Source organism: Pecten maximus, chromosome 18 (assembly GCF_902652985.1).
Source record: "Pecten maximus chromosome 18, xPecMax1.1, whole genome shotgun sequence".
Lineage (NCBI taxonomy): Eukaryota > Metazoa > Mollusca > Bivalvia > Pectinida > Pectinidae > Pecten > Pecten maximus.
In genome coordinates, this window is record NC_047032.1 from 25,043,731 (window position 1) to 25,320,619 (window position 276,889).

Here is a 276,889-nt window from a genome sequence, read left to right on the forward strand (position 1 = left end):
GTGTTACTTTTCCAGAGTCAAAGGCCACGTCGTCGTCAACATTTCACTTTAAAGTTTTGCATTTAGATCCATTGCTTCAACTTCAAGTCCAATAATAACCAAACTTGGCGGACATCTCAACACACTCATCATTTATTGAGTATCAGAGTTTGATTGTCCAGTGACTGTGGAAATTATGGATGCTGGGAAACTGGACTATAGTTTTTTGTCTAGCTTGGTTTCTCAAAAGTATCAATGTTATTCCAAAAAAACTTGGCATATACATTGTACATACATGTATGTATTATCAGATTACATAAATTTTATTCTTTGCTATTTTGGGGACTATTAATCTAATATTAAGAAATTGATATAAAATCTTAATTGCTTCTCCAATCGACTTTAAATAAATTGTTTTAAGTCAAGAATTAATTCTATAACATTATGATATCGGCTTATGGTGTATTTTCCAATCATTTTTTTGGTAAAATGTCATATTTATAGGTAAATTAAGAGAATAAGTGATTTTGCAAAGTTTGATATTGCTGCATCGCGAAACAATTAAATATTCACACATGTCTATACTGTATACACAGTGTTTCCATATATACTATCAAGTGGAGGTTTTTAGGTCACTTAAAATCTCAAGAGACCTACATGTATTACAATCGCATTGTGTCCTGCTTTGGGTGTGATAATTCTTAAACAATTAATGCTGTTGACTTCTCTATAAGCAAGAGGCCCAAGCTTAGTCACAATATTACCAGTAGGATGCTGGGATGAAGGACTACCAAGTTTATTCAAACTGTGACCTTGTCCTACTTTGAAGGTCACAGGGGTCAGATGTGTTAAATCTTTAGACAAGTTCTCAGTAAGTAAGAGAACCATAGTTATGATATATGGCAAGTAGTATTCTGGGACGAAGGACCACAAGTTAAAGTTTGTTCAAATGAACGACATTGTTGACTTTCAAGGTCAAGGGAGTCAAATTTGTTTAAACATATTTTCAATACCTGAGAGACCCAGGGTTCTTGACATCGGCCCAGCATCATGCTGGAATCGAGACCTAACATGTTTGTTCAAATGAATGACCTTTATAATTACCTACCGCACTTGACCACTTCAAAACAAAGGGTTGGTGCACACGATATCTCATGAACCTCTATGGACAGATTTATTTAGTTAAGGAGGGATGGGGTATATCTAAGTGAGTCCCCGCTCTCTTAGCTTTTATTTAGTTGAAATTTTCAGATTAAAACTAAATCTTATATTTATACAAAGTATTGGCAGCAGCAACCAAACTTGTAAAGAAATACAAAGTACATGTAACGGCGAAAATGTAAACTGTCCAATTCCAACTCACTCCCAAAGTCACACAGTTAATGCAACACCGAGATGATGACCGTAGGTAAATATTTGAAGCCGAAGAAAGACTTTATAATATTGGACCATTTACATCCTATCAACAGCTTTGACCATTTATACAGGTGGGTATTGTACCCGTATGTGTGTTTTGGGAGTCTGCAATAAGTTTGTGTTTTTCTCCTTGTTATAATGCGAACCTTATGTCGACTTTACAGTGCTACCTCACTGAAGCATACTGCCGAAGACGCCCATCAGGACACCTCACCCGGTCACATTATACTGACAACATGCGAACCAGCCGTCCCCCTCCTAATATGCTGAGCGCTAAGCAGGTGTAGCGACTACCATTTTAGAGACTGGTATATGTCCCATCTAGGAAACAGAACACAAAGTCTTCCTCATAGAGCGAACGCTCAACAAAAGGTCAAAAACCAGACAGTAGGAATATTGAAGTTATTTAGAAAGAGGAGAAAAAATAAGATCACAAATTTAGTCGCCCTAACGTCCTTCCCGCAGGGAAGATATTATGGGATCAGGAGAAGCAAACCAGATAGTTACCTTAGAACAACGTAACAACGAGCTTCAGAACACCAGAAAGACATCAAATGGGACATTCAGTCCTGTCAAAAGAACGTCACCACAAGGAACAAAAACAAGACAATTTTTTTGTTTTCACCACAGCCGCAAAACGTACAGCAAAATCTTATAAAAAAACATCTGCTCAGATCAAACACCATAATAGGCAACTAAATCCCAAAAGAGTCTAGGAGAAGTTAGAGGTATGCCACAAACCTTATAATCAGACCCACTACTACAAATCCAGATACACTGCACCTCTGTCACCCTGATGAGGAAAGGACAATATGCAGTTCTCCACAACACGACTACACCAAACAGTTTAACTGCGGTCAGGTTAATTGATCCTAATGACAATGTACGCCCTACGCAAATACACAGCAGAATACCTTGCACAATCATTATTATATGACATTACCTCGAGGCCTAAGAAGAACTACCAAGTTGACACAACTGTCCACCGCCATATGTCATCTATCGGGCGCAAATTGACTATATATTCTACATGTAATATAGATGCAACACGCCTCGCCATTCCACCTCCTGAGTCAGCCTATGCCTCCTCGGCCGGGAAATAGATGGTCCTCGTATATAAAATGAAATATCAGCAAAGTTGACAGACAACATTGTAAATTCCCGATGTTGCCCTTTTGGCATGCCTTTTGAGAACTAAGGTACAGTATCTGACAAAGGGCGAAGCGCTCCCCTATCCCGTATTATAAACGCAACACAATAATTATCATATACCATAACCCACAACGGAATAGGTGTAATAATTTGTTCTACATTCGTGGGAATCCCAACAGTAGCCGATCAACGAAGTGAACCTGATGGTAAAAACCGCATCAGAATAACAGACAGCTCTGGATATAGTTCATGTCACTATCCGTAGTAATTGATCAACACCAAACGCCACCAAAAGGGACATGGTAATATACAACACAAATGGAATAAGTGGATTAAAAGAAAAAAAGAAAGAAATCTAATGATCTTTTGGTTTATCTTGAATATCAAACCCTTAAGAGCGTGTTCTGTCCATCCATTTTTATACCACGATCACGGATTCCAAACATCAGGAACGCATTCGCTCGCTTAAAAACGTTAAACGGAGTTATAGATACATGGCTTTGAACTATACGTACAAAGGACTGAGGCTCTTGGAAGATGAAATCGCGAAAATGGTTGTTCTGATGGACAGATCTTTGTTAAGTTTGGTGACAGAGCTTGTACATGTAATCATATCAACGGAAACAAACTGTGTCCCTCTTTTAGGAAACTGATTACATCTAAGAGTATATAAGATCAGGTACACGTAACAGAGACCTTGCAAAGTCCTTCAATTTAACATATAGGTATAACGATGTCATTAAATAACAAAAAACGTTTATTGACCATGTCTATCGGATATTCCCTGTAGAACTTGAAGGGCACTACTGACACTTCAACACCTGCCTCTAACAGGAGAAACTAAGCCGCATGATAAGAGTGATGATTGCAATTTTCCAATTATCAATTTTCCATTTCTAGATAGCAACATACCTTGTATCACATTCCTACAGTGTTTTCACGTCACAGTTGATTCGCTGTTCCAGGTATTGTTCCCATTATCACGATTGATGTGACAGATGTAAACTACTGACGAAGACATTAACAACACAAGGTTCCGAGACATGCAGGTCGATGAGGAACATGGGACAGTTCTACGGTCGACATCATTATCTCGTTTGGAAAATTATTTCCTCGAGCGAAATGAAGTCTTATTCGATGCTTGTCGATATACCTAGTGGTTCCGTTGACACCACCCTAATTCTCATTTTGACAAAGTCAATTAACTCGAATTTTACATTTGTTTGAGGTATCGTCGATAAGTAGACAACGCTTACCCTCCCTGAGCGCCTGGTCCTATTCCCCTTTTACTTTACTTACTTTCGATATTGTTTTGGTATTCTCTGTTTTTTTTAGTTAGAATTAAGGTTTCGATATTATTTTGGTATTATCTGCTGTTTTTGAGTTAGAATTAAGGTTTCGATATTATTTTGGTGTTCTCTGTTGTTTTTTAGTTAGAATAACGGTTTCGATATTGTTGTGGTATTCTCTGTTGTTTTTGAGTTAGAATTAAGGTTTCGATATTATTTTGGTATTCTCTGCTGTTTTTGAGTTAGAATTAAGGTTTCGATATTATTTTGGTGTTCTCTGTTGTTTTTGAGTTAGAATTATGGTTTCGATATTATTTTGGTATTCTCTGTTGTTTTTTAGTTAGAATTAAGGTTTCGATATTATTTTGGTATTCTCTGGCGTTTTTTGAGTCAGAATTACGGTTTCGGTATTATTTTGGTATTCTCTGTTGTTTTTGAGTTAGAATAACGGTTTCGATATTGTTTTGGTATTCTCTGTTGTTTTTGAGTCAGAATTACGGTTTTGGTATTATTTTGGTATTCTCTGTTAGATTTGATATGACGGGAACAGCATATGAAATTCTTATTGGTAAAATCGTGATAAAAAGAAAACAATTAAAGGGAAACAGATTACTCCAAAAATGTTAGATTTGCTTTTGACTTTTGTAACAGTCGGCGTACTAATGACCGAAAATAAAAATTGGCTATGCAACCAGCGGGTTTCACATTCTCGATAATCTAGATTTAACATTCACTTGCTCTCACAGGCGAAGACACCATCATCTTGTGGATAAAACAATCTATTTGACCCTCCTTTTGTTCATCAAACAAATTTCGAGGTCACCATACCGTTACGGGTAGTTATTGCTCATCATCTATAACATTCAAAGGAAGTGCATCAGCTTAGCGAGTTTTTCTTGACACTTATCAAATGACTAGTCGTGGGGCTTTGGCCATGATTTATTCCTGGGGTACCGAAAACGAAGGTGAACGTAGCCCTGAAATATCGTGCCTTATGACACAGGAGTGGGAAATGGTTAATAACAAACAGTGCTAAATTCTCATTATTGACGGTATTTCCAGAACATTCTTAGGGGTCCTATAAATCGTACATCGTGACCGTCTGAACCATTGTGTTACATACCTGGTACATTGAAAAATAAATTTCATATAAAAGAAATACCTATACTCAGTGTGTGTAGTTATGGCGCGTTCTCTGGTAACGACCTGTCCATTTGTCAGGATAAGAGAGAGTTTTAAAAGCCAAAAATTCAGGGAAATCAGATTTATATCTATAAACAGTTGTATGTATACATGAATAACGGCAAAATGGTGCGATTCGAAAATGAAGTGTAGTGGTGAATGTGACAGCCAAAAATAATTAATTTGACTACACTGCGTAAATATATACGAGTGGGGCTAATATTTTGATATTTTTCACGAGTGCGCAGCACGAGTGAAAAATATCAAAATATTAGCCACACGAGTGAAATATATTTGGTATTACTGAAGACACTGTTAGATATTCTGTTTATTACATTTTTTACCAACGAAAAACCTACCCCGTATGCTAACTAGGCCTAATGTAAACAAAAAAAGTAGTTTCCCCTGTCCAGGTGCTGACATATATGTCGGGCTTTCTGATTGGTCAATTATTTTGGTATTTTCTAATCATTAATTTGATTGGTCAAATCAGCAAAAGTGATATTTTCACTTTTATAGAATGAATAATTTGTGATATTTCACTGGTAAAAATGTAATAAATAATAACACCTAACTGGTTGATGTAGAGTCATCTCATGAGGTGACTGTCGATTCGTAAAAGACATGAATACAAGCTACATGTACGATCATATGAGAAGGAATATATGCATAAACAGTAATGGGTTTGTTATTTTAAAACATCACTGATATAACATAGATACTTGATAGAGTTACTGCCCTTTGTTTATTTCAACATAAAAGTCTTGGCTGGCGACCTCAATGAATTACAGAAGTTGTGTTTTCCTAAGCAGCATCCGCTTTTATTTCATCTGATCGAGGACATGATACAGCGTCCGTCCAGTGTTTCCTTTAAAGGGCTTCTTCTCCAAAGCCAGGTGGCCAGGCTCATAATAATGGACCAGTAGTATGCAGGTTTGAAGAACTACTGTGTGGATTAAATATAATAACCTTGACCTACTTAAAAGGCCACAAAGTTAAAATGTGTCAAAATCTTTAGATGATTCTTAATAAAGAAGAGGCACATGGTCATGATTTGGGGCCAGTCTCATGCTGGGGTGAAATGCTACTAAGTTTGACCAACTACATACATTTGGTGTTAGGTTTATTTTGTTTAACGTCCTATTAACAGCCAGGGTCATTCAAGGACGTGCCAGGTTTTGGAGGTGGAGGAAAGCCGGAGTACCCGGAGAAAAACCATCGACTCTACGGTCAGTACCTGGCAACTGCCCCACGTAGGTTTCGAACTCGCAACTCATAGGTGGAGGGCTAGTTATAAAGTGTCGGTATATACAACTTAACCACTCGGCCACCGCGGCTCCCAGATTGGCGTTATAGGTCACCGTTTCCAATTGTGATATTTTAACGGCTTCTTTCTCTAACTTGAAGGTAGTTCAAATAAATGCTATTCACTGACTTTCAGGGTTACTTGGATGACATGTCTGAAGAACCAAGCAGGCCATTTTTGAAGGGCTACTTAGTTCCTGATAGTAGCGGTATTAATTGGATCCGCATAAGTGACCTAAATCAACAGTAACAATTAATCAACAGTTAACTAGTCGCACTAACTACGTCTTCTAACAAAATCTCATTAGATGAACAATACAGGTCTACTAGATAATTATAAAGCTATTGATCAGCATCTTAGTCATATCATGGTTTCTGCTCACTTACTTTACAACAAAGAAATGACAAAAAGCAACAAAGGAACAAGATTTTTTCTATTCGCTAAGAAGGTTAAGATATATATATGGAGTTATTGCCCCTCCATTTTTATCCATTTTTATATTTTGTTTACGTCTCAACCTTCGGTTTATTCTTTGTTGGTACAATATCGTATGTCATTACTTTGTGTAGTACTATAACTTATCGCAGACTCATAGAATCAGTGTCATGGAAAGCTTGGTTTACTTAGTAGCTTATTGATGACACTATTTTGTCATTTCTTTAAGAACTTATGGTTACATATCCATGGATAAGTTATAGTACTACACAAAGTAAAGACATACGATAGTGAACCAACAAAGAATAAACCGAAGGTTGAGACGTAAACAAAATAACGTTCCTCCTTCAATGTACTGTTAAACCTGTTGTAAGGGACACCTCTATATATAGGACACTTGTCTATAAAGGACAGATTCATCAGACTCACTACTTCCAATTTACAATATAATTAACACATAAGTAAGGGACACTTTTCTATAAAGGACACTTTTGACTTTTGATCTGTCCCTTTGGTGTCCTTTATAGACAGGTTTGACTGTACAATACTTCAACACACCTTTTGTTAGCCTTTGTCAATGATCACGGGTCTATTTATGTATTACTCAAGTATTTATTATCGTTTGTGTGGTGTTGGTAATAAAAGTTGAGTTTACAGACAGTATTTTTTTTTGTGATTTGTAAACCGTTCTATCCAGCTATTGGGATTTCCTACTACTTCAATAGGGCATATCAGGTTTTACCTGTGTTGGATATATTCCCCCTGTTTGATATCAATGGAATATTCTAGCTAGTAGTGGTATCGACAATTGATGGCCGCCGGCTTGCATTGACTACCGTTATAAGTTAGTACACTTGTGTAAATATTCAGTCTTAAATTCAAAATTTTAGCGCTGTACATGAATTAGTGCTCCACAAAGATCGCGAAAAGCGCTAAAATTAAACTACCGCTAAAATAAGTACGTTTACAGTACCTTGGATAAACCGAAAGTTATACATGACGGTATCCCACTAATTAACGTCGTCACTGTGAAGGTATCCATGTCCAGTCTCGATCATATCTCAAAACAGCTCATTGTGGTAATATTCAGAGTCTAAATAGAGATCAAAATGCCCGTCTAATTATATACCTATGTATTACTAAAACGATGTGTATGTACTGTTGGTATTACAGGGAGAGGAGTGGCTACGCATGTTTATTTTTTTTTTTTTTTTTTTGCTAATGTCTGCTCGATACAATATTCTGAAAGAAGATAAAAGGTAGCTATGGTGTTAGCTTAAAAGTATCATCACGTTTTTTCTTGCACATTCCTAAACACGGTCATCAAGCGTTGTATTCCATTTTCAATTGTTGCACAGTGAACATTTATTCTCTCTCAGTTCCGTCAGCCATCTTACCGTCCTCGAGATTCTTCACGTTAACTCCTGCTTTTTCGAGGTACCTTTTCGTTTGTTGTGTCAACAACCACAGGACAGCGTTAGCAATAGCAAAAAATCCAGCAACTAGAGCCATCCAAAAAGACCAGCGAACTCTCCCCGGGTATTTGATGCCGTAGATGAGCGATGCTATGAAGATACCAGCACCTGCCAATTGACAAAAGAATTATGTCATTAGGTTGTTAGCTGTACCACATGACATGTTCGTTGTGTATTTATAAACTTTCGTTGTTTTCGTTGTTGCTTCGTAACCATTAATATAAATACAGCAAATATTGTACGCATCATAGTTATAGTACTATTGTATGGGCTAACCACGAACGTTTGTAATCACTAATATAAATATAGAGAATGTTGTAGGAGCTAACCACGAACGTTTGTAATCACGAATATAAATATAACGGATGTTGTATGGGATAACCACTAACGTTTGTAATTACGAATATATGTATAGCGAATGTTTTAGGAGCTAACCACGAATGTTTATAACCACGAATATAAATACATGTATAACGAATGTTGTATGGGCTAGCCACGAATGTTTGTAACCACGAATATAAATACATGTATAACGAATGTTGTATGTATCGTTGTCATATAACTATTGTATGGGCTAATTCATGTTGTAATACAGTACAATGTTTCGTTTGTACAATGCCTAATGCCTAAGATGGGTAATGATTAGAAAATACTAGCACCTCACAATTGGTAATTTGGTTACAACGTCTGTTTATTCGCCATTGCAGTGATGTGATCAATATAGAAACTAATTAAGATAAAGAGTTTTACAATCGAAAATACATTTATTATTCTGATTTAAGCATAAACAAAAATCTTAATACGATATGATTAAGTCGTTATAACGAGATACTAAGTAGTTATAACGCGATATTAACTCGTTATAACAAAATACTAAGTCGTTATAACGAGATACTTAGTCGTTATAACGAGATATTGAGTTGTTATAACGAGATACTAAGTCGTTATAACGAGATACTTAGTCGTTATAACGAGATATTGAGTTGTTATAACGAGATACTAAGTCGTAATAACGAGATACTAAGTCGTTATAACGAGATACTAAGTCGTTATAACCAGATACTAAGTCGTTATAACGAGATACTAAGTCGTTATAACGAGATACTAAGTCGTTATAACGAGATATTAAGTCGTTATAACGAGATACTAAGTCGTTATAACGAGATACTAAGTCGTTATAACAAGATAATAAATCATTATAACGATATATGAAGTCGTTATAACGAGGTAGTAAGTCGTTATAACGAGATACTAATTCGTTAAGTCGTGTCCTCTATCAGCCATCGTAGTAATATGTAAGCTTTTCAAAATTTAAATGTCGAGGCCGAAGTGGGCCAGGTGAACTTCTGCAATGCAATGTTGTCTGTTCGCTTTATATTTCCAAGGTTTTATTGATAGCACTCTGACACACTAACGTGTGTAATAAGAGGTCACATATATAATAACATTATGATACATGGCGTACAGTTATACAACCTTACAATATTCTATACAATATATATTTGTGATAATTACAAAGAACATTAAAGAATGGAGGAGCACTGCTTGGTACAAAAATCACTTTAGAATCAATTTACTTAGTTTTTCGTTAAATCTACACATTCTTATATAAACATTACGATTAAATAAAGTGAACATCCCTTGCATTTTTTCTCAACTCGGATAAGTATAGTAGTATTTTGGAATATATTTCTTCCTCATACATATAAAAGATTCATGTTCACATTTAAATATATAATGAAATTCATCACCAATATCTGATATACCCTAATTGCAAATTCTCTCGTGATGAGGTATACCAAGCCCTCGTCCTGATTTTATTGGTAGTTTAATATTAGGGGATCGACATTTACACATAATTTTTCATTTAGCTGTAAATACTTTTCTCTGCCAAATTGTGTCTTAAATATAGAATACGTTTGTCCTTTTGAAGAATTTTCAACATCATGAAACCATTTCTGTATAAACTGATCCTGCAATCTACTTTTAACCAGGCTCTTTATTTAATCTCTTCAAAAAGAACTTATTGATTGGTAGATCCAGACATAGTTTAAGCCAGATTTAGATAAAAATATCTTTAACGACAGCCATTTACATGACATGGATCCAGTTTCGTGTAAAGTATACAATAATCTATAAATATTACTTGACAGTTTATTAGAGGTTATCAAGCTGTGCCAAAATTACATTTGATTTCAATGTCATGAGGGTATCTTCCTAGTTCGCCATTAACCATACAATTAGCTGTACACTTTCTTAATTTAAGTATGTTTTTACAAAATTGCAAATTAGTTTTTTCTATAATATTTATATTTTCAAATCCCAATATTTCAGATGAGTACAATATAAAACTGAAATGACAAGTGAATCAAATATTTTCAATTGAAGATCTACAGGAAGTGATATGTTCCTAAGTTTCTTGTAAATAGCAAAAATGACTTATGTGCTTGCTCAGCAACTTTTTTCTTTGCTTTAAAAAACTTACCATTAAAGTTAAAGAATATACCTAGATATGTATACCCTTCAACTTTGTCTAACTCTGTATTACACAATGTAAAATGGTGAATTTGTAGACATTTCCGTTTCGAAGAGATTACAACTTTGGCTTTTCTTATATTTAGTTCAAGTTTCCGTGTATTATAATATTGATGAAATTCATTTAATAATTGTTGTAAACGATCTGGTGTTTCTAAAAACATCAGCGTATAAAATGATAAAAAGTTGTCTAAAGTTTTAAGACAGTTACGATTTTTTTTTCAACAAGATAAGTATCTAAATCATTAAGATAAATTGAAAACAAAAAAGGCGGCAAATTCCCCCCTTGTTTAAAACCGATCTGACAATTGAATAAGTCTGACTGTTCACATCCATTTTTATCACATGATTTGGCATCTTCATATAACATGAATATAACATTAAAAAAATTCCAGTGACATTGCTCTTTAGTAGCTTTTTCCTGAGACCAACTCTCCACACTGTATCGAATGTTTTTTTCAGATCAATGAAATTACAATAAAGCTTCTTTCCTAATGAGAAATACTTGGACATTAAAGAGTACAGTACAAATATAGTATCTGTTGTTGAATATCCGTTACGGAAACCAGCTTGGGCACAGCCCATCAGGTTAAATTCATCAAAAAATTTGTTCAGTCGATTATTTATGACTGAGGTGAACACCTTTCCGAGACAAGATACTTAGGTGATCGCTCTATAATTATCCGGATCTTTGGGATCACATCTATTTTTATACACTGGTCTTATAATACCGGTTTTCCAAACATTTGGTATATATGCTGTATTAAATATAAGATTAAACACCTTTTGGTAAAATGGTATAACAATATCCATAGTACTCTTAAGATATTCATTTAAAATTTGATCTACACCAGAAGCTTTGTTATTTTCCAAGTTGGCTAAACTTATTTTATCAGCTTATTTCCCCATTCAAAAAATCATCAAAAATGCTATCATTAGGATTTTCCAATTCAAAGTCATCATAATGAGCAGATTCGTTCAACTTTCTAAAGTATTCGTATAATTCTGTAATGCATATATCAGCATTTCCTTTCTTCACTGACCCTTCACATTTATTCAAAATATTCCAGAACTTTTTTTAATCATTTTTAGCGGTGTGCCTCAGCTCATCAGATATATTTTCATGATATTTTCGGTATTTTCCTATATAATTTACTAGTTCTGTTGAGATTATTTGTGTTAACAGAATTCTTAACTTTATTATATCTGGCCTTGGCCTTATTTAATTCCGCTCTACTAATTTTACAAACTTGTGTTATTGCGTAGTGATTTTTTCCCAAAAACATGCTTTAAATAATTGACAGGTCTATTCTACAATATCATTAATTTCAATATTCGTTACATTACTTTGTTTATTTAATAGTATATCTAATGTATCATTAATATTTTGTAGATTTCCCGATTCATCATTAACAATATGAATTACAAATTCCTGCTTTTTGGAAGATTTCCATTTAGTGTATACAACTTCATCCGTGTTTCATTTTGTATGATACATTTCTGCCTTATCAAAAATAGAAAAGCTAAAGGCTGTTCTGCAATGAACATCAGATATTAACGGATCAAATTCCTGTATTTCGAAATCGGTCGTATTTTCAATAAGTTATTACTGGTCTCGAACGTTTCGTGGGCGCCGTCGTCATATTACATTTGATGATTCAACGTTAAAACTTCAAACAAACGTAGATAAAGAATTAACACCTCTATGTTGTCAAAACATTACTGAACAAAACTTTTTTCTCATATACATTTGTGAGTTAATGGCACAGCAGAAAATGACGAAGTATATGTCAGAGCTGCTTTTTGTACTATAATCGGTCAAAATTACTAATTTGACATATTGTGTGAGTTTAAGTGAATTTTGCTGTTTTGATAATTTACAGGACAAATCCGTGCAATATATTCCATATGTGTTGTCAGACATGTATGGATGCTTGCAGAACTGTTAAAAATAGGAATAAGTTTCAATAGTGTTGCTTATTATTTTTATTATATTGAACATAACAAAGTATTAGCGCAAAAATGAACTTGGAGCAATAAAAAATGCCAAAACACTGATGATTTGAGTGATAAATCTAGAGTAAAAAAGTGAAATTTGGGCTTTCCATGAAATACAAATTTTCAAAATAGCCGCCGAATTGGAAGTTTATTAAAATTTTTGTGAAACAGATGCTATTAACATGTACAACAGCGGTCCATTTTTTTCACATTTATCGGACGATTTTTGCTAATATTATTGACCATATTTTGTTAAATACTACAAAAAAAACTGGCTTACACAAGATCAAAACGAAATTTGAACGTGATTTCAACAACAGAAAAGCACATCTTTAAGCACTCCGCTACAAAGTACGCTAAAACTGTACAAATCATCAATTCGAATAGGTTCGCTACTGATCTCTGTGGCTCTTACCTGAACAGAAATGAATGATTATCTTGAAATGCTTGCATTCCGTGTTCGAAGTGGCTTCCTCATTTTTTGGCTTACACAAAAGCACTATGTCAATTATCCCCATCATAAACTGTGCTATCGTAGACATGACGAACAAAGAAAATGCTGCCTTCATAGAGCATGCTAAAATGACAAGACAGAAAATGTACTTAAAATGTTATACAGGAAGCAAACGGATTTGGCGCCAAGCTGAAACGAAGAAACGAAATCGCAAAAATAAAAGCCCGATATCAATAGCCCGAACATCTTTCTTATACATTGGATCCCAAACAGTCACTGCATATTCCAAATGTGGTATGATGGGGGCTTTGTATAGGGTGGTAAGCATAGATGTATTCATATGTAAGAATGCTCTCTTTAGTAGACCTAATAGTGTGTTCGCCTTTTTAACGTTGGCTGCTACCTGTCGTTTTCCTCTTCTCCTTGCTGCAGGTCTTCACCTTACATAATGTATGTTTGTCTTGTATTGTGGCGTCCAATATGAAGGGGGTTTAACGTCCTATTAACACATGTAGCCATTTAAGGACAGCCTTATCTGTGTGCGAGATGCATGTGTGTGTTTTTGGAGGCTGCGGTATGTCCGAATTTGTCTCCTCGCGACAGCATGGAACTGATGCCGACTTTATAGTGCTACCTCACTGAAGCATACTGTCAACGACACCCACCCCGGTTAAAAATTATAAATTATACATGTACTGTCATTTTGGTACCAATGTCTGTTTACACTTGGCATCTTCAGGCGCGAGACATTTTCAAATGTGTTTGCCGCTGTTCGCAAAGCGTTCCATTATAGAACATGGTTCTGTACTTGTCATGCTAGCATCCGCCTTTGGCCCACGCTAGCCGAAGGGGTTCATGGTTGTTGTCTTTTTGAACAACATGTAATTTATATATTACTCTATGTTATTGTATTTCTAGTACTGTTTATATATCATGTGATTGTATTTGTACTCTTTGTGTCTTGATAAAGGGGCGGATTGCCTCGAAAGTTTGACATTTTTCATTGTCCACGCTGTTGGAATTTCTTCTTTGTCCCATATCAGTATATTTATATATATAAGTACGCCACCCAAGATGTTTTTAATTGATTACAATAGGCATTCGACGAACAATTATCGACCGAGGGGATCATTAACACAAAACGGTATTGTTTGTTGTGTATCTATTAAACTTGTGAACTGTTCCATGTTCTATGTTTATATGCGATCGTTTGTAATTTACTTGATAAAGGGACAGATTTTCCTAGACATATCGACAATGTTCTTGTCTGTGCTGTCGTTATTACTACATGATCAATTAGCTCTGTCCAGTACTAGGCATCCAGATATCTATTTGTTAGGATCCAGTACCTATGTTGGACCATACCGTCGTTATTACTATACTTTGAGGCTCGGTCAGGGCACGAGTCATAAAGTCGTCTTCCTTCGTCATTTGTGTTACATATGTTATATATCAAATTATTAGAACGATGTATCTCATGCACTATGTGTTGATGATCCGGAAGGTAAATATTTCTAATATGTGTACAATTCGCATCCATGTATGTTTATACATTGCGATCCAGGTATTTTAAATATCATCTAATACACGACTTATCACTATGATCATGTCAGGCTACCGGGCCAATTCAACTCAATTCATTTATTACTTTAAACCTTACGATTGATCAGTACAAATAGTTACAGTAATACATGACAGATATTTACATAAAATACAGACAAATGGCAGCTGGCAAACACACAGATCTCACATACACACACATACTACACATACCCGACCGCTGCGCTACTGTAGAGAGTGTTTCTATAACTTATCTTAAACAGTATTCAATCGTATTTTTATACCGCTAATAATAAATTTTCCTAAATTTGATATGTTTTCTCCAAAAGTTGGATGAATTTGGCCATACTAAGTTTTTTTTATTAAAACATGTTTTAATAAAACGTTTTCTAAGATCATTATAATGGGTACATTTAACGATAAAAAATATTCATCATACACATCACCGCTGTCACAATATGTACTTGTTCTATTATTTCTTTCAATACTCCCATATTTCCCAGTTTCTATATTCAACTTATGCGACGATAATTTAATTTTTGTGATTTCTTTAATAATTTATGATCCAATAGGTTTTGTTAAATACCGTTTCAGACAAAACTACCACAAATATATTTGTACAAAGAAGACTTCGATGACAAATTGATCAACTCTATACAATCCCGCATTCTACATTTAATAACACTCAGTAGTTTTACTCATGTCTTATACCATCAGTCCACTCGCTGAGTCATTTCTTCATAACAAGCCCTCAATAAGCCAATATCTTCCGAATCATATGTAAAGGCAGTATACCAAGATCTACCTTGATATATCATTACATCTGGTGTGCTTCTCTTAACCCTCAGAATTTTCTTACAAAATCCTAAATGTAATTTTTCAACTCCTTGTGCTTTATGAAACCCCCATACCTCAGATCCATAATTTAATCGACTACCCACAAAAGTGTCGAAAATCCCGAGTTGAGTTTCAACGAAAAAATGTTTTCTTTTACAAACATTTGAAACGGCAAACAATGTCATTCTGCCTTGTTCTGTTATTTTTACTTGTGTTATCCAGAATTTCCCATTAAATTTCATCAAAAGTTCCAAGATAACTGAAGATATTTACATTTTCTAGCAAGCAACCATTCAATTTACCGCCATTTCTGAAAACCATTACTTTAGTTTTTCACCATTAAGAGTTAAGTTCCATTTATCAGTATATAATAACAATGAATCTAACATTTTCTGTAGTCCCTCTGCTGATTCAGCTAATGGTATCATATCATTAGCATACATTAAAAAAAATAAGTTAATCAATTGAAGTTCTTTTAAAGGACAATTGTCTGTTAAGGAATAGATTTCGCAGTCATTAACATAAAGAGAAAACAAAATCGTTTTTGCAAGTGAAGAAATCCGACATATGATTATTAAGCACAGCATTTTACATCATTGTACAAAGAACGAATAGTTAACATTTTATCTTCCACTCCTTTTACCATAGATTTTGTCTATCAACAAAATCAAAGGCCTTCTTATAATCTATGAAACAAAGATAAACTTTCTCTTTATTCTTCAATTTTCTTTGAATTGATTTTGTAAACAAAAACAGCATCTGTGGTAGACATATTTTTTCTAAAACCAAATTGAGCGTCACTTATTTTAATGTTTACTATGAAATTCCATGAGTCGATTAATCAAGGCTGCTGTAAACATTTTGGCAAGAAATCTAATTAGGTTAATTCCTCTGTTGTAATTAGTATCATTTAGCGACCACCACGAATTTTTTTAAGAACGGGGATGTGTGTTTAGCTACGGGTATTTCTAGCTAGGCGATCGGGTGCCGTAGATCGTCAGTTAATTTATATATATAGGTGTTCCGATAAGCTCTGCAATACACTGCCCCCCCCCCCCCCCCCCCCCCCCCCCCCCCCCCCTGAAAAAAAAAACAACAACAACAACAACAACAACAATAAAGCAAAACAAAACAAAAACAAAATAAAACACATTTGTAATTTGTATGTAAATCTTACCCCTGTCGCTGTCTATGAGGAGTCGTGGATGCTCTACTGCGATGACGATATCTATCGTGAGAAGGCAGGTCACAGTGACACACGTTATTCCTAGTCCAGCGCCTATCCGGCAATAGAACAAGTTCCGAGACATTCTGCGTGATAAAAATTAAATATCTTCACACACTGCAGTGCATTCAAATCTTGAAATTCGCTCTAGTGATCTGGAACACTGGCGAAAAAAAACCTGACTGAATTATGAGTTAATGTTCGAATTCTTTGACATCTAGATAGTCCATGTTTTTTAAAAGTCGTGGTTACAGTGGAATGATAGCAGACGAAGTCAGCTCCATCTGGTTATACATTTACTTTCGGAACGCTTCCATCCGGAATTCATAATAAAGCAAAAAATCACACACCATTTCGCAAATGTCCCGATAACTCTCGTCTTTTAATACACATTGACTCAAAAGAACCTGGCAGACAGGATGCTGCCGTATGAATGATGGTTCCGGCGTGTCACGTAGTCCTGTTCTAATTTTATTGTAATAAGGAAGAGAAGTCGGAAATAGACGACTAGTAATAGTCGTATACACGTCAAGGCTGCGAGGTCTGTGGTTTGTAATTAAAACACACTAATTGTAGACAAAGGAAACGACTAGAGAGAAATGATGTGACAGATTGCTGCCTCTAGAATGTCCTCTATAGCTAAGCAGACGACAAGTTCAGCCATTCCAGATTCTAAAGGGGGGGGGGGGGGGGGGGGGGGGGAGTTTACTGGCTTACTGAGGTATGTTTGTAATGATTTTTTTTACTCCAAAATGTAATTTAATAAACAAAAAAATGATAAAACCTGCTAGAAAAGTGCATACCGATTACTGGCTTCTGACCTCTGGAATATCATCTAAGCATATATACTCTCTACAAGTGATACTTTGTCTTCCTAACAGGGGTTATTGGGGAGCCAGACGATAAGAGTGTATAACACGACATGAGCATCGTAGAAGGCGATTGAAAGTGAGCCCTCTGAACAGTCTGGGATTTTGGCTTGTTTCTTTTATTTATTGGAAATATTCAAGAGACCAGAAATAGATCTTCCGCCCCCATTGCAACACTTGGGATCTTAGTCTTTCCTGTCTCCTTATTACTCCGTCTTTTTAGTTTTTTTTTGTTTTTTTTCCATAGGTGACTCCTTGACCTCCGTCCTCATATGACACTGGCCATTATGATGACGTTAATCACATAAAAACAAGCAATTAAGAAATTATCTGTCGTTAATAGGTAGCAAGGCTCAATAACACATAAAAACAATTAAACAACTAAGAGGCTCAATAACACATGCAAACAAACAATTATCTGTCGTTGATAGGTAGCAAGGCTCAATAACACATAAAAACGAAAGATACTCAGTATACTGGCGGGTATGACAGCTCTACATCAATGTATATTGGAATGAAAAAAGGTCGATTTTTTCTTATAAAAATAAGGACGGATAAAGTCCAGTCTTTAATCGAAAAGGACTGATGAATGTTGGTCTTTAATTTAAATAATGACTGCCAAAGGTCGGTCTTTACTTAAATAAGGACTGATGAATGTTGGTCTTTTTAATCAGTGAAATTGAAATGACACTTTCAGTTCATTTTATTGCTTTTTAATTTCTACATTATATTATTAATTTTCTTTAGAAATAGGATGTCGCGGCGGTTTGGTCCTGAACTGCAGTGGAGTGGGAGTTACTTCCCTTACATTATATTTATTTAAATTAGAACTTAACGAATCGAACAGAGGTACATTATCACGGCTATATTAACTGAGCAGGAAGGAACACCATTCAGAAAGGGAACATTGTCTTCAAATGAATAGACGAGACACAATTGATCTTAGATCTTGTACAAAGGGAAAGTGTAACGAATTAACACACATGGATCTCGTTATGGACAGTTTGGAAAAGGATGGAGATTTGGAGCTAAGATAACCTCCCATTGATAACTAGATTATCTTTTTGATACAGATAATTGTGATGTGTTTTATAGAATCACAGCTGTTACTTTGAGTATAGAAAAATCATAAACAGAATTCTCAGGTATCGAACTCGGAACCTCACAACAAAGACCTAGCTAAAAACCAAACACCAATACCTTACCAGTCATAACACTACAGCGAAATGGGAACCCATTCAGGGGCTGGACCTGACATATCGAATACACACATCGAATGGAGATCACTCATTCAGGGTCCGGACCTGACATATCGAATGGAGACCACTCATTCAGGGTCCGGACCTGACATATCGAATGGAGACCACTCATTCAGGGTCTGGACCAGACATATCGAATGGAGACCACTCATTCAGGGTCTGGACCTGACATATCCAATGGAGACCACTCATTCAGGGTCTGGACCTGACATATCGAATGGAGACCACTCATTAAGGGTCTGGACCTGACATATCGAATGGAGACCACTTATTCAGGGTCTGGACCTGACATATCGAATGGAGACCACTTATTAAGGGTCTGGACCTGACATATGGAATGGAGACCACTCATTCAGGGTCCGGACCTGACATATCGAATTGAGACCACTCATTCAGGGTCTGGACCAGACATATCGAATGGAGACCACTCATTCAGGGTCTGGACCAGACATATCGAATGGAGACCACTCATTCAGGGTCTGGACCAGACATATCGAATGGAGACCACTCATTCAGGGTCTGGACCTAACATATCCAATGGAGACCACTCATTTAGGGTCCGGACCTGACATATCGAATGGAGACCACTCATTCAGGGTCCGGACCAGACATATCGAAAAGAGACCACTCATTCAGAGTCCGGACCTGACATATACAATGGAGACCACTTATTAAGGGTCTGGACCTGACATATCGAATGGAGACCACTCATTCAGGGTCTGGACCTGACATATCGAATGGAGACCAATTATTAAGGGTCTGGACCAGACATATCGAATGGAGACCACTCATTCAGGGTCTGGACCCGACAAATCGAATGGAGACCACTTATTAAGGGTCTGGACCTGACATATCGAATGGAGACCACTCATTAAGGGTCTGGACCTGACATATCGAATGGAGACCACTTATTAAGGGTCTGGATCTGACATATCGAATGGAGACCACTTATTCAGGGTCTGGACCTGACATATCGAATGGAGACCACTCATTCAGGGTCTGGATCTGACATATCGAATGGAGACCACTCATTCAGGGTCTGGACCTGACATATCGAATGGAGACCACTCATTCAGGGTCCGGACCTGACATATCGAATGGAGACCACTCATTCAGGGTCCGGACCTGACATATCGAATGGAGACCACTCATTCAGGGTCTGGACCTGACATATCGAATGGAGACCACTCATTCAGGGTCTAGACCTGACATATCGAATGGAGACCACTCATTCAGGGTCCGGACCTGACATATCGAATGGAGACCACTCATTCAGGGTCTGGACCTGACATATCGAATGGAGACCACTCATTCAGGGTCTAGACTTGACATATCGAATGGAGACCACTCATTCAGGGTCCGGACCTGACATATCCAATGGAGACCGCCCATTCAGGGGCTGGACCTGACATATCGAATGGAGACCACTCATTCAGGGTCTGGACCTGACATATCCAATGGAGACTACTCATTCAGGGTCCGGACCTGACATATGGAATGGAGACCACTCATTCAGGGTCCGGACCTGACATATGGAATGGAGACCACTCATTCAGGGTCTGGACCTGACATATCGAATGGAGACCACTTATTAAGGGTCTGGACCTGACATATCGAATGGAGACCACTTATTAAGGGTCTGGACCTGACATATCGAATGGAGACCACTTATTAAGGGTCTGGATCTTACATATCGAATGGAGACAACTTATTCATGGTCTGGACCTGACATATCCAATGGAGACCACTCATTCAGGGTCTAGACCTGACATATCCAATGGAGACCACTCATTCAGGGTCCGGACCTGACATATCCAATGGAGACCACTCATCCAGGGTCCGGACCTGACATATGGAATGGAGACCACTCATCCAGGGTCCGGACCTGACATATCGAATGGAAACCACTCATTCGGGGGCTGGGCCTGACATATCCAATGGAGACCACTCATTCAGGGTCTGGACCTGACATATCGAATGGAGACCACTCATTCAGGGTCCGGATCTGACATCTCGAATGGAGACCACTCATTCAGGGTCTGGACCAGACATATCGAATGGAGACCACTCATTCAGGGTCTAGACCTGACATATCCAATGGAGACCACTCATTCAGGGTCTGGACCTGACATATCGAATGGAGACCACTCATTCAGGGTCTGGACCTGACATATCCAATGGAGACCACTCATTCAGGGTCCGGACCTGACATATCGAATGGAGACCGCCAATTCAGGGGCTGGACCTGACATATCAAAAAGAGACCACTCATTCAGGGTCTGGACCTGACATATCCAATGGAGACCACTCATTCAGGGTCTGGACCTGACATATTGAATTGAGACCACTCATTAAGGGTCTGGACCTGACATATCCAATGGAGACCACTCATTCAGGGTCTAGACCTGACATATCCAATGGAGACCACTCATTCAGGGTCCGGACCTGACATATCCAATGGAGACCACTCATCCAGGGTCCGGACCTGACATATGGAATGGAGACCACTCATCCAGGGTCCGGACCTGACATATCGAATGGAAACCACTCATTCGGGGGCTGGGCCTGACATATCTAATGGAGACCACTCATTCAGGGTCTGGACCTGACATATCGAATGGAGACCACTCATTCAGGGTCCGGATCTGACATCTCGAATGGAGACCACTCATTCAGGGTCTGGACCAGACATATCGAATGGAGACCACTCATTCAGGGTCTAGACCTGACATATCCAATGGAGACCACTCATTCAGGGTCTGGACCTGACATATCGAATGGAGACCACTCATTCAGGGTCTGGACCTGACATATCCAATGGAGACCACTCATTCAGGGTCCGGACCTGACATATCGAATGGAGACCGCCAATTCAGGGGCTGGACCTGACATATCAAAAAGAGACCACTCATTCAGGGTCTGGACCTGACATATCCAATGGAGACCACTCATTCAGGGTCTGGACCTGACATATTGAATTGAGACCACTCATTAAGGGTCTGGACCTGACATATCCAATGGAGACCACTCATTCAGGGTCCCGACCTGACATATCGAATGGAGACCACTCATTCAGGGTCTGGACCTGACATATCGAATGGAGACCGCCCATTCAGGGGCTGGACCTGACATATCAAAGAGAGACCACTCATTTAGGGTCTGGACCTGACATATCCAATGGAGACCACTCATTCAGGTCATCACAATGTACATGTCGGGGGGGTGGGGGGGGAGGTCATTATGATGTACATGTCGAGGGGTGGGTGGGTCATTATGATGTACATGTCGAGGGGGGTTATCAAGATGTACATGTCGGGGGGATCATGATGTACATGTCGGGTGGGGAGGTCATCATGGTGTACATGTCGGGGGGGGGGTCATCATGATGTACATGTCGGGGGGGGGGGGGGGTCTTGATTTACATGTCGGGGGTCATCATGATATTCATGTGTATGTTAGAGGGAGGTCATCATTATGTACTTGTGTATGTGTCATCATGACGTGTATGTGTCATCATGACGTGTATGTGTCATCATGATGTGTATGTGTCATCATGACTTGTATGTGTCATCATGATGTGTAGTGTCATCATGACTTGTATGTGTCATCATGATGTGTATGTCTCATCATGATGTGTATTTGTCATCATGATGTGTATTTGTCATCATGACGTGTATGTGTCATCATGACGTGTATGTGTCATCATGATGTGTATGTGTCATCATTATGTACCTGTGTATATGTCATCATGGTGTACTTGTGCATATGTCATCATGATGTACTTGTGTATATGTCATCATGATGTACTTGTGTAGTTGTCATCATGACGTGTATGTGTCATCATGACAAGTATGTGTCATCATGACGTGTATGTGTCATCATGATGTGTATTTGTCATCATGACGTGTATGTGTCATCATGACGTGTATTTGTCATCATGATGTGTATTTGTCATCATGATGTGTATTTGTCATCATGACGTGTATGTGTCATCATGACGTGTAAGTGTCATCATGACAAGTATATGATGTGTATATGTCATCATGATGTACTTGTGTATATGTCATCATGATGTACTTGTGTATATGTCATCATGGGTCAAGTTATCATCCATGTATTGGTAAAATCATCATCCATGTATGGGTAAAGTTATCATCCATGTATGGGTAACGTTATCATCCAAATATGGGTAAAGTTATCATCCATGTATGGGTAAAGTTATCATCCATGTACATGTATAGGTAAGTAGTCAAAGAGTATTTCATTCTCTGCATCTGGATCAATATGGATTGTGAGCTAGAAACTGAAAAGTAATGCGAACTACATATTGTTTTCATAATAAAATTGTGAACTTGTTTTTTCTGGTCTTCGTTTGGTCACAGTGCTAGGCTGGGGAACGAACCTTTATTTTATGATAACGTTCCCTACCCAAACTCGGTCCCGATACCGGGTAGTGGACAACGTTGCACATGTCTATGTGTCATTCATATTACGATGCTTTCACTTACACACTGAGGAGCTACCATTGTTTACAGTGAGCACGTGAGAACGATCTTATCTTGACCACACGTAATGACACAAGCTTATCAATATTAAATGATATAGAGATAAGGGACTGACTTCTCACTAGATGTATAGTGTGTGTTACACATCCCTGTATAGAAACCAATAACACCCAACAGGAATAGTGTTATACAGTAGTTACATCAAGTGTACACATACTTATTGACCAAGTTTGTAACTGAAGCCGCTATAACGCCAGTACATGTATCGCGCTCCGGGACGCTTTAGGCTGGCTGTGTTCCGTGGACCGCAATACCCCCAGTAGGGCCTCGCGCATCTACCCCGAGTACAGCGATGATATAGTAACAGTCGGCCGTAGGACGACGGCGGGACGCTACTGTCGTGTTTACTGTGTCAGAGTCTGCTGATTATCACACACATGTATATATATAGGATATTACAGGATGGCGGGTGGACGTCGTGAACATTTCTTATCGTGTGTATCTCTAGTCTATACATTGAAGGTTGTGATATTCTGTTCATTGTGAGGATGGGATCTAGGGTTGAAATTATACCATCCGCCCGGACAGGCGGTCAGTCAGATTCCGCAACTGCTGCTGAAGATGATGACGTCACACCCCCATGTGGGTGGTGCTCGTTCCGTCCTCGGGTGTGCCAAAGGTTCCGGACCCCCAGATGGCTACTGTTTTGTTTATGCTGGGTTTCTTTCATTCAGGTGAGTTAATGCTGTTTTAGTATATTAATTGTCAGGGCGTTGTAATCGACACTCACCTGGTTTCGGTTGAGTAACCCTGAACAGGTGTGTCGTGACTTACTTTACAATAGCGATTACAAATGACATCAAGGAGATAGAGGGAAGGAAGTATTTACACAAACTTAACAAACTTCAATAATAATCTGTAGTCTCATCCGGTTTCATACATTCAGAAGTTATCTTCTGCTCGATGGGATTTGACACGCTCTGTGAAAACGAGATATGGGTGTTCTGAGGTAAAGATGCTAGGTTTGGAGGGGGAGGGGATCGGTGGTCATTTAATTTGGAGGTCACTGGTTCGATCTAGAGTTTGGTCAGGGGTATTTCATCTCCTAATGCCAAATAAGTCTCGGATATTATGGTTCGGTTCTGAATATTCTATTGAAGCAGTGCGAGCTGGGCCACAGGAACTTTGTAAAGATTGCAACCACATGTACCCAGTCTACACGTGGTCTATCAACCCTAAGTCCATGCGGGTTTTGTACATTTGTACAATGTAGCTCCATTTTGCATGTGCGTTCGTCTAGATTTCTGAGGTTTCTGGTTCGAGTCGTGGTCTAATCGCTGTATTTTAACATAGTCTATAGTTTGAGGTACACATATATACCTGCTGTGTGGACGAGTAATACATTTCTATTGACAAGTATAGCATCTTCACTAATCACGTGTTCGTCCTCATAGCCGGAATCTAATCACACGTGAAGGTAAAACACATATTTAAAAAATGCACACCGTTGGCTGACGTCAACACATTACAATTAAGATGTTTCCTTCTTCACATTTTCGAGTTGTCCAGAGCCTTAAGTTTTGATAATAATAGTATGCGAGCTGTATTATGTATACAATTATGATATAAAATGTGTGGTGTATGATATACATTATGGACCTTACTAGATTCCCTTTGATACAATTAAACATCGTCATGACATTTGATTCGTCATTGTTGCCTGACTTCACTCGTGTTCCACCCTGAAGCTACACTTTCGTAACCGTTTGTGAACTTTGTGTGAATGATATTTGTAGATCAAGTTTCCGCACTAATGCGTAGGAATATACAAACTTGTATTTAAAATTACTCAAGCTCGAAATAGTTAAGAACGTGAATTCAGGGAAGTTAATGTCCACGACATATTAAGAAGCCTGAATCATTCTGACTACCTACTCCTATCCGCTTTGATGATTTCCCTGTTTTGTCAAAACGCGGAATTAAACTGACCTGGCCTCGAGTCGCGTGATGATGATATGATAATGATGATGATGACGACGACGATGATGATGATGAACACAGCCCCCTCTGTATCTACTATGCACATCATTAAAGCCCATATTTCTCATTTCTTAAACGGAGATGGCTTTGTTCATCTACAAAAATCATTTTCTGACAGAACACATCGATTTGACATCTAATCACGTCCGAATGACCCCGTCACGTTAGTGTTCCACACAATACTGACCGTCCACTCAGTAATTGGTTGCTCTAGCGAAGTGACGGAATTGGACCTGTCTTTTTTAATGGCAGTCGATTACAAAGACCAGTCGTAACATTAACCACTGCTACATTCATAACGAGCACTAATCTAAACTCTCGTAAATTGAAGATCCCGGATGTTGCCTGTACCAGCCCGGATGTAAAATCCACATCCGCGTACGTCTGTAGATTAACGAGGTTGGGAACGGTTTGTGGATTTGTTAAGTCACAATGACAATTTCTTATTATTCCTGCAAAATGGTTACAATGGTACTGGACATATAAAACGCGTGAAACCTATTAGAAGAATGGCTGACTAATGAACCTGACGATAATTAATTACACATCAAACCACAATAGGTCGTTAGGTGCAAAAGCGATTCTACAGAAGACAAACAATATATTTACACATTAAAACACATACTGAGAGTTAGATCGGAAACAGCTATTACAAGGTTCGTCATTGACAAACCGGAAACAGCTATTACAAGGCTCGTCATTGACAAACCGGAAACAGCTATTACAAGGCTCGTCATTGACAAACCGGAAACAGCTATTACAAGGCTCGTCATTGACAAACCGGAAACAGCTATTACAAGGCTCGTCATTGACAAACCGGAAACAGCTATTACAAGGCTCGTCATTGACAAACCGGAAACAGCTATTACAAGGCTCGTCATTGACAAACCGGAAACAGCTATTACAAGGCTCGTCATTGACAAACCGGAAACAGCTATTACAAGGCTCGTCATTGACAAACCGGAAACAGCTATTACAAGGCTCGTCATTGACAAACCGGAAACAGCTATTACAAGGCTCGTCATTGACAAACCGGAAACAGCTATTACAAGGCTCGTCATTGACAAACCGGAAACAGCTATTACAAGGCTCGTCATTGACAAACCGGAAACAGCTATTACAAGGCTCGTCATTGACAAACCGGAAACAGCTATTACAAGGCTCGTCATTGACAAACCGGAAACAGCTATTACAAGGCTCGTCATTGACAAACCGGAAACAGCTATTACAAGGCTCGTCATTGACAAACCGGAAACAGCTATTACAAGGCTCGTCATTGACAAACCGGAAACAGCTATTACAAGGCTCGTCATTGACAAACCGGAAACAGCTATTACAAGGCTCGTCATTGACAAACCGGAAACAGCTATTACAAGGCTCGTCATTGACAAACCGGAAACAGCTATTACAAGGCTCGTCATTGACAAACCGGAAACAGCTATTACAAGGCTCGTCATTGACAAACCGGAAACAGCTATTACAAGGCTCGTCATTGACAAACCGGAAACAGCTATTACAAGGCTCGTCATTGACAAACCGGAAACAGCTATTACAAGGCTCGTCATTGACAAACCGGAAACAGCTATTACAAGGCTCGTCATTGACAAACCGGAAACAGCTGTTACAAGGCTCGTCATTGACAAACCGGAAACAGCTATTACAAGGCTCGTCATTGACAAACCGGAAACAGCTGTTACAAGGCTCGTCATTGACAAACCGGAAACAGCTGTTACAAGGCTCGTCATTGACAAACTGTTGCATGGGGGACGACTGAGAATTATGTCGAAAGAAATGTCATTTTAAAAATATAGATGATGAGATCCAATAGCCGTATATCTCGAGTAGTTTCATAATTTTCAATATTGTACTTAAAAAAAAACGTGAAGTATTGCCTTTTTTCAAACCTGAATTAAAAGCCGGGTCTCCATAAGTAGGATATACGTTTGCGATGGATTGTGGTACATACATGTATATAAAAGTCGTCAGCCGACACTTGATATCTTAATATTTCAAATCAGATGTCTTGATACTTGAATGTACATTAAAATTTATGTATTTTCTGACAAAGCCTGGATGCAGTGTAGATAGTCTGCCAGAAGTTAAAAGATAGAACAATGTTAATATGAAAGCATAAACCAATCAATACACAAAATAAATACAAAGATGAAACTGAAAGTTTTCGGATTTTCGAACATGACTAACTGCACACTACAGAATCCCTGTATGGGATAGGTTACAATGTAAGTAGCGTTGGTAGTACGTCCAATGATCAAAGAAAATACTCGTGTTATAAAGGCGCGGTGTATTGTCTGTAAATAATCTTAACATTTCTACAAATTACCGTGACACATCGTATTGTAGACGTGACTCGTTCTTCCTTCATACTAAAGCAATAGTGCTCAGGTACAAGGTGTAATGATGGATTTCATTTTACTATTAACACGGCGAAGAACGCACTCCTTTGACTGACTTAAAGGGTCACTGTCCTTCAGTAACTGCGTTTTCCCGCAATTCTTTTAAATATAACACTTGAACATATTTAGAAAGTTTCTTATTTTGTTCCTGAATTTACTCTGAACTATAACACTTGAACCAAAATAAGCCTAATGCAAGTGTCATCATCAACCCCCGCCATCACCATCCTGATGTTACCCCTCCATTACCATCCTGATGTTACCCCCCTCCATCACCAACTTGATGTTACCCCCTCCATCACCATCCTGATGTTACCCCCTCCACCACCACCCTGATGTTACCCCCTCCATCACCAACCTGATGTTACCCCCTCCATCACCATCCTGATGTTACCCCCCTCCACCACCACCCTGATGTTACCCCCTCCACCACCCTGATGTTACCCCCCTCCACCACCACCCTGATGTTACCCCCCTCCACCACCAACCTGATGTTACCCCCTCCACCACCCTGATGTTACCCCCCTCCACCACCACCCTGATGTTACCCCCCTCCACCACCACCCTGTCACCACCCTGATGTTACCCCCCTCCACCACCACCCTGATGTTACCCCCCTCCACCACCACCCTGATGTTACCCCCTCCACCATCCTGATGTTACCCCCTCCACCACCCTGATGTTACCCCCTCCATCACCACCCTGATGTTACCCCCTCCACCACCATCCTGATGTTACCCCCTCCATCACCATCCTGATGTTACCCCCTCCATCACCATCCTGATGTTACCCCCCTCCACCACCACCCTGATGTTTCCCCCTCCACCACCCTGATGTTACCCCCCTCCACCACCACCCTGATGTTACCCCCTCCACCACCCTGATGTTACCCCCTCCACCACCCTGATGTTACCCCCCTCCACCACCCTGATGTTACCCCCCTCCATCACCACCCTGATGTTACCCCCCTCCACCACCCTGATGTTACCCCCTCAACCACCCTGATGTTACCCCCTCCACCACCATCCTGATGTTACCCCCTCCACCACCCTGATGTTACCCCCTCCATCACCATCCTGATGTTACCTCCTCCATCACCATCCTGATGTTACCCCCTCCATCACCACCCTGATGTTACCCCCTCCACCACCATCCTGATGTTACCCCCCTCCACCACCACCCTGATGTTACCCCCCTCCACCACCATCCTGATGTTACCCCCTCCATCACCATCCTGATGTTACCCCTTCCACCACCACCCTGATGTTACCCCCCTCCACCACCATCCTGATGTTACCCCCCTCCATCACCATCCTGATGTTACCCCTTCCACCACCACCCTGATGTTACCCCCCCCCCCCCCCCCCCCCCCCCCCCACCATCCTGATACAGGCACAAGTTTACTTTATATCTTTCTTGCAAATATTTCAGATATATGTCGGTCGATAACGTTAGGACGCTCCTTACACGTGGAACCCTAAACTTCAACGATAACGTATCTATCTTAAAACGGAGTGCAAACGCACCTTCAATTTTGATTACGCGTTTATAAAGATAAACCAATCAGAACACAACGACAATGGGGAAAATTAAGATTTGCATATATTTCTCCGTCAGGTTATATGACGTCATAATGCAAGATAGAACACATAACGTCACGATTTGGCGTACATTTGTGAGCCGTTGATAGGGGACCGCAATGAATTCTGTGACCTGTTCAAGTCGACTCAAGTATGAGTACGTAATAGGTCAGTGCAAATAATGTTGTTTGTTAGCTGTTAGTGCCCAAATGGCAGCTCCCGCTATACGCTCCCGAGGGAGTTGAAAAAAGACATCTGTTGGTTTCTAAAGGCCAAATAACCATGGATGATCATTTGTGAACCACTTTGGGACGGCTGTGATATAGTGGTGTATATAGAACTCCAAATTATTATCATTAATACTTATATCTTATTAACAGTTTTTTTGTCGTATCGATAGATTGGGAGGCCATCCTTAAATGACCTTAGCTGTTGACAGGATATCAAGCAATTCACAACCAGTTCCTTATGACATTACTATGTCCCTTTAATATTCTAATGATTTCGTTGTCACGGTAACTGAATAGTTTCCTGGTATGTTCACGTCTAATGGGTGGGTGACTATACCGGATGTTTGATGTGTAAATACTGTAAATAAGGGCCTCGTCCCCCTGACGATTATTCTCAAGGGGGTTTTCTCCGGGCGTCCATTCACCGCGTCACCAGGTAATTTATGGAGCATCTCAGGTCGAGGTGTTACCGAGATTCGATCAGCAATTTTTACGGTCAGGAAGTGGGACGATCCGCTCAGGTGCGGCATACAGGTTATTGTGTAGAAGGTACGCCGTACGCAATCAGACACAGTGAAAAGGCATCTGTCTAAATATGTTCTCGTCGCAGCTGCATTATAAACACTTAAGATAAAGAAAAGAGATACAGTGCAACTATATAATATAAAGAATGTTTCTTACATTTTTTTATAAAATCTGAGCGTCTACCACAAACATGTTCCTGTACACGTATACCTGAGTATTAAATATACATTAGACATAATTTCACGATAACGCTTATCGCCAAGTAAGATATTTTTTCGGTTACCACATACAATGTACACACACCAAGCCGACAGTCTGCAATCATTATCGTCTCGTTTGTATCATCACATTCATTAAGGTAGCTTGTCTCGTTCATGTGTAGCTCAAACGAAGGAGAGTTCCAATTTGTTCTTTAGTAGGAAGCTGTGCCATCGGTCACGGTATTTATTATTTAATTAAGTAATTTTTTTCTGTGTCATTATTTGGAGACACTTTAAAACATCATAACTTTTATTCGAATTTTCCCCTGCCACAGCTCATTGCAGATTTAGAATGCAAAAGTTTTTTAAAGTTCGTTTATTAAAAAAGGACTGACCAAGTGGTCTTATGCTGCTTTCGGAGGATGCTTGAACATGCTATCAACTGTGTTAACGCAGGTTCGTCAAGATTTATACGTGAACTGCCATTCTTATATTCAAATAACAAATAAGGATTTGTACGTCTAAAGGGGAGCTAACTCTGAAAATACCGTGATTCTGATTAAGAGAACAGAAATCAACTCCGTTCGGCAGAATGTGTAACCACTATCATAAGTATAAACAGATTTACTTATTCTCAAATACTTATATACCTGAAATCAAACACTGGCGGGACGCTCTACTTTCGTAGAATAACTGTCGCCATGATCGATTAGAGCGGGTTTTATGTTTTTTTCTCCACAATCATTGTAGCTAATTTGATTAATGTACGCGTACGTGCGTGAGAAGACATGTGAATTAATGAAGTTTATATGAATCGTTGGTACATGCACGCAATTGGGGCATGCACAAATAAACGTATACAGGATCTGGAACAAGAAAGGACTGCCGTGAATCACTGTATAGTACTGAATACTATACGAGGGGAAGATCTTCCCCATAATCTTCCCCAGAATGCAATGCGGTCCCGTCCATTGCGCAAGGAACCCTGGGAGAGACACGGTTCTACCAATCACAGACACTCGGTACCGATGCCATGTAGCACTCACTTCTAGTTTATCTCCTACGTGACTCCTATTACTATGTTCCGTCTCATTGACTGTATAATCAGAGTGAGGTTCTGTCGGCGTGAGGGAAAAGCCGTCTGTTTTGGAACCGTCTGACGGTTACTACAAAATGTAGTTCTAAAAGTGCGTTATTCTTAGGGATGGGTGTCTTATTTGGTATGACAAAAGGCACTCATGTATAAACATGATAAATAAAAGCACGAGCGAGTAACCTCCCCTTACCAAATAATATCCCCTCCGTTATATAAACACGAACGAGTAACCCCCCCCCCCCCTTACCAAATGATATCCCCTCCGTTATATAAACACGAACGAGTAACCCCCCCCCCCCCCCCCTCCCTTACCAAATGATATCCCCTCCGTTATATAAACACGAACGAGTGGCCTCTCCTTAACAAATAATACCCCCTCCATTATATAAACACGAACGAGTGACCGCCCCTTACCAAATAATATCCCCTCCAGTATATAAACACGAGTGAGTGACCTCCCCTTACCAAATAATGTCCCTTCCATTATATAAACACGAGCGAGTGACCTCCCTCCCCTTACCAAATAATATCCCCTCCATTATATAAACACGAGCGAGTGACATCCCCTTACCAAATAATATCCCCTCCATTATATAAACACGAGCGAGTGACCTCCCCTTACCAAATAATATCCCCTCCATTATATAAACACGAACGAGTGACCGCCCCTTACCAAATAATATCCCCTCCAGAATATAAACACGAGTGAGTGACCTCCCCTTACCAAATAATGTCCCTTCCATTATATAAACACGAGCGAGTGACCTCCCTCCCCTTACCAAATAATATCCCCTCCATTATATAAACACGAGCGAGTGACCTCCCCTTACCAAATAATATCCCCTCCATTATATAAACACGAACGAATGACCTCCCCTTACCAAATAATATCTCCCTTCATTATATAAACACGCCCCTATGGGGTAGAGATTCAAAATTGTACAAAAAGTGGTCAATTTGGCTAAACTGACATAAACGACTTCTCTGAAACTAAACAATGGATATCGCGTATATTTGACTAGATATGCCTATCTGGTAGGGATTCAAAATTGAACCAATGGTAGAACCCATAACTATACATGTATATACAATGTAGCATTGTTATACATAAACAAATAAAGCTATTAACAAATTGAACATGAACATATTTTGACGTTTCGTCAAATCCAACCAGGTGAGCGATACAGGGCCTCTAGGCCTCTTGTTTATGTTTAAGAGGTAGTCGATTTACGACACTATTTGTTGCTTGTTTGTGGAATCCATATGGTAACGCAGTGAAAACAATCTAACATTCTAAGCTGTAAAATGGCACCTGTACTTGGAATGTTCATCGAAACATAGTTGTATAGGATTTCAAAATAGTGTCCACATTCAAGAGATCAAAACATATCCATTTACGGCTACCAGGAAATTATTTACTAAACAGCAAGTCGCATAGACTCGAGTGTTCACACTCTCGAAAATCACAGGGAAGTCATAAAGCCATCACAAATAGTTAGCTGTTTTACTCGCCGGGACTTAGCACGAAATCTCAATCCAAGATCTATAATGTTATATATAACTTTGTACTAGATAGACACATTATATTATAATGCAATATTGTTAGTTATAGTTTTACTATATATATATATAGTTATATCCTTATAAATGTTTCGTGTTCTGTGTCATGTGATCTTATATCTGTGTCGTGTGATCTTATATCTGTGTCATGTGATCTTATATCTGTGTCATGTGATCTGATATCAGTATCATGTGATCTTATATCTGTCATGTGATCTTATATGTGTGTCATGTGATCCTATGTCTGTATCGTGTGATCCTATGTCTGTGTCATGTGATCCTATGTCTGTGTCATGTGATCCTATGTCTGTGTCATCGGCCATTATATGGTCGGGAGTATATACAATGTACTAGCAGTGTTACCTTTTCCGTCATTGCATCATAAAATCGTTTCAATTGTTTATCTATTTAATTATTGATTTTTTTTTATTTCAATTTTATTAAAATGAATTGTTTAATGCACATCCAACGAACATTGTTAGTATCTAGTACCACTGGGGTCTGAAAATTTGTCATTTTTACCGAATTTTGATCTAGCCAAAAGAACGCCTGGATTGTGCTTTATACAATTGGAAAGGTTCAAATACACGTAGAGTGAAACACATTATCAGGCTCCTGTGTCTAATACCTAAGAACTGGAACATAACTTTGCCACTACTACCTAGACCCTATATATGATATAATAGTTGACATACACGGACCCCTAGACCCTATATATGATATAATAGTTGACATACACGGACCCCTAGACCCTATATATGATATAATAGTTGACATACACGGACCCCTAGACCCTATATATGATATAATAGTTGACATACACGGACCCCTAGACCCTATATATGATATAATAGTTGACATACACGGACCCCTAGACCCTATATATGATATAATAGTTGACATACACGGACCCCTAGACCCTATATATGATATAATAGTTGACATACACGGACCCCTAGACCCTATATATGATATAATAGTTGACATACACGGACCCCTAGACCCTATGTATGATATAATAGTTGACATACACGGACTCCTAGACCCTATATATGATATAATAGTTGACATACACGGACTCCTAGACCCTATGTATGATATAATAGTTGACATACACGGACCCCTAGACCCTATATATGATATAATAGTTGACATACACGGACCCCTAGACCCTATGTATGATATAATAGTTGACATACACGGACTCCTAGACCCTATGTATGATATTATAGTTGACATACACGGACCCCTAGACTCTATATATGATATAATAGTTGACATACACGGACCCCTAGACCCTATATATGATATAATAGTTGACATACACGGACCCCTAGACCCTATATATGATATAATAGTTGACATACACGGACCCCTAGACCCTATATATGATATAATAGTTGACATACACGGACTCCTAGACCCTATATGATATAATAGTTGACATACACGGACCCCTAGACCCTATGTATGATATAATAGTTGACATACACGGACCCCTAGACCCTATATATGATATAATAGTTGACATACACGGACCCCTAGACCATATATGATATAATAGTTGACATACACGGACCCCTAGACCCTATATATGATATAATAGTTGACATACACGGACCCCTAGACCCTATATGATATAATAGTTGACATACACGGACCCCTAGACCATATATGATATAATAGTTGACATACATGGACCCCTAGACCCTATATATGATATAATAGTTGACATACACGGACCCCTAGACCCTATATATGATATAATAGTTGACATACACGGACCCCTAGACCCTATATGATATAATAGTTGACATACACGGACCCCTAGACCCTATATATGATATAATAGTTGACATACACGGACTCCTAGACCCTATATGATATAATAGTTGACATACACGGACTCCTAGACCCTATATGATATAATAGTTGATATACACGGACCCCTAGACCCTATATGATATAATAGTTGACATACACGGACCCCTATACCCTATATATGATATAATAGTTGACATACACGGACCCCTAGACCCTATATATGATATAATAGTTCACATACACGGACCCCTAGACCCTATATATGATATAATAGTTGACATACACGGACCCCTAGACCCTATATATGATATAATAGTTGACATACACGGACCCCTAGACCCTATATGATATAATAGTTGACATACACGGACCCCTAGACCCTATGTATGATATAATAGTTGACATACACGGACCCCTAGACCCTATATATGATATAATAGTTGACATACACGGACCCCTAGACCCTATATATGATATAATAGTTGACATACACGGACCCCTAGACCCTATATGATATAATAGTTGACATACACGGACCCCTAGACCCTATATATGATATAATAGTTGACATACACGGACCCCTAGACCCTATATATGATATAATAGTTGACATACACGGACTCCTAGACCCTATATATGATATAATAGTTGACATACACGGACCCCTAGACCCTATATATGATATAATAGTTGACATACACGGACCCCTAGACCCTATATATGATATAATAGTTGACATACACGGACCCCTAGACCCTATATATGATATAATAGTTGACATACACGGACCCCTAGACCCTATATATGATATAATAGTTGACATACACGGACCCCTAGACCCTATATATGATATAATAGTTGACATACACGGACCCCTAGACCCTATATATGATATAATAGTTGACATACACGGACCCCTAGACCCTATGTATGATATAATAGTTGACATACACGGACCCCTAGACCCTATATGATATACTAGTTGACATACACGGACCCCTAGACCCTATATGATATAATAGTTGACATACACGGACCCCTAGACCCTATGTATGATATAATAGTTGACATACACGGACCCCTAGACCCTATATATGATATAATAGTTGACATACACGGACCCCTAGACCCTATATATGATATAATAGTTGACATACACGGACCCCTAGACCCTATATGATATAATAGTTGACATACACGGACCCCTAGACCCTATATATGATATAATAGTTGACATACACGGACCCCTAGACCCTATATATGATATAATAGTTGACATACACGGACTCCTAGACCCTATATGATATAATAGTTGACATACACGGACTCCTAGACCCTATATGATATAATAGTTGATATACACGGACCCCTAGACCCTATATGATATAATAGTTGACATACACGGACCCCTAGACCCTATATATGATATAATAGTTGACATACACGGACCCCTAGACCCTATATATGATATAATAGTTCACATACACGGACCCCTAGACCCTATATATGATATAATAGTTGACATACACGGACCCCTAGACCCTATATATGATATAATAGTTGACATACACGGACCCCTAGACCCTATATGATATAATAGTTGACATACACGGACCCCTAGACCCTATGTATGATATAATAGTTGACATACACGGACCCCTAGACCCTATATATGATATAATAGTTGACATACACGGACCCCTAGACCCTATATATGATATAATAGTTGACATACACGGACCCCTAGACCCTATATATGATATAATAGTTGACATACACGGACCCCTAGACCCTATATATGATATAATAGTTGACATACACGGACCCCTAGACCCTATGTATGATATAATAGTTGACATACACGGACCCCTAGACCCTATATGATATAATAGTTGACATACACGGACCCCTAGACCCTATATGATATAATAGTTGACATACACGGACCCCTAGACCCTATATATGATATAATAGTTGACATACACGGACCCCTAGACCCTATATATGATATAATAGTTGACATACACGGACCCCTAGACCCTATGTATGATATAATAGTTGACATACACGGACCCCTAGACCCTATATATGATATAATAGTTGACATACACGGACCCCTAGACCCTATATGATATAATAGTTGACATACACGGACCCCTAGACTCTATATATGATATAATAGTTGACATACACGGACCCCTAGACCCTATATATGATATAATAGTTGACATACACGGACCCCTAGACCCTATATATGATATAATAGTTGACATACACGGACCCCTAGACCCTATATATGATATAATAGTTGACATACACGGACCCCTAGACCCTATATATGATATAATAGTTGACATACACGGACCCCTAGACCCTATATATGATATAATAGTTGACATACACGGACCCCTAGACCCTATATGTGATATAATAGTTGACATACACGGACCCCTAGACCCTATATATGATATAATAGTTGACATACACGGACCCCTAGACCCTATATGATATAATAGTTGACATACACGGACCCCTAGACCCTATATATGATATAATAGTTGACATACACGGACTCCTAGACCCTATATATGATATAATAGTTGACATACACGGACCCCTAGACCCTATATGATATAATAGTTGACATACACGGACCCCTAGACTCTATATATGATATAATAGTTGACATACACGGACCCCTAGACCCTATATATGATATAATAGGTGACATACACGGACCCCTAGACCCTATATATGATATAATAGTTGACATACACGGACCCCTAGACCCTATATATGATATAATAGTTGACATACACGGACCCCTAGACCCTATATGATATAATAGTTGACATACACGGACCCCTAGACCCTATATATGATATAATAGTTGACATACACGGACCCCTAGACCCTATATATGATATAATAGTTGACATACACGGACCCCTAGACCCTATATATGATATAATAGTTGACATACACGGACCCCTAGACCCTATATATGATATAATAGTTGACATACACGGACCCCTAGACCCTATATATGATATAATAGTTGACATACACGGACCCCTAGACCCTATATATGATATAATAGTTGACATACACGGACCCCTAGACCCTATATATGATATAATAGTTGACATACACGGACCCCTAGACCCTATATATGATATAATAGTTGACATACACGGACCCCTAGACCCTATGTATGATATAATAGTTGACATACACGGACCCCTAGACCCTATATATGATATAATAGTTGACATAGACGGACCCCTAGACCCTATATGATATAATAGTTGACATACACGGACCCCTAGACCCTATATGATATAATAGTTGACATACACGGACCCATGTTCGTTAGTCAAGGCTTCTTATAGCGTTACACTCGGACCTTGTTTTGGGTATCCGTGTCAAGTCCCTGTGGTTTCACTCTGTCAGGTGTCAGGATGATATCTTCGACCTTTCTACTTCCCAATCAGTGATTATAACAAACTGTTCGCCATCGAGGAGGAAGTAAAGGTTGTTGAGGTGAGGTATATCTTTGGACCTCAGCCCCATTCATGTCGTTCCCGCTAGCGATTTTAAATGTTGGGAGTGGTTTTGTAGACGTTATTTATTCCCCTTATTGCACTGTAATCACTGGTGGATAGCCTTGAATGTGACCGAGTTGTTGTGCACTCATTTTGGTATTGGTCATTCAAACATCCAAAAAATGTGTACGCTGACATAAGGCCACGAGTAAAACAATAATGGAATCTAAATATTATACGAGTAGAGTTTCATAATGTAACACAAGTGATATAGTACCGTACCCGACCACAGGGACTTGTCACCGACTCCTAACCAAGGGTACATGACTGTATTAATCGTAATTACATTGACCTTAGGTTAGGAATTTGGGCCGAGTACCTGTGGAAGAACGATCACCTTTTTAACGGCAGTTTGATATAAAGACATGACTAACGAGATTTTAAGACATTGAGATACCTGTCTGGATCCCTCAGCTACGATGTATACGGTCATAGACACTTCTCTAGTCTATGGGACGTGGTCGATACCATCAGTCCAAGACATTGGGACTAAAACGATGGCACAATCCTTAACCAATGATTCAAACCAAAGCCTCTAATCCAGGCCAAGTGGGCAAAGCCTCTAATCCAGGCCAATTGGGCAAAGCCACTATAATCCAGGCCAATTGGGCAAAGCCACTATAATCCAGGCCAATTGGGCAAAGCCACTATAATCCAGGCCAATTGGGCAAAGCCTCTAATCCAGGCCAATTGGGCAAAGCCACTATAACCCAGGCCAATTGGGCAAAACCACTATGATCCAGGCCAATTGGGCAAAGCCTCTAATCCAGGCCAATTGGGCAAAGCCATTTTAATCCAGGCCAATTGGGCAAAGCCACTATAATCCAGGCCAATTGGGCAAAGCCTCTAATGCAGGCCAATTGGGCAAAGCCACTTTAATCTAGGCCAATTGGGCAAAGCCACTATAATCCAGGCCAATTGGGCAAAGCCTCTAATCCAGGCCAATTGGGCAAAGCCACTTTAATCCAGGCCAATTGGGCAAAGCCTCTAATCCAGGCCAATTGGGCAAAGCCACTATAATCCAGGCCAATTGGGCAAAGCCACTTTAATCCAGGCCAATTGGGCAAAGTCTCTAATCCAGGCCAATTGGTCAAAGCCAATATAATCCAGGCCAATTGGGCAAAGCCACTATAATCCAGGCCAATTGGGCAAAGCCTCTAATCCAGGCCAACTGGGCAAAGCCACTATAATCCAGGCCAATTGGGCAAAGCCACTATAATCCAGGCCAATTGGGCAAAGCCACTTTAATCCAGACCAATTGGGCAAAGCCTCTAATCCAGGCCAATTGGGCAAAGCCACTATAATCCAGGCCAATTGGGCAAAGCCACTTTAATCCAGGCCAATTGGGCAAAGCCACTATAATCCAGGCCAATTGGGCAAAGCCTCTATAATCCAGGCCAATGCAGCAAACCAAGGACACTATAGTTCAGACCAATTATGACCACTGCAGATCCAGACCAGTTTTATCGCATGTCTGTCGGGATTCCAATCTGTATAATAGAGAGGCAGCTAAAGTATACAGGTAGTCCACAGTAGTTAATGTCAATCATTACGGTATGGTAAAGCAATAAAAATAAATATTCTATGAGTTTTTCTCGAATATGTAATTGTTCATTTCCATTGCATTCAGCTACAGAAAGCAGTCTTGTGATTGAATGACTAAAACCACTATTTCCATTGATTCACTAGTTGAACAAAATCTGCAATTTAAATTTTATTGCCCATCTTTTCTATGTGGAAACCTGCTGCACAAATCGACCAAGTAATACTCTCTGTGGGGGTCATTGCCCCTAGTACTCATTCTAAAATGTATTTTATGAAGAAAATCAATATAACATAACACAGTCATGCAGTAACGCATATTAATTAAGTAACGTCGGTTTTTTTATGATATTATTGTATTTAAATGATTCACCATTTTATCAAAACAAAATTTTACCGTAATATATCAGCTTGGTCTTGGTAATTCGGTTACGGCTAACATCAAGTCCGTCTGATATGACTTAAATTGGTGTTCCGTGTGAGGATATCTAACTTGCACGATAAAGATCCACCGGCGGTCTTTTGGTGTGATAACGCCGGCACAGAGGATAGGGTATTTTAGGCCAGTATTTAATATTTCGAAATATTTATTAGGTGTTTAGATGGACGTCAAAAACCGTGATAAACCAAATCCACAGGGTAGGGTCTCTCTTCTCCCTTCATCTTCGCTAGGGTAAGCTACTATAAAGTGCTAGATTAGGACCCATTCGAATCTTGGGAGTCGCTTTAAAAAAAATAATCACACCATCAATGAGACAGGCGACTCTCTTCCATCCCACTTTCCTTTTTCATTCTATACTGTTCCCATTCTACTCAATTTCCTATCTATTCTCGTCCGCTGAAAGACCATAAGCCGTAATAGCGGACTGAAAAAAACAACAACAAAAACGTTAAATAGATAAGTAAACATATTCTGAATAAAGTTATTTCATATTTAAAGAACTGAATAATTTTGTTTTATTTTCAAAGAGATACAGATACAAGAAAGTCACCATACATAGGGGCTAGCATTCGTCATGCTTCTTTCTTCCTATTGCAATAAATTTATTCCTGTGTGTTGTCTTAACACCGATGGGAATGGGACATTAAGGCGTTTGCAAAGCTAAAATTGTCTATCTATGTATTTTTCAATGTCTTCATTTACATTTCGTTTCGTTTCGTTTGATTTCGTTTCGTTTCTTTTGATTTCGTTTCGCACTTTACAGGTACCCGATTAGAATTAGTCGAGAACGAAACATCGTCTCGGCTGACCTTAATATCGTCTTAAGGGCAGGTTTCGGCTATGCGGTTACATAATTGTTACACGCGTTGTATAAGATTTAATACATGATACATTTACTCTGCTGAGACGCATACCCATCTCATTCTCGGCTCCTCGGGTGGATGTTACCTTAAAAACGAGTAAATTATTGTATTACAATCGCATGCAGTCCGAAATTAATATTTAAATTTCGTGGATATAATTTACGAAATAATATTTCGGACTGCATCGGGTGTTAACGCCGTTACTAGCTGTGTTGTCGTCACTTCCGTAAAGGAACACTGAATGGTTGTTGTAATCGTAGCTTAATTTGAGTTCGGATATAAATTTCCGAGCAATGCGTGCACAAACAGTAAATAAATGATGGCCAGCTAAGAAGAAAAACAATTTCTGAATCGATGGCACATAGGCTTGTAGCAGTCAAACAATGCATATTTCAGGGAGAACAGGGATTTCCTCGAGAGGGTAGGCGGTGACCTAGATTTTCGATCTTTTATAATTACTTGCTTACCTTTTAGTATTTATAAGGCCAAGGTACGATATTTTTTTTACAAATTAAGCATGCGATTGTAATACAATAATTTACTCGTTTATCAGGTAACATTTAATTTAAAAACACCATAATCATGTCCACAATTACCTGTGCGGGCGTCAAGCTTATCGCTATACTGCATGATTAGTGTAACTAAGGGGAGTAATTCTGATAGATCAGAATAACTCGTCTGGATGTGGATAGTTTTAATAAACAACAATAAACTTTGTCGTGGTAGCATCTAATTACTCATCATCTGAGTTAGAAATAAAAGGAATTATTTAGTCTATATAGGTATAAAAAATATCGAAATAGTTTGATTGGGCGATGTAACTATTTATTTTGAATAACCGGAAGTAAAACTTACGAGATAGTTTGATTGGGCGATGTAAATATTTATTTTGAATAAGTGGTGTAATTTAATCAGGAAATTTCGCCGTGCAGGCCAAGGAAACAAAAAATAAATATTTGCCATTTTTACAGTTTGATTGAGAATTCATCCTTATTTAATCCCACAGATTCAGGTCAGTCGGATTTGTTTTGTGTTTCATGCCGACATATTTATCAAAGAATATCGATTTGTTAAATCATACAACCAAACACGATTCCACTGTATCGAATTGAGAAGATTTAGTAAAGGGAATAATGACATGCAAAAAAATCAATCGCGTTCTCTTTGGTAATCGATCACCTGGGTCCTGTATGTGAATCACACGACAATCAGCGAGATTCGCGTGATGTTTGTTACACATTGAACACGTAAAATGTTCACTGTTTCATACCTCAAAAGAAATCGAGAGCGAAAATTGCAATTTGGACGTCAGCAAAACAAAGATTGGAATGTATATACGTTATATATTACGCAGACAAATGGACACGTGATATACAAGACGTCTGAAGATGGACTATGACGTGTGCGGGGGTACATTATATGATATGGGCCGAGTATTAATGGACATGGATATTTAAGCTATTGTTCTCGTCTACGTTGTCCGAGTCAATGTAGCATATACAATTATCGCCTTTCTCTACATTGTTTTGAAGAATAGGTTCATATCTGATAAAGTGTGGACAAATGAACATATCCCTGGCAGGTTTGACCTATATATCTGATAGGTTTATTTCCGACAACGCTCTCCTGGAAGATCAGTTTATCTAATGACCCCACACCAGGGTGGCAAAACCAAGCCCCCATAGGCTGTTCACAATCCATTTAACTGCACCAGCGATGCCGTTTAATTATGAAAATATAAAAACATTTACAAAACATTTCATCGTATATGATATAATAGCCATCACGTACAAAACTAATACCATACAAAATAAAGGGAAACTTCAAACCGTCCGTCCCGAGTTTTAATTACAACCAAAATATACACGACATGTAACCACAACCAAAATATACACAACATGTAACCACAACCAAAATATACACAACATGTAACTACAACCAAAATATACAAATGTAACCACAACCAAAATATACACAACATGTTACTACAACCAAAATATACACAACATGTTACTACAACCAAAATATACACAACATGTAACTACAACCAAAATATACAAATGTAACTACAACCAAAATATACACAACATGTAACTACAACCAAAATATACACAACATGTAACTACAACCAAAATATACACGACATGTAACCACAACCAAAATATACACAACATGTAACTACAACCAAAATATACACAACATGTAACTACAACCAAAATATACACAACATGTAACTACAACCAAAATATACAAATGTAACCACAACCAAAATATACACAACATGTAACTACAACCAAAATATACACAACATGTTACTACAACCAAAATATACAAATGTAACTACAACCAAAATATACACGACATGTAACTACAACCAAAATATACACAACATGTAACCACAACCAAAATATACACAACATGTAACTACAACCAAAATATACACAACATGTAACTACAACCAAAATATACACAACATGTAACTACAACCAAAATATACACAACATGTAACCACAACCAAAATATACACATGTGACTACAACCAAAATATACACATGTAACTACAACCAAAATATACACAACACGTAACTACAACCAAAATATACACATGTTACTACAACCAAAATATACACAACATGTAACTACAACCAAAATATACACATGTTACTACAACCAAAATATACACAACATGTAACTACAACCAAAATATACACAACATGTAACCACAACCAAAATATACACAACATGTAACTACAACCAAAATATACACAACATGTTACTACAACCAAAATATACAAATGTAACTACAACCAAAATATACACGACATGTAACTACAACCAAAATATACACAACATGTAACCACAACCAAAATATACACAACATGTAACTACAACCAAAATATACACAACATGTAACTACAACCAAAATATACACAACATGTAACTACAACAAAAATATACACAACATGTAACCACAACCAAAATATACACATGTGACTACAACCAAAATATACAAATGTAACTACAACCAAAATATACACGACATGTTACTACAACCAAAATATACACAACATGTAACTACAACAAAAATATACCAATGTAACTACAACCAAAATATACACAACACGTAACTACAACCAAAATATACCAATGTAACTACAACCAAAATATACACAACATGTAACCACAACCAAAATATACCAATGTAACTACAACCAAAATATACCAATGTAACTACAACCAAAATATACAAATGTAACTACAACCAAAATATACCAATGTAACTACAACCAAAATATACAAATGTAACTACAACCAAAATATACACAACATGTAACTACAACCAAAATATACACAACATGTAACTACAACCAAAATATACAACATGTAACTACAACAAAATATACACAACATGTAACTACAACAAAATATACACAACATGTAACCACAACCAAAATATACACATGTTACTACAACCAAAATATACACAACATGTAACTACAACCAAAATATACACAACATGTAACTACAACCAAAATATACACAACATGTAACTACAACCAAAATATACACAACATGTAACTACAACCAAAATATACACAACATGTTACTACAACCAAAATATACACGACACGTAACTACAACCAATATACACCATATGTTACCACAACCAAACTATACACATTTTACAGTATTGCATACTATGACTCTATATATGTTTGTTGATAGATCCGAATCCGTTGGTACATGCAATTAAAGATGGTATCGGTGTGGTTCGTCGACTGTGTATCGGTGTGGTTCGTCGACTGTGTATCGGTGTGTAGATCTAGTATTTCCTAACACTTCGTTAGGTCTTTGTAACATACATGTATTTATTAGAATAAAATGTAGAATTTTGTTATTCGACCTGTCATGTCAAGAATGGTGTTATATGCTACACTAAACATAGACTTTCATCCTCATTGTGTTGTGAAGATGTTAGATCTTCGTGGAGGCCATCCATTTAATTCCGTGAAGACGAGTTGGTAAGGTTATTGCCCAGAGACGGATGTAGCTCGACGTTCGATTATTAACAGGTGTTGCTATAAAATCACAAGTTATTATCTCCAGGGATGTGTTAGTCTTTGTGATCTTGTCGTCGATAATAAAATGTATTTACCTTAATATTTTTCTGCCTTTTCCCTGCGGTATCGCCATCGTCAAAGGCACCACGCTGTAGTTTGTGGCTTTGTCAATCATATTAGATAATTCTCCAAGAATCAATTTGTGAACTAAAATTGAAGGATGGTCGTATGACGTAATCGCCTTGCACCTTAGCGACTAGGGCTCGATTCCCCAAATCGGAAGTAAAACATATCCTCCAACCACCGTTTAAGTCCGTAGGGATCACCTGTCCGACGACCACACGTGTTTTCTCCCTCAAGTCCCTCGCGTGCCCTATCCGGGCAAATAGAAGTCTATACAACATGTTTTGCATTTGGATTTTGCTAACTAGGTCACTGTTTTACCGGTTTGTTAACTAAACCAGGTTACCGTTTTACCGGTTTGTTAACTAAACCAGGTTTCCATTTTACCGGTTTGTTATAACTACAGTTTAATACAATACTGTTTCACCATTTTTATTATTGGTTTAGTTTCATATTTTATCAATAAGAAGAAAATGTTATACTATTCTTTTGTAGATTTTTTCTAAAGCGTTTGACTACGTAGTAAGAGATAATTTGTGGTTGAAACTAATCAAGCTAGGAATCAGAGGCAATATGTTGGATATTGTAAAATCAATGTATAAATCTGTTAAAGCTAGAGTAAAAATAGGAAACGAAGTTTCTGAAGATTTCCAGTGTGTGACGGAGGTTAAACAAGGGGAAAGTACGTGAATGACCTTGAGGAAGAACTTATTTTGAAGGGTTACGAGGGAGTTTCAGTAGGAGTTTTGAAATTATTTATACTTTTGTATGCCGATGATATTACTCTATTAGCAACTTCCAGTAAGAGTTTGCAAAATGGTTTGAACATGTTAGATGATTACTGCAACCGATGGAAATTGAAAATTAATGTGGAGAAATCTAGAGTTATGGTATTTCGAAAAGGTGGAAGGGCCCCAGTAAATTTAAGATTTTATCTGGGAGAGAAGGTGTTGCAGATAGTTAAAAAGTTTTCCTTTTTGGGGGTTGTTTTTACACCTGGGGGATCATTTTCTGAAGCACAGTTAACTTTATCAGGTCAAGGTTCAAAATCTATGTTCCAGCTTGAAAAGTATTTACAAAAGTTTGTTAAGTTATCACCAAAACACGTGTATGATTTATTTCTTTAATTAGTTAGTCCTGTTTTAAATTATGTTTGTGAGGTTTGGGACTTTCATTCTGCAAATGCTATTGAAGAACTTCATTGGAAATTTTGTAAGCGTCTGTTAGGAGTTAAATCTTCTACTCAAAGTACTTTTGTTGATGGGGAACTTGGTTGTTTGCCCCTGAAATTTAGTAAATATAAGAGAGAAAAAAATATTAAATATTGGTTAAAAATTGTTCACAATCAAACGAATGTAAATGAGATATATAGTGGATTATATTCTCAAGCTGAAACTTCTAGAACCACAAATTGGGCAAAACTAGTTAAAGTGTTGTTGTGTACTCATGGCTTTGGTTATGTTTGGCTGGATCAGGGAGTTGGAGATGTCAGTGTTTTTTTTTTAATTTATTCCAAACAATAGTTCGGGACATGTTCATCCAGGATTGGCAGACGGCTCTTGTTAATTCACCAAGAGCTAGATGTTATATTACTTTTTCACATGAATTCGGTTATAAGAAATATTTAGATATTGTGAATATAAGAAATTTCAGAAATCTTTAACAAAGTTCCGTGTATCACCACATACATTAAACATAGAAGCGGGAAGGTGGAATCGTCCAAACCCAATTCCTTCAGAAAATCGATATTGTAGTGTGTGTACTACTATAATTGAAAATGAATATCACTTTGTTTTGGAATGCCCATTATACACAGAGATAAGATCAAAGTTCTTGAGAAGGAAATACTATGTTAGACCAAATGTATTTAAGTTTATTGATCTCATGTCGTCAGAGGACACAAACATTGTTCAGAATTTGGCTAAATATATTTACAAAGCTAATGAAATAAGAAATGAAAGATTATTTAACTGATTTTTTTTGTAATGTTCGAGTACCCTTCGATTACTGTTCCTTATTGTACTTATTAAAATGTTGCTACTCAATTGTACATCAAGTTTCCACCGTAGACTGTAATTGTTTTGTATTTGTTCAAAGGCAATATTGCCTAATGCAAAATAAAGACATATACATGTCATTATGTCACCTGAGACAAAGTCTCAAGTGACCCTATTCTACTCGACCTGTTGTCCATCGTCGTCCGTCGTATGTTCGTAAACAATTTACATTTTCGACTTTTTCTCAATAAGCAGGAGGCCTAGAGATCTGATACTGAGCCTATAGCATGCTGGGGTGAAGGACTATCAAGATAGTTCAAATGAATGACCTAGACTTTCATTCAGGGTCACAGGGGACAAATATGCTAAAACCTTTAAACGGCTTCTCATTAAGCTATATGTATGCCCAAAGACCATGATATTGAGCATGCTGGTGAAAAGGACTATCAAGATTGTTGGAATGAATTATCTTGACTTTCACTCAAAGTCACAAGAGTCAAACATGCTAAAATCATTAAATGACATTTTCTCATTAAGCAAGAGATCATAGAGACCTGCAACTTGCTGTGGTGACGGACTGTCAATATTGTACTTATGAATGACATTGACCTTCATCCAAGGTCACATAGATCAATATGCTATAATCTATAAACGAATTTTTCTCTTTTAACAAGAGGTCCAGAGACCTGGTGTTGGGCCTATGGAAAGCTGTGATGAAGGGCTATGATGATTATTAAATAGATAACCACAACTTTCAATCAAGTCACATGAGTCAAACATGCTGAAATATTTGAATAATATTTTCTCATTAAGCAAGAGCCCGTGGTACCTGATATTTGTCCTGTTTAATGCTGGGGTGAAGGGCTATCATGATTGACCAAATGAATTATCTTGACCTTCATTCAAGGTCACATGGGTCAGATATGTTAAAATCTTTTAATGACTTCTTTTCACTAAGCAGAGACCTGATATTGGGCCGTTAGCATGCTGGAGTATGCTATCGGATTTTTTTAATGAATGACCTTGGCATTCATTCAAGATTTCAGGGGTAAAATATGCTAAAAAAAAAAAAAGTAACACCTTACTCTCACTAAGCAAGAGGCCCAGCGACCTCATATTGGACCTTTAGTATACTGGGGTGAACAACGAAACCTCAGATTCAATCTTAACAGGAATAAAATCTGCCAGTATATATCAAAACTCAGAGGACCGTTCAGGCCCATGGGCCTCTTGTTATTCAGGAACACAGTTTTGTTCTGATTCACCAATGCTTCACATTAATTCCATACTAATTAAAATGGTATTCCTTAAAGGTGATTGATATGTCTCTCTGACTCCAGTCACACGTAGACAGGTGATTGATATGTCTCTCTGACTCCAGTCACACGTAGACAGCTGGACCGCCTACGTACAGTAAATATATATATAGAATAAAGTTAAAGTGTCCATGTGACGGTAAATAATAATAAAATAAAAAGTCAAACACAGATCTGCTGTCTCCCTGAAGAGCGGCACAATGTAGCCACGAAAGTACAAGGGAGACAGCAGATCTGTTTGGCTTTTTATGTTATATATATATATATAGCTTCCAAGGCAGTGAAGACAAAATGGTCGACCATGTTACTTCTCACACTTGCTTCATGTCAGCTAGACCGCTCACGAAATACAAAATGGTACAAATTATGCAACGGACATAAATAAACGCAAACAAATCCCAGTGGCAACAATGCGCCATTTTGTGGAAGAATTGCCAGGAGAGAGCGAGAATAACGCGCCATTTCTGCTCCCAAGAATCAATACAATAACCATATAAATGTTAGAAATATTTACGGAATGTCTGTGTTGAAAAAAGACGTTCTAAATCATGAACTCGACACTTTTATTGTCACGGCATTAATTTGTTTCAGGGTCCTGGGTGTATACTCGCGTTGTATTGGATTGGACTCGTTTTGTTGAAGAGCATTGATTAGATGCATTCTACTCTTCACATCATTTACAGCACACGGCCAATGTAGTGTTAGAACACGGCGTCGAGGTGTCCGCTTACAATAAACATATGTTTTGTTGTGGTAACTCGTGTTTACATGGTCTTTGTTACCGTGCGTCACGAGCTACTGCTGGAACTTCCACGCTTATATACCCTAACATATATTATTTATTGTCCCTATATATAAAGCGATAAAATATATATGAAGTTCTGTGAAGTTCTTTAGATATGCTGTTTCAGTGTAACCAAACAAACTTTGTTGCTAAGGAATAAGTAATTATCGATGCCAATTACTGGGATCAATTGATTGCGAGATAACGGGATATATAAACATGTATAAGTATTATATATATAATTTGTCAAGTAGTAATAACGACAGTACAGACAAGTAAATTGTTGACTTTTGGAGTCAATCTGCCCCTTTATCAAGACACCAGTAAATTACAAACGATCACATATAGACATAGAACATGGAACAGTTACACAAATATAGTGGTTATAAACAACAATAAATATCGTTATGTCGTTATGTTGTGTATATATTCATATACAGGGGATGAATATATATTACGGTGATTATTGATATCAGGTTAAATGGATTTTAAATTCACGTGTGTGTTAATTCTAAAGACACACTGGATATATGTATTGGACGAGCTACATAATGTATATTAATATTCGACTTAGTGAGACCTGAAATACAAAAACCTCGCGACATTTCTAAATCACGAGTCTATTGAAGAACTGTACAAAAGATACAACATACACTGTACATATATACCTAATACTAGGATCTTACAACACATATATACCTAATACTAGGATCTTACAACACATGTATACCTAATACTAGGATCTTACAACACATATATACATAATACTAGGATCTTACAACACATATATACATAATACTAGGATCTTACAACACATATTGAGAGGTAGAGAAAAGATACAACATACACTGTACATATATACCTAATACTAGGATCTTAAAACACATATATACATAATACTAGGATCTTACAACACATATATACCTAATACTAGGATCTTACAACACATATATACCTAATACTAGGATCTTACAACACATATATACATAATACTAGGATCTTACAACACATATATACATAATACTAGGATCTTACAACACATATATACATAATACTAGGATCTTACAACACATATATACATAATACTAGGATCTTACCACACATATATACATAATACTAGGATCTTACAACACATAATGAGAGGTAGAGAAAAGATACAACATACACTGTACATATATACATAATACTAGGATCTTACAACACTTATATACATAATACTAGGATCTTACAACACATATATACCTAATACTAGGATCTTACAACACATATATACCTAATACTAGGATCTTACAACACATATATACCTAATACTAGGATCTTACAACACATATATACCTAATACTAGGATCTTACAACACATATATACATAATACTAGGATCTTACAACACATATATACCTAATACTAGGATCTTACAACATATATATACATAATACTAGGATCTTACAACACATATTGAGAGGTAGAGAAAAGATACAGCATACACTGTACATATATACATAATACTAGGATCTTACAACACATATATACATAATACTAGGATCTTACAACACATATATACATAATACTAGGATCTTACAACACATATATACCTAATACTAGGATCTTACAACACATATTGAGAGGTAGAGAAAAGATACAACATACACTGTACATATATACATAATACTAGGATCTTACAACACATATATACATAATACTAGGATATTACAACACATATATACCTAATACTAGGATCTTACAACACATATATACATAATACTAGGATCTTACAACACATATACATAATACTAGGATCTTACAACACATATATACATAATACTAGGATCTTACAACACATATATACATAATACTAGGATCTTACAACACATATATACATAATACTAGGATCTTACAACACATATATACATAATACTAGGATCTTACAACACATATATACATAATACTAGGATCTTACAACACATATATACATAATACTAAGATCTTACAACACATATATACCTAATACTAGGATCTTACAACATATATATACCTAATACTAGGATCTTAAAACACATATATACCTAATACTAGAATCTTACAACACATATTGAGAGGTAGAGAAAAGATACAACATACACTGTACATATATACATAATACTAGGATCTTACAACACATATATACCTAATACTAGGATCTTACAACACATATATACCTAATACTAGGATCTTACAACACATATATACCTAATACTAGGATCTTACAACACATATATACCTAATACTAGGATCTTACAACACATATATACATAATACTAGGATCTTACAACACATATATACATAATACTAGGATCTTACAACACATATATACCTAATACTAGGATCTTACAACACATATATACCTAATACTAGAATCTTACAACACATATTGAGAGGTACATATCGTATATAGAGCCAAACATTAAATATCATCATACTGCTGTTTTGTCAGGACTCGTCACTGTTTGTAAAGCCTTGAAACCTTAGGAAACTCAATACGGTAGAAATATGAAATAGTTTATACGACCATCCATAAGTTTATTAATACTATACAAAAATATTTTGAAAATCATATTCGAAACAGATATTGATTGTCTACAAATCTGCGTAATACTTTTGACGTACTGAATTAACGGGTAATGCACGTGTTGTCAGGCAGGGCCCAAATCACGAGACTTTGAATTCTGAGCATGTGGGAATTACTCATATATACGTGAACATTTTAACTCACGGATCTTAGTAGTAGACAAGGCCTACGTTCAAAGTTAGAAGTACACCAGATATAACGTAGGGACAGTTCACACGAAAACAACCTGAAGCACGAGTTCGGGTCGAAAGTTAACAAATGAAAATTGAATATTGTAGCCTTATCGATTTTTTTTTTCTGAAAGTAGAAATATGAAAAATACCTATATTCTTACCTCACACGTGGGTTTATTTTATCAAAGTTAACGCGTGGTATTGAGTTTCAGACATTAGTTGAGGATCAAAATTTAGCACGTGAAAATATGGGAATATACCCTATCAGCTGAACTTATTGATAAACTATGAAAAATCACGTCTGGGCTAAAGATTGTGTGAGATGCTTTACTACTGATAAACGATGATATGGGTATGTACCACTGACCTCAAATGTGTTTAAGTAGAACTCTGTGAAGGGTATACCTATACACGGTACACTATATACGGTATACACGGTACACTATATACGGTATACATGGTACACTATATACGGTATACACGATACACTATATACGGTATACCTGGTACACTATATACTGTATACACGGTACACTATATACGGTATACCTGGTACACTATATACGGTATATACGGTATACTATATACGGTATACACTGTACACTATATACGGTATACCTGGTACACTATATACGGTATACACGGTACACTTTATACGGTATACACGGTACACTATATACGGTATACACGGTACACTATATACGGTATACACGGTACACTATATACGGTATACCTGGTACACTATATACGGTATACCTGGTACACTATATACGGTATACACGGTACACTATATACGGTATACCTGGTACACTATATACGGTATACAAGGTACACTATATACGGTATACCTGGTACACTATATACGGTATACACGGTACACTATATACGGTATACCTGGTACACTATATACGGTATATACGGTACACTATATACGGTATACCTGGTACACTATATACGGTATACCTGGTACACTATATACGGTATACCTGGTACACTATATACGGTATACCTGGTACACTATATACGGTATACACAGTACACTATATACGGTATACCTGGTACACTATATACGGTATACACGGTACACTGTATACGGTATACACGGAACACTATATACGGTATACCTGGTACACTATATACGGTATACACGGTACACTATAAACGGTATACCTGGTACACTATATACGGTATACACAGTACACTATATACGGTTTACCTGGTACACTATATACGGTATACCTGGTACACTATATACGGTATACACGGTACACTATATACGGTATACCTGGTACATTATATACGGTATACCTGGTACACTATATACGGTATACCTGGTACACTATATACGGTATACACGGTACACTATATACGGTATACACTGTACACTATATACGGTATACCTGGTACACTATATACGGTATACACGGTACACTATATACGGTATACCTGGTACACTATATACGGTATACACAGTACACTATATACGGTATACCTGCTACACTATATACGGTATACCTGCTACACTATATACGGTATACCTGCTACACTATATACGGTATCCACGAGGTTAATCGAGTAGAGCTGTATCGTTTTGTCGAGATCTCGCGTCATAGTGTATAGGTGATCGATATATTCTACTGTTGATGAAGCCAATCGTGGAAACATAGAGACGGTAATATAATTAGTGACTGTTAAATATCTCCTGATTAATTCATATCAATTGTCCGTTAATCAATACTGATATTCAACGATGAATGGACACATCCTGTCCATATCAACTGACCAATATAACGGTTTATGGACACATTGAGTCCATATCAACTGTCCAATATAACAGTGTCCGGACACATCTTGTAAATATAAAATTTCTAGAAAAAAAAAGAAAGAAAAAAAGTTGATGGACACATCTTTAAACATTTTGATCTTAGATGTTTTATGTGAAATTTGTTGTTAACGTTTTAGTGCAAATGTTCATAGGCATGCTAATCTGATATCTACATGTAGTATTGAATTCTGGTGGATTTTCTGTCTGAAGATAGACATCAATTCACGCGTTATGTAGTAGTCTACCTATGTTTGGTGTTGATATTTCAGTTGAGGCTGACCATTATTACCAGGACCAACACTTAAGGATATTTTCACACAAAAACTTGAATTTTCATACAATTTTACACTTTCAATTTTGGTATACCAGGGACCATAGTCAAATATTTGTACAAAAGGACTAATATCTGTTTCTTTTTCTTGGTTATTTGTTGTTTTATTATTATTAAGAAAAGAAAGAGTTGAACTTTAAGCAATGATACAACTATCTTTGTATCACTTTTATCTGTTTGTATGCTGAAACCTTCCCCAAAATGCTCAATGCATCACAATATATTGGAGTATGTCCTGTTATTGCGATTGTGTGGTATAGCGATTAAGAATGCGAGGCGAACTTTTGTACGGCTGGCGTTAGTCCTGTATGGAATTGACTGTATCTGTATCTGATGTCTACTCCTGCCATCTACAACTTTCAAAAATCATTTGGAATTTTAATATGATATAGAAAACAACTTAAAAGTTCGAAACTCTTAGGCCGGCGTCTACATTGAAGAAATACTGCTATCAAACTTATTTTTTGTATGGTATTAAAATGACCTATGATTCGCGAAGCACACACAAATAATTATACTGTTCTTTTGTGAAGTAATGAAACTGCCAGAAACAGCTTATTAAATGGTGCTTAATCACAGTTCATAAAATACAGATCATTTAATATGTAAACAATAGTACATGAATTGATATTAAGTATAGACTTATATACAGTATATACAGTTATTGAGTGTAACTTATGTCAGTGAACCAAATCATACCATACAAATTTATTTTCGAAGCTATATGTACAGATTCTTCACTCGTTCTCCACTTTGTATTTTGTATTGCCGTTGTTCACGTATATTCCGATTGTGTATATAATAGGCAATATGGCCCACAGTAAAAGATATTGAAAAATATATGTATGTAAAGCAAATCATTAACGTTAGTACCCCATTGTCCAATACATGAACATATACATCAAGTAAAGACTTATCAAATAAAACCACGTACATGTATATATAAACATAGACATTATTCTGATATATAGGACTTCACAATTGACGGTCAGCTCTAAAACAGAACATATTTATTTCTTACGGATTATTCAAATGTAACGTTTGGTCAGTCTTTTAATTTTTTTTTTTTTTTTTTTTTTCATTGTTCATCTTGTTTGCAATCAAACAATTCAGTGTTAACAGAACTGTCATTTTCACGAACATTTGTACATATATATTAATTATAATTTTTCCTGGTAATTTCAGGGAATGATCGTTGGCGGGTTCACGAGTGTCATCATTTCGAGTGTGGAGCGACGTTTCCAGCTGAGTAGTACAGAGTCTGGACTGATCTCGAGTTTTTACGATATCGCCTCCGTCCTATGTCTAATGCCCGTCAGTTACTTTGGGGGGATGGGCGTAAAATCTCGGTACCTTGGTGTGGGCATGTTTACCATTGGTATCGGCACTATACTATTCTGTCTGCCTCACTTCACTACAGACCTTTATCAAATGAGCACAGATGACTCGAGCACGCTCTGTACGACTTCCGGTGGGAAAGTCACAGAATGTGGTTCCACCGGAAGTCTGTCGTACTACAAGTATGTGTTTTACGTTTCCATGTTAGTCATGGGAGCTGGAGGTTCACCACTGTTTACTCTAGGGCCAACATTTCTGGATGACAGTGTACCAGTCAAATCATCATCTACATATCTAGGTAAGTATATATTTATTATTCCTCTCGTCATCATGTTTCCCAAATAATAAGTCTGGGTAAATGATATTAACTTTTATCATGATACTCATATTTTAAAAGATGTTTTTGTTATATATTGTTTACACGAAGACATCATATGTTGTGAGAGGTATAAACACTACGTTCGGCTACAGATTATAGATACTATCTATATTTTTATAGATATATTCATTTTTTTTGTGATGCATTGTAGTTACATCAGATCCATTTTTAGCTCACCGGTTACGAGTAACCGAGAGCTAATGCTGCCACGTCGGCGTCGGCGTCGGCGTCCCACCCCAAAACTTTAAAGTTTTTGGGTTAAGTTTTTGGAAAGCTTGTAAGTCCAAAAGTATACACCTCATGCCCTTCTAAATTGGTTTATACATTCATTAGAGGTCTAGGAGTGATGTTATGGCAAAATCATGCTGAAAAAAATTGTGGTTTTTTCGTATTTTACCATTTTGTGGACTGAACTTTTTTGGCACCAAAACTCACTTTAAAGTTTAGGGGGGGGGGGGGGGGGGGGGAGTCCAAAAGTATACACCTATCACCTTCTAATTTCGTTTATACATTCATTAGAGACCAAAGAGTGATGTTATGGCAAAATCATGTCGAAAAAAATTGTGATTTTTTTTTGTTTTTTTTTGCATTTTACCATTTAGTGGACTTATTTTTTTTGACACAAAAACCCATTTTAAAGATTTTGGGGGTTAGTTTTGAAAAGCTTGTAAGTCCACACCCTTCTTATTTGGTTTATACATCCATTAGAGGTTTAGGAGCGATATTATGTGACATACAATTTCAAAATGACACGCTTATACATACATAAGAAATGAATGCATAGTGTGATTGCTGCCGCCGGTGAGCTTTCGCAATCATTGATTGCACTTGTTATCTATATCATTATAAAAAGGAGAAAAAAGGCTCTCTCCATTTTCACTCTTCTCTGGCAATTTTCCTTCAAAAATGTCGAAGTTGGCCATGTAGAATAAATTGAACTATCAACATCTTGGCACACATGTACATACATGAATGTATGTACTTACTGTTACAGTTGTATCTGTTTCATGTTTAATTAGTACATGTTTTATTCGAATAGCTATACATATATTGTTTTTTTCATATTTCTTTAGGCTTATTATATAATTACTTTATAGATCAGATCTTGTAGAACAATTATAATATTCTTGTGTGTATCTGCTACAGGTTTAGTTATTAGTAATAATTTTTGATTAACATACACGGAATGGCGAACGCACAGGTCAATGTTAAGTTCATCGTCAACAGATGTTGACATTTTTAATAGTAATATCTATAATTAGTGCTTTAAATTTAGAAAACAATTTATAATTTTATCTATTTTTTTTATCTATATCTTTCAATCCGTTAATGTCATTATTAATAGTAAAATATGTAGTTAGACAGTGCTTTGAAAATTTGATTCTTAACCCACCATCATCACATGGTGCGCTATTCAAATCGCCCTGCGTCCGTGGTCCGTGGTCCGTCCGTCCGTCGTAAACAATTCTTGTTATCTCTATTTCTCAGAAAGGACTAAAGGGATCTTTCTCAAATTTCATATGTAAGTTCCTTATGGTCTCTAGTTATGCATATTGCATTTTTGGACTGATCAGAAAACAACATTTCTGACAGGCAGCCATCTTTGATTTTGACAATTGCAGGTTGCTCCTGCTATATTGTGTTTTATAAATGTATTAAATATTTTGAAAGAAGGTAAAAGGAGAGAAAAGATCGGTCTTTCATTTGACTGATATGTATCATTTTATGGTGGGCGCCAAGATCCCTCTGAGATCTCTTGTACATATTTTTTTTATGAAATATTGCCATTTCATTATTACTATTGAAATAATCTAGGTATATGATAGTGCTTTGAATTTAGAAAACTATATCTGATTCATATCCAGAGTTGGTGTTCTGGGAAGACCCTCTCGTATACATGTCACTTACGTCTTGATAAACATTATGCAAAAATAATATCAACCAAAAATCACGATAGAAAAGTATTCATTATGATAGTTGAAGCCAAATGGGGAAAAAACTTCTTTGGTAAAAAAAATCCTTAACGAATCGCAGTCTGCTGAGATGCAGCACTTGTTTATCAGGTTCCAAATACGTTAAATTCTTATATCTTAGGGAAAGGTCCCAGATGAGTAAAAGTTTCTGAGCTTAAAACTCCTTTCAAGAAGAACAGCGGACTGAGAGCAGAAAACTACCGTCCGGTCAGCATACTTTTTCTAAATTACAGTATAAAGCTGTTTGTAAACAACTTTTTTAAACATTTAAACGGTTGTTATACGAATTCCAATCTGGCTTCAGAATATTCTATTCATCCAACGGCTTGGTTGAACCGGTCTGACCGCATAACTGGAAACAAACAAGTTCTGACCAATCATAAAAAAGTACTGCATTTCTTCGGTACTGTATGACGTACATCTTGCAACCCGATCTATATATGGCTTTGCCGAAAACCCCGCTGTGACAAGTTATTATGGGTGTCGAGTTAATTCCCTGTTTGAAATGCTATTTATCCGATAGAAAGTAAGTTATTCATAAAAGCGATGTAGCATTCGGACACGTACATAACTTGTTGAGTCACAAGGTGGAGTAACGGGTCCCGTTTTATTTTGAAAATATATATATTTAAGGATTTAGACCCTGTTTAAAAGTGAAATATTGATCTTGCATAAAAATATGAAACTGGAGAAAAATATTGGACTATCATATACCAAAATGACAAGCAAGGATTCATCTTTATGCTAGATATACTTAAAATGAAATAAAAATGCTTAACATATAAGATACAACATGTAATATAAACCCTGACTTTGTGCAAGTCCTCTGGTATTAAGAGGTATTCAATTTGAATACAAATCACCCAGAGAGTAGGAGACAGATATGTACTACAACATACCACACCAATAATTGCAAATATTCAAATTAATAATACATAAAAAGCAAGATAAACTTTGGTGTTTATGTTGAAAAGGAAGCCATTTTCTTCTTCAGTTGGAACTACTTTTCCCATTAGTATGGAAGCCAATACCTGACAGATTATTGTAAGAGTTATTTCCCTTGTGGCCAAACTAAATACATTACATAACAGTGGAATATTACTTCCAAGCCAGTTTCATGATTTCCTAATAATCTTAATACAAAATGATATAAAGATTATAGATTCATTTGCATAATAATTGTTTGCACATGTTAAATAGAGATATTTTTTGAAAAATTAATTTTGTATGCTACTGGCCACATTATTGAGCCTGCCTTCTAAATCCCGGTAGGTTGCAAGTTGTAATTAAAATTAAAAGAAATAATGTTTCATTTGTAATGAAGTAAATGCATTACATTCTGTAATTCATCCAAAGAAATCCAGCCATTAATTCTACTACTAATTTCAATTTTAACTTCTTCATTTTCTTCTTCAAGTGGTTTCATCACACAGCACAATTCGTCTCTGTCTACAGTTTTTAATGTATTAGTACTGTCTGCATTCAAACTGACTAGATTCAACATGGAGCCACGTAAGACTCAGGAAAAAACACAGAACATCTTTTTTCCACCACCAATCTATGATGCTTGCTGCTGCTACCCACAAATATGTCCGATTTCACCTACAAGTCATTAAAACAAACACCAAATTGTAATGATTCCTTCTGTTTAAACTTATGGAATATCTATACAATAGCCGATAAGGTTGATGTAATGGGTATGTAAAATATTCATTAAATGGTTAACATTAATGTTCAACAATTATTTTATACATTTGATGTCACTGCAAAATTTACCTTAACAGTGATAGACCTTTATTTCTTTATGTTACATGTTGTAATGGAATGGTAAAAATACTCCAAAATATGTCAATAATTACCTCGAAGACAAGCAAAACCGAAACCATTGCAATGATCAGGTATACCAGAAATTCACTTCTCAATATATGCTGTTCATTAATGAGGTCTGGAAATGAAAAAAAAAACCACTTTAATTTATTTACAATAAAATGCATTGTGAAGATGACAACAAAATGACAATACATACAGTATATTTCATTGTGATTCTTTCAAGAAATACTTATTGACTTGAATTTGTAATAAACACTTGTATACAAACAAATCTAAAACAGTTGTATACCTGGAACGTTTCAAAAAGGTATGAAGTTTTTCTTACCACTTCATGGAATACCAGTGGAAGGTGAGGACTTGTGGACAGAGAGCAAGGAAATTACAGTTTCAATCTTTTCCCTCTTAATTTGTAATAAACACAGATATACAGATAATATCAGACATAAACAGATGCATACCTGAAATTTTAATTAGATGAAAGTTACTTAGATGATAGCATGAAATACTTGTCGAAGGTGAGCACTTGTGGATGGAGAGCATATGGTGACTATGTCTGGAAGGTGAGCACTTGTGGATGTTAACTACTGTGGTTGGAATAGGTACCTCATAACTAGATAAAACAAAAGACACATTTAAGATAATATAATAAATATAGGATATTTAATGGTTTCCCATTTAGTATGAAATCAATTTTATGAGTATGACAGATTTTCTTTTTTTCACGAGTGCGTAGCACGAGTGTAAAATATTTATAAAATCTGCCATACTCGTGAAATATATTCTATATAAAATGGGAATTTATTCATGGTCTGGCACTGTACACTTTGTGTTTTTTGCTCTAGTGCAAATGTAGCAATGCTTGTTACGAATGCCTATGTGCAGTAATTTGCCAGTCTTTTGACCCACGATAATGGCCACTCCACCCATGGCATTGTATGTATATATGCTTATGAGAGCTCTTGCTCCAACCTCCATCCACTACAACTGTGATTGCTGGTACTCCTTCATGGAAGCTATTTGACTCAATAGCTAGTCGCCTCTCTTCCTCCCCTGCTAATTTTATTTCTTCCTGCAGGGCTTCCTTCCACCAACTACTAATGTCTCTCTCTATTGCACTAAAAGTGTCTTTCTTTATGCCTGGAGCATTTATTGTAGCTAGTATCTCATTTAGATGGGACGGCCCATTTCCTGTAGCCATGCTACCCCACACAGCCCTAATGTTCACATCATAGTGACTTGAGTCACCAACTTTCACCCGTTCACTTGTACTAAGATCAAATTGGAGTCCACATCCTTCAAACAGTGCTCTTAAAATACAAGCCATCCCATAATTTGTTACTTCTGTAGCAAGTTTCATGGGACTTGCACCAACTTTTGCCATCTCGCATGCCTTATCACAAGTACACATATGTAATGTCAAGTCAGAAATGTATTTCTGAAATAGACTCAAGTTTATGAGACGATAACCTGTTGTTCTTTGCGGATCTTTCTCCTTCTCAATTGTCATCTTCAATCCATTATTGCTGGTTATCTTGTAATTAGACAGGTGTGTGTTGTTATATTTCCTGTATCGCCGTAGAGTGATTTTCCATATCCGCTTGTTTCCACCTTGATACATGTACCTTGTCCTATTTCTTACAACATTGCATTTGTAGACAAAACCCGGTCTGCCCTTATTTTTAAGCCTGGCCTTACCATATTTCCCTCCAGGAAGACCAAAACGACTACTAGGTCGTTTTCTTATTGTCATGGTGTTTTGAATGTTATTTTACAGCGCAAAAATGAACATTATAAAAGCAAACTCCGTGTAGCTATTTCCCGTATAACACTCCATACCATGTGCTTTCAAAGACTTTCCTGTATACCGGATGTTTATGTATTTTGACAGATGTCAAATGCATCAATTAAACACAATTTTACATAATCTATGCTTACCCGATTTCGGAAAAAACAACATGTAACAAATGTAATCAATGGTGAAGTGTGAATTACATGAAAAACTTACCAAACAACATGCACCGATCTCCACTGGACCCAGCATCAGCTTCGCTACATCGATCCGAACAACACCAGGCCGAACTTCCGGAAGTAGTTCCGCACAAAATAGTTCCTCGGTCTTTCAATTTATATTTCTGTTTCTGGTTGTATTTTCCTACTATTGGTTCAATATACAATGCTTTCTTTAGATGAGGGTTATCAATTTAAATGAATGCGCATTACAAAATCTCATACAACAAAGCGTATTAATTTTGGAACGCAGCGAAAAAGACCGGCTACTTCCAAGACGTGAATTGACAACTTGAATGTTCCGGATAAAATGTATTTTACTACATAACGCTGTAGGATACAGCCTTCGATCTATGATGTGGTATGAAAACAATCTTACATATGTACAATCAAGCCTTTCTAGCTGTAAGATGTGTTTATTCCTGTCTTAAAAATGCTAATTTCTTCAACGATTCGTGATTATTATTTGGAACCAATATGGCGGCGCCCATCAACTACACATGTTAAAATTGAAACTCCATTGATAACAAACAAAACGACACACTTTTCCGAATTTAAGCCTCCTTTGCGATTTTTGATGACAATGTTCATCATTTTATAGTATTAAAAATATACACATTACTAATGGCAATTCCAGAGACTTGCAATAAAATTTGTCGATTTTGCCTCTCCTACGTACTGTTGAAATACCTTTTCAGTAATTAAATGTGTAGTTGTTTTTATTGTTTTCTATATATTCTAGTGTACATTCATGTGTACTTAAAATTTGAGCACATTTTTTTTACAAATACCCTGCTATTAAACGACATATGACTTTAAATTTCAATCTATGGCCAATATGGCAAAATAACAGGGTCTAAATCCTTAAGCATTGAACTGTTACCAAATGGTAGTATACAGTCGACTGTATGCTACCATTTGGTAACAGTTCATTGCTTATATTTACATTCATAAAGATTTTTTATTTACTGTAGGTTATGACGCGTTTAAATTTGCCGCTTACCCTATCACTGACGTCATCAAGTTCAAATACCGGAACAGCCGAATTTCCAGAAGGAATAATATAGTCCCTGATGACGTTATTAATAGCAAGCACATAAGATCGTTTTTGTACAAATTTGGCTTTATTTTTTATTTCATATACGCTTGTAGGTATCGTCAAATTGTTCACAATTGCATAATTTCTGATTGTTCAAAATCGAAACCGGTTTTTTTCTGCGCAATGATATAAAGTTAACATTTAGAAGTGATGCGGCTTTGAACGGGCATTGCCCAGGACAGACTCGATTCCTCGGAAACACTTGTGTTTCTATCGACTGGATTTACGTTATTTTAAGAAGAATACCAGCGTTTAGATTCTAAATGAAAGTCGTCTTGACAGTAGGGGAAAACGATTCCAAGGATATTTCGTTCGAAACAGATTCCAGTCTAACCGGTCAACTCAGTGTCGCTAGGCTAACTTAGCAGACGATTTTCAACTTCACAGGGGCTCGATTTTGTAAGGTAGGCCTTTGACATCAGTTAATAACCACAAAACTAAAATCCAGTAGGCCTACACACACACAACCGGAAACCATGTCGATACTCCCGATATTTATACAAGATTGATTTTATAGATTAAATACATTACTTTTATTGTTGTCGTATCTTGCATTTCTGAAAATTCGGAACGAGCCCCTGTGAGTGTGACGACATTGACAATTTGATCATATTTCGTATAGATCAAGAATGGCACTTATAGTAATTTCGTATTGACTACATTTTTCTAATTATAAAATGATACTCTCATAACTTGTGATGTTGCTTTATTTTTCGTTGTGGCTTCTGTAAATAAGTGCTAGCATTCCAAAGCTCTCTAGGCCGAAAGTAACTGGCGGCCATTGTTTAACCTACAACACTTGGAGCTGTATTCCTACACTGACCGAATCACTGTAAATTGTAGTATACAGTCTCATGAATACAATTTGGTTTACTAACGACATATAGACAAATGCAACACAGCATGTAAATATAAAGTTTAATGACATGCAAATTAGTTTTGATGCAGAGGGATCCGAAAGTAATTCAGATAAACTCACCAAAACTCTTGAATCCTGTTGAAATTAGCTTATTGACATCAAACTTTTCATTCATATGTGTAAAACTAAAAGTATAAAAAAAAAATAATGGACCCAAAAGAAGCTTTGACGTAAATTACAATGAACTAAAAATCGAGTCAAAATCCCCAGTAAAATATATCGGTGTTCAATTAGATGAGTTAATATTTGGGGAGAGTATAAAACACAATGTAAACTAACCAGAAACTCGCACTCCTGTATGACAAATAACGTCTCCTTGGGGTAATAAAACTTATTTTACGAGATCACTCATGGTGTAAGTATAATTTTATAGTGCATAGTACAATTAAAGAGGCTGAGTCATCCCCGATTTACTATAGTGGTGTAAGTGACTACAATTTTTCACCTACAGCTCCATCAAGTGTATCAAAACAAATTAATTTCCTGTCAAAAATCATTTACTATAAATAACTCAAAAGGAACATGAGAATCGTTTTGTCTTTTAACAATAACCAATTACCATTGTCGTGTTCCATTTCAGTTATTGTAATTACTCTTATATCCAATCTGCCAATCCTGCCCGGTTGCTAGTATTTCTCCAAATGACTCCATTGTAAATAAGTGATCTGTAACTTCCATTGATTATCCAAGGTAAATATGAGATTTTTTTTACGGTCATCATACTAAATGAAACATTCACCAACTACCCTGTGTTATTTTTACCTTCTGTCATATCAAACTTCTTAAATGCGCAAAATTGTATGTGTTTTATCAGTGTGTAATGATGTTACTGTAACCATGGTAAACACTATACAGCGTGGCTAGAGAGATCTTACCAAGCTAAGCCAGTGGTCCCTGGGTCGGTCCCTAGTGGGAAAGGTGATTTAAATTTACTTAATTAGTCTCTGTGTTATATTGGCGTCCAACGTGGGGGTTAATTTAGCCAAGCGCTACCTGTAAAATCATCGGTGTAAACCCTGGAAACTCCGGACGATTTCTTTCGTTGATGGGGAGTATGTATCCCTGGGAAATACTAACCACAATATACCGCCCGGCTAGAGAGATCTTTTATCTCTAGCGGTTTGGCGTAAGACTTGAAAATCAGAGGTCCCGGATTCGATACCTAGCGGAAGTAGTGATTTAAATTTAAATATTCATGAACTATATTACATTACTAACTTTATGTAATCTGACTGTTATGAAGTATTTGATATGTGTCTTTTTACCTAAGTAACATTAATAATTATTATAGCAATAATGTACGTATGCGATGTAATTACAAATTGTGACGTCACAAAATTAAAGTGAACTACAGTTTGTAGAAAAAATGGCGTAATAAGATAACGATTATAAGTCGTTTTAAATAATCCACGAATATATTTTGACACTGCCGCGATCCTTTACATATTTTACATTTAGAATAGGGCGTGACATTTTCCTTTTAAAATATGACACGATAAAATTACATTGGAGTTGGACTGGTGCCAACATCTTGTTCACGACATACAAACTGTATCCTTAACAACAGCGATGGCAAAAACAGACATCACTCCTAACTAATCTATTTGTATTTTTTCGTCACATGATAATCCCACAAAACTGCTGACACTTAAGTCAACACATGCATTTTGTATGTACCTTATACTGACAGGTACAGATATGTACCTTATACTGATATTTATAGATATATACCTTATACTGACATGTATAGATATGTACCTTATACTGACATGTACAGATATGTACCTTATACTGACATGTACAGATATGTACCTTATACTGACATGTATAGATATATACCTTATACTGACAGGTACAGATATATACCTTATACTGACATGTATATATATGTACCTTATACTGACATGTATGGATATATACCTTATACTGACATGTATAGATATGTACCTTATACTGACATGTATATATATGTACCTTATACTGACATGTATGGATATATACCTTATACTGACATGTATAGATATGTACCATATACTGACATGTATAGATATGTACCTTATACTGACATTTACAGATATGTACCTTATACTGACATGTACAGATATGTACCTTATACTGACATGTATAGATATGTACCTTATACTGACATGTACAGATATGTACCTTATACCGACATGTACATATATGTACCTTATACTGACATGTATAGATATATACCTTATACTGACATGTATAGATATGTACCATATACTGACATGTATAGATATGTACCTTATACTGACATTTACAGATATGTACCTTATACTGACATGTACAGATATGTACCTTATACTGACATGTATAGATATGTACCTTATACTGACATGTACAGATATGTACCTTATACTGACATGTATAGAGATGTATCTTATACCGACATGTATAGATATGTACATTATACTGACATGTATAGATATGTACCTTATGCTGACATGTATAGATATGTACCTTATACTGACATTTATAGATATGTACCTTATACTGACATGTATAGATATGTACCTTATACTGACATGTACAGATATGTACCTTATACTGACATGTATAGAGATGTATCTTATACCGACATGTATAGATATGTACATTATACTGACATGTATAGATATGTACCTTATGCTGACATGTATAGATATGTACCTTATACTGACATTTATAGATATGTACCTTATACTGACATGTATAGATATGTACCTTATACTGACATGTATAGATATGTACCTTATACTGACAGGTACAGATATGTACCTTATACTGACATGTATAGATATGTACCTTATACTGACATGTATAGATATGTACCTTATACTGACATGTATAGATATGTACCTTATACTGACATGTATAGATATGTACCTTATACTGACATGTATAGATATGTACCTTATACTGACATGTACAGATATGTACCTTATACCGACATGTACAGATATTTACCTTATACTGACATGTATAGATATGTACCTTATACTGACATGTACAGATATGTACCTTATACCGACATGTACAGATATGTACCTTATACTGACATGTACAGATATTTACCTTATACTGACATGTATAGATATGTACCTTATACTGACAGGTACAGATATGTACCTTATACTGACATGTATAGATATGTACCTTATACTGACATGTATAGATATGTACCATATACTGACATGTATAGATATGTACCTTATACTGACATTTACAGATATGTACCTTATACTGACATGTACAGATATGTACCTTATACTGACATGTATATATATATATATCTTATACCGACATGTACATATATGTACCTTATACTGACATGTATAGATATGTACCTTATACTGACATGTACAGATATGTACCTTATACTGACATGTACAGATATGTACCTTATACTGACATGTACAGATATGTACCTTATACTGACATGTATAGATATGTACCTTATACTGACAGGTACAGATATGAACCTTATACTGACATGTATAGATATGTACCTTATACACTGACATGTATATATATATATACCTTATACTGACATGTACAGATATGTACCTTATACTGACATGTATATATATGTACCTTATACTGACATGTATAGAGATGTACCTTATACTGACAGGTATATATATGTACCTTATACTGACATGTATTTAGAGATGTACCTTATACTGACATGTACAGATATGTACCTTACACTGACATGTACAGATATGTACCTTATACTGACATGTACAGATATGTACCTTATACTGACATATATATATTGTTTCCAAATCATTCGTCGCACTGTATTATCAAATATTTGTGAATATGTGTGTGAATGATCGTTTTATGGTAAATTTCCTTCTCCCCCATCAACAGTAAGGCGTCCAGTATATCACGATTTCTATGTCCGATGCTGACAGACAGACAAACTGTACACACCAATTATCCATAGTTCTGTTGAATACTGCCGACAGACAGACAAACTGTACATACCAATTATCCATAGTTCTGTTGAATACTGCCGCAGACAAACTGGACACACCAATTATCCACAGTTCTGTTGAATACTGCCGACATACAGACTGTTCACACCAATTATCCATAGTTCTGTTGAATACTGCCGACATACAGACTGTTCACACCAATTATCCATAGTTCTGTTGAATACTGCCGACAGACAAACTGTACACACCAATTATCCACAGTTCTGTTGAATACTGCCGACAGACAAACTGTACACACCAATTATCCATAGTTCTGTTGAATAATGCCGACAGACAAACTGTATACACCAATTATCCACAGTTCTGTTGAATACTGCCGACAGACAGACAAACTGTACACACCAATTATCCATAGTTCTGTTGTATACTGCCGACAGACAAACTGTACACACCAATTATCAACAGTTCTGTTGAATACTGCCGACAGACAGACTGTACATATCAATTATCAACAGTTCTGTTGAATACTGCCGACATACAGACTTTACACACCAATTATCCATAGTTCTGTTGAATACTGCCGACAGACAAACTGTACACACCAATTATCCACAGTTCTGTTGAATACTGCCGACAGACAAACTGTACACACCAATTATCCACAGTTCTGTTGAATATTGCCGACAGACAAACTGTACACACCAATTATCAACAGTTCTGTTGAATACTGCCGACAGACAGACAAACTGTACACACCAATTATCCATAGTTCTGTTGAATACTGCCGACATACAAACTGTACACACCAATTATCCACAGTTCTGTTGAATACTGCCGACATACAAACTGTACACACCAATTATCCACAGTTCTGTTGAATACTGCCGACATACAAACTGTACACACCAATTATCCACAGTTCTGTTGAATACTGCCGACATACAAACTGTACACACCAATTATCCATAGTTCTGTTGAATACTGCCGACATACAAACTGTACACACCAATTATCCACAGTTCTGTTGAATACTGCCGACATACAAACTGTACACACCAATTATCCATAGTTCTGTTGAATACTGCCGACATACAAACTGTACACACCAATTATCCATAGTTCTGTTGAATACTGCCGACAGACAGACAAACTGTACACACCAATTATCCATAGTTCTGTTGAATACTGCCGACAGACAGACAAACTGTACACGCCAATTATCCATAGTTCTGTTGAATACTGCCGACTGACAAACTGTACACACCAATTATCCACAGTTCTGTTGAATACTGCCGACAGACAAACTGTACACACCAATTATCCATAGTTCTGTTGAATACTGCTGACAAACAAACTGTACACACCAATTATCCAGTTCTGTTGAATACTGCCGACAGACAAAATGTACACACCAATTATCCATAGTTCTGTTGAATACTGCCGACAGACAGACAAACTGTACACACCAATTATCCATAGTTCTGTTGAATACTGCCGACAGACAGACAAACTGTACACACCAATTATCCACAGTTCTGTTGAATACTGCCGACAGACAAACTGTACACACCAATTATCCATAGTTCTGTTGAATACTGCTGACAAACAAACTGTACACACCAATTATCCACAGTTCTGTTTTATACTGCCGACAGACAAACTGTACATATCAATTATCCATAGTTCTGTTGAATACTGCCGACAGACAGACTGTACACACCAATTATCCATAGTTCGGTTGAATACTGCCGACAAACAGACTGTACACACCAATTATCCATAGTTCTGTTGAATACTGCCGACAGACAGACCAACTGTAAACACCAATTATCCATAGTTATGTTGAATACTGCCGACAAACAGACTGTACACACCAATTATCCATAGTTCTGTTGAATACTGCCGACAGACAAACTGTACACACCAATTATCCATAGTTCTGTTGAATACTGCCGACATACAAACTGTACACACCAATTATCCATAGTTATATTGAATACTGTCGACACAAACTGTACACACCAATTATCCATAGTTCTGTTGAGTACTGCTGACAGACAAACCGTCTGTCAACATTTCTTTTGAATGCGGTTAAGGGTGATCTATATAAGAGGTGCTGTTAAGGGTGATCTATATAAGAGGTGTTGTTAAGGGTGATCTATATAAGAGGTGCTGTTAAGGGTGATCTATATAAGAGGTGTTGTTAAGGGTGATCTATATAAGAGGTGTTGTTAAGGGTGATCTATATAAGAGGTGTTGTTAAGGGTGATCTATATAAGAGGTGCTGTTAAGGGTGATCTATATAAGAGGTGTTGTTAAGGGTGATCTATATAAGAGGTACTGTTAAGGGTGATCTATATAAGAGGTGATGTTAAGGGTGATCTATATAAGAGGTGTTGTTAAGGGTGATCTATATAAGAGGTACTGTTAAGGGTGATCTATATAAGAGGTACTGTTAAGGGTGATCTATATAAGTGGTGCTGTTAAGGGTGATCTATATAAGAGGTACTGTTAAGGGTGATCTATATAAGAGGTGATGTTAAGGGTGATCTATATAAGAGGTGTTGTTAAGGGTGATCTATATAAGAGGTGTTGTTAAGGGTGATCTATATAAGAGGTGTTGTTAAGGGTGATCTATATAAGAGGTGATGTTAAGGGTGATCTATATAAGAGGTGTTGTTAAGGGTGATCTATATAAGAGGTGTTGTTAAGGGTGATCTATATAAGAGGTGCTGTTAAGGGTGATCTATATAAGAGGTGTTGTTAAGGGTGATCTATATAAGAGGTGTTGTTAAGGGTGATCTATATAAGAGGTACTGTTAAGGGTGATCTATATAAGAGGTGTTGTTAAGGGTGATCTATATAAGAGGTGCTGTTAAGGGTGATCTATATAAGAGGTGTTGTTAAGGGTGATCTATATAAGAGGTGTTGTTAAGGGTGATCTATATAAGAGGTGTTGTTAAGGGTGATCTATATAAGAGGTGTTGTTAAGGGTGATCTATATAAGAGGTGTTGTTAAGGGTGATCTATATAAGAGGTGTTGTTAAGGGTGATCTATATAAGAGAGAGGTGTTGTTAAGGGTGATCTATATAAGAGGTGTTGTTAAGGGTGATCTATATAAGAGAGAGGTGTTGTTAAGGGTGATCTATATAGGAGGTGTTGTTAAGGGTGATCTATATAAGAGGTGATGTTGAGGGTGATCTATATAAGAGGTGTTGTTAAGGGTGATCTATATAAGAGGTGTTGTTAAGGGTGATCTATATAAGAGGTACTGTTAAGGGTGATCTATATAAGAGGTGTTGTTAAGGGTGATCTATATAAGAGGTGTTGTTAAGGGTGATCTATATAAGAGGTACTGTTAAGGGTGATCTATATAAGAGGTGTTGTTAAGGGTGATCTATATAAGAGGTGTTGTTAAGGGTGATCTATATAAGAGGTACTGTTAAGGGTGATCTATATAAGAGGTGTTGTTAAGGGTGATCTATATAAGAGGTACTGTTAAGGGTGATCTATATAAGAGGTACTGTTAAGGGTGATCTATATAAGAGGTGTTGTTAAGGGTGATCTATATAAGAGGTGTTGTTAAGGGTGATCTATATAAGAGGTACTGTTAAGGGTGATCTATATAAGAGGTACTGTTAAGGGTGATCTATATAAGAGGTACTGTTAAGGGTGATCTATATAAGAGGTGTTGTTAAGGGTGATCTATATAAGAGGTGCTGTTAAGGGTGATCTATATAAGAGGTGTTGTTAAGGGTGATCTATATAAGAGGTGTTGTTAAGGGTGATCTATATAAGAGGTGTTGTTAAGGGTGATCTATATAAGAGGTGTTGTTAAGGGTGATCTATATAAGAGGTGTTGTTAAGGGTGATCTATATAAGAGGTGTTGTTAAGGGTGATCTATATAAGAGAGAGGTGTTGTTAAGGGTGATCTATATAAGAGGTGTTGTTAAGGGTGATCTATATAAGAGAGAGGTGTTGTTAAGGGTGATCTATATAGGAGGTGTTGTTAAGGGTGATCTATATAAGAGGTGATGTTGAGGGTGATCTATATAAGAGGTGTTGTTAAGGGTGATCTATATAAGAGGTGTTGTTAAGGGTGATCTATATAAGAGGTACTGTTAAGGGTGATCTATATAAGAGGTGTTGTTAAGGGTGATCTATATAAGAGGTGTTGTTAAGGGTGATCTATATAAGAGGTACTGTTAAGGGTGATCTATATAAGAGGTGTTGTTAAGGGTGATCTATATAAGAGGTGTTGTTAAGGGTGATCTATATAAGAGGTACTGTTAAGGGTGATCTATATAAGAGGTGTTGTTAAGGGTGATCTATATAAGAGGTACTGTTAAGGGTGATCTATATAAGAGGTACTGTTAAGGGTGATCTATATAAGAGGTGTTGTTAAGGGTGATCTATATAAGAGGTGTTGTTAAGGGTGATCTATATAAGAGGTACTGTTAAGGGTGATCTATATAAGAGGTACTGTTAAGGGTGATCTATATAAGAGGTACTGTTAAGGGTGATCTATATAAGAGGTGTTGTTAAGGGTGATCTATATAAGAGGTACTGTTAAGGGTGATCTATATAAGAGGTACTGTTAAGGGTGATCTATATAAGAGGTACTGTTAAGGGTGATCTATATAAGAGGTACTGTTAAGGGTGATCTATATAAGAGGTACTGTTAAGGGTGATCTATATAAGAGGTACTGTTAAGGGTGATCTATATAAGAGGTACTGTTAAGGGTGATCTATATAAGAGGTACTGTTAAGGGTGATCTATATAAGAGGTACTGTTAAGGGTGATCTATATAAGAGGTGCTGTTAAGGGTGATCTATATAAGAGGTGTTGTTAAGGGTGATCTATATAAGAGGTGTTGTTAAGGGTGATCTATATAAGAGGTGTTGTTAAGGGTGATCTATATAAGAGGTGTTGTTAAGGGTGATCTATATAAGAGGTGTTGTTAAGGGTGATCTATATAAGAGGTGCTGTTAAGGGTGATCTATATAAGAGGTGATGTTAAGGGTGATCTATATAAGAGGTGCTGTTAAGGGTGATCTATATAAGAGGTACTGTTAAGGGTGATCTATATAAGAGGTACTGTTAAGGGTGATCTATATAAGAGGTGCTGTTAAGGGTGATCTATATAAGAGGTGTTGTTAAGGGTGATCTATATAAGAGGTGTTGTTAAGGGTGATCTATATAAGAGGTGTTGTTAAGGGTGATCTATATAAGAGGTGCCGTTAAGGGTGATCTATATAAGAGGTGTTGTTAAGGGTGATCTATATAAGAGGTGTTGTTAAGGGTGATCTATATAAGAGGTGTTGTTAAGGGTGATCTATATAAGAGGTGTTGTTAAGGGTGATCTATATAAGAGGTGCCGTTAAGGGTGATCTATATAAGAGGTGTTGTTAAGGGTGATCTATATAAGAGGTGTTGTTAAGGGTGATCTATATAAGAGGTGTTGTTAAGGGTGATCTATATAAGAGGTGATGTTAAGGGTGATCTATATAAGAGGTGATGTTAAGGGTGATCTATATAAGAGGTGTTGTTAAGGGTGATCTATATAAGAGGTGTTGTTAAGGGTGATCTATATAAGAGGTGCTGTTAAGGGTGATCTATATAAGAAGTGTTGTTAAGGGTGATCTATATAAGAGGTGTTGTTAAGGGTGATCTATATAAGAAGTGTTGTTAAGGGTGATCTATATAAGAGGTGTTGTTAAGGGTGATCTATATAAGAGGTACTGTTAAGGGTGATCTATATAAGAGGTGATGTTAAGGGTGATCTATATAAGAGGTGTTGTTAAGGGTGATCTATATAAGAGGTGTTGTTAAGGGTGATCTATATAAGAGGTGTTGTTAAGGGTGATCTATATAAGAGGTGTTGTTAAGGGTGATCTATATAAGAGGTGATGTTAAGGGTGATCTATATAAGAGGTGTTGTTAAGGGTGATCTATATAAGAGGTGCTGTTAAGGGTGATCTATATAAGAGGTGTTATTAAGGGTGATCTATATAAGAGGTGTTGTTAAGGGTGATCTATATAAGAGGTGTTGTTAAGGGTGATCTATATAAGAGAGAGGTGTTGTTAAGGGTGATCTATATAAGAGGTGTTGTTAAGGGTGATCTATATAAGAGGTGTTGTTAAGGGTGATCTATATAAGAGGTGTTGTTAAGGGTGATCTATATAAGAGGTACTGTTAAGGGTGATCTATATAAGAGGTACTGTTAAGGGTGATCTATATAAGAGGTGCTGTTAAGGGTGATCTATATAAGAGGTGTTGTTAAGGGTGATCTATATAAGAGGTGTTGTTAAGGGTGATCTATATAAGAGGTGATGTTAAGGGTGATCTATATAAGAGGTGTTGTTAAGGGTGATCTATATAAGAGGTGTTGTTAAGGGTGATCTATATAAGAGGTGTTGTTAAGGGTGATCTATATAAGAGGTGTTGTTAAGGGTGATCTATATAAGAGGTGCTGTTAAGGGTGATCTATATAAGAGGTGTTGTTAAGGGTGATCTATATAAGAGGTGTTGTTAAGGGTGATCTATATAAGAGGTGTTGTTAAGGGTGATCTATATAAGAGGTGTTGTTAAGGGTGATCTATATAAGAGGTGCTGTTAAGGGTGATCTATATAAGAGGTGTTGTTAAGGGTGATCTATATAAGAGGTGTTGTTAAGGGTGATCTATATAAGAGGTGCTGTTAAGGGTGATCTATATAAGAGGTGTTGTTAAGGGTGATCTATATAAGAGGTGCTGTTAAGGGTGATCTATATAAGAGGTGCTGTTAAGGGTGATCTATATAAGAGGTGTTGTTAAGGGTGATCTATATAAGAGGTGCTGTTAAGGGTGATCTATATAAGAGGTGCTGTTAAGGGTGATCTATATAAGAGGTGTTGTTAAGGGTGATCTATATAAGAGGTGTTGTTAAGGGTGATCTATATAAGAGGATAATGTGGAATTTCAGACATGAACAAATATCTAAAGATTTACACCAAAAAATAGTCATGTTATATACCAAAATGATTGCTTGGACAGAAATATACATATTTTACCCCAAACTCAAAGGTTGAACATCATTACTGAGATGTAGTGTTCTTGTCGTGTCTAAGAGTTCTTTATAGTGTCTAATAAAACCATGTTGGTGTTTGGATTATTTCAGTGATATTATTCACAACCGCGATTTGCATTTAAGATCAAAATAAAATCAGTGTTTATACATATTATAAAGTCAAATCTGGTCAAACCAGTGCTCTTGTATTTTGCTCTAGACACTTCTGAGCAAAACGACATGGTAATTTTGTGGAATATAAGCGATACAAAGGAGCTTATTATGTCCCCGGTAACATGTATTTTTCGCATGTTTTCTTGAATTTACGAAACAGCTTCACAAATTACACATCTACAGCAAGTCCCACGGTTTGCTATGATACATACTAAAAGTTCATCACGTAACTTCTGTGAAATTGAACCGTAGTAGGAATTTATAAGTTTGTAAAATATCAATGTTTTGACTTGATTTGCTGTTTAGATGCCCCTTCAATAGACTTGTAGTCGCCATATTATCTCTTTGTACGCCATTAGTTTCAGTCTCTTTCGCTTTTTAAGATTTTACCACTAAGCATGACAAGCATACATGGCATACAGCGTTAGATGATAAACATAATAAACAAACATATCACTTGTTTAAAGAAGTATTACACCATAATACACACTAAATATACTTAAGTTAAACGTGTTCCCCCGGTCACCACCTGGGGACTAATCAATGAAATTGACCTAGATTTATAAAGAGGTTGTCACTACCCTGACGACTCATCAATGAATTTGACCTAGATTTATAAAGAGGTTGTCACTACCCTGGCGTCTCATTAATGAGTTTGACCTAGATTTATAAAGAAGTTGTCACTACCCTGACGACTCATCAATGAAATTGACCTAGATTTATAAAGAGGTTGTCACTACCCTGGCGTCTCATTAATGAAATTGACCTATATCTATAAAGAGGTTGTCACTACCCTGGCGACTCCTCAATGAATTTGACCTAGATTTATAAAGAGGTTTTCACAACCCTGGCGACTCCTCAATGCATTTGACCTAGATTTATAAAGAGGTTGTCACTACCCTGGCGACTCCTCAATGAATTTGACCTAGATTTATAAAAAGGTTGACACTACCCTGGCGCGTCATCTTAATTTCAAGAGCAATGTGTTTCGCAGGACAAGCTTTATATATCTCATTTCCATCTGCCGATGACAACGATCAAATTCGATAGCGAAGATACAGAACTGATTGTGTTGCTGCAGTCGTCTTAAAATATACCTAAATATAAGAAATTCATTAAAGCAAAATGAGGCATTTTAAGGTCAACGTAGTACTACATGCGTGACAGTCCAAGGCAATAATACACTGTTTATTGTAACATGAGGAAATTATGTCTGTCAATACACTGTGTATGGTAACACGACGTCAGTATGTCTGTTAATACACTGTGTATGGTAACTTGACGTCAGTATGTCTGTTAATACACTGTGTATTGTAACATGACGTCAGTATGTCTGTTAATACACTGTGTATTGTAACATGACATCAGTATGTCTGTTAATACACTGTGTATTGTAACATGACGTCAGTATGTCTGTTTATACACTGTGTATGGTAACATGACGTCATTATGTCTGTTAATACAATGTGTATGGTAACATGACGTCATCATGTCTGTTAATACACTGTGTATGGTCATTCGGAACTCCTCGGGTATTCTTTTCAATAATCCGAGCTTGCCGGAAAGGCCCGAGGTTATCCGATTGTGTGTATGGTAACACGACGTCATTATGTCTGTTAATACACTGTGTATGGTAACATGACGTCATTATGTCTGTTAATACACTGTGTATGGTAACATGACGTCATTATGTCTGTTAATACACTGTGTATGGTAACATGACGTCATTATGTCTGTTAATACACTGTGTATGATAACATGACGTTAGTATGTCTACCGAATTATATATAGTCCTACACCCTTGCTATTACGGGGCTGTCAAGGAACACCAGGAATATCTCGATGTCATTCCTGCAGTATTTCGGGAGAGTCTAGAACATTTTCGTGTGTTTCCAGCACGGAAACGTTAACTGATGGTAATTATTAATCAATAGAGACCTCCCCAGTCTTGTGTTTGTAACTTGGTGTCGAGAGGTGGTGTGCTGATACCAAGATACTCAATGTAGATAGTCTCGCAGGCAAATTACAGGTTAAACGTACAATGTCGTGCATGCTGGTCGTTTTCTACATAACAACGAGAGTGATATTGTATTGTTTTACTCTAGCATGTCTAAGTAAGATAATAATTGACAAAAGTCTGGTTCAAGCTACGTCTGTCAAGTCATATGTAATTCTCTGACGTCACATCAATTCCTTGCCGCAGAGACACAAAGCGCCACTACATAGTCGAACAATATATTTTGTCATATTGCAGTAGTTCAAAGGTCAACGTGTGTTGCAGCGAAGGAAAATCAAATAATAATCGTTTTAGGTTCCAAAAAGTTATATGGATATTAATCATGAATCACAGCTACCAAAAGAAAGAAAGAAAGAAAGAAAGAAAGAAAGAAAGAAAGAAAGAATATTGAGTTGAGAACTGAATACACTATCTCTGGCTTTTGTTTGTTACCTACATCATTATTATCTACAGGTATCTACCATGCGATGAATATCGTCGGCCCCGGAGTAGGGTTCCTAGTTGGCGGAGCATTTCTCAAGGTGTATGTGGATTTCGACAAAGTAGACGAGTCCAAGTAAGTAGTGAAAATGTCACTTTGGCACCAGGTTTGAGAGCAGTGACGACAAAAGAGACCAATCACAACAATCCACATCGATTACAATACACCACAAACAACACGTCAAACAAGAAACTACACGACACACCGAACACCACACAACACACCAACCCACTACACGTCACACCGAACACGACGCAACACACCAACCACTACACATCACACCCAACACTAAACGCCTCACCAAAAATTACACTACACACCATACCGAACACGACATAACACACCAACCACTACACATCACACCTAACACGACATACCTCACCCGACATTACACAACACAACAAACACTACACAACAAACCGAGCACTACACAACAAACCCAGCACTACACAACACAACAAACACTACACAACACAACAAAACACAACACAACAAACACTACACAACAAACACTACATATCACACCTGACACGACATACCTCACCCACCATCACACAACACAACAAACACAACACAACAAACACTACACAACAAACACTACACAACACATCACATACTTCACACCACAACAAAACCTACACAACACTACATAACACACCCAACACTTCACAACACAACAAACACTACACACCACACCCAACACTACACAACACACCCAACACTACACACCACACCCAACACTACACAACACACCCAACACTACACAACACACCCAACACTACACAACACAACAAACACTACACACCACACCCAACACTACACAACACAACAAACACACAACAACACAAAACACCAACAAAACAACGCACAACAACACAACCACAACACCCAAACACGAACAAAACAAACACACACAACACCCCACAAACACAACAAACAGACACACACAAACAGACACAACACAAAACACAAACAACAAAACACACAAAAAACAACAACACGAACAACACACAAACGACACAAAAACCACACAAAAAAACAAAACTACACACAAAAACAAAAAACAAACAAACAAACCGAAAACCCAACACACACAACACACACAACACACACAACACACACAACCACCAACACGCACACACAACACAACCACAACACAACACAAACACACCAACAAACAGAAAACAAACAGCACCCACACACCAACTACACAACAAACCCAACACTACACAACACAACAAACACTACACAACACAACAAACACTACACAACACAACCAACACTACACAACACAACAACACTACACAACACAACAAACACTACACAACACACCCAACACTACACAACACACCCAACACTACACAACACAACAAACACTACACAACACAACAAACACTACACAACACAACAAACACTACACAACACACCCAACACTACACAAGACACCACATAATTCACATCACAACAAACAATACACAACACAGCAAAATCTACACAACACTACATAACTCACCCAGCACTACACACCTCACTCAACAATACACACAACACCAAACACGACACTACACACCAAACACTACACACCGACCACGACACGACACACCACACTCAACAATACACACAACACCAAACACGACACTACACACCAAACACTACACAACACAACACTACCCACCGACCACGACACAACACACTACACCAAACACGACACACAGAACATGACACACAACACTACACAACACTACACAACACACACAACACGACATACAACATACCACATTAAAATATACCGAACACGACCCACGACTACAAAAACAAACCAGACCAAACACAGCACGCTTAGACTGGATTTGTTCAGTGACGTTTACAGGGATCTGTACGAAACTCTCTTGTGTACCATAGCACTGTCTATCCAAACTATTATTTATGTATTCGAAATAATTATGAGCACACATAAGGGATATTTTACATGTCCATGTCGATTTCACACATTCATTTGCTATTATGAAATCCACCATCGACATATGGTCATTGAAAAAAAAATCACTAGTTGATTGATTTTACTGTCCGGGTACATATAAACGAACAACGGGTATACCTGGTCGCTATGGCTACATGTACCGAGAAGTCGCCATCACAGCAGAAATAGAAAATACTTGCATATTGATTTGTTTCTCTGTTCTCCGTCACCCAAACATAGTACAATTACCTGTCATTGTATGGTGATACTCGTATACAAAGACGGGCACGATGTGACCATGGTCTATCGAACACGTCTGTAATAAATAGTCAACATGTATATATGTTATATAACAAACTGTTCACACTCGAGGTGTACCGAGTCACGGTTCACTGATGATCGTTGGAGGCCAGTTCAGGACTACGTTGACGCATCTTGGTTTTTAAAATATATCGCGATTAATCAGATTACGCATGCGTAATTGTTAGGTCAATATTTGAGAGCACACTGTTCAGTGTACGAGGGCTGATTGAAATGAGTATTGCCGGACATGTTTATTATTTTTCAACAAAATACCTTTCAGTATCTAAACACTTTTGTCAGTGGTGTTTAAGGGCCCGAATGCCACTTTTATAGAACTCCTTTTCTTGGCTGATCAGAAAGTCATCCACTGCATGTATGACGTCATCATCGGACTGAAAATGGGTGCCTGAAATAGCTGTTTTCAGTTTCGAAAATAGATGAAGGTCTGATGGAGCGAGATCAGGTGAATAAGGCGGATGCTCAATCAATTTAAAGCTACAATCGTGAATGGCAGCTATGGCAATGACAGACTTGTGAACAGGAGCATGGTCCTGATGGAATAACACACCTTTAGTGAGCTTTCCGCGGTGCTCAAGTTTAATATTTTTCTGTAACTGCCTCAGAAGTGAAGCATAGGTGCCATTGAGTGTTTGTCCCTTTTCGACATAATCAATTGGCTGGATACCATCTGCATCCCAGAAAACCGAGGCAATAACCTTCACAACTGATGGAACAGTCTTTGCCTTCTTTGGCGGGGAGAACTAGGGTGCTTTCATTGTTTCGATTGTTGTTTGGCCTCTGGGGTAAAATGATGGACCTATAGTTACAAATCTCTGAATAAAGTTGGCAGGATCTTCCTCAAAAAGGTTAATATAAACACGCGATAATATGCGCCTGGTGTGCTTCTGATCAACTGTCAGAAGTCTTGGTACCCATCGGGCCGAAAGCTTTCTCATTGCAAGATCCTCGGTCAGAACGGAATGTACTCTTTCTTGTGAAATGCCGCGCATAAATTCCGCCACCCACCTTTTCACTATTGCATATGAAGGGACATCTTTTCAAAGTGCTGCTACCATATCATTATGGATATCTTAAGTTGTTAAACATTTTTATGCATATATTAGATCATTGCTCTTTCACTGATTTTGTCCATTTTGCAAAAGCCGTTTGTCTTGTTTACTTCGAGTGCTACCTCGTCAATATAAACTTACCAAATGAGACCAGTCCTTGGGTACACGCCCTAAATATCAAGAGAAAAGCAGGACTTAAAAGAACATCCTTGAGTACCTCCTTCCATCCCTCGTAATCACTGTACAATGTAGTCACTGTACAATGTAGCCACTGTACAATGTAATCACTGTACAATGTAATAACTGTACAATGTAGTCACTGTACAATGTAGTCACTGTACAATGTAATCACTGTACAATGTAGTCACTGTACAATGTAGTCACTGTACAATGTAATTACTGTACAATGTAGTCACTGTACAATGTAATTACTGTACAATTTAGTCACAACAATGTAATCACTGTACAATGTAATCACTGTACAATGTAATCAATGTACAATGTAATCACTGTACAATGTAGTCACTGTACAATGTAGTCACTGTACAATGTAATCACTGTACAATGTAATTACTGTACAATGTAGTCACTGTACAATGTAGTCACTGTACAATGTAGTCACCGTACAATGTAATCACTGTATAATGTAGTCACTGTACAATGTAATTACTGTATAATGTAGTCACTGTACAATGTAATCACTGTACAATGTAGTCACTGTACAATGTAATTACTGTACAATGTAATTACTGTATAATGTAACCACTGTACAATGTAATCACTGTACAATGTAAATACTGTACAATGTAGTCACTGTACAATGTAGTCACTGTACAATGTAGTCACTGCACAATGTAATCACTGTACAATGTAGTCACTGTACAATGTAATTACTGTACAATGTAATTACTGTACAATGTAATCACTGTACAATGTAATTACTGTAAAATGTAGTCACTAAAATGTAATCACTGTACAATGTAATCACTGTAAAATGTAGTCACTGTACAATGTAACCACTGTACAATGTAATCACTGTACAATGTAATTACTGTACCATGTAGTCACTGTACAATGTAATTACTGTCAATGTAGTCACTACAATGTAATCACTGTACAATTTAGTCACTACGATGTAATCACTGTACAATGTAATCACTGTACAATGTAATTACTGTACAATGTAGTCACTGTACAATGTAGTCACTGTACAATGTAACCACTGTACAATGTAATTACTGTACAATGTAGTCACTGTACAATGTAATTACTGTACAATTTAGTCACTACAATGTAATCACTGTACAATGTAGTCACTGTACAATGTAATCACTGTACAATGTAGTCACTACAATGTAATCACTGTACAATGTAATTACTGTACAATGTAGTCACTGTACAATGTAATCACTGTACAATGTAATTACTGTACAATGTAGTCACTGTACAATGTAATTACTGTACAATGTAATTACTGTACAATTTAGTCACTACAATGTAATCACTGTACAATGTAGTCACTGTACAATGTAATCACTGTACAATGTAGTCACTACAATGTAATCACTGTACAATGTAATTACTGTACAATGTAGTCACTGTACAATGTAATCACTGTACAATGTAATTACTGTACAATGTAGTCACTGTACAATGTAATCACTGTACAATGTAATTACTGTACAATGTAATTACTGTACCATGTAATTACTGTACAATGTAGTCACTGTACAATGTTATCACTGTACAATGTAGTCACTACAATGTAATCACTGTACAATGTAATCATTGTACAATGTAATTACTGTACAATGTAACCACTGTACAATGTAATTACTGTACAATGTAGTCACTGTACAATGTAGTCACTGCACAATGTAATCACTGTACAATGTAATTACTGTACAATGTAGTCACTGTAAAATGTAACCACTGTACAATATAATTACTGTACAATGCAGTCACTGTGCAATGTAATTACTGTACAATGTAGTCACTGTACAATGTTATCACTGTACAATGTAGTCACTACAATGTAATCACTGTACAATGTAATCACTGTACAATGTAATTACTGTACAATGTAGTCGCTGTACAATTTAATTACTGTACAATGTAGTCACTACAATGTAATCACTGTACAATGTAATTACTATACAATGTAGTCGTCATGCTTACTTGGCGTGGTAAGTGGCCGTTGTTTATCGATATTCTATTCTGTTTACATTGTAATAGACCGGATAAAACAGTATTTTGTTATTCCATCTACCCAAGTCCAATAAAACAACGATACATACAATTACTATAGTATATTTCCTTGTTCTCGTTCAGTACATGTGTACTCTGCCTGCTATTCAATTGGCTTGTATGAACTTTGTCAATAAAATTGACTTTTAATGAAATGAAAACAGCAAAGACAAGGTAATACAATGTAGAGATAAAATAGTTTTATTTCAATTGCTGATAATATTTTAGATGATACTATAACTACGACAGTTGAGCATTTGTAAAAAAAAAGTCATTTCAGTAAAGTTCTATACACGTTATAGATTTATGTAGTAAAATGTTACTCAGTAAGGACACAAAATTTGGAACATTTCTCAAAAATGACAATTGATTGAAAACAAGAATAGGCTGTTGTATATTTCATACCATTACAAAATCAATATACTTTGCACTATTGCCACCCTCCAAGGGCTTGATCTTCTTATTTAAATTTTAAAACATAACCTGAATTAATAATTAAATGCATCCCGATGGAATTCTATCCTGATCCGCTTATATGTACGCGTGTAAACATCTATGTATTGTGTGTAACTTTAGGTCAGAAACATCAATCTCGTTCTTTGGACGTTAGTATTTAATTCGTTTGTTGTTGTTGATTAAATGTAGATATTATCATCACGTGTATATATCTTAATTACTTGTGGATATGCTAATTACATGTATATATCTTAATTACTTGTGGATATGCTAATTACATGTATATATCTTAATTACTTGTGGATATGCTAATTACATGTATATATCTTAATTACTTGTGGATATGCTAATTACATATATATATCTTAATCACTTGTGGATATGCTAATTACATGTATATATCTTAATTACTTGTCGATATGCTAATTACGTGTGAATATACAAATTATGTGTATATTTATTAATTACATGTATTGGTCAAAGAAGTAATATTAACGGTAATAATCCTGGTAACACTGGATCCTTGCAAAGGTTTGTCTGCTGGATACGAATTACTTAAAATGTTAATATGGGGCAAAGAAGTTATTCTAACAGTGTGGACATGAACAATGTCAGATTTTCGAGGCAACCCGCCCCTTTTATAAAGACACCGATAATACAAATACAATCACACGATATATAAACAGTACTAGAAAATACAATAAGATACATTAAGACCAGTATTTTTGGTAGAAGTTGAAATAACCATGAACCCTTCGGCTGGCGTGGGCCGAAGGCGGTGGCTAGTGTGACATGTACAAAGCCATGCTCTATGTAGATATACCAATTAGGGAGCCTGAAGTTGGTTCCGAGTTCCGTTTTCGTAAATTTCTTAAACGGAACTCGGAACCAACTTCAGGCTCCCTACTAATTACATGTAGATGATAAAAATATCTTTAATTTGTAAAGGAAATAAACTGAAAATTATCTCTAATTTGATATAGCCGGTGGTCTGAGGGACATGCTAGTCGTAGAAATGTTGGCACAACATCATAACGATAAAATGGAGACAATATATGCATCAAGGATTGTATCATATACATCAGTAGTACAACAGTAACCTGGTCATTTTTCTACAGTTTAACGCAGTGAATCAGTGGGTATACATAATTCATTGTGTTAAAGTTTGTATACCCTTCCTTCAAGTAGTCTTTTAAACACTTTCTGACATTCAAACATATCCCTATACCTAAAGTAGGACGTGTACACCATCTGATCAGAAAATAAAATTCAAATACACTTACACACTACATCACAATACAATTACATCTCTCAGTAGGATTAGAAAACAAGCTAGAAGCTTGTATTAATTCCTCACCTTATTTATATACATAAGACGTCCTGAAGAATCGCTAAGATGCGATGAAATACTAAAGACGTGTTGTCGAGCTTTTCCTTTTCTTTATGTATAACTTCGTCGTTAGGGATCATGCTTAAGCATTTTATTATTAATTAACCTAGCCATTTTTTGTTGATATAGAGAATACATGGCGAGTGTTTTACAAGACAAAGACTATTTTAGTGCAAGTATTTTAACATACTAGTCGTGTATTCTGTTTATCCTGCAACGATTTTCGACAAGTTAACATCATTCAAAACAAATAAATTTTTGTTTTGTTTACCATTCTTGGGTACGATTGACCTGAGTGAAGTGCACCGCTACATCGCGGAGGAAAATGTCATTGGTACCACTTGTGTGAGTCATTGCAATAGTTCCAAGCTTTTTATGTATATCAGAGTTCAATTTCACTTAAACATGTATGGGAATATACATAAATACAAATTATTCCCGACAAATCCACTGTTTGGGATTACAAGAAAACGTTTACTCACAGTTTGTTTACGTCACTGTTACACATTCAGGTCAATGTTCGGGGTCAAGTTGAAAGTTTAAATGCCGATGGGTCGTCATCCCAAAAGCTAATAAATCAACTGAACTGGTATAAAGTATGGCATATTAATTTGGCCATTACAAGTAATACTCCATAAGGCTCTCGAGCTGCTGAAATCTGGTAAAAAATGATAAGTGGCCACGTCAATACTGTAAGGTATAACCGAGATACGAAAGGCGTTGGTAATCAAGCATGGACAATATTAACCGATAATTAGAAATATAATTCGGCAGTATCTCGACAACAAAAGCCACATACTTGTAACATGGTAATCTTGCACCATTCCGAAAAACAAGAGTTCTTTTCTCAGTAATTCATCAGAACTTTGTTGTTTTCTACTAACAATGTTGAGTTTCTAACTCCAAAGTTTTCTTTCTTGTCATGCTTACATACTGAGCTCCAAATGTCACCTCTGTTCCAGATCTTCACATAATTATTCCCAAAAGCTATTCTTGTTTTCGTTGTTACCGTGTCTGATATCATCACCATCTATCAAGTAATATTACTGCGCTGTCCATGAAGTCCTAGGTTTGATATTACACGTACCGACATTGGTAGGATTTCGTGTCTCTTTAACTCTTTAACACAATTTCGTTGTGATAAACAACTTTTCTCTTGAAATCCTGAATATATCGGTGATGTCTACGGATTAGCAGCACGTCGATATGAGGAACCAAACCTGCCATGACACCCCATTTGGATCAAACGTTTGCATTTTCTTCATCGAAATGGAAACAAATGTACGAATGCTTTTTAGTGGATACTGAAGCAATCCTGCAATAAACAGAAGTCCTCCACTGCATCTGTTTTCAACTGTTGTCTGCATGGAAGTTTTTTTTCTTCAAGATACCTGACTTTGGAGAAGAATATGTTTCACCAAGATAGCCTTTCGAAGATCAAGCTTTTTTACTGCACGTTTATGCTTTCTGCTAGACAATTCCTCGTATCTGTAGATCTCGCTGTAAGGCGTATCTCCGGGAACAAACCACATGGTGTTTCAACTGTAGCCTAATGTTGATGGAAGGTATAGTTTGCTTCTTTTTGTTTCAACGGTGTTTGTTACACGTACGTCATTGTCTGACGTGATTTCCTTTAAGGTTTTTATGGATCGATAATTGTTGACGCATTTTCGTTTAATAGCTGGTAATTCCATTTACTAGTTACTAGCTACTACTAGTTTACTAATTCGTACGTACGCATTACTAATTCGTACGTACGATTTACTAATTCCAGAGACATATATATCTATATATGTCTCTGCTAATTCTAACGTACGAATTAGTAAATCGTACGTACGAGTTAGTAAATCGTACGTACGAGTTAGTAAATCGTACGTACGAATTAGTAAATCATACTTACGATTTAATTTTTTTTATAGTGGCCCTAATACGCTTCCGTACAAAGGAAATCCTCAAAGTTCGATATACAAAAAAAACATGTATCGACTTAGATAAAAAAAAAAAATCAGCTCTGTGTACTACTTCGTACGTACTATCTCATTAAATTACATCAGGATGAGACAACTGTATTTCAAACTACTGCATTTTTATCAAATCTTTATATTGCAAAATTAAGAAGTGGGTATTTTTATGTTAATATTACGTCAGGAAAAGGTAAAACATGTTCTTAAAAGTGTATGAAATCTGATCAAATTATGCCAAAAATAAAATGGTTAACAAGGCAAAGAAAATTAATCACCGTAAAAAGACTGCACAAGTGAGATCATTTTGTCACCTCACTGTATAGTAGACCAGAGATGTATATATCACATATATGTGATATTTACATCTCTGAGTAGACCTATAGTGTATATGCCATTGTTTGAGTTTTTAAAATTAACAAAAAAAAAAGAAAAAGATTAACATGTGATAATAGTAAATTACCAAGGTTATGATATTGTCCGCTGATCTACTATTTCGATTATATAATTACAGACATGAGGTGTGGAAAGAAAATCTAAACATGTAAGATGATAAAATCAGGACATTCACTGTCATTGCTTTCAATGTTTACAAAATAATATGGGGCTCTTTGAAGTTTCCCTTTATAAATGCATATAACGAGGCAGATTCTAGCCTAGTGATATTGGTGTGGTGAACCAGATGACGCGTCGGACCACGTGACCACCTAGCTCATTAAATTTTTTCAGCCAGCAGCAGTATCCCCCTACTGGTCTAAAATAGATAAACAGCTTTGTAAGGCGAGGTGAAACCTGTGTCAGCCAACATTTATGGGGTCGGGCTAACAGAAAATGGAAAAATACCCTATGTGTCAAAAACCCTTTTAGGGAATCTGACTAACTATGCAGGTCATTCTGTACCAAGGAAGCTTCTTATGGAACACAGGCCCGTGTGTTGTATTTATAGACACAGAAAATGCCTAAATAGTTTAATTAAATAATTTGATCTTGAATTTACTTTAATTCCGGATATTTTGTCCATCACACTTTTACTATTATAATTTACTTAAATCCGGATATCATGTACCAATTTGTTTTGTAAACCAGTTGTGCCTTGGAGAAAAATTAAAATGGAAGGACAAGAAACGCTCTCCTCGTAATTTCACATTTACACCTCCACTGCCAAGCGAATCATCCCCGCATACCCTCTACACGTGAAACATCAGCTCTGTTAGTGTAATCGGGAATAATCGGTCAAAGTTTAACATTATATGAAGCCTATGGCTATAAAGAAATCATCTGCTGAAATAAACCACCCCGCTATTTTAAGATACATTTGAAACCTATCTCAGTTGGTATTTTCTCTTTGTATATATAAAACATAAACGGTTAATGATCACAAATCCGTGATGGTATTAAAGTTACAAGCATTAACGGACCAATATCACTGATATGAAAATTTAAGAAGTAGTTATCTTTCTATTAAGAAATTGTATGCCAGATCATTCAGTCGTTCCTCATTACAGTGAGGTTCCAACCAAAAAAACATTTGTACCATGACGTCTTTGCCCTCGTAGGCGAGTAGACATTCCCTTTAGTTTGGATTTGAACTCCAGAAAATTCGTAATAAGAAGGAAATATTCCAAACAGCGAGATATTAAGATTCACTTCAGACTCTGCAATTAGCAAGGCAAGACTACTTCTAGATTTTCACCTTTCTTTCGGGTTTGCATAACATGTATGACACCTTGATATCGTGTTAATGGTTTATATGAAAACAAAATACAGATGCGGTAACCCCCATGCTAATCCCTTTATATCTTTTTCGTATGACCTACAGAGGTATACTGCATACTTCCTTAATTTCGACAATGTAAATGCAGACATCATTTGGCATGATGATCCCTTGTCATTATTGAAGTCGTCTATTTCGATTGGATCCGGTTGGTCCTGTCTCAGATAATGAAATGTGATTGGACATTGCTCCCACTTTCAAAATCTGGCACGTCGTTAAATGACCATGGCTGCTAAATTAATAGGACGTTAAACAAAACAAACCAAACCCACTTTCAAGGCAGATTGACATTTTGATGTTGATATCCAGGTTGAATTCAGATTGGATATTAATAATGGTTTTATGATGATTTGTGATTGGACATTAATTGTTTTCGTGACTGATCGTGATTGGACATTAATTGTTTTCGTGACTGATTGTAATTTGGACATTGGCTGTTTTCGTGACTGATCGTGATTGGACATTAATTGTTTTCGTGACTGATTGTAATTTGGACATTAATTGTTTTCGTGACTGATTATGATTGGACATTAATTGTTTTCGTGACTGATTATGATTGGACATTAATTGTTTTCGTGACTGATTGTAATTTGGACATTAATTGTTTTCGTGACTGATTATGATTGGACATTGGTTGTTTTCGTGATTGATCGTGATTGGACATTAATTGTTTTCGTGATTGATCGTGATTGGACATTAATTGTTTTCGTGACTGATTATGATTGGACATTAATTGTTTTCGCGATTGATCGTGATAAGACATTGAATTATTTTCGTGATTGTTTGTGATTGGACATTGATTGTTTTCGTGACTGATTATGATTGGACATTGGTTGTTTTCGTGATTGATCGTGATTGGACATTGATTGTTTTCGAGATTGATCGTGATTGGACATTAATTGTTTTCGTGATTGATCGTGATTGGACATTAAATTATTTTCGTGATTGTTTGTGATTGGACATTAATTGTTTTCGTGATTGATCGTGATTGGACATTGAATTATTTTCGTGATTGTTTCAGGGTGAACACCAATTCCAACAGCTCACAGTATGTAGGTGCTTGGTGGATCGGTTACCTCATAGGAGGGGTTCTAGCTATAGCTGTGTCTATTCCATTGGCTGGGTTTCCTAAATCTCTACCCGGTAAGTCCTGTGTGCGCCATGGCAGATCTTATGGTCGAGGCAGTATGAGCTTCACGAGACCCATGATATCTTTCCTGATATTTTTTATACTAGCGTCTTCATTCAGTACAGAAATATATCTGTACCATGGTTTGACTATGCCTTCATTATACATGTTTCTCTCTTGACGTAATCAGTTATATACATATCATACAGAACGTGCGTCACCCCTCAGAATTGTCCTAATGCCGACATAGTGGAATACAATGTAGTTTGAGTTACCCTGAACAGCAACTCGTTGTTTTGATAATGCAGATTCAGCGAAATTCAAGCACGAAAAGGATAAGGAAGTCCATGCTAACGGTGAAATCGAGGAAAACACCGAGATGAGTACCAAGGGCAAAAAACTGGACATGAGGAACCTGGCGCGTTCACTAAAAATTCTATTTATGAACCCAATGTTTGTGTGCATGCTGTTCGTCACCATCACCAGTGGTACGTATACTATGACGACACACTTGTTATTAGCAGATATGATGTCATACTAAATAGGGATATGAGGTAAGATCTAATAGTATTATTCCATCAATTGGTGTAACTTCGCAAGGCTAACGGGTCTAGATTAATTTAAACGAATTGTTTCAATAGTGGGCGGGGAAACATCAGTGACTTTGGTTTCTATGTTGGGCGGAGTAACATCAAAAATTAAAGTAGTCCGCCGTGTTACAGTAGTGGGCCGTGTTACAGTAGTCCGCCGTGTTATAGTAGTCCGCCGTGTTATAGTAGTCCGCCGTGTTACAGTAGTCCGCCGTGTTATAGTAGTCCGCCCGTGTTACAGTAGTCCGACGTGTTATAGTAGTCCGCCGTGTTACAGTAGTCCGCCGTGTTATAGTAGTGGGCCGTGTTATAGTAGTCCGCCGTGTTACAGTAGTGGGCCGTGTTATAGTAGTCCGCCGTGTTACAGTAGTCCGGCGTGTTACAGTAGTGGGCCATGTTATAGTAGTCCGTCGTGTTATAGTAGTTCGCCGTGTTATAGTAGTCCGCCGTGTTATAGTAGTCCGTCGTGTTATAGTAGTCCGCCATGTTACAGTAGTTCGCCGTGTTACAGTAGTCCGCCGTGTTATAGTTCGCCGTGTTATAGTAGTGGGTCGTGTTATAGTAGTCCGCCGTGTTATAGTAGTCCGCCGTGTTATAGTAGTGGGCCGTGTTATAGTAGTGGGCCGTGTTATAGTAGTCCGCCGTGTTATAGTAGTCCGTCGTGTTACAGTAGTCCGCCGTGTTACAGTATTCCGCCGTGTTACAGTAGTCCGCCGTGTTATAGTAGTTCGCCGTGTTATAGTAGTGGGCCGTGTTATAGTAGTGGGCCGTGTTATAGTAGTCCGCCGTGTTATAGTAGTCCGTCGTGTTACAGTAGTCCGCCGTGTTACAGTAGTCCGCCGTGTTATAGTAGTTCGACGTGTTATAGTAGTCCGCCGTGTTATAGTAGTCCGTCGTGTTATAGTAGTCCGTCATGTTATAGTAGTCCGCCGTGTTATAGTAGTCCGCCGTGTTACAGTAGTGGGCCGTGTTATAGTAGTCCGCCGTGTTACAGTAGTCCGCCGTGTTACAGTAGTCCGCCGTGTTATAGTAGTCCGCCGTGTTATAGTAGTCCGCCGTGTTATAGTAGTCCGCCGTGTTACAGTAGTCCGCCGTGTTATAGTAGTCCGCCGTGTTACAGTAGTCGGCCGTGTTATAGTAGTCCGCCGTGTTATAGTAGTCCGCCGTGTTACAGTAGTCCGCCGTGTTACAGTAGTCCGCCGTGTTATAGTAGTCCGCCGTGTTATAGTAGTCCCCCGTGTTATAGTAGTCCGTCGTGTTATAGTAGTCCGTCATGTTATAGTAGTCCGTCGTGTTACAGTAGTCCGCCGTGTTATAGTAGTCCGCCGTGTTATAGTAGTCCGCCGTGTTATAGTAGTCCCCCGTGTTATAGTAGTCCCCCGTGTTATAGTAGTCCGCCGTGTTATAGTAGTCCGCCGTGTTATAGTAGTCCGCCGTGTTATAGTAGTCCGCCGTGTTACAGTAGTCCGCCGTGTTACAGTAGTCCGCCGTGTTACAGTAGTCCGTCGTGTTATAGTAGTCCGCCGTGTTACAGTAGTCCGCCGTGTTACAGTAGTCCGCCGTGTTACAGTAGTCCGCCGTGTTATAGTAGTCCGCCGTGTTACAGTAGTCCGTCGTGTTACAGTAGTCCGCCGTGTTATAGTAGTCCACCGTGTTATAGTAGTGGGCCGTGTTATAGTAGTCCGCCGTGTTATAGTAGTCCGTCGTGTTATAGTAGTCGGTCGTGTTATAGTAGTGGGCCGTGTTACAGTAGTGGGCCGTGTTACAGTAGTCCGCCGTGTTATAGTAGTCCGCCGTGTTGTAGTAGTCCGCCGTGTTATAGTAGTGGGCCGTGTTATAGTAGTCCGCCGTGTTACAGTAGTGGGCCGTGTTATAGTAGTCCGCCGTGTTACAGTAATACGACGTGTTATAGTAGTCCGCCGTGTTATAGTAGTCCGCCGTGTTATAGTAGTCCCCCGTGTTATAGTAGTCCCCCGTGTTATAGTAGTCCGCCGTGTTATAGTAGTCCGCCGTGTTATAGTAGTCCGCCGTGTTACAGTAGTCCGCCGTGTTATAGTAGTAGGCCGTGTTATAGTAGTGGACCGTGTTACAGTAGTCCGTCGTGTTATAGTAGTAGGCCGTGTTATAGTAGTGGGTCGTGTTATAGTAGTCCGTCGTGTTAGAGTAGTTCGCCGTGTTATAGTAGTCCGCCGTGTTACAGTAGTGGGTCGTGTTACAGTAGTCCGCCGTGTTACAGTAGTCCGCCGTGTTATAGTAGTCCGCCATGTTATAGTAGTCCGCCGTGTTATAGTAGTCCGCCGTGTTACAGTAGTCCGCCGTGTTACAGTAGTGGGCCATGTTATAGTAGTCCGTCGTGTTATAGTAGTTCGCCGTGTTATAGTAGTCCGCCGTGTTATAGTAGTCCGTCGTGTTACAGTAGTCCGCCATGTTACAGTAGTTCGCCGTGTTACAGTAGTCCGCCGTGTTATAGTAGTGGGTCGTGTTATAGTAGTCCGCCGTGTTATAGTAGTGGGCCGTGTTATAGTAGTGGGCCGTGTTATAGTAGTCCGCCGTGTTATAGTAGTCCGTCGTGTTACAGTAGTCCGCCGTGTTACAGTAGTCCGCCGTGTTACAGTAGTCCGCCGTGTTATAGTAGTTCGCCGTGTTATAGTAGTGGGCCGTGTTATAGTAGTCCGCCGTGTTACAGTAGTCCGCCGTGTTACAGTAGTCCGCCGTGTTATAGTAGTCCGTCGTGTTATAGTAGTCCGTCATGTTATAGTAGTCCGCCGTGTTATAGTAGTCCGCCGTGTTACAGTAGTGGGCCGTGTTATAGTAGTCCGCCGTGTTACAGTAGTCCGCCGTGTTATAGTAGTCCGCCGTGTCACAGTAGTCCGCCGTGTTATAGTAGTCCGCCGTGTTACAGTAGTCCGCCGTGTTATAGTAGTCCGCCGTGTTACAGTAGTCCGTCGTGTTACAGTAGTCGGCCGTGTTATAGTAGTCCGCCGTGTTATAGTAGTCCGCCGTGTTACAGTAGTCCGCCGTGTTATAGTAGTCCGCCGTATTACAGTAGTCCGCCGTGTTATAGTAGTCCGCCGTGTTATAGTAGTCCGTCGTGTTATAGTAGTCCGTCATGTTATAGTAGTCCGCCGTGTTATAGTAGTGGGCCGTGTTACAGTAGTCCGCCGTGTTACAGTAGTGGACCGTGTTATAGTAGTCCGCCGTGTTACAGTAGTCCGCCGTGTTATAGTAGTCCGTCGTGTTATAGTAGTCCGTCATGTTATAGTAGTCCGCCGTGTTATAGTAGTGGGCCGTGTTACAGTAGTCCGCCGTGTTACAGTAGTGGACCGTGTTATAGTAGTCCGCCGTGTTATAGTAGTCCGCCCTGTTACAGTAGTCCGCCGTGTTATAGTAGTCCGCCGTGTTATAGTAGTCCGCCGTGTTACAGTAGTGGGCCGTGTTATAGTAGTCCGCCGTGTTATAGTAGTCCGCCCTGTTACAGTAGTCCGCCGTGTTATAGTAGTCCGCCGTGTTACAGTAGTCCGCCGTGTTATAGTAGTCCGCCGTGTTATAGTAGTCCGCCGTGTTATAGTAGTCCGCCGTGTTATTGTAGTCCGCCTTGTTCTAGTAGTCCGCCGTGTTATAGTAGTCCGCCGTGTTATAGTAGTGGGCCGTGTTATAGTAGTCCGCCGTGTTACAGTAGTGGGCCGTGTTATAGTAGTCCGCCGTGTTACAGTAGTCCGCCGTGTTATAGTAGTCCGCCGTGTTATAGTAGTCCGCCGTGTTATAGTAGTTGGTGGACCTGGGGTACCATATTGAGTGCTGTTATATTGATAGTGACGTCATACTTAACGGTAATGGGAGGAATTGTTCTATACACAATTATGAATTTCGTCATTTTAAAGCACATCTTTAACATGCTGAATTTGTTATCTGCTTGTTTCGGATACCTTGAGTTTGCCTAATCGTTCATTATTTAGCACTTTATGTTTGGATTATGCATTGTTACACTTCAATTTCAATTTCAAAACATTTTATTGACACATAATGACAATAGGATTGGACAGCAGGTAAAGCCAATATAAGTCCTCTCCCAAAACAGTAACATACACAATGGTACAAACATGGACATAATATAACACATTACATATTACAATCTCAATGCTTAACAAAGAGGCAGCTCCATTAGATTAGTATTAATTTTGTTTTATGAAGAGAATACTCTAACCTTTTAAAATACGTAAAACGTTATTTAAAGCAAAAAGACAGAATAGGCATTTATATCCTAATTGAATAAGATTTAACATACAAACTGTATGGAATAAACATCTGATGATATTGAATTTCCTTATCCCAACAGATACAGGCTACATAGTCCATTTCATCATCACACTGGCCATCCACTGATGAAATTTAGAAATTCCATATCACCAGATAGTTTATATTGTTTGGGTTAAAGGTTAAATATAAAGTTTGAAATGATTATTTGACTGAGAATGGTATTTAACAGGAGCTGCCTCACAATATTTACATGAAGGTAGAAATTGGTTGCAGTAAGTAGCATTAAATTATATGGTACAAGTTTCATGATATCAATATATATACCATCTTTGTAAATATTCATTCATTACTACTAGTATATCACAATATACAAAATGTGCATCATTTTTATTTATATCTCACTACACATACATATTTTGTTAAAGGAAATAATAATAAATAGTAGATAATAATAAATATAAGTATGTCTTTTATATCATAACATGCTTACATACATGTACATTTTGTATTTAAGGATTAACATCAATTATTTTTTTCTGTTATACAGTCATAACAGAAAAAACTGGAGTGTACTCTAAATAAACCGCGAAGCGGTTTATGAAGAGAGTACACTTCAGTTTTTTATGTTATGACTGTATAACAGAAAAAATAATTAATGTTAATTCTTATAATTTAATTTCGTCTTATACACACCAAGATATTTCACTTTCTTTGTCGAACTCTTTTCTGTGATAAATTATTACGCAACGTCATCAGCCAATCAAAAATGACGTTACATTTCGCAACGTCAAAAATTTTGTTATGGAGGTATAACAAAATTATTTCAGCCAATGAGAATGCGTGTTTCATACAAAATTAAATTATATGTACTATACCAATATGGTTATAAGTTATCAAGTATGAAATTTAAATCTTTTTGAATCAGAAATGTATTTAGATACTGCAGAGAGAATAGCTAAATTTTCAGTTTCATTACAATTTTCACAGCCGTTGAGAAAAACATCTAGTAGTAAGTGGTCGTGATGAATGACTTGTGTAGTATTTTGACAGAGAATGATACGTATATCATTATATCTAGTGCATTCAAAGAAGAAGTGGTATGCAGTTCCAATACTAGCATTACAAGAACACATAGGTGAATCGGATAGATGATCTTGGAAGAGGTCGAAGTTAAGATTGCTAGCATTATTTCTTAGCTGACAGAGAAGAATGTTCATCTCTCGATTTCGTAATAGTTTGAAAACATCAGTAGTATTTGAATTTGGGATATGGTGCTGAGAGATTAATGTTTTTAAACTGATATATAGAGTGAACATTTCCTAGACTAGAAGCAATGTTATTGAATTCATTAAACATGGAAGGAAAGAAACTATTAAAATAATTAATTGTTCTGCATAAAGGTGGATCAAATAGTCTAACTGATCCAAGTGGATATCCAGATAGGGTTGGATCATTGAGATAGGGTTCAACAATATCATTCAAATAATCTGGTGATTCATTATGGAGAATTTTGTACATCAACAGCAGTTTGTGTTGTTTTCTTCTACTTTCTAATATTACCCATCCTAATTCTTTGTACATAATATGATGTGAGGTACCTCTACGCAATCCTGTTATTATCCTAGCAGCATCAAGTTTGACAGATTCTAAGAGATCTTTTAAGTTTTATGGGCAATTGTCCCATACCACATCAGCATATTCCAGTATTGGTCTGATATAAGAAATGTAAATAGTATTTAATGATTTTCTATCCAGCTGATGTTTCATGATCCTTAAAATATTTAACCTTTTACTAGCTTTTTGAAAAATGTCATTAATGTGATCATTCCATCTAGCATCTTCACTGAATGTAAGGACTAAATGTTTATGAGTATGGGTAACAATTACTGGCTCATTATAAAAATATATCTTTGGATGAGTAGAATTTGGTTTTTTAGAAAAAATAACAGATTCAGTTTTATTTGGGTTGAACTTGATATCCCATTTGGTGGCCCAGTTCTTAATATTAGTTAAATAATCTGTTAATTGCCCAGCTAATTGATTAGGATCATCATCTGTTATAGCGTACAGTGATGTGTCATCAGCAAACAGCTTAATAACATTGGTAACACAGTCAACTAAATCATTTATATAAAGTAAAAACAACATTGGACCGAAGACCGAGCCCTGGGGTACGCCTGCATTTACAGACCTGAATGTAGAGATTAATCCCTCAGCTTGTACCCTTTGCTTTCGATCATATAACAAATCTTTAAACCAAAATAGCAGTTTCCCCTTAATACCATAAAGTTGTAATTTATGTAAAAGTCCGTCATGCCAAACACGATCAAACGCCTTGCTTATGTCACAGAAAACAAATCTAAGTTCTTTATATTGATCAAGGCTTTGTACAATAGTATGATAAATAGATAACAGTTGGTTAACAGTTGAATCATTTGGCACAAACCCAGATTGATGTTTAGTGATAATATTGTGTTCTTTCAAATAAACCCAGATTGATGTTTAGTGATAATATTGTGTTCTTTCAAATAATTATACAAGTATTTAAAGATTATTTTTTCTATTATTTTACTTAAACAAGATGTAATAGAAATAGGCCTATAATTAGACATATGATTAACCGACCCCTTTCCTTTATAAATAGCATTTATGTTTGCAGTTTTCCAGCGAAGGGGGATAACTCCTGTTTAAATAGTTTTATTAAAGAGTAAAGTAAGAGGAAGGGTGATAGAAGGTTCAAGTTTCTTGATGATTTTAGGAATCATACCATCAGGACCAGGTGGCTTATCGCTATTAAGAAGAAGTTGATCACTAGTGTCCTGTTGGGTATTTGTTATATTTTCTAAAGAATGTGGAAGGTTTATTTCAATGTCAGGAACAGGCTCAAGATTTTCTGAAGAAGTAGATATGGATGTGAAGTATTTATTCAGACATTCCGCTTTATCAAAGGGATGTTGAATAAAAGAATCTTCAAATTTAAGAGGAGGGATAGAGCTTGACTTAATGTTTATATTAAGTACATTCTTAGCTATTTTCCACCAGTTGCTAGGAGTTGTGTTTTTGTTTGCTAAAGATTTTTGTAAATTACCAATAATTTTTTCTTTGATTCTCGTATAAGAGTAATGGTGTCATTCCTGACTTTCCTATAGTTTTCCCAATGGGCTGGTAGATTACTTATTTTTGCTTTCTTATGTACCCTATTCCTTTGTCTTATTTTTAATTTAACTTCATTTGTGACCCATTTTTCATCACTAGGTCTAACTGTTATTAGTTTACTAGGGATACATTCTGATATTTGTTCATTGATAGCATCACACAAAACATCATTAAATTCATTACTATTATGTGATTCTGATAATAATTCCCAATCTATTAAACTCAAAGTCCTATTCATTTTTTTCAAAGTCAGCTTCATGATAGATCAATATTTGTTTCTGATAAGATTTTAGTTTAAACACATTACATGAGACATTAAATTTAATAACACAATGGTCACTACAAATAGGAGGAGTTACAACTACATTTTTTACCAAATTATGATTATTAGAAAAGACAACATCTATAGAGGTTGATGTAGTTGCAGTTATCCTAGTAGGATCATTTACAAAGCTATTGAAGTTAAATTTTGTTATTAATCTGCCGAGATGACTGTGAGGTTGTAAGTTTAGCATATTAACATTCAGGTCACCTGTCAATACTATATTTAAATTTGTGTCTACTGCTCTTTCCAGAATAGAATCTAAGGTATCCAAATAGCTGACAGACATTTCAGGCCTATAAATACAACCTAATAGAATTTTATGAGACTCAACATGGACTTCTATCCAAATTATTTCAATATCTTTATGTTCAAGGTCAACTCGCCTTTTTGTAACAATAGTGTTTTTGTGATAATTACGTACCGTCTTTATATAAAGTGTATATTCAAATCGGCAGCAAATTGTCTTTATAAGTAGTCTTTTATACTTTTTATTGTGTGTGGTTTATCAAGTTAATACATTATTGTATAAAAGACACGGTATATTATCAACGTTGGATACAAACCGAGAGTAAGGCACATTAGAGCTTAAAAGGTGTTTTAAAAGCTTCATCGTCTAGCCCTGGATGTGGTTGTGCATTAACCCCACGATTTAACAAAGCTCACAACTTTCAATATTTTATTTCAAACACGTTTATATTATAAAATCGTGGTATACAGGTTACGGCAAACACTGTATGTCGCCTGCGATCTCAAAGGTTTGGAGAAAAGGCACACAGGATATGTACAAACAGAAATGACGCTGCAAACATATACATGTAGAGACGAGCTAATGAGACATTTTACAGTTACTCGATGTTGGTACTGACCATGTTAACTGTTTCATGGGTAGCCTTCACGGTAAATCACGTATAGTTTCGTGTCGACCATCCCGTCATTCTCAGGTTATCTTATAGGGACCAACCAACCAATTGTTTTTCCATAGACTTTAATGTTTACGTTTTGGAGTATATCATTAAAATTCTTGAATTCAATATGGCCATTATGGTTTATAACAAAAGTTTAGGGTATCATATTATAACACGTAATCAAAAAAAAAGTTGGGTCCTTCAACTCAAATTTTTTCCTGCGTAGCCATTTTGAAAATGGGTGAATTTCGCAGTAAAAATTCTCAGATATCTGACATGTTTACCTGTTTATTATTATTACCTGAACTTTTGGGGAAAATTTCAATCGGACTTACAAAATTTATATCAACATTTCTTATGGATAGTTACCTATCAGGCTACATATCTATTTTGTTACTTCATAACATACTGGCCAATCAGTGGCTGCCAGACATTTTATCCCTGACTCAACTTTCTGTACACAGGGGATGTTTCAAAAGTCTATTTTTTCAATTGGTTGGTTGTTCCCTATAATGTAAATAACGGTGATATTTGGTGATTGTGTCATAAAGTTAGGACGTTGATTGAAAACCATGTTAATTTGGGGGTCGTCTCAGAACGTGGTTCCTGTTATCACGAATATTAACCTCAATCAAGCCAATAAAGTGTCATTTCTATTTTAGGGTTTCTGTTGGCTGGTTTCGCCACATTTTTGCCAAAATTCTTTGAAATCCAGTTTGGGTTGTCATCATCAGCAGCCGCCCTTTACGTTGGTAAGTGTACTTCCGTCATCGTGTAATTGTGAAATCATAGTGTGGATGAACGGTTTTGGTGTGAAGTTGTGATTCCTGTTTGTTGTCTGGATTCCTGTTAACTGTGTGGATTCATGTTAACTGTGTGGATTCATGTTCATTGTGTGAATGAACGTTTTCGGTATAAAATGATAATTCGCGTTCATTGTGTGAATGAACGTTTTCAGTATAAAATGATCATCCGCTTTCATTATAACCGGACGGGACTGTCATTGTTATATACATTATAACCGGACGGGACTGTCATTGTTATATACATTATAACCGGACGGGACTGTCATTGTTATATACATTATAACCGGACGGGACTGTCATTGTTATATATATTATAACCGGACGGGACTGTCAATGTTATATACACTATAACCGGACGGGACTGTCATTGTCATATACATTATAACCGGACGGGACTGTCATTGTTATATACATTATAACCGGACGGGACTGTCATTGTTATATACATTATAACCGGACGGGACTGTCATTGTTATATATATTATAACCGGACGGGACTGTCATTGTTATATATATTATAACCGGACGGGACTGTCATTGTTATATACACTATAACCGGACGGGACTGTCATTGTCATATACATTATAACCGGACGGGACTGTCATTGTTAAATACATTATAACCGGACGGGACTGTCATTGTTATATACATTATAACCGGACGGGAATGTCATTGTTATATACATTATAACCGGACGGGCTGTCATTGTTATATACATTATAACCGGACGGGACTGTCATTGTTAAATACATTATAACCGGACGGGAATGTCATTGTATATATTATAACCGGACGGGACTGTCATTGTTATATATATTATAACCGGACGGGACTGTCATTGTTATATTATAACCGGACGGGAATGTCATTGTATATATTATAACCGGACGGGACTGTCATTGTTATATACATTATAACCGGACGGGACTGTCATTGTATATATTATAACCGGACGGGACTGTCATTGTTATATACATTATAACCGGACGGGACTGTCATTTTTATATACATTATAACCGGACGGGACTGTCATTGTTATATACATTATAACCGGACGGGACTGTCACTGTTATATATATTATAACCGGACGGGACTATCATTGTTATATATATTATAACCGGACGGGAATGTCATTGTTATATATATTATAACCGGACGGGACTGTCGTTGTTATAGACATTATAACCGGACGGGAATGTCATTGTTATATATATTATAACCGGACGGGACTGTCATTGTTATATACATTATAACCGGACGGGACTGTCATTGTTATATACATTATAACCGGACGGGACTGTCATTGTATATATTATAACCGGACGGGAATGTCATTGTTATATATATTATAACCGGACGGGACTGTCATTGTTATATACATTATAACCGGACGGGACTGTCATTGTTATATACATTATAACCGGACGGGACTGTCATTGTTATATACATTATAACCGGACGGGACTGTCATTGTTATATACATTATAACCGGACGGGACTGTCATTGTTATATACATTATAACCGGACGGGACTGTCATTGTTATATACATTATAACCGGACGGGACTGTCATTGTTATATACATTATAACCGGACGGGAATGTCATTGTATATATTATAACCGGACGGGACTGTCATTGTTATATACATTATAACCGGACGGGACTGTCATTGTTATATACATTATAACCGGACGGGACTGTCATTGTATATATTATAACCGGACGGGACTGTCATTGTATATATTATAACCGGACGGGACTGTCATTGTATATATTATAACCGGATATTGATGTTCTGACAGGTGCCTCTGCTATTTGCGCTGGAGCAGGTGGGACATTCTTAGGCGGATATATAGTGGAGCGGTTTAACCTACAAATCCGAGGGATCCTGAAACTCAGCTTAGCACTTCTCGGAATGGCTCTGCTCACTTCCCTTATATTTATAGCAAATTGTTCCAGAGTACCATTCGCCGGCATCAACGTAGCATATGGCGACTTAACAAAAAGGTTTGTTACCTTATAAACATGGCAGAAAAAAATATTTATTTAGAATTCTTGTTCATTATATTGAAATAAATATCTGTTTGAAGAAACGCATGTTTGAAAGTTTTATATATAACCATCAAAACGATGCTTGTCTGAGATAATTTTTCATGTCAATTTTGTGTTCTCGCGGACGTTTTGTGTTCTCGCGGACGTATTTTGTTCTAGTGGGCGTTTTGTGTTCTCGCGGACGTATTTTGTTCTAGTGGGCGTTTTGTGTAAGATACGTTCTGTTCTATATTTTGTAGTGTCTTTGTATTCTCGGGGACCTTTAAGAACGATAGCTGTCACTCCAGTTGTAATTGCGTCCGGGACAATTTAAACCCTGTCTGTGGCAAGGATGGTATCACCTACTTCTCACCTTGCTTTGCCGGATGTGCAGTCGTTTCTCAGAACGAGGAACCATGGGTAAATGAAATAATTTCTACATGTAATCGAAAGAGATAAGTGTTGGTGTTCGGGTAGTTAAGACTAAATTGTTTCATTGTGTCTGCTTCGCCATTTTGTACAGCAAGGTATTAATCATAAAACGTAGACTATATAAATCTTTGTCAGCCAAAAGAAATTCCTTCAACTTCAACTGTTCTTGCAAAGTGTTGTTTACAGCACAGGGAACTGGCAGGCATTCCCAACCCATAGTCTGTATGTATATATATTTATACATTTGATATGATATTAGGTTGGGAATTTGTGTCATATCCCTGTGATTTAAAGACACATAAAATCGATATGACGTAAATAGTGTTGGTCAACTTGTGAGTAACATTTTTTGAACAATTACTGAGTATGTACGTCATTCAGGTCAGTGGAAGTCAAACTATTTAAACTGTGGTGTCCATATCGGTAATTCTTGTTCGAATGGACTCCGTGGTTATAGACATCCTTTTGACAACGGATATATTTTCCCCGGGAGCTACAATCGGGGAAAATACCAAACATTTTCCTGAAAGAGAAAAAATTAAGAAAATTCAATTTCTAACTACTTGATTTGACATTTTGATTACAGGAATATAACAACTGCAGCTGTGTGGGAAATGTTGTAGGAAGTGTGGATGCTACGTTAGGCACGTGCGAGAGTTCGTGCCAATACCTACCTGTATACATGGTCTTCATTGTGTTAAACATGTTCTTCTCATTCTGTATGACAATGCCTTCTCTCACCGCCTCTCTCAGGTACGTATGACGTCATGCCTTCCCTCACTACCCCTCTCAGGTACGTATGACGTCATGATTTACCTCACCGTCTCGTTCAGGTATAAATAACGTCATGCGTTCACTCACCGCCTCGGTCAGGTACGTAACGCGTCATGCGTTCTTGTTCATTACCATGACAATAACCGGCAGTTGGGGTTACCTCTACATCAGAAAGTTTTTATCAACAATCGAATCGTCTCATTGATTAATACCGGGTACTCGATTAAAAAAACCCGTCACATGACTTTGTTGAGTAAATGACAAAATGTCTGCCTTTGTACACAAATTCTGCCCTACTCTGATCTGCCTTGTCAACCCCAGAATATAGAGAACAGAATCGATCGACTCGGCCAACATTGTTGCTACTTTGGCAACATTGTAATACACGATGTGATTTGTGTGTGTTCATATGTTTTCAGCCTGCTAGCTTATACCTTCGATTTTCTAAAAGTAGAAATTGTGCTGATAGAACCATTTTTACACAAATATATGGAGATTGTAAACTCCTGTATTTTGATGATTTTTGAGAATGTGAAATACTGTTTTGGTAAGAATTTTGAAAACACAAGTGATATGTTAGATTGCATAATGTTATTTGATTTGACAGATTTCAGATACACAATGTACTACGTTTAGATAGGAATGGTAATAATCGAATCGGTCAAATGTCATTATTTTCTGATAAGTGTAGTAGAAACATACAAATGTAGTATAATTCATTGGTTTCGATAACGTTAACAGTGTAAGTAATGTTTGATGGTCAGTAATGTTTGTTATTATACCTTATGTAAGATTCTCGCCTTATTATTGGTCAATTCCTAATCACATGACCTGAAACAATATGCAGTGTCAGAAACAGCGGTCAACATTGCCGTGGGATATTGCAATGTTCCCCGCTCCGCCCGAAAACGCACGATTGTTTCTTACGGAAAATCCTGAACATTGAGAAGGGAGACAATTCTTACAAACGCAACAGTGTAGTTTTACATAGATAAAGAGAACTGTACCAGATAAAACAGATTTTTTCACTAGAAAATTTTTCTATTCGGTATAATAAAATAAATAGTGCCCTTGTCTGAGGGGAATATGGAGGATTGTTTCCCCTCGAGAACATTATCTTCCCTCGCCGATAAATAATGGTCAGTAATGTTTGATTGTCAGTAATGTTTGAAGTTCAGTAATGTTTGATTGTCAGTAATGTTTGATGGTCAGTAATGTTTGATGGTCAGTAATGTTTTATGGTCAGTAATGTTTGTTGGTCAATAATGTTTTATGGTCAGTAATGTTTGTTGGTTAATAATGTTTTATGGTCAGTAATGTTTTATGGTCAGTAATGTTTGATGGTCAGTAATGTTTGAAGGTCAGTAATGTTTGTTGGTCAATAATGTTTTATGGTCAGTAATGTTTGTTGGTTAATAATGTTTTATGGTCAGTAATGTTTTATGGTCAGTAATGTTTTATGGTTAGTAATGTTTTATGGTCAGTAATGTTTAATGGTCAGTAATGTTTGATGGTCAGTAATGTTTTATGGTCAGTAATGGTTGATGGTCAGTAATGTTTGATGGTGAATAAAATTGTATGGTTAAAGTCTAGTTATGTTGATGGTGAGTTACAATCTGTATGTTTTAAGTTTAGTAATTTTTTATGGTCCTAATATTTTATGGTTACTGATACAGAGGCTGCTATTGTACCATCATGTTTGCCTATTTTTTGTATAGTGAATATTCTACTGTGTTTACTGATGGTGTATCCATCCTAAATATTTTTCCTCAATTTCAGATGCATTCCCACGAAACAGAGGACGTTTGGTCTGGGTATACAATGGGTAATAGCCAAATGTTTAGGTAGGTTTTCAGTATATAATGGTAATAACCAAGTATATAGGTAGGTTTACGGTATATAATGGTAATAACCAAGTATATAGGTAGGTTTACGGTATATAATGGTAATAACCAAGTATATAGGTAGGTTTACGGTATATAATGGTAATAACCAAGTACATTTTGTATATAGGTAGGTTTACTGTATACAATGGGTAATAACCAAGTTTGTAGGTTTTTATTTTGAAGAAGCTCATTGAATGTAAAATATTATAAACTGTTATTTGAGGATAACGTCGCTAAAGACTCGTTTGAAATTTTGAGATATATTTTGGATATCTATTTGGAATTGATCTCTGGTCTAACATTTTACAATCTAATTCATGTATCAATTCTATTTTTAATCCCTAGTCCATCTCTTTGTATTATATTTCCCTATAAAATACATTGTTATCCGTGGTATTGTAGAGTATGTCTTCCTAGTCCATCTCTTTGTATTATATTTCTCTATAAAATACATTGTTATCGTGGTATTGTAGAGTATGCCTTCCTAGTCCATCTCTTTGTATTATATTTCCCTATAAAATACATTGTTATCGTGGTATTGTAGAGTATGCCTTCCTAGTCCATCTCTTTGTATTATATTTCCCTATAAAATACATTGTTATCGTGGTATTGTAGAGTATGTCTTCCTAGTCCATCTCTTTGTATTATATTTCCCTATAAAATACATTGTTATCCGTGGTATTGTAGAGTATGTCGTCCTAGTCCATCTCTTTGTATTATATTTCTCTATAAAATACATTGTTATCCGTGGTATTGTAGAGTATGTCTTCCTAGTCCATCTCTTTGTATTATATTTCCCTATAAAATACATTGTTATCGTGGTATTGTAGAGTATGTCTTCCTAGTCCATCTCTTTGTATTATATTTCTCTATAAAATACATTGTTATCCGTGGTATTGTAGAGTATGTCGTCCTAGTCCATCTCTTTGTATTATATTTCTCTATAAAATACATTGTTATCCGTGGTATTGTAGAGTATGTCTTCCTAGTCCATCTCTTTGTATTATATTTCCCTATAAAATACATTGTTATCGTGGTATTGTAGAGTATGTCTTCCTAGTCCATCTCTTTGTATTATATTTCCCTATAAAATACATTGTTATCGTGGTATTGTAGAGTATGTCTTCCTAGTCCATCTCTTTGTATTATATTTCCCTATAAAATACATTGTTATCGTGGTATTGTAGAGTATATATCATTTGTCCAAATATTGTATATATTTCGCTTGATAACACAATAGTATCCATGCTACTTGTAGGCTTTATTCCGGGGCCCATCCTGTTCGGGAAGCTGATAGACATGGCTTGTGTTTACTGGCAGGATGACTGTGGTGACGAGGGCTCGTGTATTCTGTACGACAACGAGAAGTTAAGCTATCATTTTCTTGCCATAACCGTCGTGGGTAGAGCTCTATCCCTTCTGTTCCTTCTGTTTGCCTTACTTGTGTACAAGTCCCCATCAGATACCGAGAGTGACGTCACTGGTAAAGGAAAAGTTGCAGACGACGGAAGTGACTTCAATAGTACACCGGATATAGATTCACATATTGTAAACGGTGTCCGAATGAGACGGTTGACGGAGAGGGAAATTTTTAATTATACGGACACCGAAAATGTTGTTGCCGTTGATGAATCTAAACATCCAGAAGTGTCAGGGAAAACATTTGAAAAACCGGATATGACCAAACAAAATGAAGTGATGATAAATGTAGCTGAAAATATGTCTATAAGTACAGATTATGAAAGTGAGAATGTTGATAACGAAAGTAGAAGTAGTCAAAACTTTGAAAGTGAAAAAGATAGTATAGATGAAACCCGGTCATCGGCTAGAGAAGCTGAAATTGACAATGAAGAAACAGATGCAAAACCAGATAAAACTAGACCAACACAAAATGGTATAATAAGGAATAATTTCTTCCAAAACGACGAAAGCTCAAAAGAAGACATTGGCTACCAGTCACAAGAGAGTGATAAATCTGACGAGGTGTCCTTAGAAAACAACAGAGAGTCGCTACAGGGCAATGATGACAGTGACGATAACTCTATTGATGACCATGCAGGGAAATCTAAAAGAGAAGCAACGATGAATATAGAGGATGTAGACGATGTCGAGGAATTCTTCAAAAAATATAAAAACAATGATGTCATTAATACAGAAAATCTGTGTGAAGTTGAAGTGCTCTGAAGAAGTTAGTTGTCATAATAATTCATAAAGAGACAAAGTCATATATTTGCGTATCAGGGGATGTATACCTATGTCAGGCAGGGAAACTTTTTGTTCATTTGAAGGTGAATGTTCGAATCTCGTTTTTGAATGGGCCAGCCTTCTAAGGATGTCGCTTTAAATAATAGTATTTCATTATGTTTCTCTCGGTGTCTCGGTGATAACCGTTTATTGACCTTATGACGCATGCTTCTACCCTACTTGCAAATAAAGCTACAGGACAGGTGGTGAAATCAAAGTGCTTTATATCATTTTTAAATTCCTAGGTGATAATATGTGATAACAATTGGAAGACAATGCCTACGAAAAAACCAGTGTCACCTGTCATTGACCTTGCTGCTTATATGAGTGGGATGGGGAAGACGTGACCAAATATTCCACCGGTAAAACATGACGAACTTCCACCGGTAAACCATGACGAACATTTCACCGGTAAAACATGACGAACTTCCACCGGTAAACCATGACGAACATTTCACCGGTAAAACATGACAAACATTTCACCTGTAAAACATGACGAACTTCCACCGGTAAACCATGACGAACTTCCACCGGTAAACCATGACGAACATTTCACCGGTAAAACATGACAAACTTCCACCGGTAAACCATGACGAACATTTCACCGGTAAAACATGACAAACATTTCACCTGTAAAACATGACGAACTTCCACCGGTAAACCATGACAAACATTTCACCTGTAAAACATGACGAACTTCCACCGGTAAAACATGACAAACATTCTACCTGTAAAACATGACGAACTTCCACCGGTAAAACATGACAAACATTCTACCTGTAAAACATGACGAACTTCCACCGGTAAAACATGACGAACTTCCACCTGTAAAACATGACGAACTTTCCACCTGTAAAACATGACAAACATTCTACCTGTAAAACATGACGAACTTCCACCGGTAAAACATGACGAACTTCCACCGGTAAAACATGACGAACTTTCACCGGTAAAACATGACAAACATTTCACCTGTAAAACATGACGAACTTCCACCGGTAAAACATGACAAACATTCTACCTGTAAAACATGACGAACTTCCACCGGTAAAACATGACGAACTTCCACCTGTAAAACATGACGAACTTTCCACCTGTAAAACATGACAAACATTCTACCTGTAAAACATGACGAACTTCCACCGGTAAAACATGACGAACTTCCACCGGTAAAACATGACGAACTTTCACCGGTAAAACATGACAAACATTTCACCTGTAAAACATGACGAACTTCCACCGGTAAAACATGACAAACATTTCACCTGTAAAACATTACGAACTTCCACCGGTAAAACATGACAAACATTTCACCTGTAAAACATGACGAACTTCCACCCGTAAAACATGACGAACTTCCACCGGTAAAACATGACGAACTTCCACCTGTAAAACATGACGAACATTCTACCTGTAAAACATGACGAACATTTCACCTGTAAAACATGACGAACTTTCCACCTGTAAAACATGACGAACATTCTACCTGTAAAACATGACGAACATTTCACCTATAAAACATGACGAACTTTCCACCTGTAAAACATGACGAACTTTCTACCTGTAAAACATGACGAACTTTCCACCTGTAAAACATGACGAACTTCCACCTGTAAACATGACGAACATTGCACTGTAATACATAGGTATTATAGTTATACAAGATATTTTAACTTTGGGGAAATATTTAGGTTAAAATTGTCGATAGAAAAGCATAACAAAAGAAAAAGTTATCTGATGTTTTCCTTAAATCCAATGAAAATTGAATGTGAAAAAATAAGTGGAGGACGTTGATTAATCCGGTGTCAGAACTTTTATTTCCCTTCGATTTGATCTCCCTTCGATTTTGTCCCTCGATAAATTCAAGGAATAAAGAAAATATCACGTGACTCGTACGGTCGTCATTAACACCTTTTCATTATAGTAATTAAAAATTTCCATATAACTTCTGACGTCAAAATGACATGACAACTAATTTTATTTATTGTAATAAGTGTATCAAGAATATCACTCTAGCCATATACAACATTTTTTATTTGTTTTTGTCATATTATTATGAAGATATGATTTGGTCAACTCCATCGAGAGCAGAGATATTTTGTAAGCTGAAGTGTGCGTATCATATTATGTTTGTTTGTCCATTAATGAACACAATGAAGAGTTAAAATGGAGACTAACAGGTACACCATTGAGCTAAGTTTTCATATTCATTTTTTACAATCGCTAATCTCTAAGAACCGGTGGGTGATATCGTCAATTAGAAACTGAGACCGGGGTTGCAATATCTTCAAGTTGGAAGCCTAATGATACTGTATCATAATTGGTGAATAATATGAACAATACCATCTATGTAAGTTTGTACTTTGTTAGCTGTAAAAATATGCATTGATATTTGAGATTTGGTTCTCAAACACACGTCTTTACAGGTCAATTTCTTGTTAATTAATGCCTAGATTTCCATGGATACGTTGATAGCTTAACTGATAAAACCGCCGTAGTGGGAAACAAATTAACAATGCATCTAAAATTAAACCCATGAGTATAGACTGTTAAATATCGGTTGTTTAGCGAGGTATATTAATTTTTCATCAATCTATTGTTAAACTAAATATACTCTGATTTTCGCGTTGTTTTTATGAACCCTTCACGTCCAGATATTCCCTGTTAATTTCTGTGTCTAAAGTGTTTAGTTTTACCTGTTATTTAGCCATGACGTCCAGAATGTTGAGATTTTGCTATGGATCATTACGTCTACGATATTTTACTGACATTTTTACCGATGAGAGTTAACGGTGCTATATATTCGATATATTTCGGGGGCAAATAAGATAGGATCAATTAAAAACGAGAAGAGACTGTTGTATATTCCGAACAATACCAAAATTACATTACACTGTTACCGCTCCCCAAAAGTTCCTTTGTAGTCTTAAGATATAACGTTAGTAAATAATTAATTGCATCCTGGGCCCAGTTGTTCAAGTGTAAGATAATCATATTTTAACAACATTTTTCAAATCCTGAATTGATAATTTCTGGTCGAACTAGCTGGACAAAACTTTATGAAATTCTGTAATTCTTAATTTTCTTCCAACTGGCATTGTTTAAAGATGATATACTCACAGGTTTTGCAACAAATGAGAAATGTAATTTTCACTAATCAAGTGATTAAGCTAATCACCTTTTGAACAACTGGGTCCTGAAGAAGTCTGATCGTAGTCCACCTGTGTAATTGGTACACGCGTGACTATCGGTCTTATGATTATAAACAACCATAATGCGTGTGTTGTATTTTTCTCCTCTTGGTATTAATTATATTTCCACACTATCGTGCCATTTAATGCATTTCTGTTACTAGAAGAGTATACACTGTCAGTAGTATTATATCTTAAAGTGTTGTGATAGCATTGTCTATCAAATTATCAATGTCGTAGGAATGTTGAATTTCAATGTGATGTAGTTTGTGAAGATTTTTGTGTTTTCAGTGTGAAATAATGTATTTAAACTGTTGAAATCGGAACCAAACTTATTTGCATAAACCGTCTAATGATGGAAGTACTAAATTGATTATTTCAAGACAGATGATGTCATTTTAAAACAAAATAAGTATGTAGTTTTGTCTTTTAAATTTTAGCTTTATCTTGACCAGTTTTAATTGAATGATGGAATGTCGAATTTGTCGAGTTTTCCCTGCAAACAATTTTAAAGACTTTATCATAAAATTGATTGTCTAGGTCAGCTATTTATATTATATGATACACTGTAATTGCATATAATGTCTAGTGTTCAAAATAAATGAATACTTTAAGTGGCGAATTTTCAGTGTAAACCAATTTCACGAATTGTCGACTATGTAAATCAATGCATTCACTATTTAACAATTCTTCGATGTAATCATCATTAGGTTTCAAGTTTTCTCATTTGCATTAATCATTTGTCGTGACTGATGAGTTTTCTCATGTACAATATCGTCAAGTCTCTCTTATACATCAAAGTTCTGAATGTAAAGTTAGCCTCCAGATAATATTGTTTACTTTCATTTACAACGTCACACCAATTACAATATCGAGTAAAACATACAGATAATATTGTTAGACTTTCATTTACAACGTCACACCAATATCTGTCGAGCTTACGCCGTGTAACTGTTTTCTTGGTTGTTGAAGTTTCACCATTTTAAATTATTGATTTTATTGTAAAATTGTTTGTTGATGTAGGTCGAGTTTCACCGATTTATTGATGATAAGTTACCTCTAAGTCACCATATCAAACGTATCTGTGATATACTGGTGTGTATGATGTACGTGAGGATTATAACAAGCTGTATTATAACTGTGCATTTATTTGAAACTTATCATGTGATCACTGTACACATGTTAGTAGTGCTAATATAATATGAAAATTTGTAAAATAAATTTTACGCAAAATGGTGTTTCGTAGTTTGTTTTTAGATCATCTAGTCCGAAGGACCGATTGGCTTATGCCATGGTGCGTCTGACGTGTAGATCCTATTTCGTGGGTAGAATTAAATGCTAGCATACATAAGTTGGAGTAATTTATATACACATAATTCTAGTGTGCTTGTTTTTTTAAAACCTCCACCTGGAAGAAAAAACAAATTATAAGCACATTTTAGAGCCAACTAAGAGCTAGACACAGTAGAACCTTCTATGACTCTTCAGTGATGCTAAGAAAAGTGACCAAAACACGACACAGACCGAAATAAATGTCAAAATCTGAATGGGCAAACATCATCATTCCAGTAATTTACAATTCACAATATTAGATAGTATTAATTCAAATTTTCAATTTTTTTATCAAACCATAAAGTGGGCCCACGAAGGGGCAAGTGGATAATATGATATGAAACATGCATACTCATACAATACAAACAGTATATTACATAATAGGATTTCAGAAGAGCGGTAAGTACATGTAATAATGCTATGTATTAACATATATGATACTGGTCTCCAATGGTATCACAGAGCATAAAGACGCTAACTGTAGGCTTCCATCATCCCAACAACTATATGACGGGAATTTATATTAGCGGTGATAGATATATTGGACACGTATATGTTGTTAAATGCATATTGATAGGAGCTATTTATTTTTCTTCTGAAAATTCTTTGATTGTAGATAAATAGCAACCGCATTGAATCTTATGTCAATTTCACGAGAAAGTGTGGTCGGGTGGCGCACTGGTAACACAGTTGCCTTTCACCTAGACGACCGGGGTTCACCTCCCTACCACGTGACGTTTTTGCGGGTACTCCGATTTCTCCCAAAGTAAGACCCCTTGGGCGCTTCCATCCAGACCAACAGAAGGGAAAAATTAATTGACATGACTTGTTTCGCAATTATTGTGAAATTATGTTTACTAACTTAAATGTTCCAACGGTAATCAGTTCTGCACACAGTCCCTACATTGTCTCTCTTATTTTATATACCTACATCCGGACATCCACGTGCCATCCTGCCCTCACCCGTGGACGACAGATTGTGGCCGCTTATTGTAAACCATTGATTGCCTACGTGTCGGTATAAAGACGACACATGTACAGACATTGATTGGATGTGTGCTACATTGTCTATTTTACAATTTAATAATTCATTCATAACAACGACATAGACAACAAAGAAACGGCAGCTATTGGAAATTTACATCACCTGATATCCGAGTTTCTGTGACGAGACATTTCGACAAGACAATGGGGGTTAATTATTATATGATATTTGTGTTATGGACATGTACTAGCCTTGTCCGAGGACAGATATTCTCATCTGTTAATCATGTGGAGACGTTGTACGATGAGGAGGGGAGGCTCACACGGGCCCTGAGGAGGTACACCGAGACTAGTATAAAGAATGGAACAGAGGTGGGGGGTCAAGTATTGCAGTAAGTAAATCGTTACTTTGACATCAATTGTGTAGTAATTAATGGAAATATTACAACTCGTGGAGTTACTAGCTGTGTGCACCAATGTTTAAAGGACATATATTGTTACCCTCGTTCCTGTTACTATACATAGATTGTTTATGTTATATTTATGTTACTATATATATAGATTGTTTATGTTATATTTATGTTACTATATATAGATTGTTTATGTTATATTTATCTCACTATACATAAATTGTTTATGTTATATTTATCTCACTATACATAGATTATTTATTTTATATTTATTTTACTATATATATATTGTTTATGTTATATTTACCATCGTTACTGTTACTTTACACACAATACTCATCAGGTATCTGAGCGAGAATACCTGATATATTAACTATTATAGTATTACTAGTAGCCACAGCCCTATACAAAATGTACAACGTGGAAATCCGGCAGACCGCATCTGTCTTAATGATTGATAGAACTTACCATCGATCCGAGGATGAACACAAAGACACGACCGCGGTACACGCCGGTATCATTGTATGATATCTGGTGAGGATATCAAGGGCCGGTGTAACGTTGAAAATGGACCCGGGTTCCATTTTCCACGGGGGTCCATTTTCAACGTTACACCGGTATCATTGTATGATATCCGGTGAGGATATCAATGGCCGGTATCATTGTATGATATCTGGTGAGGATATCAAGGGCCGGTATCATTGTATGATATCTGGTGAGGATATCAAGGGCCGGTATCGTTGTATGATATCTGGTGAGGATATCAAGGGCCGGTATCATTGTATGATATCTGGTGAGAATATCAAGGGCCGGTATCATTGTATGATATCTGGTGAGGATATCAAGGTTACACTGTTAACAAGAAATATCTGTAAAAAAGATAAACGGCATAGTTTTAACGCTGGTGGTTATAATGTAAAACTGCTGATGAAATAAATTAACTAATGCGTTTCAGCACGGATAACAAAATTATATCAGTTTGAATCATTTTTGGTGATAAAAGACTATTCGAATCAATACAATTTTATTAGTGTGTCATTTGAAAAGATACATTCACTTATTCAGCTTGCATTCAATCTTAACTTTGTTTCGTTATTAACTGTACATTGACCAATCACATACTTCATTTTGACCAATAACGCCACCTGTCGTGTCATATCCGGGGCCAAAAGAATATTATACGACTATGCCGAAAAATATACAGTATCATGTTTATGTAGGCGTAACATTGTATTGTATGACATTAACCAATATAGCAATGCAGTTTTTCCCTTCCCTCACATTGTTCTCTAAATTTTCCTCTTTTTGTGTTACAAGCTCAAATAATGCAATTATAAAATGTGAGGCATCAATTAAATTGTTCATATAAAAAATACAGAGATTGAAATTAAATATTGAAGTTTTATGGCACACTCGTGACGTCCAAATGACTGTACTATAAGGTTATGAGCAGCATTCACACCCGATCACTTTGCTTTGCTCATTTTAATGCGTGATTACATTTAAATGTTTCTGTTAATATAGACATAAGAACACCTACTTTATCATCCTTCTATTCCGTACACAACATTACTCTATCTGCAGTTACAATATGTGATTTTTTAATTGTCTTTTGGAAACTTTTTAAACAAGGAAACTTTTATAAACATACAAATGTCTTAACCTGGAGACACACCCACATGCACAGAAGGTGTTAGGTCACTACCATTATCATCGTCATATCTTATCATCATTATCATTACAAAACTCTATATCACCTACATTACAATATAGTTTTCTATGGTACAGGTTTGTTGAAAACATTTCCAAGCAAAGGTCTGCTGTTGCTGATGCTGGACTATGGGTCGGCCATCCAATCAACGCATTCCGTCTAATACGGCGAGTAGCCGTGGACTGGGAGCAGTTGTTTGGAGAAATATTTTGTGATGAATGCCCGGACACACTTGCCGCAAAAGGTAATCTTGTACAATGAATTAAGTATACAGAGACCAGTGCTTCTGGTCCTAAACCCACATTTTTATACTCAGTATGTGTGGATGTTGTTTGATTTGGTTTATACTGTCCTATCGTCCAATCAACCGTTTAGGTCATTTAAAGACGGCTTCCTCTGCTTGCGAGATACTAAACAGGCCACCACCCCAAGTTGTTTGTTAGATTTACTCCACTCAATTATAATACTAGATTATCTCACCTGGTTTGAAACTTGTGTCTAGAATCAGACATATGCTCGAGACAAAAATCATAACACTCAATGATTTTATTATTCTAGAGCCAGTTGACCACTCTAGCGAGATACATGCGTGCGGTGAGGTGTGTGATCTGGCAGGCTGCGGTATCTCGGTATGGTCTCCTGATGCCGACCAAAGCCGAAAACGACCAACAGCACACCTCACCCCGTCACTAATGCTGACAATCAACCCACTCCCAAATGCTGAGTGTTAAACAGGATATGAAGCTTCCATTTACGAGACTCTGGTATGTCTCGGCCAGGGGGGCAAACCTTAAGTCTTCCTAACAAAGGAACACGCTCAAAATTGGAAGAAAAAAATTGTTTTGATAGAAGAGAAATGATAAAATTCCAAATTTACCCAGTCTTACGATCATGCACTGGGGACAGCAGGTGCAATTCTTACGCCCTACCTGCAGGGTAGGCTGTTTGTCGTAACCTGCTCGTCATGTTTTAATTCATACGAATGACGTTTGTATGAAATAAAATATCATGTATAATTATAATAATTATTGAATAAATGTGGTATTACACATACTGGTCCATGTTACATAATAACCTTGTTATTTCACTTGCTACCTTAGACCTGAGCTGACGAGTCCTAGAATGACAAAACAGATGAACAGGATGCTTCTCGTTCATACCACTGAATGCATATAGCGAGACCCAATATTTACGTTATATAGGACCAAAGTAGCGAGGGTTTAACAAGTACGGAGAAATCATTTATAATCATGTATTAAAAACTTTGCTCTAGAAAGAGCGGGTGAAATATGCGTACATGTGTGTAAATTCTTACTGTATACTTTTAACGTTCTAGTTTGTCCTAGCGTATGATACCCGTGATGGGTGAGCGAGAGGCGGTTCAAGGTATTTACATAACGGGTTATATACAATATATGGACGGGAATCGAGCATAATTTATACATTTTTGTACTTTAAGGCTTACAGATATCGAAAAAAATCGTTGTGAAGACTGTAAAAATTTGGCCCTCGAAAATTGACATCCTTGGAGCAGCGCGAGGACTTCTACGCCTATGGCGAATTTACAATCTTGACCTTCCACAATTGTTCAACGGAACAATACTTGAAGAAAGTACCGACCCTCTATCATGGCGAGAAATGTTAACGATCGCGAAAGGAGCAATAGATGTGGGCATGCTTTATGAAGGTATAACATGGATGACGTCATTACTTGACGTTTATAATAAAGGACAGCTGGCGTTAGAGGTGCGGTTCGAGGAGGGAATTCTGCGGAGAAATCTAGCATCTGCATATTATCAGGTACATGTGATTAACACATTGGATACACGTAAATGAGTGTTAACTGACTACCATCCAAATAACGAATTCCGTTACATGTGTAATTTTAAAAACAGATATTAAATGTTCTTCAGTTTAAGCTGGTATAGTGAAAAACATTGTAGTTGTAGTATTATAACCGTTTCTTCATTTTCTGATCCCGAAGTTCCCACCTTCTTAGTTACAATAATTGATATAATCTTTCATTCCCTTGGGAATGAGACAAGGGCACTCAACCCGAGGGGGTAGATTCATAAGTTACCAAACACGAAGCTTTGCCGTGTGTTTGGCAGCTCAAGAATTCCACCCTGAGTGTTGAGATTCCCCTGTTTCACTTCCATGGGGGTGAATGATTATTTTTCTCTTATCCTGTTTTCCCTCGTATGTATATAATATTGACGTTACATCAATGCAAGGAAATGTTGACGTGACGTGATTGAATTGTCGACGTGACGTCATTGTACTACCATTCACTAATAATGGAATCAAGCGGATCATTCATTAATATATAATATGACATGGAAGCTAACCAATCAGTGCCCTATGTTATGATATAACAACTGTCAAAGGTTGATCAAGTAAGTCAGTATCAAATTCAGACAGGATATGTCACCTTTATAAAAATATATTATACAAAGAACGTGCAAATAGCTTTTCAGAACCCTTTGGTGAGATATGAATATTCCCGTCAAGGGTAAAAGAATGTCCTTTCAAAGTTATATCTTTTGTCAAGTCCTTTAATAGACCACCTCAAATCCAATACTAATATCATACGGCGATTATGTACAGCGAATATGTCTATATATATTTGTGTTAATTATAAGAACAGTAAACACTAGGAGTATACAATTTTATTCCCTAGGTCGGTATGCCAAGGAAAGCAGTGGAAGTTCTAGAGAAATCAGGTATGGTTGTTTTACATTATCGGTACGTTTCTGATTCGATATTAGTAAAAAGTTGACCCTAATAAGATGTATAATGGATGCAACACTTTACAGCCACCTTTATGCGGGGTTTATTTTGTCTAGTTCATAGTTCATATCTTTGTTTTGCCATCACGCGAACCTGTGGTACCACTACAATGCATGTCTGATATTTTGTAGATCCTAGTAACCGAGGGTCTAACTATGGGTTTTACAAAGCTCGCGCAGACGCGATTCCCATAGGAACCCCTCGTGCGGAACTGGAAGCCCCTAAACCTACAGACAAATACCAGGCAGCATATGAGGCGTTATGTCGGGGACCCCTGCAGGTAAGAATGTATCCATTAGCGATATACCTGTTATTATCTCCCTTTAAGATATATACTTTTCATGTCTGATGTCTCTTTGTTTTACAATCCTTCGTTGCTATGTATAGGTCATATTTAACGAAAAGTCTGGCAGATACTGTTCGCTATTTTCATCAGGAAATATTTTCTCTTCCAAGAAAAAAAGCAATTTGCTGAAAATTGATTTTGGATAATCCGTTTTTGGAATGCGTATGGTAGTTATTATGATAGCATTGCTCTTTTTTCTCATTTCAGCCTGCAAAAATGCAAGCCAGACTGAAATGTTTTCTGAAGGAAACAAGTGTAAAATTTTACATGATTAAAGCGGAAGTTGCCAACTTAAAACCTATCATCATTATCTATCATAACATAATTTCCAGTAATGAGATTGAGCTTCTCCGTAAAGAGGCCAACAACTCTGTAAGTATGATTTTGGTGTCTATAGGATATGTGTAATACCTTAGTTTTTAGGGGCAGATAATCTGTTATTAGAATTTATTAATTAGCCGAGCAGTTCTTAACAAAACTCTTAGGGGCTAGTGTCTAGTCTACACCAACAAGTGTATAACTAGCTAATTGTAACATAACTAGGGACCTTCATCGACAGGCATATCAATGGCAATCTTTATTATCTTAAATCATTCCATTATTGACTTGCTTGACTCCCTGACACCCGTCATCATATGGCCATGGCTGTTGCGAGGTATTTGAACACATAAAAACAAACGATCTCTAGATTTTTGTAAAGAATTAAATAGCACATTTTTGTTGTAATACACTATCTGATCCTAAAGAACTCACTTGCAGATTTTTTCTTAATATTTTTTCAGTTGACATTTTCAATGATTTATGCCGAAAGTGGACAATCATTTGTGGCACACACAAGAGTGAGTCAAACGTAAGTTAACACGCTTTCGACCCTTAAAAATGTATTAGAGGGGGAGGAGGGTCTATTTCATAGAACATTATCATGCGAATAGACAAGTGGCATCATAGCCACCGTACAAATAGGAGCTTGTCCTGTTTTCATATTTGGGAGGAATATGAAACCGCAAGTCAATTACATACCGGAACAATTTCATACATGTTTTGTTTTTGTTTTTTGGGGCTTGGTGGGGTTGGGGTTTTATCAAAAACACACACAAAAGTGTTCTATATGTCACATTAAGGTATATACGTATAGATTCTGTACTCTATCAGAATTATAGACCAAAAAAGGTTCTAACTGTTTGTCCGCGTTAATATACTATAGGTAGAGGATGATAGACTCCGAATGATTCTGAGTGTTTGTCCGCGTTAATATACTATAGGTAGATGATGATAGACTCCGAATGATTCTGAGTGTTTGTCCGCGTTAATATACTATAGGTAGAGGATGATAGACTCCGAATGATTCTAAGTGTTTGTCCGCGTTAATATACTATAGGTAGATGATGATAGACTCCGAATAATTCTGACTGTTTGTCCGCGTTAACATACTTTGGGTAGCGGATGATAGACTCCGAATGATTCAGAGTGTTTGTCCGCTTTGATATACTATAGGTAGAGGATGATAGACTCCGAATGATTCTGAGTGTTTGTCCGCTTTAATATACTATATGTAGAGGATGATAGACTCCGAATGATTCTGAGTGTTTGTCCGCTTTAATATACTATAGGTAGAGGATGATAGACTCCGAATGATTCTGAGTGTTTGTCCGCTTTAATATACTATAGGTAGAGGATGATAGACTCCGAATGATTCTGGGTGTTTGTCCGCTTTGATATACTTTAAGGTAGCTAATGATATACTCCGACTATAAGTTTTTGTAGGCATCGGATGATACAGTGGGTAGAGTCATTCGAACTAGTAAACCACATGAGTAATAATCTATGTGACACGTATTCTTAAAACATAAACTCTTACTGATATATCTTGCTTCCTCAGAGCCTGGCTTAAGGACACTGATTACCCAACTTTGCTCCGTTTAAACAAACGTATATCCACCGTCACAGGACTGGACACGACCTTCCGGGAGTACCGCAGTAGTGTCGAACGATACCAGGTAAGTGTATGTGAAAAGATGTGTAACCACGTGATGTCTCTGGAAGCTGGTGATCATTAGTAAATTATCAGTGTTTTAAAATGTAACTTTCATGATAACACATCGTATTCGTTGTAACAAGTCACCGAGTTAGCTAAAACCTTTGGTTCGATTCTCGAAAGAAAACATCTTAACCAAACATAAAAATATGAAGAGCATCTGTCATTATTTACAAAAAAAAACATATTTCATTTTTAATATTGAAACTTTCCAGTGATTTCCACATAATCATTCAATATGAACAACTTGTTATCGTTATTTAAACGTTTAGGAAAATGTCGTGAAAAACATCTGTATGATTTACGTGGCAGATGTCACGGATGACATAGAAGACGTTTAAAATGTCCGGTGTACTTTTATGCGATTTCAATGTAGCATTACGGTTCGTTTTTCTGAGTGCCGGTGTCCTATAAAATTCTTATCCCCATAAAAACTCTGGTGAATATTTTACGGCAATAAAATGTATATAGGACACCGGTATTTAAATGTGTAAATGTGTTACAGGTAGTCAACTATGGAATAGGTGGCGAGTACGGTCCCCATAACGACCACCTGGTAAGTAATGTCAAAACCAATGATGATGTCAGCTTCTGTTATCTGTGCTGTTTGTTCAGGGATATATGGAATTAGAAAAATAATTAAAAAAAACTGAAATGTTAATCCTTTTATTAAATACTTTATTATTATCTTGAACAGTAATAATGGTGCTGTCAATACTGACGAATTATGTCAATAATCGGTTTGATAGTCTGTTAAAGGCTATAAATTTACAGGGGTTGGTATATTAAATTTAATGTAGTAAGTTCCAATTGTCAAATATCAATTCCTAAAAACAATCATTTCTAAATATTTCACGAGAATACTCGGCTGTGAAATATCAATTCCTAAATATTACATGAGAATACTCGCCTGTGAAATATCAATTATAAATATTTCATGAGAATACTGGCCTGTGAAATATCAATTCCTATAAATATTACATGAGAATACTGGCCTGTGAAATATCAATTATAAATATTACATGAGAATACTGGCCTGTGAAATATCAATTATAAATATTACATGAGAATACTGGCCTGTGAAATATCAATTCCTATAAATATTACATGAGAATACTGGCCTGTGAAATATCAATTATAAATATTACATGAGAATACTGGCCTGTGAAATATCAATTCCTATAAATATGACATGAGAATACTGGCCTGTGAAATATCAATTCCTAAATATTTCACGATAATACTCGCCTGTGAAATATCAATTCCTAAATATGACATGAGAATACTGGCCTGTGAAATATCAATTCCTAAATATGACATGATAATACTCGCCTGTGAAATATCAATTCCTAAATATGACACGATAATACACACTTATGAAATATCAATTATAAATATTACATGAGAATATACTCACCTATATCACTTTATGCAGCTAAACAGTTCAAACTGCTGGACTGTGTGTAGTGATAAGTCAACGGTACCACTCTTACAGCAAATTTGAAAGTATGATGTATATATTCGGATAAAAACGGTACATTTTCGTGCTCATCATTGCGTCAACTTTTAACATCCTGACAGGGTAAACCTTTGTGGGAGGGAAATGGACTACCGGAAGTAGAGGAAATTAACGATTCTGGAGACAGAATAGCCACATGGATGTTTTATGTAAGTGTATATTAAAGTCGTCTTCTCCAAACCATTTTATTATTAAAGGGAAGCAACTCTTATTAACTGACAGCTTGAGCTTGCTTGAAATGATTAGGAAACATGGTGATTAATTCACACAAAAAAAATCTTTTCTTTTCCAATGTTTTCTCTAAAGTAAATAAGATGCTCAGTTAACATATTTGCCATGCCAATCACAAGAGGGTTGGACCAACCAACTATATATCTACAAAGTATTATTGATATCTAAAATGTTGATTTACAGTTTCAAAACATATCCTAAAAATCATTCAATCGAGAAAGGATAACTACGAGTAGATGCTTTAAATAAACTGTTTATTGTTGAGTTTTTCATTTTTCTGTAGTTAAGTCCAGTGTCGGCAGGGGGCGCTACTGTGTTTCCGCTACTGAAGGCACGTGTCCCTGTTACAGAGGTAATCATATTTTATAGTCCTCAACTATTTGAAGTTAAAAATTTCAGATGTTTTTTGTTTATCTTATGGTTAACCATCGAATAGTCGTATGGTAATAAAATGTAGAAAGCGATTGCAAATTTGAATACAAACATCCGCAAAAAATGCACAAATACGTTACACTGGACATCTCAGTTGTAAGGAGTGTGCCACTTGTGGTGACTTAAGACATATCACGAAGCATATTTATACAGATTCCAACTGCTTTTTTCCAAAAAAACATTATTGCATTATGTACTATTATATTGTTTTTTAAACCCGAAAGCATAAGATGTTCAGTTTGTTATTCGATACTTATATTGTGTCACGTGATTTTGTTCACTGACTGTATCAGATATTTTTAGCTGTCTTTTCATTCACATTGTCGTTAACTATCAAAACTGTAATGTTTTTCGCTAGTCAGAGATTTTAATTGCAAAGGTGTAATAAAAGTATGTGGAAAGGTAAGTAGAGATATGCATCCTTATAATTTTGTATCAAATGGTTTTATTAGGGATCAGCCGTATTTTGGTACAACACGTTGCCAAACGGATCCCCCAATAGGAGAATGATGCATGCGGGCTGTCCAGTACTACTGGGATCCAAATGGGGTATGACATGTTATTAAAGAATGTTTATCACAGAAATAAAATGCATGTATATATTAACAGTGTCCTAAAATGACCGCTTATCAGACCGAAAGCTACATAACAAATACAGAGACGGAGAACGATGGAATGTCTACGATCGAATTATCATAGAATTTCTGTGACAGAAATACGATTGAATTTCTGTGTTAGAATTACGAAAGAATGTCTGTGATAAAATTACGATAGGATTTCTACGCTGGATTTAGTCACTTAGTCAATTTAAAAGATAAATAAGAGAAGTTCAGACGTTATTAGTGTGGTAATATAGAACGGTTCTTTATAGTTATTTTAATATTCAAGCAATTATAATAACTTTTGGTTGAAGAGGTAAATTAATAGCGTTCCGGGCCCATAAATATCGTAAAAGTTGTGTATATTGGTATTTTAAGTTTTATATAACTTGTTTCACGACTGTTGTAAAATAGATAAATATTGTAGTTATATTTAAAACACAGATGTGATGTCATTTATGATTTTTGTTATTTGTGTTGCATAGTGCACTTATTGGACAGCTAAAGATAAGATTGCACACAATTATGTTAGACAATAGAAAAAACAAACAGTAATATCGGTAACAGTGTGACATTTAAACAAACGAATAAATGTAAGTATAATTATTTCTTAATGCAACAGTCCCTTTCTGGGAGGATTTTTTATTATTACTTTCTATTATTGCTTCAACAGTGGAGATGATAACATGTCTGATTCTCCTTTCGATATTCGAATGAAGGATCTTAACTTTTGTTCTTTAATCTACAGTGGCCAACAAATGGATACGACAGCATGGGCAAATCTTCCGAACGCTTTGTGGCAGGACGAAAAAAACCAATTTTGGACTGGAAAACATTTGATATGCTTGAACTTTTTTTTTCATATAAATTCAACCGAGGATGAATTATGACATGTTCATATAAATCCATTTTACGGTTATTAAGAGAAAATCCTTCCGGATACCTGATGAAAATATATTGTGTAACACTTCTGTGTGTTTTTAAGGTATGCAGTCTCTTACAGTGATCAGTCCAATAGATTGTTGGTAATAAATACATGTAATAAGAATTACCCATTATCAAATCTGGGATATACAAATAAAATATTGTTTAACAAGACGTTCGGTAAATTAATTGTAATGATTCTAAGAACATGCACAAACACATGGAACAATTCAAAACTGTTCCCCGAGGTATTAGTATCAACCCGATGAACTGTCTCCATGGGCTGCAATAGTCACAATAATAATTGTCACGATCGTAGACGACAAACTGTGAACAAAACTGGAAGCAGTACATCAGGATGCAAACAGATTAACCAATAACTGAATATCAAGATAATTGTTAATACAAATATCAAAGGATATGAAATGATGGACGAAATTGTAATTTGATAAAACGAGGGGAAGATCCGAACTGCGTATATATGTACATGTATACGATTGAAAAGTTCTAGGAAAATACGACCAGGTGTTCAGGAAGGGTGAGCGTGACTTCCTTCATTGAAGACGCCCCCGGTGTAAATCTAGGTGAACTCAACGTTATGTCATATCATCAAAGGAACCACATAGCTTTTAGGCACATAAAACAGTTTAAGAATACTTTTTTTCTCGTGTCACAGGAGGGTGTCTTCCACAAAATTTCTTTTAGTCTTCGCCAGCCTGTATCTCTCTTTTCCCGGCTGATCGACACCATTGGCCAGTTCAGTGGGATGGCCTGTAAAACCTGAAAGTGTACTTAGGTATGAACAAATATTCTCTGTCAAAACAGATAACTTGATTAAGAAATTAAGAGGTACATCATTGGTCATTATTTTCCTCTTCAATCACAGACCTGCTACTAGCGCTGCTGTTAGAATTTACTGTTTTAATACCGCCATTTCAAGTAAAACATTGAAATATTTTACTAAGGCTGGTCCAGGCCAATTCCAGGTTTCGGGGAGCTTTTATTTAATTAAATTGTCAAGGTCGAGGTTAAGGTGTCTTTTGACAAATGAAGGTCAGAGACGATACTTAAACATACATATTACAAATGGCAGAAAAATGACCTGATGCGTGGAAATAAACTTAAGACAAATGTTCAAAATAAAAGTAGAAATCATCTTGTCGGTTCCAGAGAATTTCTAATGAGCGGAAGTGAGTAATCATTATTATGTTTACCTATCAAGAGCTGTGTTGATGAGTTATAAATAAGCCAACTTGCACAGAAATATAATCTGTTTTAATGACACCGCTATCAATATACAAGTCATGAGTGCCGTTGGCTGAAAAATGAGAAAATAATAAAAAATATTATTCCCGAACATATGAATGAAGTTACAACCGGTTCAAATGACAATACCTATTCCAGGTACACAGCCATTGTTGTTAACCCACGTGTTCTTCGCGGGACATGTACCACTGCCGCTGTGTTATCTCCGTCGGGAATGGACATCTTCAGTCACGATTTTTTTTCTGAAATGCCAACGAACTCAATGTTTCCGAATAGTCAGTAGCAATATAATAGCTTTAGACCATAGTGACTTGTAATGAAGGCAACAATGTATAAATAGTGGAGAAAGAACATATTACACAGAAAGTGGGAAAGATGTGGGAAAGATGTTGGAAAGATGTGGGATTTGAGAAGAATATAGGAGTAATTATGGACAGATTTCTCACATTAGAACATATACTTAAGTGATAGAGCAAATTCTATGGCTGCAGTCATTACACGTTACACGTTTGTAGGACTTTATCTTGAACATACCAACATGATTGATAGCGTACAAAGGAGAACACCGCAACAGAGACCCAGATCTAGGGATTTACCATATCCGGATCGACAGCGTTAACTCAAATTACCAACTCTGAGATACAGGAGAGTAGGGCGGGTATTACTGCAGTGGTTACAATAACAGGCATTATTACCCATAACTGTACAACTGATTTTATTAACATGTGGAGAATCAATCTCAAAGACGGGTAATAAGAGGACAGTTAATGAAAATATTTCCACGACATTCAAGACTTGAATTGTAAGAATACAACCTTCTGGAAAATGGGTATTCAGACTTTAACACATCGGTGAAATCAGGGTCTATATTTATGGATCTGAGATTGTTAACGAATCAGATATTTCTATGTTACGATTTGGAGTCTGGTGAAGTGACTCGACTTAACTCAAGGGGCGGGGATATTTTGAACGCAGTAAGCTAGAGTAAAGTATTTCTCAGTTTCACAGTCTGTTAATACTGATTTTAAACATTTTAGAAATAATAATGAATTTATTTGCTATTACTATTGATAATCATGTTAATTAAAACATTATATTTTGTAACCGCTTACCAACTATTTCATTTAGATAGTATTATGCATTATCTATGAATCGGACTGAGAAAAACTTTGTTCATACATCCCCCTTAATCTGTTAAAGAAAATGGTCTGGTACGTGAATAACCAACTTTTCAAGACCAACGTCACCATTGTTCTTTTTTTTTTTTTTTTTGTAAAAAGTTGCGACGCCATGTTACTTTGGTATGCTTAGGATCAATTATACCACCATGCTATTGAAATAGCTAAATCATTGACGGCAGTCATTTCGGTACCACTTTGATGAAGTACGATTTTGTCATCTAATGGACGTTTTTGTTTATTTTGCAAATTTGTTTGCTGATTAATTTTGGGGAATTCCCCACATCACACGATTGTCGTTTCAAGAGCAAAAACAAACGATACTATTAATTTGAATTCTTAAGTACGACCGAGCAAACGCTGGAAAAAAATAAGAATGGACAGTAAATATAAAGATAAAGATTTTATCACAGAAGTTATTTAAGTTCACTTTGGTATCGACATAACCTTCATGGACTGCGAACTTAATTTTAAATTAAGTAAGAATATGTACCGCTTTGCCGCAACAACTATCAAATAGTTTATGAATTAAAAGTGAAATTTCATGGTTTCTTCTTTTGATCCCTTCCGCCGATTATCGTGGAAACTGAAGACCTATGGTGAATTATTTAAGTTAAAGGGAGCATTTTTATCCCGCCAGGAGGCACGGTAGGTATGAAGAATCGAGCAATGGTCGAAACGTGTGTGTTGCATATTGTGTTAGTGAGTTGTACTAAGCCAAAACGCACACGTATGATTGCGTTATCTGGCTGTTTCTGAATCAGATTTAGTTTATATATAAAGAAACACTATTCAGACATCTTTTAAATACTTGTAATTTGCTGTTTTAAAGGGGAACTATGCCTAACTCGGACGGTTGCATTTATGTATATAGTGAAGGACGGCATTTATGTAATTTTCCATTACACTTCAGTAATACGTTACCATGACTTTATTGTGCATTATATTCTATACCTACATCCATATTTGTATCCCTAAAACAAAGGATTTCAATTACCCCTATGCATTCCCCAATGCACACGTACAATGTCAAGTACGAAGCCTCGTGTTATGTATTTTCGTCTTTCACTTATGACGAGACGGGTCTGCTAGCTCTGTGAAGTCTGGCAGTCCTTCATGGGCGCGTTCTTTGGTTGCACAGGGGGTGCATGGCCCAATCTTCCGACACAGACGCCGTCTTTGCACGAGAAAGGGATCGAATTGCCTATAAGCTTTCGTACTCGCCCTCGAAGAGGGACTACTGGTCGCCGACCATTTATTCTTTCAATCACAATAAAGGAGTTGTCGTGGCTGTGAAAGGAGTTGGTTCCTGTCGCAAAGTCTATGGTACAGGGTAAGTGTGCTTCGGATTCTCGGGCACCTGGTTTTACCGGATTGCACCTCTGTGATCTGTCGGAGATGCTCTGACTATGCTACTCAAGAAGGATAGTTCTTGGCTCAGCCAGTGAAACTGGAGCTGGGAGAGTTAGCTGATTGGCCTGGTAAGTCAGTGGACAAGGTGATGTTTGGTCCTGATAACCCCTCACATGATGAAAAGAGTACATGGTCCTTCTATTCAGATTCTATAGTATATTTTACTTTACGGTTTGTCTTTATATGATTCCGATCTGCATGAAGATCGCATTACTGAGACAGAATATGTCGATATCACCGATACTTCTTATCTTAACTGCGCTTCCATAGCGTCAGCTTCCATCCAGGTTTCTGTAATCCCTAACCTCGTGTTTGCCAGACGGTTCTCCATTTTGAATAATCGACCCATAGTAGATCCCTATACCTTTCCCAGGTGCTGACAGCTCGCATATCTGGTACCACGGCGGCACCTTCCTTCCGTAAAGAAGGGTCTGAATGAGGACTCTGTGGCTCCCTCACCTCTGATGAAGAAGATAAGTCCCAGCGTGGCAGGTATTCTGCTCCTCCCAAGAAGGAGCCTCTGGTTGTTCCTGCGACGCAGACTTCGGGTGCTCCTACGGGCGAGCCTAAATTCGGACGGCAACAAGGGGAAAGCCGAGAATGCTAAAATCCCTCCTGGCGGCAAGATGAATTGTTCCTGACTCTGTTTTCCCTTCCGTGACCCCTCCAGACGAATCTTTCCGGGTTATAGACAAGGGGCTTCCCGTGATAGATTCAAGCCCTTCTTCTCTAAGGTCATATTCCCTTCCGTCGTGGAAGGCACTTACAAAGGACTTTTGGACTTAGTGGCCATGCAGGGACTAGGCATTTTGCTTCTTCATGATCTCCTTTTTCAGCAAAGCCAATATTCTTCCTTCCTCCGAGTAACCCAGAAAAGATATTAGCCATCAAAAAGGATATTTTCTCAAAGGCGCGGTCGAGGAGGTTCCGGCTTGTTGGTGGTATTATTTGAAATCCTTTGTTTGGTGATACAAAGATGGGTGTAACGTTAGGTATAGAATATGCACACTAAAGCCATGGCAAAGTATTACACCATGAAAATTGACTTTACTAGAAACAAGAAATATCTTTAAAATAAGATAAACGGCATAGTTTTAATGCTGGTGGTTATAATGTAAAATTGCTGGTGAAATAAATCAACGAACTAATGCGTTTCAGCATGGACAACAAAATTTTATCAGTTTGAATCATTTTTTTTTTTTTTGCGATAACTAGACTGCATTTGAATCAGGAATATAATTTTATTAATGTACGTCATTTGAAAAGATACATCCACTTATTCGGCTTGCATTCAATCTTAACATTGTTTCGCTTTTAACTGCATATCTGCATTTTGCATTTACCGCTACATTGACCAATCACATACTTCATCTTGACCAGTAACGCCACCTGTCGCGTCATATCCGGGGCCAAAAGAATATTATACGGCTATGCCGAAAAAAACTCAATTTCCTACTTGAGATATACATAACGGCGGAAAACAAGGTTCCCTAACTTTAATTCAATGGATATTTTCATCAAGTTCAACAGTCAATGATGTATCTGTAAGACTGTACTGTGGTAATTTATGCCCAAACATTTAGCAATCGGATAAAACACAAAATAACTATTTTTGTTGTTCAGAATGAAGACCTTACACAGTTTAATGGTTCGGTCAAATTTACATAATAAGGGGCATCGATCAACCTGACTCCTTTCATTGTTGTCTATTAAATTGCATGTTGCATAAAATGGGAAATCACTCGACTTTAAAAAAGATCAGCCCCACAAAACGTTGGTCAACTTGAAAGGTGCCATATAAGCTAACGTGATAGCAGGAAAGTTAAACCCCGTGTTAAGAAAATTAAATACAAATGCCATATTTCAATGCATTTGGTCAATATTTTCCTTTCCGTCTTAAAAATGTAATACATGTACATGTAGAAGCAAATCGATATGTTGAAAAATTGATGGTTGATTTTAGCAATATTCAGGGTGCATTATATATTTTGGTTCAAGTATATTAATTATATTTCCTTTTTGACCTTTTTCCTCAAAACTTTAAACACAAATAATAATTTTGAAAAACAAGAAAGATAAATCTTTTGCAATATTACACCCAGGTTAAACCCTAAAATGACTGTTTAGACTATTCAAGTATGGTATACATGTACATAACGTACACTGCCATCCCCTGGACCCATGCACGCAGACCCATCAATGAGGATTTCAGAATTAGTAATGACAATGTTATCACCAATAGTATAACAGTGTGCCATTTACTGTCATATGAATTTTGAAGTTATCTGTTTTCCTCTACTATATTAAAACGTTAGTTGAGTAATCGCTAGGGTACGTAATTTCGCACACTTTCGGTATGTATCTTAATACATTTCCATCAAATTAATTTCAAATCAAGAAAGAATACCTCACATTGTTAGATGTGCAAATGCTTCGTAACATACAAGTGTGCAACCTGATATGCGCACACGTATCACTGCGCATGGGAGCTGTTGTTAACTTGTGTTTATTGCTGGGTTTGAAGACGATCGGGAACGTAATTTCGCACACCCAACTAACTTCTTTAATTTTTTTGGTAAAAATAGTTTTCAGCCATTTTATAGACAAACAACATCCTAAACTAAAATAAAGGCCAATGCCATGATTAAAAAAATCTTAAAAAACAAAATAATGTAAAATTGGAAAGTGTCAATTTACCGCTATTTTTTGCTTTAAATAATGACTGCTCCCTACGAAGGCAGAGACATATATACAGAGAGATTAGTAACATCGCTATTTCCCCGTACACGTAGTGGCTCCCTTTATTCGTGACCACTCAAGCATATCCCTTATCGAAAGCGTCCTGTCTCCTATCAAACACACGCGAGCTCAGGTAAATCGGGCTATGCGCATGTGTGTATCGTAGTATTGGAACTTATTCGCCATTACGTCAGACCAAAACATCGTCATTTTAAATACAAACAGAAAGCACATCGTTTTATTTTGGCCACTACAAAAGTTACCACATTAACCAAAAACTATCTAACTTATGGGATATAGTCTTATTGGTCATGCGCATTGTTGCCATTTATCCGTATTTTCTAAAATCCATTGGGTCCTGTTCGATATGTCCAAGTTTGTAAATAGCCGCCATTACGTCAGACCAAAACATCGTCAATTTTAAACGCACACAAAAAGCACATCGTTTTATTTAGGCCACTACAAAAGTAACCACATTAACCAAAAACTATCTAACTTATGGGATATAGTCTTATTGGTCATGCACATTGTTGCCATTTATCCGTATTTTCTAAAATCCATTGGGTCCTTTCGGCATGTCCAAGTTTGTAAATAGGCGCCATTACGTCAGACCAAAACATCGTCAATTTTAAACGCACACAAAAAGCACATTGTTTTATCTAGGCCACAACAAAAGCTACCACATTAACCAAAAACTATCATACTTATGGAATGTGGTCTTGATTATCATGCATATTGTTGTCATTTATCCGTATTCTCGAAAACCCCATAGGGACTTTTCGAAAATTGGAGATTCCCGCCGATCTTTCCTGCGTTGTGCTTGACTTTCATACTCAAAATACAAACTATTGGACAGCAAATTTTGATATATTTCATACTGATGACACTTCTGCACTTTGATATTAATAAAATTAAAGCACATAATTGGATCTTGGTGATGATTTCAAATAGAAATTATCGATAATTATGTGTCTGGTTTTCAAGTTTTCTCCAATATGGCGTCTAGTGAAGACTGAACCGAGCGACCGCAAAGGATTGTGGGAAGGTCAGGGACCACTATGTAAACACAAGGGCAAATAGAGAGCTGCCAATATCTGTATATATGTCTCTGCGAAGGTAATGTAAACAAGGCAGTGAAAATGACGGGGTGTCTACAGGTCAGCGCTGTTATTAGTTATACTTGGTGGATTTGTATTAAGTTTTGTTTATAATCTGATCAAATTATATTTTCCTTAAATATTTGCAAATTCACATGCCAATCAACAACTGGGATTATTTTAAATAAAATATTTAATCATCCGGTATCAATTTTATCGGAAGAGAGTCGTATCAGTTAAAGTATGTTTTCAAAACGAACTTAATCTGAAAAGATGTACTTAAGACGGCAAATGTTCCACTAAAGATTGGCATTAGTCGACATATAAACAAAAAAACACAGTCCTCGACCACTTGGAGGAAAAACGCAAAAAAAAAAAAATCGTCAGGTGTGCGAATTTACGTACCCTTGCTCTACACTTGTTACAGTTTGAAAAATGGTGTGTTCGTCCCCTAAATTTATCAACTGATCATGGTCTCAGTTCTGTTTTAATCGCTCAACAGAGACCAAGCTCCTATGGCACCTTGACTGTGACTTTCGTCTGCCATTTTGGTTACGAAAACAAGGGCATGAGACTGACACGCTGAAGATGGCAAGTCTCTGCAGAATAACGACATCGCGTATCGCTGCAGGTGAGGATGAAACATAATATAACATTTTGCGACATTCACAAATTTATATACAGCTTCTCGGCAATCTTTGAGAACTGCGAAATGCCCGGCTGATGCATGCATATTTTCTAATAATGTGGTAACATGCAGAAAGTTATATAAGTTCTCACTTTACATAAGAAGTTGGGACGTAAAATTTAGCAGACATCATCAACCAGACGTCATATCAATATGAACGAATGAACAGTCAGAGTAATTCACCAGGTACGGAAGCACCATAAAATCTGGCTATATAATTAATCTCCCTTGCAACATAACATAGCGTTACTCCAACCATGTTAGAGGTTTTACATGGCGAGATACTTTTGACAGGCGCCGTGTAGCAGTCGGCAAAATAATATCCGATAGAAAAAGAGCCGACCAGCGGCCTCTTATGTTATAGGGGTAAACATAGCGTCAGCTGATATGCCTATCTAGGCTATACTAAGTAATATATACTCGGCTATATAGGCTAGTAGTAGGGTAAACGTAAACAAAACAGGTGAGGTCAACCGGTCACATTTCCTCACGCAGCACGAAACAATGAATTGTAAGTCGGTGAAATGATTCAAAAATGTTTGACCTTCTTGTTCATTTCAAGTCGTATTTAAGAAATTGTATCGTAATTATTCAGTATCAATGTTCACTCCGTGTTCACAAATTCAGTAACAAACTATAACGAGTCAATCCAAGACAGTATTGAATAAATAAAGAGTGTATTGAATGACTTCGTGACTTTCTGATACATTATTAAACAAATACAGCATATATTTTACTTAATTTCAGTTGTACCAAGAATCTCGCAGCTGTCCGTGACATGTGTGAGAACCAACAGCACAGAAACAAAACCAGAAAAGGTACAAGACTTTTATGGGTATAACGCCACGGATGATACTATAATTAGTTGGTCAAATTTTTATCAAGGTCATCAACTATTAACATTAAGACAAGATCTGTTAGATATTGAGTTGAAGAGAATACATGTTCGTTTGCAGTTTCTCCCAATGGATTCTGGTCATATGTTCCCTTCCTCTCTATTTCAGACAAAATATGGTCCTTTAAAAGATGAAGACCGAATTTTCACAAATTTGTATGGCAGACATGACTGGGGCATCAAAGGAGCTATGGGACGGGTAATCAATTTTAATTAATTCTCAATGAAGGTTTTATCATATCACACTTTTGATATAATGTATGAGTTTGTTGTACAATAATGTAATGAAATATAATGTATGGCTATAGTTTTAGGAAACATGCACAGTAGTATTGTAATTGTTCAATTCCACCAGGCTAATATTTTGCAGTTGTCCATGTTGGAACTAGTTTAATTTGCAGGCAATAAATTTTGCTGGAAAATGTAGAAATATTACGCTAGGGATTTGTTTTTGTGCTGTATTTAATGACTTTGAATATTGTGAAGTTAAATTACCTGTGAATATTACCCACTATATACATGTATTCTTTCAGAACAGGTATGTTGATAATTTGATGAACTTGGATCAAGTTTCTTGTTCTTCCATAGTTAGTTATAGGACAGTTTATAATTTAATTATAATCTCATTATATATAATTAATTCATCATGCTATAATATATATAGTTGATCATGATGTATTAATGAGAGTAGATGAGGGTTTGCCATTCCTAAGCCGAAGGTCAAATATACTTTATGATATTAAAAAAAACTGTTGATGGAATCCATATATATATCTGAAAAATTGTTATTGTGCATTAAAAAAAACTGTTGATGGAATCCATATATATATCTGAAAAATTGTTATTGTGCCTTAGGGAGACTGGTATAAAACAAAAGAGATCATGGATAAAGGTCATGATTGGATCCTGAAGGAGATTACTACCTCTGGGTTGAGAGGCCGTGGAGGTGCAGGTTTCCCTACAGGAATGAAATGGGGTTTCATGAATCGTCCTAGTGATGGAAGGTATACATTCATTTTTGTCCATGTTGTGTGTAATGCTTCTATGAGATTTTTGAAAATTTTTAAACTAATAAAAACAGAATCACTTTTTGGAATTCAAACAGGATAACAATGTTATGATGTATAATTTGTTTTTTTGCGGCTCTGAGCATACTCTCTTGCATCATTTATGTACAGTAAGCATACACACAAATATAAGGTATTATGCACAATTACTGTAAATAAATTAGTGCTTGAGGAAAGTATGATAACGCTAATTCCACTTTCTACATATTACAGTTTCTATAGAAATTAATATATGTGTGCCACTTCATCATTCTGCTTATCTGTCAGAATGTAGTAATTTGCTACATGTTTTAAGTGCACCAAATTTGGGATTTCCGTACATTTACAATACAGTGTATATGTATATGAAATGATTGTTGATTGAGAGTGAGACTGTCATAACTTCTGTATATCATTTTGGTATTGTGTTCATTTAAGGCCGAAGTACTTGGTTGTTAATGCTGATGAGGGTGAGCCGGGAACGTGTAAGGACAGGGAGATCATGAGACACGATCCACACAAACTGGTGGAAGGGTGTTTGATAGCTGGCCGGGCAATGAGAGCACAGGCTGGTGAGTGAGCACTTTTATAAATAAACTTCTTTGGTTTTAAAATTACAATCTGAATATCAACAACTAATTTAAATTTGTTTTAAAAGATTTTTGTCATTTTGTCGGTGTATTCATTTGTTAGTGTGTACCTTTTTTCAAACTTAATCTTCTGAAATTGTGATTAAAGTCCCAATAATAGTTATAAATACACTTTGAACAAGGATGCATAATTTTTACCTCTAAAATATTGTTTTGTTTTTACTGCCCATTGAAAATTTTAGTTATTTTGGGCCCAGACTCAAATGTATTTATTAAAAGTGAATTTATATAGCTGGACATTATGTTTAACTGATAAACAAAGCATATTTTGAAAAAAAAGTGAATTTCAAAAAAAATTATATTGAGAGGGATTGAAATGACTTTTTGAAGACAGAAAAACAAGAATTGCCAATTTTTCAGAGATATCTCAATGTGTGTCAACGGCTGATTAATCTAACTGGGTTATAATGGTCATGAACAAGTAAATCCAGAATCATAACTTTTATCATTGTCTAAATCAGTAATTCTCTGTTCTAGCCTATATCTACATCAGAGGAGAGTTTTACAATGAGGCATCCAACTTGAATGTGGCTATCAAAGAGGTGAGTTGGTTTCAATATAAAGGAAATGAAGCATTGTAGTTTTTGAAGCAATTATAGATATTAACATTATATCTGAAACACAAGATCAATCCTAGTGGTGGGCCGATCATCAATTATAATCGAAAATTAATCGATTTGAAACATTTCTAGCGACATCAATCTTAAAATGTAAAAATTGATTAGTGAATTCCCGTTTTCTGGAATTAATCTCAAATGTTGTTTAGTCAATGGGATCTTGCAGACCCTCGTTTGACTTGTTGTAGTAGCACAAAAGCGTCTGACTGACCCATGCACGTTATGCAAAATGGCTGACGACTTTAAAAAAAATTGTTTGTTCAATCAACCGGGTATCCACTTGCAAAGGTTTGGTGTTTATGTTGATGTTTAAATGTAAAGATGACCTTTCAAACAAGGAATCCGGCGGTCACTGGATGCGGTGTTAATGTATGAAAACGTATTGGAATAAAATTTCAGGAGTAGACGAATGTCCATGCATCAGCACTACACGTGGTTGATAAAGATTATTCATAGGGTATTTAATTTACATAGAAACATGATATTATATATAGTTTTGTATCATCCGCAAAAGTTGAATGTGCAGTGAAGTTATTATATAGTTGTGATCCCCACGAGTTAAATACCAATCAAACACAGACTTGTATTATCTAATTTTGTGATCAAAACAATGATCTGTTTGGTTACTTTAAATAAAAGCAGCAGACTGAAGTTTTGATAAAATGTTTTCCTCCTGAATTTAAACAATAAAACAATGATATTTACTGAATGTAATTTACATATAACTTAAGACACATTTTAGACATTTATTTTAAGAGTAAATCTGATCTAAAAAAATCGATTATAATCAATAATTGATCAGACAATGTCATCCGATTAACCCAATTAATCGACCATGAAAATCTCATCCAATTCCCATCACTAAATTCAATCCCTATATAGCCTGTGGTAATTTTCAAATTATTTGTTCAAATCCAAAATCTCTTACATGACCCTTGTATTGTGTGATGTGAACTGCTACATGACCCTTGGATTGTGTGATGTGAACTGCTACATGACCCTTGGATTGTGATGTAAACTGTTACATGACCCTTGGATTGGGGTGATGTGAACTGTTACATGCCGTCCCTTGGATTGGGGTGATGTGAACTGTTACATGACCCTTGGATTGGGGTGATGTATATCGTTACATGCCGTCCCTTAGATTGGGGGGATGTGAACTGTTACATGCCGTCCCTTGGATTGGGGTGATGTGAACTGTTACATGACCCTTGGATTGGGGTGATGTGAACTGTTACATGACCCTTGGATTGGGGTGATGTGAACCGTTACATGCCGTCCCTTGGATTGGGGTGATGTGAACCGTTACATGCCGACCCTTGGATTGGGGTGATGTGAACTGTTACATGACCCTTGGATTGGGGTGATGTGAATTGTTACATGCCGTCCCTTGGATTGGGGTGATGTGAATTGTTACATGCCGTCCCTTGGATTGGGGTGATGTGAACTGTTACATGCCGTCCCTTGGATTGGGGTGATGTGAACTGTTACATGCCGTCCCTTGGATTGGGGTGATGTGAACTGTAACATGACCCTTGGATTGGGGTGATGTGAATTGTTAAATGACCCTTGGATTGGGGTGATGTGAACTGTAACATGCCGTCCCTTGGATTGGGGTGATGTGAACTGTTACATGCCGTCCCTTGGATTGGGGTGATGTGAACTGTTACATGCCGTCCCTTGGATTGGGGTGATGTGAACTGTTACATGCCGTCCCTTGGATTGGGGTGATGTGAACTGTAACATGACCCTTGGATTGGGGTGATGTGAACTGTAACATGCCGTCCCTTGGATTGGGGTGATGTGAACTGTTACATGCCGTCCCTTGGATTGGGGTGATGTGAACTGTAACATGACCCTTGGATTGGGGTGATGTGAACCATTAAATGACCCTTGATTGGGGTGATGTAAACTGTTACATGACCCTTAGATTGGGGTGATGTGAACTGTTACATGACCCTTAGATTGGGGTGATGTGAACTGTTACATGCCGTCCCTTAGATTGGGGTGATGTGAACTGTTACATGACCCTTGGATTGGGGTGATGTGAACTGTTACATGCCGTCCCTTGGATTGGGGTGATGTCAACTGTTACATGACCCTTGGATTGGGGTGATGTGAACTGTAACATGCCGTCCCTTGGATTGGGGTGATGTGAACTGTTACATGCCGTCCCTTGGATTGGGGTGATGTGAACTGTTACATGCCGTCCCTTAGATTGGGGTGATGTGAATTGTTACATGAACCTTGGATTGGGGTGATGTGAACTGTAACATGCCGTCCCTTAGATTGGGGTGATGTGAACTGTTACATGACCCTTGGATTGGGGTGATGTGAACTGTAACATGCCGTCCCTTGGATTGGGGTGATGTGAACTGTTAAATGACCCTTAGGTTTGGGTGATGTGAACTGTTACATGACCCTTGGATTGGGGTGATGTGAACTGTTACATGACCCTTAGATTTGGGTGATGTGAACTGTTACATGACCCTTGGATTGGGGTGATGTGAACTGTTACATGCCGTCCCTTAGATTGGGGTGATGTGAACTGTAACATGCCGTCCCTTGGATTGGGGTGATGTATACCGTTACATGCCGTCCCTTAGATTGAGGTGATGTGAACTGTTACATGCCGACCCTTGGCTTGGGGTGTTGTAAACCGTTACATGAACCTTGGATTGGGGTGATGTGAACTGTAACATGCCGTCCCTTAGATTGGGGTGATGTGAACTGTTACATGACCCTTGGATTGGGGTGATGTGAACTGTAACATGCCGTCCCTTGGATTGGGGTGATGTGAACTGTTAAATGACCCTTAGATTTGGGTGATGTGAACTGTTACATGACCCTTGGATTGGGGTGATGTGAACTGTTACATGCCATCCCTTGGATTGGGGTGATGTTATACTGTTACATGCCGTCCCTTAGATTGGGGTGATGTGAACTGTTACATGCCGTCCCTTGGATTGGGGTGATGTGAACTGTTACATGCCGTCCCTTAGATTGGGGTGAAGTGAACTGTTACATGACCCTTGGATTGGGGTGATGTGAACTGTTAAATGACCCTTGGATTGGGGTGATGTGAACTGTTACATGACCCTTGGATTGGGGTGATGTGAACTGTAACATGCCGTCCCTTGGATTGGGGTGATGTGAACTGTTACATGCCGTCCCTTGGATTGGGGTGATGTGAACTGTTACATGACCCTTGGATTGGGGTGATGTGAATTGTTACATGACCCTTGGATTGGGGCGATGTGAACTGTTACATGACCCTTGGATTGGGGTGATGTGAACTGTTACATGCCGTCCCTTGGATTGGGGTGATGTGAACTGTTACATGCCGTCCCTTGGATTGGGGTGATGTGAACTGTTACATGACCCTTGGATTGGGGTGATGTGAACTGTTACATGACCCTTGGATTGGGGTGATGTGAACTGTTACATGACCCTTGGATTGGGGTGATGTGAACTGTTACATGCCGTCCCTTGGATTGGGGTGATGTGAACTGTTACATGACCCTTGGATTGGGGTGATGTGAACTGTTACATGCCGTCCCTTGGATTGGGGTGATGTGAATTGTTACATGACCCTTGGATTGGGGTGATGTTATACTGTTACATGCCGTCCCTTAGATTGGGGTGATGTGAACTGTTAAATGAACCTTGGATTGGGGTGATGTGAACTGTTACATGACCCTTGGATTGGGGTGATGTGAACTGTTACATGACCCTTGGATTGGGGTGATGTGAACTGTTACATGACCCTTGGATTGGGGTGATGTGAACTGTTACATGACCCTTGGATTGGGGTGATGTGAACTGTTACATGACCCTTGGATTGGGGTGATGTGAACTGTTACATGACCCTTGGATTGGAGTGATGTGAACCGTTACATGCCGTCCCTTGGATTGGGGTGATGTGAACTGTTACATGCCGACCCTTGGATTGGGGTGATGTGAACTGTTACATGACCCTTGGATTGGGGTGATGTGAATTGTTACATGCCGTCCCTTGGATTGGGGTGATGTGAATTGTTACATGCCGTCCCTTGGATTGGGGTGATGTGAACTGTTACATGCCGTCCCTTGGATTGGGGTGATGTGAACTGTTACATGCCGTCCATTGGATTGGGGTGATGTGAACTGTAACATGACCCTTGGATTAGGGTGATGTGAATTGTTAAATGACCCTTGGATTGGGGTGATGTGAACTGTAACATGACCCTTGGATTGGGGTGATGTGAACTGTAACATGCCGTCCCTTGGATTGGGGTGATGTGAATTGTTAAATGACCCTTGGATTGGGGTGATGTGAACCGTTACATGCCGTCCCTTGGATTGGGGTGATGTGAATTGTTACATGACCCTTGGATTGGGGCGATGTGAATTGTTAAATGACCCTTGGATTGGGGTGATGTGAATTGTTAAATGACCCTTGGATTGGGGTGATGTGAACTGTTACATGACCCTTGGATTGGGGTGATGTGAACTGTAACATGACCCTTGGATTGGGGTGATGTGAACTGTTACATGCCGTCCCTTGGATTGGGGTGATGTGAACCGTTACATGCCGTCCCTTGGATTGGGGTGATGTGAACTGTAACATGCCGTCCCTTGGATTGGGGTGATTTGAACTGTTACATGCCGTCCCTTGGATTGGGGTGATGTGAACTGTAACATGACCCTTGGATTGGGGTGATGTGAACCATTAAATGACCCTTGATTGGGGTGATGTAAACTGTTACATGACCCTTAGATTGGGGTGGTGTGAACTGTTACATGACCCTTAGATTGGGGTGGTGTGAACTGTTACATGCCGTCCCTTAGATTGGGGTGATGTGAACTGTTACATGAACCTTGGATTGGGGTGATGTGAACTGTTACATGCCGTCCCTTGGATTGGGGTGATGTCAACTGTTACATGACCCTTGGATTGGGGTGATGTGAACTGTAACATGCCGTCCCTTGGATTGGGGTGATGTGAACTGTTACATGCCGTCCCTTGGATTGGGGTGATGTGAACTGTTACATGCCGTCCCTTAGATTGGGGTGATGTGAATTGTTACATGAACCTTGGATTGGGGTGATGTGAACTGTAACATGCCGTCCCTTAGATTGGGGTGATGTGAACTGTTACATGACCCTTGGATTGGGGTGATGTGAACTGTAACATGCCGTCCCTTGGATTGGGGTGATGTGAACTGTTAAATGACCCTTAGGTTTGGGTGATGTGAACTGTTACATGACCCTTGGATTGGGGTGATGTGAACTGTTACATGACCCTTAGATTTGGGTGATGTGAACTGTTACATGACCCTTGGATTGGGGTGATGTGAACTGTTACATGCCGTCCCTTAGATTGGGGTGATGTGAACTGTAACATGCCGTCCCTTGGATTGGGGTGATGTATACCGTTACATGCCGTCCCTTAGATTGAGGTGATGTGAACTGTTACATGCCGACCCTTGGCTTGGGGTGTTGTAAACCGTTACATGAACCTTGGATTGGGGTGATGTGAACTGTAACATGCCGTCCCTTAGATTGAGGTGATGTGAACTGTTACATGCCGACCCTTGGCTTGGGGTGTTGTAAACCGTTACATGAACCTTGGATTGGGGTGATGTGAACTGTAACATGCCGTCCCTTAGATTGAGGTGATGTGAACTGTTACATGCCGACCCTTGGCTTGGGGTGTTGTAAACCGTTACATGAACCTTGGATTGGGGTGATGTGAACTGTAACATGCCGTCCCTTAGATTGGGGTGATGTGAACTGTTACATGACCCTTGGATTGGGGTGATGTGAACTGTAACATGCCGTCCCTTGGATTGGGGTGATGTGAACTGTTAAATGACCCTTAGATTTGGGTGATGTGAACTGTTACATGACCCTTGGATTGGGGTGATGTGAACTGTTACATGCCATCCCTTGGATTGGGGTGATGTTATACTGTTACATGCCGTCCCTTAGATTGGGGTGATGTGAACTGTTACATGCCGTCCCTTGGATTGGGGTGATGTGAACTGTTACATGCCGTCCCTTAGATTGGGGTGAAGTGAACTGTTACATGACCCTTGGATTGGGGTGATGTGAACTGTTAAATGACCCTTGGATTGGGGTGATGTGAACTGTTACATGACCCTTGGATTGGGGTGATGTGAACTGTAACATGCCGTCCCTTGGATTGGGGTGATGTGAACTGTTACATGCCGTCCCTTGGATTGGGGTGATGTGAACTGTTACATGACCCTTGGATTGGGGTGATGTGAATTGTTACATGACCCTTGGATTGGGGCGATGTGAACTGTTACATGACCCTTGGATTGGGGTGATGTGAACTGTTACATGCCGTCCCTTGGATTGGGGTGATGTGAACTGTTACATGCCGTCCCTTGGATTGGGGTGATGTGAACTGTTACATGACCCTTGGATTGGGGTGATGTGAACTGTTACATGACCCTTGGATTGGGGTGATGTGAACTGTTACATGACCCTTGGATTGGGGTGATGTGAACTGTTACATGCCGTCCCTTGGATTGGGGTGATGTGAATTGTTACATGACCCTTGGATTGGGGTGATGTGAATTGTTACATGCCGTCCCTTGGATTGGGGTGATGTGAATTGTTACATGACCCTTGGATTGGGGTGATGTTATACTGTTACATGCCGTCCCTTAGATTGGGGTGATGTGAACTGTTAAATGAACCTTGGATTGGGGTGATGTGAACTGTTACATGACCCTTGGATTGGGGTGATGTGAACTGTAACATGCCGTCCCTTGGATTGGGGTGATGTGAACTGTTACATGCCGTCCCTTGGATTGGGGTGATGTCAACTGTTACATGACCCTTGGATTGGGGTGATGTGAACTGTTACATGACCCTTGGATTGGGGTGATGTGAACTGTTACATGACCCTGGGATTGGGGTGATGTAAACTGTTACATGACCCTTGGATTGGGGCGATGTGAACTGTTACATGACCCTTGGATTGGGGTGATGTGAACTGTTACATGCCGTCCCTTGGATTGGGGTGATGTGAACTGTAACTTGCCGTCCCTTGGATTGGGGTGATGTGAACTGTTACATGACCCTTGGATTGGGGTGATGTGAACTGTTACATGACCCTTGGATTGGGGTGATGTGAACTGTTACATGACCCTTGGATTGGGGTGATGTGAACTGTTACATGCCGTCCCTTGGATTGGGGTGATGTGAATTGTTACATGACCCTTGGATTGGGGTGATGTGAATTGTTACATGCCGTCCCTTGGATTGGGGTGATGTGAATTGTTACATGACCCTTGGATTGGGGTGATGTTATACTGTTACATGCCGTCCCTTAGATTGGGGTGATGTGAACTGTTAAATGAACCTTGGATTGGGGTGATGTGAACTGTTACATGACCCTTGGATTGGGGTGATGTGAACTGTTACATGACCCTTGGATTGGGGTGATGTGAACTGTTACATGACCCTTGGATTGGGGTGATGTGAACTGTTACATGACCCTTGGATTGGGGTGATGTGAACTGTTACATGACCCTTGGATTGGGGTGATGTGAACCGTTACATGCCGACCCTTGGATTGGGGTGATGTAAACCATTAAATGCCGTCCCTTGGATTGCGGTGATGTGAACTGTAACATGCCGTCCCTTGGATTGGGGTGATGTGAACTGTTACATGACCCTTGGATTGGGGTGATGTGAACTGTTACATGACCCTTGGATTGGGGTGATGTGAACTGTTACATGACCCTTGGATTGGGGTGATGTAAACTGTTACATGACCCTTGGATTGGGGTGATGTGAACTGTTACATGACCCTTGGATTGGGGTGATGTGAACCGTTACATGCCGTCCCTTGGATTGGGGTGATGTGAACTGTTACATGCCGACCCTTGGATTGGGGTGATGTAAACCATTAAATGCCGTCCCTTGGATTGGGGTGATGTGAACTGTAACATGCCGTCCCTTGGATTGGGGTGATGTGAACTGTTATACAATTATTATTGTTAATTACTTTCTTGTGCTGTAGGCTTACAAGGCTGGATTCATTGGTAAAAATGCCTGTGGTACTGGATATGACTTTGATGTATTTGTCCACCGTGGTGCTGGAGCCTACATCTGTGGGGAGGAAACTGTAAGTATAGGAAAACTGATGTAAGATAATATATAGAGGTTAATATAAAGAAAGTTATTACATATCAACAGATAAGATGTCATCGCAATATAAATTAATCTTGAACGGCAAGAGCAAATAGAGAACAATGTATTACATCAAGTATAGGTGTGCCTCATTTGTTCTGATTTCTTTTGCCATCTTAATATGATATCCCATTGCCCATATGTCATTTGTACCAACATCTTGAGATGTTAGCTCATTGCCAATATGTTCTTTTTTCCACCATCATAGGATGATGATCGTCCATTGCCTGTGGTTCATATGTCCTTTGTCCCTCCATCATAAGATGATCGTCCATTGCCTGTGGTTCATATGTCCTTTGTCCCTCCATCATAAGATGATCCTCCATTGCCTGTGGTTCATATGTCCGTTGTCCCTCCATCATAAGATGATCACCCATTGCCTATATGGTTCATATGTCCGTTGTCCCTCCATCATAAGATGATCACCCATTGCCTATATGGTTCATATGTCTGTTGTCCCTCCATCATAAGATGATCCACCATTGCCTGTGGTTTATATGTCCGTTGTCCCTCCATCATAAGATGATCACCCATTGCCTATATGGTTCATATGTCCGTTGTCCCTCCATCATAAGATGATCACCCATTGCCTATATGGTTCATATGTCCTTTGTCCCTCCATCATAAGATGATCGTCCATTGCCTGTGGTTCATATGTCCATTGTCCCTCCATCATAGGATGATCGTCCATTGCCTGTGGTTCATATGTCCTTTGTCCCTCCATCATAAGATGATCACCCATTGCCTATATGGTTCATATGTCCGTTGTCCCTCCATCATAAGATGATGATCGCCCTTTGCCTTTGGTCCATTATATCCTTTGTCCCTCCATCATAAGATGATCACCCATTGCCTATATGGTTCATATGTCCTTTGTCCCTCCATCATAAGATGATCACCCATTGCCTATATGGTTCATATGTCCGTTGTCCCTCCATCATAAGATGATCCACCATTGCCTGTGGTTTATATGTCCGTTGTCCCTCCATCATAAGATGATCACCCATTGCCTATATGGTTCATATGTCCGTTGTCCCTCCATCATAAGATGATCACCCATTGCCTATATGGTTCATATGTCCTTTGTCCCTCCATCATAAGATGATCGTCCATTGCCTGTGGTTCATATGTCCGTTGTCCCTCCATCATAAGATGATGATCGCCCTTTGCCTTTGGTCCATTATATCCTTTGTCCCACCATCATAAGATGATCACCTATTGCCCATGGTCTATATGCCCTTTGTCTATCACCTGTAGACAAACCTTCCGATACAACTATTTCTTGAGAATCATTTGAAAGAAGAGGTGCCAATTTGGGCCTTCCTGTGGCCAATGACTGATAAGACTAATATTTTGTAGGCAGATACAAAGACATTCCAGGGGTCAAAAGTCACAGGGTGTGGAATGCAAGTTTCATTTTTCAAGCTGACACAAGTTCAATATTTAAGCAAAAATGATATATTTGAAGTTTCTGTTAAATATGTGCCAGGTTTAGAAACACAAGTTGACTGAAATCTAAAAATATCAAAAACAGTTGGTCACAGTGACCCAATTTTATGTCTTGTCAGTTTTTGGTGGCAAATACTAAGAAAAACGACCAAGACACTTCCAAATTCCAAATTGAGCCTCCTTTCATATATCAAAATCTCTTGATCCCAAGTTGTGTATATTCCAATTCCAAGACTGACTAGACTAAATGGCTGACAGATGACCACCTTCAATTTTGACAATTGAAGTCATTGAACTTTCTCAATATAAACTCCCTTGGTCTCGTGTTGAAATCACGAATTTATGTTAAAATCACGAAGGATTCGATAGGCCATGAGAAGTGAAACTGGATTTCATGAATAGTATTTCAATTGATATTGGCTTATTATTCAGACAATTTGGTGGAAATTTGATGTTAAGCATTGAATATCACTTTGGAGTTGTAGCCTTCTGACTTGATGTTTCAGTCACTGATAGAATCTCTGGAGGGTAAGGCCGGTAAGCCCCGACTGAAGCCACCCTTTCCCGCTGATGTGGGCGTGTTTGGCTGTCCAACAACAGTAGCCAATGTGGAGACCGTCGCTGTAGCACCGGTAGGAAGATGGTGTAGAGATAACTGATGATTTAAATGTTTCATTAGCCTTTAATGAGAAAATGAGTACAATTACAGACTGAATTTGACGTACTTACTATTACTTATTTCAATGTTAGCATGTTTCATCACAGAAATATTTACTAGAAACTCATGTCTGTGTTGAAATCTCTGGAGATACCCTTCTCACAAAAATGTTTAGCATTTAAAGGAATTTCTTTAAGTTAGAGAACTAGGATCTAAATTTTGATTGGTTAAAGCAATTTGTGCTACATGTAGGTAATTATAATGATAAAAGTGAATCATGTGAGGTGAAGTGTGAAGGTTGAAAATTCTAGTGTATAAACAGGTAAAGATCACATGTACTCATTGTAAATGTGTCTTAATTCCAGATTATATGTAGGAGGTCTGGAGACTGGTTTGCATCATTTGGAAGGGAACGGAATCGTGGCACCAAGGTAAGGGGAAGTTTGTTAACAGGTGAATAGGACACAAAGCAAACAAGTGAAACGTGACAATTACTGATTTTTTTTTCAAAATGTTATTTTAGTAAAAGACATGTAATGGTGAACAATCATAATTTCAAGTTCAAATGTTTTGATTATTTTGGAACCAATGTGAAAAAGAGTAGCTTGTGTGAGAAACAGAATGCAGTACTTTTAAGTTTTGGGAAAGGTGAAGCTAACTAGAAGTGTGTCTCAGAGGTTCCTAGAGTTTGAAGTATTCAGGAAAGGTGAAGCTAACTAGAAGTAGGTCAAAGAGGCTCCTAGACTTTGAAGTATTTGGGAAAGGTGAAGCTTATATTTTATTACTAGGAAGTAGGTCTAAGAGGCTCCTAGAAAGAAAGTGTTTAATTATTGGAGTGCAGTATCATAACATAATCCTCTCAAAGGTTGACTCCCTAAACAGTGAATCAACTAATCTATATATATAATCAAGTCTGTAATACAAGTCACTGTCCGTCCACAAGACCTGTAAGGCCAGTCACTCCCCATCAAAGATATCTATAGAATCAGTCACTCCCCATCAAAGATACCTATAGAATCAGTCACCCCCTACCAAAGATACCTATAGAATCAGTCACTCCCTACCAAAGATATCTATAGAATCAGTCACTCCCTATCAAAGATACCTATAGAATCAGTCACCCCCTACCAAAGATACCTATAGAATCAGTCACTCCCCATCAAAGATACCTATAGAATCAGTCACTCCCCATCAAAGATACCTATAGAATCAGTCACTCCCCATCAAAGATACCTATAGAATTGGTCACTCCCCATCAAAGATACCTATAGAATCAGTCACTCCCCATCAAAGATACCTATAGAATCAGTCACTCCCCATCAAAGATACCTATAGAATCAGTCACTCCCCTTCAAAGATACCTATAGAATTAGTCACTCCCCATCAAAGATACCTATAGAATCAGTCACTCCCCTTCAAAGATACCTATAGAATCAGTCACTCCCCATCAAAGATACCTATAGAATCAGTCACTCCCTATCAAAGATACCTATAGAATCAGTCACTCCTCATCAAAGATACCTATAGAATCAGTCACTCCCCATCAAAGATACCTATAGAATCAGTCACTCCCCATCAAAGATACATATAGAATTCCTTATAGTTGATGCACAATCTTTTTTATGCCACCTCCATTTTCTAGGGACTTTTAGTACACCCATGGCTATCATTCTTATCCCATTATTTTCATTTCAAATCAGATATCTTGAGAACCCTTCAACAGATTATGTTCATATTTATCGAGTGTGCTTTAACTGTTATTTATTGGTACCTTGCAGCTGTTCAACATATCTGGCCATGTAAACAACCCTACCACTGTTGAGGAGGAGATGTCTGTTCCTCTCCGGGAACTCATTGAACGTCACTCGGGAGGTGTAATTGGAGGATGGGACAACCTCTTAGCTGTTATTCCTGGAGGTTCATCTACACCCCTCATACCCAAAAGGTAGCTATATATATAGTGTCATGTACACCCCTCATACCCACAAGGTAGTGTCATGTACACCCCTCATACCCACAAAGTAGTGTTAGGTACACCCCTCATACCCACAAGGTAGTGTTAGGTACACCCCTCATACCCACAAGGTAGTGTTAGGTACACCCCTCATACCCACAAAGTAGTGTTAGGTACACCCCTCATACCCACAAAGTAGTGTTAGGTACACCCCTCATACCCACAATGTAGTGTCATGTACACCCCTCATACCCACAAGGTAGTGTTAGGTACACCCCTCATACCCACAAGGTAGTGTTAGGTACACCCCTCATACCCACAAGGTTATGTCATGTACACCCCTCATACCCACAAGGTAGTGTTAGGTACACCCCTCATACCCACAAGGTAGTGTCATGTACAACCCTCATACCCACAAATTAGTGTCATGTACACCCCTCATACCCACAAGGTTATGTCATGTACAACCCCTCATACCCACAAGGTTATGTCAAGTACAACCCCTCATACCCACAAGGTAGTGTCATGTACAACCCCTCATACCCACAAATTAGTGTCATGTACACCCCTCATACCCACAAGGTTATGTCATGTAGACCCTCTCATACGCACAAGGTTATGTCATGTACAACCCCTCATACCCACAAGGTAGTGTTAGGTACACCCCTCATACCCACAAGGTTATGTCATGTACACCCCTCATACCCACAAGGTAGTGTCATGTACACCCCTCATACCCACAAGGTTATGTCATGTACAATCCCTCATACCCACAAGGTAGTGTCATGTACACCCCTCATACCCACAAGGTTATGTCATGTACAATCCCTCATACCCACAAGGTAGTGTTAGGTACACCCCTCATACCCACAAGGTAGTGTCATGTACACCCCTCATACCCACAAGTTAGTGTCATGTACACCCCTCATACCCACAAGGTAGTGTCATGTACACCCCTCATACCCACAAGGTAGTGTCATGTACACCCCTCATACCCACAAGGTAGTGTTAGGTACACCCCTCATACCCACAAGGTAGTGTTAGGTACACCCCTCATACCCACAAGGTAGTGTTAGGTACATCCCTCATACCCACAAGGTAGTGTCATGTACACCCCTCATACCCACAAGGTAGTGTTAGGTACACCCCTCATACCCACAAGTTAGTGTTAGGTACACCCCTCATACCCACAAGGTAGTGTCATGTACACCCCTCATACCCACAATGTAGTGTCATGTACACCCCTCACACCCACAAATTAGTGTCATGTACACCCCTCGTACCCACAAGGTTATGTCATGTACAACCCCTCATACCCACAAGGTAGTGTCATGTACACCCCTCATACCCACAAGGTTATGTCATGTACACCCCTCATAACCACAAGGTAGTGTCATGTACACCCCTCATACCCACAAGGTAGTGTTAGGTACACCCCTCATAACCACAAGTAGTGTTAGGTACACCCCTCATACCCACAAGGTTATGTCATGTACACCCCTCATACCCACAAGGTAGTGTTAGGTACACCCCTCATACCCACAAGTTAGTGTCATGTACACCCCTCATACCCACAAGGTAGTGTCATGTACACCCCTCATACCCACAAGGTGGTGTTAGGTACACCCCTCATACCCACAAGGTAGTGTTAGGTACACCCCTCATACCCACAAGGTAGTGTTAGGTACACCCCTCATACCCACAAGGTTATGTCATGTACACCCCTTATACCCACAAGGTTATGTCATGTACACCCCTTATACCCACAAGGTTATGTCATGTACAACCCCTCATAACCACAAGGTAGTGTTATGTACACCCCTCATACCCACAAGGTAGTGTCATGTACAACTCCTCATAACCACAAGGTTATGTCATGTACAACCCCTCACAAGGTAGTGTCATGTACACCCCTCATACCCACAAGGTAGTGTCATGTACTCATACCCACAAGGTAGTGTTAGGTACACCCCTCATACCCACAAGGTGGTGTTAGGTACACCCTCATACCCACAAGGTAGTGTTAGGTACACCCCTCATATCCACAAGGTTATGTCATGTACACCCCTCATACCCACAAGGTTATGTCATGTACACCCCTCATACCCACAAGGTAGTGTCATGTACACCCCTCATACCCACAAGGTAGTGTCATGTACACCCCTCATACCCACAAGGTAGTGTTAGGTACACCCCTCATACCCACAAGGTAGTGTCATGTACACCCCTCATACCCACAATGTAGTGTTAGGTACACCCCTAATAACCACAAGGTAGTGTCAGGTACACCCCTCATAACCACAAGGTTATGTCATGTACACCCCTCATACCCACAAGGTAGTGTCATGTACAACCCCTCATACCCACAATGTAGTGTTAGGTACACCCCTCATACCCACAAGGTAGTGTCATGTACACCCCTCATACCCACAATGTAGTGTTAGGTACACCCCTAATAACCACAAGGTAGTGTCAGGTACACCCCTCATAACCACAAGGTTATGTCATGTACACCCCTCATACCCACAAGGTAGTGTCATGTACACCCCTCATACCCACAATGTAGTGTTAGGTACACCCCTAATAACCACAAGGTAGTGTTAGGTACACCCCTCATAACCACAAGGTTATGTCATGTACAACCCCTCATACCCACAAGGTAGTGTCATGTACAACCCCTCATACCCACAAGGTAGTGTTAGGTACAACCCCTCATACCCACAAGATAGTGTGATGTACACCCCTCATACCCACAAGGTTATGTCATGTACAACCCCTCATACCCACAAGGTAGTGTCATGTACACCCCTCATACCCACAAGGTAGTGTTAGGTACACCCCTCATACCCACAAGGTAGTGTCATGTACAACCCCTCATACCCACAAGGTAGTGTCATGTACACTCCTCATACCCACAAGGTAGTGTCATGTACACCCCTCATACCCACAAGGTAGTGTTAGGTACAACCCCTCATACCCACAAGGTAGTGTCATGTACACCCCTCATACCCACAAGGTTATGTCATGTACACCCCTCATACCCACAAGGTAGTGTTAGGTACACCCCTCATACCCACAAGGTAGTGTTAGGTACACCCCTCATACCCACAAGGTAGTGTTAGGTACACCCCTCATACCCACAAGTTAGTGTCATGTACACCCCTCATACCCACAAGGTAGTGTCATGTACACCCCTCATACCCACAAGGTAGTGTTAGGTACACCCCTCATACCCACAAGGTAGTGTTAGGTACACCCCTCATACCCACAAGGTAGTGTTAGGTACACCCCTCATACCCACAAGGTAATGTTAGGTACACCCCTCATACCCACAAGGTAGTGTTAGGTACACCCCTCATACCCACAAGGTAGTGTTAGGTACACCCCTCATACCCACAAGGTTATGTCATGTACACCCCTCATACCCACAAGGTAGTGTTAGGTACACCCCTCATACCCACAAGTTAGTGTTAGGTACACCCCTCATACCCACAAGGTTATGTCATGTACACCCCTCATACCCACAAGGTAGTGTTAGGTACACCCCTCATACCCACAAGGTAGTGTTAGGTACACCCCTCATACCCACAAGGTAGTGTTAGGTACACCCCTCATACCCACAAGGTAGTGTCATGTACACCCCTCATACCCACAAGGTTATGTCATGTACACCCCTCATACCCACAAGGTAGTGTTAGGTACACCCTCATACCCACAAGGTAGTGTTAGGTACACCCCTCATACCCACAAGGTAGTGTCATGTACACCCCTCATACCCACAAGGTTATGTCATGTACACCCCTCATACCCACAAGGTAGTGTCATGTACACCCCTCATACCCACAAGGTAGTGTTAGGTACACCCCTCATACCCACAAGGTAGGGTCATGTACACCCCTCATACCCACAAGGTAGGGTCATGTACACCCCTCATACCCACAATGTAGTACTAGTGTCATGTACACCCCTCATACCCACAAGGTAGTGTTAGGTACACCCCTCATACCCACAAGGTAGTGTTAGTTATATGCCCTTTGTGTCTTTTTCCTGGCCCATTACTTTGTGTAACCAAATCAATAACTATAAAATATAATACTTGAAATTGGAACAAAATAAAGATTCAGAATAAAAATTCTGGATTTGATTTCCTGATACACATCTGGTAATGTCTGTTCTATTTTCAGTGTATGTGATGATGTGATGATGGATTTTGATGCCCTAGTACAAGCTCAGACCGGTTTAGGTACCGCAGCCATTATTGTCATGAACAAAGATGCCGATATTGTTAGGTGCATCTCACGTCTCATTGAGTTCTATAAACACGAAAGCTGTGGCCAGGTATTTATACTGTTATATATTCCAGTTGGCAGTTTCTTATTATTAAAGAAAATTTTAATTCGTAATGATTGATGTTTCCAACAAATCTTTGAATTTGTTTCTATTTCAAGGTTTAAAGTGGGGTTCATGAAACTATTCTCCGTGTTTCTTTATAGTTTACCAGACCTTGGATTAAACAAAATAATTAATAATGACTTATGAAAAACATTTTAAGATACTGTATAGAATTTATTGTAATACTCTTACTCATTTATAGAAATAGGCATTAATTAATCTTTCCATTGCAGTGTACACCTTGTCGGGAAGGAACAGGGTGGATGATGAAGATAATGACAAGATTTGGTAATATTACAAACTGACCTTTTAACAATATATTTGACAGTATTTATGTCCCGCAGGACAAGTTAAGGAGTATAGAGGAGTCACCTTGTCTGCCTGTCTGTTCACCTGCATGTTATATCATTTAACTTGTAACTTGAAAGAAATTGATGCAGATATAAAATACTGACTTGTGATAGAATTATGACCTTGTAAACAGAACACTTTGAGTTGTTTTTCGATGTAACTTGGGGGAGTATAGCATATCTAATCGTATATGTGTATGGATGGAAGGAATTTCAATCAGTTCTTTGCTTGTCGACCCACATCATCCAAAATTATGTAAACATAAAAAGATATATGCATGAATTTTACATCATTTTCCAGTTAAGAGTATTATACGAGTGAGTTTTGTTTCCTTTCCACAGAGTCTGGAAATGCCAGGCCAGAGGAAATTGACATGCTGTATGAGCTAAGTAAACAGATTGAGGGACACACGATATGTGCTCTAGGAGATGGTGCTGCCTGGCCAGTACAGGTATATATTATACACTAATTATAAATCTGCCCAAGAAATCACCTGTGTTAGGAAATTACCTGTACCACTGTTTTTTTCCTGGCCATATTGAAATATCCACCTGATGGCTATGGGTTTGGGCGATGGGGAACATGATAGGTTGCTCAATTTTTATCCTTGAATTAAGACGACTTTGAAAAGATTTTTTCAGCTTTTATGACTTTATTATGGCAAAGAAACAATATGTAACCCAAATGTGAATGGGGTCCAAATTTGAACTCAGATATATGAACAGAAAAAAACACTGGGTACTTGAATGACGACTATTTAAGACTGTCTTTTAAGGGACACCTCTATCAAAAGCCTCGCTATGTTAAATCATCAGACCCACTGTGTAAAGGGATCTGTTGAGAGTCCATTCTGTTTAGAGGTCACTTTTAGTATCCCCCGCTGTTAAATCATATATTAAGAGACCTGATAGTGTCTTAATTAACCTTTAGTAAGAGACCATTTTATGGACATGCTTGTGGTGGTCATATAGAATACAGGTTTTATTATATAACAATACCATAGGAAATTGTATTGTTTATAGGTCTTTATACTGCCAGATATACTCTTGTTATTAGTCCCCTACTGGTGAGGGGGGACTATGGGGATCTTCTCCGTCCGTATTGTACTCTTGTTATTAGTTCCCTACTGGTGAGGGGGGACTATAGGGATCTTCTCCATCCGTATTGTACTCTTGTTATTAGTCCCTACTGGTGAGGGGGGGGGGGGGACTATAGGGATCTTCTCCATCCGTTTTGTACTCTTGTTATTAGTCCCCTACTGGTGAGGGGAGACTATAGGGATCTTCTCCGTCCGTATTGTACTCTTGTTATTAGTCCCCTACTGGTGAGGGAGGACTATAGGGATCTTCTCCGTCCGTATTGTACTCTTGTTATTAGTTCCCTACTGGTGAGGGGGGACTATAGGGATCTTCTCCGTCCGTATTGTACTCTTGTCATAGTCCCCTACTGGTGAGGGGGGACTATAGGGATCTTCTCCGTCCGTATTGTACTCTTGTTATTAGTCCCCTACTGGTGAGGGGGGACTGTATGGATCTTCTCCGTCCGTATTGTACTCTTGTTATTAGTCCCTACTGGTGAGGGGGGACTATAGGGATCTTCTCTGTCCGTATTGTACTCTTGTTATTAGTCCCCTACTGGTGAGGGGGGACTATAGGGATCTTCTCCGTATATATTGTACTCTTGTTATTAGTCCCCTACTGGTGAGGGGGGACTATAGGGATCTTCTCCGTATATATTGTACTCTTGTTATTAGTCCCCTACTGGTGAGGGGGGACTATAGGGATCTTCTCCGTCCGTATTGTACTCTTGTTATTAGTCCCCTACTGGTGAGGGGGGGACTATAGGGATCTTCTCCGTCCGTATTGTACTCTTGTTATTAGTCCCTACTGGTGAGGGGGGGACTATAGGGATCTTCTCCATCCATCTTGTACAGTTTGTCAGTGCTCGAATGGTTTCATTCATTGAGGGATTTTGATCGAACTTCTTATCATGGTGAAAAACCATTATATCTTGGAGATGTTTAAATTTCATGGTTTTGTGGTCAAGGCTAAGATCACTGTGACTATTTTTAGTGATGGCTGGAAGGGGACATGTATTTCTTCAGTGCTGGGAATGCTATGAGTGATTGTATTTTATCCATCCATCTTGTACAGTTTGTCAGTGCTCTAATGGTTTCATTCATTGAGGGATTTTGATCGAACTTCTTATCATGGTGAAAAACCATTATATCTTGGAGATGTTTAAATTTCATGGTTTTGTGGTCAAGGCTAAGATCACTGTGACTATTTTTAGTGATGGCTGGAAGGGGACATGTATTTCTTCAGTGCTGGGAATGCTATGAGTGATTGTATTTTAAATATTTTGTTGTCCTTTAAGCAGACTATGTTAAGAAAATAGTGAGTCTAATTCATTCATTTAATGTATACAATGTATTCATTGAAATATAATTATAACCTTCTTTCATGATTGATCTTTCAGGGACTTATTCGACACTTTCGACCAGAACTTGAGAGAAGAATGTCGGAATTTGCAAAGAAACAACAAGCAGCCACGGCATGATTCTTTACAGTCAATACTATAATGATATAAGCGACAGCAGCATGGTGTTCTGCTGAGTTATTTGGGGATAGAGAAACATACCTCCAGTAACATTGAATGATATTTGGGAAAATGATGAAATCATGATTATTGAAGGCATTTGTCATGAACTTTGACCCACAGTATTGGACAGTGTTGTTTTTAAGTAGTTCAAGAATGGACAATTTCAATTAATGAGTGTGAATGGATTGTAAATTTTGATGAAGGATACAAGTAATGTAAATATGTACATTGTGATAATAGTGTGAGGAACTTAAATAACTGATGTACCACATGAGTGATTAAAGCACATCAAAGTTACCAGTTATTCGGGTTGGTTTTTCCCCCAGCTCAAACTACTTTTACATACTTGCCAACTTTCCCGATTTAGTTGGGAATTTCCCGATTCCAGACTCCCTGCCCCGTCTCCCGATCGTATAGATAAAACATAGTGTATTCTCCCGATTTTGGAGAATAAGTCTTGATAACCCCGTATGGAGCCCCTATTCATCTTGTTAGATTCACTTAGGCCTATGACAGGTAACGCTTGCTGGCTGGTGAAAGACATATGTGTGGGGCATTGGTCAGTTAACTGACCTGCTCACAGACCGTAACGAAATTCTGACACTTCACTGACTGCAAGGGTGACAATACCCCGATAAATAAACAATTAATTAAAACCAATTAAGCTGAGGACGCGTGGTGATGGTTTTGTAGCAGGTCAGTCATGGTTGATTAAACGCTTGTAAATGGCTTCGTATACTGCCTTTGATGTCAAGCGCATAAACGACCTCTACTTGACAGTATATCTCGTACAGAAAAAGTGAAAACAACACTGGCAATGTTATCAACGGAGTATCAAATTTGACAGATTACTTATTGAAATGTTAACTACATTTAAACATTGGCTGATCTTTAGATAATTAGCACAAGGAAATAAATTCACAATAACGACCATATAGACCGAAGGCCTGGTTGCCGGTAGGTAACGTCGTTTCAATCACCGTAGCATCAGCTACTTCGTGTCAATTAGCAGAGACTTATTTTGGCAGAAACTTTCCCAATTCACATTTTGAAAGACAGAAACATGTCCACAAATACTCACTTTCTTAAACTAAATACTGCCATGTTAAAACTTTGAATTTAAGTATCAGTCCCCACCTACAAAGTACTGAGTTGTAAGCCTTATATAGTGATTACAACTGCTGGTACAGCCCTTTTTTTTCTTTTTTTTTTTTTTTTTTTTTGTATTATTGTCTTTGTTGTAATCCAAAGGAAACATTTGAAATTTCATTCAGATATTATATTGTACTCTAGATATTTATCTTGACAGTTTAGGTATTTTCTTTTGAAGTTTACTGCTGGAGAGAAAGCTTGATAGAAAGTGATATCATTGTGATAATTTGCATTTAATTGACTGACATCTATCTTACAACATAATTTTCATAACATATCTAAGTAAATACTTTTATTTAGAGTGAACAATGAGTTAAATCATTTCCAGAAATAATTAAAAATGATGTAATTTTGCAGTTTTTTTTTTGTAACTTGTTGCTTATATAATTATCTTTCCAAACTTGAATAAAAAAAATCATTGGCCAAGCTTGAAATAAGTTTTTTTCCCCCCTTTTTTTTCAGTGAGGGAAGGAAGCTTAAGTGTTCATGCAAGGAATTTATTTTCCAATAGCAAATTATCTCCCCTTAGTTTTTGTTTGCTAAATGTGTCGCGCGTGAAATGTGTTTTCCGGTCAAAAATGTCGCTCACGCACTTTCTCCCCCATGAGAATTTTAAAAAGTTGGCAAGTATGCTTTTAGATTTCAGGGTCTCATTTATTCCTATAAAGCGCCTTCCTGCAGACACCACCAAGTTGATTCATATGGAGACAAACGCATAATATTCAGGGCATCCAGTAGAGTTAGAGAGTGTTTGACTCCCAAAAATGAGACCTGACTCTTTGGATTGAAGGGACATGTTTATTTGATATTATAACTTGTCATATTTCTGAGAAATAGTGATTTGACTTCTGAAATTGCAAAACATCAAAGGTCATCTGGATGCCCTGCACATTAGGTGTTCAATATGCCATTATATTTCTTAATTTAGGTCACTTAAAACAAAGTCTCAAGTGACCTATTCTAACCACCTCGTCTGTTAGTAAACAATTTACATTTTAAACTTCTCAATAACCAAAAGGTCTAGAGACCTGATATTGGGCCAATAGCATGCTGGGTGAAGGGCTATCAAGATTGTTCAAATAAATTACCTTGACCTTCATTTAAGGTCACTGGGGTAAAATATGCTAAAATCTAACAACTTCTCATTAATCAAGCGGTCTAAAAAACCTGATATTGGGGCTATAGCATGCTGGAGTGAAGGGCTATCAAGCTTGTTCAAATGAATGACCTTGACCTTCATTCAAGGCCACATGGGTCAATTACGCTCAAAGATTACCAGAGAGTCTGCATCGATCACCTGGATATTTCAGTAAATATTGCAAAATACTCTTGACTTAAGTTCATTTTCAAATATTTTCCTACTTTTGAACTGACTCTCCAAAGAATGGTTCAAACTACGGATGGACTAAATCCTGTCATTCTTGAAAAGGGAAAGGTATTTTCAAGTTTTTTATTTTTTTTTTCTCTACATTTCTCTGATTGGGCCCCATTTCTCTTGCCCCAAGGGTGTCACATCCTTCATTTATGCAACATACAACATTGACAAATAATACTCCCAATCTAATTAAAATTAGACTTGTAATTTTCCGCTCCTCTACAATACACTTCAATACAAGATCTAACGATGCCCCGTAGGAGGTCATCTCAGCATGACCTTTCAGCTCAGCCAATCAACGCGCCGCCTATGAAATTGTCGGTGTGATTTCATTCTTCGGAAGTATAAATACTTGCACAACATTCCCAAGGTATTCGGATAGTTGATAGCAACGGTAAACAACATGGATGAGCCCACTCGGCTCACCAAGAAACCTCAACGAATTGATAATTTAACAAACGTTTGCTGTCCGTTTGGGTTTTCCTTCATCGTACGAGAGATAGACAGTGAAGGCAACAGCGTTGTGAAAAAAATTAGTTTGAAAGGAAATATAATTCTATAACGTGTACGGTAACGATTTTCGCACACAGTTGGCAACACAATCTGTCCTGTCGACGAGATATTGTTTAATCGTTTTCTGTTCTTCTTTCAATGTAACTTCCAGAGGATTAACAATATTTTTATTACCGTGGCCATTAACATAATGCATTTTGTCATTGGTTGATTAATGACGTTATTGACCAGTTTTCATTGGCTTATATTTGAAGCTCAAAGGACATGATGAGATGACCTCCAATGGGGCATCGTTAGATCTTGTATTGATGTGTATTGTAGAGTATCGTAGACGAGTGGAAATTACAAGTCTGATTTTAATTAGATTGAATAATACTCCAGACCAAATTCGATCAAAATCCATGAAGTTTTTCAGGACTACAAGTGCTGTTAAAAGATTTACACTTTGGGCAAGGTAAGCTAAAAAATTGTTACAAAGGGCAATAACTCTGTAAATTACTGTTGAATCATTTCAATTTTTTTAACTTGTCCGAGATCTTGTTGATATATAGCTGCATACAAAGTTTCATCAAACTTGGTTGATATTTACCTTAGGTCCAACTGAGCTATTGCAGCACTGATTATAAAGCGAAGGTTATGGATTATATAATAATGATACTGTAGATGGATTCTATGATAATCGGTAGAAAGGAATTGTTGGAAATTGTGAAGATCAAATTTCTGGTTACTGAGCAGCGGTACAAAAAATGAAGTGAAAAAAACATCCATTTTTTTCCAATTTCTCTTTTATTATAAATAAATTCCACTGGTTACACACAGGAATGTTAATGAAGTACATTAATTGTATACCATACAATGTATATAATGATAATCATCTTGGAGCTGGAATGACCTGAATCATAATACATGTACAACCAAGCATCAAACTTCATTCTACTGACCTAGACAATAAAAAATCCACCAATGGTGGAAATCTAGCACCATACATCCTTAACCAAAAACAAAACAATGCTGAATTACCATATTTATCCCGCAATAAGCATCTATACCTGGTTATTTGATAGGCATAGTCATTTCTTTAGTAGTTCAATTAAAATCTATTTTATCTTACTGCAATAAGCCCCATGCACTTCCTTACATACCCTTTTATCTTACTGCAATAAGCCCCATGCACTTCCTACATACCCTGAACATCATGTTATCCTTTTGCTTATTTCAGGATAAATATGGTATTCTTTAAAATAAATATCAAGAAAAAATATGTAAGGAATAAATCCTTTGAGAAGAGAGTTATCTATGTAAAAATAAAGAGAGAATTTTGTAGTTCAAAAAAATTCAAACAAATGCTATTGTTGTCTTGCAATAAGCCCACCCCTACTATGAGTTGTATAGATATGGTATTCATTAAAACAGAAAATCAACAAAATAATATAATCAAAGAATAATTCATTGGACAATAAGAAGAGATTGATCTATGAAAAAAAAGAGATGATTTTATAATTTAAAAAAAAATGTTATCACGGTCCTACTACTGTAAGCGTGCAAATTTCTGCTAATTATGTGGAGTCCTTTTGATTGCAAAAAAATTATTTTGATATCAACTTATGTAATATCGAACTACAAACGAAGGTGAATCGATCGCAAAAATTACCCCCCCCCCCCCCCCGCGTATAGTTTACATATCAAAATGGCAAAATTAACCCCCTGCGAAAATAACCATGTTTACAGTATCTGCCCACCACTACTCTCGAGTTGAATTTTATTTCGGGATAAATATCATGGTATTCATTAAAATACAAAGTTTAAACAACATCATTTGTAAGGAATAATTCATCGGAGAATGAGAAGAGATTGAAATATAAAGGTAGAAATAGTCTACAATATTATAAATTTATAAATTACATGTTCATAACAATTGTCAAAATGTAAAAAAAGGGGTAAAGCTCATGTATATTTGTGTGAGCAATTTAACAACAAGGATGAGTTGTAAAATATCAATAACTATTTAGATCGATATATAGAAGTAATTATGTAAAACGCACAAATGAAAGTAATAATGTTAAAGTACAAAGTGAGTTCTGGGTAGTTACTCTATAGCAATAGACTTACTCAATATCCAAAATAAGCCGAGGACCATCCTCGATTCTCGAGGAGTTATGATTACATATGCTCTCTTTCCATTCAACAGAGCATATGTGATTATAACTAGGTCCCCTTGAGAATCAAGGATGTCCCAAGAAGTGTAAACATTGTACAATTTGTAGTTTATGTTGGTTTCCAACAATGTTTTTGGTGAAATTAGAGCTTAACAAAAAATGAATGCTAGTAAGTAATAAAGAATCAATACACGGTAAATCCATAATAAAGTGTTTGAATTTTCAGTGCATAATATATATTATACATAATTATTAATCATCAACGTCAATTTATATATTCTGTATATTATCAAAAAGAATGAAATTCTAAACTAAAATTCATGTACAACGTATATCAATCTACCGATAGAAGACAAGAGAAAAAAGCATTTGTGAATTACTTTGGAGAATTATTTCTAGAAAAGTATATTTAAAACACAATGGAATTGACTACATAAGGCAAAATAACAAGTGACCCCAAAATGGGAAACATTACAATGATAACAAAGGTGCTCCGGAAGTATAACAAACCTAGAGCTAGGAGTAAAAACAAAATAAAATATTACCCAGCCTGTACCAAAAGGCACAAGAATTAGAAACAGACACTATCCTGGTACCAAAGTTGGAACAACTCTGAATTGCAAAAAGAAATTGCCCTCCTGAGCTGGTACCTAAACTCTAGCCTATAATCAAACAAATATCACCCTGATACCAGCCACCTCCACAGTAGTAAACAAACATTACCCTGGTATACAGCATCAAACACAATTGGGGAAAAAACAATACCATCCTGGTACCAAACATCCCGCGAATTGGAAACATGGACATTACAATGGTACCAAACAATCCGCGAATTTTTATCAAATATTACCCTGGTACCAAACACTCAAATTGTAAACAAACATCACCCTGGTACCAAACATTCCAAATTAGAAACAATCATTACCCTGGTACCAAACACCCTGAATTAGAAACAAACATCACCCTGGTACCAAACACTCAAATTGGAATCAAACATCACCCTAGTACCAAACATTCCAAATTAGAAACAAACATCACCCTGGTACCAAACACTCAAATTGGAATCAAATATTACCCTTGTACCAAACACCCTGAATTTGAATCAATCATTACCCTGGTACCAAACACCCTGAATTGGAAACAAACATCACCCTGGTACCAAACACCCTGAATTGGAAACAAACATTACCCTGGTACCAAACACCCTGAATTGGAATCAAATATTACCCTGGTACCAAACACCCTGAATTGGAAACAAACATTACCATGGTACCAAACACCCTGAATTGGAAACAAACATCACCCTTGTACCAAACACCCTGAATTGGAAACAAACATCACCCTGGTACCAAACATTCCAAATTGAAAACAATCATTACCCTGGTACCAAACACCCTGAATTGGAAACAAACATCACCCTGGTACCAAACATTCCAAATTGAAAACAATCATTACCCTGGTACCAAACACCCTGAATTGTAAACAAACATCACCCTGGTACCAAACATTCCAAATTGAAAACAATCATTACCCTGGTACCAAACACCCTGAATTGTAAACAAACATTACCCTGGTACCAAACACCCTGAATTGGAAACAAACATCACCCTGGTACCAAACACCCCAAATTGAAAACAATCATTACCCTGGTACCAAACACCCTGAATTGGAAACAAACATCACCCTGGTACCAAACACCCTGAATTGGAAACAAACATCACCCTGGTACCAAACATTCCAAATTGAAAACAAACATCACCCTGGTACCAAACACCCTGAATTGGAAACAAACATTACCCTGGTACCAAACATTCCAAATTGAAAACAATCATTACCCTGGTACCAAACACCCTGAATTGGAAACAAACATCACCCTGGTACCAAACATTCCAAATTGAAAACAATCATTACCCTGGTACCAAACACCCTGAATTGGAAACAATCATTACCCTGGTACCAAACACCCTGAATTGGAAACAAACATCACCCTGGTACCAAACACCCTGAATTGGAAACAAACATCACCCTGGTACCAAACATTCCAAATTGAAAACAATCATTACCCTGGTACCAAACACCCTGAATTGGAAACAAACATCACCCTGGTACCAAACACCCTGAATTGGAAACAAACATTACCCTGGTACTGTACCAAACACCCTGAATTGGAAACAAACATTACCCTGGTACCAAACATTCCAAATTGGAAACAAACATCACCCTGGTACTGTACCAAACACCCTGAATTGGAAACAAACATTACCCTGGTACCAAACACCCTGAATTGGAAACAAACATCACCCTGGTACCAAACACCCTGAATTGGAAACAAACATCACCCTGGTACCAAACACCCTGAATTGGAAACAAACATTACCCTGGTACCAAACACCCTGAATTGGAAACAAACATTACCCTGGTACCAAACACCCTGAATTGGAAACAAATATTACCCTGGTACCAAACCCCCTGAATTGGAAACAAACATCACCCTGGTACCAAACACCCTGAATTGGAAACAAACATTACCATGGTACTGTACCAAACACCCTGAATTGGAAACAAACATTACTCTGGTACTGTACCAAACACCCTGAATTGGAAACAAACATCACCCTGGTACTGTACCAAACACCCTGAATTGGAAACAAACATCACCCTGGTACCAAACACCCTGAATTGGAAACAAACATTACCATGGTACAAAACGCCCTGAATTGGAATCAAATATTACCCTGGTACCAAACATTCCAAATTGGAAATAAATATTACCCTGGTACCAAACACCCTGAATTGGAAACAAATATTACCCTGGTACCAAACACATTTCTATTATAAGGCTTAGTGTAATTCAACACAAGACTAGACCATACAGTATTGTTAGATGTGAAGATTCAAAACTGGATATCTTGGTAAACAGTTAAATAATATCATTGTGGTAAGTTCCCCAATTCCATGACCATTTTGATCTGATCAATTCAGAATATTTCAATCTACTGTGTAACAATAAACTAATTTTGTTTTGTTATGCTTTAAAATTGAATTAAAAAGCAATTTGATTAAGTTTTTATGTCCAGGGCTCAGAGAAAGGGAAAAATATAAACTAATTAAAAATAGAAATATCATAGAAATACAATGTATACATTATCCCAGCTTGTGTAACATTCACCAATTAACTTTCTACACTTATTGGAATCTAAAAATTACACAAAAAACCACTGCTAAATGGCACATAGGTTACACAATACAATAATAAATGAAATGACTGTTTAAGCTGTAAACAGTTGTCCACTTCTACCCTTCTATAGACACATACAAATTTATATCATAATTATCGACATGATATTTATCTAATTGAACATTTTGAAAAACACAAATTGCAAGCATCATAAGAAAGCAGTGTCCTCAAAAATGAACACTAAGGAACTCCTGCCATGATTTTGCATTAGATTAAATTATTTGAGAGATGAAGTAAAATAAGCATTACAATGCTATTTATGTATAAAATTATGTTAAACAAGCATTCTGAGAGTATTGCTAAAGCAATATATGTCCCCTACCGGCCCTAGCTAAAAATAGTAACAGTGATCTTGACCTTGACCCAAAAACTCTGAAACCCGAACTTGATCTGTAGCTACTCATACTGAAGTTGCATACCAATGTTTAGCAACAAACCCTAAAGCATCATCATCATCATCATCATCATCCATATATCAAATTTCCTAAGTCTTAGCAAAAAATGTACATTTGGGCACGAGTACCATTTTTATGAATACTGGCCCAGTTCTCTTAACTGCTAGTAGTTCTATATCCCATATTTTGATATTTATAAGATGGTAGGTGTAGTCTGTACTAAGGACTAGCTATTATAACATGAATGACTGGGATGTTTCTGAAACTCTTATACTGTGAATATACAATGTCTGCTATCAAAAACTATGCAAGCATTTATTCATTGTGTTGCCAATATTTCAATTTGACCAAAAACCCTAAACTATTTCCTGAATCTGTAACACAGTTTTTTTTTACAATAATTGCAAAACATTCTATAAATTGTTGACCTAGATGGAAGCATGTAAGGGGGTCTTACTGAGGGAGGAAACCAGGGCACTTGTGGGGGAAAATCCATGTGGTGGGGTTGGTGTCTCACACCAAATTGGGGAATTGAACCCTAATCCCAGCTGCCTACATAATGTAGGTGAAAGTTGAGTGTGTTAACCTGAATCTGTGATTATAATAGAGTTGGACACCACTGGTAGTTTGATTTAATGCATGAACACATCAACTATGCAAAAGATAATGAAAGAATATTAATTATGCATTTAATGTGACCAGTTGATTATAACTTTCCTGTTTGTCCAGCCTTTTCGTTGCTTAAGATGCCAATAAAATGGCTACAATATCTGGACAGGTTAAGTTACATCTATGCAAGTGTCAGTCATCACTGGACGTTGATTCTTCTTCCACCCGAAGCTTTTTCAGCACAGTTGTGGCGAGCTCTTCGATGGTGGAGGGCTGTAAGGTGGAGGCTAGTTTGACAACAACTGGTTCTATACTGTGATCTTGAAACGCCTTGAGGAACACAGGATCTGGTGGATCAAGGAAATCAGAATACTAATGTGAATCTCTAGGGACCATGTCAGTTATCAGAGTAATACAAGGTAATACTAGATATGTAAATTCCTAGGAACCATGTCAGTTATCAGAGTAATACAAGGTAATACTAGATATGTAAATTCCTAGGGACCATGTCAGTTATCAGAGTAATACAAGGTAATACTAGATATGTAAATTCCTAGGGACCATGTCAGTTATCAGAGGAATACAAGGTAATACTAGATATGTAAATTCCTAGGGACCATGTCAGTTATCAGAGTAATACAAGGTAATACTAGATATGTAAATTCCTAGGTACCATGTCAGTTATCAGAGTAATACAAGGTAATACTAGATATGTAAATTCCTAGGGACCATGTCAGTTATCAGAGTAATACAAGGTAATACTAGATATGTAAATTCCTAGGGACCATGTCAGTTATCAGAGTAATACAAGGTAATACTAGATATGTAAATTCCTAGGGACCATGTCAGTTATCAGAGTAATACAAGGTAATACTAGATATGTAAATTCCTAGGGACCATGTCAGTTATCAGAGTAATACAAGGTAATACTAGATATGTAAATTCCTAGGGACCATGTCAGTTATCAGAGAAATACAAGGTAATACTAGATATGAAAATTCCTAGGGACCATGTCAGTTATCAGAGAAATACAAGGTAATACTAGATATGTAAATTCCTAGGGACCATGTCAGTTATCAGAGTAATACAAGGTAATACTAGATATGTAAATTCCTAGGGACCATGTCAGTTATCAGAGTAATACAAGGTAATACTAGATATGTAAATTCCTAGGGACCATGTCAGTTATCAGAGTAATACAAGGTAATACTAGATATGTAAATTCCTAGGGACCATGTCAGTTATCAGAGGAATACAAGGTAATACTAGATATGTAAATTCCTAGGGACCATGTCAGTTATCAGAGTAATACAAGGTAATACTAGATATGTAAATTCCTAGGTACCATGTCAGTTATCAGAGTAATACAAGGTAATACTAGATATGTAAATTCCTAGGGACCAATGTAAATTCCTAGGGACCATGTCAGTTATCAGAGTAATACAAGGTAATACTAGATATGTAAATTCCTAGGGACCATGTCAGTTATCAGAGTAATACAAGGTAATACTAGATATGTGAATTCCTAGGGACCATGTCAGTTATCAGAGTAATACAAGGTAATACTAGATATGTGAATTTCTAGGGACCATGTCAGTTATCAGAGTAATACAAGGTAATACTAGATATGTAAATTCCTAGGGACCATGTCAGTTATCAGAGTAATACAAGGTAATACTAGATATGTAAATTCCTAGGGACCATGTCAGTTATCAGAGTAATACAAGGTAATACTAGATATGTGAATTTCTAGGGACCATGTCAGTTATCAGAGTAATACAAGGTAATACTAGATATGTAAATTCCTAGGGACCATGTCAGTTATCAGAGTAATACAAGGTAATACTAGATATGTAAATTCCTAGGGACCATGTCAGTTATCAGAGTAATACAAGGTAATACTAGATATGTAAATTTCTAGGGACCATGTCAGTTATCAGAGTAATACAAGGTAATACTAGATATGTAAATTCCTAGGGACCATGTCAGTTATCAGAGTAATACAAGGTAATACTAGATATGTAAATTCCTAGGGACCATGTCAGTTATCAGAGTAATACAAGGTAATACTAGATATGTAAATTTCTAGGGACCATGTCAGTTATCAGAGTAATACAAGGTAATACTAGATATGTAAATTCCTAGGGACCATGTCAGTTATCAGAGTAATACAAGGTAATACTAGATATGTAAATTCCTAGGGACCATGTCAGTTATCACAGGAATACAACATTAAGCTAAACTGTACTTGCTGATTGTGGTGATTTACAAAGCATATTAAATATTGTAATAACTTTTATTTGTAATACAAGTTATTTACTAAACATTTCGAAATTCCTTTATCTACAATGTAATTCTTATAAATATCATCAAACATGTAAATCTTTATTTATTTTTTTTAATTATTAAAAATTATTTAACAATATAATACTACATACCTGATATTAACAAAAGAATTATAAATACCATTTTAGCTAATACAAAAATAAAACCTCTACATCCAATTAATCTCTCTTCTAAGAAAAATGATCATACCTGGGCCATAAGCCTAGAAAAGTTTTTTTTTTTTTTAAATTAAAGTTATGTGAAAATACTCACCTTTGAGAAGCTGTACATGTACCAGGGTTCAGAGTGTGATGTGAGTAAAGTAGGGATTAGGTGACATAATGTACTCACCTTTGAGACGCTGCACCAAGGTTCAGAGTGTAATGTGGGTAAAGAAGGGGTCAGACGCTGTACCAAGATTCAGAGTGTGATGTGAGTTAAGTTTGGGAAGGGCGAACAATTTACTCACATTTGAGAAGCTGTACCAGGGTTCAGAGTGTGATGTGAGTAAAGTAGGGATCAGGTGACATAATGTACTCACCTTTGAGACGCTGCACCAAGGTTCAGAGTGTAATGTGGGTAAAGAAGGGGTCAGACGCTGTACCAAGATTCAGAGTGTGATGTGAGTTAAGTTTGGGAAGGGCGAACAATGTACTCACCTTTGAGAAGATGTACCAAGGTTCAGAGTGTGATGTGAGTAAAGTAGGGGTCAAGACGCTGATCCATGGTTCTGATTGTGGTGCGAGTTAAGGTGGGGTCGGGCGACATGATGTACTTACCTTTGAGAAGCTGTACCAAGGTCCAGAGAGCGATGTGAGTGAAGTTGGGGTCAGGTGACTTGAGGAACATGTCTATGTATAACACTATACCAGAGATATTCACTGTTTTCAATTCCTCAGGGATTTCTGTAAATGAATGTTACTTGAAAAATAATAACATAATACTGTAACAAATGTTTTAATCTCAAAGTTAATCTAATGAAATGACCTGGCATTTAGGTTACAGACAGAACATATGGAGGCCACTTTAAGGTAAGAGATTAGAACTCATGATAGTCGCTAGTCTTTTATAACAAACAGTAAATGGCACACACCTGGTTAAACAACTAAATGTAGTTTAAATAACACATATACATAGTAACTGTTATAATACTTTTACCTACAATAAACAATTATACCTGACCTCTAGTAAGAAATTTGACTTACCTACAACTAACAATACCTGACCTCCGGTCAGGGATTTGACTTACCTATATGTAACAATACCTGACCTCCAGTCAGAGATTTGACTTACCTACAATTAACAATACCTGACCTCCAGTCAGAGATTTGACTTACCTACAACTAACAATACCTGACCTTCCGTCAGAGATTTGACTTACCTACAACTAACATTACCTGACCTCAAGTCAGAGATTTGATTTACCTACAATTAACAATACCTGACCTCCAGTCAGAGATTTGACTTAGGTACCTACAACTAACATTACCTGACCTCAAGTCAGAGATTTCATTTACCTACAACTAACAATACCTGACCTCCAGTCAGAGATTTGACTTAGGTACCTACAACTAACAATACCTGACCTCTAGTCAGAGATTGGATTTACCCACAACTAACAATACCTGACCTCTAGTCAGAGATTTGACTTACCTACAACTAACAATACATGACCTCCAGTCAGAGATTTGACTTACCTACAACTAACAATACCTGACCTCCAGTCAGAGATTTGACTTATCTACAACTAACATTACCTGACCTCCAGTCAGATATTTGACTTACCTACAACTAACAATACCTGACCTCCAGTCAGAGATTTGACTTACCTACAACTAACATTACCTGACCTCCAGTCAGAGATTCGACTTACCTACAATAAACAATACCTGACCTCCAGTCAGAGATTTGACTTACCTACAACTAACAATACCTGACCTCCAGTCAGAGATTTGACTTACCTACAACTAACATTACCTGACCTCCAGTCAGAGATTTGACTTACCTACAACTAACATTACCTGACCTCCAGTCAGAGATTTGACTTACCTACAATAAACAATACCTGACCTCCAGTCAGAGATTTGACTTACCTACAACTAACAATACCTGACCTCCAGTCAGAGATTTGACTTACGTACAACTAACAATACCTGACCTCCAGTCAGAGATTTGACTTACCTACAACTAACATTACCTGACCTCCAGTCAGAGATTTGACTTACCTACAACTAACAATACCTGACCTCCAGTCAGAGATTTGACTTACCTACAACTAACAATACCTGACCTCTAGTCAGAGATTTGACTTACCTACAACTAACAATATCTGACCTCCAGTCAGAGATTTGACTTACCTACAACTAACAATACCTGACCTCCAGTCAGTGATTTGACTTACCTACAACTAACAATACCTGACCTCTAGTCAGAGATTTGACTTACCTACAACTAACAATATCTGACCTCCAGTCAGAGATTTGACTTACCTACAACTAACAATACCTGACCTCCAGTCAGAGATTTGACTTACCTACAACTAACAATACCTGACCTCTAGTCAGAGATTTGACTTACCTACAACTAACAATACCTGACCTCCAGTCAGAGATTTGACTTACCTACAACTAACAATACCTGACCTCCAGTCAGAGATTTGACTTACCTACAACTAACATTACCTGACCTCCAGTCAGAGATTTGACTTACCTACAACTAACAATACCTGACCTCCAGTCAGAGATTTGACTTACCTACAACTAACAATACCTGACCTCTAGTCAGAGATTTGACTTACCTACAACTAACAATATCTGACCTCCAGTCAGAGATTTGACTTACCTACAACTAACAATACCTGACCTCCAGTCAGAGATTTGACTTACCTACAACTAACAATACCTGACCTCTAGTCAGAGATTTGACTTACCTACAACTAACAATATCTGACCTCCAGTCAGAGATTTGACTTACCTACAACTAACAATACCTGACCTCTAGTCAGAGATTTGACTTACCTACAACTAACAATACCTGACCTCCAGTCAGAGATTTGACTTACCTAAACGTAACAATACCTGACCTCTAGTCAGAGATTTGACTTACCTACAACTAACAATATCTGACCTCCAGTCAGAGATTTGACTTACCTACAACTAACAATACCTGACCTCCAGTCAGAGATTTGACTTACCTACAACTAACAATACCTGACCTCTAGTCAGAGATTTGACTTACCTACAACTAACAATACCTGACCTCCAGTCAGAGATTTGACTTACCTACAACTAACAATACCTGACCTCCAGTCAGAGATTTGACTTACCTACAACTAACAATACCTGACCTCTAGTCAGAGATTTGACTTACCTACAACTAACAATACCTGACCTCCAGTCAGAGATTTGACTTACCTACACGTAACAATACCTGACCTCTAGTCAGAGATTTGACTTACCTACAACTAACAATACCTGACCTCTAGTCAGAGATTTGACTTACCTACAACTAACAATATCTGACCTCCAGTCAGAGATTTGACTTACCTACAACTAACAATACCTGACCTCCAGTCAGAGATTTGACTTACCTACAACTAACAATACCTGACCTCTAGTCAGAGATTTGACTTACCTACAACTAACAATACCTGACCTCCAGTCAGAGATTTGACTTACCTACAACTAACAATACCTGACCTCCAGTCAGAGATTTGACTTACCTACAACTAACAATACCTGACCTCTAGTCAGAGATTTGACTTACCTACAACTAACAATACCTGACCTCCAGTCAGAGATTTGACTTACCTACACGTAACAATACCTGACCTCCAGTCAGAGATTTGACTTACCTACAAGGAAGAGTTGACCCAGAGTTCCCACACTGTTGTACTGGACTTCTGATTGGGTGGACAGAGAAGCTAAAGTTACCAGCTTACTGAAAACTTTCCCACCATGCAGGTGAAGCAGCTTGTATTTAACATCATCTACCAGTATAGAATTGTCATCCATCAATCTCATGTATTAATGTATATTATAATTGATTTTACCTCAATAATGCACTCTAATGAGGATGTCATCTCAACCTTGAAATAATGCTAATTGATATCATATATGTTTTTCAGGCCAGTGGTCACCATAATGTCACAATCAAATCCTAAGCTGGTCATCTGTCTGGTGAAGTAACATTGAAGTAACGGTGTAGTCACCAAAACGTCATGCTCAAATCCTACATGGTTGTGATATATACCAAAGTCTATTACTGGTCAATTGTCTGGTAAAGGTTACAGACTAAGTGTAGTCACTAAAACATCCTGCTCCAATCCTACATGGTTGTGATATACCAAAGTCTATTACTAGTCGTTTGTCTGGTGAAGTAACAGTGTAGTCACCATAATGTTACACTCAAATCCTACACTGGTTGGGATATACCAAAGTCTATTCACAAATGCTAACTGATCTTATATCATAACAAGAGATCTCAGAGGGATCTTGGTGCCCAGCATTGAATGATCCTTATTTGCTCTATGTCAGACTGATCTTCTTTTGTTTTTCTGATTAAAAATCAAAATCCAATGGCACAACTAGGGACCGAGGGGAACCTACATATGTGGTTTGAGGGATATCCCTCCAGTACTCTTCAAGAAATAGCGATAACATACTTCAATTCTCAAAATCTAAGATGGCTGCCTGTCAGCCATTTTGTTTTACTGATCAAAAATCAATAACAAAATGGCACAACCAGGGACCAAGGGATACCTACTCATGAAGTTTGATGAATATCCCTCAAGTACATTTCAAGAAAAAGCAGTTACAAACTTTGATGCTTAAAATCCAAAATGGCCACCTGTAGGCAATTTTGTTTTCTGATCAAAGATTATTGTACAAATGGCACAAATTGGGACCTACACAAGAAGTTTGGGGAATATCCCTCCAGTACTTTTCAAGAAATAATGACAACAAACTTCAATTCTTAAAATCGAAAATGAGTGCCTGTCTGCCATTTTGTTTTACTGATAAAAAATCAAATTCTAAATGGCACAACTAGGGACCAAGGGGAACCTTCACATGGAGATCGAGGAATATCCCTGCAGTACTTTTCAAGAAATGGCGACAACAAGGATTGTTATGGATGGTCGGAGGACTGAAGAACAATAGACGGACGACAGACGCAGGGCGATTTGAATAGCCCACAACCTGTTGATGGTGGGTTAATAATGATATATGTATTAATGTTTTGCCACTTAGAGGCATGATATGGATTTCTGCATTCCCAGGGTATTCAAATTTAAAAACATAATCATAATTTTCTAACTACACTAGTCTTGTACATACAGGAAATATAATAAGAACAATTTTTCAACTACACTTATACATACAGGAAATATTATAATAAGAACAATTTTTCAATCAATTTTCAATCAATATTAGTCTAGGAAACATTTATAAAGTTGATACCAGTAACAATATACGTTGCAGCAGTGAATGTGAAGTCTATACACATGAAAGTGATCATCAGTTTCTATTAAAAATCTTATCAACAAAAGTCAACATGCAGTCAAGACTGTCAAGCTAGTGTGTGTTTTCACTTGATCCTGTATATCTAATGAGAATACAGTTTTAATACTGGTAACATGATACGACACAACAAAGGAATCTGTTATTATTGTATGACACAAAGACTAACCTTCATCAGCAAACACAGCCAGAGCAGCTGTCACTTCCTTAAGAGTATTAATCCTGGTCTCTAACCCCAACAGTACAAAGGTCAAGGCCTCTACACAGTCATGCTCCACCAAGTCCTATAGACAACAAGATGTAAACATTAAACACAGCTGTACTCCACCAGGTCTATAGACAACAAGATGTAAACACTAAACACAGCTGTACTCCACCAGGTCTATAGACAACAAGATGTAAACACAGCTGTACTCCACCAGGTCTATAGACAACAAGATGTAAACACTAAACACAGCTGTACTCCACCAGGTCTATAGACAACAAGATGTAAACACTAAACACAGCTGTACTCCACCAGGTCTATAAACAACAAGATGTAAACATAGCTGTACTCCACCAGGTCTATAAACAACAAGATGTAAACACAGCTGTACTCCACCAGGTCTATAGACAACAAGATGTAAACACAGCTGTACTCCACCAGGTCTATAGACAACAAGATGTAAACACAGCTGTACTCCACCAGGTCTATAGACAACAAGATGTAAACAATAAACACAGCTGTACTCCACCAAGTCTATAGACAACAAGATGTAAACACAGCTGTACTCCACCAGGTCTATAGACAACAAGATGTAAACACAGCTGTACTCCACCAGGTCTATAGACAACAAGATGTAAACACAGCTGTACTCCACCAGGTCTATAGACAACAAGATGTAAACACAGCTGTACTCCACCAGGTCTATAGACAACAAGATGTAAACACAGCTGTACTCCACCAGGTCTATAGACAACAAGATGTAAACACTAAACACAGCTGTACTCCACCAGGTCTATAGACAACAAGATGTAAACACAGCTGTACTCCACCAGGTCTATAGACAACAAGATGTAAACACAGCTGTACTCCACCAGGTCTATAGACAACAAGATGTAAACACTAAACACAGCTGTACTCCACCAGGTCTATAGACAACAAGATGTAAACACAGCTGTACTCCACCAGGTCTATAGACAACAAGATGTAAACACAGCTGTACTCCACCAGGTCTATAGACAACAAGATGTAAACACAGCTGTACTCCACCAGGTCTATAGACAACAAGATGTAAACACAGCTGTACTCCACCAGGTCTATAGACAACAAGATGTAAACACTAAACACAGCTGTACTCCACCAGGTCTATAGACAACAAGATGTAAACACAGCTGTACTCCACCAGGTCTATAGACAACAAGATGTAAACACTAAACACAGCTGTACTCCACCAGGTCTATAGACAACAAGATGTAAACACAGCTGTACTCCACCAGGTCTATAGACAACAAGATGTAAACCTAACAAGCTGTACTCCACCAGGTCTATAGACAACAAGATGTAAACACTAAACACAGCTGTACTTCCACCAGGTCTATAGACAACAAGGTAACACAGATGTACTCCACCAGGTCTATAGACAACAAGATGATAAACCACAGCTGTACTCCACCAGGTCTATAGACAACAAGATGTAAACACAGCTGTACTCCACCAGGTCTATAGACAACAAGATGTAAACACTACAGCTGTACTCCACCAGGTCTATAGACAACAAGATGTAAACACTTACAGCTGTACTCCACCAGGTCTATAGACAACAAGATGTAAACACAGCTGTACTCCACCAGGTCTATAGACAACAAGATGTAAACACAGCTGTACTCCACCAGGTCTATAGACAACAAGATGTAAACACTAAACACAGCTGTACTCCACCAGGTCTATAGACAACAAGATGTAAACACAGCTGTACTCCACCAGGTCTATAGACAAACAAGATGTAAACCATAGCTGTACTCCACCAGGTCTATAGACAACAAGATGTAAACACAGCTGTACTCCACCAGGTCTATAGACAACAAGATGTAAACACTAAACACAGCTGTACTCCACCAGGTCTATAGACAACAAGATGTAAACACTAAACACAGCTGTACTCCACCAGGTCTATAGACAACAAGATGTAAACATAGCTGTACTCCACCAGCTCTATAGACAACAAGATGTAAACACTAAACACAGCTGTACTCCACCAGGTCTATAGACAACAAGATGTAAACACAGCTGTACTCCACCAGGTCTATAGACAACAAGATGTAAACACTAAACACAGCTGTACTCCACCAGGCTATAGACAACAAGATGTAAATCACAGTTTGTACTCCACCAGGTCTATAGACAACAAGATGTAAACACAGCTGTACTCCACCAGGTCTATAGACAACAAGATGTAAACACAGCTGTACTCCACCAGGTCTATAGACAACAAGATGTAAACACTAAACACAGCTGTACTCCACCAGGTCTATAGACAACAAGATGTAAACACAGCTGTACTCCACCAGGTATATATAGACAACAAGATGTAAACACTAAACACAGCTGTACTCCACCAGGTCTATAGACAACAAGATGTAAACACAGCTGTACTCCACCAGGTCTATAGACAACAAGATGTAAACACTAAACACAGCTGTACTCCACCAGGTCTAGACCTATAGACAACAAGATGTAAACACAGCTGTACTCCACCAGGTCTATACACAACAAGATGTAAACACAGCTGTACTCCACCAGGTCTATAGACAACAAGATGTAAACACTAAACACAGCTGTACTCCACAAGGTCCTAAGGCCATCCAACACACTGATGTGATTTATAAGGTTACACAGATAAAGATCTATATATTGATGATAGCTGGGTTATAAAACATTACACAACCTGGTACACTAAAAATAGAAATCACCTGATCAACTGATCATGCTGTAATACTGACAAGAGACAGCATACCAAGATCCCCACATCTATATAAGGACAATACGATACTATGGACAGAGGACTTAGGACATTATAGAATGATAGACAACATACCTTGATCTGCAGTTCTACTGTTATATAAGGTTATGTATATAATTATGTCCTTACCTGGATATACTGACCCATAGCTAAGTTACTGAGGTCCTTACCAGGATATACTGGCCCATAGCTAAGTTACTGAGGTTCTTACCCAGATATACTGGACCATAGTTAAGTTACTGAGGTTCTTACCCAGATATACTGGCCCATAGCTAAGTTACTGAGGTCCTTACCCAGATATACTGGACCATAGTTAAGTTACTGAGGTCCTTACCCAGATATACTGGCCCATAGCTAAGTTACTGAGGTCCTTACCCAGATATACTGGCCCATAGCTAAGTTACTGAGGTCCTTACCCAGATATACTGGCCCATAGCTAAGTTACTGAGGTCCTTACCCAGATATACTGGCCCATAGCTAAGTTACTGAGGTCCTTACCCAGATATACTGGCCCACAGCTAAGTTACTGAGGTCCTTACCCAGATATACTGGCCCATAGCTAAGTTACTGAGGTCCTTACCCAGATATACTGGCCAACAGCTAAGTTACTGAGGTCCTTACCCAGATATACTGGACCATAGCTAAGTTACTGTGGTTCTTACCCAGATATACTGGCCAACAGCTAAGTTACTGAGGTCCTTACCCAGATATACTGGCTCACAGCTAAGTTACTGAGGTCCTTACCCAGATATACTGGCCCATAGCTAAGTTACTGAGGTCCTTACCAAGATATACTGGCCCATAGCTTAGTTACTGTGGTCCTTACCCAGATATACTGGCCCATAGCTAAGTTACAGTGGTCCTTACCAGGATATACTGGCCCATAGCTAAGTGCCTTAGGTCCTAACCGAGATATACTCGCCAACAGCTAAGTTACTGAGGTCCTTACCCAGATATACTGGCCCATAGCTAAGTTACTGAGGTCCTTACCCAGATATGCTGGCCCATAGCTTAGTTACTGAGGTCCTTACCCAGATATACTTGCCCATAGCTAAGTTCCTGAGGTCTTTACCCAGATATACTGGCCCATAGTTAAGTTACTGAGGTCCTTAACCAGATATACTGGCCCATAGCTAAGTTACTGTGGTCCTTACCCAGATATACTGGCCCATAGCTTAGTTACTGAGGTTCTTACCCAGATATACTGGCCCATAGCTTAGTTACTGAGGTCCTTACCCAGATATACTGGCCCATAGCTAAGTTACTGAGGTCCTTACCCAGATATACTGGCCCATAGCTAAGTTACTGAGGTCCTTACCCAGATATACTGGCCCATAACTAAGTTACTGAGGTCTTTACCCAGATATACTGGCCCATAGCTAAGTTACTGAGGTCCTTACCCAGATATACTGGCCCATAGCTAAGTTACTGTCAGGTCCTTACCCAGATATATTGGCCCATAGCTTAGTTACTGAGGTCTTTACCCAGATATACTGGCCCATAGCTAAGTTACTGAGGTCCTTACCCAGATATACTGACCCATAGCTAAGTTACTGAGGTCCTTACCCAGATATACTGGCCCATAGCTAAGTTACTGAGGTCCTTACCCAGATATACTGGCCCACAGCTAAGTTACTGAGGTCCTTACCCAGATATACTGACCCATAGCTAAGTTACTGAGGTCCTTACCCAGATATACTGGCCCATAGCTAAGTTACTGAGGTCCTTACCCAGATATACTGGCCCATAGCTAAGTTACTGTGGTCCTTACCCAGATATACTGGCCCATAGCTAAGTTACTGAGGTCCTTACCCAGATATACTGGCCCATAGCTAAGTTACTGTGGTCCTTACCCAGATATACTGGCCCATAGCTAAGTTACTGAGGTCCTTACCCAGATATACTGGCCCATAGCTAAGTTACTGAGGTCCTTACCCAGATATACTGGCCCATAGCTAAGTTACTGAGGTCCTTACCCAGATATACTGGCCCACAGCTAAGTTACTGAGGTCCTTACCCAGATATACTGGCCCATAGCTAAGTTACTGAGGTTCTTACCCAGATATACTGGCCCATAGCTAAGTTACTGAGGTTCTTACACAGATATACTGGCCCATAGCTTAGTTACTGAGGTCCTTACCCAGATATACTGGCCCATAGCTAAGTTACTGAGGTCCTTACCCAGATATACTGGCCCATAGCTAAGTTACTGAGGTCCTTACCCAGATATACTGGCCCAGAACTAAGTTACTGTGGTCCTTACCCAGATATACTGGCCCATAGCTAAGTTACTGAGGTCCTTACCCAGATATACTGGCCCATAGCTAAGTTACTGAGGTCCTTACCCAGATATACTGGCCCATAGCTAAGTTACTGAGGTCCTTACCCAGATATACTTGCCCATAGCTAAGTTACTAAGGTCCTTACCCAGATATACTGGCCCATAGCTAAGTTACTGTGGTCCTTACCCAGATATACTGGCCCTAGGCTAAGTTACTGATTTCCTTACCCAGATATACTGGCCCATAGCTAAGTTACTGAGGTCCTTACCCAGATATACTGGCCCATAGCTAAGTTACTGAGGTCCTTACCCAGATATACTGGCCCATAGCTTAGTTACTGAGGTCCTTACCCAGATATACTGGCCCATAGCTTAGTTACTGAGGTCCTTACCCGGATATACTGGCCCACAGCTAAGTTGCGTAGGATTCCTGCGGCATGTCTCTGGGCCTCAGGGTTTTGACTGTCACACAAGACATGACATAGTTCTATCACAAAGTTGTTAGCCATAATCACCACCTAGAAAATATTAAACATAGAGACATGGCTCAAAAGTTCAACCTATTTTTTAAATTAATAATTAAACTAATCATTTACTTGGATGGTTTAGAAGTCTGGTTCGGTTTGATTTGTTTAATGTCCTATCAACAACTTAGGTAATAGGGGCAATAAGCATGCGTGTGGTGGTTGAGTATGTGTGTTTTGGAAGGCTGCAGTATGTTTGTGTGAAGTCTCCTTGTGATAGCCCAGAACCTTTGCTAATCTATAGTGCTACCTCACTGAGGCATACTGCTAAAGACACCCAGCAGGATACCCCACCCGGTCACATTATACTGACAATGGGCGAACCAGTCATTTCACTCCTAATATTCTGAGTGCTAGGCAGGAGTAGAAACTACCATTTTTAAAGACACTGGTATGTCTCGGCCAGGGGACAGACCTCACTGGGATAAACGCTCTACTAAAGGCCAAAAGTGAGGCATTGTCAAGGGAGACATTAGGAAGAAGAAAGTTGTTCAGAAAGAAGAGAAGCTAAGATCCCAAATTTAGTCGCCTCTTACGACCATGCAATCGGGACTGCAGATACAATTCTTACGCCCTACCTGCAGGGCAATGGTTTGGAAGTAAGATTGAAAGATAATGCATACCTATATCAGGAAGGTAATCAAACATTCACCTGACTTTATTTGTAAGGATGCTCACAACACAATTTGGTTGAATTTCCTTCTGAGTAGACATCTTTAAAATCAGATCAATTTGAAAATTCTTACTCTGCCCCTCAACACGTAAATAAAATGATTTCCGTGCACTGTACTAAAAGTAATCTAAACTACCACAACTATGTTGAATGCTACTGGGTAGATTTAACAGATATTTCATTTGGAGACAATATGTCCCTACGCCCTTTGGCCCTATGTTAATGTGTACCTTTTGGTGTTCATATTGATTAAGGAATTTGCTTGATTCTACCAGTGTAGCTTGTGATTATTGACCATTTCCTTGGATACGTAAATGTTATTACATGCATGTTCAAGTCACTCTGGTATTTTTCCGACCCGTCAAAATCCCTAAATTGCCACTATAGAGTTGGCAAATTTTGGCATTACATACGTACGTATATAAGGGATGGAGAGGAAACCTATAGTTCCCTCATTTTCACCAGTTGGGGACTAATATGGTCAGTAGTTTACCAGAGATGTAACGGAGGGTAGCAGATCACCATAATATTTTAACGTTTTCAAAATCTTTTTAACTGCATACTTTCATACCTCGTTGGCTTTATGTATTGACAGGTTCCGAAGACATGCTACTGCAGCCACCAGAGTGTCCTTGTGACTGGTCCTTAACACTTTTTGTAACCGTGGCAATGCACCATGCTTTACAATAAGGGATTGGTTATTACCTGAAATTCATAAATTATAAACTAGTGTGTTACATTTGTAGGTCAAAGTTCAAATTACCAGAGTCTAAAGTCAAATGTCAACATTTTGATGTTTGCTCATGGCTTTGAATATTAACTCACTTTTAATCGACATTTTTACTTACTGTGATGATGATCTATAAAAACAGCAAATAACTATTGTAAACATTGAGATTTATGCGAGGGGGCTATTAATGGTAATTATGTGGAGTCCATTTGCAAAAATTTCCCCCATGCATATTATTTTGATATGAATTAACTTAATCTCAAACTACAAATGGGTGGATTGATTCCGAAAATTACCCCCATGCGTAGAGTTAAATATCAAAATTGCAAAATCAACCCCCTGTGAAAATAACCACGTTTACAGTATATGTGCTGTAATAACTTACTTGCTACTTAATTGTCATTGAGCTCTTCTGTTAGGCTTGGGATAATTTTTTTTTTTTTTTTTTTTTTTTACATTTTCTAGTAGATCTAATTGATTTTCATTTTATTGGAAAAGGCTTCTAGGTTTGCAGACAAGGGAGATAATAGATACCGGGTGAATAGAAGGTATCAAGGGGAGGTAATTCACAGATGGAGCAGACCCCAAACAGTATATTCAAATTAGTTACCCTGGTAGTATATTTTAGTGATAGGAAACTACATGCCTATCGTATTGCTTGTAAAGGAGTTCATTAAGGGGCATCTAAGCAGCTAATCAAGTCAAAACATTGATATTGTACCAGTCTATAAATTCCTACTATGATGCAATTTAACAGAAGTAACTCTATCAACTTTTAGTATGCATCATGGCAAACCGTGGGACTTGATGGTGACAAGTAATTAGTCACATTGTTTCTTAATTTCAACAAAACATGCAAAAAGTGCATGTTAATTCAACTGTTGAGTTTGGCGTAAACTATGCATATTTCTGAAAAAAGGCCTCCAACTCACCAGTTTAACTATTTATCTTAAAAATGTACTTCTTACTATGATTAGATGTCTTAAAAGTATGATTTTGGAGCATTTTTATTGATTGAAATGCCTCCCCTTTTGCCATATTTGTGTAATATCATTCACAGCCGCCATTTGCATTTCAAGGTCAAAACAAAATAAGTGTTTATACGTACATCAAATCAAAACCGGTCAAAACAATTCTCCTACCCTGTGATATAGACACCTGTGACCATAACAGCTTGGCTGTTTTTCAAGTTTGGTTATTTGTGTGACTTAGAATTATTCCATGCTACCGCAAAGTAACTCTATAGAAGAAAATGATAGCATCTACAGCGAATTATTGGTGATTGGCAGAAACTGCATGTTCAAACGAACATTTTGATATATTACATGACTATATTCGTGCCAATTTACATATTTTATCATGTTTGAAATTCAACATTATGCTCCTATATAGATGACCCTTATAGACACTTTAAAAGTGTTCATACGTACCATCAGATGCAAGGTTTCTCAAGGCCAGGCATGCCTGACATTGTACCTGAAACAATTAAAACAATTAATCATAACCTTATAATCAGTACCACTTATAACCCTAAATTTAAATCTACCACTCGTTCATAAAACCTCTACATAGTATGACGCTAAATTTAAATCTACCACTAGTTCATAAAACTTCTACATGGTATAACCCTAAATTTAAATCTACCACTCGTTCATAAAACTTCTACATGGTATAACCCTAAATTTAAATCTACCACTAATTCATAAAACCTCTACATGGTATAATCCTAAATCTACCACTCGTTCATAAAACTTCTACATGGTATTTTTAAATGCTAAATTTAAACCTTGGATTTTTTCAAAAAATCATGCATGAAATTAAAATTGAATTACTTTTTATTACTCTTGAATTCTCCACACACCTAGTTCTTTCATGTCTGGCTCCCCAAGCAGTGGAGGGACAGGTCTCAATAGAAGATTTTTAATTTTTTATTTCATTAAAAATAAAATGATATTTTTTTTGTCAGAAATATTTTCAGTATTACATGCTTCTGTAAATAACCTTTGACCTTTGTCTAACCTTTGAACTGACCTTTTCTGCCTTGACAGACACAAGTTTGATGAGATTTCGTATGACGTCTGTGTGGCCAATAGCGACCATTAGAGCTCTGTGTTTTTCGTTGACAGCGATGTTACTGAGGGAGGCAGCACTGTAGTACTGTATATCCAGGTCCGGAGACTGGAGGAGGTCGACCAGGGTAGGAATCACTCCTCCCGCTACCAAATAATTCCTGTGATTTTCTTTAACACCAAAAATCAAACTTTACATAATTTTATTGGTGATAGGACAATGATAAGATTAAACCAATGTCCAATCACTTTTATTTTTCAGAAATGCAAGTGTAGTTACTAAATTGATATAATTGTAATTCTTTTTATCTCTTATTCGTTCAAATCAATTTTATCAAGTAGAAAGGTTTGAAGGAAGCATGTTTTAAATGCTTCTGCAAAATGAAGTTTGTATGAAACTAACATAATCATAATCCTGAGAAAATTGAATGGTGCAAAATTGTGTCAACAGACAGGCATACAGATGGACAGACATACAGATGTGTCTACAGACAGACATACAGATGGACAGACATACAGACAGACGGACGGACAGACAGACAGACGGACTGACGGCAGACAGATTCCAGTATAACCCAGGCCTGTTACTTCACCTGAAGTATCCAATGTAATACGATATGGTGAGTAAGATTTAAAAGTTCATTTACGAAGGTGAATAATATCTAAAATTCTACTTACGAAGGTAAATAAGATTTGAAATTCTACTTATAAAGATGAATAAATTCAAAATTTTATTTACAGAGGTGAGTAAGATTTGAAATTCTACTTACGAAGATGAGTAAGATTTGAAATTCTACTTACGAAGATGAGTAAGATTTAAAATAGCACCAGCAGCATTTCTTTGTACTCGTAAATCTTGTGACTTCATCAGCTTCAGTAGATGATGAATGGCCTGGTCATCAAAGATCTGTTGTTTATTGGCATCTGTAAGGACAGTAATAGGTGTAAGGAAAGCACAAAAGGCCAAGGGGGCCTGTATCAGTCACCTGACTCTGCTGTATTTTTATAGAGACTTTCTTAAAGGATTTTATTCATATGACTCTCAAATGAATGTTAATTAGGGTACTGATGTGGATCCTGATCAAATATAATTTCTAATCACTAAATTGTTATGCATCAAATATATATTGATAACCTTAGGTTGCTTGGTTATTCGAAAGAAATTAGTATAAAGCATGATTGACCACAGTTACCTTCAAAGTAGATCAAGACAATTCATTTGTAAAAAAGTTTTTTGAATATGTTTACCCCTGTAATCTTGATAGTGGGTCAAGGTCATTTACTTTAACAAACTTGAGTGCCCTTAAGCAAACAGTGCTCCTGACCTAAAACCTCTATCTCGACCTTGGATATTTTGTTTAATCAGAAGTTATCTGAAAGTAATAACGGCTAATGAATATGATCATTTCAGAGAGCTATTAGATAAATATTATGAATGAGTGTTACACAAAGTTGACCTATGTGACCTTGAATATGGGTCAATGTAATTTCAATCATAAACTTTGTTGGGTTTAATATTCCATAAAGCAACTAGATAAATATCTTGATTCTGCAAACATGTAAACATATTAAAGTACAACTTTCCATTAATAAGACATATAGGGATTAAACAGTGTTTTTATTGCGTTTACGGTGGAATGAACATAATGGGATAGACATATTCTATATAACGCAGTAGCATTATTGCATTGTACAGACCTACAGTGGGTAGCATTGTTATACAGCGATCAGTACGTGTTATGCTGTATGTACCTTTGGTGGCCAGGGTTGTGATACACCCAGCAGTATAACACTGTACGTACCTGTGGTGGCTAGTGTTGTGATACACCCAGCAGTGTTACACTGTACATACCTGTGTTGGCTAGTGTTGTGATACACCCAGCAGTGTTACACTGTACATACCTGTGTTGGCTAGTGTTGTGATACACCCAGCAGTGTTACACTGTACGTACCTGTGGTGGCTAGTGTTGGGATACACCCAGCAGTGTTCCACTGTATGTACCTGTGGTGGCTAGTGTTGTGATACACCCAGCAGTGTTACACTGTACATACCTGTGGTGGCTATAGCATTGTGATACACCCAGCAGTGTTACACTGTACATACCTGTGGTGGCTAGTGTTGTGATACACCCAGCAGTGTTACACCGTACATTCCTGTGGTGGCTAGTGTTGTGATACACCCAGCAGTGTTACACTGTACGTACCTGTGGTGGCTAGTGTTGTGATACACCCAGCAGTGTTACACTGTACATACCTGTGGTGGCTAGCTTTGTGATACACCCAGCAGTGTTACACTGTACGTACCTGTGGTGGCTAGTGTTGTGATACACCCAGCAGTGTTACACTGTACACACCTGTGGTGGCTAGCGTTGTGATACACCCTGTAGTGTTACACTGTACATACCTGTGGTGGCTAGTGTTGTGATACACCCTGCAGTGTTACACTGTACATCTGTATTATTGGACTGTAGAAGACACACTAGGGCCCTGATCCCTCCACATTTACCAATAGTGTCTTTGTTAGATTCTAGAAAAGAAACCGAAAATCTAATTGTTGTTATTTAGATTTAATATCTTATTTTTTAGAAATATTAAAGTTTCATCAATAAATTCAGAAATCCAAATTCATTTCCACTGTCCTCACCTTAATCAGTCTGTTTTAATGAACATGTGAATCACATTTGACAGATCTTGTCAAACTAGAAATGAACTGTTCAGCATATATATAAGCAGACACTGCAAGTCGACTATGGTACTGACAAATTCCTGTAACATCTACCCTAGTCTGTGGAGACAGAGAGATGACATTATGTATATATAATTACCTGGGCCACACAAAGTGAAGTTGCTCATGGCCAATGTTGCCAGTTTCTGTACCTGGAGGTCCTGTGATTTGAGGAGCTGAACTAGCGGCGTTGCCACATCAATGGTCAGTGGAGTTTTGGCTGCAGGTAAAGACACAAACAGTGAAGATGAGTGAAGATGGATAAAGCATGTATTCAGTCATTGGGCAAAAATATAACTTAAAAAGATTGAAAAGACTGTAGTTGATCTGAAGTGGAATTGGCAGTACTGATTCAGAAGTACATGTGTATATGATTGCTATGAATGAAGCAGAGAAGTAGGTTGAATTATTTCAGAAATAATCTGTAGTTCTAGTACTTACTGTGATCTCAGTATAACACAGCGCTGCTGATTTCTGTAGTTCTAGTACTTACATCTCTCACTGATCTCAGTATAACACAGCGCTGCTGGTTTCTGTAGTTCTAGTACTTACATCTCTCACTGTGATCTCAGTATAACACAGCACTGCTGATTTCTTTAGTTCTAGTACTTACATCTCTCACTGATCTCAGTATAACACAGCACTGCTGATTTCTGTAAATCTAGTACTTACATCTCTCATTGTGATCTCAATATAACACAGCACTGCTGATTTCTGTAGTTCTAGTACTTACATCTCTCACTGATCTCAGCATAACACAGCGCTGCTGATTTCTTTAGTTCTAGTACTTACATCTCTCACTGATCTCAGTATAACACAGCACTGCTGATTTCTGTAGTTCTAGTACTTACATCTCTCACTGATCTCAGTATAACACAGCACTGCTGATTTCTGTAGTCCTAGTACTTACATCTCTCACTGATCTCAGTATAACACAGCACTGCTGATATCTGTAGTTCTAGTACTTACATCTCTCACTGTGATCTCAGTATAACACAGCATTGCTGATTTCTGTAGCTCTAGTACTTACATCTCTCATTGTGATCTCAATATAACACAGCACTGCTGATTTCTGTTGATCTAGTACTTACATCTCTCACTGATCTCAGTATAACACAGCGCTGCTGATTTCTTTAGTTCTAGTACTTACATCTCTCACTGATCTCAGTATAACACAGCACTGCTGATTTCTGTAGTTCTAGTACTTACATCTCTCACTGATCTCAGTATAACACAGCACTGCTGATTTCTGTAGTCCTAGTACTTACATCTCTCACTGATCTCAGTATAACACAGCGCTGCTGATTTCTTTAGTTCTAGTACTTACATCTCTCACTGATCTCAGTATAACACAGCACTGCTGATTTCTGTAGTTCTAGTACTTACATCTCTCACTGATCTCAGTATAACACAGAACTGCTGATTTCTGTAAATCTAGTACTTACATCTCTCATTGTGATCTCAATATAACACAGCACTGCTGATTTCTGTAGTTCTAGTACTTACATCTCTCACTGATCTCAGCATAACACAGCGCTGCTGATTTCTTTAGTTCTAGTACTTACATCTCTCACTGATCTCAGTATAACACAGCACTGCTGATTTCTGTAGTTCTAGTACTTACATCTCTCACTGATCTCAGTATAACACAGCACTGCTGATTTCTGTAGTCCTAGTACTTACATCTCTCACTGATCTCAGTATAACACAGCACTGCTGATATCTGTAGTTCTAGTACTTACATCTCTCACTGTGATCTCAGTATAACACAGCATTGCTGATTTCTGTAGCTCTAGTACTTACATCTCTCATTGTGATCTCAATATAACACAGCACTGCTGATTTCTGTTGATCTAGTACTTACATCTCTCACTGATCTCAGTATAACACAGCGCTGCTGATTTCTTTAGTTCTAGTACTTACATCTCTCACTGATCTCAGTATAACACAGCACTGCTGATTTCTGTAGTTCTAGTACTTACATCTCTCACTGATCTCAGTATAACACAGCACTGCTGATTTCTGTAGTCCTAGTACTTACATCTCTCACTGATCTCAGTATAACACAGCACTGCTGATTTCTGTAGCTCTAGTACTTACATCTCTCACTGATCTCAGTATAACACAGCACTGCTGATTTCTGTAGTCCTAGTACTTACATCTCTCACTGATCTCAGTATAACACAGCGCTGCTGATTTCTGTAGTTCTAGTACTTACATCTCTCACTGATCTCAGTATAACACAGCGCTGCTGATTTCTGTAGCTCTAGTACTTACATCTCTCACTGTGATCTCAGTATAACACAGCATTGCTGATTTCTGTAGCTCTAGTACTTACATCTCTCACTGTGATCTCAGTATAACACAGCACTGCTGATTTCTGTAGCTCTAGTACTTACATCTCTCACTGATCTCAGTATAACACAGCACTGCTGATTTCTGTAGTTCTAGTACTTACATCTCTCACTGATCTCAGTATAACACAGCGCTGCTGATTTCTGTAGTTCCACATTGTCAGAGGAGGCCAATATACTGAGAGCCCTCACATGTTCATCATTCAAAACTGGGTCACCATTAGCTTCTGCCAAGTGAGAGAAAGTAATTATACTATTCATAAGCATTCAAGCAATTAGCATAGTGTATATCCATGTCCAACAGAAACAGTTGGATACCATGTTCTTTAAATTATCAAATCAAATTAAACAGCGACTATAACAAATTCTGATAAACCATGACTTTTGATCCTATAGCTCAATATAATATTCTTCTTGAAAATGTTCATCAGTAATAAAAGGGTTAAAAAGCTAATTACCAACCAAATATTTTATATCAAAGCAGCCTTAATGACTTATCATGATTAGCCTAAGGATTGTATACGCAAGTGGACTGCTACTTTCAATATTAGTTCATAAGTACAAATGTACAGTGGATGCCAAATGCAAACAATGCAATTAATACAAAACTTCATCATGTGTAAATGATAATGAGAGGTGTCACTATAGGACCTGTCAGTGATGGTAGGAGTCACTAGGATCTATCAGTGATGGTGGGAGTCACTAGGACCGGTCAGTGATGGTGGGAGTCACTAGGACCTGTCAGTGATGGTGGGAGTCACTAGGACCTGTCAGTGATGGTAGGAGTCACTAGGACCTGTCAGTGATGGTAGGGGTCACTAGGACCTGTCAGTGATGGTAGGGGTCACTAGGACCTGTCAGTGATGGTAGGAGTCACTAGGACCTGTCAGTGATGGTAGGAGTCACTAGGACCTGTCAGTGATATGTAGGAGTCACTAGGACCTGTCAGTGATGGTAGGAGTCACTAGGATCTGTCAGTGATGGTAGGAGTCACTACAACCTGTCAGTGATGGTAGGAGTCACTAGGACCTGTCAGTGATGGTAGGAGTCACTAGGACCTGTCAGTGATGGTAGGAGTCACTAGGATCTGTCAGTGATGGTAGGAGTCACTAGGACCTGTCAGTGATGGTAGGAGTCACTAGGACCTGTCAGTGATGGTAGGAGTGACTAGGACCTGTCAGTGGTGGTAGGAGTCATTAGGATCTGTCAGTGATGGTAGGAGTCACTAGGACCTGTCAGTGATGGTAGGAGTCACTAGGACCGGTCAGTGATGGTAGGAGTCACTAGGACCTGTCAGTGATGGTAGGAGTGACTAGGACCTGTCAGTGGTGGTAGGAGTCATTAGGATCTGTCAGTGATGGTAGGAGTCACTAGGACCTGTCAGTGATGGTAGGAGTCACTAGGACCGGTCAGTGATGGTAGGAGTCACTAGGATATGTCAGTGATGATATAGGAGTTACTAGGATCTGTCAGTGATGGTAGGAGTCACTAGGACCTGTCAGTGATGGTAGGAGTCACTAGGACCTGTCAGTGATGGTAGGAGTCACTAGGACCTGTCAGTGATGGTAGGAGTCACTAGGATCTGTCAGTGATGGTAGGAGTCACTAGGACCTGTCAGTGATGGTAGGAGTCACTAGGACCTGTCAGTGATGGTAGGAGTCACTAGGACCTGTCAGTGATGGTAGGAGTCACTAGGACCTGTCAGTGATGGTAGGAGTCACTAGGACCTGTCAGTGATGGTAGGAGTCACTAGGATCTGTCAGTGATGGTAGGAGTCACTAGGACCTGTCGGTGATGGTAGGAGTCACTAGGACCTGTCGGTGATGGTAGGAGTCACTAGGATATGTCAGTGATGGTAGGAGTCACTAGGATATGTCAGTGATGGTAGGAGTCACTAGGACCTGTCAGTGATGGTAGAAATCACTAGGACCTGTCAGTGATGATAGGAGTCACTAGGATATGTCAGTGATGGTAGGAGTCATTAGGACCTGTCAGTGATGGTAGGAGTGACTAGGACCTGTCAGTGGTGGTAGGAGTCACTAGGATCTGTCAGTGATGGTAGGAGTCACTAGGACCTGTCAGTGATGGTAGGAGTCACTAGGACCTGTCAGTGATGGTAGGAGTCACTAAGATCTGTCAGTGATGGTAGTAGTCACTAGGACCTGTCAGTGATGGTAGGGGTCACTAGGACCTGTCAGTGATGGTTGGAGTCACTAGGATCTGTCAGTGATGGTAGGAGTCACTAGGACCTGTCAGTGATGGTAGGAGTCACAAGGACCCGTCAGTGATGGTAGGAGTCACTAGGATCTGTCAGTGATGATAGGAGTAACTAGGACCTGTCAGTGATGGTAGGAGTCACTAGGACCTGTCAGTGATGGTAGGAGTCACTAGGACCTGTCAGTGATGGTAGGAGTCACTAGGACCTGTCAGTGATGGTAGGAGTCACTAGGACCTGTCAGTGATGGTAGGAGTCACTAGGATCTGTCAGTGATGGTAGGAGTCACTAGGGTCTGTCAGTGATGGTAGCTCGAGTCACTAGGACCTGTCAGTGATGGTAGGAGTCACTAGGACCTGTCAGTGATGATAGGAGTCACTAGGACCTGTCAGTGATGGTAGGAGTCACTAGGACCTGTCAGTGATGATATAGGAGTCACTAGGACCTGTCAGTGATGGTAGGAGTCACTAGGACCTGTCAGTGATGGTAGGAGTCACTAGGACCTGTCAGTGATGGTAGGAGTCACTAGGACCTGTCAGTGATGGTAGCTCGAGTCACTAGGATCTGTCAGTGATGGTAGGAGTCACTAGGATCTGTCAGTGATGGTAGGAGTCACTAGGACCTGTCAGTGATGGTAGGGGTCACTAGGACCTGACAGTGATGGTAGGAGTCACTAGGACCTGTCAGTGATGGTAGGAGTCACTAGGATCTGTCAGTGATGGTAGGAGTCACTAGGACCTGTCAGTGATGGTAGGAGTCACTAGGACCTGTCAGTGATGGTAGGGGTCACTAGGACCTGTCAGTGATGGTAGGACTCACTAGGACCTGTCAGTGATGATAGGAGTCACTAGGACCTGTCAGTGATGGTAGACGTCACTAGGATCTGTCAGTGATGGTAGGAGTCACTAGGACCTGTCAGTGATGGTAGGAGCCAATTAAAATGTGAAAACCCAGGACTGAAGTACAAAAAAAAAACATAATGGGACTAACAAATGTATATATCATAAAAAGTAAATTTGCCTTCTCGATATAATTATATACATTTGACTTGAGGAATAAACATGTGATTTTAGCTTGACGTATAAAATGATGAATTCTGTCAAGCCATAATGTATGGCTTGAAAAATCAAAGACTGATGCTCAAGTTAGATGTCATAATTATTGAACATGTATTACGAGGATAAAGTTAATTGTACACTGATTTTGCAAGACTTTTCTTTTCAACAAACCCTAGCTATCACTTAGCTGACTGAGCCCTTATACATTGAATCTTGTTCCTAAGTTTGAAGGCTTCGAAAAATGTTTTAGATAGTTATTTAACGGAAAATGAAAATGTTTTTCATAAATCAAGGAGGATAAATCTGTTTCTATGTTTGGTGATAATTGGATATTATTTATGGGAGTTATTGCAAGAAAAAAAGCAGAAAACAAAAATTTTTATGTTTCTTTTTCAAGCTTGAGGAAAATCTATTAACAACTTTTCCAGTAATTTCACGGAAACAGCAAAAAGCAATGTATTTAGTTAATCAAGGGGCCATAACCCTGTCAAATTAAGTCAGGCAAAAGTGGCAATCGAACTTAGCAAGCACTTGAAGCATTTAAACGTGTCATCTAGTTTGAAGACAACCTGATAATAATTATTCAAGTTATTTCATGGAAACAGCAGGAAACTAGAACTGTAAGCCTATGGCTGACTAATACACCCCGCACTCTCTATTATTTGCAAAAAACGGTTTTTCCAGTTTTTCCAGTTTTTCATTGCAGCGGTATACGTTGTGGGGGTATAAAGAGGCCATAGTGCTATTTGGCAATACCCCTATATACAAAATCAAAATCAAGAGGCATGGATTATGTTGTCATGGTGATAATTTTGGAAACAACTCAAATTACATGCTTTATTTACTTAATCATCTCAGATTCTGACCAAAGATGAATAAAGTTGGTCCAATGACTGAGGAGTTATAGCTCTTTATTGGAAAACCAGTTTATTGTGACCAGTTACATTTGTACCATACCAACCACACTTTTGAGAAAAAATAGTTGCAGACGAATTATTTAAAGTGTTTCAAAGAGTTATGTAGACAAACATTTTCTACAGAAACCTGTTTATAGGGACCGGTTACTATTATAGCAACCTTAATTTTGAGGAGAAAATTTTGCAGGCACATCTACACATGGTCCTTTATATTTAAAATGTAACGAATAAAATAATTGTTGGGACAATAGAAGGTGGAAGCCGAATAGCGCCACAAGAAGTAAAATTTTAATGTCTTAAGAACGACTTAGCATTGATTTAAATACATAGATTTTATTAGTATCTTTGTACAGATGGTTATATGTATTTTCCTTCACTATGCATCAGGGGGGGGGGGGGGGGGGGGGGGGGGGTAGAAATGTTTATAGATCAAGAGGCCATAACGTATAACTCTGTCAAATAAAGTCAGGCATAAGTGGTAATCACACTTGGCCAAGCCTTTAAGGCTTTAAACCTTGTTACGAAGTTTAAATTGAATGAAGAAAATCTGTTGATATTTGTTGCAGTTATTGCACAGAAACAAAGCATGACAGATGGACAGACTGATAAACGGATGGACAAACTTAAATAAATATCCACCATTTCAGAGGGGATAACAAAGATGTAACATAGTATTATTATAATATTACCATGCTCAAGATAGTGAAGAAGATTGCCAACAGCCTGTCTTTCATTTTCTAGTAGAATCATTTCATAGTTGTCATCGATCAGACTGCCGGTTTGTTCTGGTAATGGTATACAGCCACAGGATAGACAACAGAGGCAGTAATCAAGTAGGCGTCGCAGTAACTGGACCAGCTTTTCAAGGACATCAGTTTTGTCTGTCGAAAGTGACCGCTCTATCCTTATCTCAAACTCCTGATCCATAGAACTTAATGACTGAAAAAATAAAACCAAACCTATATAGCTAATAGTACATACAATTAAACAATGTTTCAATAAACTAGATTTTACAGTATAACAAAAGTTGTAAGAAGACAACACAGCTCACAGAGTGAAGTTTGGAATAAGTTTTTTTAAAGTAGGCCAAAGGTCAAAGTTAAGGTCAGCTGGTCCACAAATGTAGTACCAAGGAAATTTTAAATGTCACAAGGAACACACATATGTCAAATAAGCATTCTAAAAGTATAATTGCTTAAGCAAGACATGTCCCCTGCTGGCCCCGCTAAAACTTGTAACAGTGACCTTGACCCCAAAACTCTGAAACTTGAACTTAATCTGAAGTTACATGCCAACTTTCACCAAGATGCCTTGAAGCTTAGCATAGCTGAGAAAAGTGCAGAAACTAATTAAGTGGACAGACAGACAGATAGAATGACAGCTCATGGACGGACAGATAGACAGACAGCTCACGCACAGACAGACAGATGGGGAGGGAACCTATAGCCCAAAAGGTTTCACTGATATGGGACTAATAGCTATAAGCTGCATGTACCTGACATTTGTATTGACACAACTAAAATCCGAGTCCTACATATATATCTGTCTACGAACAATATCAATGCCACCAGTATCACAATAGCTCCTCTGGATTTCGTCCCAGCAAACTAATTAAAAAAATAATATAACCTACAAATTGTCAACATGTTTTGATCGGTCAGATACAGGCCATCATCAGCTACTGGGCACAGATGGTGAAGGTACGTGTGACAACATGGAGGTCACATTATCAGATCTAAGAATTATAGATTTGATCTATTGTGACTGCTGTAAGTAGGAAAACATTTTACTCAGGACGATATTTTCCATTATTGGGGCAATTCTATTGTTGAAAAGTTTGGAAAACGGTACAGTTACAATTGTGGAACACTAAAATAAATGCAGTGTTCCTAATGAAAGTTGATGTAGCTAGGGTCCAAATCACACATAAAAACATGGGGTCCCATGTCACCTCTCTTTTAGACTCTCTAGAATATTCAAATTTTAGATAAAATTGAGCTTGATGATTTTGGTTTCAAGGATATGTCTGATTCATAAGTTTTAAACTAGGGGGAGATAAACTAGTATCAGAATTCAGGCGAGCAATCGTAACAAAAAAACTAAGGGGCTGGTGGCCATGGCCAGTGTACCTCTCGCTGACCATGTCAGTTTTCTCTGGTTACCTCCCATACACAGTACCAGTAACAACCCCAGTGACATGGTACCTCCCCCTAACATACACAGTACCAGTAACAACCCCAGTGACATGGTACCTCCCCCTAACATACACAGTACCAGTAACAACCCCAGTGACATGGTACCTCCCCCTAACATACACAGTACCAGTAACAACCCCAGTGACATGGTACCTCCCCCTAACATACACAGTACCAGTAACAACTCCAGTGACATGGTACCTCCCCCTAACATACACAGTACAAGTAACAACCCCAGTGACATGGTACCTCCCCCTAACATACACAGTACCAGTAACAACCCCAGTGACAATGGTACCTCCCCCTAACATACACAGTACCAGTAGGAACCCCTGTGACATGGTACCTCCCCCTAACATACACAGTACCAGTAACAACCCCAGTGACATGGTACCTCCCCCTAACATACACAGTACCAGTAACAATCCCAGTGACATGGTACCTCCCCCTAACATACACAGTACCAGTAACAACCCCAGTGACATGGTACCTCCCCCTAACATACACAGTACCAGTAACAACCCCAGTGACATGGTACCTCCCCCTGACAAGAGGAAAGACAGGTTAATTCGCATTTATTACAGATAATATGATATATGAGATGAGTCGTACATTATGTTGTCAATCTTTATAGCTTATTTTACTCTAGTTGCAGATAAATAAACTTGATAAGACATTAAGTTAACAAACATGGAACACATTACCTGGTAGTTATAATTGTTCCTCATAAAAGTTTATGTAGCTGATCATATGGAAATGAAGTCTATAACTTTTAGCTACCCTGATATGACAACATCTGCTGTGAAATAGCACGCTGTATTGCTGTTCTGTAAAAAACAATACCAACAGATGCTATTTGATACATCCCACTTTCCCTGAATTTGAGTTAGAGGTAACATGTGTTGGCATCTGCAGGCCTTGCAGGATATAACACACAACAGCAGCAATGCCTACACTTGAAATGTTAATATCAATTTTAGGCTGCAATTCATTAAACTAGGTTACATTGTGTGTAATGAAACATTGTAAACTTATTTATTTTTTACAACAATTACAAAGTTATACCAACTATAATTAGGCTTGTTGGACCAATCATGGAAGTGTGTGAGGGTCTAATTAGTGTGTGAGGAAACCAGAGTACCTGGAAACCGAAGTAGTTGGTTGGGCTCAGTGACCCCTATAACCTTTTTATGTCTGACTGGGGTTTGGTTTATTTTGTTTAAAGTCCTATTAAAAGCCTTGGTCATTTAAGGACGTGCCAGGTTTTGGAGGTGGAGGAAAACCGGAGTACCCAAAGAAAAACCACCAGCCTATGGTCGAGTACCAGGCAACTGACCTATGTGGGTTTCAAACTTGCGACCCAGAGGTGGAGGGCTAGTGATCGTTTCAGGACACCTGAACCATTCGGTGACCGCGGCCCTAAATCTGATTGGGCAATCAAACCCTTAGGTGAAAGGCAGGTGTGTTACCACTGTTCAATCTGAACACATCAAGAATATGGAAACATTCAACTTCTAATCAAACCTGAAGTAATATATTACCAAATCAATAGATCATGTGTTCAGTACCATATCAATTCCATGATAATAAGCCCAGAAAGCAAACACATCAACTTTTTCTGTAGTAAGATTTTATCACACTTATTTCCAAAATTCAAAGCCATATGGGCACTATTTCCACGGTCGTGAAAAAAAACAAGTAATAAAGCATATAAGATATTTTCCAATGTATGAGAAAACAAATTCAATGTAGCAGTTTATATTAGATATTTATCAACTTAAGTTATCTAAACTCAAATCACAATTTCATTATCAAACATATTTAAGACTAATTATCATATAATGAAATGTATATCAATTGATTGTGTTAGAAATTAATTGCACTCAGGTTATGATATTATGAAACATCTACCTTCGGTGCATTTAATTGTCAATAAAAAGTTGTAACATAAAATGTCTGATGAAGGTACCGGTGACACAGTCACTTTAATTCATTTTTTAGTCACCGAGATATCATGCATAAAAACCTCATAATGGCCATGGTATATATAGTAAAGTCTATTTTCCTGAACATCAGGTTTGTACAGCTATAGATATAGCTTAATGGACAAGTTTTAACACCAACAAAAGAAAACCTGTTTTATATGTACATTTGTATACCTATAATGTATAGTCAGTATATCAACTTAAGTGGATGTTGTACAAATATGTCAGTAGATGCTCAATTGTCCTGATTTTGAGGAGACTCTATACAATATTATACTGGGTACATGTATGTACATGCATTATAGCTTGTATATTTTACTGTTGTTTGTCAGCAATATGCTTGTATATTGTACTCTGTTGTTTGTCAGCAATGCTTGTATATTGTACTCTGTTGTTTGTCAGCAATGCTTGTATATTGTACTCTGTTGTTTGTCAGCAATATGCTTGTATATTGTACTCTGTTGTTTGTCAGCAATGCTTGTATATTGTACTGTTGTTTGTCAGCAATATGCTTGTATATTGTACTCTGTTGTTTGTCAGCAATATACTTATATATTGTACTCTGTTGTTTGTCAGCAATATGCTTGTATATTGTACTCTGTTGTTTGTCAGCAATGCTTGTATATTGTACTGTTGTTTGTCAGCAATATGCTTGTATATTGTACTCTGTTGTTTGTCAGCAATATACTTATATATTGTACTCTGTTGTTTGTCAGCAATATGCTTGTATATTGTACTGTTGTTTGTCAGCAATATGCTTGTATATTGTACTCTGTTGTTTGTCAGCAATATGCTTGTATATTGTACTCTGTTGTTTGTCAGCAATATGCTTGTATATTGTACTCTGTTGTTTGTCAGCAATGCTTGTATATTGTACTGTTGTTTGTCAGCAATATGCTTGTATATTGTACTGTTGTTTGTCAGCAATGCTTGTATATTGTACTCTGTTGTTTGTCAGCAATATGCTTGTATATTGTACTCTGTTGTTTGTCAGCAATGCTTGTATATTGTACTCTGTTGTTTGTCAGCAATATACTTATATATTGTACTCTGTTGTTTGTCAGCAATATGCTTGTATATTGTACTCTGTTGTTTGTCAGCAATATGCTTGTATATTGTACTCTGTTGTTTGTCAGCAATATACTTATATATTGTACTCTGTTGTTTGTCAGCAATATGCTTGTATATTGTACTCTGTTGTTTGTCAGCAATATGCTTGTATATTGTACTCTGTTGTTTGTCAGCAATATACTTATATATTGTACTCTGTTGTTTGTCAGCAATATGCTTGTATATTGTACTGTTGTTTGTCAGCAATGCTTGTATATTGTACTCTGTTGTTTGTCAGCAATATACTTATATATTGTACTCTGTTGTTTGTCAGCAATATGCTTATATATTGTACTCTGTTGTTTGTCAGCAATATGCTTGTATATTGTACTCTGTTGTTTGTCAGCAATATGCTTGTATATTGTACTGTTGTTTGTCAGCAATATGCTTGTATATTTTACTCTGTTATTTGTCAGCAATATGCCTGAATTATAACACTCTTTATTTATACTGGTCCTCCACATATATTTGAATTATGTTATATAACTTATCGATTGTTGACCTCAGTCAGGAGAGCCACATATATAGACTACAATGACATCATACCTTTATTTCTAGATCTCCGATGATTCTTCATGAAAATCACTGAGTCTTTAATTAGATTACCTGGGTAATGTATTGGTTTTTTTTTTAATTTAAAGCACTTGGTAAGAATTTGATGTGTCTGATATATATATATATATAAATTGCCTTATTTGTAATGTCACTTCCCTGATCACTGCTGATGATGAGTTCTCTCAGATACAGTGTAATAAAGCGCGGTAATGGTTGGAGCGCAGGTCCTGTAATCTTAGGTGAGGATCCAATGTGCATGCATGGTTCAACACGCTCCCTACCCGTGCCAGTTTACTTTTCTAAGGAAGCTGAGATACGGGTCAGTCTGTGCTGTCGTGGTTGTGTCCTTATATATATATATAGGCACTTTACCCTAATTGTTATGGATGGTATGAAACAGTTGTTCAGTGAGGTAGTCACCAACTACTACAAGGAGACCCCGCCCAAAATGATTCTGGCTGTTCACAGGGTGAATAAACCATCAAACAAACAATACTCTCCTTACGACTGATGTGTCCACATATATAGCATCAATATCTACCACATGTTAATGTTTTTGTTAGCACTACAACAAATAGCCTCAGCTGGCCACTTCTGGATCCCCACTTTGAATGTGTCACCTTCATTTACTTTTAAATAGATACATAAACAGATACATATGTATCTTATTATGACAAAGGAGGATTTCATGATTCTTTGACGATCAGATCTGAAAGAAATATTAATTTGAAATATGGTAAATTAAATATTTATAGTTTTATCTTATCTTTAAAACAATATTTTTGGTGGATGTTTTTTCCAGGGCTCATCTAATTCATATTCAATTTGTTTGACAGTGCATGAATTTACAACATTCGATCATTTGATGGAAGATTGCTCACTACATCAATAGTTCTCTGTGTAAATGAATATTTTCTCTCATTTAATCTTGAAAGCTTTTCATAAATGAACCTTTCCCGATTTAAAAGATGTCTGACACTTCACAATCATATTTTCCGGACATCATTTGACATCATTTGTAGACATCTACCCGTGATCTTCTATATGATAGTGTGGGTATAGTTTCTGTTTTTGTGGCCGCGGTGGCCGAGTGGTTAAGGTGTCCCGACACTTTATCACTAGCCCTCCACCTCTGGGTTGCGAGTACGAAACCTACGTGGGGCAGTTGCCAGGTACTGACAGTAGGACGGTGATTTTTCTCTGGGTACTCCGGCTTTCTTCCTCCTCCAAAACCTGGCACGTCCTTAAATGACCCTGGCTGTTAATAGGACGTTAAACAAAAACAAACCAAATTTTGTAACCTCGCAGGACATATATAGGAGAAGTCATTTAACTAAGGCATTTTGGCACCAGACTTGCTTTGCATTTTTCAAAGATGTATATAGCAACTTATAGCTCACATATTATATAGTATATTTTGATAATATTATGATAATTGATTAACAGCTCTTGTCTTATTTATAATAGATATAGCAGCAGTGTGCCAAGGTGACATATGACGCATGATCATGACACAAAGTGATGATGTATGTAAATATATACACACATGTAAAATAAGATATAATGGGCCAAGGGTTGGGAATTCATGGAAAGTCCTTATGAATCTAACACAGGGATCATCAGTACTGCTATTACTGTATAAACAGTTGTGTTGAATTTTGATGAACATTTGACTATCTAAGTGCATTTTGTCTGGTGTCATCATTGTTAAAAACAAATTAAATCATAAATCACTGATGCATATGTATGTGAAACATCAATGTGTCTGAATTAATTACATGTATACCCCCAATATACAAACTTCAAAAGAGAAAAAATTAACAGAAGCCTTTTTCTTGCTCATCCTGGCTTATGCAACAGGTCATTATCACAAAACATTAATTTGTGTATCAGATATATCTACCTTAGAATAACCTATATAAACATTACGTTTATAGAAATTATATCAAGTATACTAAATGTTTAGTCTGAGTGTCTGGTGAGTATGGAATTAAATGGTAATTAAAACTCAAGAGGATTGATCTTTATTAAACAACCATAAACATATAAGTTCGTAGCATGTCTCGCCTGCAGTGTGACCCGCTTTGTCATTATATATACATGTACTCAGAACTATAATGTTTTATTACTGGTGGTGGTGGTGGGGCCTGTATACAAAGAACTTGAATGTTTTATTACTTACTCTTGGGGGGGGGGGGGGGGGGGGGGGGGTTCGTTTATAAGGGACTTAACTCGTTGAACCTCTATATAAAGGACACCTATCTATAAAGGACACTTTTGCCTTGTCCCTTACGTGTCCTTTATAGACAGGTTCGACTGTAGTTAAGCTTTCACCAAACTCTTAAACTCTTAAATGGCAAATTCACTAAGTGCACCAGGTATACAATATAGACATGTAAATGCTGATACATTAGCAATCCATCTGAAATCACTAAATCTGAAAATTTACCTAGTAAATATGTCATTTTTACCCCAAAATTTCAAACTTTCTGAAAAATAAGAATAACAAACATCTGATTTATTATTGAATTTATTCAAATTTGGCGATAAACTGATTTGTAAATCAACTGGAGAAGGAGCAAAGATTTTATATCAATTTCTTAAAGTCTAAGGTTTAAAGTCAAAATTATAGTAAAAAATTACAAGAAGCCCATGGGCCTTAGCGGTCACCAGAGTCTTAACATATTATTTCTTTCTTCTCTTTTTATTTACAATGAATTTCTAAATAGTTCCTGTATATTTAGTAGTATAGTTTTGCCCCTCTTCATAATCCTAACCAATTTTGAATAATTTCCATTAAAATATGATTTTCCTATATAAACTATAGTTAAGTTTAGCACCTCTCCAGTGACAATCATGAAACCTATATAAGAACCATGTTTACAATTTTGATAAATCACCTTAAGGCCTTTCCATCCATGAAGAGTAATTGATTCAAGCAATTCTTGGACTTTAGAAGGTTTTTGAAGTTCCAGTCAATTTGACCCAAAACATGGGATCAACATTCAGGAAATGATCCCAGATATGTTATCCATCTGGCAGCCGATTTCATATGCTATACCAATGTTTTCTTTTCATTTCCATCCTTTGACCAGTCATTTGATTACTGTGACCTTGAACTTGGTTGGTCAAGGTCAACTTTTTGTATAATTATAATGCAGCCAGCAATTCATGCTGTAGATGTGGTAATTATCAAGTGCACATGTATAGGTGTCACAGTAATGAACAAGAGATCCCAGAGGGATCTTGGCGCCCACCATTGAACGATCTTTATAGGTTCCATGTCAGATTGATCTTTTCTCTATTTTTCCTTTCCTTTTACTAATCTGTGTAAATTGAGAAACATCCCTCTAGTACTTTTCAAACAAGTGGAACCTATATATGAAATTTGAGAAAGATCCCTTCAGTACTTTCTAAGAAATAGCGATAACAAACTTCAATTGTCAAAATCCAAGATGGCTGCCTGTCGACCATGTTGTTTTCCGATTGGTCTCAAAATGCAATATGCATAACTAGGCACCAAGGGGGGAACCTACATATGAAATTTGAAAAAGATCCCTTCAGTACTTTCTGAGAAATAGCGATAACAAACTTCAATTGTCAAACAAGAGATCCCAGAGGGATCTTGGCGCCCACCATTGAATGATCTTTATAAGTGCCATGTCAGATTGATCTTTTCTCTATTTTCCCTTCCTCTTATTAATCTGTGCAAATTGAGAAACATCTCTCAAGTACTTTTTAAACAAGGGGAACCAATATATGAAATTTGAGAAAGATCCCTTAAGTACTTTCTAAGAAATAGTGATAACAAACTTCAATTGTCAAAATCCAAGATGGCTGCCTGTCGGCCATGTTGTTTTCAGACTGGTCTTAAAATGCAATATGCATAACTAGGGACCGTGGGGAACCTACATATGAAATCTGAGAAAGATCCCTTTACTACATTCTGAGAAATAGCGATAACAAACTTCAATTGTCAAAAACCAAGATGGCTGCCTGTCTGCCATGTTGTTTTCCGACTGGTCTCAAAATGCAATATGCATAACAAGGCACCAAGGGGAACATATATATGAAAATTGAGAAAGATCCCTTCACTACTTACTGAGAAATAGTGATAACAAACTTCAATTGTCAAAATCCAAGATGGCTGCCTGTCTGCCATGTTTTTTGATTGGTCTCAAAATGCAATATGCATAACTAGGCACCAAGGGGAACCTACATATGAAATTTGAGAAAGATCCCTTCAGCACTTTCTGAGAAATAGCGATAACAAACTTCAATTGTCAAAATCCAAGATGACTGCCTGTCGGCCATGTTGTTTTCCGATTGGTCTCAAAATGCAATATGCATAACAAGGCACTCAGGGGAACCTACATATGAAATTTTAGAAAGATCTCTTTAGTACTTTCTGAGAAATAGCGATAACAAACTTCAATTGTCAAAATCCAAGATGACTGCCTGTCGGCCATATGCATGTTGTTTTCCGACTGGTCTCAAAATGCAATATGCATCACTAGGCACCAAGGGGAACCTACATATGAAATTTCAGAAAGATCCCTTCATAACTTTCTGAGAAATAGTGATAACAAACTCCAATTGTCAAAATCCAAGATGACTGCCTGTCGGCCATGTTGTTTTCCGACTGGTCTCATAATGAAATATGCATAACTAGGCATCAAGGGGAACCTACATATGAAATTTCAGAAAGATCCCTTCATTACTTTCTGAGAAATAGTGATAACAAACTTCATTTGTCAAAATCCAAGATGGCAGCCTGTCGGCCATGTTGTTTTCCGATTGGTCTCAAAAAGCAATATGCATAACTAGGCACCAAGGGGAACCTACATATGAAATTTCAGAAAGATCCCTTCAGTACTTTCTGAGGATTAGCGATAACAAGAATTGTTTACGGACGGAGGGACGGACGGACGGACGGACGGACGAACATCATTGAGACCTCATGATATCATCATTCCTTAATTAATTCAGTTTAATGCAACTGCTAGGGATCCGACCTGGAATCTCTGGCTTACTACTACTACACTCACAACAAATCCTGGTATAACAAACAGAGAGCAAACGTGAATAGCCATGGACCCTGGAGTCTCAAGGATGCCTCATAGATATATAGCTAATTTCCAAAAAGTGTAGAAATTTAAAGGATAAAATGGTTCAGAGTAAAACCAACAGAAAGTCAAAGTAAGTCAAAGTTGAAAGTTATTTCATAATTCTCATATACAGTGTAAATGAATGTCTCAAAGTGACACAGATGTAGTGAGCAATGAATGTCTCAAAGTGACACAGTGATGCAGTGAACTAAGGGCCATAACTCTGTATTTACAGTTGAGACAAAAATCAAATGTTTGTCTGTGTATGGGAATTATATTGAGGTTGTGATGACAATGACTTACATTTCAACATGTTATGCCTCAGTATTTATGATGCAGTATTCTGTGCAGCTGTTGAGAGTTTTAACAGCTCTCTCTACTAACACTGATTAAAGCTTGTAGGCTACACAAGCACAGGTGTGATATGAGAATAAATTAAAAATCACCTGACAGGATATCTATTAGGTTAGACTTGTATCATTCTGATCAATATTCTCTCTCCTCTTTGACACTGTGACTCAACAGAAGTTATATTACCTAGCTGGTCCAATTGTATATACCCAGCATATGCCAAAAAGGAATAATGTTTTTAATTGGGCGACTTTTGTCAAAGATAAACTTTTTTCACTTAGCTTCGGTGAAATGTGGTTGAATCAAAACAATCTTAATGCTTCTATTAATTTGTAATGTATCAAACAAAGAATTTTTGATATTGCAAGACAAGACATGTATGAGTTATAAGATAGTTCCTCAAAATGTATTTTGTATAGGCATTTAGTAGATGACATCTCACTACAGTATTTATAATTTATATAAAAACATCCCAAAATGTAATAGAATTGCTTTGACTAAAATTTGTCTATCAGCACATACCCTTCATATTGAAACAGGACGTTATCGAAATATTGCAAGAAATGAACGTCTGTGTAGAGTCTGTAACTCTAGCCACATAGAGGCCGAGTATCACTTTCTGTTAATTTGCCAATTCTTTCAAACCCTAAAATCAAGATGTATTAAAAAGTACTACCGGAAAAAAACATCTGTATTCAAGTTGACCCAATTAATATGTACAACTAATTACAAAGATTTATCAATGCTGAGCAAATATATATATGATGCTACACAACTACGGAAAAGTATGATTTAATGTATATTGCCTAATTTTGAATTGTCCATTCTCTACACAATTTATTTTGTCCGTTCTACACTGCTATCATGCAGTGCCCACCAACTGGACAATGTATGAATTGTTATACATGTGTGAACTGATGAGCTGTAAATTATAGCTCAAGGTTAATAAACAAATTGAAAAGTTACCAAAGATTCTTTTAAAGATTTCAGTCTTTCAACATATTGGTATATATACACATCAAACTTATCAATGCAGTTAGTCTGGGGTCTACTGGTTTTATCCCCAGAGGATGCATTGAAACAAATATGATTAGCAAGAGGCCCAGAGGGCCTGTTTCACTCACCTGGATTTCATGAGATATGAAACAAGAATGATGATTAAGTATATTTGTCACTGGTATTGCTGTAAGTATATCATAGGCATTTTATATGGGTACGTGAGGTTTTTATGCCAAAAAATGCATTATTCCATGAAATGAAATTGACTTTTGGCACAATTCCATAGGGATGCTACCACACAAATGTGAGTGATATCCATTGCTTAGTTTCAGAAAAGAAGTTGTTTAAACCGATTGACCCCTTTTGACCCTGCCTTCTGCACCCCGGGGGTCAGTTCCTTCCTTTATAAAATTTTGAATCCTACCCAAAAGGATATGCTACAGTCAAATATGAGCTGTTTCAGAGAAGTTGTTCATATAAATTTGGCCAAATTGACCCTTTTTGGCCCAACCCCCTCAGCCCCCTAGGGGGGCAACCCCAAAATTTGTACAATTTTGAATCCCCACCCCATGACCATGCTACGATACAAATGTGAGTACTAGTGATATCCATTGCTTAGTTTCAGAGAAGAAGTTGTTTATATCAATTTAACAAAATTGACCCCTTTTGGCCCCGCCCCTCAGCCCCCAGGAGGTCGACCCCGTCATTTGTACAATTTTGAATCCCCACCCCATAGTAATGCTACCAGACTAATATGAGCAATATCCATTGCTCGGTTTCAGAGAAGAAAGAAGAGACCTCTTATAATTACTTTCAGCTGTTGTATACTATATAAAATAGAAAACAAAACTATATTTCATTGCGGAGGTAATTATAATACTTCAGACACGACTCATATCGTGATAATTAATATTGTTGGGGGTCATTTTTTGGTATTTGTCAAACCTCCAAATAACAAAAATGTAAATATCTAATTGATAAATGATAAGAATCATGATATGAACCCCTGAAGTCTTAATATATATATAACTGGACTTATTTCTTCTGTGAACTGAGTGACAGCGATTGTATTTATAACGCTATAAACGTCACACCGACAGCTTTCTTTTCAAGTGCAAGAAACTTACTTTATTACATTTTTACCAGTGAAATATCAAAAATTATTCATTCTATAAAAGTGATATTTTTCACTAGTGAAGAATATCATATTTAGCGAAAAATATCACTTTTGCTGATTTGACCAATCAAATTAATGATTAGAAAATATCAAAATAATTGACCAATCAGAAAGCCCGACATATATGTCAGCACCTGGACAGGGGAAACTACTTTTTTTGTTTACAAATTATCGCTGTAGTTCTAGTTAGCATACGGGGTAGAGTTTTCGTTGATAAAAAATGTAATAAACAGAATATCTAACAGTGTCTTCAGTAAAACCAAATATATTTCACTCGTGTGGCTAACATTTTGATATTTTTCACTCGTGCTGCTCACTCGTGAAAAATATCAAAATATTAGGTGAGCCCCACTCGTGAAATATATTTGGTATTACTGAAGACACTGTTAGATATCCTCTATGTATATATAGATTCTACATTTGATATATCGGGAGAAATCAGAGTTCTCCTCTTGTCAAACAAGAATATCTAACCAACCGTATATCAAAGATATGTTGTGAAATTCTTATTTGAATCATGATCAATAATTATAACCTGTATAAAATTAAAATAACTTATTTCCTTTGTCTGCAATTCTATCACTCGTGACATCTACTATTTATAGTAATGTACATAATTGAAGTGGTGAATTGGGTCGCTGTACCAGAGGTTATAGACCTATAGCAGGCTGTAGCTTTAGGTTAGCTTTTAACTTGATTAACAACCTTCAAGTGGGGGGATGGTGGAATACTTGACCCAAGCAGGCTTGTAATAACAGCGAATAGAATAGACATCGATATATGGTTGACCAGTCTAATAACGACAACAAAGGCATGGCTGACGATGTAATTAAATTATTTTAGGCCTACCTGTGTACACACATATCTTCACACGATCGGTCAACTAGGTCTACAGTATAATAACAATGATACATGTGTCAACAGTCAAAACAAAATGTCGACGACTATATTTTAGTAAAATTGTCTTACAGACAGACATGTGTGCATCAATTACCGATCTTACCTCGCCGCCTTTCCGTTTTGCCTCCATCCTTTGTTTACACGTGTTACCTCGATCATTTACAACAGATGTGATGTTTACCTGAAGTACAGCTGATGTATACTCTCTTGTGGTCGTAAAAATAGCCACCAATCAAATCACCGGCTTATATTATACAACCGATACAGCGCACCGGGGGTACACCAGACGGATTATCTCCCCCTTATAAAGTTTTTAACACTCCAACGCCTGAGCAGTGTCATTTTGTATCAGTATAGCCTCTAATGATTCATGGAATGACACACGTGTACGTACACATCGACAATGTTTTACAAAGACATACGTTATTGTATTGTATTGTATTGTACTGTATTGTGTTGTATTGTATTGTATTGTATTGTATTCAGGGACGTACATACATGAATAGCAAGAAAAAGAAACCTGTTGCTGAGATTCCATTATTAGGCCTATCCATACAAGGCCTATACATAATGTAAACCTGACGATCAATAGACCAACTGTTTAGAAAGGAAACGGGTGGCTATATGTGTTTGAGAAAATGTTAGTGACTATTTTCATTTGTTTTGTTTTAGGCGCGAGTGTATACAATGTATGTTTTGTAGAATCGAAGGTAATATGTTTGGTTTTATTCTTATTATTAAGGATTTTCCCAATAGACAATGCCGAACGTTTATAATTAGTATTTACCGCAGAATATTTACGGGTACTGTAGCGTGTTTGCAATCTTATACAACCGGCACGGTACATGTTATAATTATAAATAAAATTGAAAATAAATGTTAGCTTCCTGTGGTCAACTTTTGATTGTCTCGCCCTTTCCCGCACTGTGACACATGTAAGACGGATAGGAGAGTGTTTAAATATGGTTTCCCGCGCTTTAACGTCATTTACAGAGGGACGGAGGCTAAAATGTGGTTTCCCGCGCTGAGACGTCAGCTACAGAGTTAGCTGTTTTTAATGTGGCGTCCTTAGTTTTGCAGCGGCTTCAGTGAAAATTGGGGCATTAAATTGTATTATATCTCCTCTACCTTAATAGATCGAGCCATCGGTATATGAGGGTGACGGATATTGTGAGGTGAACTCGGAAAGAGCTCTTCTATAGGACCAGGAGACTACATTGTGCCATTTAATGATTATGTTATTGATATTACGTTGCCAAATTGTCCGCGATGCAATTTTAGGCCGTAGCTTGTCTGTTTCGATGAAAGAAGAATCCAAATATGTTTTTCCAAGCGTTTGCTTGAGTTGGTTGCCAAGGGCGGAATTAATTTTTCATTTTGTTCAAAAAGTTCAGTACAATTTGGATTAAAAAAAACATCTAAAAAGTTCGATTTGCTGGATTCGATTTCAGTTAAAAAGCAAAATATTGAGGTATAATTTTGCTTTTAGTTGAGAGAGCGGCAATTCGTTTGCTTCAATAGAAAGTCTTACGCCAGATGAAGTCCTTTGTGATGAATCGAATCAAGCATTTTGTATATGATAGAACCATAATCAAGTTTAGCCCAGTATAACACCTCTCAATTTGCACCCCAATCAGTATGGGATAGGACCTTCATCATATGCACATTTGCAAATTTATCTTTGAAATATTTAATGAGGTAAAGATGATAATTTGGAATCGAATGTTAGACCGAGGAATGTAGTTTTAGGTACTATCTGAAGAACGTTACCGTTTAGGTTTAGACTAGGATCATTGTGTAATTGTCGGAGTTAACGGAAGCACATACAATTTAAAACCAGTTTCATATGCACAGTTTTCATCTTGACCAGACATCCCCGACACTCATATTTGTCCGAGATATTATCATCCTAAATATGAGTCTGAAATTTGATGCAAGTCCCTCATTAGAACCCACAAGAACGCTGAAAATGATTTTCTAAAACAAAATAACGATTACCTTGACCCAACAACCTTGAAACTCAAACATGTCCTAGATATATCATGCTCGTTTGTAATGGTGTGAAGCTTGAGAAAAAAAAACCCCGAGGAATGAAGCTGCTAGGGCGCTGACAAAGATTTTTCTAAAAATAGTAACTGTGACCTAAACATTAACCCAAAACCCCAGACACCGTACTCATCCTAGATAGTTCGGTCCTTTACCATTGTGTGAAGTTTGATCTAAATCCGCCACGGAATGATTTGGTTTGGTTTGGTTTATTTTGTTTAACGTCCTATTAACAGCTAAGGTCATTTAAGGACGGCCACCCGTGCGTGCGACAACCTTCATCGAGATACCCCAACGACCGAGTGTATTTGGTTTTACAAACTTACATAATTGAAATATACATGTAACTACGTTTGATGAGCTTAACTTTCTGATGTAATTTAATATTTACAATTAACGACCGCGTCAGTCTCTTTATCGTTATTTTACATACCTGTTTGTATAGGCACATTAAGCATGTGACACAGAGTCCAAGCTCAGTAAGCTGAACTATATTGCAACTTTTTTTTGTAATGCCTTTCACTGTTCACGGTTGTCTCCCTTAACCGTTTGTATTTTGTCAATAGTTTGAATACAATATGCAATGTCGCATTGATTATTCGGTCAAATTACTCCAGCACCTGTACCGGTACATGTGCGTTATACATACGATGTACCGAAACATCAATTAACAATCTGACATACCCATATACAAATAGGATCGCCTTCTTTGAATATTCCACAAAGAGGTCAACGGCACAGGTCAGTCTGGTCAGACTATACCAAATTTCAAGTATCCACGCCTTCATTCTGGAACATTTTCTTCAGGTTAGTAATGTGAATATGATAGGAGTCATATAATACTACCAATACGATACTTATGTAACCCCGGTAGGTACTAGCCGCATCCTACAGTACTGTCAATTTTCGTTTGTTCAGGGACGGTGTACATCCTGTAGAACTGTTAGCTCGTTCTTGGATGAAGAGGTTCGTTAGTAAAATTATTATTGATTGTCAGTAATAAATCATAATGTCTGAAGTTGAACATTCAGAGGGGGAGGAGGAGGTCAAATCCAAGATTAAAGATCAACCGGATAACAGTGCTGATAAGGGCAGTCCGACTGATCAGCCAATGGATGTAAAACCTAGAGGTAGATGATAAGGCTAGTCCTTTTCTGAAGGGCAGTACAAGTACTGTCTCTGAGGAGGACATGATAAAACTGCTAATAGACCCCTTTCACAATCCCCGCAATCGACTACAATTTAGAGTTATTTCCCTTGAATATTTCTGAAAACGAGGCTAAGCCTGCTGAGAGACACTCCCGTGTTTGTCTCCAATGTCAACACTGTCGGCTTTGAATTTTAAGTTGAACAACACGGAAGATTTAAACAAACTGAAGGTTGTTGAGTTGAAAGAGATTTAAAAATACAGCGGTGAGAATGTAACAGGAAACAAATCTGCTCTAATAGCGAGACGTATTTCTCTTAAAATCAAGTTAAATGCCACGGATAATATAGATGCCAGTGATGTATCGGACTCTACCGCCGGGATTGACCTAGGCCTATTTAAGGCGCTTGACGTAGAGAAAGAAAATTTTCTTACGAGCAAATGTCAGCAAAAGATCGCATATGGAGTGGAGACTTGAGGAAAATGGTCGAATTTAATTTTCACCAACTCCATAATTATCTCGTAGGCATGGATCACTGGTAATTAATTAAACTGCTGAAACCTTTTTTCAAAGTGCTTCATGACACTTTTTTCATTGATGTTTGACTCCGAAAATAGCCGGTTTGTGCTGCTCCTTTTACATGTAATTGACACATTTATGATAAATCAATGAATTGCTATTATATACTTGAATTAGAGGTTTTAATATATAATTGAACAATATATAGCAATGATTAATAGGGTAAAGTAACTTATACATTATATATAAGCTAATGTGCTGGTAATCGGTTATTAATACATAAAATTTGTCAATTTCTGAAAAGTTGTCCTGTACAAACAGGTTGACAGGTGAATAACGTCATGGTTCGTCAATAAAATTTGTTAAAGTTAATGCGTGTCCTGAGCGGTTTTTTTTCACGCCCCGTAATTCATTAAACGATATTTCAAAATCATAGTTGCTGTATCATATAGACGGAGGACATCTAATAGATTAATGTGCAAAATTTGACTCTGATTAGACTAGTGCATAATATGCAAATGTACCGGCGAAGGTACGGTGCAATACATTATTACATATACATATGTCCTGTGAGGAATGAGTGACCTGCGAGGAATGAGTGTCCTGTGAGAGTTTTTGCCCCGTAATTCGTTAAATAGTATTTTCTGTTAATTCCTTCTGCATCATACGGATGAACATCGAACCTATTAACATGCAAAAATTGACATCGAGTTTGATGCGAAGAAAGCATAATAATTCATTCATTTTCGGTGCAGTGTCCTGTGCGGTATTTGCACACCCCACAATTCGTACATATACGCGATGTCTATTACTATCAATGTGCAAAATTTGACTTTGATAGAACAAGTACATTTTATCAAATGTTACGACGAATTTACAGTAAGTATAAGATGAGTGTCCTGTCAGTTTTTTGCACATTTTGTTAAATTGATAGGTGTAATAGATATGAATATTAACTAATAGTATAACTTATTTTGAAGTCATTACTGAGTACAGGGTAAATAGGTTAAAATGTTTGCGCCACTCTACGAAATAAAGGCCATACATTTTAAATGTTAAAAACAACTGTTATCGGTAATGTACGAAAAAGCAGTACTGCCGTCAACTATATATTTAAATGTATTTAAACTTTATAAGTGCATTAACTATGTAGACAGTGTATTTGCACTTTTAATAAATACGTGTAATTAGAAATTACATTAACAGTTAAAACTGTGCATTTTCTTGGTGTACATGTTGATCGTGAGCGTTAGTTAAATATTGAAGGATTTTACTTTTCATTATATTTTATTAACCATAATTATTTGTAAACATCGTTCTTTTTTCAAAAGGTGATTAACAGTATATGAATTGATTAGTGATGCCAACTAACTCACTGTAAATTATTGCCTCAGTTATGTGAAGTGGTTGATGACTTGCCAATGACCAGTTTTGTTTCGCGACTATTCAATTCAGCCCCATGCTGTGTCGATGTCAATGTACGGGTCATGGACATTATCATGGACATTATTGCAACAAAAGGCAGTAACGTATGCAAGTGTAACAGGACAATTATTATACCTTTTGTTGATTTTCTGTTTGCTTTTTATTTTATGTGATGCGTATTTTCGAGTGATTAAATAACAGAGGTGTGTATATATATACTCTAATAAGTATCACAGATATCCTCTATATTTATGTATGTTTTATATACATGTGCATAAATGTACAGATATGTGTGTTGGTCATATAGTAATAACAATACATGGGAAGGTAATGCATATCACAAGTTATTTCCTGTATAATTATAATATACGGACTTAGGGAGAAAATACGTATATTTCAGGAGTAATAAAGTTATTTCTTGTATAATTCTTATAAACGGACTTTGGGAGAAAATACGTATAGATCTACGTGTATTTGTAATTCTTATATAACGGACTTTGGGAGAAAAATACGTATATTTCAGGCGTAATAAAGTTATTTCTTGTGTAATTCTTATAAACGGACTTAGGGAGAAAAATACGTATATTTCAGGCGTAATAAAGTTATTTCTTGAGTAATTCTTATAAACGGACTTAGGGAGAAAAATACGTATATTTCAGACGTAATAAAGTTATTTCTTGTATAATTCTTATAAACGGACTTTGGGAGAAAATAGGCCTACGTATATATAGATCTACGTGTATTTGTAATTCTTATATAACGGACACAGTTTTAAAGTTTGAGCAGTTCGATCACCAGTGATCATGACCATGCCTGCGTCAAAGTACCCGAGGTTGGCACGGCGCCACAGGACACTCACTAGTTAGTACACCACAGGTACTTGTGGACATGATTATGATGTTTTTAATTTAAATGTTTTATTATAGACGATTAAATTATTGTATCACAATCGCATGCTTAATTTGTAAAAAAAATATCGTACCTCGGCCTTATAAATACTAAATTTATAACGCCGAGGTACGATATATTTTTTTTACAAATTAAGCCTGCGATTGTGATACAATAATTTAATCATCTATAATAAAACATTTAAATTCAAAACATCATAATCATGTCCACAAGTCTACCTGTGAACAAAATCACGGGACGTGCGAACACCCCGCGGGACACCCTGCAATGTAACTTCGACAGTACATTTAAATAATATGCACTCGTGCAATCAAAGTCAACTTTTGCATGGTAATAGGCTCAATGTTTATCTGTATGATACAGAAAACATAATTTTAAAATATCATTTAATGAGTTACGGGGCGTGTAAAAACAATCACAGGACACTCATTCCTCACAGGACACTCGTATGCTTATGGCACCGTAACTTCGAGTTCGCCGGTAGGTATGCACTCGTTATATCAAAGTCAAATTTTACATCTTCATAGGTTAGATATTCATCTGTATGATACAGAAAAAAATATTTAATAATATCACTTAACGAAATGCGGGGCGTGCAAAAACCCTCACAGGACACTCATTAGGCACACCCCTTGTGACTTGTGACCGTCAACTTGTCAGCAGGCTGAGCCTCGTTTTCGCGAAATTCAGGGGAAATAACTCTTTACATTTTGCGATTGTGAAACTGGCCTATTGCCTCTGGCAAATACCGGTTGATACCGGTGAAGGAGGAAATTAGTTCCAAAGCTGATAAGGCTCCAAAGCCTAAACCCTCTGCCCCTGCTAGTATACTTCTGTTACCCAGAGGTAGGACCAGTTCAGTTTTTGCTGATAATTCTGGTCTAGACGATACCACTATAGGTCGAGTTTCTAGTCACAATTTTCCCAAGATACCCTTGTTCTCTGGTGGTGACCCAACACCTAAAGGCGAGGTGAATTACCAGGAATGGCGATCTGAGATCCGTTGCTTGCACGGGGATGATGAAATCACCACAAGTACCTTAGTGCAAGCAATACGTCGCTCATTAAGGGGAACTGCCAGGAGAATGCTAATTTCCCTGGGAGAGAGGCCTACCATTGCTGATATACTCCGCAAGTTGGATACCTATTTGGGGATATATCAACCCATGATATGTTAATGCAAGAGTTTTTCAACTCGTCGCAAAGACAGGATGAGTCTGTAACTGATTTTAGATGCAGATTAGAAACCCTGTTACAGACTGCAATTGACAATGGGTCTCTACAGCAATCATCTAAAAATGATATGCTGAGGCACAAATTCTGGACATCCCTACAAGTCATAAGTATGACTCATTACAAGATTATGATGAGCTTTTACGTGAGATACGTGTTGTAGAGAAGGAACTGTCTTCGTCGGAGTCTGGCGTAGCAGGTAAGAGTGGTACTGACAAACAGAGTAAAATAGGTCAAAGCCATACTGTCACTTGTGAAGTAGACCAACAAGTCCCAACATAGGGAAAAGAGTTAGAGCTGAAAGTTAAAGACCTTGAGGAAAAACTTCTTTCCAAACTTAGTAGTGCTACATCCAAAAAAGATGAGCAGAAGTCAAAGAACAGCTATAGGGGTCGAGGTCGTGGCAAGGGTTACAGAGGTAATAAAGGTCATATGAACAAGGATTAAAAGTCTGACCCAAAAGAGTAGCAGCCTCTGCATGTGGTCAAACAGGCCGGGGATGTAGCCAAGGGCCACAGTATTGAAATCTTAGATAGACTTTTTGGGACCCTCTAATGAGGCTATCGTATGTATTGAAGGTCAAAAGGTTATAGGTCTAATTGACAGTGGTTCAATGATTTCTACTATATCGAGGACATTCTATGAAAGTCTTTCAGATAAACCTCCGTTACAGGAACTTAATTCCTTAGGGTTAGAGGTTAGAGTGGCTAATGGGTCACTGTTAAATTATCTAGGCTATATTGAGTGTACTGTCAGTCTACCATTTTGTCTCAAGCTATATTCGACGTTTTATTACTTGTCGTACCAGATACCGATTACAACCATTAGTGTCCAGCGCTGTTGGGTACTAATGTAATACGTGTTGTGAAATCTTGAGCTTCAGATGATGTCATTTTACCATCAGAATGGGAAACAGCTGCGTCCTATAACTTGTTCCTACTCTGTTAAAACCTTGAGCAGGAAACCAATTACTTTGGCTCCCTATATATGAGTCAATGGTTATTACTGGTGTTATGCCGATGGACCTTATACATTTCTGTACAAATGTACAAGTTGATATGATCTATTTATTTATTTGTAATGGGAATGGCACCAATTAATACTCTCATATTGTGTTTACCCTGCGTGGTTATATCGTGTTTACCCTGCGTGGTTGTATCGTGTTTACCCTGCGTGGTTATATCGTGTTTACCCTGCGTGGTTGTATCGTGTTTACCCTGCGTGGTTGTATCGTGTTTACCCTGCGTGGTTATATCGTGTTTACCCTGCGTGGTTGTATCGTGTTTACCCTGCGTGGTTATATCGTGTTTATGAAGGTAATTATAATCCAGACTGTGATGTATTATAATGATTAATCTCAGGTGACAAGTCTGTAAACTTATCATTGTAACAAACCCCTGTGTTCCAATATCGACACGATTTCGTGCCTCGTTTATCAACGGAAAGTCACCTGTAATTGATCTCACATTGCTAAATATACCGAGATCTTCACTCTAAACATGTATTGTATCCAAATCTTAATGAATTTTGATGTTGTAACATCGCAACATAACGATATATGTGTTTGAAATGTAAAACAGTTCTGTGTATTGAAACTATGTACGAGCAGACGTGAGTTGCAACGATTGTTATATCTTATTTTTCTATAAATGCATGTTGATTCTCATAAAGATTGTTCAGCGTCGGGAGATTATATCATACCTGTCATGTGTATTCCATTTAAACATGCATTATGTCATTTTATAGTCCGTTAGAGGCTTTAGTTATCTCAGAAAATACGGTTCGTCTTCACCGGCAGCCATTATTGTTTATAGTTTCGGAACCTTTCTAGAGTTATTCACTTCATATTTATTCGAGTCTCTCGAGTGTTATTCATGTTAATATAGGAGCGCGGGGAATGTCTCGTGCTAGAATTCTCCAGCGTTTTCATTAGTTAAAGTTCCCTATAAGTTGAGAACCGGGAGATACGAACGCTCAGTGTCATTCCGACCTCACTCGAGAACCCGTTCCCGTAACAGCTTATTTTTGAGTCCTGATTCGCAGAGTTCATGTTCCTAGACTATGGACATAAATTAAAGCAGATGAGAAGGTAGGGTGCCGGCTGATATAGATGTAGCTGAATCCCCAATATTTCGCCCGCGACTTATTGGCGGTCATAGAAGGGTACTCGAGTTAAAACATAATGTACTTTAGGAACAGTAGTCCAGTTAGAAAATATTAGGTGAAACAGGAGAAATGGGTGAAATTAGGAGAAAGAGAAGAAAGAGGTGAAATTAGTAGAAACAGGAGAAATAGGTGGAACACAGGAGAAATAGGAGAAATAGGTGAAATAGAGAAACAGGAGAAATGGGAGAAACAACAGATATATATGTGAAATTATAGGAAATTATTATATAAGAAATACACATGTAAATTTAAAACATCTTTAATTATTTCTATATTTCTATCAATGTTTCAAACACAACTGTATTCTTACTGCATCATATTGTGTGACATCTCCATTTGCTATTGATTGCCCGTATTTTTAATACATTTTCAGATTGTATCTTTATATCATTTGTTGAGTTATTTCTTGGAGTAAGCCACAGGCCAACCACCAGACGGATCTGTACAAATAAATTTTTACAATCCGCCGTCAGGAAAGATGCTCGGTCAGACGACTAGACTGTTTTAAGTCAGGGGCACCTAACGGTCGGCATTGCACTGGCGTCGTCGGCAGGATACACTTTATTAAAGTCTTTAATTGGATACAACTAAGGCAGTTGCTAAGTTGCTGTTGCTGAGTTGCTGGTACCAGTTGTAGCAGTTGCGGCGTAGCTGTGTAGCAGATATTGAGATGCTGTGTTAGCAGCAGGTAGCAGGGTTGCTGTTCCTGGTTGCTGTTTTGTAAAAGTTGTATCTGAAAAAGACGAGGTAAGGTTTAATAAATCTGGTGTTGGTGGTAAACTTCAAGAAATATAGAATAACTATCAAATATTAAAAATGGATGACTCAAATACAGTTACAATTAGGCAAAATAATCTGGATATTGTTAATGAAATTAAGGAGGATATTGATGATGTTGATTCTTAGTATAGTGATGCAGATTATGTTGAGGTAGCAGATCAGCAGCAGAACCATCATAATAGGGTAGAGAACAACATGCAAGACAATAATTTAGTTAATCTGATAGAAGGGTTGGAGAATTTGTTGAGAGGTCACATAGCAGAGTTAAGGGGAGAATTTAGAAAAGATGTTGAGAATTTGAGACAGGAGATGGGCCAGCCAAACCGGAACCAGAACCGTAATGATGCATTGAGCTGGGGAGAAGGCAGAGTAATCAGTCGAGAAGAGCATGATTTTAGGCCTCGTGCTTATTCTTCGTATGCAGACTCCGAGGAATAGAAACCCAGAAAGGTCAACCAGTAGTGGAGTTAAAATGAAGCCTCAAACCTACAATGGAAAGGGAGATTGGGAAGATTATATCTCACAGTTTGAGATTGTTGCAGAGCTAAATAACTGGACATACATACTATGAGAAATCCTTATATCTGGCGGGAAGTTTAACATGTGGAGCTGTAGGGGTGTTAAATGGTTTGGAGGAACGTCATAAGAGAGATTTCGACACAGTAGTTGCTGCCTTAAACCGCAAGTTTGGTTCAGTAAATAAAGCAGATATTTATAGATCTCAGTTGCAGACCAGTGTTCGGGGAAAGGACGAAACTATTACAGATCTTGCACAATCAATTAAGAGAATGACGCGGAAAGGGTATCCCGAGAAGGAAACTCGGTCCACGGATGTTTTAGCGTTATATTATTTCATACATGCTCTGTCTGACTATGAGATGAGACAGCATATAAGAAATATGAATCCAAAGGATTTGGATGAGGCAGAAAACCTGGCTGTTAGATTTGAAACCCATCGCTTAGCAGACAAGCAGAGAGGAAGACAAGTCCGGGAGGTGAAATTTGATGGAGATAGTAAGAAGGACAAAGAACAGGAGGTGGAGACAAAAAGGGTGAAAGAATTAGAAACAGTTGTAAAACAGCTTAAGGACTGGAAAGACAGAGAGGAGAGAAACAAGAAACAAGACAGTTTTAGAAACCGACCTCAACAAATAAGAAACCATGCAGGAGACCAGAGAAACCAGTATGGAGGGCCACAACCAATAAATAACAACTCTGGGCCTGGGTATGCTGACAAGACCTACAATTTGGTCAGGGGAGATAATCAGTATCAGAGACAAAAAAAATCAGGGAAACGGAATGGGGCCGAGTTCAATGGCCACAACTCGGCAACAGACAAACCGGGCCCAACATCATTAAGAAACAGAATTAAGGTGTATTCTGCTAATGATGAAGGTTGTTTCATCACAGCAAAAATACAGGATATCCCGATAACTATGTTGGTGGATACAGGTTCCAATGTAACTATTTTCAAGAGCAGTATTGTTAAAAGCTGGCCCAAGTCTTCACAACCTGAGCCGGAAGCGGTAAGACAAACAATGCTGATAGTAACAGGAGAGAAGGCACCCTTTTATGGGAAGGCTAAGGTTAACATTTCCATTGGTTCACATACATTTCAACATGCAGTGTACCTGGCTGATATTGAGAGCGATGGAATTTTAGGAGTATATTTTTTGTCGATAGCTGAGTGTGATATTATGTTTAGTAAGGAGTGTTTGCTGCTAAAGGGAGAAAAAGTACCATGTTGCATGAATTTAAGTAGTATTACTCCGAGCTGCTGCAGGGTGACAATGTTGGAAGATGTGGTTATACCGCTCAGGACAGAAATGATAGTTGCTGGGGTTCCCATCGATGGAGTGGCTAGAGGAACAGGAGTTATAAAACCTGCGACCCAGTTTGTAGCTAGGAGTGGTTGTTTGGTAGGCAAGGTGGTGGTTGACCCAAATAATGGTCTCGTACCTCTACGAATAGCAAACGTGGGGACCGAGCCGTATACAATTTTTAAGGATACTGTTACGGCTACATATGAACATGCAAATCTGCCAGAGAAAAGGGGAGATAATGAAAGTCTGACAGAAAAAAAAAAATGCCTGATCATTTAGCGGACCTTTATGAGAGGAGTTCCAAGAACCTGTCTCATAAACTGAAAGAGGGTTTGAAAAAGATTTTGTTACAGTACCAGTCTTGTTTTCTCTCAGGGGTCGGGTGATATTGGTAGGACTAACCTGGTAGAGCACAGAATAGACACTGGAGATGCCAGACCAGTGAAACTACATCCATATAGGATACCCTTAGCTAAGCGATTGCAAGCTGAAAAAGAAATCAAAGAAATGGCAGATAAGGGAATCATAGAACCATCCGTAAGCCCATGGTGTTCGCCGATAATCATGGTACCTAAAGCTGATGGGGTGAGAATTTGCTGTGATTTTAGGAAATTAAACCAACTAACCCGGAAAGATTCTAAGCCACTTCCTCGCATTGACGACACTCTAGATGCACTTTCAGGAGCAGAATGGTTTAGCACTTTAGAACTAAAATCAGGATTTTGGCAGGTGGGACTTGCGAAAGAACACCGTGAGAAGTCTGCGTTTTCAATTGGCGGCGATCTGTGGCAGTATACCGTAATGGCTTTTTGGCTTTGTAACAGTCCTAGTACCTTTGAGCGGCTTAACGAAAGGTTTAACTTGGAAACTGTGTCTCGTATATCTCGACGACATTATAATTTTCTCTAAGACATAGGAAGAGCACCTGGTAAACCTGGGGGAAGTTCTGCAGAGGTTGGGTGATGCAAACTTAAAGTTGAGTCCTAAGAAATGTAACTTGCTGCAGGAAGAAGTTTCTTTTCTGGGACATGTAGTAAACAAATATGGAGTATCTACTGACCCTGGGAAGGTCATGTCAGTGAAGGAGTGGCCAACTCCGAGAAATGAGAAGGAGGTGAGGAGCTTTTTGGGACTATGTTCCTATTATAGAAAATTTGTATATCAATTTGCTGACATAGCTAAACCTCTACACCGACTGACAGAGAAGAATCACGTATTCCAATGGACCCCTGAATGCCAGAAAGCCTTTGAAGAATTAAAGGAGGGCATGACTAGGTCTCCAGTATTGTCATATCCTCAACCCGAGGGACTATTTATCCTGGACAAGGATGCTACCAATGCAGGCATGGGAGCTGTACTATCTCAATTACAAGATGGATTGGAAAAGGTTATTTGCTACTTTAGTAAATGTTTCTCGAAAGCAGAGCGACAATATTGTGTAACACGGAGGGAGTTGCTGGCAGTGGTTAGTGCCACCAAACATTTTCACCATTACATGTATGGGAGACATTTTTTTGATAAGGAGTGATCATGGGGCGTTAAGGTGGCTTCTTAATTTTAAGAAACCAGAAGGGCAAATGGCTCGTTGGCTGGAAACTTTGGCTGCATATGATTTTTCTATTGAACACAGAGCAAGACGTATCCACTCTAATGCTGATGCATTGTCACGAAGACTTTCAGCAGAGGAAGATTTGGTAATTGAGGATTTAAATAAGGAGAAATTAAAAAATTTACAGAGAGCAGATGAAGTTTTGGACTTAGTAATATATTGGAAGTTAAATGGAGTAAAACTTTCATGGGCAGATGTAGCAAAATATGCAGAAGTTGTTAAATATTACTGGTACCGTTGGGGTACCGTTCGAGTCTGATGGAGTTACACAATGGGATATTATACAGACGCAGGGTGAGCGCAGATGGGAAGGACGATACATTACTTACTGTTATACCAGCATCACTAAGGAAATTTGTCCTAGAACAGTTACACGACAATCCAACAGGAGGACACTTGGGAGTTAAAAAGACAGTAGCCAAGGTCAAGGACAGATTCTTTTGGCCACATTTGTCTAAATTTGTAGAAAACTGGTGTTCAACCTGTGAGATATGTGCTGCTCGGAAGATGCCGACAAAACGACCTCGAGCTCCGATGAAGCAGTACAATGTTGGTGTTCCTATGGAACGTATAGCTGTGGATATCCTGGGTCCTTTACCAAAGTCTAAGAGGGGAAACTCCTAGTTGTAGGAGACTATTTTTCTAAAAGGGTCAAGACTTATCAGATTCGAAATCAGGAAGAGGAAACAGTAGCTGGCAAGTTAGTGGAGCGGTTTATTTCAATATTTGGTGTCCCATTGCAGATACATACAGATCAGGGGACAAAGTTTGAGTCGAAATTGTTCCAGGAAACCTGTTAATTGTTAGAGATGGAGGAAACCCGTACTACGGCCATGAGGCCACAGTCTGATGGTATGGTGGAGAGAGCGAACCGGACCATTGCCAATATGATTTCAGCTTTTGTTTCTGGACACCAGAGAGATTGGAATGAGTATGTACCACTCCTTATGATGGCGTACAGGTCCTCTGTACTCTGAGGAGAGTAGCAGTTTATCAGAAACGGAATATGCGTACAACCTGGAACAGACATTATTAGACATACAATGTACATGAAATAGCAAGACGGAAACTAACCCTGTCGAGCGATGTCACGAAGAAAAACTATGATCATCGGATTGTGCAGAACACCTACGAAATATGGGAGTTAGTTTGGTACTTCAAACCTAGACAACCGGGCAGCAAGCCAAAGTTTCAAAGATCCTGGGTTGGTCCTTTCCCTGTCTTAGAGAGAGCAGGAGACATTTTCTATAAAGTCAAACCTGGGACTAGAGCAAAGGCTGTATTGGTTCACCATGATCGCCTAAAGAAATATAGAAGTCGTTAAGAATGTTGGATGCTGTTTGGTTTGGTTTATTTTGTTTAACGTCCTATTAACAGCTAAGGTCATTTAAGGACGGCCTCCCGTGCGTGCGACATGCATGTGTGTGGTGAGTGCGTATGTGTGTCTTGGGAGGCTGCGGTATGTTCGTGTTAAGACTCCTTGTGATAGGCCGGAACTTTTGCCGATTTATAGTGCTACCTCACTGAAGCATACTGCCGAAGACACCCAGCAACACACCCCACCCGGTCACATTATACTGACAACGGGCGAACCAGTCGTCCCACTCCAAATATGCTGAGCGCTAAGCAGGAGTAGCAACTACCATTTTTAAAGACTTTGGTATGTCTTGGCTAGGGGACAAAACCCAAAGCCTTCCTCACCGCGGCGAACGCTCAACTAAAGGCCAAAAGTAAGGCATTGTCAAGGGAGACATTAAGAAGAAGAAAGCTGATAAGAAAGAAGAGAAAAGATAAGATCTCAAATTTAGTCGCCTCTTACGATCATGCAATGGGGGCAGCAGGTACAATTCTTACGCCCTACCTGCAGGGCTTGTTGGATGCTGTTCTGGTGCCAGATAGTTGTAAATACTTACCGCTAAATTGCTGTCTAGATGTTTGATTGTCTGTCAAACAAGCTGTTATTGAAGACTAATACTTACCTTGTTTCCTCCTCAGAAGGTTGACTACCTATACAAGCTTTGTGGAGATGTAACGTTCCGCAACCGGTTTGGGGTAGCCCGACATGTGGAGGAGAGGCATTCGGGGTTCAAGTGGGAATGTCAAGACTGCCGGAAGCTGTTTTACCGTCAGTCGTATGGGCCACATATGGGAAGAGAGAAAGAAATTTGCAGAAGTCGGTGTTTGTTTGTTGTTCCACACTTGGTGGCTTGAGGGGTAGTATGGCCAGGAAGGAACTGGAGAAGTGGAAGAAGGGTAGTCTCCCCGGATACTGGAAGGCAGTACCAGCAGCCACCAAGCCAGAGAAACAACGATTAAGCCATAGGGAGACGCCTCCACACAAAAGAGCCAGAACATCAAAGACCCTGGAATCGAAGTCACCACTGCCACTACTGCCTTCGCCGAAGGTTTCCATTCAGGAGGAGAGCCTGTCAAGAGGAGGAGGTAGTTCCTGTTCTTCATCAAGTAAGGTCCGAGAGTAGATCTCCAAGCAACTCACCCGCTCCGGAGCCAAGGAGAACCCATGTGAGGAGGGACAGTATATCATCTTCCTCGTCATCAACCTCATCCGAGGAACGGAAGTCCTCTCCTGTGTGTACCGTGTCTAGCGAGACAATCATCAATGAAGATAGGGTTATTCAGCCAAACCAAGATCTCACTGAAATGCAGGAGGCACAGGAGAGCCAGGTCATTTTATGTATTGGGGGTGGGGGTGGGGGTGGGGGGACTTCAGGACCAGTAAGATTACATTAAGGAAGGACCCTGCCTCCAAGTTGTTGTCGCTGATGTTAGATTCACCGGTGAAACCAGACAAGGCAGACAAATACTTTATTGACAGGGATTCACATCATTTTCGCTTCATCCTGAATTATCTAAGGAATGGTTGCACAGTTAATCAGCGAATTATGCCCAGGGACATCAGGTATCTGCATGAAATCTTACTGGAGGCCCAGTTCTATAAGATAGACTCATTAATTACTGCCGTCCAGACCAGGATTGACACTATGAGTTCCTTAGAGAGGTATGAGGCTGCAAATTAAAAAAGATTCTTAAGGGGGGAGGATGTAACTTTTGAAGCTGTGCTGTGATGTACCAGTGTTTCTGTGTTCCAGAGTTCCTGTGTTCCAGTGTTTGCTGTGTGTTCTATCACAAGGAGACTTAACACGAACATACCGCAGCCTCTCAAAACACACTACGCACTCACCACACTCATACATGTCGCACGCACGGGAGGCCGTCCTTAAATGACCTTAGATGTTAATAGGACGTTAAACAAAATAAACCAAACCAAACTGTGTTCCTGTTGTTCCAGCGTTGCAGTGTTCCTGTAAGTGATCTTTAATTCTGAAGATCCAGCTGTAGAGTTCACCTATATTGAGGTTCCAAGCTGCAGTGTACCTGTATACCTGTGTTCCAGAGTTCCTGTGTGTTTAAGTATTCCCCTATAATAAGTATTCAGTGTGTTGAAATAGCACGGCTTATATTGAAATATTCGAAATTAGGACTTACCATTATACTAAGAAGTAAGAAGAGGATACTTCAGGGATTTCCGTTGTGCCAGGACCTTGAGAATAATTTAACTATGAAGACTTTATAAACTGTGAGTTTGATCTGTAAGGCTATGACATTTTTAACTTTATACTAAAATATGTTCAGGACTGAGTATTTGTATTGTGAATTGGTTGATTTTTCTAAATGTGTATAAAAATTGTAAAGTGACTCAGATATAAACTTATCTAGATAAACTATATACTATCAACTAAATTGTAGCAGTCTAGAATAACTGATCATTTTCAATATCTTTGAGTAATGTTAAACAAGTAATATGACTCAGACTCTTAGTATCACAGTGTAGATTTTGAGTAATATTGTATCAATCAGGGTAATGAAAGTCATTGCATGAAACATATTGATAAATAAACAGTTGTCACTGTCAATAATGAATATCTGAAGGAATAATAGATATAACCACATTTTACCCAGGACGTTTGTTGTAAATTAGTGTCTTAAGATGGATCTTGAGTTATTATCAAGGCTTGGTGTTGTATATAAATAATACACTTGTTTTGCATGTTAATGATTGTGTAAACATGCAGGATTTTTGTACAAGTGTATGCATGTATAATGTGACCGGGTGGGGTGTGCTGCTGGGTGTCTTCGACAGTATGCTTCAGTGAGGTAGCACTCTAAATCGGCAAAAGATCCGGCCTATCACAAGGAGACTTAACACGAACATACCACAGCCTCCCAAAACACACATACGCACTCAGCACACGCATACATTTCGCACGCACGGGAGGCCGTCCTTAAATGACCTTAGCTGTTAATAGGACGTTAAACAAAATAAACCAAACCAAACCAAAGTATGCATTGAACAGAACAGAGATTGAGATGTTGGATTTGAATGACCTCTTTGGATAATTCACTCACCTGTTATTTTTAGTAGTTATGTAGGTACAGGCTGGTATGCTGCTGTTAACTGTGTATTATTGTTTTGAACTGGAATGGAAATTGAAGATGTTACTTATTATACATTAATATGGTTACATGTCTATGTTGAATTGACATTGTCACATGGTTAAAGCACTACATGGAGTGAAAACTTAACGAATTGTTAAAAACAAGGTAAAGCGATCTGATGATCAGAGTTGATTTTGTCAGTGTTATAGTTATAGTTCTAGTTATCATAAAGATAATATGGCCTTGTATCATGATATTCGATAAATGAAATCAAATTTAAATAGTTCAATTATTGTTATAGATACTTGGTTTGGTTTATTTTGTTTAACGTCCTATTAACAGCTAAGGTCATTTAAGGACGGCCTCCCGTGCGTGCGACATGCATGTGTGTGGTGAGTGCGTATGTGTATTTTGGGAGGCTTTGGTATGTTCGTGTTAAGACTCCTTGTGATAGGCCGGAACTTTTGCCGATTTATAGTGCTACCTCACTGAAGCACACTGCAGAAGACACCCAGCAGCACACCCCACCCGGTCACATTATACTGACAACGGGCGAACCAGTCGTCCCATTCCTTGTATGCTGAGTGCTAAGCAGGAACAGCAACTACCATTTTTTCAACACCAAGTACCTTGTATATATTTATACTGTATAGTTTGATTACTATCATCATAAATTTGGGACCGCAGTGGCCGAATGGTTAAGGCGCCTTGCGTCTTGATCGCTATAGCCCTCCACCTCTGGGTCGTGAGTTCGAATCCTATGTGGGGCAATTGCCAGGTACATGTACTGACTGCAGGTCGGTGTTTTTCTGTGGGTACTCCGGCTTTCCTCCTTCTCCCAAACCTGACATGTCCTCAAATGATCCTGGCTGTTAATAGGATGTTAAGAAACAAAACCCAAACGCATTCATCATAAATTTCTACTATAATATCACTTTTTATTGGCTGATTTAACCTGCATTTTCCAAAAAACAAAGAGAAATACAAATTCTACATCATTTCTTTCAACTTCATCACAGGCATAAATAAATACATGTAGTGTATAGCCAGATTATTTTCACATGTACACAACACTAGAAGTAAGGAAGTGAAGATCATTTACTATGTTAAAAGTGATTTTAAAATAATTTGGTTTTGATTACAATTACATGTATTTTATCAATAAAATTAATTAAATTGTAATTGAATTTTTCTTCAATTAGAAATTACATCCAATTACAATTACCCCAAGTCAGGTTTCATTAAGCTCATCATAGGTTGTGGATGCAGGAATGTTACTATCTAAATATAATTTGAGAATGAAAATAGTGATATAAAGAAAAGAGAACTATGAAAACAGTTAATTATTTATTTATTTTTTCGGGCTGCAGTCACATATATCATCAGATGAAAACGGAAGAGTCGAGCTTCAACAATTATCAACTTTACTACCTGAATACACCTCCCATGAAATTGGCCGCACTGTTAAGAAATTATTTGAAAATGTTGTTAAGTCAGGAAGGTCAACTAATAATTACAAAAAGCACACAAAGATTTTTGAACTGAAATGTTGCGTTGGACTATATAGACATCGTATATATGCGATTGAGTGATATGTGCATGATAATGGATTATCAGAGGACTGACATGTCACTGTGACTCAAAAAAGGTATACTATTGCGAAAAAAATAACTTTATTCGAGGCGGGGGTAAAAATTTCAAAATGGCGACTGTCGTCCCTTTCTCTGTTTTATTAGTAATTACCTCGATTTTTTAATATTTTTTTAAATCTCGATTTTTCTGAACAAAATCATATGGTCGTTAAGTATATTGACCAGTCCATCCAGTAAATACGAAATATGTATGGTAAATTCTATTTTCATTGAGTTAGCCGCCTGTGGGGGCCACCTAAAAATGCAAGGGCTACCAAATACTCCGAAATCAGTTGCCCGTCGGGCTAGTTTGGTTTGGTTTGGTTTGGTTTATTTTGTTTAACGTCCTATTAACATCTAAGGTCATTTAAGGACGGCCTCCCGTGCGTGCGACATGTATGAGTGTGGTGAGTGCGAATGTGTGTTTTGGGAGGCTGCGGTATGTTCGTGTTAAGTCTACTTGTGATAGGCCAGAACTTTTGCCGATTTAAAGTGCTATCTCACTGAAGCATACTGCCGAAGACACCCAGCAGGACACCACACCCGGTCACATTATACTGACAACGGGCCAACCAGTCGTCCCACTCCAAATATGCTGAGCGCTAAGCAGGAGTAGCAACTACCATTTTTTAAGACTCTGGTATGTCTCGGCTAGGGGACAGAACCCAAAACCTTCCTCACAGGGGCGAACGCTCAACTAAAGGCCAAAAGTGAGGCAGTGTCAAGGGAGACGTTAGGAAGAAGAAAGTTGTTAAGAAAGAAGAGAAAAGATAAGATCCCAAATTTAGTCGCCTCTTACGATCATGCAATGGGGGCAGCAGGTACAATTCTTACGCCCTACTTGCAGGGCAGCCGTCGGGCTAGTCTACCTATATATTATAAAATAGTTTGTAGTTTACCTGCATTTATTCAATTATACAGTGGTATTTGTGAAGCGAAGACAGTTAAGTTTGTGTTTGTGTTCGTCTGTTCGTTTTGTGATAGAGCGCTTCCGGTGATAAAGTCATTGCTGCGTTTGAATCGTATGCGATTACTTTGTTTTCAACCGCGTCTGCGGCGTTGTCTTTAATGCGTTTGATTTGCATAGCGATCGTGAATGTCGACGTTCAGCGCAACATTGACATTGAACTACATTTCCGCATTCCATCGTTAGCGGGCAAACCAAAATGTCACTTTTACGTTGGCTTGACGGTGTTTCTCCTCCCCCTGCAAAAAAACCAAAGACGCCCGAAGATAAGAAATTAACACAGACACAGTATCAGTCATCGAAGCGAGAGAGGAGTTTCCAGCCCAGCTGGAAGAAGACTTTCCAATGGTTAAGGTTTGGAAATGATGTAATGTTTTGCCAAATTTGCCGAGATTTTAACAGTAGTGGCGACGGCAGCTTTATCAAGGGCACATCTAATTTTCGAATTGACTCCATCCGAAAGCATGACAAATCTGACAGTCACATCAGATGTGTTTTGAAAGACAAGGCTAATTCGTCTATAGCTGGTACTTCCACAGAAGAAAAAACACTGGTGATGATGAACAAGGCTGCGGTAGGAAAACTTACGACCTCATCCAACTCCAACAAAAATCTTACAAAATGTTGTTGGATGCTATAAGAACATAAAGCATTTGAGATCAGACTAAAAGTGTGCGCCTTGGAGGCTGGATTGGTCAGGGCTACCAGATTCATGCCAGGGCTACCTAGTTTTAAATTTGGGTAGCCCTACTACCCTCTAATTACAGTTAGTGTCAACCCCTGAACCCTCTTTGAAATAAATAAGACCCTTTTCTTTGTCTTTGAGAAAAATGAATGATGGAAGTAATTTGGCAAAAATTGTTGACGGAGGTCCGTTTCACTCGACACTCGTTGCTACGATTTGGTTTGGTTTGGTTTATTTTGTTTAACGTCCTATTAACATCTAAGGTCATTTAAGGACGGCCTCCCGTGCGTGCGACATGCATGTGTGTGGTGAGTGCGTATGTGTGTTTTGGGAGGCTGTGGTATGTTCGTGTTAAGTCTCCTTGTGATAGGCCGGAACTTTTGCCGATTTAAAGTGCTACCTCACTGAAGCATACTGCCGAAGACACCCAACATTACACCCCACCCAGTCACATTATACTGACAACGGGCAAACCAGTCGTCCCACTCCAAATATGCTGAGCGCTAAGCAGGAGTAGCAACTACCATTTTTTAAGACTCTGGTATGTCTCGGCTAGGGGACAGAACCAAAAGCCTTCCTCACAGGGGCGAACGCTCAACTAAAGGCCAAAAGTGAGGCAGTGTCAAGGGAGACGTTAGGAAGAAGAAAGTTGTTAAGAAAGAAGAGAAAAGATAAGATCCCAAATTTAGTCGCCTCTTACGATCATGCAATGGGGGCAGCAGGTACAATTCTTACGTCCTACCTGCAGGGCAGACATATCTGGGGACCAAAGAGTTGCATAAAATGACGTTACATGTTGCATTAGTGGTGAAATGTACGTCAAATGACATTTTTGAAAGCTTTATTGAAATAACACACTAATAAAACTCCACGATTCTACTTGATTTAGTTTTATTTGTTTAACGTCCTATAAACAGCTTAGGTCATTTAAGGACGACCTCCCGTGCGTGCGATATGCATGCATGTGGTGAGTGCGTATGCGTGTTTCGGGAGACTGCGGTATGTTTGTGTTATGTCTCCTTGTGATAGACCGGAACGTTTGCCCTTTAATCTTCTATATGTCATTTATATAATGTCGTAAAGTCGGGACACGTTTTTTGGAACGCCCTGTTTTTTTGATGTTATGGAGATGTAACAACAACAAGCGGAGTGTGCTCCAATTTTTTTTAAAGCTTTAGCACAGAAAAAAGTCCTAAACATTGAATATTTCAAAGCTGTTACTGAAGATGGTGTCACAGATAATCTTAATATAATAGATTTTGACAATTTACACATTTATGATGAATTTTTCTCTAACTGATACGGACGTTATTCACGAGTGTTTTAAAAATTCTAAATTAGGCCAAGTCCTTGGGATTGATCATTTTCTTAATGTTATTTTCTTGTGAAACATAATGATTCATTTGCTGCAATTCTTTTCAAACTTTTCAATGTTACTTTTGATTCAGGTATCGTCCCTTCAATATAGCCCAATGCTATCATTTTCTCTTTTTTCAAAAAGGGTGAGCCATTGATACCAACAATTATAGAGGAATAACTCTACGTTGTTTTTCTAAATTATGTTTTGAAAATAGACTGCTAGATTAGTCGGAGTTTAACATCGTCTCTGATGTTCAATTTAGTTTTCGAAATAACGATGGTTTTATTGCTTTACATAGTATAAGAAAACGTTTTAAAACCATCGTAAACGTTATTGCTGTTTTGTCGATTATTTCAAGGCTTTTGATAGCGTGACTAGAAATACATTATTTTTGATTTTTTCCCATATTGGAATCAGAGGGAAACTAGTAAATGCTTTAAAGGCTTTATAGGAGGGTCTTAAATCATGTGTCATAAGTCTGAATGTTTCTGCTGTTTCCGAGGTTTGATGTAAGGGGAAGGATTATCTCCCTTTCTTTACTTGATGTATGTGAATGATTTGAAAATGAACAAATGCAGTCCTCCTGTGACGCTTTATTCTTAAGAGGGGCTCCTCTGTACGCAGATAATACTGTCCTTTTCTCAGAAGTTGCCTCTGGCTTGCAAAAATGTTAGTTTTCTTTAATCAATATAGAGACAATTGGCAATTGACAGTCAATACTGAAAAAACGGAAGATTGCGAGCTGTCGAAATATTTTACTTTAGGACAACGAGGAGTTTTTTAACGGCAAGTTCACAAAAACTCACAATGATGTTAACGTCTCCTCTTTTCTGAATTACGGTTGTAAAAATCGGGTTTCCATTTTGTTGATGTTGAAACCAGTACATCATCGTTTGTGATATATTCGGGATTAGGATATTGGATGAAATCGATGAAATGTGACAATACTGTTCTAAAGACAAGGAGGATTGTAATTACAGAAATTGTAATTGGCTTTGTCAAGTTAAAACAAACTTTTGTTTTGGTTTCGGAAGTGTATGCTTTAAGCAGAGTTTGATGATTTTATCCAAGCAAGAAATGAATTCATTAGAAGGTCCTCTAAATGTCATTCATATCAATTCATTGTAGAAAGCTTCACATGGCAATTTTAACTAACAAAGTCTTTTATCAAGCTGGTTAATACAGGCGAGATTCCAACCTTTGTCATAGATTAAAATCATATTTGTATGTGTTTATTTTCAGTTATACCTAGTGTTTGGTCCATCCCCTTACTATTCTTACAACTTGTTATTTACTGTAGAAAATCAAGTGTCTATGTATTGATCTCCATTTTTTTGAAGCATTTAAAGAAAATTTAAAGCAAACAATCATAAAAGTGGCAAGACTTAAGGATGAGTGTGGTAATGGTAATGACCTACATACAGAGATCTTGGGTAGACACAACGACCTAGATCAGCAGGGACGGAAGAATTCTGTCAGGTTTGTGCGACTGAAAGACCCCAGGGAGAAGGAATCTGTTGAGAATTGTGTCCAGGTGGTTGTAGGATATGTGTGCGATAATTTGAAGGTGCAAATTCGATATTGACATCGCGCATACTGGGTAAAACGAACGGAACCAACCCCAGAAACATTATTGTGAAATTTACCCATCATAGCAGGCAACAGAAGATTATTCGCGGCTGCCGGAACTTAAAGAACACCGATATGTGGTATTTGAAAACTTGACTCGTTTTAATAAAAAAAAATGGCTGCAATGCTAGACCCAGGGCATAGCGCATGGACTAAATATATAAAAAAACGTTCCGGTTTTGACTCAGTCTGGCATAGAGAAGTGGGGGAATGGCCTTGCCATGATACCAAGATCACAACAAAAAAGAGGATATGGTAACTTTGCGGAAAACTATGTCCATGACATTGAAGGTTAGCATGTGTGTACACCACAGTAGGTCTTTCTCTTTGACTTACATTGTCAAATCTCGATCGTTCATTCACGATATTACCGGTCGCCCTATACTCGAACATCATAGGTCGTACTTCCTTGATCATTGATCTTGGATCTTGCTCGTGAAAATATACTGTTCGTGCATATATAGATACTAAATCAAATAATCTCGCATATACCTGAACAGACGTACACTGTAAATGTGTGCAGCAAGTCGTGGGTCTGGTCAACTATTTCAACTACATTTTGAAATGTCCAAAAATTGAATATTCTTGTAATTGAATTTAGACCGACTTTTCCAGTTAAAACGAGCACAGATGGGTCATGTTTCCTGCGAGGAAAATGTTTTCCCTCAATGAGAAAAAAACATTGAGGCCTACAAGTTAAAAGTAAGAACACAGTTATAGTTTTCAGTGTTTGTTTTCCTTCTGTATTATAGTAATCAACATCACCGCACGAGTTGTTGTTTTGGTGTAGATCAATTTCATTTATGACCGAGTATAAATTATTTTTTCCTTCTGTATTGCTGTGATATCGATCAACACCATAAAACTGATTGTTTTGGTGCAGATCAATTATGACAAATACAAATGCTTGAATAACAAAATTTTGTTTGATTGGAGTAGATAAAGATTGATTCTAATCTGATAAGAATTTATATTTAGTTGCTGCATATGTAAATCAATATGTTAATATGAGTACAAGACTGATTATATATAAGCAATACATCTGGAAGAGAAGAGAAAAGATAAGATCCCAAATTTAGTCGCCTCCTACGATCATGCAATGGGGGCAGCAGGTAGTTCTTACGCCCTACCTGCAGGGCAGAAACAAAGCTTTCGCTCCAGATAACAATTGAGGCATGCGAGATGGAGCGACCAATCTGTGTGATATACATATTTATTACATTTTTACTAGTGAAATATCAAAAATTATTCATTCTATAAAAGTGATATTTTTCACTAGTGAAGAATATCATATTTTTCACTAGTGAAGAATATCATATTTTTCACTAGTGAAAAATATCACTTTTGCTGATTTGACCAATCAAATTCAAGATTAGAAAATATCAAAATAATTGACCAATCAGAAAGCCTGACATATATGTCAGCACCTGGACAGGGGAAACTACTCTTTTTGTTTACAAATTATCGCTGTAGTCCTAGTTAGCACACGGGGTAGGGTTTTCGTTGATAAAAAATGTAATAAACAGAATATCTAACAGTGTCTTCAGTAATACCAAATATATTTCACTCGTGTGGCTGATATTTTGATATTTTTCACTCGTGCTGCGCGCACTCGTGAAAAATATCAAAATATTAGCCACACGAGTGAAATATATTTGGTATTACTGAAGACACTGTTAGATATCCTCTATGTACAGGTCTCTGGTTTCGGCCAACTTGCATGATTTTGAGTAGGCCACCACAATTAACATTCGCACATTCGCCAAAAGAGAGTTGATTTTTGAAATTGCGAGTAGAAGAGTTGTATTTGCATTTTAAGCAAGTAGGTACAGTTGTTACGGCAGTAGCGGATCATCGGCTATAGCGGATCAGTCGGGAAACAAAGCCCGATTTCACAGAAAGCATTTATCTTAAAAAGAGATTAATCGAAGAGATTTGAGGAAAGGCAGTTTTCCTAACATCTTATAGAAATACAGCTTACCAATTACGTGCTAAGTCAAGAAATCGTAAATTTAATATTTCCTCGATCTGATCCTCTTCATATGACCGCCATCTTGGAAAACAGACGGCTTGATGAAGAATTGAAATAAATTAAAATAAAAACATAAAAGCAGATATTTTTTTATTCAACTGATAAAATGTAATATTTTTTTCAGGGCCGTGTGTACTTTATGTTGCATCATGTTAACTTTGTAATTGTTACTTAATCGATGTTCGATTGATCGGCTATAACGGGTCAGTGTTTTGTTTGCGTCGGCGCATACATTGATTGCACGTGCAACGACTTTTTGGAAATTTGAATACCTGATTAAAAGAAGAGGAGCGGCGAAAAACTAACAGGTATAAAAAATGAAATACTCTTTATGTTACCCCTTCGACATTAAATGTCATGTGATCGTTTTTTCATTGCGTTGTAAACATTGGTGTTTTTTTTGTGTAAAACACTGAGAAAGTAAGCACTTAAGAATCAATTTTCAATCGGCATTGAATAAGTCGATACATACAGACCTCGCACTTAAACCAGACGTGATACGTTTTATAGATTACAGGAACTTGCATTTAAATACAGAGGTCCGATGACCAAGTAGGCTAGTCTTGCTAGATTGGTTTGGTTTGGTTTATTTTGTTTAACGTCCTATTAACAGCTAAGGTCATTTAAGGACGGCCTCCCGTGCGTGCGACATGTATGCGTGTGGTGAGTGCGTATGCGTGTTTTGGAGGCTGCGGTATGTTCGTGTTATGTCTCCTTGTAATAGGCCGGAACTTTTGCCGATTTAAAGTGCTACCTCACTGAAGCATACTGCCGAAGACACCCAACATCACACCCCACCCGGTCACATTATACTGACAACGGACAAACCATTCGTCCCACTCCAAATATGCTGATCGCTAAGCAGGAGTAGCAACTACCATTTTTAAAGACTCTGGTATGTCTCGGCTAGGGGACAGAACCCAAAGCCTTCCTCACAGGGGCGAACGCTCAACTAAAGGCCAAAAGTGAGGCATTGTCAAGGGAGACGTTAGGAAGAAGAAAGTTGTTAAGAAAGAAGAGAAAAGATAAGATCCCAAATTTAGTCGCCTCTTACGATATCGTGCAATGGGGGCAGCAGGTACAATTCTTACGCCCTACCTGCAGGGCAACTATAGACGTACTGATCCGCTATAGCTATAATTCGGTAGGTCTGGTTTCTCTCTTTTTGCTTTGTGTGTTTACTTTTATGAAGAAATTTTGGTATCAATAGAAAGATGATTAAATGTACTTTCCGAAAATATACCCTAATGTCTGTAAAGAAAACTTAAGTAAAACATTTGTAAAGCCATTTGTAAAGCAATTTTATGCAAAGTGATCCGCTACTGCCGTAACAACTGTAACAGTCTATAAACTTTGAGGTTGGACAAATACAAATTTAAATATCCGATAATGATTTATGTCAATAAATATTAGAAATCATCAAAATGAACTTTCCAATTTTTTTTATTTTAGGATTATTAGAGCAATGGAGGGTATTATCGTCAGGAGGCAGTTATCGTCACTTTTTCCCTATTTTTTTTAAATATTTTAATAAATGGTACCGTCCGGTTGCTAACGGTTTCATCGTAAAATACCATCGATCATTCGGAACCTCTCTGACCAATATTCACTCCGACCAACCCTTCAATTCAAATTTAAAATGAAGTTTTAATATTTTAACAAGTTTGCCGCCAAGCATATCCGGTTGTCTTACGTGATTGGATAAGTTAAGTCAAATACCTTTCGGCTTATAACACACAAATCTTGAAACAAACGCCAGAAATGCATGTCGCACGCACGGGAGGCCGTCCTTAAATGACCTTAGATGTTAATAGGACGTTAAACAAAATAAACCAAACCAAACCAAACGCCAGAAAATACGTTATCTCTGTCAAGTTCTAGAGCGTCTGCTAAGTCTGCCAGCGTTCCGTGTACATCCGGGCTACTTCAATGCCGCAAATGGGTCTGTCGATAACTGACCCAATTTTGTACACTGGAGGCAGTTATCGTCAGTTTTCTAAAAATAGGAAATATTTGTAAAAACTCGATGGACTTAATAATTAATCCACCAGATTTTAATGTTATGAATTAATTCTGTAATTAAAGATATTATTCATTATCGCGCATCATTTTCCTGACATGGGGAAATGTTGCTATTTTTGGAGCCCTACTTTCACTTTCATATAGTCTAGATCTAGTCTTTTTTTTTTATAGATAATGGAATGCGAACTGGGATTTACTATCATGAATACATTTGGTATATACATATTACTATTTATTCTACAGCAGCTAATGTCACTGGTATATTTATCAAAAAGACTAGTCTACCAATATATATATGCTAAATGTGCAGATTATAATTGGGACAAAGCCAAGGGTGATAACTCTGGGAGGTCTGCAAGTAACATGTGCCTTTTTGTTGTATAGCATCAGTATTAGCACAATGTTTTTAATCAAAGTTTTTGTTTATTTTAAAGGGTGACATGTACCAATGAGGACACAGGAAACTTGATGGAATTTGGTATATGGGTTACAAATTAAAGAGAGGTCCATATGTCATGATGTCCAGAAAGCTGTTACTTTTTAAAATGCCATGTTACAAAAACAGTTTTAATTGGAACATGGAGTGGCTTTTGGTGACTAGACATGCCCATAGCATTGCCGGATGTACATTGAATGCAGCAATTTATGCTGAAATTGACATTTTGTAAATGACAAACTTTCCTGCACATCAGTTCCTTATAATATACATATATATATATTGAATAAAAAGAAATCAATTAATAAATTCTGAACCAAGAAATTTATTTACAAAATTGAATAATAGTATTATAGTAACAGAATGTATAATTCATATTTAGTTGAAAGTGCTGACAGGTGAAAAATAGATTTAAATAAATTGAAATGAAATAAAAAAAAACTTGTGATGTTTTCAATTATTGAATACCTCAAGAATATGTCCTTTCTTATTATTTACAGAAAATGTCTAAACAAATAGGTGCAAAGAAAAAGCGGGTACAGTACTCGACAGAAAATATGGCTGCAGCTATCAATGTAGTTCGCAGTGGCAGTATGTCAAAAAATCAAGCTTCGCGGGTATATCAAGTACCACGAACAACTTTAAATGATAAATTATCTGGCCGTGTACCAGAAAACCCCACACCTCCAGGTCCATCTCCTGTTCTAACAAAACAGGAAGAATCTGTGCTGGTCAATTACATTGATCTTATGCATGACATTGGCTATCCATTGACCACAACAGAGTTCCTCCTCGAAGTTAAGCGTATTATGGATATTGATGGACGCCCCAATCCATTCCCCAATAACCTGCCAGGAAAAGACTGGTATTCAGCTTTCCGTAAAAGAAATCCCTCCATAACAACAAGGGTTCCGCAGTCTTTAGGACATGAGAGGGCAGCGATTACAGAAGGAATGATAACAAACTGGTATAAAAAACTTTATGAGTTTCTTTCACAGGAGGTACCAGATTATGAAGATTTAGTCAAAGATCCTCGGCGGATTTTTAATGCAGATGAAAGTGGATTTCCACTGTGTGTGAAGTCCGACAAAGTCCTGGCCCCTGTAGGTTCGAAACATATCTACCAAGTTGTTGTAAGTGATAAAACTCAAATTACTGTTATGGCCTGTATGAATGCCGTTGGCAACTATATGCCACCTATGATACTGTATCCGGGAGAACGCTTCAGAGACGTTGGTATTGCGAAATTCCCAGAGGCAATTTTTGCACACACACCAAATGGATGGATGGATACTGATTGTTTTGTGGAATTTTTAAAACATTTAAAACAATTTGTTTCTAAATCGAACATAGCTTCACCCATACTTTTGATTGTTGATGGCCACTCTACACACATTTCCCTGGCAGCTTCAAAATTCTGCAGTGAGAATGGAATTGTGTTGTACTGTCTTTTGCCAAATGCCACCCACATCCTACAAGCTTGCGATGTAGGGCTGTTCTCGCCGATGAAGGCTGCTTGGACAAAGCATGTTAAACAGTGGCAAATGCAACACATAGGAGAAGTCCTGACCAAAAGAATGTTTCCGGAAGTCTTTCGGGGTACTTGGTACCAAGTTGCAACACTTGCTAATGCATGGAAAGGGTTTCAGAAATCAGGCCGTTTCCCTTTATCAACTGATGGTATTGACAGAACAAAGCTGGCTCCTTCAAAGTGTTTTAGCGGAGAAGAAGCAACTACACAAGACATGGAGGAGACCAACTCAACCATGGTTCCTTCCGGAGATGCCTCCATTGTTCCAGCCAATCAGTCAGTGGAAACAGTTACCTTTTCTGCTCCCACTGATCCTTCCGTGGAAATCTCATCTGCTCCCGTCAAATCTTCCGGAGAAACCTCATGTACTCCTGTCAAATATTCCAGAGAAACCCCATCTGCCCCTACTTCCAATCCTTCCAGGGAAATATCATTTGCTCCGACCCTTCCTTTCGGGGAAACCTCTGCTGCTCCTTCCAGGGAAACCTCGTCAGCTTACTTAACAGCTCCTTCCGTAGAAAATTCATCTACTACTTCCACTCATCATTTCAAGGAAATCTCCTCAGTCCCCACCATAGAGTCTGTGTCCATTAACTCCCAAAATTCAGAAGTGTTTACATGCAGTGACCCGAGTCCCATGAACCTTTATCCTACAGTCGCTATCCTTCAACCTCCTCAAACCCAAGTGTCTGCAGCAAATGTCTCGTCTGCATTTGATCACCTTAGAGTTCCTGAAATAAAAAAGAAAGTGAAAAGGAACAATAATATTAGAGAAAAACTTCCAAAAGCCTTATCAGATGTAGAGGCTATTGCCCTCTTAGAGGAGCGAGAAAAGAAAAGAATTGAAAATGAGGAGCTAAAAAAAGTGCGAAAAGAGGAGAGAGAAAAGAAGAAATTAGAGAGAGAGAATGAGAGGCAGAGAAAGAAGGAAGAGAGGGAAAGAAAAAGGCAAGAAAGAGCTGATCAGAAGATCAAGAAAATGGAAGAGCGAAAGAGAACAAAAAAGAGGTCTAGAGACAGTAGTGAGAGTGACTATGAAGGAAGTGAGAAGGAAAACATTCCTTTTATGGACACCAGTTCGGAAGACAATGGTATTTGTTTTATGTGTGGAAAAATGGGTGGTCGTGCGAATGAATGGGTGGGGTGTGAAAAATGTCCGAACTGGTGCCATATCAAATGCACTGGTGAAGAAAGATTAATTAATATTTCATCTCTTCAGGAAATTCAGAAGTTCCCATTTGTTTGCCAAGAATGTTTTAAGGAATAAGTGTTTGGATATCTTGGCAATGTATTGCCTTGTGTAGAAGAAATGATTGGTCATCTAAGATAACCGATAATTATACCATACAACATTTGTTTGCAAACATATGGGTATTCTTTAGGGCTGCAACAATACACATAACTCGCTTTAATATCTCAATAAAATTCATGCGATAAAATCTGCAGGCCTACAAGATACATGCGTTTCAACTAGTTAGTATACATTACTGTCTGTATAAAAAGTACAATTTAGCATATCAAGAAAACAATTATTCACAACGATTCAATGTGAACCATCACACGAGTGTCGTAGTAATATACATTAATTTGTATATTGTGATACATATAATCTGGTGTATCATTGCAGCCAAACTTATCTTAGAAACCAAACATGTTTTCCTGAAATCTGTTTACTTTGTTATTTCATAATTTGAAGTTAATGAGTTTTCGTGTTTATTCTCACCTATTAAGGAGAAATATTCTAGTTACTTTTTAAAGTAATTAAAGATACATATTTAATGATATAGACAAAAGAATGTCATATACAATGACATATAATATTGAGTAATTTAATACCATCTCTATCATAATAATTCATAATTGATACGTCCTTTGGTGTCATATACATGTAACTACACTGTATGTCAGAAAACTAGTGTAAGACACACAGTAAAAAACTTAGTCACCATTAAATGTCACAGTTTGTGATCCAAAAAAATAGCATGATGATGACATGTAATTGTCATGTTATTAGATCTAATGTTCTTAAGTATGCTATTCTCAAAGAACACCATAAATTTTTCATATATACATAAACTTATATCATTCTCAAATACAACTTCACAATATTTATATAACAATTAAATGATCTATATAACAATTCAGCATTTAGATCAATAGTACCAAGTCTTTTATATATATATGTTAAATGTTGAGTAATTATATTATTGTTTAAAAAGATGAGTCTATTGTTTTAATTGCATGGATGTCAAAATTTATTCAGAACTAGAGCGGGGTCGGGGGTGTTCGGACGTCGTTGGTGACCGGACACTTTTTAACTAATCGCTGTACATCTACGTTGCTGGGCTCCCAGGGGCTGGCATGCGCGGAGAAGTTTTGCCCCCGCGTCCTTTTCAAGCTGAGAAAAGTATATCACTGTCATTGACGAACTTTTTGCTCCAGAGGCCATATTGAAAACCACCCAGGTACTTACCCCTCTGCTTACGCATGCGCGTATATTTGAACAATGCACACGTAAGCTTATATTGTCTTAAATCGCACATATAAACAAAAAAAATCATGTTAAACACGGATGTTGATGAGTATGCAGACTACTATTTCAAAGCGAGACTTCCGTTGGGTGCGTTCGTTTCGCAATATGAAAACAAATTTGAGCTTGTGCACTAGGCTAACAGTGTCGTCGCTGTTCGGACACTTCGTTATTTAATGATCAACTAACGTAATAAAGTACATTCTAAGTGATATTCACAATATTGTTTCTATGTTTGTTATTTATCGATAAATTACAACAACGTGATATAATTCAACAAATCGTATTAGAAATCAATTATTTAATTCAATACTTAATCCATTATATCAACATTGATCGGTGCCTGTGACACATTAGTAAAGTATTTAGAACGTGTACATTTTCCTTTTAGGATGAGTAAACAACAACGACAGAAGCACCCGCCTTACTTAATAAAAATGGCTATAGAGATGGTAACCACAAACCAAATGTCGCTTAGAAAAGCGTCGAAAACGTACGGTATTGCAAAAAGTACACTGAGTGACAAGGTCAACTTGAAAACAAACGTCACTCAGATTTACAAAACCGCATTGACCCCGGCAGAGGAGAATCGTTTAGCCGAATGGGCTGTAAATATGGCCAAAATAGGATACGGCAGAACAAAAAATGAGCTGTTGGAAACCGTTAAAAAAATCATGGATAATGACGGACGTCCTAATCCCTTTTCAAACAACAAGCCAGGGAAGGATTGGTACTACGCGTTTGTTAAACGACACCCAGAGCTCGCAAACAGAACCCCAATGCAGTTGGCTAAAGAGAGGGCCCTCATAACTCCGACCAAAGTCAAGTATTGGTTCAGAGACTTTAAGGATCACATGGACACCGAGGTAAAGGATGCTTCAATATTTAGTGATCCGTCGCGGTGGTACAATGCCGACGAGTCGGGTTTTGCCCTCTGTCCAAAAAGCGGCAAAGTCATCGCAGCTAAAGGTCAACCAAATGTTTATAACTTTACAGCGTCGGACAAAACGCAAATTACAGTATTAGCTGCAATGAGCGCCGTGGGACATTACGTGAAACCAATGATTGTGTTCCCGGGGCAACGCTTCGGATACGATCCACTGGAGGGTTTTAGCGATGCAGCATTTGGCCGATCCGACAGCGGTTGGATGGATACCGAGCTTTTTTATACATGGCTTAGTGATATTTTCCTACCTGAGGTGAACGCCAGAGGAGTGAAAAGCCCATTGTATTGTTTGTCGACGGACATTCGACACACATCTCTTTGGAAGCGAGCAACATGTGTAAGGAGAATGGCGTTGTTCTATACTGTCTCCTCGAACATGCTTCCCATCTCATGCAGCCTTGCGACCTCAAGCTTTTTAGCTCCCTGAAGGAAACATGGAAGCAGGCTGTACGTGAATACCAAATGGATCATGTCGGGGAGACAGTGACGAAACAAACATTCGCTCGAGTGTTTAGAAAAGCATGGGAGAAGTCTACATCTGTAGAGATTGCTGTAAAAGCCTTCAGGGATAGTGGTCTCTACCCGTTAGATGAGGCACAGGTCCTAAAAACAACCAAACTAGAACCTAGCAAAATATTTGCTGCTGAAGCCCCGTCCTCGCACATCCAATCACCTCCTGCCACACCCTCCTCGCCACATATCACAATCTCTCTCCCCACAGTCCCCTCCCTTCAAAACCGACCGCCGTCCTTTACAGTCCCCTCACCCCACAGCCAAACTCATTCCGCCACAGCCTCTTCCCTTCCCGTCAATGACTGTTCTGCCACAGCTCCTTCCCCGAGCCTTCAACCAGCACCCGCAACCCTGGTGGAGGGAGTCCATGGTCCCATTGTCACTCCCCAGGTGGAGAGACCCCATGGTCCCATTGTTAGTCCCCGGGTGGAGGAAGCCCATGGTCCCATTGTTACTCCCCAGGTGGAGAGACCCCATGGTCCCATTGTTAGTCCCCGGGTGGAGGAATCCCATGGTCCCATTGTTACTCCCCAGGTGGTGAGACCCCATGGTCCCATTGTTAGTCCCCGGGTGGAGGAAGCCCATGGTCCCATTGTTACTCCTCAGGTGGAGGGAGCCCATGGTCCCATTGTCACTCCCCGGGTGGAGGGAGCCCATGGTCCCATTGTTAGTCCCCGGGTGGAGGGAGCCCATGGTCCCATTGTCACTCCCCGGGTGGAGGGAGCCCATGGTCCCATTGTTAGTCCCCGGGTGGAGGGAGCCCATGGTCCCATTGTCACTCCCCGGGTGGAGGAAGCCCATGGTCCCATTGTCACTCCCCGGGTGGAGGAAGCCCATGGTCCCATTGTCACTCCCCGGGTGGAGGAAGCCCATGGTCCCATTGTCATTCCCTATGTAGAGTCTCCCCACTTTCCTCTTGTCACTCCCAAACTACCGTCTGGATATGTGTCATCTGCTTTTGATGATATGCTGCAGTTGCCAATTACAATAAAGAAAAAGCAGCCCTCCAAACGAACGCCCCTCCCAAAAGCCATCACTGGGGATCTCTTTCGTCAGATACTTTCTGATCGACAACAAAAGAAAGAAAAAGATGCTGCTGATAAGTTGTTCAGAAAGAGAGAGAGAGAAGTAAAAAAGATTAAAAAAGAACAAGAGATGGAGAGAAAAAAGATTGAGAGAAAGGAAAAGGCAAAACAGAGAGAAATGAAACGAAAGGAAGATGAAGCAGTGAAAAAAATGAAAGGCGCAAAGAGAGTATGCGTACGACATGAGGTATCTTCTGACGAAGAAGTCTTTATTTCTCAAAATAAATGTTTTTTCTGTGAGGTGGAAAAGACTGCCGACGATATGAGCAACTGGGTCGGGTGCAACCGATGTGAACGTTGGTTCCACAAGGCTTGCGTTCGATCTATGGATCTGCTATCCATGACCGATGAGGAGATAGCAGGTACATATTTCGAGTGCGATTACTGTTAGAGTACAAATGCCTTGTGTTTCCATCGTTTGTCAGAGTTGAGTTACAAGTTATATTGACGGGCGAATTTATAAGAGTATTTATAATCTATATATTTATCATGATGATTATGTAATCTAGCAAAAATAAATTGTTTACCATCTGTAGATTTCATAATAAAAACTTGTTTAATTGTTTTTTAGTTTTAGATTGATTTTTAAGCGATGTTTGTAAGTGTCCGATGTGACCCGACGACGTGTCCGATCAGTGCCGAACATGTCCGAATACACTCGAACAGTTTTATGATCGAACGCGCCATATATATCCCATATTGCAACAACAAAACACAGTTATAGTTTCCGGTTGTCATAAACATCATTCAAATGATCCAAATAATATGTTTTAAGCACATGAATACGTATAGGAAGAGCTGAAATGGCATTTTTCCGTTAAGTGTCCGAACACCCCCGACCCCGCTCTAATTACTTTATCTTTTAAAAACTTGTTAAAGTTGTTTTATGTGACCAGAGACCTATATACTAAATATATATTAATATAGGTCTCTGATGTGACAATGTTTTCTCTTGCCATTGAAAGCTTTTATATGCAAGCCGAAAAAATGAACACATCTCTCATGTGTATGTACATGTGTATGTACAAGAACTGTGCGGCTGAATGCATGATGTAGAATCTAGACTGGAATTAAATGAATGGCAGAAAAATTAAAATGTTTTAATATGCTCAATGCTGCATATTCTTAATAAATTCCATTAATGTTGCATTAAAAATTGTGTGCATATTTGTCATAATTACACATGCAAAGAAACCACCATAGGGAATTGTACGCAACAAGTTGGGCTGAAATAGTGCGATCTCTGATCAGCTTCACTTTAGAATTACTTACGTTGAATCTGCTATCACTAGAATTGCGTGTTTCCGGGCCTAAATATACAAAAGAGGTGTATAAAAACATGAAACATTTCGTTAATATGCCCCTGGTCTTGTCAATTAATTACAAATAGGTGAAATCAACTGAGGTGACGATAACTGCCTCCACTTGACGATAACTGCCTCCATTACACCGGAAGTGGAGATAATGAATTCTCCCTTGTATGTGTAATTAACGGTAAAAACGAACACGGCAACAAAGAAGACGAATAATGGTATAAATAATCGTTGTATATTTTTCAGACTATCACGCGACATAAAAACGCAACAAAGCGTGGATGCTTAACCTGACGATAATACCCTCCATTGCTCTAATAACCACAACACGTAAAACTTAAAAAAGATGTATTTCAAAAGTGACTCTGCATGATCGTAAGAGGCGACTAAATTTGGGATCTTATCTTTTCTATTCTTTCTGAACAACTTTCTTCCTAAATGTCTCCCTTGACAATGCCTCACTTTTGGTCTTCAGTTGAGCGTAAGCCCCTGTGACGAAAGCTTTGGGTTTTGTCCCGTGACCGAGACATACCAGTCTTTAAAAATAGGACGTTAACCCTTTCGCTGCCACGGCTAAATCCTCCGTTTTTGCTAAATTGCCACGATTTCAGCTGGTTTGAAATATCTCCTATTATGACGTCATCAGTTGATGCATAGAGTCAATTACGCTCCTCCATGACGTCAGGTATCAAGCAATGAGTTTGTATAGTGTTCAAATCAAAACCATTAGATAAATTAATTCCAGGTCCTACGGAAGTCATATCATACCTCTATGGAAACCTGACACGAATGGTAATTTGTTCTTATTGCAAATGTCCTGGTTGAGGTAGGGTTATACTTATTACATTACTTTAGAGGGGAGTGGTGTACAAAAAGCTTGAATAGCAGATAGGCGTTGCTGACGATCGGATTCCACGTAACGTTTGAAACAGTCACTGGACCACATGCCCAATAATTGAATCTGAGGTTCCGAGAGGCCTGAAACACCAGCCCAAGAGGCTGCTCCCCGGCGGAAGGAGTGAACCCCAAAATTGGATGGGTCAAAACCTAAGGCTGCAAGGACTAGGCGAAAACCTTTTAGAAAAAAGGCATAAGACAGGGCAGTGCCTGATGACAAAACAAAAAGGGGGCCCAGGGGGTCTTGGCTGGGGGAAATGGCATTTGTAATAGCTGAGCAAGGGCACAGTGGGTGACTAAAAAGTCGCGGGAGGAGCCCTTCAATGTTACGGGCTCGAAATTGCATAGTTTTGACAGCTTTGAGGGAAAGTAGCATTCCCCAACTACATTGCAATAAATCAATATATTGTACATTGACAGAGGGGTCAAAAACCCCTTTAACAAGAAAGTTGTTTGGTCGTAGGAATCCAAAAAATCCTACAAGGCAAGCTGCCCAAAATACACGGTTATTATGACATGTCATATCTAGATAGTTACAAATTTTTAACAATAGCATTGGGGATATGGCAGTTTTACATGACTGCGCCATACCTAGTTCACGCTTAACACCTGTTAGTAAATGACGAATACTCCAAGCTGCTAAGGGGTCAGACAGACCCTGTGATTTATGGAGAATGGATATAATATTCAAATAGCTCTTTATAGAACTAAATTTAAAGTGTTTCACATCTACTAAGTAAGCAATGTACAGCTCAATAGTAGAAGAGTCAGCTGGTACACTCTGGCACGTGTAGGTTTCACAAAACTGTTGGTAAGTCCTCAGGTGAGTGTTGTAGGTAGCCGCAGTGGAATTAGCCCACCCCTTGTCGAGAAGGCGTGTTACGGTTTGTTTCAGTTTGTCTCTGTCTCCTCCAATTGGAACACCACCTGGCAACAATAAATACGGGCGACATATGGTTAGCGAGGTCATACAAACTAAAGTTTTTTCGAGGACTAAAAACATGTTCATATAGACGTGTTAACTGACCAGGTTCATGTAGTCTTGAGGCGCTATCAGCTCTCACATTTTGTATTCCTGGTAAGTATTTGGCATACAAGTCAAAGTTATAGTAAGCTGATAGCCAAAATAGAATACGCAAAAAATACATAATGATAACATTTTTTGAGGAACCCTTGTTGATTACACATTTTGTTGTCATATTGTCTGTTGAAACAATCACTTTTTTGTTAGCCCATAAGGGGCCCCATCTCAAAGTGGCAAGCACTACCGACACAGTTTCCTTCACGTTGATATGTTCACCAGCAATGTATGGTAGATCCAATGGCCAGTTAACGTAAAAATAATCTCCCAGGTAGTAGCCACCAGCACCGACAGTGCAAGCATCTGTTTGTAGTTCGGTAACTGGTCGAGTATCAAGGAAATGTACAGATCCATTGAATATATCCATGAACTGAATCCACCAGTCTAAGTCATAGAACATATTCGACAACAAAACTTTGGCCGATCCCTTTGTTTGTTGAGGTATCATGTTGATAATTCGTCGTAAAAAGGTCCTACCACCTTTAACAACCATACAGGCCCAGTTCAATTTTCCACAAAGTGATTGTAACTGTCGTACACTCGCACGTTTACGCGTTTTAAACGATGATAACAACTGTCTGAAGTCCTGCAGCTTATTTTCCGGCATACTTAAAGTTAATTCTGAAGTGTTTATCTCGATGCCAAGGAAAACAATCTTCTGTGTGGGACCATCAATTTTGTTCCAACTAATGTTAAAACCCAAGTAGCGAAGTGTTTTGAGTAGAATAGCGAGAGCACGGCTGCATTGTTCTAAGGTGTCCTCAATGATAAGGAAATCGTCCAGGTATGCTACCACAGTAATATTGTAATGATATTTCATTATGCGACACACTGCACTACTTAGTTTTTGAAAATTTTTTGGACTGCGCGAGTGGCCAAAAGGGAGTTTTGCATCATACATATATGTAGTATGGTCGTCGCCAGTGAATGTCCACTTTAACCCGGTGAGGTGATGTTCCGCCTTATGAAGTTTGACTGATCTATACGCACTTTTCAGGTCGACTTTAGCAAGAAATGAGCCTGGTTTAATGAGTTTAATGGCGTAACGCAAGTCCATATATGAGCAAGCCGTATCCGATGTGTAGGAATTTAAATTATAATAAGCCGGTTGGCTGGCGTCATGTATGAGGCGAATGTCTCCACTAGGTTTTGGAACAGCTCCAAGGGAGCTAACTATGGTAGGCTTAGACGTAGAAATTACATAGTTGCCGAGTTCAAGCTCTATTTTAATTTGTTTTTCCACTTTTTCTCTGTATGTTTTTGTAGAGCTATAATTGTCCCTTTCAACTTGTTGGTATGGTCCGAATACAGTAGTAAGCCGAAAGCCGTTTTGAATACCTTCCAAAATAAAATCCCGGTCCTGTGAATCGGGAGGGAGTAATTCCCCCCATGCACTAAAGTTCAAACTGTTGTCCCATGAGGAGATGGGCACTACTAATCGTGCCCCATTGGCGCCCCGTTTTTTGAAGCAGCATTACGAGTTTTCCCATGCCCCTGTGCGGAGTGACCCGGAGATAAACAAATAGCACAACAATGTTGCATTTTGCATTCGGTTCTCATACAGTTGTCGTTATTGTAGTTGCGGCATATTTCCAAACCACTCGGCATGAAAGGGCCTTTCCGTCGATTGTTAGTACTCTGTTGAGGACGGTTACCAACCGTTTTACCCTGTGAAGCCTCCTGAAGGGCTTTAGTGGTTGGATTGTTTTGTTTAAATACGAGGTTGAAATCTCGAAGATCTTGTCGATATGTTCCCCATTCAAAACCCTCGAGGCCTGGAGCTCCCTGTATTCGCGGTCATATAATAGAACGGAAAACCACAAGTGTTTATTCGCTAAGCGGAAGATATCAGCTGTGTATTTCAGGTATGGGTTAACGTCCTGTAGTTTGCCTGTCTTAATCAAGGCTGACATAATTTTGATGTTGGCATAGCCCCACTGTTCCATTGACACTTTGTCTAATGTTCTGGTCCTACCTACTCGGAATTCTATGTTATTTCCCAAAGCGATGGAATCGTAAACAGGGGTGGATTCTTGCCAGATATAGTCCACAATCCTTAGGGCTTTTTGTTTGTTATCCGACAACACATCAGTATTTATGGGAGATAAAAAACGCTCACCTGTGCCTGTACTACCAGTTGTCGCCAGTCCCACTTCTGCGGCTGGAGTAGGGTTAGATCTAGATCTACAGTGCGTGGATTCCATTGTGTTCATCACGGTAGCGTTCCGTAGGGCCTCCCGTTCTTTTTCGATTTTTGCTCGTAGCTCGGTTGTTTGGCGGGCCAGCTGTAGTTTTTTCAGCTGTAGCTGTAAAGCCTGTACTTCGGCATCGTCTGGTAGGGGATTAGCATCAGCTTCCGTCTCTACAAGAAGGTCGTTTTGTAAATGTTCTGCCTCCGTCGCTAAAGCATTTTGTACATGTTCAATAGCGTTTTCGTTGTCCGCCATTCCTAGTGCCGGCTGCTGTTGGAAGGAGTCGTGAAACTCGTCTCCATCGGAGTCTTCGTTTTCTAATACTTGCTGAATGATGTTGTTTAATCTGGCGCCTGCGTTGGGTCGTCGTTGACGATCCATGTTGGTATTCAGTATATGGTCTTGGCGATGAGTAAGTGGCGATTAAGCAATTAGGCAGCAAGCCTACCGCAAGCACATGGCGGCAGCAGCATGATACAGCAAGCACATGGGAATTGAAAACGAGGCCCTGAACAACTTAGCGAGAGCTAGCAAAAATACGAAACTACTAAAATTATATTTACAAGTAAATAACACATTATTGTCTTGAAAAATGCTACAAATAAAGATAGATTCTAGTAAATAATCACGTAATATGTTTTTTCGTGGAGATTTTGACAAAAACGGTGATGTCTTCGTCTTTAAACGAAATATTTAGACTTTGGCATCTTTTTTAATTACAATTGTCATGCCATCTTGCATATCACTTTCAGGCGTGATCTCGATTATGCAGACACACTATGTGAACATTGGCATAGTCAATTACAGATATTAAATGATTCGATGACGTAATACATAATTAAATGACGTTCACATGTGACGTCATTTACATCAGAGATGGCAAACAGACCATGGGTAACGGTTTTCCCTCAGGATCCAGAGAGATATGGTGTCCCGCCTGTTTCACATGAACTTAGGAATATGTCACGACGTGACGTTGCACCTGTGGAGTACTTTTTCATAATTTCCACGCTGAACCTTATGAAAGAGTTCGTAAGACAAACAAATAGGTAAGATGTTACATTTCAGTGCTGTAGGGACAAATATAAATAAAACGGAGGTCTATAGGCCTAAAGTATTAAAAAAAAATGCTGATTCAATTGCATACAAATGTAAATCTATTTAAAAATAACGCTATCCATTGCCAACATGTCAAAAGTGAATGAAGTACATGTACCGAATATAAAAAAAAACGTACGGCGTACAAAGTTAGATACATGGAGATGTAAGTTAGATGTATTGGCGGGTAGATAAGTTCTGGTTAAAACTTATTCACTGTAGGTCCATTATCTTAGAAACTGCTAATTATAAGCTTACTGACGAAGGGAAACGATGGGGAGTAACCCTGATAGATGATAATTGTAGGTCTAAGCTTATAAAACGGTGTCCATTGTGACCTGACCCCACCACTCATCCCCGGTCCCGATATCTCTTCGTATATGGTTTGATTGTCAAAAACAAACATAATTCATCATTCTTATACTGTACTTTTAAAGTTAATTTTGAATTCCGATGGAAGTTTGGTTTGGTTTGGTTTATTTTGTTTAACGTCCTATTAACAGCTAAGGTCATTTAAGGACGGCGTCCAGTGCGTGCTACATGCGTGTGGTGAGTGCGTATGTGTGTTTTGGGAGGCTGCGGTATGTTCGTGTAAAGTCTCCTTGTAATAGGCCGGAACTTTTGCCGATTTATAGTGCTATCTCACTGAAGCATACTGCCAAAGACACTCAGCAGCACACCCCACCCGGTCACATTATACTGACAACGGGCGAACCAGTCGGTCGTCCCACTCCAAATATGCTGAGCGCTAAGCGGGAGTAGCAACTACCATTTTTAATGACTCTGGTATGTCTCGGCTAGGGGACAGAACCCAAAACCTTCCTCACAGCGGCGAACGCTCAACTAAAGGCCAAACGTGAGGTATTGTCAAGGGAGACATTAGGAAGAAGAAAGTTGTAAGAAAGAAGAGAAAAGATAAGATCCCAAGTTTACGAATCATGGAATGGAGGTACAGAGGGAATATTTTCTTGATGGGGTTAGGTGAGGAGACCAGCATATCTAGTATCATAAGTATTATGTATGTTTTGTGTAACTTTTACATGTACTCCAGCTGTTACTGTACCAAAATCTGTTGAAAAATGCAGTGATTAAAATCAAGGACGTCAAATTATAAAAATCAAGAGAAATATGTTTAGAGAATAGTTACAATAATATTTAAATGTATAATGGCTATACCGATTTCATTTTTCCATTTTGAGAATTGTCGATAATTGGTTGTCATGATGAATAGATCTGTTCACTAATAAGACGGGGGGGAAATAAATAATAAAGAGAGAGAGAAAAACAAAGGTAGATTGTTTGTTTTCAATTTTGGAGTTAGAGTAGGATGTCTTAAAATGCTTTGAACTAAATACGTATAAAAAATTTGTTCAATTTCTTGAGAAAGAGACAATACTGAAATAAGTTTTAATTTTTTTTAATAGAAAATTTCACAGATATGCACGCCACTACATCAACACTCATATCACGTCAAGATTGTCTAGGATAAAGAGATGGAAACCAGTGCGGATCCCAGAGTTCCAACGTTTTTTGTCGGTGGTATTCAATGATGGAATCGTTAGAAAATCAAGAATTACAGAATACTGGAATCGGTCTCTGAAAAGCCAGGACACTCCGTGGTTTCAGCGCATAATGTCACGACACAGATTCCAAATAATTCTTAAATTCCTTCACATAACGGACTACAGAAAAATACGAAACAGAGAGGTGTGTATTTTTTACATTTCATAAAACCTGTGCTAGCTCTAGGATGAAAATCTGTTTAGCAAAAGTAACTAAAGACATTTTTTTTCTTTTAGCAAATAAGGATTGCCTTTAGCAACTTTTTATTGCATGCTTATAAATTATGGGTTCACATATGATGAAACTAGCTTAATAATGGAAAGAGGAAAAGCTAATAGTCTACATAACCACTGTATTGTATTGTGCTTACGTATTTACCTTTTCAGGAAGAGAATGCAAGATATGCAGTCGAGATTTATAACATTTACATTTACTTTTCATGAGAACAACACAAATATTTAAATTCTAACAACAACAGATTTATTTTTAAACAACGAACACAAACCAATGGCAATTGATTGAAATTCAGAATTGTAACAATGATAAGTGTTTAGAATATGTAAATCAGACAGCTGGTGTATAAAATGTCAAATATTAACAATATGTATACTTCTAATAAGTAAACTCAGTAGTGTGTTTTGAGTATTCTAATATGGGTAACCCTTAAATAAAAATTACCATAGCTAATCTGGTATGTTTTGTAATTTTGATTTGGCGAATTTCTGAAATTTTACAACAGCATAATAAACTTCACTGACAGAGTTATATGAAGCAACAGGTATGCAAATGGTTGATAATTACAATTGATTCCATGGCTGTAGTATTAGAAGTTTAAGGGTTACTGTTAACTTTAATTGTATTTTAAATATACTTATTGCACTGACTGAGAAAGTTCAGAGAAAATAAAAACTAACAGAAATACAAATCAACTGAAACTTTTTTATACACTATGTGTCCGCACATGTATATGCTAAGATACAGAAAATGGGTCAAAACTTTCTCAGAGTTCTATCAGAAAAACTCCGCTCAAGTAGTAATATATTCTTCTTTTTGATAATTCATCAGCAGAAAGCTCATTGATTATTCTTTTTCAATTTAACATGTTATTTTCATTTACATTACATATAATATTTAAAATTTCTTAATCTTTGTTATGTGAAATATTACTTAATTAAAATCTAATCAATATCAAATAATAAGCTTACTGTCTCTAATGAAATCAGTTGATGCAACTTTCTTCTGACAACGCAAAAAATCTGTTTAAAAACACACGTGGCTGGCTACATTTTATAATTGTATAATAATTTTAAAACAAGAGAATTTACATCAGGCAGAGGTTAATCGTTTGTAGTTGGCGATGATCATGCATGTTTACAACTTTCCATTTACTAAATCCGACTATTAATATATTTTCTAGTTTGATCGGACGGCACACATGTTGGTCTATTTATAGAACAGTCTGAAGTGTCAGACCTGTTGTTTGAAATAATAATGCTGTTAATGTTACCTTCAAGGCATATCGACACAGAATTGAAAAGACAGTTGCCATTTCCAAGCGACTTACATGCCTTGAAAGACCCTTTAACTTGTATGTCATTTGGAAGTAGCGAGGTGAAGAACACAAACGTAGGGGAATTTCCATCGGGAAAAATCTGCTGGTCTTGATCGCCCTTCGATTACCGCAGCCTCCCAAAACACACATACGCACTCACCACACTCATACATGTCGCACGCACGGGAGGCCGTCCTTAAATGACCTTAGCTGTTAATAGGACGTTAAACAAAATAAACCAAACCAAACCAAACAGTAAGACAAACAGGGAAGGTTCTAAGATGCCTAGGTACATTTCTATGTCTACCGGATTCGATAAGAAGACAATGGGAAGATAAACATAATCCACCAATACCTTTTTTATAATTAGCAGGAATTGGGTTTTAAAGGATATGTTTCTTTGCAACTTTAAATGATCTACAACATGCCTGTATAAAACACATTTCGGCGATGACACAAACAAAAATTCTCAATTCTTGTTAGAAATTGTCTAACAATCGTTGTTTTACTGTAGCTAAGAAATAATTTATATTTGTAAACCCACATGTTCCTCATACCTCTGAGACTGCCCTGCAGGTGGGGCGTAAGAATTGTACCTGCTGCCCCCATTGCATGATCGTAAGAGGCGACTAAACTTGGGATCTTATCTTTTCTCTTCTTTCTTAACAACTTTCTTCTTCCTAATGTCTCCCTTGACAATGCCTCACTTTTGGCCTTTAGTTGAGCGTTCGCCCCTGTGAGGAAGGCTTTGGGTTCTGTCCCCTGGCCGAGACATACCAGAGTCTTTAAAAATGGTAGTTGCTGCTCCTGCTTAGCGCTCAGCAAATTAGGAGTGGGACGACTGGTTCGCCCGTTGTCAGTATAATGTGACCGGGTGGGGTGTGCTGCTGGGTGTCTTCGGCAGTATGCTTCAGTGAGGTAGCACTCTAAATCGGCAAAAGATCCGGCCTATCACAAGGAGACATAACACAAACATACCGCAGCCTCCCAAAACACACATAAGCACTCATCACACGCATACATGTCGCACGCACGGGAGGCCGTCCTTAAATGACCTTAGCTGTTAATAGGACGTTAAAACAAAATAAACCAAACCAAACCAAAGGGCGTAAGAATAGTACCTGCTGCCCCCCATTGCATGATCGTAAGATGTGACTAAATTTGGGATCTGATCTTTTCTCTTCTTTCTTAACAACTTTCTTCTTCCTAACGTCTCCCTTGACACTGCCTCACATTTGGCCTTTAGTTGAGCGTTCGCCCCTGTGAGCAAGGCTTTGGGTTCTATCCCCTAGCCGAGACATACCAGAGTCTTTAAAAATGGTAGTTGCTACTCCTGCTTAGCGCTCAGCATATTTGGAGTAGGACGACTGATTCGCCCGTTGTCAGTATAATGTGACCGGGTGGGGTGTGTTGCTGGGTGTCTTCGGCAGTATGCTTCAGTGAGGTAGCACTTTAAATCGGCAAAAGTTCCGGCCTATAACAAGGAGACTTAACACGAACATACCGCAGCCTACCAAAACACACATACGCACTCACCACACACATGCATGTCGCACGCACGGGAGGCCGTCCTTAAATGACATTAGCTGTTAATAGGACGTTAAACAAAATAGACCAAACCAAACCAAACCCCTGGTCGAGTTATACCAGTCTTAAAAATGGTAGTTGCTGCTCCTGCTCAGCATACAAGGAGTTGGACGACTGGTTCGCCCGTTGTCAGTATAATGTGACCGGGTGGGGTGTGCTGCTGGGTGTCTTCGGTAGTATGCTTCAGTGAGGTAGCACTATAAATCGGGAAAAGTTCCGGCCTATCACAAGGAGACTTAGCACGAACATACCACAGCCTCCCAAAACACGCATACGCACTCATCGCACGCACGAGAGGCCGTCCTTAAATGACCATGGCTGTTAATAGGACGTTGAACAAAATAAACCAAACCAATCCTCATACCTAGTGAGCACAGCTCGTGTTTTACTTTGGTAACCCAGTTTTTACAATTTGCGTTCACCTCACAATCGTTGAACATATATTCTAACATGCATTTAATATACAATTCTTGGTAGAATTTAATTTACAACAGCTGTAGTATTTAAGTATTTTCAATTTACGAGAGAGGACCATTGGAAATCTTCCCAATTCAAAGTTTACCATAGCAGTTGGTGTCAATGTTAAAATCTAAGAATATACGCACTGTCCACATGTCCAGGATGTCCCCAGCCAGTTGTACTGTCTCAGTACTGCTTTGGGGAGACAATATTGATGAAAACTCATTTGACAAGAGCATGTTGCTTACAATATTAATCTATCATTTTGGCTCACAGATGTAGCTGTGCACATACACACTTGACAAATCAAGTCATCTGTGAAAGGGATCATTGGAAATACCTGTTCCACTTCCTGTGGTGTTGACTCAAAACTGAAATCGTTATTGCTTCAACCAGAATTTGTAATTATGCAGTATTGTTTAGTGTTTGTTAGCTCACTTGCCCGAATGACTTGATATTAGGCCTGTAGCATGCTGGGATATAGAGCTACCAAGTTTGTTTAAATAGATGACCTTGACCTTTATTCAAGGTTAATTTGATCAAATGGGTTAAAATCTTCAAATAACTTCTGCCCTGCAGGTAGGGCGTAAGAATTGTACCTGCTGCCCCCATTGCATGATCGTATGAGGCGACTAAACTTGGGATCTTATCTTTTCTCTTCTTTCTTAACAACTTTCTTCTTCCTAATGTCTCCCTTGACAATGCCTCACTTTTGGCCTTTAGTTGAGCGTTCGCCCCTGTGAGGAAGGCTTTGGGTTCTGTCCCCTGGCCGAGACATACCAAAGTCTTTAAAAATGGTAGTTGCTGCTCCTGCTTAGCGCTCAGCAAATTAGGAGTGGGACGACTGGTTCGCCCGTTGTCAGTATAATGTGACCGGGTGGGGTGTGCTGCTGGGTGTCTCCGGCAGTATGCTTCAGTGAGGTAGCACTCTAAATCGGCAAAAGATCCGGCCTATCACCAGGAGACTTAACACAAACATACCGCAGCCTCCCAAAACACACACTCGCACTCATCACACGCATACATGTCGCACGCACGGGAGGCCGTCCTTAAATGACCTTAGATGTTAATAGGACGTTAAACAAAATAAACCAAACCAATCAAATAACTTTTCAATAACCAATATTAAAAAATAACACATTTATTTTACACCTATTATGCAATTGTTTCATTTAAGCATTGATGTCTTTTTTTAGTTCCATTGGGGTATGAAAAAACAATGTTTGCAATCTGTATGAATCTGCTTACAAACACTGTACAATTAATTAGTCCCTTACCGGGGAAACCGGGGGAAAATATAGGTTTTGCCTGCAGCCGTCCGTCCGTCAGTCCGTCCGATTTAAGTTTTGGTTAAAGTTTGATAATGGCACACCATTCACTTAATAATGGTATTTGGATGCTGATTCTTTGCATAGAGGTTCTTTAGGTGTGTGGCATTACTTTTGTACATTTAAAAATGAAAAAAACATTTTCATTTTTTGATTTTTTTTTCCATATTATGGACTTAACTGTTTTCTCTGTATTCTTGAGGTTAAAGTTTTGTAATGACTTTCCATTCACTTAATAATGGTATTAGGATGCTGCTTCACTGATATGGGATTATTTTGGAATAAAATCAGTGTACTACGCTGTGCTATGCAGAATAATGTTTATATTTCAATCCAAGGCTGTTATTACACATTTCACTTTAAATTCACTTTAGATTCTTTTACTCTGTACAGTAGACATACCAAAAGAATACCTGAATATCGTTTAGGGGCAGCAAACATTGTTTATTCAACCCAATAGAGAATGCTTGTTATTTGTAGATAAAGGCGATACTGTTAATTAAAAATTTATGAAAAAAATTATGTAATTTATTATTTTTTATTTATGTACACATTTATCTGCAAATGTCTACAAGGCTCTAATCTTCATTTTTACATTTATAACAGGAAGGGGCTTATTTGAAGATAAATACTGTACATGTTATCTGGGCCAAAGTCCAATGTTAAACTTGTACCATAGTTTAGTGTATATCGTCTGTTGATTTCAGGGCCTTGCCCTACTTTAGCCAGAATTTATTGAAGCTGGCATCAGTAACAAGTAAAATGTGGTGAACAAAAAACAAAGCCAAATATTTGTTCCAACTTCCATATGCATTTTATAAAGGGAACATCTTGGAGTGGGGCACTCCTCGCGCCCCCAACAGTTAACAACATCTTGGAGTGGGGCACTCCTCGCGCCCCCAACAGCAAACAACATCTTGGAGTGGGGCACTCCTCGCGCCCCCAACAGTTAACAACATATTGGCACTCCTCGCGCCCCCAACAGCAAACAACATCTTGGAGTGGGGCACTTCTCGCGCCCCCAACAGTTAACAACATCTTGGAGTGGGGCACTCCTCGCGCCCCCAACAGTTATCAACATCTTGGAGTGGGGCACTCCTCGCACCCCCAACAGCTAACAACATCTTGGAGTGGGGCACTCCTCGAGCCCCCAACAGCTAACAACATCTTGGAGTGGGGCACTCCTCGCGCCCCCAACAGTTAATACTCCTCTCAGGAAGACTACCTGGTGAAGTAGGCACGAGTGATATGGTCACTCACAGCTTGTCCGTCCTGCGCTCCATTGTAGGCAGCATCACCCTCTACCTCATCAACAGCATTGTCTTCCTCCCCATCAACGATTGGCTCCTCCAAGGTAATGGCAATGTTGTGAAGCACTGCACATGCAATGATAAGGGTGACAACTCGTTCTGGCTGCATGCGTATCTGTATTAAGAAACATTGGAATATATAACAGACACGATAAATGTATGATAACATTTATATATACAGATTTCATAGGAATTTACATTTTTCTCTGCTGTCACTTGTATTGTTACTCTCACTTTTTCCTTTTCAAATTGATATATTTATCTATAAGGATATTGAATTAGTTTAATGTAAAGGTCATGCGTTATTGAATAGCTATATTAGATTGAGTCATTTCCACATATCAATATTAATGTTAAACCCTATAAAGTATATGTGTGTTATTCAATTTGAATACATTGTACTGATAACATCACTGTCATAATGGCTTGTCCATGAAGTAAAATTAATACCTCAGAGTGAAGGATGTGGAAGCGTCTCGTCCACCTCCCAAATGTCCTTTCAATTACACTTCTGGTCCTGCCATGCGCATTATTATAATTTCTCTGTGCAGGACAATTTGGATTCAAAAATGGTGTCAAGAGGAATGGTCGGCACGGGTAACCAGAATCCCCCAACAACACATTTTCCAAATTCTGATGTCTTTCCATATGGATACAAACCTGCAAATCAATATAATTATACAAATGCAAAACAACGTCAAAAATAGTGGAGGAATGTTAGTTCAAGAACTGGCCCTTGAGATAATTTTTATTCAAGGTCATTTCGGTTGGGTTTTTTTATGAACCTATTATTTTATTAATGAATATAAATATGACATCGCAACTCTATCTTGGTTGATATATGAGCAGTTGACATTTATATGTAAAAAAAAAAAAAAATATTGGATCACCACCAATGACCTAAATCAATTTATAAAAAAAAATGGATTGAATACCTCTTTTTCTACAACTGCTAATGCCAGCTATATGTAACTCATTGTTTTTTATAAAAAAGATCACCTTTATTAGATGTACATTTTAATAATATGTAACTGGTCTCTTTTTGGAATGTTATAAACTATGTTTGGTAATTAAATATATATACCTGAGATGTTCTGAAAATATGGGCATCATGTGTGCAACCTGGCCAACTTGCATTGATGCCCAAGAATTTTCCTGTAGCAAAAAATGAATGAAATGAAATATTACTGTGTATATTATGCATAATATGCGTAGTTTGGTTTGGTTTGGTTTATTTTGTTTAACGTCCTATTAACAGCTAAGGTCATTTAAGGACGGCCTCCTAGCTTTAGCAACAAAAGTGAAAATAAAAATACTGATATTAATTAATAAACAAGTATAATATAAATGCAATTATCATCTGTAAGTTTCATTATCTTGTCTATGGTTTCACATATGTTTGAAACCATATTTACACACTATTCCATAGCTATTGGTCAGATGATCCGGAGTTTCACATAGTTGAAACTGACTATAGTTGTTGTTGTTTTTTTAGATTATATAACTTGTCAATGTTGTAAGGGGCACCACGCAGAGTATCACGAGTGCATAAACAAATTTAAACTTACCATCAGCATCACAAACACCCTGCACATTGTTGCTGTGGTACCCTATTCCTATTCACATAGGATGGCTCGTCTTGGTGTGGTGCCTGTATTCGGATGTGTGTTCCGTCCACTGCACCTATTACGGAGGGAACCCGGCGAAAAAATTCCCCTTCCCCTTCTGGCACTCCTCCGCGGTGGGCCACTTTACAACTTGGCTAACATAGCAAGCCAACTTGCCACACACTGTATGAACGCACCTGGACACGGTGCTTTTATCCAGACCTTTCAATGAAATTACAAGTAAGTTGTTTGCCAAAATTATTCGGTTTTGTCATTTTTTAGCCCACCGGTATCGTTACAGTATACTAATCTCTACTGTACAGTATCGTACATTATACGTTGTTTCTATAAGTGCACCTTTTCACTGAAATATAGACGTCAACTGTAGGCCTACTAGGGCCCATTCTATTTCAAAACAAACAATCGTCGCTGACATGTGATGGGCATTTATGACGAAAATACAACTTCAAACAAAACTTTCAATTTGTACACTGTATACAAATGTTAAGGGCAAGCTTACTATTTATATAAAAGAATACGATGATAACTTTCTGTCACTGCAAGAAATCATTATCTACATTTTTCAAAATTGAAAGAATGAATCATATTTTTTTGTCAATATTGGAAGAAATAACATGTACAGCTGCAATATATTTTATTTCACTGCATCAATATTGCTTGTGGTTTAATCCATTCAATTACCTGTAGTGTCTCCAACAACTTGAAGGAAACTTCCACTTGCAAGGAACCTCAACGTTGAACAGTCAGGGCATGGTTCCTGCGAGATTTCCTTCCTAAATCTTCTCTAAGGAAATTGGTCAGGAACATGATTGAATGTCGACCAAATCTGTATCTTTGACGCAGCTCCTGGTCTGTAAAGGCTCCATCAAGGATGGCTTGATGTCTAAAAACACGCTCTTTCCTCTGAGGAGGGACAATGATAAGCACCAAGGCGGCCATATTTGACGACTCGTTAAATACTTAATCATGGGTAGATGAGTGATTAAAGTTAGCGATTAATTAGCGAGTCGTTAAATGTTAACTGTTTTTGAACAACAGTTAACGACGTCGTTAGATCTTAACGACTCGCTAACCATGGTTTAACGACGTCGTTAGCTTAACGATAGTTTTGAACAACCGGGCCCAGATGGTCCTGGTTCAGGCTCTGTTTCTGTCGAGCACAAATGGCAATGCCATTCGCTCTGAAAAAGGCTTAGATCAACTGATGGATGCTGATCTGATGACAAACATGCCCTGTGGAACCATCGACCACACTTAGACTTGTCACATCCAACCCAGAAGATGTCATGTTCTTCATCCTCCTCCCAGCCCCTTTCCCTATAGACTCCACAGGTATAAATCTCGTCAGCTGGTAACCATGTCCGAGTAGGTGTTTGTTCGTTACTTTCAATGTTGGTGTTTGTCTGAAATTTAAGTGATTGTGTTATACTGCAGTGTTGAACAAGAAAACTATTAAAAACATACCTTTATAGTTTTGAAATTATATTTTAACTTTTTTACACAACACAGCGAACATGGTATCATCAAAGTTGTATCAAGCTTTCATATGTATTTGACTAATTTTTACATGTAATTATGATTATTATGTTAGCAATGTACCTTTCTACGTCTTTTTGGAGGTATTATTTGTTGGAAGCTCTTCTGTCATACCGACAGGTACCGGTGAAGATGTAACCCTCTTTTTTGTGGTCTTTGGTTTCTGTATAATTAAGTAAAATTATTAAAATGATTCCTGTATAATAATTTAGGCAAAGAAAAAAAATCTTTCTGTTTTCCCAACCTACAATATTTAAAACCAGTGATCCTAATCTTTTTATCAACATTTTCGGACAAAAATATTTTAAGATGTAATTCCACACATTTTCTGAGAATTTTTACTTCACAATATCACATTTTCATCATTATTTGATTTTATTACCTTTGATAAAAAAAACTGTAAGGTCATTTATTATTATGTTAAGGGACGCTTGACGTTAGCTATTCATGCACAGATTCTCCTATAACAGCAGAAAATGCTTAAATTGCATTGATCAGTCCTTTCAAAATGGCGCCGTCAAGTTGACGTGGAGTAACATCACAAAGAGATGACGTCATTACTTATTCCCACACTTTTTGACACTTAATTTTTCGATGTTTTTAATTTTGTTTTTAAGTATGAAATGCAATAAAAAGAAAATTGAATGGTTTCCCATTAAATATAACATGTTTCACGAGTATGACAGAATATTTTCATATTTTTCACTTGTGCTTCGCACTCGTGAAAATATCGATATTCTGTCATACTCGTGAAATATATGTTATATTAATCGGGACACCATTCAATATCCTCTATTTATTCTGATTGAGATTTTGATTTCTGGGATTGAAGTCGTAAAGAAAGTTCTTTGAGGTTAGAATTTAGTCCATATTACGAAGTTCTAATATAATGCTTATCTTAATGGGTATTTTTTAGAAGAAATCCTTGAACTTTTTTTATTTTTAAGTCCTAATGACCAACTATGGGAATATATTGATGCTGAACAACATGAATTTAGAAATATATGGTAAAAAGTTGCAGTTACAATTATTTGACAATTAATAAATTCATGTTTTCTGCACATGTAAGGGACTGTCAAAGATTGTCATCATTTTTACTCCCAGGGTTTTTGCCAGCTATTTTTGGAAAGGGTCCCTGAGCAAAAAATTGAGAAAAATATCATTGGTATATCACAAATCATTATACCGGGTCAAATCTGCTGGGATGATGCCCTGGTTGACCAGTGGATGGCCACGGACATACTGTCCACATGCATGGCAGAGTGGATCTGGGGCTTCCTGTGTGTCTGAAGACCCAACGTTGTCTCCTCCTGGACCCATAACAAATCCATTGTCAACAGGCATTAATCTTGAATTATTAATTGCATCACAGTTGACAAGGTGAATGCCACATTTTCTAAACGATGTTTTGATGTTATGCGGGGTGAAGGTCCTATCAACTGCAGCACGCAGGACCTGTGCAGACGTAGTTGTAGGGAGACAACTTATAGGTAAAAAAACTAGCATATGTAGAAGACTGTATGACATACATAATAATGTACATTGTACATCATAATTGTAATCACAATGTTTTATTATTATAATGTAATTATATTTATTTAGATTTGATAAATCATCATACTGTATATTAGATTTTTCAATGATAATTTAAATTACAAATTATTAACCTTAAGAAGTGGAGACAACCTGTATCTAATTGATCTTGATAATGGATTCAAAGAAAGATAATAGTTCATATAATTTTCAAGCACATCCTATTTTATTTTGTAATATAGAGTACCTGCTCTTCCCAATGATAAGGTTGTTATTAACATAACCAAGACTCATCGCTAGCCTTGAAAAGGTTTTCTTCAATGAACGGAACATAACCACATCCAGAGGTCGGAGCAAGTGGGTGGTATGTGGCGGTAGGTAAAACAGTTCTACATGATTGGCTCTTGCCTCCTCAACCAATGCTAGACACATGGCTCTCGTGGTTATCCATAGTCAAGAGCAGTGGTCTTTCTGTAGGTGCATACTTCAGGAATATCATCCTAAACCACTTAATGAACAGGTCTCCATCCATATATCCGTTTTCGGACACTCCGAAGAGCCAGTTTTCAGGTATTCCTAAACAGAATGTGTTGCTCATTATTAAAGTTTTCTTTGGAAATTTATTCACTGTTACTTTGCCTGCTTCTTTTAACAGTCTTCTTTATTTTTAATATATTAGATATACTACTGTGTTAAAGATGTGAAGAACTTAACTTATTTAATGGAAAGTAAAATAAATATATTTATATTTGCGTGGCACTACCACATTGACTCCTAGCTGATGCAAATGATGTTGCTTTCTTGCAAAGCTCTGGCGCCATATTCAAATAGATCATAAATACAATACAAAGGCAGTACACTGCTTATTACACCTAAAAACATGGTAATTTATTTGAAACTGTGCATGGATGCTTTTGTTTTTTGACAGACTCACCATCACGATACGCTCCGCTTGGAAAAGATTTCTCATATATTACGAAAGTTGGAAGGACTTTCCCATAGGCTAATATACAAATTGCTGCAGTTGAATGCGAATTGGTGTATGACTCCCGTCCATTGATAGAACAAACTTTGTCCAGGGTGGCTCCTTGGCCAAAACCTGTTTCGTCCATATTGAATATGCAATGTGATCTGGTGTGGAATTCTACAATCTAAATAAAATTTAAATGAAAGAATGATGCATGATTTGAATATTCATCTGGTAAAATGCACTTTTTTCAACAATTTATCATTTAGATCTTTTGGAAATACAACCACGCCTACAGGGCATAAAAATTGTACCTGCTGCCCCCATTGCATGATCGTAAGAGGCGACTAAATTTGGGATCTTATCTTTTCTCATCTTTCTGAACAACTTTCTACCTCCTAATGTCTCCCTTGACAATGCCTCACTTTTGGCCTTAAGTTGAACGTTGGTTCTGTCCCCTAGCCAAGACATACCAGAGTCTTTAAAAATGGTAGTTGCTGCTCCTGCTTAGCGCATAGCATATTAGGAGTGGGACGACTGGTTCGCTCGTTGTCAGTATAATGTGACCGGGTGGGGTGTGCTGCTGGGTGTCTTCGGCAGTATGCTTCAGAATCAGTGAGGTAGCACTATAAATCGGCAAAAGTTCCGGCCTATCACAAGGAGACGAACATACCGCAGCCTTCCAAAACGCACACACGCACTCGCCACACGCATGCATGTCGCACGCACGGGAGGCCGTCCTTAAATGACCTTGGCTGTTAATAGGACGTTAAACAAAATAAACCAAACCGATATTCTGAATTTAAAATGTCATGTTAAAATAATTTGAATTTCTTATATTTGATTTATTTCATAAACCTTTTAATGCACATTTTTCTTTTTCTTTTTTAATAAAAAGTTCTAATCTTCCTAATACTGATCATTACAATAGACATAACGTGCTTCATTATTGTGTCTGAGAAGACTGAAGTGCTGGTTTATTACGGTCTGATTTGACATCCCCGCCCTTCCTCCATCAATCACATGCATATTGAAACACTATGATCATAATATAAGCCACTATTGGTAAAATCAGTTTAGGTATGTTTATCACAATGTCAGAAATGTTCAGAAATTACTTCCCTAAAAAAACATTTGATTTTGTAATAAGTTAATGCATTTATTAAAGATATTGTCTGGTTAAAGCTGGTACTAATACAAATAATGAGTCTCTGTAATTGCCCATTAAATCTATTTTAGTTGATAGATAATATGGAAATACTGAATAATTCAGTGAAGAATTATTGATTAACGTGTACCTGGGGTTTTCCCATAGAAATGTTTGGGTGTCGTTTCAAAAATCCTCTGTACCACTTGTCCATTTATGCAATGCCCCTTGCAAATACCTTGACCATTTTCCTTGTTAGAGGGAAATTTCTTTCGTTGCAACAATTTATGTAAGCAACCAGATATTTTTCCTCATTCGAAGAAAGCATTCTGACTGGTGGACCTGTCAGGCTAGTAGACATGTGCCGGTGTATAACGGTGAAAGAAATGCTGTGCTTTTTGGCAGCCCCTCATGGACATTCCCATTCGAACATCTATCAATGCCTTTTCAAGGTCATCTGGAGTATATTGTTTGTATTTCACTACAATAAAAATATCATAAACATATTGTTGATCATATCTTTTTGTGGTGTTATTTCCTTAAGTTGTGACCAATGCTTTAACTATTTCATTCTCGGATATATCCATGAAGATTAAAAATGTTCATGTTAATGAATATTGTAATATGTGTGTGACAAAATGGTTTGTAGCAATATATATTTTGTTCAATTCAGTTCAATTCGGCTATTCAGAACACAAAATAAAAAAGAATTGTACCTGCTGCCCCCATTGCATGATCGTAAAATTTGGAATCTTATCTTTTCTCTTCTTTCTGAACAACATTCTTCTTCCTAATGTCTCCCTTTACAATGCCTCACTTTTGGTCTTCAGTTGAGCGTTTGCCCCTGTGAGGAAGGCTTTGGGTTCCGTTCCCTGGCCGAGACATACCAGAGTCATTAAAAATGGTAGTTGCTACTCCTGCTTAGCACTCAGCATATTATGAGTGGGACGACTGGTTCGCCCGTTGTGCTATACCGAAGCCTCCCAAAATACACATACGCACTCACCATAGTATGATACGCATGCATATCGCACGCACGTGAGGCCATCCTTAAATGACCTTAGTTGTTAATAGGACGTTAAGCAAAATAAACCAAACCAAACCAAATCGCCTGTTGTCAGTATAATGTGACCGGGTGGGGTGTCCTGCTGGGTGTCTTCGGCAGTATGCTTCAGTGAAGTAGCACTATAAATCGGCAAAAGTTCCGGCCTATCACAAGGAGACTTATCATGAACATACCGTAGCCTCCCAAAACACACATACCTTCTCACCACACGCATGCGTGTCGCACGCACGGGAGGCCGTCCTTAAATGACCTTAGGTGTTAATAGGACGTTAAACAAAATAAATCAAACCAATCCCTGCTTGATATATACCGCTGATAAAAATATTGTTTGATACCTCATGAAATTGGCTACAGACAATTATACAAATATCAGATTATAAGGGACATGTGTGAAGGTGCTTGTGTACTCATCACCGTTTGTCAACAGATCAGCCGATCACAGCTAGGTAAGTTGTGAATTTTATCACAGGTAAGTTGCAAGGTTGCTTTGAACTGCAGCCAGAGAACCTAAGATCTACAGTCCTACAAGAAACCTATCAACCTAATACATGGGCGCAAGAAGCAGACGCATTTTTCACTAATGTGCATTCACAATGAATCAATTTTATGGTAAATGAGAACGTAATGTGTTTGAATGTGCCCATCTTCTAATATATAAAATTGCGTATTTGTAATAATCAGTCTGAAATAAAGAGCATAGATCCATGTATGAAATGTCAAGGAAAATATATCATTCAACAGATAAAACTTCACTACAGGGATAACTCTGGAGGGGGCCATTTGCCCCATATTTTCCAAAATGTCCCACCAAAACTCACAAATTTCTTCAATCTTCTATGTTTTGGCCCATTCGATTTCTGAAATCTTGTCAAAATGGCCCATGATTTTTTGGTCCATGGTGAACCCTGCAATATAAAAAACAGTATTTAGGATAGTTTTGGTCATTTTGATCCATCCCTACCTAGCGTGTTAATTTGTGTCTTCCTCATCCCGTGAAAGTGCCCGTTTTCTAATATAAAATAAAGTATTTTATAAACGTCTGACAGATTTGAAATAACGAACAACAATGTATGAAATGTCAAAGTAAATATTTCATTCATCAGATAAAACTTCACTTCACGAGAAAAAAATAGAGTATCCTGGACCGTTTGGGTAATTTTGTGATGTAAACGTATCTGCCGAAACCGAGCGCCTGTGCCGCCTATGACGAATTATGACATCCATGTAGATTTTACAATGATTGTTAAATGATACGTTCATTCTAAGTGAAAGCTCAGAGTTAACATATTGTTCAAATGGTATTTCAAGCACTACTTGCCATGCAGTTGCTGTTACTCAGTAGGGCCTGTCAAATTCATCGATCGTCTGCTGTGGTGTACTTGCGGGGATAGAGTAAATACCGGCTCAACAAATCCGGAAAACAAGGGCAAAATAGAATTTAAAAGATAATGATTAAATGCAGCCTTGGAAAATAAAATTCAAGTTTGTTTCAGAACATATTTGCTTTTTTAGATTAGTCCAACAATATTACTGATGTGTACTGTGCAATCATATAGAAATGTATATTTTGCATTAAATAGTATTTCTGGAACGGGACTTTACCAAGTTATTAGAATCTCTGTGACGGTACTTTCTTTACTGGTGACGTCACAAACGTAATATGTATTAGTCTTACACTAGTCCCATACGAGTGGGTGTTTAAATAGATCAATGGAGTTATAACTTATAGAAGCCTCCTTCTCAATTTTATGTTACTAATGTAGTGGCAGCGACATATGCAGTATTAATCCCCATCAAATTATAAATAAGACTTAGAAAAAAAAACAAGAAACAACGCAAAAATAAGAAAAGAAAGACAAAAAACAAGAAACAACGCAAAAATAAGAAAAGAAAGACAAAATTTATGATAATGAATGGACAGTGTAGAGATAAGAGTGTGGAAAGACTTCTTTTGCACTCAAACTCAATAATACACAGGTTTCCGTTGTATATCTGATTGCATTGCAACTTTATTGTATATAATTTTAGTATGAAACAAGTGCATATTTGGTGAGTAGTCATTTATGTGTTTTGACATATTCAGATATTGAAGGGGGTTCTTTTCAATTGGTCTTTAGACAAGCTCTAAAATTCAATAATATTGTCTCATAACGGATTATGCCCATAAAACTTTAACACAATACATAACTCAATATTCTTAATCTTTGATTTCTTTAGAAATTTTGTATTTTGTCAATAAATGGAGATATCTGTAATTTAATTATCCGAATATTTTTATTCGAGATTCAACAATAGTTTGTTCAAACATATATTAATTTAAATGAGTAAAAATCCAAACTGCTTGCAATGATTGACATAAAATTTGTTCAGGTCAAATTGACATGAAAATTTCACCTCAATTTCATATGAAGATTTGTTCAGGTCAAATTGACCTGAAAATTTCTTCATGTGAAATTGACATCATTTTCATGTCATTTTCAGGTCAATTTGTTTCAGGTCAAATTGACATGAAGATATTTTGCCTGTGTAGGTCATGTAATGTAGGATCATTGCAAACCCGGTACTATAATATTTAGGTATACCGAAGTGCCGGACAAGTTTACGAAAGCTTTCATAGTGTGTAATTTCTGACGGGCAAGTCATTGTATAATATTTCTCTCTAAATGAATTATAAGCCGAACGGATAGGCGACCGGCAAATGTTCCGCTATTTTATTACGACATATATCTTATTGTCCGATAACGTGATTATTGTCGACCGCCGGACAAGCGCTGATTTGTTTTATTCGATCACATGATCACTCTCAAAGTTAACCAACGCGCGGAATTTTGACTGCCTCTCAGATTTGCTAAGCAAGCGACATCACTTACACTGTTCTTGCAAGGTAATTAAGGCTATATAGTCATACAAGATGGCTTGGGATTTTATGGAATTTCCATCTATATTCTACATTTAAGACTAAATTATATGTCTAATAATGGTAAAGTTTTCAGTCTAAAATTTTTATTTCTTTACAATATCACATGGGTTATCTCCCATTTACTAATAATATATACTGAGGTGGTTTATCTGACCAGCCAGTGTGTCCGATATTATAATATGGCACTGTAGGGCTATCGCGAGTAATCTACTACTGTACACTAGTGACTTAGAGAGAGAGCGCGAGACAAGGAGGCAGGCCATATAAAATCGTATGGATATATAGATGCTCCTCATTAATAAAGTGACGAACTTGAACTTAAAGAACTGTGTCTTTTTAAATTGAGAAGTGACCTAGAATAAATCAACTAATCGGAATACCTGCTACATTACTATAAAATGTTGATTTTGGTGCGAGACTTCGGAAATCCCAGACAAAATTTTGCTGGGTCATCTCGGAGTTTTACGCGTCGAGCACCAAAATAAAGTTTGTATTGTAACATACTAGCCATGTATTATCTGTGTATATTCCGGTCAATGCACTTTGTCATGATGTAAAAAAAGAAACAATAAATCTGAAGATAGCCTGATGTATCATTTGTGAGCGTCCTATCAACAACTAAGGTCACTTAAGGACGGCCTCCCGACATGCATAAGTGTGGTAAGTACGTACATATTTTGTATGCGTGTTTTGGGAGGATACGATATGTTCGTGTTAAGTCTACTTTTGCCGATTTATAGTGCTACCTCACTGAACTGATGCCAAAAGTGAGGCATTGTCAAGGGAGACACAAGGAAGAAGAAAGTTGTCTAGAAAGAAGAGGAAAGATATCCAAAATTTAATCGCCTCGTACGATCATGCGATGGGGGGCAGCATGCCCATGAACCTCCTGCTTTAAGTGATGCCTTGTCAAGGGAGACATCAGCAAAACCGTTAAGACAGAAGACAATAGATCAGAACCCGAATGGTGATCAGATGAGCTGTCCTGCTTGTTATTTTCAGCTGTATAGTTCAGTGAGTTGCACTAGAAGTATCATTTCCCCGAAATCATACGGAATCAAAGACACCGATGCCACCAAAAACATGCATGCAGCTCGAACACGAGGAAGGCCATTCTTCATGTTTATAAGTGTTGTAAGACGTAAGATCAAATCCAAATTTTGTCACCATTTACAGATTTAGAACAGTAGGCAAACTCACGCCTTACCCCTTCATGGACAAAGTATATAAAACTAATCTGTACAAGTATTTATTTCGAGCAGACAACACATGACAAAATACTTCCGTCAATATATGGAGGACAAGGAAGACTCCCGCATTTACTTCGAACGCGATAGAACAGTTTTCCATCTTCCTTACGTATTCCATGAGGAAGAGCTTCTGGATTTTTATCCAAACAAACGTATTGAGATGCTGCCGCGTGTCCACGGTAGCCAGACGCGAGAATTCCATTATATTCTATATTCCATCCGGCGGGACATGCGTTGGTTCCAGGAATCATGAGAGTGGAAGGGCTAAAAGATCTACACACTGCACAGGGAACGTCGTCTGATACTCTTGTTGTGCCGAAAAAGGTACTTTCATATTCGGACCCGAAGATGTAACCGTCATAGTCGTGATAATCTGTGTACTCGTAGACAGGGTTTCTTGGCATACACACGTACTCGGCCGCCGCACCTTGGTCTGTGTAGTGGGAACCACCCGCATAACCTGCGAATACAATAAATATATAAATATCGCAATATTTCTACCGATCTAGATCAGTGAACTGCTGAGAAAATTAGAGACATATATTTCATCATGGGAACTATTTAATTAACGAGAACTTGTCGGCAAAATTTGCCTTAAAAAAATCAACATACTAAATAAAATACTAAAATTAAAACTAATGTTCATGCTAAGTGAGGTGCTACATCTCCGACAAAGAGTAAGTAGAACCATAAAAAACAATAGGTTGAATATTTTACACTATACACAAGTTACCAACGTTGTCATCCTCTTCAAACAACAGAATATACAGATGTATTATGACTCAAAATCGATAAAACGACAAAATATAAACAAAGATAGGATTGTTTTAATGAAGACACTGGAAAAAGTAAATGGAGATTTAGACCAGGTGGTTTGAAAGGGTAAGCGACATCTGCTTCATCAACGGCACCTGCCATACAAATATAGGTCTACAAAGTTCGAACTTCTGTTGTAATAATCTGCCTAAAAACAAATAAATATAACCGGTATCAGAGATAAAAGATCGGCACAGTAATTTAGATACCAATGTGTTTTAGGGGGTTTAACTTGCACGCAACAGCAAGGATTATTTGTAATGTGTCAAGGTTTGGTTTGGTTTGGTTTATATTGTTTAACGTCCTATTTAAAGCTAAGGTCATTTAAGGACGGCCTCCCGTGCGTACAACATGCATGCGTGTGGCATGTGTGTTTTGGGAGGCTGCGGTATGTTCGTGTTAAGCCTCCTTGGGAAAAGCCGGATTTGGTTTGGTTTATTTTGCTTAACGTTCTATTAACAGCTAAGGTCATTTAAGGACGGCCTCCCGTGCGTGCGACATGCATGCCTGTGGTAAGTGCGTATGAGTGTTTTGGGAGACTGCGGTATGTTCGTGCTAAGTCGCGATAGGCCGGAATTTTTGCCGATTTATAGTGCTACCTCACTGAAGCACCCCACCTGGTCCTATTATACTGATAACGGGCGAACCAGTCGTCCCACTCCAAATACCCTGAGCGCTAAGCAGGAGTAGCAACTACCATTTTTAAAGACTCTGGTATGTCTCGGCCAAGGAACAGAACCCAAAGCCTTCCTCACAGGGGCGAACGCTCAACTAAAGGCCAAAAGTGAGACAATGTCAAGGGATACATTAGGAAGAAGAAAGTTAAGAAAGAAGAAAAAAGATCAGATCCCAAATTTAGTCGCCTTTTACGGTCATATGCAATGGGGGCAGCAGGTACAATTCTCACGCCCTACCTGCAGGACATGATAGGCCGGAACTTTTGCCTATTTATAGTGCTACCTCACTGAAGCATACTGCCGAAGACACCCAGCAGCATACCCCACCCGGTCACATTAAACTGAAAACGGGCGTATAGACGAAAACATAACACATATTGTGACAAAACATAGATCCGGTACAAATCTATTTTTTTACTACGTTTCATATAATAGACTATATATTTAATCTTTCCGCCAACAAAATAAACCAATCATTCCACCAATCGTATTACTTAGTAGCCTTTTATCGTGTAAGTACTCATGTAATTGTTGTATTGAAGCACATGTCCCCGCGTCAGAGCGCAGCCATGATGTTTATATAACAGATGTAAAGTTAGCACGTATGTAAACTTTTCGTATGCGTAGTTTCGTATTTTATATTGCTTTATGTTTGGAAGTTGCAGATGATATTTTCTTCGGTACGCCAGTAAAGGTAAGTCAGTTAAAAGTAAGTTAAGAGAGTTATGTTCAGATATTGCGAGGTTTATAGAACTTAAATAATTTTTTTTACATTATTCTTTATACGTGTTCGAGATTATCCAGCGAATTCCAGCAATCGCTTCACGCGACTTTATTCCAAACTTAGTGGGCGATTTAAAACAGACAGTCTGCGTTCGTCTGCAACTTTGTGCAATACATATTTGTATGTTATGAACAAATGTTGCTTTGCTTGGAATATAATTGCTGAAATCAATTCAATTCAATTATTTATTTTCTGAATACAATCGATACATACGCTCCTTTATCTTCAATGTAAGGACAAAATATTCTTTATTAATTTGATCATACGTTGTTTCAAACAAATACTTCATAATGCTTTCATATTAATTTTGTTCACAATAATTGAATTTTAGCATCAATAATGAACTTTGTATCTTAAAACCTCATCCTTTCGCCCCGAAACAAATGTTCTTATACATTTCATATCTAATTTAATAGATATCTATGCACTTCTTTAATTTGCAAAGTCATTGTAAGCACTAAAAATCTCTATCAAGATGAAAATAACTTCTACCACAATACCCTGTGTTATTCAACTCTCAGATCATCAGTTAATCATTACAGCTGTTGATTAACAATCTGTTTATACCACACATGGTATAAACTCTGTACGCATTTTGATTGGCTAACACGGTGAACTTTGACCGGGACTACTTTTTAATCACGTGAATCAATAGCACGTGCTGATGTTGACATCGCCCGTCTGCTCGATAAACAATGGCCGAATCGGGCGAAGATGGACTTCCTGTGGTCAATGTTAGCGATATAATCAGGCTTGTCGGTGGGCAAAGGGGTGTCATTAAGGCAATTTCAAAAAAAGGTGAACAGTTCGGTTTTGACAGGTATCAAATTCAGCTAGATTCTGGCCATTTATTAACTGAACCACGGTACAGGTTTGACGTCATACCGTCGTGTCCCGGACGGGACCCATCAGTTACAATAACGTCACAGTCGTTGTCTGTCTCGACTGCTTCACATTCGTATAGGCCTAATAATATTACTAATGTCAATAACAGCTTCAATGAACCAGTTACTTCTGTAACCGAAGACGTGTCTCTGGGTATCGATAAACCACATACTCAATCCCCACTACCTGTACAATCTGACAACGCTCAATCGGCTCATGCGTCAGACCCTCAGTCTGACGACTCCCTTGTCGATTTTGACATTGCTGGTTTTCTAGACAAGGAGATTAACAAAAACACTAGAAAGAAAACTGACAGCGATGTTAGTAATGTCCACAGATACTTACAAAATAAACTGAAAGAAAAACGTCAAATTGAAAACATCCCTCCTCACCATCTAAATAAGTTACTTTGTATCTATTTCATCAATGTACATAACCAGAAGGGAGAGGAATACGAGCCATCTTCCGTCCGAGGCATTCAGTGCAGTATTGACAGGTATCTTTAAGCAAAAGATTACGGGAAACAGGTAGCCACCAGTGTCGAATTTGCAAAAGTAATGGAAGTCATCAGATGTAAACAAAAAAAAGTTGAAACGGGAGGGTAAGGGGAATCAACCAAAGATGGCAGAAGCAATCTCTGACACAGATGTTGACAAGTTATATCAAACTGGACAACTTGGAACAAAAAATCAAGAAACCTTGTTACGAACAGTATGGCTATTAAATACTGTTCATTTTGGCATGAGAGCTCTGCAGGTAGGGCTTAAGTTTGGTTTGGTTTATTTTGTTTAACGTCCTAGGGCTTAAGAATCGTACCTGCTGCCCCCATTGCATGATCGTAAGAGGCGACTAAACTTGGGATCTTATCTTTTCTCTTCTTTCTTAAAAACTTTCTTCTTCCTAATGTCTCCCTTGACAATGCCTCACTTTTGGCCTTTAGTTGAGCGTTCACCCCTGTGAGGAAGGTTTTGGGTTCTGTCCCCTGGCCGAGACATACCAGAGTCTTTAAAAATGGTAGTTGCTGCTCCTGCTTAGCGCTCAGCAAATTAGGAGTGGGACGACTGGTTCGCCCGTTGTCAGTATAATGTGACCGGGTGGGGTGTGCTGCTGGGTGTCTTCGGCAGTATGCTTCAGTGAGGTAGCGCTCTAAATCGGCAAAAGATCCGGCCTATCACAAGGAGACTTAACACAAACATACCGCAGCCTCCCAAAACACACATACGCACTCGCCACACGCATGCATGTCGCACGCACGGGAGGCCGTCCTTAAATGACCTCAGCTGTTAATAGGACGTTAAACAAAGTAAACCAAACCAAACCAAATTTTGGCAGGGGGGAGGGGTCACAGAACATCGCGATATGAAGTGGGGGGATGCTAAGTTATGTCGTGATACCGATGGTCATGAATTTATAGAATTTAATGAGAGACAAACAAAAACCAGACCTGGGTCTAATCCAAAAAATGTAAGAGCCGTCCCTCCCTGTGCCTGGGCTACCCCCGAGAACCAGACTCGCTGTCTAGTCGCCAACTACAAAACGTACAAGTCACGTCGACCATCCAGATACTGTAATCCTGATGATCCCTACTATATAGCAACGAATACCAACACGGAAAAGTCAAGCAAATGGTTTAAATGTCACCCAGTTGGTGTAAACAAACTGGGATGCTTCATGCGCATCATGGCGGCGAATGCAGGTAAATATGGGTCAATAAGATTCCCTAATAACGTGATCTTATGTTTACAATCGTTACGTTGACCTACATAATAAAAAGTCGGTCACGGCATAGCCTACTACTACGCGCATACCTACGATTGATTGATTCATTCATAAATGCCGATGTTTTTATCAATTAATCAAAGAGTGAGTTTGTGTTTTGCTTTTTTACTGTCAGGTCTAACAAAAAAAATCATCAGATGATTCTGGAACCGTTGCTGTAGGGAAACGTTTAACCAACCATAGTGCCCGAAAATATTTGGTCCAAAAACTTAATGATACAGGTCTGCCTCTAAATCAAATCGTACAGATCAGTTTGAAAGCCTTTAATTGGAATTGGTCGATTGTACTTTAATCGTGTCCAACCATTAGACACTACATTACCTTTTAAAAACTAAATCGATATACGGGTTCGTTTTCACGTCAAGTCACATGTAAAAATCAAGTCAAAATCACACTCACCTTTATTATCGAAAATAAATCCCAAGCACAGTAATCCTTAAATTATGCCTCACAATAAACCAAACTAAATTCACGATAACCATGCATGCTATCATTATTCCTGTTTCAGATAAGCGGTCATAAGAATCTGCAGAGTGTCAACAGCTACTCAACAATAAACTGCAGTCAACAACGGACGATATCACGGGTATTGTCAAACTCGTCAATGACGTCATCACAACAACCTGCTGTCACAAGGCCTACAGTGAATTCTTCATCCTCGTGTTCGTGTGGGTCGATGACGAAGACAGGCACAGGCTTCAACGCCACTCCATTCCTGTTTGGGGGCCCAATTTATGGTGGTACATTCAATGTGACCATTAACAACGCCACTCCTACCATCACACCAAGAAAACGGTGTCGTGTCATTGACAGTGACAGCGATTGAATGGACGGTTTGGCGGGAAAGCCGCTCCACGCAGCCAGTTACTCCGCGGAATATAGTGCGCAGTTTCTTTTGTGTGAAAGGAACATTTTATTAGCTCACCTGCCCGAAGGGCAAGTGAGCTTATGCCATGGTGCGGCGTCCGTCGTCCGTCCGTCTGTCCGGCCGTCCGGCGTCAACTTTTTCATTTAAACAACTTCTTCTCAATAACCAAGAGGCCCAGGAACTTCATATTGGGCCTGTAGCATACTGGGGTGAAGGGCTACTAAGTTTGTTCAAATAAATGACCTTGACCTTCATTCAAGGTCACATTTGTCAAATAGGCTATAATCTTCAAACGACTTCTTCTCAATAACCAAGAGGCCCAGGGACTTGATATTGTGCCTGTAGCATGCTGGGGTGAAGGGCTACAACGTTTGTTCAAATAAATGACCTTGACCTTCATTCAGGGTCACATTGGTCAAATAGGCTATAATCTTCAAAAGACTTCTTCTCAATAACCAAGAGGCTCAGGGACTTGATATTGGGCCTGTAGCATGCTGGGGTGAAGGGCTACTAAGTTTGTTCAAATAAATGACCTTGACCTTCATTCAAGGTCACATTGGTCAAATAGGCTATAATCTTCAAATGACTTCTTAATAACCAAGAGGCCCAGGGACTTGGTATTGGTCCTGTAGCATGCTGGGGTGAAGGGCAACAAAGTTTGTTCAAATAAGTGACCTTGACCTTCATTCAAGGTCGAATGGATCAAATAGGCTATACTCTTCAAACAACTTCTTCTCAATAACCAAGAGACCAAGGGACTTGATATTGGGCCTTTAGCATGCTAGTTCTAATTCCTGCTAATATTATTATTATTGGCTGATATAACCATTATGTAGATTTTATTAAATGTCATAAATTATATCACTTATGAACACTTTCGTATTTGTCTTTTTTGCATATTAATTAGCCGCATTTCACTTCAGGTCATATCCTTGTGCCCTATACAATATAAACGTAAAAACACCCGTGTGTAAATAAGGTCACTCCCTCCTCGGCATTACGTTTGTATTGTGGTAGAAACAGGTCACACAAGCTCGTGGTTGTTTGTATACGGGATTTCTTAAACTCTCATTAGTAATTTTTTCAAAAGTTAAAGCTCGTTTTTTTTGTAACTTTTGAAAAATAACTAACTCGAGTTTAAGAAATCCCGTATACAACAACCACTCGTTGTGTAACCTCTATTTATCTTATTTCACTGTTCCAGAGAGATGCAACAACTCCGTCAATAACGCCGGTATTGATTAGTTCCGACAAAGGCTCTGGACCTCCTACAAGTTAGACATATCACAAGTAGACGAAAGCATGGGATCGAATTCGCGATTAACTTCTACGGGAATATTTAAAGTATGATCGTCAGTAATTGATAACACAGCAATTGCGATTTCATCATCCGATACGGTAGTATTCACAAAGTCACTCGTGGTACCGACTTCCGCACACTGCTAATCGTTGTCCAATCACGCGCATTACCTTACTAGCCATGCACGTAGGGCGTAAGAATTGTACCTGCTGCCTCCATTGCATGATCGTAAGAGGCGACTAAATTTGGGATCTTATCTTTTCTTTCTTTCCATCTTATTCCGGCCTATCACAAGGAGACGTAACACAAACATACCGCAGCCTCCCAAAACATACATACGCACTCACCACAGGCATGCATATCACACGCACGGGAGGCCGTCCTTACATGACCTTAGCTGTTAATAGGACGTTAAACAAATCAAACCAAACTGGGTAGTGCCATCGTTTTCCTTGTTCAGACGATTGTCGTCGTCTTCGATGAGTTCGTGGATTATTTCAGTCTATCCAATTGGCTTGGGATTGTCGTATATGGACGGTGGGGATGAACGCGGCCTTTTGAATCGCATTTTTAGGTCACCTGAGACGAAGTCTCAAGTGACCTATTCTAATCGCCTTTTGTCCGTCGTCGTCCGTCGTCCGTCGTGCGTCGTGCGTCGTGCGTCCGTAAACTTTTTACATTTTCGACTTCTTCTCCAAAACCACTTAACAAAATTCAATGAAATTTGGCAGAAAGTTTCTATGGCTGAAGGTCAACCAAAATTGTGAATTATATGGTCCCCACCCCCCAGGGGCCTGAGGGGTGGGGCCAAAAAGGGTCAAATTGACTAAAACTTCAAAAATCTTCTTCTCTACTCTCAGATATGGTGGAGTCAAACACTCTTTATAGATGAAAGGGTCTTGTGGTGCTTTACCAAAATTGTGAATTGCATGACCCTGGGGTCTCACGTTTGCCCCTGGGTAGGGGGTAAACTTTACTATAGTTTATATAGGGAAATCACATTTTTGACTATTATTTGTTGGATTTGTATTGGAATTCATTCTAACTTGGTTCAAATTATCAGCATGGCATTACAGTTTGATGGTATGTACATGTTGGCCCTAATTGACCCCCAGGGGCTGGTGGGCGGGGCCAAAAAGGGTCAAATTGACTAAAATTTCAAAAATCTTCTTCTCTACTCTCAGATATGTTAGAATCAAATACTCTTCATAGATGGAAGGGTCTTAAGGTGCTTTACTAAAATTGTGAATTTCATGACCCTGGGGTCTCACGTTTGCCCCTGGGGAGGGGGTAAACTTTACTATAGTTTATATAGGGAAATCACATTTTTGACTATCATTTGTTGGATTTGTATTGGAATTCATTCTAACTTGGTTCAAATTATCAGCATGGGACTACAGTTTGATGTTATGTACATGTTGGCCCTGGTTGACCCCCAGGGGCTGGTGGGCGGGGCCAAAAAGGGTCAAATTGACTGAAATTTCAAAAATCTTCTTCTCTACTCTCAGATATGTTAGAATCAAATACTCTTCATAGATGGAAGGCTCTTCAGGTGCTTTACCAAAAGTGTGAATTTCATGACCCTGGGGTTTCACGTTTGCCCCTGGGGAGGGGGTAAACTTTACTATAGTTTATATAGGGAAATCACATTTTTGACTATTATTTGTTGGATTTGTATTGGAATTCATTCTTACTTGTATCAAATTATCAGCATGGGATGACAGTTTGATGGTATGTATATGTTGACCCTAGTTGACCCCCAGGGGCTGGTGGGCGGGGCCAAAAAGGGTCAAATTGACTGAAATTTCAAAAATCTTCTTCCCTACTCTCAGATATATGGTAGAATCAAATACTCTTCATAGATGGAAGGGTCTTCAGGTGCTTTACCAAAATTGTGAATTTCATGGCCCTGGGGTCTCACGTTTGCCCCTGGGGAGGGGGTAAACTTTACTATAGTTTATATAGGGAAATCACATTTTTGACTATTATTTGTTGGATTTGTATTGGAATTCATTCTAACTTGGTTCAAATTATCAGCATGGGATTACAGTTTGATGTTATGTACATGTTGGCCCTGGTTGACTCCCAGGGGCTGGTGGGCGGGGCCAAAAAGGGTCAAATTGACTGAAATTTCAAAAATCTTCTTATCTACTATATGTTAGAATCAAATACTCTTCATAGACTGACCCCATTAGGACTGATGGGTGGGGCCAAAAAGGGTCAATTTAGTTGGCCGAAATATTTCAAATCTCAGGTGACCGTTAAGGCCCTTTGGGCCTCTTGCCAATTATCTAGAAGATTCCGCATGTCTTGATTCCACTGATGATATTATCCTTGGTGACTCCCTCTTCAAATGCATGCCTTAAAGACCCGATCTGACCCAGTTAAATATCCCCCCGGACAGCCATTAAGCCTATAAGGA

At 38.0% G+C, this 276,889-nt stretch overlaps 8 protein-coding genes across 8 annotated transcripts in view; 4 read left to right on the top strand and 4 right to left on the bottom strand.

The window, feature by feature from the left end:
* Positions 1-7,369: 7,369 nt before the first annotated feature.
* Positions 7,370-17,183, bottom strand: LOC117316440. Its single transcript, XM_033871024.1, has 3 exons — positions 16,796-17,183; positions 13,183-13,344; positions 7,370-8,342 (listed from the first exon to the last, which is right to left on the bottom strand). Exons 1-3 carry the CDS (start codon positions 16,926-16,928, stop codon positions 8,125-8,127), a joined length of 513 nt encoding a protein of 170 aa, XP_033726915.1. The 5' UTR covers positions 16,929-17,183; the 3' UTR covers positions 7,370-8,124.
* Positions 17,184-23,680: 6,497 nt separating this feature from the next.
* On the top strand, positions 23,681-111,957 carry LOC117316441 (solute carrier organic anion transporter family member 4A1-like). The gene is made up of 11 exons (XM_033871025.1): positions 23,681-24,210; positions 55,797-56,247; positions 77,802-77,904; positions 90,012-90,133; positions 90,428-90,607; positions 100,015-100,104; positions 101,965-102,169; positions 102,454-102,613; positions 103,212-103,378; positions 105,179-105,243; positions 106,544-111,957. Exons 1-11 carry the CDS (start codon positions 24,025-24,027, stop codon positions 107,467-107,469), a joined length of 2,655 nt encoding a protein of 884 aa, XP_033726916.1. The 5' UTR covers positions 23,681-24,024; the 3' UTR covers positions 107,470-111,957.
* A 1,090-nt stretch (positions 111,958-113,047) lies between these two features.
* On the top strand, positions 113,048-124,208 carry LOC117317050 (prolyl 4-hydroxylase subunit alpha-1-like). The gene is made up of 13 exons (XM_033871834.1): positions 113,048-113,428; positions 115,235-115,401; positions 116,617-116,957; positions 117,838-117,880; positions 118,079-118,227; positions 118,501-118,665; positions 119,076-119,143; positions 120,173-120,290; positions 120,834-120,884; positions 121,910-121,996; positions 122,362-122,430; positions 122,963-123,059; positions 123,858-124,208. Exons 1-13 carry the CDS (start codon positions 113,241-113,243, stop codon positions 123,947-123,949), a joined length of 1,635 nt encoding a protein of 544 aa, XP_033727725.1. The 5' UTR covers positions 113,048-113,240; the 3' UTR covers positions 123,950-124,208.
* An 8,018-nt stretch (positions 124,209-132,226) lies between these two features.
* LOC117317122 (NADH dehydrogenase [ubiquinone] flavoprotein 1, mitochondrial-like) lies at positions 132,227-155,535 on the top strand. Its single transcript, XM_033871918.1, has 14 exons — positions 132,227-132,357; positions 133,162-133,232; positions 133,419-133,508; positions 134,165-134,313; positions 134,794-134,927; positions 135,483-135,547; positions 143,664-143,768; positions 145,789-145,914; positions 146,306-146,371; positions 147,719-147,885; positions 152,079-152,232; positions 152,520-152,574; positions 152,979-153,088; positions 155,116-155,535. The coding sequence occupies exons 1-14, from the start codon at positions 132,315-132,317 to the stop codon at positions 155,194-155,196; spliced, it is 1,416 nt and encodes a 471-aa protein (XP_033727809.1). The 5' UTR covers positions 132,227-132,314; the 3' UTR covers positions 155,197-155,535.
* A 7,150-nt stretch (positions 155,536-162,685) lies between these two features.
* Positions 162,686-205,642, bottom strand: LOC117317123 (vacuolar protein 8-like). Its single transcript, XM_033871921.1, has 14 exons — positions 205,552-205,642; positions 191,758-192,007; positions 186,983-187,105; positions 184,625-184,744; positions 184,204-184,326; positions 182,601-182,723; positions 181,762-181,970; positions 181,161-181,206; positions 179,572-179,705; positions 178,196-178,321; positions 172,690-172,804; positions 170,855-170,989; positions 167,781-167,906; positions 162,686-165,023 (listed from the first exon to the last, which is right to left on the bottom strand). Exons 1-14 carry the CDS (start codon positions 205,576-205,578, stop codon positions 164,869-164,871), a joined length of 1,812 nt encoding a protein of 603 aa, XP_033727812.1. The 5' UTR covers positions 205,579-205,642; the 3' UTR covers positions 162,686-164,868.
* Positions 205,643-238,661: 33,019 nt separating this feature from the next.
* Positions 238,662-239,760, top strand: LOC117316324. The gene has a single exon (XM_033870865.1). It carries the CDS (start codon positions 238,780-238,782, stop codon positions 239,758-239,760), a length of 981 nt encoding a protein of 326 aa, XP_033726756.1. The 5' UTR covers positions 238,662-238,779.
* A 15,462-nt stretch (positions 239,761-255,222) lies between these two features.
* Positions 255,223-255,959, bottom strand: LOC117316325 (putative nuclease HARBI1). The gene is made up of 2 exons (XM_033870866.1): positions 255,762-255,959; positions 255,223-255,426 (listed from the first exon to the last, which is right to left on the bottom strand). Exons 1-2 carry the CDS (start codon positions 255,957-255,959, stop codon positions 255,223-255,225), a joined length of 402 nt encoding a protein of 133 aa, XP_033726757.1.
* Positions 255,960-267,341: 11,382 nt separating this feature from the next.
* The window catches only part of LOC117317124, a 12,737-nt gene continuing 3,189 nt past the window's right edge, over positions 267,342-276,889 (bottom strand). Inside the window, exon 3 of the mRNA XM_033871922.1 lies at positions 267,342-267,818. Coding sequence (XP_033727813.1) covers positions 267,358-267,818 — 461 coding nt within the window. The 3' untranslated portion in view covers positions 267,342-267,357. The remainder of the gene's footprint in view (positions 267,819-276,889) is intronic.

Excerpts from the sequence above, each read along its gene's own strand:
- LOC117316324 (XM_033870865.1), top strand. The coding sequence starts at position 238,780 with ATGAGTAAACAACAACGACAGAAGCACCCGCCTTACTTAATAAAAATG.
- LOC117316325 (XM_033870866.1), bottom strand. The coding sequence starts at position 255,959 with ATGGAAAGACATCAGAATTTGGAAAATGTGTTGTTGGGGGATTCTGGT. Across the intron at positions 255,427-255,761 it reads TCCACATCCTTCACTCTGAG|ATACGCATGCAGCCAGAACG; the intron begins GTATTAATTTTA and ends TTCTTAATACAG.
- LOC117317122 (XM_033871918.1), top strand. The coding sequence starts at position 132,315 with ATGGCAAGTCTCTGCAGAATAACGACATCGCGTATCGCTGCAG. Across the intron at positions 143,769-145,788 it reads ACATCTGTGGGGAGGAAACT|TCACTGATAGAATCTCTGGA; the intron begins GTAAGTATAGGA and ends TTGATGTTTCAG. Across the intron at positions 152,233-152,519 it reads AACACGAAAGCTGTGGCCAG|TGTACACCTTGTCGGGAAGG; the intron begins GTATTTATACTG and ends TTTCCATTGCAG.
- LOC117316440 (XM_033871024.1), bottom strand. The coding sequence starts at position 16,928 with ATGTCTCGGAACTTGTTCTATTGCCGGATAGGCGCTGGACTAGGAATA. Across the intron at positions 13,345-16,795 it reads CCTCATAGACAGCGACAGGG|CATGCTCTATGAAGGCAGCA; the intron begins GTAAGATTTACA and ends TTGTCATTTTAG. Across the intron at positions 8,343-13,182 it reads AATCATTCATTTCTGTTCAG|GTGCTGGTATCTTCATAGCA; the intron begins GTAAGAGCCACA and ends GTCAATTGGCAG.
- LOC117317050 (XM_033871834.1), top strand. The coding sequence starts at position 113,241 with ATGGGGGTTAATTATTATATGATATTTGTGTTATGGACATGTACTAGC. Across the intron at positions 116,958-117,837 it reads TAGCATCTGCATATTATCAG|GTCGGTATGCCAAGGAAAGC; the intron begins GTACATGTGATT and ends TTTATTCCCTAG. Across the intron at positions 123,060-123,857 it reads ACTACTGGGATCCAAATGGG|TGGCCAACAAATGGATACGA; the intron begins GTATGACATGTT and ends TTTAATCTACAG.
- LOC117316441 (XM_033871025.1), top strand. The coding sequence starts at position 24,025 with ATGGGATCTAGGGTTGAAATTATACCATCCGCCCGGACAGGCGGTCAG. Across the intron at positions 56,248-77,801 it reads ATCATCATCTACATATCTAG|GTATCTACCATGCGATGAAT; the intron begins GTAAGTATATAT and ends TATTATCTACAG. Across the intron at positions 90,134-90,427 it reads GTTTCCTAAATCTCTACCCG|ATTCAGCGAAATTCAAGCAC; the intron begins GTAAGTCCTGTG and ends TTGATAATGCAG.
- LOC117317123 (XM_033871921.1), bottom strand. The coding sequence starts at position 205,578 with ATGGAGGCAAAACGGAAAGGCGGCGAG. Across the intron at positions 192,008-205,551 it reads CAAAACGGAAAGGCGGCGAG|TCATTAAGTTCTATGGATCA; the intron begins GTAAGATCGGTA and ends TTATTTTTTCAG. Across the intron at positions 167,907-170,854 it reads GGGTCAACTCTTCCTTGTAG|AAATCCCTGAGGAATTGAAA; the intron begins GTAAGTCAAATC and ends ATTCATTTACAG.